The 288,358-nt window shown below is 38.7% G+C and overlaps 1 protein-coding gene, 1 long non-coding RNA gene and 1 pseudogene across 10 annotated transcripts in view; all 3 read left to right on the forward strand.

Annotated features, from left to right (window-relative positions):
• Positions 1–59,933: 59,933 nt before the first annotated feature.
• Positions 59,934–209,728, forward strand: CCSER2 (coiled-coil serine rich protein 2). Of its 9 annotated transcripts, none has more exons than XM_035023182.1 (11): positions 59,934–61,385; positions 62,617–62,813; positions 100,536–100,626; positions 109,520–109,682; positions 122,170–122,365; positions 149,574–149,657; positions 155,557–155,643; positions 175,834–175,923; positions 191,886–192,015; positions 197,689–197,728; positions 204,930–205,523. In XM_035023182.1, the coding sequence occupies exons 1-11, from the start codon at positions 59,975–59,977 to the stop codon at positions 204,991–204,993; spliced, it is 2,553 nt and encodes an 850-aa protein (XP_034879073.1). In that variant the 5' UTR covers positions 59,934–59,974; the 3' UTR covers positions 204,994–205,523. The 9 variants fall into 9 exon arrangements, with proteins under 9 accessions (XP_034879073.1, XP_034879062.1, XP_034879068.1 ...); XM_035023171.1 differs by lacking the exon at positions 197,689–197,728 and adding an exon at positions 204,006–204,104 and having other exon boundaries at positions 191,886–191,967; XM_035023177.1 differs by lacking the exon at positions 197,689–197,728 and adding an exon at positions 204,006–204,104 and having other exon boundaries at positions 191,919–191,967.
• On the forward strand, positions 87,885–87,982 carry LOC117998981 (annotated as a pseudogene).
• A 74,096-nt stretch (positions 209,729–283,824) lies between the features above and the next one.
• Positions 283,825–288,358, forward strand: part of LOC118022432 — a 19,899-nt gene continuing 15,365 nt past the window's right edge. The window contains exon 1 of the long non-coding RNA XR_004682491.1: positions 283,825–284,755. This is a non-coding gene — a long non-coding RNA (uncharacterized LOC118022432). The remainder of the gene's footprint in view (positions 284,756–288,358) is intronic.

Consider the following 288,358-nt stretch of genomic DNA (forward strand, 5'->3'; position numbering starts at 1 on the left):
GAACACCCAGCCCAGAAAATGGCTCCCTGTCTGTGATATTCTCCTGCTCCTACTTTCTTTTGGGCTTGCTTCCATCACGCTGTCTGGCTCCTGGCTTTTCTGCACTTCATAGCCTTGGCTCCTAATTCTCTGCCATTTCCTCCCTCAATCTTTCTTGCTTCAACCAATGATTCTGGTAATTTCTTTTTTGGTTGTGTATTACTATTACATAATTTTTATTTATTTCCTATTTTGAGTGGTATTTTTTTAAGATTCATTTATTTATTTTTGAGAGAGAGAGAGCACCCAAGCTGGGGGAGGAGCAGAGGGAGAGGGAAAGAGAGAGACTCTCAAGCAGACTCCCCGCTGAGTGGGGAACCAGATGTGGGACTCAATCAACCATCCCTGAGATCATGACCTGAGCCAAATCAAAAATCAGATGCCTAACCGACTGAGCCACCTAGGTGCCCCTTGAGTGGTATTTTTTTTTTTTTGAACATGATATAACATTGAAAAACTACACAAGGTTCGGGGGGGTGGGGTGGTCCCTGGGTGGCTCAGTCAGTTAAGTGTCTGACTCCTGATCTCAGCTCGGGTCTTGACCTCAGGGTTGTGAGTGGAGCCTACAAAAAAAAGAAAGAAAGAAAGGAAAGAAAGAGAGAGAGAAAGAAACAAAGAAAGAAAAAGAAAGAAAAGACTACACAAGGGTATAGAGTGAAATAAAGTCTTTCATTCCACATCTCTTAGTAACAGAATCCCCTTTAGGGATGTTAACCACAGTTAACACTTTCTTGAGTATCTTCTAAGAGATGGCCTTTGAATTTAAAAATATTTATGGATATACATATATTTATTTTTCCCTATGCAAATTGTAGCATACTATACATACTACTCTGTACCTGGCTTTTCCCTCTTTCCATCATGACTTGGAGAGAGCTCCATTTCAGTACATAGAGAGCTGCTCATTCCTGTTAATGCCATTACATTTCTTTGACTTTTGGACAAGTGTCTTAGGTCATTCTGAGGACCCCCCCAACCTGCCCTCTGTTCCCCATATTGCATCTTCCAGTAAGAGGTACCCCCTGAGTCCTCCCATCCCCCAAATATCCCCCACCCCTTACATCCTCCACTCAGCAGCTGGCACCTTCCCTGAAATTCTCCCTGCTTTCCTGCCAGTGGTGGACAGGAATGAAGCAGTTCTAACCACAGCACTTTAATTTCTCCCAGAACAGCTGAGCTGAAAAGGGAAATGGCTGTTTCTGGAAGGGAGTCTGTGGACCTTCAACAATGACATGCTGACATCTGGCAAGGAGCCCAGAGTCACAAAACCTCCCCAGCCATAGCAGACAAATAGCATTTATAGAGCGAGGGCAAGGCTCAGCAATATCAAATCAGCAATCCTTTCTGCTTTATTAGAGTGTTTATTGTGTGAGATAAACAAGGGGTCACGTTCCACAAGGAACAGTCAGCATCTTTCTCAGGGCCCAGGGCTGTAAGATATCTCAATTTCCTTACCCCTTGATCATGCAGATTATTGCATTATCACTCCCTAAAAAGTTAGCCTTTTCCTCCCCAATTCAGCTAATAGTTTTGAGTGCTTACTACATTATGGGTTGTATTCTAGGCACCAAAACTATAATTGTATAGGAAGGCATGGTCCTTGTTCTCAACCTAGTTTATGGTTTTTTCTTCTCTAATCTTTCCTCTTATATGCTCTAAAACTTGCCTGGTGTCTGCTTCTTGCATAATGTTTCCATTGGAGAGCAACTTGATGGGAAGGATGGAAAAGTACTCAATCTTTCTGCTTGCTTTCCCTTCCTGTTCCTTCCCCCAGTGATTTCCATGGCTCAGGGGGAAAGAGAGTCTCCCGCCTCCCCTGGCTTCATGCCCTGGTACTCAAGATAATGCAAAGGAGTGAAATGAAGGGAGAAGGGACCAAACACTGCACTGAAGTCATCTGTAGTTGGAGACTGTCCCTAATACACACTCTTCTTTTCTTCAGTAGTTGTAGATTTTGTATCTGAGCACAGAACTGCAGAGAAGAAAGAACACATTTGCCAGCCTCCCCATAACTAGTTGCGATCATGAACTAAAGTTTGGCTGAGGAAATGTAAGAGGAAGTGTCCTGTGGCCACCTTCAGGAATCCACCTTAAGAGACTGCTGGACTATGCCTTTTGCCCTGTCTTCCTTCCTTTCTCTGCCCTGCTGTCTAGAACACAGTTGCTGACTTAGATCTTGAAGATGAGGGCCACACCCTAGGGATGGAAGAGGGACTTTCAGAGACTTGATGGAGCCACACCCACCTACCAAATTGGAACTACGTACACCCTGACTTTTCCATGAGGGAGGAATATGTTTTGGTCTAGTTGTAACCTCTGTCAGGATGAATTTTGCTGACATTTTTCTTTTTTTCATCTCGACTTTATCCTAATAAACTACCATCCTCTCAGAATTCTCAAGAAATAGATTTTAATGTTCATTTTTAAATTTCTGCTGCTAGTAATGGCAATGGTTAATCTGTAGATGATGGTTTTAAAAGCTATCAGCTGTTCTCAGCCCCTGCCTTTCCCACCTACATAGTAAATCCAGCTTGAAACCTCAGTCCTAATCAGTGGGTGAGCCGAGCGGCTGGAGTATAGTGTGTGTATGAGGCAGGGCAGAGGGTTGCAGAGCAGTTTGAAATTGTTCTTTTGGGAGGTTGGATTCCAATATGCCCGTTTTTACTGAGGTGACACCCTGGACACCTACATATTCATAGACCCTCAGCCTAACACCTGCCTGACCCACAGAGTCGGAAACAGACTCCTTGCCTCTCTGTCATGAGCGGATCACTTGCTTCTCAAGGGCACACATCTTCTTCTTACATCTGTTAGAAAACCGGCTACTGGTCAGTCGTCTGGGATGGATATCCTCTCCATAACTGATCCCAAAAACCAAGGGAACTGGAAGCAGATTTGACATAGGAGCCAGTTGGGATGAAGTGAGAAAGGCAGCCCATGGGTCACTAAGCAGATGGTTTCTTCCTATCACTGGCACCACTGTTGGCTGGTGATGCGTGGGCATATTTACCCAGCTTAAAGATCCAGGGCAATTTGCATAGTTTCTGAGAGAAGCCTTTCTGGGTTGCTGATGCCTGGCCACCTGCACTCTGCTCAGCTCTAAATTGGATGGGTCATTTGGAAGTGCTCAGCTGCTGTCAACTGACTTCGAGTGTCCATATTGCTTAGAAAAGCTGCTTGGAGAAGTGGCTCCATCAACTATACCAGACTGAGGTGCATGCTGGCTCATCATGTAACTCATATTTGCTAAGTACCCTGCATGTTAATTTAGAATCCTTGCCCCTTCTATTAGAAGTCCTCTTTACAATGTCCTCAGTGACATGATCCTTGGAACTACCCATCATTTTCTTCCCTGGCCCATTGTTTAACCACCTACCCAGGATCACAGACACACTTCAGAGGGTCTTTTGTGTTTGCAGGAGCTAAAGTGAGGCTATGTCATCCAGGGAGAACTAGGGAGCCCTGTGTAAGTCAAGAGAACTATATCACCTGTTACTTCCCCTGCAGTCATCTGTCTGGAAGAATAGACAGGGGGCAGAGGAGGCAGGAGACATCATGTTTGAGGAACAAAACTCTTCCCTACCACCGTGCAGCCTTGAAAGCTATAGCCCTCCCCCTACCCCCATACCTTCGAAGATACCTTCTTAGAGAGAGAGGCAGGGAACGGAGAAAGCCATGGAGATATTAGACCCTTTTACCCAGAAATGATCAGACTTCTTCAAGTGTATTGTTTAAAAGATTAACTATGTCCACGTTTTAAACAGGTAGATATTTTAGTAATTTTTCCCCCAAAAAAACATCAGGTAAGGACTCAGGAAAAAAAGGCAGCTTAGTTATAGTCAAACAAAGGAATTTAAATTTCTCTGCTGTTACTGGCTGAACGGTGTCCGCTTAAAATTCATATGTTGAAGTCCTAACCCTCAGTACCTCAGAATGTGACTGTATTTGGAGAGAGCGTATTTCAAGTGGTGATGAAGTTAACATGAAATCATTGGGGTGGGCTCTAATTAAATATAATGTGTGTGCTTATAAAAAAGAGGAAATTAGGACACAGACACAGAAGAAGACCATGTAAAGGACACAGAGAGAAGATGACCACATACAGGCCAAGGAGAGAGGCCTCGGAAGAAACCAAACCTGCTGACGCCTCAATCTTGGACTTCCAGCCCCCAGAACTGTGAGAAAACACATTTCTGTTGTATAAGCCCCCCAGTCTGTGGTACTTTGTTATGGTAGTCATAGCAAACTAATACATCTGCATGTCTGAATAATAATTTAAATAAATTTACAACCCTATTACATCTTCATTATTATTTTTTTTTTTACAAACATTGGAGCATTTTATAATAATATCTAATTATTTTGCCCTTCCTATGGGCCAGGCATCATTCTATGGGCTTACCTATATCAACTCATTTTATTTTTATTACCCCCTCATTTAATCCCCATTTACAGATATGAACACTGAAGGACAGAGAAAAGCCTCACAGAGCAAAGTGTCAAGTGGCAGACAGGATTCAGGGCCAGGCATTTCCATTAACACAGGGAAACTTGGTTTTTCACTTAAACTTACTTTCTGGTGGTTTTCCATATCAGTCCACATATAGTCACTGCTTTTGTTTGAAGAGCCATATGGAATTCTGTGTTTTATTCCAGGGTATAAAACTTAAACCTGCCTTAGTGTCTTTGCTGCTTTAGCAAGTGGCCTTGTGCCCATCGTCAGGAACAGTGACTCATCTAGAAAGAATTAAGACATTTCCTCTCACCCCTGCAGGAGCAGAGTGGCCATTGTGTTTCTAAGGATTGGTAGGCTCTCCTTAACTTAGCAGACACTTTTGCATTGCTAACAGAACTCCTTTTTGAGAAGCTTTGCCTGAAAAGGATTTTAAGCCACATTAGGACAGAAAAGAAGCAAAATGAGGGGTTTTTTTTTTAGGAGTGATAATAGATGGATTGGAGCCAGCATCCTAAGAAATGGCTGAGGGTAGAAGACAGGAAGGCCTTTGGGTCCTGGGGCCCAGTGCCTGGGCCATCTGTGAGTGGTCCCATCTGTGGTGTGTAGACTGGAAAGGGTCAGATTTAGTGTGAACAGAGGCAGAGAACCAGAGGGGGTTTTGTTGAAGTGCCCAGGAAGGATATCAGACGAGAGAAGAAATAGCCAGGTCAGGCTGCACAGAGGAGAGAAGAAATAGCCAGGTCAGGCTGCACAGAGGAGAAAGGAATGTACAGGTCGGCACTTGCCCTGCCTGCCCAGCCTCATGGGAGAGCCTACTAAGCCCTTATCCCACAGTGATTCATCTGCAGTGAGGGGCTTCTTCTTAGTATCTGAGGACTTTGGCCAACTTTTAGGAGACCTAACTAGATCATTTTATCCTGTATTCTCAGTCTCTTTTTCTGTTTGTTATCAGTTTCTGGGAGATATTTTTCAATGTTATTTTCAATCCCCTCTGTAGAGTTTTCGTTTTTGCTGTATCTTTTTCAAGTTTTTGTGTTTTCAGAACATTTCTTTTTAATAACACCTATTCTTGTTTCATGGATGCGATATTATTTCTTCTCTGCACATATTACTGGTAGTTTTTTGGGGAGGGGAGTGTATGGAGGGAAGTTTTCTTCTTCCTGCAGAGTTTCTGGTTCCTTTCAGGTCTATTTGTTTGGGTCTCTGTCTTCCATGTTAAAGGTTGTCCTCCAGTGTCTTACAATTTTGGTTTTCTGTTCACTGTTAAGTGGGAAAGAGGAACTAATAGATCCTATAAAACTATACTGAATTCTGTACCTATAAAAAGAGACTATACCTTTTTTTGCAAGTGAATATGGAACATTCATGAAAATTGAGCAAATATCAGGCCACCAAGGAAATCTCAAGAAATTCCAAAGAATAGAAATATACAAATAACATTCTCTGGTCATAATGTAATAAAACTTTTAGAAATTAATGACAGACTTACTAAGTGTTTTAATTTTCTTTTTCCTGGTAAGTTAAAAACACTCTGTTAAACAACTACTGGGATAAAGAGAAAACAAAAAATAAAATAGTAGAATTTCTTGAAGATAACAACCAACAACACAGAATCTCTGTGATACTGCTAAAGCACATATCACAGGAAAACTTAAAGCTGGAAATACCTGGTACAATTAAAATGAAAACATAAATATAAATTAATTTAACATCCAAATGGAAACCTAGAAAAAAATTAGTAAGTCAAAAGAAAGAAGAAAGGAATTAATAAAGATACACTTATAAATAATAATTTGGAAAACAGAAAAGAATAGAACTAATAAATCCAAAAGTTGGTTATTTGAAAAACACAAATACAGAAACCATTAGCTAATTTGAGCTTTGAAAGGGAGAGAGCACAGGGGTTCCTGAGTGACTCAGGGTTAAGCGGCTAGCTTCCACTCACTTCATGTTATCAGGGTCTTGGGATTGAGCCCCACAACAGGCTCCATGCTCAGCCAGGAGTCTGCTTCTCCCTCTCTCTGTGTTCCTCCCCCTCACTCATTCTCTCTCTCTCTCTCTTAAATAACTAACTAAATAAAATCTTTAAAAAGGGAGAGAGAACAAGTATACAAAAATAGAAATGATAAGGAGGAAATAGCATAAAAACAGAGAAAACAGTTTTTAAGATGAAAATACTTTGTATAACTCTATGCAAATAAATGTACAAACATAGAGGATTCAATAGGTATGTTTTTAGGCAAACACACCTTACCAAAACTGATCCTAATAGAGAGTCTAAAAAACTAGTTAATGTAAAAGAAATGAAAAGGCTATAGGTTATTCCACAAAAAGAAATACACAAAGAATCATAAAGAATATACAAAGAAGACAAATGGTTTCACAAAGAAATTCTACATAATCTTTAAGGATCAGATAATTCCATTGTTACTTAAATTATCTTAGAGCATTTTATTTTAGGAAGCACATATAATATTAATCCCAAACCTGATAAGAATTGCCAGGTTTTTATTCCAATAAACTTCAAATTTATTTGGAATAAGTTCCAAAGATTTTTATTCCAATAAAAGGAAACCACAGACCATTTTCACTTAAGAATGTCAATGCAAAAAACTTAATATAGAATCTAACAGCAAATTTAAAAGATACATTGTGATCCAGTGTTTATTTCAAGAATGAAAAAAAAAGGCAATATTAGAAAATCCATTAATATGTAAGCATTCCCACAGATGTAGAAAAGGCATTTGATAGGATTCAACATCTATTTGTGTGTTTTTTTAAGTCAAAGCACTCGGTAAACTAGAAATTGATATATATATCCTTAACATGATAAATCAATATATATATATATACAGAGAGAGAGAGCTATGGTAGAGATATATATATGTACCATAGCTCAAAAGTTAGCTCCTTACTAGCTTTTCTGCTAAAGTAATGAACAAAATAATGTCATTATGTCTTCTATTATATAATATAGAGTTGGAGGCATTAACCAGGAACATTTACAGAGAACAAACTGCATATCTGGAAAACCCCAATGAGTTAATGAGAAAAGTAGTACAAACAAGATAATTTAGTAAGGTACCCAAAAAAAGGCATCAAATTAACATATAAAACCCAAAACCTTCATCCATGCAAACAAGAAACAGAAGACATAATGGAAAAGAAGTCCCCATATATTACAGTATATAAAATACTAAGGCATAAATATAACACATGCTATCCAAAGAAGGAAAGCTGAAATAACTAAGAAATCACAAATTCGAATGTGAAAAAATGGAAAGACATCAAGTTGCTGGATAGGAAGATACAACCTCATAGATATGTCAATTCTCCCTAATTTATAAATGCAGACCAATTCCAATAAAAATATATCTTTTTTTTTTTTCTGAAACCACATAAGTTGATTGTAAAACTTTAGGAACAGAGGAGCAAAATTAACCAGAAAACCACTGGGGGGGGGGGGGGGAAGAGCAATGGAGAGGCTTGGAGTTAACCTTATACAGCTTTTATATTTAAAACCTTTTGGTAATGGTCCATTAATATGCAGAAAGATCAATAAAACAGAATTTAAAAATCCAGAAATAGACTCAATTTCATTCATAAAGGTAATATATGACAAAGGCAGCATCTCAAATTGATGAGATAATAAAAGGCAAGCTGAGGGCAAAAGACAAACGGACACTTCACATACCCTCTGCCCGCAAGATGGCAGTGCAATACATGTGACATTCCCCAGGCACTCATGACTGCCCAAGAACAAAAAAAGGAAAAGCAAATGGTGAACTGATAAAGATCACAGTCATGTGGAACTTGAAACTCTTATCAGTTTGTCACTGTCTTAATGATTTACAAGAAAAACACCATCTTAATAATAGCCAGACCTCCAGAAACCTATAGATTCAATTTCCTGGAGTCCTAACATCATCTTCTCCCCTCCATAGGATAAGAAACCCTATATAATTAGTCATTTCTCAGACTTATAATACAGATTTTTCTGCCCAGGGGTCTTGTCCCATGCTTTAATAAAACCACCTTTTTGCACCAAAAACATCTCAAGAATTCTTTCTTGACCATTCGCTCTTGGACCCAAACATCAAAACTTCATTATTTTGGTGCTCATTCTGGGGCTCAAGTCTTCTCATTTGGACTTTGAGCCTAGGGGCAAATTTGGTGAGTACTTCCTCTTCTCTTCCCTTACTTTCATTTCAGGGCTTTTCAGGGAGTACAGTCTTATTGGAACACTTTCATGTTGATTGCTCAGGTTGCAATCCTCTAGCCCATGGCTACTCTATAGGGAGGAAAAAAGCCTGCCCTTTGGCTGGAAGTTAGTACCAAGGCTGGAATGGTAATAAGACCCAGAAACTTGATGCCCTCTCATCATTTCTGTCCTTACACAAAGTTGTCTTTTCTTGGGCAGAGGACAACCACTTAAGTCACTAGGACAGGTGCCAATCTTAAGACTCCCATGTGAGGTTTCCTCCTCATTGGTCTAATGTGGTCCCCTTCATATCTCTGGTCTAACCATCTTTCACCTCTGCCTGGAGCCAGCTGAAACCAGCACCCAAGTGAATTAAAACCCAACCAGGGACCGTTTCCTAGGGAAGTCAGCTGTAAGGACTACATGTGTTGAAATGTTGCTTAGATCATGGTAGATTTCTGTCTTTACTGTTTTTCATCAACATCCCCTACTAACTACTTAAATTACAAAATTAGGTAACTTGTAAAACTTTTTTGTGTGTTTTCCCTGGGTTAAAAATGGCAGGTTCTTCCTGGCACAGCATGGCATTTTGGTCCATTCACTGGCACTATTTGTAGCCTAAGATGCAATGGGGGACGCCCACATCCCTCCCATAAGGCAGGGGTGGTGATCAGAACAATTTTGTTCGAGGGACGTCTCCAGTCTCTTTGACACCAGGAATCTCTGACATATCCTGCATGGGATGCCACCTAGGAGTCAGGGTGGATTTTTTTTTTTTTTTTTTGGTAATGGACTTTCTCTACTTTTCCAGGAACATGGGATCTTCTTTAGTTCCCAAGAATTCTCCCTTGGGATGCCTTTTAACCCCCTGGAATCAATTCAGATTGCAAGATTTAAGAAAGAAAAAGCTGATCTTCTGTAACACTGCATTGCCTCAGTACTCCTTAAGAGACAAGGAAAAATGGCCCATTAATGGCTATCAGTTAGATCTTTTCTGTAAAAAACCAGGGCAAATGGACTTAGGTACCCTATGTCCAGGTCTTCATGTCCCTGAATCAGGACCCTGACCTAAGGGCCTCTTGCAGAATGTGTTTACTACCAACCAGATTAATAAACCCCCTCTTAACATATTGGATGATGATTGTGTAAATAGGCCCATTCCTCCTAATATACCTGGGCTACTGGAGGAAACACCAGCCAGTCCAAACAAAGAGGACACCAGCTCTGTTGCTATCCTTTGTCCTTGTAAACCATAAGACCCCTCTGCTCCCAGCCCAGCTGGACATACCAGGAGCAGAAGCCCCTATCATCTGGCAGCTCCAACTAAATCTTGACTGCATCCTCTTAGGGAGGTTGCTAATGGAAAAATGGGCACAATTATGTCCATGTCCCATTCTCCATGGCAGACCTGACTCAGGTAAAACAACAATTAGAATGATATTCCGAAAACCCTTCTCAATTTATGGAGAGCTTTCAACAATTATCTATTATGTTTGATTTGACCTGGCAAGATCTATACATCATATTAACTCATTGTTGCACCCCTGAGGAAAAGAACTGTATCTGGGCAGGGCCTCAAGAATTTGCTGATGATCTGGCAGCCAGAGATAGAGATCCTTATCTGGTAGGGGGCACTGCTGTTCCCAATACTGAACCTCACAGGAATTATCAAAAAGAGACAGGAAAAGGAAAGATGAGACCATAATCACCTGTTTAATAGAAGGAATGAAAAAAGATTCTCTAAACCTGTAAACTTTGATAAAATTCAGGAAGTTACTCAAGGAACTGATAAGAATCCAGCTCTATTTCAGGGTCATTTGATAGAAGCCATCCGTAAATATACAAATCTGGATCCAATCCCATCTGAGGGAACAACTATACTAAACATGCATTTCATAAGCTCGCACCTGACGTTTGCCAAAAAATGACTAACATGACTTTAGGTCCTTGAACCCCCAACCCAGTGCCTACTAGAGGTAGCTACTGGAATCTTTAATAATAGAGTTATGGCCTTACAGCAGGAAAAGGACTGGAGAGCTGAATTGCAGGATAAAATACAGGCTCAAATATGGGCTGCTGCTATTGCAGATTCCCCACAACACCATACCAACCAGGGGCCAAAGAAAATGCCAGTATCAGACAAAGGACCAGGTAAGATCCCATGCCATGAGTGTGGCCAAATCAGACACTGGAGTAAAGAATGTCCAAACAAATGCTTTCCACCAGGGCCATGTCCTGTCTGTAAGGAAAAAGGACATTGGAAGAGAGACTGTCCTCAACTCCAGAGAAAGAGGAAGACAGGAACTCACTTCCCCACCCGAGAGCAGGCACCGGATGATGGGGCCCTCAGGCTGGTCTGGCTCCCTTTGACATCAAGATGACTGAGCCCTGGGTTATCCTGGACGTGGGAGGTAAGTTTATAAATTTTCTTATTGATACAGGAGCCACTTAATCTGTTCTTATTCAGCACTCTGGCCCTACTTGTCTTTCTAACCATACAATTGTTGGCATAGAACGGTAAACTAAAATGTGCCACCAGACAATGCCTTTAACTTGTAAATATAGAAGTCAATTGGCCACTCATGTTTTTCTAGTCTTTCCATCTTGTCCCACTCCATTACTTGGATGAGACTTGATGTATAAACTAAGGAGCAGGTTTGCTCTTACTAAAGAAGAGGATGGATGACGTGTTCTCTTTAACACCCAGAGAATTAAAAACTTATCTCAGTATCCTCTCTAATATCTGGAAGGAAGTAAATCCACAGGTCTGGGATTTCCATGTCCCAGGATGGGCTCTTAAAGCCCAACCAGTTAAAATGACCTCAAAGGACTCAACCACTATACCTCATAAAAACAATACCCCTTAAAACCTGAGGCAAAAGCTGGGTTATAATCACTTATTGGTAAGTTTCTCAAACATGGTAATTTAAAACCTTGTCGATCTCCTTATAACACTCCAATCTTACCAGCAAAAAAGTCAAACGGGGACTATCAAATGGTACAAGATATAAGGGCTATAAATGAAGCAGTCGTGCCTACTCATCCAATAGTGCCAAATCCATATACAACCTCACCCAGGGCCCTGGTGATGCCAACTGATTTACAGTACTTGATTTAAAAGACACCTTCTTGGGGTGCCTGGGTGGCTCAGTTGGTTACGCATCTTGCCTTCAGCTCAGGTCGTGATCCCAGGGTCCTGGGATTGAGCCCCACATCAGGCTCTCTGCTCTATGGGAAGCCTGCTTCTCCCTCTCCCACTCCCCCTGCTTGTGCTCTCTCTCTCTCTGCCAAATAAATAAATAAAATCTAAAAAAAAAAAAAAAAGGCACCTTCTTTTGCATTCCTCTAAGTGAAGAAACACAGCTACTACTTGCTTTTGAATGGACCTCACTTTTAAGCTCACAGGCTCCTCAATTAACTTGGACAGTCTTGCTGCAGAGATTTAGAAATAGTCCTCACCTATTCGGGGATGCACTTAGTAAAGACCTCCATGCTATCTCCCTTTCTCAAGGGACTACAGTTCAATATGTGGATGATATTTTAATCTGTAGTCCCACAAAAGAAACATCTGATAGTAATTCTGTAACTTTACTTAATTTCTTGGCAGACAGAGGGTGTCACTTCTCCCCTAAGAAGGCACAAATGTCTAAATAGAAAGTACAATATTTGGAATATGAATTAACACCAGGTCATTGCACCCTGTCTACTGACAAAAAAAAAAAAAGGCTATATTAGATCTTGGACCCCCAGTTATGAAAAAACAACTCTGTACTTTCCTAAGCATGCAGGTTTTTGCTGCCTTGGATTCCTGGATTTGGGCTCTTAGCCAGACTATCGTATGATTCAGTTAAAGACCCTGATGAAGAAACTTTACTCTGGACTAAAGCCCAGCAGATAGCCTTTCAAACATTAAGAGCTAAGCTTTCGCCAGCCCCAGCTTTGGCTTTACCAAATTTAGAAAAACCTTTCATTTTATATGTAACAGAAAAACGGACAAGCTCTAGGAGGGAGCTCTTATCCAGAAATTAGGAAGTAGAACAAGACCGGTGGGCTATTTTTCATAGTCACTTGACAATGTAGCATGGGAGTGGCAAGCTTGTCTTTGAGAAGCGGCTGCAACAGGTCTCCTGGTAGAAACAGCTTCAAAACTTACTATGGGGCAATCCTTGACATTGATGACTCCACATCAGATCTAAAGTGTCCTAGAGACCAAAGGCCACCAATGGATAATGGGAGGCTGACTTACTAAATACCAGGCTACGCTTTTAGACACACCTAGAATAATATTCAAAACCTGTCAAACTTTAACCCAGCTATCCTTTTGCCTGTACCTGACCATCATACTTTTATGACTAGAACATGACTGCTCAGAGATTATTGATCTTGTTTCTTCCAGCAGACCAGATTTGAAAGAGTCCCCTGCTGAAAATGTAGATGACAACTGGTTTACAATCCACAGGTGCAAATGCCAGCAGCTTCATGAATAGGGAGAAAGAAAAGCTGAATATGCTATGGTTAGTTTAACTAAGACCATTGAGGCAAAACCCCTACAATAAACACTTCTGCTAAAAACGCTGAATCAATAGCACTTACCTGTGCTTTTCAGTTGGCAAAAGTTCCAAAAATTAATATTTATACTGATTCCAAATATGCTTCCTGGGGCTACATGCCCATGGGGCAATTTGGAAGGAAGGGGGATTATTATCAAGCCATAACTCTGCAATCAAATATGGGCCTGAAATAATTATGCTTCTTGAAGCTGTACACCTACCTAAGGAGGTAGCTGGAATTCACCTCTGAGGACATCAAAAGGATATGACCTTAGAATCTAAAGGAAACAATTTGGCAGACCGTGCAGCCAAGCAGGCAGCTCAAAATAAATATTAAGTCATACCAGTCTTGATTCCAATAAAGTCCCTAACTCCAGTCTATTCAGACCAAGAAATTCACATAGCCCAGGAACAGGGATATTTAAAAAATGCATAGGACTGGGTTATTAATCATGAGGGAAAAAACTTTATACCCCAAAATAACACCCCACATTTAGGATGACTATCATTGGAAACATGTTCTCAAATCATTGTGCTCCAGACTACTGACTGGTTTGCTACTGATTGGATAAGGAGACCTGGAATTGGATGGCTAGCTCCAGATGGAACCCAGTGGTTACGTGGAACTAACCTATGGCCCTGGCTTCCTCCAGGGTGGATAGACCATTACACCTTAGGTTTTACCTGGATTCATGTGCACATTATCAAAACCATCGCTACCCCAGCTAATCTTCCCAATTTATTTATTTTTAAGATTTTATTTATTTATTTGAGAGAGAGAGAGTGCAAGCAGGGGGAGTGGCAGACAGAAGGAGAGGGAGAAGCAGCTCTCCGCTGAGCAAGGAGCCCGATGGGGTCTTGATCCAGGACCCTGGGATCATGACCAGAGCCGAAGGCACTTAACTGAGTGAGTCACCCAGGCACCCCTAATCTTCCTAATTTTTTTTTTTTAAGATTTTATTTATTTGACAGAGAGAGACATAGCGAGAGAGGGAACACAAGCAGGGGGAGTGGGAGAGGGAGAAGCAGGCCTCCCGTGGAGCAGGGAGCCCGATGCGGGGCTCAATCCCAGGACCCTGGGATCCTGACCTGAGCCGAAGGCAGACGCTTAACGACTGAGCCACCCAGGTGCCCCATAATCTTCCCAATTTAAAACAAAGATGAACATGATCTGTTTTTTCAATGGTATGACCATTTAGTATCCATTGTTGTTCCATCTGTAGGATTAGAAAGCACAATTTGGCATCTCTAAGCCCTCAATAAGTACACCATGAAGGCACTCAATGATTCACAAGACAGCATCTCCTAACTTATTACTAAAGTCACACAAATGCACAAAGTGGTTCTGCAAAATAGAATGACTTTAGATGTCCTAACTGTGGCATAAGGAGGTACATGTGTCATTATTAAAACAGAGTGCTGTGTATACATCCCAAGTCATCACAAAAATGTCACAGGACTACTAAAAGATATGAATACCCATAGAGCAAGATATGCTCTACAAAATCCTTCCCTCTCTTTCAATAATTGGTTAAGTTCCTGGTTTGGGGAAGGACTATGGTTGACTATTTTTTTTTTAAAGATTTTATTTATTTATTTGACAGAGAGAGACATAGTGAGAGAGGGAACACAAGCAGGGGGCATGGGAGATGGAGAAGCAGGCCTCCCGCGGAGCAGGGAGCCCAACGCAGGGCTCGATCCCAGGACCCTAGGATCACGACCTGAGCTGAAGGCAGACGCTTAATGACCCAGGCGCCCCGACTATGGTTGACTATTAAGGGTCTCTTTGTTGGACTTCTCATCCTTATAGCCATTTTAATTTTAATTTTAATATATTGCCTTTTTCAAAGTTTCTCTGCCTGGTGCTGAGACTCCATCACTACAATAACTTCACATAGATAGATGGCCTTACCACCCACAGAGATACTTCTTTGCTGTCCACATTGGACTCAGCTGCCTCCACCTTTCATAACTCCCCTATACATGCCCTGACTGATGTTGACCCATAAGTAGGGACATCTCATTGCCCCTGTTCAGCAGAAAGAAGCTACAGAAGATGAGACCTTCCACTTTCAACAACCTTAAAGATTTAAGGGTCAAAATTGTTCAGGGGGGAAAATAAGGTAACAAAAGGCAAGATAATGGCAAAAGGCAAAATGACACTCTACATACATCCCCCCACCCCCAAGGTGGCAGTGGGATATGTGTGACATTCCTCAGGCACTCATGACTGCCCAAGAAGAAAGGAAAGGAAAAACAAATGGTGAACTGATAAAGATCACAGTCATGTAGGACATGAAATTCTATCAGTTCATCACTGTCTTAATGATTTACAAGAAAAACACAATCTTAATAATAGCCAGACCTCCAGGAACCTATAGATTCAATTTCCTGGAGCCCTAACATCATCTTCCCGCTCCATAGAATAAGAAACCCTATATAATCAGTCATTCCTCAGACTTATAATGTGCAGCTTTTTCTGCCCAGGGGTCTTGTCCCGTGCTTTAATAAAAACCACCTTTTTGCACCAAAAACATCTCAAGAATTCTTTCTTGACCATTTGCTCTTGGACCCAAACATTAAATTACATCAGAATCTGTGAGGAAATGATGGACTTTAAAAAATACTTTCTTGGGGCACCTGGGTGACTCAGTCAGTTAAGCGTCTGCCTTCAGCTCCAGTCATGTTCTTAGGGTCCTGGGATCTAGCCCTGCATCAGGCTACTTGCTCAGTGGGGAGTCTGCCTCTCCCTCTGCCCCTTCCCCTGCTCGTGCTAGTGCTCATGCTCTCTCTCTCTCCCAAATAAATAAAATCTTCAAAAATGAATAAATAAATAAATAAATCTCTCTTCTTACCCAGAAATGATGATAGACTTCAATTTATAGTTTCAGGAAGCACAATAAACACTGCACAATATAAATAAGATGAAATCCATTGTAAACCACATAATAATAAAACTACAGAATGTTAAAATCAAAGCTATCTTAAAACATCCAGAGTGTATAGACAGTTTACCCCCAAATAATAAGAAATTGATAAAAAATTATCAACAACAGTGAAAGTTAGAATACAGTAGAATAATATCATCAAAGGTTTAAGAGAGAAGATTCTCACACTAAACTTTATTCCCAGCTTAATGTTAAATTCAAGAATGAAATGAACTAAAATATTTCATACTAAAAAAATAACAGAATTTATTATTAATGAACTTCAACTAAAATAACTTTTAAAGGATATACCTCAAGAAAATGGAGTATGATCCCCGAGCAAATATGAAATGCAATAAATAATAAGAGAAAGTGGTAAACATGTAATTATAAGAAAACCTATACTGTATAAAACTAATTATAATGTCAAAGTCTGGAGGAAAAAATCCAGAGCTAATTAAAATATTGGACAGTCCTAACCTGAGAAAAAGCAGAGAGGAAAGGAGTTACAGAGCTTTAAGATACTTAAGAGATATATATTTATGGTTTTCCCCTAAATATGTATACTATACTTTTAAGAACAATCAATAAACAATAGAATTCTCCTTAAATGTGGGCGCCTGGGTGGCTCAGTTGGTTAGGCGACTGCCTTCGGCTCAGGTCATGATCCTGGAGTCCCGGAATCGAGTCCCACATCGGGCTCCCTGCTCGGCAGGGAGTCTGCTTCTCCCTCTGACCCTCCCCCCTCTCATGCTCTCTCTCTCTATCTCATTCTCTCTCTCAAATAAATGAATAAAATCTAAAAAAAAAAAAAAGAATTCTCCTTAAATGTTATTTGTTGCAGTTGAGCTGTCGATAAGTGTGGCCCACAAGGATTTCAGTGAGCAGCTAGTCTATTTGCCACATAAGTGCAGCTTGCAGGCTTTAACACTCAGCCAGACCTCGGAGACCTCCAGGGTAAGAGCACTAGAAAGGAATGGAAGAGGGCTTGTGGGTGATGGAAGTTCCAACAGAAAGTAGGAACCGATTCCTGGCAGTGGGAACCCAGATTGATGGTGCCATGGAAGATGCTGCAAATCTCAGCACTTGGGGGTGCCTCTTCCTTCCCCTCAGCCTCAGCAAGACCCCGTGTTTTGGTGTCGTGGGTTGGGTATATGGTTCAGGCATGGCCCAGAGCACGGGAGGGCAGGGAACAGGGATGGACACAAACGCTGGAGATGCTCACACCACTGTAAGGTGGGAGAGGAGCCCATGTCAGTCCTGAAGCTCAGACTATCAACTGCTTGGGGTCGGGAGGTGCAGTTGACAAGTTTGACCGCGGTCAAGCAGCAAATGTTACTAGTTCTAGGTGCCGGCTAAAGCTGAGGTCCGACGCGGTGCCGGCGTCACGGGTTCAGCCTAGCAGACACCTGAGTCAGGGGGCAGAGAGGCAAGGTCAGGGGAGGGGGGCGGGTCCCTAGGTGGGGGCGGAGCCTGGGAAAGGCCGGCGCAGGGTGGGGGCGGGGCCAGAGGTGGGCTGAGGCCAGAGTCAGGCGGCGGGGGCGGGTCTGAAGGCGGAGCCTGGCCCCGTGGGGTTTGCGCCTGCGCACGGGGGCCCCGGGGGCGGGGTTGCGCGCGCGCGGTGCGCGGGCCCTGGAGGGCGGAGTCCAGGGCGGGCGCAGGCCGAGGGAGGGGGCGCGGTGTCTCTGGAGTCAGGCGCTCCCTCAGGCCGAGGACGCGATGCTGGCTGCTGCGGATCCGGCGGCGGGGCCGGCGGGGATGTGACGGGCAGTCCCTCGCGTCACTTGCGGTCCTTGGGCCTGTGGGTCACTGGGCGGCCCGCAGCCGGGCCGCGGCGGAGGAGGCAGCGTGACCTCCCCACGGTGAGAGTCGGGGTCGGGAGGGGGCCGGAGTCGGGGCGGGGCGGGCGTCCGCGACTGTCCAGGGCTGGGGGCGCGGCGGGTCTCGGGCGCAGACACCTGGGGTGAGGCAGGGACGCTCTCTGGCCTCCCGCCCTCCCGGCACCTTCTCGAGCTCCCCGTGAGCCGCCTGAGGAGGGGCGAGCGTGGAGCCTGGAGGCCGGACGCCCCCCGCCCCCGGGCTGTGACAGGCGCGCCGGGGGCCTCAGGAGCTGGGGCTCTGCCTTTCTCTCAGGAGGAATCAGGGCGAGGCCAAGTTACCCGGTGATTTCAGGGCCAGGATGCTTGTGAGGGTTGACAGGGGAAAGTACCCTCTTGCCCCAATGACGTTTTTTTTTGTTTTTGTTTGTTTTTAATTACTGGGCCAAAACAAAGACACACCCTAAAACACATCCAGAGATCAAACTTTGGTGGACCACACCGTTGTCATAGGTTCAGATGGTGCTTCTCTGTCCTTTTGACATCTGCTGTTTTTATACATATATTTGTTTTTATGCTACTTTTTTTTTTTTATCAAAGTAAAAGGCAGAATGATTCCTTTGAGGTAGTCGTCGGTGGCTAAGCTTGAGTTTGAATTTCAATAATTGCAAATTCATCTTTGTAGGCTACCCAGCCAGTTAGGCTTGCATTTCCAAGACTAGGCCTTAGCAGTGTGGAAATTACTGATTCAGGGACTCTTCGTGGTCCCAGATTGAAATGTGGATGTTTTGCTCCCATTGGTGAGATAAAAATTGAGTTTTAGTCTTTTCAGAGTAGCCATTTGAGAAGGCATTGCTTTTCTCCTTTTTTTCTGAGCATTAAAATATAATGGAACCTATTAATCTTTCCAGTTAAAAAAAAAACCATCATCTTTTAGGCTAGTTTAAAGATTTTAGTGGTGGCAGCTCTTCTTTAACCAAAAGGAATTTAAGATACCCTTCTGCACAAAACATGTCTTATCTGCAATCAATATATGGTAAGTATTTAAACATCCCTGCGTGTTTCACCTGAAACATTCAGTCTTCTCAGACATTATTACTGTTTGCCTCTTGTGATTTTTTAAGCTCTTAAGTATTACTTCGTTGTTTTCTTCAGTGTTCTCAACAACATTGCCTTCAAAGAATCTTTAGGTAAAAATACACACACTTTCTTGAATCTTTTAGCCATAATTCATACTCTTTCACTTCAGTGTGGTATTAATATGCTGTAGGAAGAAACTGCTAGAAGCCATCCTAAGGGCAGGAACTCTCCATTTAAAACAACAGCAACAACCAGCCATTTATTCTGTATTTCCGTATGGAGACCTGCATTTTTTTTGTTTGTTGCTTTGACTCAACTCCTTTGACTGTATGCTGGAAGAAGGGGACTTTGCTTCCATCCATGACTCAGTATAGTTATTGAGTCCGTCAGTGACTCTACATAATCTGTGTTTGATAAAAGTCAAAGTCCTTCACAGTTTCTGATAACTTGTGTTTCTGATTTCATTTCTGCCATTTTGCCTGCCTTTCCATACAAAGACTACGTAAGAGTTCTTTGAAGATGACACCTTCCTTTGTGGTTTTACATTGTTCCCTCTGTTGAGAATTCTTCTCTACCTAGTAAACAATTTGCTCTTCAAGACCTACTGAAAATATCACCTCTGAAAATGGTCCAGACATCTTATCCCCCTTGTCTTGACTGATCCAATAGCACATCATATATTCTGCATTTAGCATTTGTCAGTTAGTAATGATTTGTTTATATGTCTGTCTCCATAAGACTTGGGTTTCTTCAGGGAAGGACCTTTGCAACTCTAGCATATACTATTATGTAGTACAGGTACTTAACTATTTATTGAATACATTTTTGAGGAATGCTCTTAATCCTGAATATAGGTTTAAGATAGGCAAACTTTGTTAACTATCTCTTTCAGTATCAAAAAACATGGAAAAGATGGATGTGCAAGGTACTTTTAAATTTCCAAGAACACAGTCAAAATTGTTGGTTGGGAATGAAACCCCAGTTATGACAGTGAAAAACCAATACATTTTATGATGCCATGGATTGCAGCTTCATTGATTTTAGGACTTTATTTTGAGGCAAAGTAATTTGCCCAAGGTCATGCAGGTAGAAAGGGACAGACCTGGGATACAATTTTGACTATCTGTATTTCACGTTTGCCCCCATTTTCCTAATTCTAAGTCTTAATAATCGTTCTGCAATCTGAGTGGAAGGTTTTGAAAGTCATAGACATGTATTAGTAAAGGGGGTCTATAAATAGATGTTGAATTTGAAGGAATTAATACATTATTTGGTTCAACTGTAAAAATTCTACCCATTAAACAACTAAAGCTCAAAAGGTAAGTGCCTTGTTTGAGGTTGCTTAGAGTCAATTGTACCCCACATCTCCTGACCTCATGCTTGTGTATTTTTCATTACTTCATGGTGCTTTGGGGGAAAATGAGGAAGCTGCCAGTTTTCAGAGGGAGAACAAATCAACTTGTATCTTCTCCCTCCATGAATGCTTAGCTGCCATTCTTAGGAACTTAGAGCCCTTGAGTGATGAGAAACATGATTATTCATTTGGGGATAGAGGAGAAACCTGACCTTCACTACTTCATTGGCTAGATAGTTTTTAACCTCAGTGCTTGGGGTTGTCTCTGCAGATGCCCCATAACAAGTGGCTTCTGCTCACCATATGGAGATCCCATATACAGTTACGTTTTGATGGTAAAATGAGATTTTAATATAATAAGGTTACAGATGGTTAGTAGCATGGCTAAAATTACATGTATGGCTAGTCTGTATGTGAGAAGAGCCTATCTGATTACTCCTCTGTGATAGGTTTTTTTGGGGAAAAAAATGGACAGTTATGGTTTTATGCCTCTGAAAAGCCAGTTTTGAAATGTGTATTTACTATAGTGGGCCTGATCAATAGCACATAAGAAAAAAAAATAAACGTTTAGTTTTTCTTCTCATTTAATTCTTACCATATATATGTGATTTTATACTGTACTATTTTATACTGTAATCAAAGCATAAATATAATGTTTAATATTTGTTTTCATATTTAATGTTTTCTTTTTGCTATAATTTTTGTACACTTAAATTATACATGTTACAGTGAATTGAGGTACTTATTTTTAATAGTTGGACATCCAAGTTGTTTCTTGTTTTGCAGGTAATGCAGTTATCATATAGCTGTGCTGTTTTGCTTCTTTACTTTAGGTTAAAGACCCAGGAGGGGTAATTACAAGGTCAAAGGGTATGAAGGTTTTTGTCACTTTTGAAAAATATTGCCGAATTTATTTCTGAAAGTTTTTTTTTTATTGACTTACGCTGCCTCCTGCAGTTTGGTTGACCAGTTTCATCATAATTTTTTTTTTTTAAGATTTTATTTATTTATTTGACAGAGAGAGACACAGCGAGAGAGGGAACACAAGCAGAGGGAGTGGGAGAGGGAGAAGCAGGCTTCCCGCTGAGCAGGGACCCAGATGCAGCTGGATCCCAGGGCCCTGGGATCATGACCTGAGCTGAAGGCAGACGCTTAACGACTGAGCCACCCAGGCGCCCCTAGGTTTTTGTTTTTAAAATTTGTTTTTTAGGGGTGGCTGGGTGGCTCAGTCAGTTAAGCGTTTGCCTTCGGCTCAGGTCATGATCCCAGGGTTTGGGGGTCGAGCCCCACATCGGGCTCCTTGCTCAGTGGTGAGCCTGCTGCTCCCTCTCCCTCCTGTTCATGCTCTCTCTCACTATCTCTTTCTCTCTCAAATATAAATAAAATCTTTAAAAAAAAAGTTTGTTTTTTTAAAAATAGGTGTAAGGGCATCTACTAACATCACTATCCACAATAGAAAGGCAAATGCAGTATTTTTCTAGTTCTACCTTCTCCTTTGTATGAATTGTCTCTTGCCCATAAATTTATTGGAACCTTTTTACCAATTTCCATTAACACTTAACATCATACATATATGAATCTCTTAAAATATGTATCTGATCTGTTTTGTTGTTATTATTGTGGACTTGGCAGTTTTTAAAATTATTTAAATCACTGACTTACAAAAAATTTTTCTGATTTCATCTTTTGATTGTGAGGTCTAAGAATGAATGTCACTCCACCGTCTATCTGATATACACTTTTATTTTCTTAAGCTTCTAGAGTTTGTTTTGTTATATGTATATATCTTTAGAAAATTATATATGCAATTGAGATTGAATTTAGTTTATGTGGATTTTATACTATAGAGAAGCACATTCTTATAAATATCTGAGTTTCTGTTGGTAAGCAGCTGATTTTTTCCTTCCTGAGCTTGAATAGGAAACAAAACATAAGTAATCTAGTTATTTTTTTAATAAATGGATACTTGTTTTTATTTTTATTTATTTTTGTAAAGATTTTATTTATTTATTTGAGAGAGAGAATGAGATAGAGCATGAGAGTGGGGAGGGTCAGGGGGAGAAGCAGACTCCCTGCTGAGCAGGGAGCCCGACGTGGGACTCGATCCCAGGACTCCAGGATCATGACCTGAGCCGAAGGCAGTCACTTAACCAACTGAGCCACCCAGGCGCCCTGGATACTTGTTTTTAAATAAATTATAGTAAATTTCGACAAACGAAAATTTCAGGAAAGCATATTTTGGTTAATTGACATTTTTGTTGGTTCATGGTTAACCAGAAGGTCATTTCTGATTTAACTCTTATTGTTAATCATTCTAAAGTATATGAGAATAAAACTTTGGTTATCTGCTTCCTTTGATGAGTGAGACATTCCAGACAGATGAGATATCCCAGGGTAGTAGTTAACATTAACTGAATGCTGGATACTGTGCGGGTACTTGGCATGGAGTTCTTACTTAATTCTCCTAACAACCATGAGTAGGTTGTTTTTATACCCTCACTTTGTAAATGAGGAAACTTAGAGAGGTAAAGTGACCTGCCAAAGGTAACACAGCTAATAAACAGTGGAACTGGAACTCGGTCTGCCTACTTTTAAAAGGCTCTGTTTGAGAACTGTATTATCCTATTTTCTGTGCTAAGGATTTGAACTTTATCTTGTAGGCATTGGAGAGATATTAGATGTTTCAAAGCAAGGGGATGATAGAGTATGTCTTTTAGGGAGTTGGCTGATGTGGCAGTGTGGCAGTATATTGAATTGTGTTTCTGATAGGAAGTAGTTGAATAGGTCATATGAGAAATGCAAAGTGAATTTGGAGATCAGGGGACATTATGGAAAGATACAGGACTGAGTGATTTACAAGAGAGTGGGAAGCTGGAGTGCTAATTTGGAAGATAATGGAGTAGGGTAATGACAGATAAATATGTGCTTCCAGCACTTGGTTAAATTTCTTTCATGGCACTGACTGTGATGTATTGTACCTAATCTAGTGACACATCTACCTGCCCCACTGGATTATGTGCTTTTCAAGGACAGGGACTGAGTAGAAGGCATGATCTAATACAGGATGAGCTAATACAGGAAGAGGGCAGAAGACTGAATTGGGGGTGGGAAACACCAAATCACCTAAATCAAGTAGTGCCTGGAAGAGGGGAGTTCTAAAAAGTGGCAGCTGTCAGGGGGGAGCGGGGAGAGCCATCAGTGCCAGACTGGGGAGGACTGTTAAGGAGAGGGAAGTATTAGCACAAAAGCAAATACAGAATGCCACCTTAGGCTACAAACAGTTCTAGCTGTTGTGTACTAGTGTGATAGGTTGCTGACCAGCAGTTACCTACGGCTAAGTTGTCTTTACTTTGCTACTTTTTCCTCCCATACCTTTCTCAGAGTATCCTGTGGTTTCCTGCTTCTTTTAGCATCTGACACACTTGCTACTGTGCTGATGCTGGGATGTGACTCAGCCTATGGAGAGCAACCAGTCAGAACTCTCCTTCCTTTTTAAGTGAGTTGACAAATCAGAGTATGTTAAGTGTAATCTGTGAGTTTTCAGCTCTTCTCTGCTGAGTTGATTGCTTTTGAATGTTCCCCCAGTTACTTCTCTGACTTTTAAGACTTCTGATTGGTTGTTTTGAGATTTAGAACCTTGAGGAGCCAGAGAATTCTTAAAGACTGGATCCATGAAAGCTGAAGTTTTTTCACCTGTTTACTTTTCCATGTTGATCAGTTTGAATATAATTGGGTCATCTTTGAGGATTGTTGATCTTAAAAATACCCCAGGACCATCATTCCAAATAGTTAAGAATCTCTGTTCTCTTTGTACAATTCTGTAGTTATCTAAGGTGTGGGGGCTTGTTTTAAATTTTCTTGGTCAGTTCCTAACTTACTTCATATGACTGGTTTTAAAAGAGCCACTTAGAAAAGGAATTTGTGTGCTTGATTTCTTCTGCTATTATTTGCTTCAGAGCATCCTTACTCTTCACTCTCTGCCTTCTTCCCGGTTTTCATCTATCTGGTTTCTATACTTGGTAAGTACAATCGGAAGGGGAAAAAGAGAAAAAAAAAATGGGTAATTACTTTTCTCTTCCCTTCTTTTCTGTAGTTGTTACCACACTCTTCACCCCAATCACTGCTCCCAACTGTCCAATTTGTCATGGCCCCCTACCCCATATCTTCAATTCTGTGTGTGGGAATGGGAGGTGCAAGACAGCTTTTTAGCTGAGGAATGTGAATGTCTCAGGGTTTTGGTCCTTCTGTAATGTGATGTCTTATAGCTTAGTAGATGCTTTTCATTCCCTGGCAATCTACTTCTCTTTAAAATACAAAAAATAAATTTAGGCCCTATTTCTTTGAATTAATTCCCATTCATTCTCTCTCTCTCTCCCCCCCCCCACCCTTTCTCTCCTTCCCCTTCCTCCATCTCTCCCCTTCTCCCTCTCCTCTGCCTTTCTCTCTGTCCTCCCCCCAGCTTCCTCAAACACACCCCTCCCCCCATACTAAGATACCATAATCTTGATGACAGAGCCCCTAGAGAGTACACTAGGGACAGCTAACTTAGGCAGACACCAGAAGGTACTTTGAATTTTGTTGTCATCATATTAATGATATTTGGTTGCAGCCTCAGTGCTTTGGGGAAATTTGAGAGCCTTCTCTGACCATTATGTCTTGGCAGGCAGTGTTGGGGTTGGCAGTTACAGTTTCCTCTGACAATCATACTTTAGAAAGGCAGGAACTATTTGTAACAGCTATTTAAGTGTAGAATGGGTCTGGTGATGTTTTGGTCTGAGTTTGTAGGCCAGGTTATAGGAAACATATCCAGGGAGTGGGGAGGCAGAGATGGCCATTTTTTTTTTCTTCTTATTTTTCCTTGTATTTTTATTTTTAAAAATTTTCTCAGGTTTATTTTCTTCATTTCGTGGTTGCTTTTGGCAGTCAGCATTTTCCCAGGCCTTGAGAAGTTCTGCTATATAAATTCCCTCAACCCAGGCTTTGAGACCAGATCCTGAGTCTAGATTTTCCTGATTCATGCCATCCATCCATTCAAGAAATACCCACTAAGCCCTTGCTAATAATAGTGCAGTGAAGAAAACGTATTTTTTGCCTTGTGGAACTTTCATTCTAATGACAAGATACAGAAAATAGACAAGTATATATGTAATATGTCAATTAATATAGTGCTGTGGAGAAAAAGCAGAATAAGGCAGAGAGGATGCAAGGAGGATGCTGCTGTGTTATATAAGACGTTAGAGAAGGCTGCAATGATGAATGGTATTTGAGCAGTTATATGGAAGAAGTGAGATTGTGATTTAATCTGTGCAGGTATTAAGGGAGAGTGTTTGAGGAAAATGAAAGGCATGCAAATATCTTGTAGCTGAAGCATGCTTGTTTTGTTTGAGGAGTGGCAAGTAGATCAGTGGAGGCATTGAGGGGAATGATTAGTGGAAGATGAGGTTGGGGGGCCATAGGCAGTACTGGGAGAGGGGTATATGATAGATCACATATGGCCTTGTAGGCCAGTAGGACTTTAGCTTTTACTCTGAAGGTGGGAAGCACTGAAAGGTTTTGACTTGTTTTAAATAGACCTCTCAACAGTTATGTAGAGAATATCTGAGGCTAGGTATAATGAGATCGTTCAGGAGGCTCCAGCAGCAATTCAAGGTGGGAGATGAAAGTGATTTTAGGCAGGGATTGGGAGAAGTGCTCATAATCTGTATACATTTTGAAAGCAAAGCCAACAAAATCTGATGGTGGATTAGATGTGGCCATTTGTCGGTTTTGTCCTGAACAAGTGGAAGAATGGAGTGGCCATTTACCAAGATGAGAAGGACTTCAGGAGAAGCAGGTGGGAAATAATGAGTTTAATTTTGGACATGATAAGTTAGCAATTCAACTGGAGATACTGTCCAGACAACAGGAATACATGAGTCTGCAGTTCAGGCCAGAGGTCTGGGCTGGAGATACAAATTTCCAGTCATTGGCATAGAGATAGTGTTTAATACCCTGGGAACTGATTAGGATAATCTAGAAAGGAAGTGTGGCTGAATAAGCCCAAAGATTTTGCCTTAGGGTCCTGTAATGTTGACAGGGAAAGGGAGAGGGAGAGGAAGAGCTAGAGCTAAGAGAGTAAGAGTAAGAGTAAGAAGCACTCCATGAAGGAGGAGAATTAAGAGTGAATGGTATCCCTGAAGCCAAGTAAATGTTTTAAGGAGGGAGTGAGTGAATAGCTGTGTCAGATGTTATTAGATCCAGGACTAGGATATGACCAGATTGCTAGATTTAACAATATGAAAATCATTAGTGACTATAATAAGTTCCTGGTGGATTAGTGGTGATGAAAATATTATTGGAGGGGGTTTAAGAGAGAACTGTAGGAGAGGATGGAGACAACTAATTCTTTCAAGGAGTTTGCCATAAACTGAAGATGAGAAAAACAGTGATAGCTAGAGGGGATGTGGAGTCAAGGAATTGTTATTTTTTTAAAGATGGGTGCTTTTCTAGTATATTTGAATAAATATAAAAATATTTATAGCTGATGTAATGATATAGTAGAGAGAGAAGAAAATTGAAGGAGCTATTTCTTTGAAAAATAAATGAAATTAATTTAATCCTAGTCTGCGGACCCAGGTCTATCATTATCATATATATGTCCTTATGTATTGACCTATTTCTTTCAAATTAAGACAGTGGCTAGTGGGGAGAGGTGTTAAAGAATACCTTCTACCCCCAGTTTGGCGAATTTTTATCAGTTCAAAACTAGTTTTTATACGTGAGTAACAAAGATTGTGTTTTTTTGTTTGTTTTTTTTTGCTAACCTATTTTTGTCTGGTAACTTCTCCCTGTTTATCGTTCTCAGCAGTTTTGCACAGTGCTTACCCTGTGGTTCTAAATTCTGTTTTGGTAATCTCTGTCCGATATTTAAAAAGGTACTTTAAAAAGTACCTTTTTAAAAAAGGAAAAAAATTATTTAATTAAAAAAAACTTCATAAAGTGTAAGTGAAGTATTTTTAAGAGAAAGATTTGATGGCCATTCTTTTTCCTTTTTTTTCCTAATGTACCTGACCACACTTTTTCTGTAATTGCTTCTGATTACTGAGTTGATTTTGAGATGAGTTCAGAAACTTATGTTGAAAGCCCATATTACAGTTACATTACTTTATATGCCTCCTTCTGTGGTTCGTTTATGTTTGAGTAAGTAGTTGTCAATATTTAGTGCTGAAGCATTACTGCAATTGCTTTTTAATCTTCATTGGTCTCCCTCCAGATTTTCTTCCCTTAGCCACTTATCCATACTACTGACTTTTGAATTTCTGAAACACAGATCTGATAAGGTCTTACTGTTGCTTAAAAATCTTTTGTGGCTTTCTGTTGTCTACGGAAGTCAGACACCTTTTTTTTTTGCTTCTTGCCCACCTCCTGCCTACACCTGCAATCTGCTTTAGGGGATTTGGAGTGCTCCTTCCTGGGTTCTAATGCATATCTGATGTTTCTTATCACAGGATAATGGTCAGATTTGCTGTCTGTGTACAGAAAGTCCTCCATTTGATGTGGCCCTTATCTTCTATTATGGTTCCATGAAGATGAGAAATTCTGTGACATCTCTGTGCTTTTGCACATAATACTCCTTTTTTCCGGAATACCATCCAACTTCTTAGCTACTTTGCTAAATCAGTTCATCTTTTTAAAAACCCATATAAAAGTCTCCTCTTCTAGGAAAGCTTCTAGGCATATTTTTACCACGCCTCCTCTACCCATCCTCTATGGTACTCTTTGTTACCTGTATTCCTGTAACATTTTGCAGTTATTTTGTTGTAGTACTTGCTGTATTTTACTCTGTTTTCTGTCATGGCTGGTCTCCCTTGCCTCAACACCAAACTTATAGTCACTCAGTAAATTTTTGTTGAATGGATGATTGAGTAAAGCAGATGGTTATTCACCACTGACCCAGTTTTGATTGACCCATTTGGTTGGGCTTTTTACGTCAATTTAATTTGTAAAGATTATACAAATGAACAATTCTTTTTTTTTAAGATTTTATTTATTTATTTATTTGAGAGAGAGAGCGCGCACAAGCTGGGGGAGGGGCAGAGGAAGAGAGCGAAGCAGGCTCCCTACTGAGCAGGGAGCCCAATGTGAGGCTCAATCCCAGGACCCTGGGATCATGACCTGAGCTGAAGGCAGACGCTTAACCGACTGAGCCACCCAGATAGCATTCTTAAAGAAGAGTCACATACAAAATGTATTAGGAAGTTAATATTTTATTAAATATTTGTTCTTCTGAGCAAATAATGAGATTTGTTGATTCCATTGTGTATCTCAAATCTTTCTTTTTTGTCTGAATATCTGAATATTTTTCCTCTGTGGTTTCAGTTTTTTCTCTTTGATGTTTCTGTTTGGTTATCTTTACTCACCCTCTCTACCCTAAACATATCTTAAACTCAATTTCTAAACTTGATCTTGACTTTTACATTAGTATTTTCTGTAGCACAGTCTTGTAAGTTACTTAAGTTTCGGTGTAGCATTTTTAAGTCTCACTTCTGTATCTTACCGTTATTGGGTTCTATTCTAATTCAACACACATTTTTTGGCCACTTCCCTTGTTCCTGATTTGTTAGTACTTGTGATGAAAGGCTGAATAAGAGAAGGTCTCAGTCCACAAATTATTGTCATACATGATGAGTATAGTAATACAGTAAGAGTGGAATATTTAGGGCACCTCGGGAGTAGAGAATATCTCTCTTTTATGTACTCCTTAATTCTTACTTTGGCTGCTACCAACCTCTGTCAGGCCCTAGATAATTTTAAGACTGCTTAATAGTTTGTCTTGCCTTAACTCTCCTGTCATTCCAGTTCATCATGAAAGCTGTCATCACATCGATTCATTGTCTTTAAAAGAAAAAAAAAAAGCTACCAGTCTTTCTTCTTTCTGCTTGTGGAATAAAATCCAAAATAGAATACAATCTGGAATGCAGAGGCTTTGGCCCAGACTTCCTTTCTTCTCTTCTGCTACATGAACTCTCCATTCCAGCAAAACTCTTCTACATTCTGTTCCAAACACACTTCATACTTTTCCCTTTTTGCCTTGTTTGAGCCATTCTGCCATCCCAACAGTGTTGTTACTCATGATTCTTCTACTTACTGAAATTGTATCTGTACTTGGATTTAGTTCCTGTTGTTAAATCTAGTGTGAGCCTTTTAGATGATCATGCCCATGTTCGTAACACCCTCTCTGCCTTTATGACATCACTCCTGTTTCTCCTTCTTATTCTTTCTCAGCTGTCTTTACCGACCCCATCCCTAAATGCTCGTGTTTCCCAGGGTTTTCAGTCTGACCTCTTTAGCTTCATTCTGTCCTGCTTTCTTTGAACACATGTCGTTTTTCATTATCTCCTTTGTATTCATTTCTTCAGCCCTGTTTTCCTCTTGAGCACTCCAGTCCTTAGGTGAGCTACTTAGAATGCCCACCTGATTGTCTAGCAGAAAACCTGGAACTTAAAAACATCAAAGATTAAGTACGTGTTTTCCTCCAGACTCGTGTATTCACCTCATTTTCCTATCTTGGTTAATGATGCTGCCAATCACTCAGTTACTCAAATTATAAACCTGGGAATCATCCTGATTTCTGATCTCCTGTCCCTCATTTTCCATTAGCTGCAGTGTCCTGCTGTTGGAGTTGTTCCCTCTCCATTCCCTTTACTGTTTCCTTGGGCCAGGCTCTATTATCCTGAGTAGACCATTGTAAAAAGTCCCTTTAAAGTAAGTCTTCTGCCTGATCCTGGATATTGTGTAAGAACTGCATGTTAATTGTATTCTGGAGAAATGCCAAAGGCAAAATAATTTTGGGTCTGCTACCCTAGAATAGCACCTGAACCATGGATTAATCTTTGTGTATCCATTAAAGGTCAATTTCCTAATATCTCTATAAAATGGTATTGTTAAGAAATAATATATGCTTTGTACAAGAAATTTGCTTAAGGATTAAGAATATTTTTTCTAAGGATTAAAGGGAAAAAGCAAGGAAAGATATAGGAAGACAGAGGTCTGGCTGGGACAGTGCCAGAAATGATCTTATAGGACATTTTCTTAATGAACTAGAAAAGAGATTGTAAGTTTGAAAGTAACACTTGGTGCTTCGTGTCCAAATGCCAGTTAAAGAGCAGTTAACTACAGAAGGATCTTGAGACTGTGAATAGACAAAACTGAGCTTTAGGGTGGGGAATTATAAGCTAATATATTTGAGTAGTACTTTGAAGAGATGTTGTTTAACCATCAGTTAATACCCAGGAGAGACTCCTGATAACATTCTTGCATGTTCCTGGAAGATACTGGCCTAATGTGCTGATGCTACAGATATGGTACCATACTCACTACCTATATGTCATCTAATATATTTCATAAGCACAAGTCCTTTAGTATTGAATCATTATTTTCTGAATTCAGGTATAGTCAAAGAAGAGCTCTTTAGTTTTTTGAATTTTTTCTTGGTTTGCTAATAGATTTTAGATAGAATTTGTCTTGCTTGTAACATTTTAAAAAGTTAAATTTGCAGAAGAAAGTACTTTAAAACTTGAGTCCTTTGTGTTCTTTTTTTAAATTTTAGATAACATACTTGAGTCCCTTATATTCTGAATGAGTCAGCATATATTTCAAAATAATTGAATTTTATATATTGTGAATATTTTGCGAAGCTATTAAGTATATTTTTATTAGCTTTTGCTGTTGCTATATTGTTGATCTTTATTAATTTTCCAGTGAATTTCGGGTTTATGAGGCTGGCACTAGATCCTTACTTGGAAGTTATCTTGGAAAATCTATTTGAGCATTCTGTATTGTAGCATTTTGAAGCTGAGAATGGGGTGTGTGTATCATTTTGGCTAACGCTGTTCTGCCTAGGAGTTCCTCTGCAGAGGAAAGAAAGGAAAAAGGCTTCAGAGAGTTCTCAAGGTAGACCAGAGTGGCATTTTGAGCAAGGGAGTAGTGTGTACTCCGGTAAGGGGTCCTGAAAGATCATAGTATGAGACTGGATCTTGGGTATTTTGGCATGAGTGGAAGGCAGGGTTTGTTGGGTAGTGGTAGGACAGAACAGCTGCAAAGGAATACCTAAGCCATATTTGGAATCTTAGCTGTACTTGCTTACTATCTGTGTGTCTGTGGACAGATTATGTGATTTCTCCATGTTGCAATTTCCTTAAATCTGCAAAATCAGAATAATAAAATTACCCATGTTGTAGGATTGTTGCGAGATTTAAATGAAGTAATAGCTACCTGGTACACAAGTGCTCACTCAGTAGGTACCAGCTGTTATTGTTAGTACTGTTTAAAAGCACTTTTTTTGGAGAGCCATTGAAGGATTTTAAATTGAAGAGTGACATGATCAGGTTTATAATTTTGAATATTAAGTCTGGGAAAAGTATAAAGGGTGGATTAAGGGGAAGAAGCTGAAGGTAGGGAATTAAGGAAACTTAACGCTACAATACTGGCTAGAGATGATAAGAGTCTAGATTAAGTGGTGTTGGAGAACACAGGATGGATTTGAGAATTATTAAAAATTGACATGTGTGGGACATGTGACACATGTTGTGTTTAACTCTTGATTTTGGCTCAGATCATGGTCTCGGGGTTGTGAGGTTGAGCCCTGCTTTGGGCTCTGTGCTGGGTGTGGAGCTTGCTTGGGATTCTCTCTCTCCCTCTCCCTCTGTCCACCCTCCCCGCCCCCCAAAAAATTGACATGTGCATTCTATTCTATGAGTTGGGAAAATCTAAAGGGAACTAGAAAAGTAGACAGCAAGGATGTAGACAGAGTACCCAGCTGGGTAGGAGACATTGTATTCTTTCTTTCATTAATAGGAGAAGGCAGAAGAGGATGGTTAGAGGCACATGCTTACCATTGCCAGGGATCTAATGGCTGAGCTGGGCTGCTTCCTGTTCTCCAGATGGGGCTGGAGTATTTGGGCAACTCAAGATGAGTCCAGAGCAGTAACTTCGGGCAGCACACAGGGATAATGTACCAAATATCAGGAAGCTCTCATGAGTGCAGGAGAGACATGATAATAAACCACAAATAGAGCTAAAACAGTACTAGGCTTGAAACAGAGGAAGAGCTAATGTCTAAGGGACTGGAAGGAGATTTGAATTATGTTTGGATTTGAATCTCTGGGTTCTGCCCTTTCTAAGTGCTAAAAGAAGGTCAGGCCCTACTAGGGACTTAACTAAGTTTTGTTAATTTTACAAGTTCAGAAGTATCTTTTAAGCATTTGGTATTTTAGCATTTGATAGTTGGGACATTTTGAAATGTTAACATGTAGTCATTTTGCTTAAGGCTGCATATCTGCTTTATAATTTTGTTTTTGGAGTACTTAATGTATATTCTCATTTAATCATATATTCTTTGGCAAGATTAATTGTAGCATTTAAAAAATGCTGCCTTTCACAGTAAAATGATTAGTTTTTAATTTGTTTTACTAAGTTGAATATTCTTACCTTACATAATTTTACTTAAAGACTCTTTGATAATAAAGAACAAAGTTCTGCCTAGAATATTATGACATATATTTTCTTGTCACTGAAGTGTTCCTTGCATTGACTGACCAGTAGCAAGTATAGGTTAAATATAAATGTACTTTGATTTTAAGGTGTGGTTGATACTTAGGCGTCAGCCTACAATACCCTTTTACTTTTTATTAATCATATTTTATAAAATTATAATTATTTGTATTGTTGAAGTAAACAATATTTGGGGATTGTGCATAGTGTTACTGGCATTTTCAGTTCTTTATCAGCAACACTTAGATATTATGTCTCCGTTGCTATAGAATTAGAGTAAGACTCTTTCTATATACTGCTATGTCCAAGGGGAAGAAACAGAATACCTTCTAGTAAAACTGCAGTCATACATATTTAGATTTTTCAGTAACTTTCATTTCTTCACTCACTAGCTTTCATTGAATGTTTTTTCCTACATATTATGATACTCTTTAGGAATTGAAAAAAAACCCAAATATATTATGGTCCTTGTTCTCAAGGAGCTCCCAGTCTAGTAGAGAAAGTAGAACACATGTAGATATGATTTTAAAAATAAAATAGGGTGACAGTTGATATAACCAGAGATGTATGGGAGCATACAGGAGGAGCACTTAATCCAGGCAGGTGTCACATGAACATGCTGATTCTGTAGTGAGCCTTATTGCTATTTATTACATGAGAAGCAAAAATATAAAGCCTAAGAGCTGTCATCTAGCAGCCTGATATAGATCAGGCCATAGGACTTAGTACATTCCAGAGAGCAGAGGTATAGATACTGTATGTCATGGGAAATTGCAAATTGCAAGAAGCCTGTTGTTATAGCCCTCACTTGTTGTCGTGCTCTCTTTGTGGAGCTATTGTGTATGCTTCTTGTCTCACTGATGGAGACACCACTCTTGGTAATGGAAAAGCTGGTTGGGAGGAAATACATATGAGATGGATCGAAAAGAATTAGAATTAATTAGCATGAATAAGATAAGTGTAGTATTGACTGCCTAACATTTTTTTTTAATTTGGAAATAATTTCATACTCAGAGGAAAGTTGCATGAATGAAAATAGTACAAAGAATATTCACATAGTCTTAATCCAAATTCACCTATTGTCAAAATTTTATGCTGTTTATCATTTCCTCTCTTCCATATACACATATCTATATATGCATGTACATATATGTCTCTATACATATATATGGTCTTTTGTACACACATGCATGCACACACACACACACCCCAAGCATTTGAGAGTAAGTTGCATATATTATGACACTTTACTTCTAAATACATCCACATGTATTTCCTAAGAATAGGGATTTAAAAAAAAATCTAACCACTATGCAGTTATGGGTTTGCTAAATTTAACACTGATACAATAATTACCATTTGTATTCCAATTTTTTTTTAAATTTTGACTGACCAAGTCTCCTTTATAGCATTTTTCCCCTTAAACAGACTGGCTTTTATTTTATTTTATTTTTTATTTATTTTTTTTAAAAGATTTTATTTATTTATTTGACAGAGAGAGAGCAGTGAGAGAGGGAACGCAAGGAGGGGGAGTGGGAGAAGGAGGAGCAGGCTTCCTGCTGAGCAGGGAGCCCGACATGGGGCTCGATCCCAGAACCCTGGGATCATGACCTGAGCCGAAAGCAGATGCTTAACGACTGAGCCACCCAGGCGCCCCCAGACTGGATTTTAAAGAGCGGAAAATGAATGAGATTTTTTGATAGATAGGTTTTATTAAGGGTCTAAAGAAGCTCATAGAAACTTAAAGTTGGATTCCCCTTTTACTCCAAATCTGTCTCTCCCCCATTCTTTCCATTTCAGAAAATGGCAGCACCATTTGATTAGTTGTTCAGGCACTCAGAAACCTGAGTGTCATCCTTGATTTCTCTCTCCCTTTTTCCTCATCCCATGCATTTAATCTATCAACCAAGTGCTATAGCTCCTGTTTACCCCTGCCTGCATCTTCAACTCTTTTACTCCTTTCCATCCATCCACTTTAACCTGCCCAGACCATCATCATTTCTCATCTGGGCTCCTTCCTACCTAGCTTTTTTTTTTTTTTTTAAAGATTTTATTTATTTAAGAGAGACAGAGACAGAGATAGCAAGAGAGAGCACAGGTGGGGAGGAGAGGGAGAAGCAGGCTCCCAGCTGAGCAGGGAGCCTGACATGGGGCTCGATCCCAGGACCCTGGGATCATCCCTGAGCCGAAGGCAGACGCTTAATTGACTGAGCCACCGAGGTGCCCCCCTACATAGCTTTTTAACTAATTTCCCTGCTTCTGTGTTTTCTCCCTTCCAATTCATTTGCCACAAAGCAGCCAGAATGATTTTTTAGAACTGGAAATCAGATCGCATCACTCTCCTCATAACCTTCAATGGCTTTCCATTGGGCTAGAGCACTGGAGTCTAGCTAGCTCTTCTTTCTTTAGGTTATAACTTCACATCTTTTTCCTCTGAGATGCCTTCCTTGATGCCCATTTTTCTCCTATAGCATTTTGTTGTTTTCCTTCAACAGAACTTAGGATTTGTAGTTACTTTTTTGCCTGTTTTTTTTTTTCCTTTTTCTTTCTCTTTTTCTCTGTCTCCTACACTAGACTGTAATTGCAAAAACCATAGAGGCCATGTCTATTTTGTCAACTTTTGTATATTTAGCAGCTAGCACATTGCTGGGATCATGGCAGGAGATTAAATATTTGAATATGCTTAGTGAAAGGAAACATGAGAGGTTATCTGGTCCTACTGCCCATCCAGCGTAAGAGTCTGCACTTTCTCTGGCAAGTGATTATTCAGCTTGTTTTTGAAATTTTCAGATGTACAGCTTAGTGTTTTATGTGGTAGTGCATAACCTTGTTGAATAATTCTGATAGTTTAAAAGGTTTTCTTTACTTTGAGCTGAAAACTGCCTTTCTGTTATTTTTATCCATTGATCCTAGTTCTGTCCCTCTCTGACATCTTAAACTATTTGATAGTAACAATCATATATTCTATTGGTTAGGCTAAAACATTTGTAAATGCTTTACATTATGTGACATGGTTCTTCACTCTTATCCCCTCTGTATATATCCATTTTGTCAGGGTGACTCTAAAAGTGGTATATTAAAGAATAAAGATGTTCTTAATCTTTGGTCTAGTAATTTGTGGTTAAATGATTTAAGCATATTATCTTAATGTAATATAGCGATTGAAATAATAATTGTAAGTATAGTAATATGGGAAATACTTTAAAATAATTTAAAAAGTAAAATGTTAAATTGTATCTAGTTATTATAGCCAGCTGACTAGTTTATAGTTAGTTTAATAAGGGGAAAATGTAATGCTAAGAACTATTAGTGTCATTCCATCTAGAGGTAAGTGAGCCTTCAATAGTCAGCATTAACTCTTCTGATTTAGATAGTGTGTTTCTTCTTGTGTAGTCTAAGATTGCTTGTTTTGTGGCCTTATCACACTGTTAAACCCCTTTGACCTCATCAGCTAAAATTACTAAAGTTAAACTAAAGAGGAAAATTTGTTTCCTTGATTCATTCAAAAATTCAAAATTCAAAAAAACATTTGAATTTTTCATGGTGACATCAAATTGGGTTAGAGACTTGAGATACACTGAATGACCAGGGGATTATTTAGGGCATTTTTTTGCTGCCTAAATTATTTGTTGAAGGTACTGCTCGTATATTATTTGAATATTCTGTACCAATACTGTAGTTCCTCTTGTCCTGAAATAGGTTAATATTTTAATATTATTTTTAATCAAAACTAATAAGTAGTAATTATAACTAGAGTTTAGACAGTTATTTCTGAGAAAAAGCTTACTTAATATGCTAAAACTAGCATATTTAAGAGCAAACTTAAAAATAAATCCATACCTTGATTTTACAGAAGAATGTCTTTAGAATTGAATTATTTAATAATGTCCAAACTTGGAAAGCTTTTTTTCTCATAAAGGCATTATTTTGTATTTGTCAACCAAAAATAATAGAAAATTATACCATTGGATATTAGTAATTAAATGTATAAAATAAAATTGAAATTATTCTTTTAATATGTGAAGAAAATCAAGTTTTATTAGAGGAGCATTAAGGAGATAGGTGGACACTTGGAAAGAATGGGAGCAGGGTTTCTTATTATTCTTTGTATCTAGTAATTTGCTTAAGTGGTTGTTGAGTGAATTCAGAAAGAATTGCTGGGCCCATCCGGTGTCAGAAAGGCTGGCTTTGTGGTCAGCAAACTCTGAATGGCAATTCTCTTAACTTTTCTGGACTCAATTTCCTGTATGAGCTGTAATTTCCCAGTTCTAAAATTCTGGTTTATTGAAGTACACTGTATGACAGGGTTGCATTTTCAAAGGTATAGAGGTTAATAGCACTTTTATTTGTTACATCTAATTTCACTTCAAAATATTTTGCTTGCTAAGAAGTTATTTTTATCTGGTTTATTTTTTTAATGTCCATTTTATATTTTTCATATGGAGAGAGTAATAAGTTTGTTTGTGTGGAAAGTTTTCAGTTTTCTGAAAGGTATAAGAGAAGACTCCATTTCTGGTTCTCATGAGCTAGGACATTCCAGCCAACCTTCCTTCTAATAATAAATAAGCATGCTGGACAAAATATTTTATTTATTCATTATTTTATTTTTTAAGTTTTTATTTGAATTCCAGTTAGCTAACATACAGTGTGATATTATTTTCAGGTGTACAATATATGATTCACCAATTCCATACATCATTCAGTGCTCATCAGGACAAGTGCCCTCCGTAACCCTCATCACCTATTTAACCCATCCCCCTACTCCCCTCCTCTCTAGTAACCATCAGTTTGTTTTCTATAATTTAGAGTCTTTCTTATTTTTTCCCCTTTGCTTGTTTGTTTTGTTTCTTGAATTCTGTATATGAGTGGAAATAATATGGTATGTGTCTTTCTCTGACTGACTTATTTCACTTAGCATTATACTCTAGCTCCATCCATGTCAATGCAAATGGCAAGATTTCATTTTTTATGGCTGAATAATATTCCATTGTAGATATATGTTACATCTTTTGTTTTTTTACTTTTTAAGATTTTATTTATTTATTTTAGAGAGAGAGCAAGTGCAAGTGGAGGGAGGGAGAGGGACAAGCAGACTCCATGCTTAGCACAGAGCCCGACGCGGGGCTTGATCCCAGGACCCTGAGACCATGACCTCAGCTGAAACCAAGAGTTGGACATTCAACCTACCGAGCCACCCAGTGCCCGTATGTGCTACATCTTCTTTATCCATTCATCTATTGATGGACACTTGGGCTGCTTCCATATCTTGGCTATTATAAATAATGCTGCTATAAACATAGGGATGCATGTATCCCTTTGAATTAGTGTTCTTGTATTCTTTGGGTAAATACCCCATAGTGTGATTATTGGATTATAAGGTGGTTCTGTTTTTAACTTTTTGAGAAACCTCCATACTGTTTTCCACAGTGGCTGCCCCAGTTTGCATTCCCACCAACAGTCCATGAGTGTTCCCTTTTCTTCACATCCTCACCAACACCTGTTGTTCTTGTGGTTGTTGATTTTAGCCATTCTGACAGGTGTGATTTATCTATTTCTCAAGCTTTATCTATCTCCCACAGGCCCATTTTGTGATTCATAACTGGAACGAAAATAAATAAGAGGTTTTTTCCTCTGAAATAATAACTAGTCAAGAATTTGAAAAGACAGAAGGAGAGAAGGATAAATATTTTGCTTTTACGTTTGTGTATAAGACTGTGCTTTCCATTATAGTAGCCACTAGCTGTGTACATAGAGCTATTTAAATTTAAATGAATTAAAATTAAATAAAAGTAAAAATTCAGTTCCTTAGTCACCCTAGCCACATTCTTAAGTGCTCGATAGCCTCGTGTGGCTAGTGTCTACAGTATTGGTTAGGGCAGACATAGAACATTTCCATTATCACAGAAAGTTCTATAGATAGTGCCATAATAAGAAATTGTATGAGATAGGATTACTCATGAGAGTGAAGACAGACAAAATGGTGACTTGTGTGCACAATCCTTTTAAGGCAAAAGAGACTCAATCTTGAAGGTAGAATGAGGGAGAGGAGGTTTATGAGCAGGGCCCCAAGACATATATACATTTCTTTGCACCGGCCAGAAGGTGGCAGTGTCCACTCAGATCAGCTGGTTATGGGATAGTCACTGGGGAAAGAGGAAGTATGAGGGGAGCAGTCCTCTGATGGTGGCCAATGAAGATTTCTGTATATGCAAAAGTTTGTTGATAAGGTCTTTACATTTTAAGGAATACCTATGCAGAAAAAAATTTCTTAGACATTACATAAAAATGTTTTATCCTTGTGTATTTTAAATCTTACGATGTTCAGAACATATTACATGCTGCACATGTATATACACACATAACAAACTAAAGTGTCGTGAAATGCCGTGTATGCATGATGCCTTCTAATATTTTTTATTTTTTATTCTGTTGTATGTGTAGCAAGGATATTGATTTATTACTAAATAGGAAAAGTCTGCTTTAGGATATTACTACAATAAATCTAATTTCCAAAATATAAAATGACTGAAATGTTGCAAAATTAATTTTGAAAATCCACATGAACATTATAGAAACTGCTGAAGCTATAACCATCTTAGGTTCTGTATTGGTTTTCCTTATATGAGACACTTACAAAAGCAAAAATGTTTACATGAAATAATTTTATTGTACTGTTTCAGGTTTTAAGAAACATTGCAAGCAAGTTTCTTACCCTGAGTCCACTGAACGTGACATACCTTGGTTTTTTGATCTGATAATAAGACCAGTACCAGGGGCACCTAGGTGGCTCAGTCGGTTAAGTCTGTGCCTTCAGCTCAGGTTGTGATCTCCGGGTCTTGGGATTGAGCCCAGCTTTGTGGGCTCCCTGCTCAGCAGGGAGTCTGCATCTCCCTCTCCCTCTGCCCCTCCCCCCACTCATGCTTGTGTACTCTCTCTCTCTCCCTCTCAAAAAAAAAAAAAAAAAAAGACCAATACCACACACAAATGGAATCACTCCACATGAAGAAACTGAGTCTGTCACCACTTTATAATCCTTAATCTACTTTAATCTTTCATTGACAGCTTGATTATAGAATTCAGATAAAGCCTTTTGAGGCAATCCAGAACTTCTGTTCTCGGTTGCTGGTGTTTTCCCTCACAGTGGCTCATTCCAGTATTATTTTGTAATTCACCCCAAATAAGATAATTCTTTTTCACCTTCAGAAAGTTTTGATTTTGATTTCTCAGTTACATCAGAGTTTCTATTTGATGTTTTTTCTCTTTCAAACAATAAATACCTATGTGTGTGTGTATACTTGTCTAACATCTTTTTGCCTTCTATTTGTTCTTTAATGAGAAGTTTTAGATTTCCCTGAACTTCACCTGTTTCCTCTTTACAAAAATATCAGTCTTCCTTCATCTGTCTTGTCTCACTGAAAATTTTCCAGTTGTCATTTTATAGCTACTATTTTCCTTATTTGTTCCTTAACTTCCTTAAAATGATGGAGCTGACTAATTTCCAATTCAGTGTCTCTCCTTTTGCTTAAGATTTCTTTCTCAAACTGCTTTTCAAAACTTCTCTGCATCATCTGGATCAGCCACGTCTGCTTCTAGTGCTCTTTTGTCATCTTCCTGTTTATTTATTATTATTTTTAATTATTTTTATTTTAATGCCAGTATAGGTAACATACAGTGTTATATTAGTTTCAGATGTACAATATAGTGATTCAGCAATTCTATACATTACTCAGTGCTCATCAAGATGAGTGTGCTCTTAATCTCCTTCACCTACTTCAGCCATTCCTCCTCCTGTGATCTCCCCGCTGGTAACCATCAGTTTGTTCTCTATAGTTGAAAGTCTGTTTTTTGGTTTGTCTCTCCCTTTTTTTCCTTTGTTCATTTGTTTTCTTAAATTCCACATATGAGTGAAGTCATATGGTATTTGTCTTTCTCTCACTGACTTATTTCGCTTAGCATTATACTCTGTAGCTCCTTCAGTGTTGTGGCAAATGGCAAGATTTTATTCTTTTTTATGGTTGAATAATATTCCTGTGTGTGTGTGTAGTGTGTGTGTGTATAGTGTGTGTGTGTGTGATGTATACACACACCATATCTTCTTTATCCATTCATCTATTGATGGCACTTGGACTGCTTCCATAATTTGGCTATTGTAAATAATACTGCAATAAACATAGAGGTGCATATATCCTTTTGAATTAGTGTTTTTGTATTCTTTGGGGTCATCTTCCTATTTAGAGCATTGCTTTTCATTTTCCTCTGCTGATTTCTTAGCCACCTCTAATTTCTTTATGGTGAGAAGTATCTTCTTTGGCTTAATGTAGAAGAGACTTTAATTCTTTTTTGTTTGTAGTATTCTTCTGATTTATATTTCATATTTCATTTTCTTAGCTTTAGCTATATTTGCAAAAAGAGTTATTTTAGTTACATGGGGTGCCTGGCTGGCTCATTTGGAAGAGCATGTGACTCTTGATCTCGAGGTCGTGAGTTCAAGCCCCATGTTGGGTGTAGAGATTACTAAAAAAAATAAACTTTAAAAAGAAGTTATTTTAAGATACAGTTCCTACCCATGTTACAGTTCACTGTTAAAAAGTGAATTTTTTCGTACTATGATATTCTCGAAAAAAATTGCAGTTTGTGTATTGTTTGTTTTCAATTCTTTAAAGGCTTTGGTAACTGGTTCTTTTTTTCATTCTTTTAATTTTGCATACTTGTGTTCGGTGGCTTTTTTTTTTTTTATTAGAGTTAAATTGAACGTCTTCAGCTTTCTGTTCTCAACTCCCCACCCTTTTCCTCATATTCTTCTAGAAGTTTCCCTGAAGTGTTGATTTCTTTAAAAAAAAAGTTATTTTTTGTTTCTTTACAGTTACTTTACAGATACTTTGAATAACCCTTAAACATTTTCTCTTATCTATTCTACAAAACTTTTATACTCGTAAAAGAAGAGAGAGATTTTTCTGATTTGTGCTCCATGAATAAGTTCTTGAATACTTCTCCACTGTTAAATTTGCTTCCTTCCCCACCCATTACAGAACTAAACACATCCATTACTTAATGCTTTTCCTGCAGTTTGCCACCTCCAGGCTCTCAGCCACTTCGTCCAGCACTAGAAAAGGTACTGGGAAAAAAATTGGGGGGGGGGGGTCCATTTTATTTTAGTCTTTTCATTTACAACAAAACTTGCTTGTCACAAACTAATAAATTTATGTCATGATCAGCAGTTTGTAAAACACAGGTATATTGAGTGTTAGCTTAAGAAAATGAATTGGAGAGAGGCTGTATAAGGTAATGGTTAAATTTGAATCCTAGCCCCACTACTACTAACTGTTTCACCTTGGGAAAGCTACTTAACCCTTCTCTGTTTAGTTTGTTTGTAAAATAAAGATCGTATTTACTTCTTAAAGTAGTTGTGAAGATTAAATAGGTTAATATATGTGAAATCCTTAGAACCTTGCCTAACACACAGTAAGAGCTATGAAAGTATTAGATGCTCCTGCTGTTGCTCCCACTCCCACAACTACTACTACCATTCCACTCCATGCTGAGTGCCACTGACGAGTTTGGTGGTCTTGGTCCCGAATAGCCATATGAACCTGGACAAGTTACATGATGTCTGCAAACCTCAGTTTCTTCAACTTTGAAATGAGAATATATGTACTTCTAATGTGTTGTCATGAGGTTAAGATATGATAATTCTTGTAAACTGCTTAACACAGTACCAAGCACATACCGTTCTTGATAAAAATTAGCTGTTACCATTAAGGCCCCTCAAATCACGTTGTCCTCTCTTGTCTTCAGCAGGGACAATTAGGTCTTTCCACCCTCCTGGTCCCATAGGAAGAAGAGTTTCTTGTTCAAGTCATGGGGACACTGCAGAGCCTATCTTCCACTGATTTTCCTGTCTCTTGGGATTTTGGCCTGAGCCAGCCCTAGAACATCATTCATTTGTATGCACTGTTGTCTTTTATGTCAGACTCTGTGCTAGATGCTGAGAATTTTAAAAATGAGTCTTTTAATTAAACTACTGATTATAGGTTATAGGCATTTTCGTTATACTTACATTTTTTAAGTTATTTGTATAGAGCACTTTTCCTGTGTGCTCATAACATTTAGTAAGACCTGTGCCCTACAATTCCCATACCTACAGGTTCAGCCAGTCCTCACTAAGGTGGGCTGATGGGACCTACAATCAGTGTGGCTACTGTACTTGCAGTGTTCAGTGTTCCTGGGGCTAGAGCCCTGAACAGTATGCCTTTTAAGCTGCCACCTTCTTTGCAGCTCAGGTATAAATCAGGACCTCTGCCTTGTCTTCTAGTCTAACATTCCAAGTCTTATAATGGGACTGATGTCCACCTAGATCTTGTATCCTATGCAAGTTTGCTCTACCTATTGTTCCCACAATTTAAAAAAATCTTTTTACCTTTCTCTTTTAGCTCTTTCCCTGCATCTTAGAACAGAAACGAGAGCACACAATTAGAAAAAAAACAAAACTATTGTCTTTTTCTTTCTTTAAAAGAATGGGTTATGTTTCCTGACTTCATTTCTTTATCTTTTTTTACTCTTGCCCTCATTGTAGTCATTTGTCTGTGCCTCATCTTGCATCCTGAAACTACTGAGTCAAATCATTCTTTTTAGATTTTATATTTTCTTTCCTTATCTGTGGAATTTGACACTACGTCACTACCATTTAAAAATTCTCTTCCAGGGGCGCCTGGGTGGCTCAGTTGTTAAGTGTCTGCCTTCGGCTCAGCTCGTGATCCCAGGGTCGTGGGATCGAGTCCTGCGTTGGGCTCCCTGCTCCGCCGGAAGCCTGCTTCTCCCTCTCCCACTCCCCCTGCTTGTGTTCCCTCTCTCACTGTGTCTCTCTCTGTCAAATAAATAAATAAAATCTTTAAAAAAAAATTCTCTTCCAGTTCTTTGCTTTCCTTTTGGGTTATACATTCTCAGCCTTCTCTGTTGCTTTTTTTTTTTTTTCCCTTCTGTTCATTCCTTAAATGTTAGTGATCCTCTGGACAGTGCCCTTAGCCTTTTTATCCTTGTTCTACATCTTCCCTAGGTGGCCTCAACTGTTTCCGGTGGAACATTTGACCATTATCTCTGTGCTGACAATTCCCAGATCATCATCTCCATTGAGACGTTGTCCTTGCATTTTAGACTCCTTTACATGACTAGTAAACATCCCCACCTGTACCCTCTGTAGGTACCTCAAAGTCAGGTTGACATGCTAAGTTCATGATCTCTTTTTCCAGACATAATGTTTGCCCACTGTCAGATCAGACAGCCTGAAATTTTGAACCCTATTTTCTCTTTCATCTTCTACATTTAATCACTTACTCAGTTACTCATCCATTTATTCCAATTAAATATTGTGCTTTCATTTTATGCCCACTATTGTGATAAACTTCTTAAGATTCAATATTGTTAATATCTTTTGTGTTTGTACCTTTTCTCTAACCTTTTTGTTACAGTCCTTGCCATCTTTCTCATGTTATAACCTGACCTATCTCTCTTTCTTCCTCTAGTCCATCCTCCATACCGAAATCGTTTCAAAATTTCAAACATTTCAAAATTGAGGTCAGGTCACTGTTTTTCTGACTTAAAACCCTCGATTTCCTAACTCCCATAGTAAAGTCCACATTTCTTAGTATGGCACATAAGGCTTTCTGTGGGCTTGTTTTCTCTCCAATGTTCTCTTTTCCTGCTGCATTTCTTTAAACGCTGTTCTCTACTCTTGTTTAATAATAGTTAATGACTGTTTCTTGAATGTGCCATGCTGGTTCTGTGCTTTTGTTTATGCTCTTAGGCTGTATTACTTTTCACATTCAGTGTCTTTATTATTATTTGCTATTTATCATTTGAGACAGCTTAAACATTGCCTCCTCTATGAAGCTTTTTATGATATCCCCTTCTCCCAGTTAAGGAATTTTTTTGTGTTTTGTGTGTACCCCCATGTACTACTCTGTACACTCTCCTATAGCCATTATAGAGCTTCATTGCCCTTTTCTTGTCTATATGTCTTTTTCTTTGTATGGAATGTCTTGTATCTGCACCCTCAGACACAGAGCCTGACTTGTAATAGGCTTTCAATAAATGTTTGAAGACTGAATGAATACAAGTTACTACCATAATGAGACATTCTTTCCTTAGATAGGAATTCCTTTACTAGATCTTAAGCTTCTCTTAGCAGGTACTTTATCTTACTTTGTCTATTTTTCAGGATCTTGTCTCGTAGCTGCTTAATAAAAAAGTATTGTAGTAATCAGAGATATAGGTATGCAGTGGCTTAAGCAGGGTTTTCCTGCAGAGGAGGAAGTTGAATTGTGTTGGTCTTAAGCACAGTAAGATTGTTCTTATATTTAATGGTCCTTATGTTTTATCCATACATCTTGATCAATTTATAGATGGAAACATTGCACCTAACTTTAATCACTTTGGTATTTGCCAAATCAAGAAGATTCTCAGGGCAGATACTCTAGGGATTGATTAACTGCTGTTAACTAGGTTGAGGATTTTTACTTTTTAAAACTGTTAAAGTGTGGGTGTCCTAGTTGCTGTTAAAAGTTGTGGGGTAATTATCTAAAATACTTTGTAACTAGGGATACCTGGGTGGCTCAGTCAGTTAAGCGTCCAAGTCTTGGTTTCAGCTCAGGTCATGATCTCAGGGTTGTGAGATCAATCCCCACGTAAGGCTCAGCTCAGACTCTGCTTTGGATTCTCTCTCCCTCTTCCTCTGCCCCACTCGCTCATGCTGTCTCTCAAATAAATTAATCTTTAAAAAATAAAATAAAAAAAACACTTTGTAACTAAATCACACAAGGAGTCAGCAGGTAGAAAGCACAATCCGACTGAGACTGATTGTGTCATGTCCAATTTCTTTTGTAATTTAGTTTTTTAGTGATGTTTTATACGAAAAATTGTAGGTTTCTTCTTGAAAAAGACTTAAAGAGTTAGGCATCATGGATATGGGTAGGGATTGAGATTCCAAATTGGAATCAATTATTAAGCCAGAAAGAAGCTATCAGGAAAGAGATTGGTTTTTTAATGGGGTTTCATAACCCAGGGTGGTTTGTGGAGGGGTGAGAAAAAAACCAGTATCATGAATTTGGGTACCTTTTTTGCCTAGGAAAAGAGGAGCTTATAAACAGAAGCTATAAGCCAGTTCTGTAGGACCTCAGATATTAGTTGAAATATACTGCCTATTTTCTGTCAAGCTGTCTTACGCTTTTTATACAAAAATGTTAATGTTATAGATTTTGAAGTAAAACTAACAATTCTCAGCAAGATACTGTTAAGGGATATGCTGTTCATTTATAAACAACCTACATTTATAAAACACCACTTTTGTGCCAGGCTATGTCCTAGGGCTAGAGTGAAGAAACAGATGAGTGAAAGGCATGGTCTGGTTTCTAAAAGAACTTGGCCTCCAGTGGAGGGAGCATAAACCTAAAGTGGTCTGAGGAGCATCTTGGTTTGTTGACAGAATAGAAGCCTACAACTTTAGCCTGCTGAACTGTGCCCTGCAAAGGTTGCTTGATACTATGAAGAATGTCTGAAGGGTAAGGGGTTGTGCATTCCAGGCAGAAGAAACTATGTTTAAACATATGTTAGTGGGAGACCTTGCTATGTTGTGGGAGCTCTGAGTCCCAAAACTCAACAAATCAACCATGAGCCTTTATAAGCAATTAGTGGAATAATCCTGGCCTGATGACTACCTACACTATCCATAGAAACCTTGAAAATGCCCTCATCCCCCCTTACCCTCCCATTGGACTTGGTTCCCATTGTATGTCCTGATACCATCTTTTATAACACTAATTATATTTTGATGCATGTTTTACTGTCTTCACATGCATTTTCAGTCTTTGCTATGTGAATGCAAGGTTTATGTCTGTTTTAGTCACAGCTATTTCCCCAGAACCTTGTCCAGTGATTGGGTTATAATGCGTGCTCAGTAAATATTAGGTCAACAAATAAAGGGTATTAAATATAACATTGTAATAGTGTTATGGAAAGCATGTAGTAGTAATAGTTTTGTTGGAGAAGGGAGTGTGATTTAATGCATATTTTTAGCTATGGGTTGTTTTCCTTTTAATTTCAGGCCAGATTTCTTTCCTTACCTGCTGGCTGTAGTTTAGCCATTTAGACTTCATAGAGAACACACATGTATCTTCAATTGTTTATCTTGATTTCCTCTACCTCCAGTGATTCAGAAGACACGTGTAACGACAAAGGACATCTTGTTTGAAGTTAGGTTCTAGTTAGCGTGGAGGTTAAAAATCTTGTAATGTCACAATTGCCCTTGAAAAGTCAGATGGTGACCTAAGGTCAACCTAGTTCTTTTCTGAAGCTTTGCCTGAGCATTAGTTCAAGTAGTTGGCTTATGCAAGAAAAATCTATCTTCAGATAGTATCACATTCCTGGTAACATGCTCATGCAGATGGGCATGTACAAATGGAGACTTACTGAAGGAAAAAGAGATTCCTATCTTCCCTCATATGTTCACTTTGCTTCATACACATGTATAAAAGCTTATGAGTTGAACGTGAGTAGAGGAGCCTTTGTATGTAGGATCTATGAACCTTCAGCATTTATTCTTTTCCTCGTGGTCCCAGGACCCTTGATTGGCTTTGTGAAGTTTGCTCCTCAAAAGAATTCCTATAACCTCCTCTCACTATTACTGTTTCAAATGATGGGAACATCTAACTCTCAGCTATAGGTAGACCTTTTTTTTTTTTTAAGCTTTATTTCTAAAGGATTAGTTAATTCAGTCATTACTAATACTAATGTATATAATTCAAGAATTAACCAGAAACTTGATTTATCTGCTGTATGGTCACTTGCAACTCTGAAGGAACTAGAAAACATGAATGACCATTCTTTTAAAATTCTGTAAGAATGGAGGGCTGCAATCCAGCTATTCTTTTAGCTAGAAATCTCTAATCAGTGAAATCTCTATTTCCATTTTTCAATGAAGTAACTGAATTGTGATAACTCTGAGAGAGATCCTGTGGTCTTGAGGTGCTTCCTGAATCATCGGAGAAAGCTTATATTAGGTGTTACTATAGCTCTTGCACCAAGTGTATAGTATTCAATTTTGTATATTAGTATTTGGTTATCAGAACAATTTGTTACCTAATTTACCAGGTTGGTTTATTATTTAAATATTTGTTGTTCAGTTATATTTGAGATTAATATTAAAATATGAGCTTTATGGTATACTGTCTTAAATACTTTTTAAAATACTGTTTTTAAAGCTTAAATATAGGAAAGAAGCTGGGAGTGTTATAGGAAGTTCTGTGCCATGCTGATAATGAAACTGAAAATGGATACACTGCATTGTGACCTAGACATTTTGGTGAAAACATTTTGTTTTACTTAAAAAATAACGAACCATGAGAGACTATGGACTCTGAGAAACAAACTGAGGGTTCTAGAGGGGAGGGGGGTGGGAGGATGGGTTAGCCTGGTGATGGGTATTAAAGAGGGCACGTTCTGCATGGAGCACTGGGTATTATACGCAAACAATGAATCATGGAACACTACATCAAAAACTAATGATGTAATGTATGGTGATTAACATAACACAATAAAAAAAGCCAGAAAAAAATGAATTATTAAGTATCTCACTTTTGTGAACCACAAAGTAATGTGTGACACAGCCACTTCTGCATCATTTCTGAGCTTTGGAGTAGGGTAGCACTTTGGTGTGGTAAGGGTCAAGGATGCCTGTTGTTCTTTTTACTTGGTAGTGTTTTCAGGAAATACCCCTTTGCAAATGTTAAAGCAACAGGTCCAGACTGGCTTCATCAGATTAGATTGTTATGTTAATCTAAAAACAGCACAGCCTAGGAGAAAAGCCCTGATTAGGTACTATTATTTATCCATCATTTACATATTAAAAATGAGATTTAATGAGAGACCAAGTATTTTGTCCTATGCTGCACTCCTAGGAAGTGATCTGAGTGTAAGATTCTAATCTGGGCAACTCCACAGCCCTCTTAACCATTACCCTTTACCACTTTACAAGATAGTTTTTCTCTTGATGGAACCTCTCAAGCCTTTAGGCTTATGTTACTGCTAAATCAAGAGGCCTTTGTGGGAGTAGTTAAATGTAGAGATCCAGACATTGAGAGTTCTCTGAATGGAAGTACAAACTGAGACTTATCGAGGGAAAAAGAGAAGTACTCCTGAGTTGGTTGAGGGGAAAGGAAGAAAGAAAGAGAGAGGTGGGAGGGGGTTGGAGAGAGAATGAATCCTAAGAGGAGGAGGGGGAACATGTAGAATGTGTTGTATTTTATTACACCTCTTTTCCTCTTATGGAAACATCCTTATTTGAGGTTTACTTTTTTAAAATTTTACTTTTTATTTATTTTTTAAAGATTTTATTTATTTGAGAGAGAGAGCACACATATGGGGATGGGAGGAGCATCAGGGAAGGAGAAGGAGGAAGGAAAGAATCTCAACCAGAGTCTGCTGAGTGCGGAGCTGGACCTGGACCTGGCGCTTGATCTCAGGACCCTGAGGTCATGACCTGAGCCAAAACCCAGAGTCGGAGGCTTAACCAACCGAGGCACCCAGGCGCACTTCACTTTTTTAAAGAAAAAATTATATATAGAGTATCAAACATAATTCTCCACAGTATGGTGAATCCCCCCACCCCTCCAGTGTCATCACTCAGCTTTTAGCAGTTATCAGTATTGCTTTATGTATAACACTTTTTTTTTTAAGGTATGAGCATTATACTCTTAACACTCCCAACAACAAAAATAATAAAATCCATAATATGATCCAGTGCCCATTTCATGCTCAATTTTCCTGAATTGTCTCAAAAACAATTATTTATTACTGGGGGTTGAATCAGTTATCATCCACACAAAGTCCACACATTGCATTTGGTTAATATATCTCTTAAACTTGTAACATTTTCTTCCTATTTATTTGCTGAGGAAAGAAACTTAATCCTTCCTCTTACAGTATTTTCACATTCTAGATTTGGCTGATGATGTCCTAATATTGTTTAACATGTTTTTCTATTCCTTGTCCTTCCTGTAAACTGTAGATCTAGAGGCTTGAATAGATTCAAGTTGAGTTTGTTTTGGCAAGAATATTTCATAGATGGTACTGTGTAGGTCCTCTTGTCTTATAACAGGACATTAAGATTGATTCAGAATCGGGTTCTTTTCCCTTAATGGATTTAACAGTCATTAGTGATTGCTACCTGGGTATATTAATTCATTAGAGATTGCTTGCTAACCAAACAAGTATATCTGGTTGTCTTTATTTTGTGATTCCATCATTTTTTTCTGCATTTGTTATGATTCTTCTGTAGGGAAAACTTTCATCATCAATTATTTGATTGCTTTGAAATATAAGAAATACTAGTGTAAAGACTTTTAATTCTTCAGAGAAGTTTATTTTTAAAATTGAGTTATAACTTACATACAATAAAGTGCATAAATCTTAAATGATGTAGCTCCTAGTGAATTTTTACTAAGTGTTCACCTGAGAAACACCATCCAGATTAAGTTATAGACTGTTACCAACACCTCAGTCAGCCCCTTCTCATAGAGGTAATCTCTATTCCAACATGCTAACCTCAGATCAGTAACTTCAGTATCACCTAGGAACTTGTTAGAAATACATGTTTTAAGACCCTTTTTTAGACATATTGACTTGGAAAGTGGGGTGGGGGTGGCACAACAATCTTGTTTTAATAAACCCTCCCAGGTGATTCTGATACACACCAACATTGGTGAACCACTGCTCTGTCCTAATCCTTATTATCATAATTAGTCTGTTCTTGACCTTCTCTTTATATAAATGAATCAGCTGAACATTTTTTATGTTCCATTCTATTTCCCCAGGTGCAGTGGATTTTTCCCTGTGTCCCAGGGGTAAGAGGGTTTGTTGCCCCTTCCCCGGGAATTTAAGGCTTTGCTGCATAAAATAGAAGGATGCATAGAAGCTAGTGGGGCTTTGTCCTTGTTCCAGCTTAGCGTCTTATCTCTTGCATGCTTGTGCCATTGAGAGGAGGCTCTCTGGTGTATTCTCCTTGAATAATAGGTTGAGGCCCATGGAAAAAAGCTCGCTATTCCAAGCTGACATTTTACTCCACATTTGGCTTTTAAGCATCCACGAAAATGTGAGCGTATTACTTACTCCTTATGATGGTCACTTCTTTCTTTTATGCTCTGCCAAAAGTGAAACTTAAAAAATGTCTTGTCTCTTCTCGGAGGTTCTTGGCCCCCTTTGGAATTTGGCTTATTTGGTTGTCTTCTGATGTTGGCTCTCTGATGGGCTCAAGAAAAGTTAGGATTTTGAAGATTATCTAGCTGTTCCAGGTTGTTAGGTAGTAGTGACATTCATTGCAACTTTCTGCATCCTAAGTGGACGTGACATTCTGATCTTTCTATAAATGGAACCACACTATATGTACTCTTAAATATCTGGATTCTTTTGTTTAAAGGGTCTTGCTAGATTCATCTGTATTGATGCATGTAACCAGTAGCTCTTTTTTTAAATTACAGTGTTGTGTTCTGTTAAGTCAAAATTACTAGTAAATTTATTTTTCTATGATATTCTTTCAGTACATCTAAATCTTAACAAAATGTTTCATTTTGGGCTATTTATTGAGTGTCTGCTATATACTGAACCTTAGGGTTGGGTAATACTGGTGTATCAAACTCAGCCTGTGCCATTCTTGAACTTACAGCCTAGCAATGAGCCATCTGTGTTAATGTTACCCTTGTCACTCTTCTCCGTGACACTTGATTCTCTATAGCCCTGCTCTCGTTGCCTATTTAAGAACTTTGCTTGAGCAAGTCCTAAATAGACCAAAGTGCTAAAGGATTGCATACTGTGATTTTTCAATACCCAGTGTCTTATAAAATGTCTGTGGTTAATTGTTATGCCTGTATATATTTTAAAAGGCAGTGCAACTACTCAGGTGTTAGGGTTGATCATTATTCAAACAGCTTGGCACCTATCATCTTTACTTAGCCCTTAGCACCTTAATGTCATTTGCATGCCCCACACAGTTACTTAAGTTTATTGGAACTAAATGGTAAAATTTGGAGAGAATTTTTGTGGTTTGGCCAGGGGAGCTTCTGGTTCCTCTTTATCTGCTAGTATTCTCCTGTTCCTTAAATTAAAACTTCAGAAAGTAATATGCCTTGAATCTATATTTAATAACATTATTTAATGTTCCTAAGCCACAAATTAATTTAAAGCCTCACTTTCATGAGATGCTTTGATCCCCATCTGCCTGAGTAATAAGTTGTAGCTGGAGGACAAAAAGTCAGCTTGATACAATAATGGGGCTTTGTATTGAGCTCGGTGTGCTCTTTTTAAAACCACAAACAATCTGCAAGGAATGAAGTACTGTTTTAAACCTTTACTTTTGGCTGAAGGTGTCATTTTTGTTTATTTGATTATTGTAATCAAGACTTTGAATCAGTTTATGCCACAGATGAAAGCTAGGAGAAACAGGGCAGAAGGGGATTTGGGGGAAGTGGTTGAGTAACACAAGGTTAAAAAAAAAAAATTTAAATTAAGATATATTTATCTGAATGTGAAAGCACATATTAAGAAGTGACTGGTTATGGGTATACAGCCATCAGCATTGCTGTTCAGTTGCTCTGGGTCTCAGTAGTGAATTTATGCCTATGTAAATCCCCAAAATGCAGGCAGTTCATACCTTCTAAAAAGCTATTTGAAAAACTAAAAAAAGAATGTGAGTGGGTGGTTCCTCAGATGATAAGGTAATGGATATGAAAGGAGTTTGAAAAGGTGAAAGCCTCTACTGTTGGCTCTGCAAAACTTCTCATTTAATTTTATCTAGGTTCCTTGCAGTCTTTATGCTTCCCTAACCTTAATTATCCAGTCCCTTCCTTCACTCTTGTACCTCTCAATAAGGCTCTCAGAATATTTCATTCCTGAGGTGCCTGGGTGGCTCAGTCAGTTAAGTTTCAGTCTCTTGATTTTGGCTAGGGCCGTGATCTCTGGGTCCTGGGATCCTGCAGAGCCCCATGCCTGGCTCTGTGCTCAGCGGGGAGTCTGTTGGAGATTCTCTCCCTCTGCCTCTGCCCCTCTCCTGCCCCCACATGTGCTCTCTTTCTCTGTCTCACTCAAATAAATAAATAAATCTTAAAAAAAAAAAAAAGGACTATTTCATTCCTTTGTCAGGAAGGCAGTCTGCATGGATCCTGGAATCAGGTAGACTTGAAACTGAATCCTTTTCAGTAGTTCATGATTTTTTGGACAAGTATTTTATTTCTTTTCCAAATCTTGGTTTATCTATTTAAAATGGGAGGACATCCACAACCTTATAATGTTATGATGATTAAACAAGGATAGAGTGGTAAGCATGATACCCATCATGTAAATGCTCAATAAAGTTTGCTTTTTCGTTTCCCTTCCCATCCAATTGTGAATTCGTTTTAAAAGCATAAAACAAACAAACCAAAACCAAAAAAAAACCCCAAAAAACTTTTATTTAATCGATTTATTTATTTATGGGGGGAGGGGCAGAGGGAGCGGGAGAGGGAGAATCTCAAGCAAGCAGACTCCCCGCTGAGCACAGAGCCCAACATGGGCTGGATCCCAGGACACTGAGATCATGACCTGAGCCAAAATCAGGAGTCGGAAGCCTAACTAGACTGAGCCACCCAGGTGTCCCTGATTTACTAGTTTTTTAAAAAGGAATTTATATGTAGTTTTGAAAATTCTTTCAAATGTGAAATACCAATACTGTAAATGTGCTATACTTCAAAAATCATTTTACAGAAATTAAATCAGAAAATCTCAGATATTTCCAAGCCCTGTGCCAGGTATTATTCTTAATAAAATAAAATAAAATTAAATTAAATTAAATTAAAAGCTCATTAAATTAGCATTAAATTAAAGCTCACAGACAATATTGAAGCATTTCAGAGAAGATGATATCATTAGATTTTGTAGCCAGCGTGTACTTTTTCAAATTGTTATGACTGCATTCTTTAATCACTTAACAGACTGCATATCAGGGTAAGTTCATCAGAGGTAGCATAGCTATTAAAATGAGGTGGACTCACAATGTTTGTTTTATTTCATTTCATAGTTACATAAGCAAATATAGGAGAAAGTTTCATGAATATTTAAAGATAATAGGTAGTCAGTCAACTAATGAAGTGACAGTATTCATAATACAAGCAGATATGCAGGCTTTACAATTGAGCCATCAGATAAGTTTATACTTAAGACCACAGCCCAAATGATTGATTTCATTTATTACAATCATTTGTGCAGTTAGAAATAAATAAATACTCTTGATAGGAAATAGTGCATTCAGGTTCTAATAAATTTTTCTTGTTTTTGTTCTGAGTGGTGGCACCCCACTTTGTAGCAGTAGTGTGTCTTTCTTGTGGGCTTGTCTTGTGCCTCTAAATTATTAATACTTAAGATATTCTTGGGAGATAATATACATTACTCTCATTTTAGACAATAAAATAGAGGAATAGAGAAGTGAGTCTACTTGTGATAGGCAGGGAAATGTTAAAGCCTTTCTGACTCATAGACTGACCCACCAGAGGACAGAATCTTTAATGTGTGTTATTTAGTGATTTGCAAAATGACCCTTATATCTAATATCGTTACCAGTTTCCTTATGTTTATCCTGAAAGTGTTTGTAGGTGTGGAAGTATGTATGTGGTAAAGACTATTATTAAAAAATGGGATGGCAGTCATCTGGCATGAATACTACTCCTGTCCCTTTTTCTGGTCATGGCATATATTGCTGTTTGATCATGATAATTTATCATAGAGTCTAGATTTTACTTTAGAATCTCTTTCAACATAATCCTCAGGGCAGCTGCTACCAGTTAATCACAGGCTCACAAAACAAAGTTATTTTTCAGTCTTGATTTAGTATTTATTAAATTAACTTGCACTAAGAGATTATGAATTTACTTAAAAGTTGAGAATCTTTCAAATTTGTGGTCCTGTGGTAGGACCCAAAGTATATAACATTTAGTTTATGCTCTTAACAGGTTTCCTTTCTAATGGGTCAAATAGACATGCCCACAATTAAAAGACAGACTCAGCTATATTACTGATGTGAAGGGAATAGAGAAAGATGAGAAATCAGTTTTAACTGAAAGGTTTGTGGGTGTAGGGATTTTGAACTTTGAGCATGGGGCCTTCGAGGTGGTCTTTACAATAGCAAAGGCATAGAAAGTAGAAAATACAGGATAGATTTTGGGGAATGACCAACAATCATCTTGGCTTGAATGTATAGTACTGCAAAGATAGTGTAGAACCAAATAGAGATGTTTAATCTTTGTAGTGGATCTTGGGTTTTATTTTGTTGTTCCTGGGCCATGCATAGTTATCGGTAGAAGGATATGATCAGATCTGTGCTATAAGAGTGTAACTGTTGACAGTTTGAATCAAAGTGAGATGGGAGTCTTAATAATGTAGGAAGCCTCTGTAGAGAGAGATGATGAGGGTAAGAACCAGAGTTACGGAATGGAAATAATGAATTTAGAATATATTTTTAAAGATAAAATTGATAAGTAAAACATATTAAATTGAGGTTTAGGTCTGGAGAAATTGAAATGGTAATTTATGAAGATGTTCTATCTGTTGAATAAAAAAATCTTCTGTTTTTTATTCAGACATCTTCTATTTTTGTGCCTTTTAAGTATATTTTATATATTAAACTTAGTTTTGAATAATTGTTTTTGGTTAGATTAAATTGTTGTTAAGTCTTGTTTTCATATTGAGGGCGCCTGGCTGCCTCAGTTAGAAGAGAATGCAACTCTTGATCTTGGGGTTATGAGTTTGAGCACCCCACTGAGTGTAGAGATTGCCTAAAAAATCTTAAAAAAGAGAGTCTTGTTTTCATATTGAATAAATGGTTTTTATTTTTATTTATTTATTTATTTAATGGTTTTTATTTTTAAGACACAGTTTTTTAGTTAAAACTTTTTAAATTGCAAAAATCTGGGCATGTTTAAAATATTTAAATAGTAAAGGTTTAAAGATAAAAAGTAGTCTTCCCTTAACCTAATTCTCACTTCCCTAATGATAACCAGTATTAACACTTTGTTGTGTTCAAATATCTGTGTGCACTCGTGTCTTTATGTGATTTCTATCATGCTACCTTTATAAAAGTGGGATCCAGTGTACAGTTTCTCAAAGTAGCAAAAATAGTGTGTTCATTTACATGTCCCAAATCTAGTCTTTCTCTGTAATGAGAAACTTCTGTAATAACAAGAAGTGAAAGCATATAAACTTGAAATTACGCTTTGTAATCAATGTTTTAGCATTCTACCTTACTTAGAAATGATCTAGTAAGTCAATGATTATTCATTAGTTAATTTAATTATTTTTTAAGTTACCTTTAAAGTTCTTGAAAATTATGAGTAAGCTGACACTATTAAAACATAATTACTGTTGAAATAAAAAGCTTGTCAGAATAATCACTCAAATTATTTTTTAAAAAATATTTATTTATTTGCCAGAGAGAGTGCGCGCGTGCGCGCACAATCAGGAGGAGTGGCAGGCAGAGGGAGAAGCAGGCTCCCCGCTGAGCAGGAAGCTGGATGCTGGGCTCATCCCAGGACCCTGGGATCATGACCTGAGCCAAAGGCACACGTTTAACCTACTCAGCCACCCAGGCGTCCCAAAATAATCATTCAGTTTAAACACAGATTTACATTTTCATAATCTTAAACATTGTTGTATTAGTAAGAATGGATTATTTGATCATCAAGCATATATGTGTTTCATTAAAGTTACTCTACTGGAATAAAAATATATGCTTATGTTATATTTAACATTGATAAAAAATCAGAAGACAAACCTACTAGTTTTGTTTGCCAGATACTTAACCTTAATTATGTGAACTTGGTTCTTAAAACCTTTCTGAGTTAGTTTCTGTAAGAATAATTTTTAAAAGTATAACACATTTAAAATATTAGATCAATTTTCTTATTTTCTGGGAATTTTGATAATCTGTATAAATGCATATTTATCTCTGTAAGCTAATCAGAACAGAGCTGCTTTAAGAGACTTTATAATCTAATTTGTTCATAACCTCCAGGGGTAGGAAAGTAATATGTACTTGGGATGAGAAATAAAAGACCTTTCTGAATTATAGATACATAGCCTTACAAACAACACTAAGAGAGTTTATAGTTTCCAATTCTACAATTTTAACTGTGGCTACAGAATTAACACAGAAACACAAAACCTGACCTGTCTAGATACCAAAGGGCTATTCTTCTTTCTGGTCCGTGTGAGATTCTTAATTGATTTGAGCTCAGAATAGGTAAACAGAAGAGATAAATGAACAAATCACTAATGGATCAAATTCTCCTTTTTGTCTCACCCAACACAGAATAGGTCTCTGTAAACCATCAGGGATTAGTAAATGGCAGTCCATGAAATCAAACTCTCAATCATTGTTACAAAGTAGTTTTTTTTTTTCTGCCTGCATTCCTGGAGAATGACTTCTTTATCCATCCTTGATATTTTATTAACTTAACCTAGATATGTACTTAGGTCTGTGGTTTAATTTTCCTTCTGTTCTATAGATTTTTTTTCCCCCTTTATTTTAGGGATAGTTTCTCTTATGTCTACCTGCTTTTTCTCTTCTATTTGTTTAGTTATTCTGTGTCAGGGATACTAATGATCTTTACATTCAATCTCTGTCCTACATCTTCTATCTAAGTGCTCTGATATCTTTTTTTCTCCTCAATACTCAGGTTGTTTTAAGACTTTTCTCCTTGCCAATTAGTTTGATTTTTAGTCTTTGGTTCTTTACTTCCTAATTGATTTCCTTAGCTGATTTTAATTTACCTGTTTTGTTTTTTTTATCTTTGAATTCTTGTATTAAATGTTTGTTCTTATTAGGTTGTTCTTTGTTACAAAGAACTCACTGGGAATTTCCTTATTTCCTTTTGTGTGTTTTCTTTCACTCTGGGTTCTTCCTTTGTTCTGCTTGCTATAGTCATTATTTGTTTCTCTCTTTCCTTCTACTCCCTTGTTTATACAGTTGTGTGGCCATTTCTTTTTATCTTTCTAGGTAGAGACTTAACTAGCTAGATCAAGACTTGTATTTGCCCTGATAGAACATGGGTGAATTCCCATTGATTCCTTTTTCACCTTAGCTGTGATTTTGTCTCCTCCTTTTACTGCACCCCCTCAATAGACCTTTTGAGCAGTTGTATGCTGTTCTCTGTCTGCTTCTCTGTGATTGAGGGGTATAAGGTGGTGTTGTGGGAAGAACTCTTCTGGTGCTCCAAGCTCTCCTGTCTCCTTAGGTTTTGTTAAATGTCTACTAGCCTCACTCCATCCTACTGAGGGTGTAGTGTAATTTTAGGGGCTTCAGACCCTTCCCTCAAGTCAGAATAGTGCCTTAGTAGTTGATAGGTTCTGGTCCCACTGTGCGTGCCTCAGCTGAGATTTCAGAGCTTCTGTGCTGAAGGTGTTTTCCTGGACTTTTCTATGGCATGCCAAACTAGTTTCTATCCAAACTGGAGGATGTTTACTAAAACCTTGAAGTTTTATCAACTCACCTATTTTCCCCATTACTGCTTTCAGGCAGTGTCATCAGGCTGGGAACCAGACCACATTGTACAGAATCTTTTTCTGTCCACTAGTTTTTAAAGTTTAGAGGTGCTTCAACAATTTTTGTTTGAAGCTGGTGGCTTTTTGGCTAAAAATTGTATACACACACGTATATATAATCTTTCTCTTTTATTAGTTACTGGGGATAGGAAGTTCTGAAATTCTGCTTCACCCCACCGTCTTTACTTGAATGTCTGTATGATTTCCTAAATATTTACTTTTGACATAATAACATATACATACTCTAGAAACTCTCAATTTTTAAAGTATAGGGATGGCTTACTAAAAAAACAACCAACAAATTACAGTGTTGTAAGAAAATAATTTTAAAAACCGTCAGTGACCCTAAGGTATATATTTTTCTTTTAATCACATTTTGCACTTCTGTATGCTTTTGTAGAATTTTTATATAATCACAGTGAGCATATAGTGAGCAGTAAGCATATAGCATATTATATTTCTGTTAATGTTAGGATAAACATTTTAATATTTCTATCTCATCTTTGTAATCTCATCATGTGACCATGACATATGTTATACCTTATTAAACAGTTAAATAAAGAACACTAGGTGTTTCTAGTTTTATGCTCTTGTCTGTGCATTGAACCCTTTTGTGTTTGTTGTTTTGTGTTACCTTTTAAAATAAATTTGGAAGGTTGAGATTAGTGGGCTAATCAACTTTATTAAAACCATTATACTTTTCACCATGACACCTACTGTAGTATCTATTTATTTTACCAGTTGGAAATTTTTTTGAGATAGTTGCTTAAAATATACCTGATATCTCCACTGTTAATGTCAGAAGAATTTTTTTTGGTGTTACTGTATTTTTTCCTACATCCTACCATGATTTTAGTAATGAATTTTAAAAATGTATTCCAGTTTTTATAAGATCACATATGCTTTAAAAAATAACAAATCACATTTTATTTTTTAAAGGAGATAATACCATCCGAAGTGAAAAAAATAATTTCGATTGGAAATTGGAAGATGTGTTTTTTATAGAAGTGTTTCTTTTTTAAAAAATACGGTCACCATAGAACACTACATCAAAAACTAATGATGTACTGTATGGTGACTAACATAATAAAAAAAATAATGTCAAAATTGGCAGTCTAGTTTCATTAATTCTGGATTTTGCTATCATTATGCATAGCCTAAGTTTATAAAAGTATTTATAAAAATGTTCTTTAGTTTCTCCTAACATTAATTTATTAATTACTGCATTCAATATTTATTAAGAGCTTTGTAGGAATCATAAGTAGGTTTTGAGCTTTGCTGCATTTCATTGTCTATGAATATACTTATTATGTAATAACCCATGTAATTATGCTTATTTAGGAACCTTTAATCTACTTTTTTGTCTCCTCAGATTCTCTCAAATTTTAAGAACAAATGCATCTTATAGCTCATGGAAGAAAAAACACAAATCAAGACATTTTTGGGTTCCAAATTGCCAAAGTATGGAACAAAATCTGTGAGAAGTACACTGCAGCCAATGCCAAATGGGACCCCTGCTAATTTATTGGGAACTTCCAAGAGTAGCAACGTCAAAAGTTACATCAAAAATAATGGCTCTGATTGCCCATCATCCCATTCATTTAATTGGAGAACGGCAACTAAATACCAGCTCAGTGCACAAAGTGTTGAAGAGCGTAACAGTACTCAAACTTCACATGATAAAGTAATTGATCCTGAAAAACATGCACCTACTCAAGGAATGTTTGATAAAAATGGGATAAAGGGAGGCTTGAAAAGTATTTCTTTACTCACATCAAAGTTAGCAAAGCCATCCACTATGTTTGTGTCATCTACAGAGGAGTTAAACCAAAAGTCTTTGTCTGGACCATCTAGTTTGGGTAAATACACCAAAGGCACATTATTAGGAAGGACTTCATATTCTTCAGTCAGTGCCCCCAAATCACAGTTGAATGGATTGTATGGGAACCGTTCAGGTGGTAGCATACAAAGGCCTAGAGCAAACTCCTGTGCCACCAGAAGCAGTTCTGGAGAAGGCTTAGCACAGTCCCTAGACAATATTAAATCTCTTACTTGTGAAAAAATGGTAAGGTCACAAAGTTTTTCACATTCCATTCAGAATTCATTCCTTCCACCTTCATCTATAACCAGATCACATTCCTTCAATAGAGCTGCAGATCTTACAAAGCCTTATCAGAACCAACAGCTACCCATTAGAGTGCCTCTGAGGTCAAGTATGCTAGCAAGAAATTCCCGACAGTCAGAAGTACTCAATGGGAATGATCACTTAGGATTTGGATTTAATAGGCCTTATGCTGCTGGTGGAAAAAAGTTGGCTTTACCAAATGGCCCAGGTGTAACTTCCACTTTGGGTTATAGGATGGTTCATCCCTCGCTACTGAAATCTAGCCGACCTCCATTTTCTGGCACTATCACAGTAGATGGTAATAAAAATTCACCTGCTGATTCATGTGTAGAAGAAGATGCTGAACTTATGGCTAAGGACAGTGCTACTAATAAGGACCAAGAACTAATTGAAAATGATAGTTATAGAACAGGAAATGACCAGACCATGAAGCATAATGCTAAAATTAGATACCTGAGTGATGATGTGGATGATATTTCCTTGTCGTCTTTGTCATCTTCTGATAAGAATGATTTAAGTGAAGACTTTAGTGATGATTTTATAGATATAGAAGACTCCAACAGAACTAGAATAACTCCAGAGGAAATTTCTCTCAAAGAAGAAAAGCATGAAAATGCACCATCGAAGGATATATTTGATTCCCCCAAGGAAAATGAAAAAAGTAAAACTGACGAGTGGATAGATATAAGTGTCTCTGGTAAATATTAATATTCTTAAGTTTGTTTGCTTTTTCTTAGATAATATAATTGAACTTACATCTAGGATTACCTTTTGATTAATTCCAAGATACTGTCAATTTTGTGGAGGGATGAATCTAGATAAAATTGGGGTAGGGCAACTTTTATCTTCCTATGACTTTTGCTCCCGGTCTTATTTTTCACTATTTAAAACAACAATAAAAATACTCTTCCCTAATGTATCTTAACTTTGTTCTTCTTTGGCTCTCATGTACAGGCCTATTCCTACTGCTTCAGAATTTTTTCTTTTCCCCCACTTCCCTAAACAGTGGCATGACATTTTAGACCGTCTCTTCCCTTATGGTAATAGATGCTGTTTGTTTAGAGTAAAGCTGTGCCAAAGGGTAAATGAGCTAATAATAATACAGGTTATGTCCAATCTAATGAATGTTTTTATCCTAGGAAATTTTCATTTTTTTAAAGGAGGACTTAGATTTCATATAGTTATACTTTCAGAGGAACTATATTTTTTTAACTGAGGAAAGTGAGATTAGTACCTATTAAACATTTCCTCTTATACTTGGTCATCCTGGTACTAAAAGTCTGGAGAAAATATATCTTTGTCCCCAGATAGCCTGAAAAAGAGCAAACTGAAGGGATTGGGTGTAGGCATGTGATCTGGTCAAGGGTCTAGGCTATGCCTACTAACACAGTTTAGTTCAACCCACTATTTAGTTTAGTTGATATTGTTTTCATAGTAAAACTTTCTCTTTGAAAAAAGCAGCGCATTGATATAAATGCATAAAAACCCTTGACTGTCCGAGGGTCTTCTAGTTAGAAGTGAATGCCAGAACAAGTGTTTCTCTTATGAGGAGGCAACTGCAAGGTTAAATGATATATACAGAGTAAGGAGTTTCATGGCCAGTGTGTAAAAGTAAATATCTTAGGAAATATTAAAAGAATATGAAGCTTTATTTATAATTTTAGAAATGTTGCAGAAGTGAAAGATGGCTCCATGAATTTTCTTTTACATAATGTATTGGGAAACATTTCAGTAGGTTATTTAAGATTTTATCTCTGGATCTTTTTTATTATTTAGGATTTAGAAAATGCTATAGTTACTAATACTTTTTTGCCATTTTTTTGCTATAATATATTAAATTATTAGAATTTATAATTTATTTTTGAGAAATATATTTTTGTGAATTAATAACTTTTTTTTTCTTTTTCTTCTTAAAAAATCAATTGAAGACAGGAGTGAATGTACAAAACATACTTCTGGGAATAACTTGATTTCACCAGATACAGATTACAGAGCTGGTTCTTCATTTGAGCTCTCTCCATCTGATAGTTCTGATGGAACATACATGTGGGATGAAGAGGGTTTGGAGCCCATTGGAAATGTCCATCCAGTTGGGAGCTATGAGTCTTCAGAAATGAACAGCATAGTACGTATGAATTTGTATATTCTTTTGCAACATTTTGTTTACCTTACTATGGAAAGACTTGTGATACTGCTTGGATTTTTTTAAGTTTATAAATAGCTTTCCTAGTTTAAAAAAGGAAATTCATATCTGTTAAGAGCCTATAAAACATCTGACCTTAATACATAATAAAGTGTATATTTGTGTCACATGACACTTGAGTTAAATACACTCTCATACATTATATACACAGACGTAAATATAAATAGAGATGCTGTATTCAGGTTAAGCTAAGCTAGTGGTTCTCAAATTTGGGGAGGAAGGCAACGTCTGGATCTAATTTTGGTTGTCATATTGAGGGGCGCTACTGACAAATAGTGGGAAGATGCCAGGGATGCTGCTTAATGCCCTTACAGTGGTATCCACAGCAAAGGATTATCCAGCCCAAGATGTCAGTAGTGCCACTGTTGAGAAATCCTGGGCTAGGCTATGCTGAGGTAACATTTAAGTGCTAACTCAGTGGCTTAACACAATAAAAGCTTATTTTTTACTCTTCCAGAGTCTGTTGTAGGTCTGGAAAACTATATAGGGCAACTTCAGTGTTCTCAGCTGCTTTCATCTTCACCACCACCAAAACAAGGTGGCTTCACCATCTCCTTTTGAGACCCCATCAAAAGGTCACTGTTGTAGAGGAAGAATGCTGCTAGGTCTCACATGTGCAATTACTTGCCATGGCCTGCAGATGGCACATGGTACTTTTACTCACAACCTATTGACCCTATTAAGTACTAACGGGGAAAGAAGTGTAATTTTCCTGTGTGCCTGGAAGGCAAGGGAACCAAATATGGGTCAGCACTAGAAGACCCACCATACATTATTATGTGCGTATTTTAAGAGACATTGCACGTAATGTGGCTAATATGCCACATGAGTAAAGTGTAGTTGGGGTGTTTAAAGTGACTCATTGTAATTACTCAGTATATAAAATACGATTTTCCAGTAGTTGTATGGGAAAATTGGTAGTCTTTGTGGATATACTAAATTCCAAGTGGATTTTTTGGAAATGTAATTTTCTATGTTCTCATAAACCTGTGAATTGGAAAAAATAAACATCATTACTAGGGAATTGTTAAATTTCACAGACATAGGACACATATTTAATTTAGAGAGTATCTCTATCTCATTAGATAAAGGAAGTTTAGAAAAGATTATAGTTTTAGGGCCTTATGTGCTTTCTTACTAGGACTTTTTAAAGCAAGTATGATCAAAGTGGGAGTGAACATTGTGTCCAGCAGATGGCAGCAATAATCCACATAGTACCTGACATTTTTCAGAGGTTCCCACTATTTTCATTTCACTGTTCCTATAACTTAATGATGCCTCTAAAAGAGTTCAGAATGCACCTCAAGGGGCGCCTGGGTGGTTCAGTCGTTAAACGTCTGCCTTTGGCTCAGGTCAGCCCATGTCGGGCTCCCTGCTGCACGGGAAGCCTGCTTCTCCCTCTCCCAGTCCCCCTGCTTGTGTTCCTGCGCTCGCTATCTCTCTGTCAAATAAATAAATAAAATCTTAAAAAAAAAAAAAAAAAAGAATGCACCTCGATTGACCATTAGTCTTTAAGATCTCAGAGCTTTTTTTTTTTTTTAAAGATTTTATTTATTTATTTGACAGAGAGAGACACAGCGAGAGAGGGAACACAAGCAGGGGGACTGGGAGAGGGAGAAGCAGGTTTCCCCGCTAAGCAGGAGCCCGATGTGGGGCTCGATCCCAGGACCCTGGGATCCTGACCTGAGCTGAAGGCAGACACTTAACGACTGAGCCACCCAGGCGCCCCAATCTCAGAGCTTCTGATTTAAGAGGAAAACAGTCTGAGAAAGGATGGAGAATTGATGGTAGATGTTCAAAAAGTGTTAAGGTCTCCTACTGGGATAGTGGATTTACCATTTTTGTCCTGAAATTCTATCAGTTTTTGCTTTTTATATTTTGAGTGTATTTTGTTAGGTGTGTACTTGTTGAGAATTGTTTTCTTGGTGAAATTGGACTTAAAGTCATAATTTAGTGAGCTCTATTCCTCATGCTTTTTGTCTTAAGGCCCTTTTTTCAGATATTAGTATATTTTATCATTTTTATTTATGTATGTTCCATGCTTTTACCATGAACCTTTTGATACTTAGCAAATAGGTTATAATTTTTTTAAATTACAATTTCTCTTTTTCTTTTAACCAGTGAGTTTAGTCCTTTTATGTTTGCATTTATTGATATACTTGGACTTCATTCTGCCATCTTACTATTTTTAATTGTCTCACTTTTTCTCCTTTTTTTTGCCTAGAGTAGTTTAAATGAATATTTAAACTTAACCCAAAAAGAACTTTAACATATTCTCATTTTTCTTGGCCTCCCTGTCCCTCTCACCAAAGTCCATGTCCCCACCCCCTTTACCCCCAGTTCCCCAGCCACCCTCATGGTTGTTCTCCACAACAGTGCTCCTTCAGGTCCAGGTCAAGATAAGGAGCTTTCATTAGAACGTGAGTCAACTGTGTCACTACTAACACAGTTTAGTTCAACCCACTATTTAGTTTAGTTGATACTGTTTTCATAGTAAAACTTTCTCTTTGAAAAAAGCAGTGCATTGATACGCATTTTGGTGGGAGCTCCTCCTTGTCTTGTCATGGACCCTAACAAACAGTTTGTAGACTGACTACTTTGCATAGTGCTTATCTAGAATCTAGGTAATTTTTTTTTGTTTAAATATGAATAGTGTGTTGTTGAGGTATAATTTACATTAAATAAAATGCACAAATATTTTTCATACAGCACAGAGAGTTTTGAATATTTTTATATAATTGTTTAAGTCATCCACATTGTGATAGAGGATATTTCTATCACCCCAGAATGTTTCCTGTGCTTTTCAGTCATTCAACCCCTCCCCCAAAGGCACACCCTGTTTTGATTTATATCACTATAGATTAGTTTTGCCTATACTTCATATAAGTAGAATTATAAACATGCCTATTTTATATCTGGCTTCTTTGAGTCAATATTTTGTACTTTTTATAGTTTGTTTCTTGTTTTGTTATATAATATTCCTTTGTGTGAAGGTAACTTTATCCCACTTATTGATAGACATTCAGGTTGTTTCCAGTTTTTGGCAACTGCTACTGTTGGGAAGATATTGCTACATGTTTTTGGGTAAACATTTATGCATTGGTAAAATATGTAGGAGAGGCACCACTGGGTTATCGGGTATTTATGTATATAGCTTCAGATGCTGTTAGTTTTCCAAAGCGGTTGTACCACTGTATGGTACCACTGGTAGTAAATGAGCATTCTAGAAATCCCACTTTCTTTTGGTGGTGTCTGTCTTTTTGCATTTTTGCTATTCTGGTGGGGGTATAGTATTGCACTGAGATTTCTGTCTTGTGTTTTGTGAGAACTGCTTGTTGAGCACCTTCACCTATGTTTATTCACCCTTAGGATATCCTCTTATGTGACATGTCTTATATTAAGCTGTATTTTTTCTTTTTGGTTTGTAAAAACCCCTTCGTATATTTTGGATATAAATCTTTTTACACACATATATACACACACATTTATATACATGTATGTGTATATATTTCATACATATGGGTTGCTTTTAAAATCTCTTAATAGTGTCTTTTGTTGAGTAGAAATTAACAATTTCAATACAGTGTAGTTTACATTTTTTCCTTTGTTGTTAGCACTGTTTTGAACTGCAAAATTTTCATTTACCCCAAAGTCTTAAAGATATGTTCCAGTGTTTTCTTCTAAAAGGTTTGTTTTTTAGCCTTTTACATTTAGATCTATGAGACACCTGGAAATTATTTTTGTGCATGTTATGAGGTAGAGGTCAAGATTAATTTTTTTCTTTTTTTGAGAAGTTTTTGTTCCCTACTCTACTGCAGAGTTATCTTTGTTATAAATCAGTGATTGTATCAATATATTTCTTGACTCTCTTTTAGTTCATTGGTCTCTTCTTTTATCCATGTGTCAGTGCTATACTGTTTTTATTTCTGTAGCTTTAAGTATTGACATCTGGTAATGTAAGTCTTACAGCTTTTTCTTTTCCAAGGTTTCCCTAGCTCACCTTTTGCAGTCTCTTTAATTATTAGAATGAACACGTCAATTTCTACAAAGAACCTTCAGGGATTTTGAATGGGATTGCATTAACTTTGTAAATCAGCTTGGGAAGAATTGACATGTTTACTACAGTGAATCTTCCAATTCATGAATATGGTGTGTTCTTCCATTTACTTGGGACTTCAGAAATATTTCTTGCTAATGTTCTCTAAAAATTTATACATATTTGCTTTATTTTTAGGTATTTGATTTCATCAATATAAATGGTACCACTTTAAATTTTTATTTTCTTCGTTTTTGTTGTATGTACAAATATATTTGATTTTTGTATTTTGAGCTGTTTTTCCAGTGACCTTGGGGAATTCACTTATTAGTTTTAATAACTGCCTGGAATTTCTACATATATGTGAAGTCATACCGTTTGCAAAGTCTCCATCTTCCCATCCTCCCTTTTATTGGATGTGTTAGGACCTCCACCATAACGTTGAATTGAAAAGGTGATAGAATTTCAGCAAAGTTTTAATAGTCCACCATTAAAATCTCTGTGTGTGTGTGGTGGGGGTGGTTATAGATATCTTTCATCAGATTAAGCAAGTTCCCTTTTGTTTCATTTGATTTTTTTGTGCGTGTGTGTGAGTAGATGTTAATTTTTCTCTACATTTATTAAAATCATCAAAAATTTTTTTCCTGTTATATGTTATCTGTTAGTGTGGTAGATTACATTTCTTGATTTTCAAATGTTAAACCACCCTCTATTCCTGGAATAAATTCACTTGGTTGTGATGTATTATTCTTTTAAATGTTGTTGGGCTTGATATCCTAATAGTTTATTTAGATTTGTTGCATTTATGTTCATGAGCAAGATGGCTCTATCTTTTCTTTTCTTTTCACATTTGGTATCAGGGTTGTGCTGCCATCATAAATGAGTTGAGAAGTATTCCCTGTTTTTTTTTTGCCCTTTCAAGGAATTTATGGACAGTTGATATTCCCCTTTCTTAAATGTCTACAAATTCACCAAATAAAACTTTAGAACCTGGAGTTTCCTTTGTGAGAGGTTTTTAATAACAGATATAATGTTTTAAGTAGATATGCCCATTAAGATATATAGGTATAGTTTTTGTGTGTGTTGCTTTTTGAGAATTTGTCAATTTCATCTAAGTTGTCATTTCTTGGTGAAAGTTATTCAGGGAGCTCCTGGATGGCTCAGTCGGTTAAGTGTCTGACTCTTGATTTCAGCTCAGGTTATGATTTCAAGGTTGTGAGGTCCAGCCCAGTGTTGGGTGTTGCACTGGGTGTGGAGTATGCTTAAGATTCTCTCTCTCCCTCTCCCTCTGCCTCCCACCCCCCTACCCCACTCATGTGTATGCTCTCTCTCTAAAAAAAAAAAAAAAAAAAAAAAAATTCAGGATTACCTTACCTTTTTTTTTTAAGATTTTATTTATTTATTTGAGAGAGAGAGAGAGACAGAGGTAGCAATAGAGAGCATGCACAGGGAGGAGAGGGAGAAGCAGGCTCTCCGCTGAGCAGGGAGCCTTATGTGGAGCTTGATCCCAGAATCCCGGGATCATGACCTGAGCTGAAGGCAGGCGCCTAACCAACTGAGCCACCCAGGCACCCCCAGATTATCTTATCTTTTAACATCTTTATGGTATTATAGTAATGTCTACTGAGCTCTTGCTATAGTCCTGGCATTAAGTATCTTATATGTATGACCTTATTTAATCTTTATAGCAACCCCATGAGATAGTCAGAGATGATACTCAAAATACTCAACACCAGTATCACCATGGCTATTCACACTATTCAGGCATGTACTTTCTAATATCAGCCCAAGAGGTAGGTGCTGTTATTATCTCCATCTTATTAAAAAAAAGGAATAAACATAGAATCCAGGGATATACAGCTAGTACATGGATTTTTAATTTAGCTTGTTCCAGAGCCCTGGCTCTTAATCACTGTGCTATATTGCCTCTCAATATGCAAAATACGTATATGGTCCTAGGACAGGAAAGGATGTCTTAAACACACACACACACACATACTCACTAAAAACCATAAAGAAAAAAATTACTAAATTTAATTACATCAAGGGCACCTGGGTGGTTCAGTCGGTTAAGTGCTACCTTTGGCTCAAGTCATGATCTCAGGGTCCTGGGATTGAGTCCCACATCAGGCTCCCTGCTCAGCGGGAATCCTGTTTCTCCCTCTCCTTCTGCCTCTCCCCCTGCTTATGCTCTCTCTCTCAAAGAAATAAAATCTTAAAAAAATTAATTACATCAAAATTTAAAACTAGACATAGATAATAAATAAAAACAAAGTTAAAAGCCACTGGCTAAGAGATTATTTGTGATACATTTAACAAGAATTAGAAGTCAGACCACATGATAAATTTTCCTTATCAATAAGAAAAAGGCAAAATAATACAACAGATAGAAGATAATAAAATAGTAAATAGCTAATGTGTACTGAGACATACAATTTCACACTCACCAGACTGGCTAAAATTTTAGTCAGATAATAGCAAGTGGGGTGGGCGCCTGGGTGGCTCAGTTCGTTGAGCGACTGCCTTCGGCTCAGGTCATGATCCTGGAGTCCCGGGATCGAGTCCCGCATCGGGCTCCCTGCTCGGCAGGGGGTCTGCTTCTCCCTCTGACCCTCTTCCCTCTCGTGCTCTCTGTCTCTCATTCTCTCTCTCAAATAAATAAATAAAATCTTTAAAAAAAAAAAAAAGAATAGCAAGTGGAGTGAATATGACGAACAATAGAAATCTTTCTTCACTGCTGGGAAGGATAAATTGCTAAATCATTTTTGGAAGATACTTGGCAACATGTAGTGAAGTTGAAGATCCAAATATGCGCTGTTCCAGTAATGTTATTCTTAGGTTTATATCCTAAAGAAACCCTAACATATATGATCAGAGACATGAAAAAGAATGTTTATTGCTGTACTGTCGTCGTTGTCGTCTTCTTATTATTAGGGATAACTTAAATGTTCATTAGCAGGGAAACAAATTAACATATTTAAGTGATCTTATATAGTATATTATACATATTATACAGCAGTAAAAGTGAATGAACTTACACTTATAATACACATGTACCACAAAAATGTAAAACTAAAAAAAAGTTGCAGAACATTATGTATCACTTATATAAGCTGTAAAAACACATATAAAACAATATTATTTACTGTTCACAAATACATAAATGTATTAAAGGGAAAGAAAGCCATTCCTCCAAGAGCCCTGGTTCCTTTTAATGGAAAATGCTATTTTTGAAGCCGAATTCTGGGGGCTAGGTATACTCACTGCTGTTGAAAAGTTGCTGCTCCCAGGCATCTTCAGTGGACAGAAAGAGGGAATATAAGTGTGTGTGTTTATTTATATACATACACATTTACATCAATATTTATTTCTACATTATCTATATATTGAAAACCATGAGTTCATACTAATACCTCCAATTCCAATCCAATGCCACAGGATTCATTCAAATTTTCTTTCTATATTTGCAACCTCCCTTCTCTGATGGTGATAAACCTGGCTTCTGTTATCCTTAAAATATTTACTTATTTGATCTGTTTCCCTCTATGTAACTGATTTCTGTTCTTTGCCACCACTTCCTCTTTCCCATTTATGTCTTTCTCATCCTACCTGGGCTCTGAAACCCCTACAATGGGTCACACACCATGCATGGATAATGTTTCTACCCTGTTTGGGCTCTGATGTACCATATCAGGCCATCCCCCACATATATTCTGCTTAAATTCTTATATCTCATACCAGGCCAACCTCCTGTCTCAAATGCTCCCTCTTCACTCTCATCATTACCCCTAATGTGCTTAAGCCCTGATGTACTAGGCCCACCTGGGCATGGATGCTCTTTTCACATTACTTGGGCTCTAATTTCCCATGTTCACTGTCCCTCTGTATGTATGCCTTCCTTAGCTTGCTCAGTCTCTGACTCCTCATGCCTCACTCTTCCACCCCCAATCCCTACCTGCCAATTTGAAAGAATATTTATGAAGATGCTCTTGGACATCTTAATCTTAATAATATAGGTACAGTATAAACATTCCCAGACCTGTACATGTATCTGTTTTATTATCAAAGCAAATGATAAAAAAATTCATAAAAATCATGAAAAATGCTTCTATATGTAGTAAATTTTATAGAATCTGTATTATTTTATGTGATTAATATGAAAATCTGGGTCTGGAAGTATCCAGACAGCTAAAAGGTTCATTTTTCAAACACTGGTTAAATTCAGAGTTTGACATGAACTGCTCTGATTTTTAGGAAATGTGAATTAGATTATTATAATGGTCAGTGAAATTAATTATAATCAATGAGGAAAGTGAACAGTGTCTTGTGTTGGAAGGATTTATGAGAATCTGGGATTGGCTCAACCATAAAGATTTAAGAGGCATCTATTGCAAAACTGCTTTTTCAAAGGGGGAAAAGTAGTATTTATTTGGAAAAAATATAGCACATATAATACTGTCTTTGTTGTGTATCTGTAGCAATAAAGAACTACATAATCTCAGAAATTAGAAAAATCTCATTAAGGATGCTGGGCATTCTGATTTTTATTGTTGTTTTTGTAATCAGATTCAGACTTTAATTAAAAACACATTTATAAATCTATAGGTGTATTAGTTTTTTCTTATTGCTGTGTGTGACAAATTACCAAAACTCTTAATAGCTTAAAACAACACAAACTTATCTTACTGTCTTAGGACCCAGGCCCCCACTGGACTAAAAAAAAAGTGGGCAAGGCTTTCCTTTTGAAAGCTCTAGAGGGGAATCTCTTTCCTTGCGTTTCTAGCTTCGAGGCTGCCGCGTTGCTCGGCTCATAGCCCCTTCCATCTGCAGAGCCAGCAATGGCAGGTTGAGTCTCACCTCATGTTACTATGACCTTGTCTCCCTCTTCTATTTAAGGACCCTTGTGATTACATTGGGCCCAACTGGATAATTCAGTATACTGCCCTATTTTGAGGTCTCCTCATTGGCAATCTTAATTCATTTGTAACCTTAATTCTTCTTTGCCATGTAACCTAACATATTCACAGGTTCCAGGGATTAAAATATGGACATCTTTGAGGTGGCCATTATTCTTCTACCTAGCCTTAGAGTTTTTTTTAAATAATACGATTATCATATTATTTTGAAGTTGACAAATTTAGCTCTAGTACTAAAAATAAAATAGTAAATTTTAAGCACAGTTTAGCCAAACTCATTTTTTTCAATTTAAGTTACTCTAAACTGATGACATAGTTATTGAAGTGGCCTTCACTAAGGTTTGTCATTGCTGTAGCTAATCATAGATTTTATTATTTGGAGATATTTGAATATTTTTACTTGTAATATTTGATATCTTCCAATAACTGGAAATAACTTATAGCAGCTTGTGTGTGTATGTTTGTATTTACATGTTAGGTGTGCTGCACTATGAACTATGATTTTAAATAAAAGGAGGATAGGATTACTTTATAACTCCCAGCTTTTGTTTTCTTGGACATTGGACCAATATATACTCTGGCAATTTATACATTTACTCTGAATTTTCATTTTAGATCTATTGGTCATACCTATCACAATGGAGATTGTTTACTACTCTTTCCCACCCTTCATTATTCAGTTTTATGAGATTTTGCATTTGTTTCCATTCATCCACTTGGCAGTGCTATATTGAGTCTTTTATATACAGAAAAATTAGATGTTGTAGAATTGAGGACATAGAGATCATTTACTCTTATCCACTAATTTTATAGATAAGGACACCAAAGCCTAGAAAAGTTAAGTTACACAATCACTTAAGAGACACAGAGGAATTAGAAGTTGGAATAAACCAGCTCCCAGTTTATTGTCTCTACTGTACGATGTGGCACCATAAATTTATACTGGGTTTCTTCTTTAAGGTAAAGAAGGTGCTATTCACTGTTGTATTCTGTTTTCTCTTTGTTATTAAATGTCTGCCTTTTGGAAAATTGTTCCTTTTCAGTCTTACTGGAGAATCTTTTTTTTTTTTTTAAGATTTTCTTTACTTATTTGACAGAGCATGCACAAGCAGGGGGAGTGGCAGGCAGAGGGAGAAGCAGGCTCCCTGCTGAGCAAGGAGCCTGATGCGGGACTCGATCCCAGGACCCCGGGATCATGACCTGAGCCGAAGGCAGATGCTTGATACCAGGTGTTCCTATCTTTTTTGAAAATCGAAATTTACAGATTAATTGCTTCTCCTCTTGTCTCTGCACCAAACTATAGTAAACTAGAAGAATGGAAAGGGGAAAGGCTAATCTATGGTTGGATCATTCATTTGTTCAGCATGTGTTTTAAATTTCCACTGTGCTCTGTACTCTAGTTACTGAGAAATACATGTGAATAAAGAGACAATTGCTGCCTCAACAGAAACTTATGATCCACATTAAGAGAGGAGATATACTTAATTCTGACCATTAAAGGAAGATTCCATGTGTGCTTTTAATTAATACATGTTAACCCATTTTGAGTTCAAAGTTTGGGGAAAAGTTTGTATGGCATCCCAAGAAAAGCTTCTTTATGAGTTTAAAATGAAAGAACAGTTTTATTTTTTTTTGTTTAATTTCTGCCTCCTGTTTCTTTGGGGTATATTAATAGGGTCCAGCAAAGCTGTAGCCTCAGGCTGCCAACCTGTTTTTGTAAATAAAGTTTTATTACAATGCAACCATGCCTTTTAATTTATATATAGTCTGTGGCTGCTTTCATGCTGCTATGGCAGGATTGAATAGCTGCATCAGAGACTGTATTGCCCACAAACCTAAAAATATTTACTATTTGGTCTTTTTTTTTTTTAAGATTTTATTTATTTTTTATTTATTTGAGAGAGAGAGGGACAAGCAGACTCCACACTGAGCGCAGTGGAGCCCGATGTGGGACTCGATCCTAGGACCCTGAGATCATGACCTGAGTTGAAATCACAAGTCAGACGCTTATCTGACTGAGCCATCCAGGTGCCCCTACTATTTGATCTTTTAAGAAAGTTTGCTGACTCCTGCATTAGAACACTACAGATAATTTTAAAGATTCAGAAATTAATTTTTCAAACTCAATATAAGTCTATATAAGCTCTTTAGGCTTTCACTTTTCTTTTTGTTATTTCTAGCACCATTCTTTCTCTGGCCTCCAGTGGAAGGCATCCATCAATCCATTCGACATATTTGAGTGACTGTTATGCGCAAGATGTTGAGGATACATTGATCAGGCAGCTATAGCTTTTATTTTAGTGGTGCTTGTGTCCTAATGAGGCCGATGTGGTTGAAATATTTAGCTAACTTAGTAACTATCTTCAGTTAGTGAGTGGGGAAAGCTCTACAGAGGAGAATTACAAAATATGAAAGTATGTTACTGGAAAACTTGGTCTAGTGTGGGTGTTAGGTAAGGCGTTTTTTGGAAATGATATTTAGGCTAAGTTGCCCTAGGGTTAAAAGGGTATATGTAGTTGCAAGGATGTTACCTGTTTTAGTAAACAGCATATGAGAAGGCCTTGAGGCAGGAAGGGATTATGGAATATTTGAGGAACTATGAGAAGGCTACTATAGCTTGAGCACTGACATGGAAGGGAGGAGTGGCAGGAGAGAGGCTATAAATACAGGCTCTTATGGGGCTCAAAGGATTTGGATCTTTGTCCTAAAAACTGAAGGGGAACTGATGGACGGTTTTAAGCTTGAAAGGGACATAATTTGATTTATATTTAAAAAATGCTCTGTATGAAGATTGAATTAGAAGGGAGCTAGACAAGATGCTGGAAGCTCTTGTTCCTGAAGACGGATGGTAGTGGCTTGGGCTAAAGTGGTAGCAAAATGGAGATCTAGAGGGGTAGGTGATTTTGAAAACAGGTTTAGTGGGTGCAATTGGTAAAATTGAATTATTTGTTAACTGTAGGGGAGAAAAGTGTTACCTCCTCACTTTTAGAAGTTCTGACTAATATTTTTGGTTCTATTCATTCTGCCCAAATCATTCTAAATTGTTAGTTTGACTTGTTATTTTTCTGTTGGTTTTCCCATTACTTCTAATGTCAAATCTAAACTCCTTTGACTGGTTCTTATGCTGGTCTGTCTGGTTGCTTTTAACCTCCTATTATTAGGAGAATATACTGGAATATACTTGATATTTCATTCTCTCTCATCACTCTTAGGTTTCTGGCACTAAGTAAGTGTTCAATATATACTTGTTGGAATGGGTGCTGTGATGACATGCCATTTAATTTGAGATAAATAGAAAAACTTAAAGGTACTGTTTAATGCTATTCAGTATTTTTCCATTCATATTATGACATAACCTATTTACAAAGTAAGTTTCTAAGGTACCACGTGTCATAATGGCAAGGTACAAGTAACTAAAAATGTGACATTAGCATGGATGTCATAGTGGAGGGACAGCTTACAGAAAGTTGAGACCGTCTTCATACAGGTAAATGAAAATTTTAAACTGATACCGATACTTTAAGCTGTGCTGTGATATAGCATACAGAACTTGAACACATAGAAGGATTTAATCCAACTCAGCTTTTGTTGTTTGTTTTTTTTAAGATAAGGGGATAAAATGAGATAAGGAAACTAAATTTTTTTGCCAAACTAGTAAATCTTCCATTTGCATTTAATTATTAATGTAGGGTTTTTTTTGACCCGTTAATGTAACATTTATATATGAAAAAAAGTTTAAATTTATCAAATATAGTTGTGATGACCCTTTAAACACAATATTTTTCTTCACTCTACATTATTTCTTATGGATTGTTTATTACAATCTGAAGTTTAATTTAGTAATTATGTATTGAGCCTCTACTATGTTCCAGACATATTGTTAAGTGCTGAAGATACTGATTCAGATAAGGTTATCTTTGTCCTTAATGAATACAAAGTCTAGTATGATTGGCAGATATAAATTAATTATCATACTGTAATTTTATAAGTGATGTGCATGCTATGATTAGTATGCATGTGGTCTCAAAATAATGCAGATGGGAGGTTAACTCCGTGTGTGTGTGTTTGGAAGGTTTCAAAGAGGAAGTTATGTCTGAGTTGAGTTTCAGTGAATGAATACAAAGTTGACCAGTTGGCCAAGGAAAAGAGAGGGTGAACATTCATTTTAGGCATTGAAAACAGCATATTAAACTCCATTTGATGTAATGTGCAATAAGTCTGATGCTCAGCTAAAATGGGCACTCAGTGATGCACTATAACTTGACTGGTTTTAAGGACAGAAAATTGAATCTCAAGGAAATTCAGACTACTGAAGGAGTTGGGGCCATTAAATACATTCATTTTTCCATCATCCAACAAGAGTACTACACCAGATCACCAATGCATTTGGCATTTCAATTTATTAAACATTATTATGATTTTGTTAAATCAACATTTTTAAGTAGAGCCTCCAGGGTGCTGGATGGTGAGCCAAAAGACCGCAAGAGAAACAAAGAGAAGTTTACTACTCACAGGCTGTGGAGGAAGTATACCCCTTGTCTTGAGGGACCACCCAGGAAGGTCAAGGCAGGGTACAGGCAGAAAGAGTGAGGAACTGGGGCACCTGCCTTTATTAGGGTCTATGGGTGGAGTGCTTTGGGGTTCCTTTTTGGGGTAAGGTTAGACCATAAAGAGCAAGGGTTTGGGTAAGCTTAACAGGGGTTTTACCTAAGGGCCACACAAGGGGAAGGTGTTGGGAGGCAAGGAACTTAACATATGCTTGTGATTGTGGGCTGTTATCTAGGGCTTGTACTTGTACAAGGGATTAGTGTCAGTTTAAGGCCCTTGCAGGCAGCTTGGCCAAAAATGTAAGCCGAGGCAGCAATATGATGGAATAGCTCAGCTAAGCTCTCAACAAACATACATGTTAACTGAAATCTGCCACCCACCATTATAATCAGTGTGGCTAAAATTATTCATCTGAAACCTGTAAAGGCTAAAGTAAATTTTAAAAAGATCTAAGTCAAGTCAAGCAGAATTTGACTTGGGTTTTTTGCCAAAGTCTACAACATATTACAAGACTGGCAGGGCAGAGACAGTTTACCTACCTCCTAGTAGAAGTCCCACACAGGATCACACACTGACTCATCTCTCCTTCCTTTTCATCGGGTGATGTGCTTATGTGTTGGTCTTTGTCTCTTTCAGCCCACTGGGAAGTACCACAGAAAGGAGGGAACAGATACTTAAACTATAAAGTTCTCAGGCAATAGGAATAGGATTGGATTTAAAACAGAAGAAACATGGGGCACCTTGGTGGCTCAGTCGTTAAGCGTCTGCCTTCAGCTCAGGTCATGATCCCAGGGTCCTGGGATCAAGCCCCACATTGGGCTCACTGCTCAGTGGGAAGCCTGCTTCTCCCTCTCCCACTCCCTGTTTGTGTTCCCTCTCTCGCTGTGTCTCTCTGTCAAATAAATAAATAAAATCTTAAACAAAAACAGAAGAAACAGAAATGTCTTATTATAGAATTAAAGAAACAGAATATATTTGATTTCTTTTGCTGTTTTAACGAATTACCACAAACCTAGTGTCTTAAAACAACACACGTTTAATTATCTTATAGTTCTGTAGGTGAGAAGTCAGATACAGGTCTCAGTGGGCTAAAATCAAGGTGTCAGCAGGGCTGTGTTCATTTTGGAGGCTCTAGGGGAGAATCCTTTTTTATTTTTATTTTTTTTAACCTTTTCCAGTTTCAAGCAGCTGCCCTTGAATTATGACCCTCCCCACTTCCTCCATCTTTAAAGCCAGCAACACTGCGTCTCTTTCACCACTCTTCCTCTGCCTCCCTCTTGCACTCTAAAGATGATTACAGTGGACCCACCTAGATAATCCAGGATAAAATCCCTATTTTAAGGTCAGTTGACTGGCAGCCATAATTCCACCTGCAACCTTAATTCCTCTTTTGCTGTGTAACTTAACATATTCACAGGTATTATTCCAGGGATTATTCTCTTTATCAGGAAAATTATTTCATTTCTCCGGAATTCCTATTTTTATTGCAGTAGAATTCTTAAAATATTTTGTGAGAAATCATAATTTCAGCATGGAGATCCCAAAATGAAACAGTGAGTAGTCATTTCTTTCTCTGGAGCTCTTAGATTTGTGACCCTGTATACTGTGTTTCTTTTTGTAAGGCGTTCCTGGGTATTAAGGTGGGTTTGTTCCTGGGAATAATGGAGGAAAATCTAAGATGAGCATTTCTTGAGAGCAAAAGAGAAATTTATAAAGCATTGAGCTATAGCTGAAGTCTTCTCTTTCTAGTTACATAATTCACAGGAAATAACAATGATGAGTGGTCATTTAATTAAAAAAAAATTTTTTTTAAGAGTTTTGTGTCATAGGGTATTCTTTGTAAAGAATTTGTGTAGAAATGTCAATAGAGCCCTGTTCTGTTCTCTTGGTCTGGGAACAAGCTCTATTTTAAGGAAATTTCTTCTGTAAAATGTTTGTATTGTAGTGATATTTTATAAGCTTATTTAAACTTGGTCACTGTCATCACATCTGGCCATTGGAGTTTTCTTTACGGTTAGACTAACTGCCTCAGCCTTTATTTCAGGTAGAGTCTTGTAGCAGTACTACATCTGAAATCTCTCTGAGCAGGGATTTTTTAATATTGTGGTGGGAGTGAGAGACAAGGAAGAACTCTGGATTAGAAGTTACTGAGCCTGAGTGTTAGTCTGGATTCATTTTCACTCACTATGTTTTGGGTATCTATGAGATAATCACAAACAAGAATTTTTGAAGCCTTCTTAAATGAGGAGTTTGATCCATTATCCTTTTCAAGTCTGGAAATTTTTCTTTTATTTTCTTTTTTTATTATTTTATCCCCTCCCTTGTTTCTGTCCCCTTTTCCTAGAACTTCTCATAGTTGGTTATTATATCTCACATGAGCTTATGAGCTTCCATTCTCTCCTGTTTTTCTATTTCTGTTCATTCTTCTTCTATTATTATTATTATTTATTTATTTTTTTGTCCTTTGTCTTTCTGAGAGATTAATTCTTAGAGTCTGTCTTCTGGCCCTTTATGTTAAATTTTTAAATCAGGCAGTTACTTAATTTTTTGTAGAAAATTTCACACCTATTCAAACCTAGAGAGAAGAGTCAAGGGGGTTCACTATACCAGTTATTCAACTTAAAGGATGATCAAAATCATGGCCTTTTTTCATTTATATCCCGATTCACCCACTCCTCTCCCCAAACAGGATTAATTTGAGTGAGTCTTACACATCATCATGATTTATGTGATACAATAATGTAATATAAAATATTTATTTATTTAAATTTATTTATTTGAGAGAGAGAAAGAGCATGAACTGGGGGGGGAGGCACAGAGTGAGAGGGAGAAGCAGACTCCCCGCTGAGCAGGGAGCCTGACACAGGGCTCGATTCCAGGACCCTGTGGTCATGACCCGAGCCAAAGGCAGACACTTAACTGACTGAGCCACTCAGGCGCCCCTAAAATTTTTATATGTAAATGTACACTTGTACATTTATATGTAGATATTTCACTATGCCTTAATAATTAGTTATTTCTCAATGTTTTACTAATAGATAAGGACTCTTGTTCAGACATAGCTAAATTTCATTACTGTACCTCTAAAAAATAAGTCATTTCTTAATATCATTAAGATCCTAGTAAATACTCAATTTTTAGTAAACTTTTGAGTTTTAGTTTTTTTTTTATTTGAATTCAATTAGCCAACATATAGTACATCATTAGTTTCAGATGTAGAGTTCAATGATTCATCAGTTTTGAGTTTTAGATTTACAGAATTATTGCAAAGATAGTATAAAGAGTACCTGTTTATCCCACATCCAGCTTCCCCTATTATTAACATATTATATTTATATGGCGTATTTGCTACATTAATGAACCAATATTGATATCTTATTACTTAGAGTCCATATTATTTGGATATTCTCAGTTTTCCCCTTCTTTTTCTGTTCTAGGATTCCATATAGGATATGTATTATAATTAGTAGTCATGTCTTAGACTCCTCTTGGTTGTGACAGTGTCTTGGACTTTCCTTGATTTCGATGGCCTTGGCATTTTTGAAGAGTACTACTAGTTAGATATATTCTAGAATGTTGCCCAACTGGGATTTGTTTCATGCTTTCCTTATGATTAGACTGGGGAAATATGTTTTTAGGCAGAAGACCACAGAGTTAAAGTGCATTCTCTCAGGGATGCATACTGTCAATATGACTTATCATTGTTGCTGTTGACCCTGGCATGAGATAGTGTTTTTCAGGTTTCTCCACAGTGAAAGTTTTTCTTTTCTTCTCTCTTTCCATACTGTACTCTTTGGGAAACATCACTTTGGGCAGCACACACTTAAGGAATAGCTAGTTATGATCCACCTCATGAAGTGTGGAGTATCTCTATATAAATTATTTGGATTTCTACTGCAAGATGGAAAGGATTTGTCTCGTTCCTCATTTATTTATTCCCTCATTTCTTTATATCAGTATGGATTACATATTTTATACTTTTGGTTCTAATTCATGCCTCTATCATTGTGTTTTTTTGTTATTTTGGTTTTGGGTGGCTTTTTTTTTTTTTTAACTTTCTGGCATTGTAAGATGCTCCAGACTCATCTCGTATATTTCCTGCCTCAGTCTTAGAATCAGCCCTTTCTCCAAAGAACCTTAGTTTCTTTCTTTTTTTTTTTTTTTTTAGATTTATTTATTTATTTTAGAGAGCAAGAGTGGCATGAGCAGGGAGAGGGGCAGAGGGAGGTGGAGAGAATCTCAAGTAGACTCTCTGCTGAGCGCAGAGCCCAACATGGGGCTTGATCTCACAACCCAGAGTCATGACCTGAGCCAAAATCAAGAGTTGGACACTCAACCAACTGAGCCACCCAGTCACCCCCAAAGAGCCTTAGTTTCTAGTTGGAGAATTGTATTAGAAACCAAAATTTGCATGTGAGATATGTGGCAACCAGGGTTTTGGTTCTAGATTTTGTCAGCTGAAAGAAGAGATATATGTGTGTGTACCAACCTGTGTATATACACATATCTATAAATATTTCTGTATGTAACTGTTTATATTTTGAGCTAAACATGAGTTCACATATTGATGTGTCCAATTCTAATCCATTACCATGTGCATCATTCTTGCTTTTTCCCCTTGCTTGTTTGTAACCTCCCACTCTAAGAGGAAGAAAACTGCTTACTCTCAGCCATCCATTTATGTAATTGTTCAATTCCAGTATATTTAATCATTTCAGAATTGTTAGTTTGTACCCCGACAGGAAACACCTTTATCAACTAGAGTACAGTGCTTATAGAATTTCTTAGCCTTTAGTCTTAGACTCCATTCATTTCTGAAGTTACTTAGGTCAGCACCTTATACCACTCATCCCCTTCAGTGAGTTTGCTTCATACATTTGTAATAAATACATTCAGATTTTTGTCACATTCTGCACTCCCTCCAGGGACGCTGACTTCCCAAAAGATTTTTAAACAAATTTGCATGCATTAAAGTTTACTCCTTATGCTGTAAAGTTCAGTGGATTTTAACAAACCTTAATGTTTTGTATTCACCATTACAGTGTCATAAAGAGTAGTTTCACCATCCTAAAATGTTCCCTATACTTCATCTGTTTATTGCTTTCCCCATTGAGCTCCTGGCAAACACTGATTTATCTCTGTAGTTTTGCCTTTTAAAGAATGCCATATAACTAAAATCGTACAGTGTATATCTTTTTCACACTGGCTTTCATTTAGCAATATGCATTTGAGATTCATCCATGTCTTTTTGTGGCTTGATACCTCATTTTTTAAATTGATAAATAATACTACATTGTATGGATGTACCACGGTTCGTTTATCCATTCACCAAAGGAAATGTTGGTTGCTTCCAGTTTTTGGCCATTATTGATAAAGCTGCCATAAATATCCACATGCAGGTATTTCTGTGTATAGATGTTTCTTTAAATCATTTGGGAAAGTATCAAAGAGTGCAGTTGCTTGCTCATGGGGTAAGGCTAAAAAGCCTTATTTAAAAGAAACTGCCAAATTATTTTGCAAAGTTGTACCATTTTGCATTCCCACTAACAGTGAGTGAGAGTTCCAGTTGCTCTGCATTCTTATCAGCAGTTGATATTGTCAGTGTTTTGGATTTTAGGCATTTTAATAGGTGTACAGTGGTATCTCATTGTTTTTAAATTTGCAATTCCCTAATAATAATGCTGAGCATCTTTTCATATGCTTATTTGTCATCTGTATATCTTTGGTGAAGTGTCAGTTTTGATCTATTGCCCATTTTTTAAAAAATTTTTATTGTTATGTTAATCACCATACATTACATCATTAGTTGTTGATGTAGTGTTCCATGATTCATTGTTTGTGCATAACACCCAGTGATCCATGCAGAACGTGCCCTCTTTAATACCCATCACCAGGCTAACCCATCTTCCCACCCCCCTCCCCTCTAGAACCCTCAGTTTGTTTTTCAGAGTCCATCGTCTCTCATGGTTTGTCTCCCCCTCCGATTTCCCCCCCTTCATTCTTCCCCTCCTGCTATCTTCTTCTTTTTTTTTTTTTTCTTAACATATTGCATTATTTGTTTCAGAGGTACAGATCTGAGATTCAACAGTCTTGCACAATTCACAGCGCTTACCAGAGCACATATCCTCCCCAGTGTCTATCACCCAGTCACCCCATCCCTCCCACCCCACCCCCCACTCCAGCAACCCTGTTTGTTTCCTGAGATTAAGAATTCCTCATATCAATGAGGTCATATGATACCTGTCTTTCTCTGTTTGACTTATTTCGCTCAGCATAATACCCTCCAGTTCCATCCACGTCGTTGCAAATGGCAAGATCTCATTCCTTTTGATTATTGCCCATTTTTTAATTGATTTGTTTTCTTGTTGTTGAGTTTTAAGAGTTCTCTGTATTTTTTGGATATAAATCTTTTATCAGATATGTGTTTTACAGTATTTTCTCCTAGTCTGTGCCTTGTCTTTTCATTCTCTTAAAAATGTCTTTCACAGAGCAGAAGTTTTAATAAATTCCAAATTATCAATGTTTTCTTTCAAAGATAATGCTATTGGTATTGTAATTAACAAATCATTATTAAACCCAAGGTCATGTAGGTCTTCTACTTTGTTGAAGAAGTTTTATAGTCTTGTACTTTACATTTTGATCTGTCATCCATTTTGAGTTAATTTCTGTTTAATACTTGTATTTGGGTCAATTTTTTTGCATATAATTTTGTCTAAGAGTTGCAGCACTATTTGTTGAAAAGACTGTCCTTTCTACGTTGAACCGTCTCTTCTTCCTCTTTGTCAGAATCAGTTGAGTATATTTGTGTGGGTCTACTTCTTCTGAACTTTGTTCTGTTCTCTTGATCTATGTGTTTCTTCTTTTTTTTTTTTTAAGTTTTTATTTATTTATTTGACAGAGATAGCACAAGCAGGGGGAGTAGTAGAGGGAGAGAGAGAAGAAGAGGCAGGCTCCCTGCTGAGCAGGAAGCCTGACACGGGGCTCTATCCCAGGACTCTGGGATCATGATCTGAGCCAAAGGCAGACACTTAACGACGGAGCCACCCAGGCACCCTATGTTTATTTTTAGCCAATAACATGTTGTCTTATTGTGTTGTTTTGTCTTATAGTAAGTCTTGTGTTGTATAACAAAGAATTCAGCTGGCTTTTGTATCTAGTTTGTGCATGGGAATCTCTACACCTTTGGAATTTCTCAAGTGATAGGAGTGTTTTTGTTCATGTTGGCCTTAATAGTTAATGCTAATGAGGTAACTCAGGATGGGGGTAAACTATGCAAGAAAAATCACACCTGTGTTTATAGGGTTGGGGCATTGAGCCATATAAAATTAGTCTCACCTCTGGGGAGCAGAGGAAGTGAGCTGGAGATTGAGTTCAGTATATGGCCAGTAATTTGATCAATCATGCCTATGTAATGAAACTCCAATAACTCTGGACACTGAATCACAGATGAGCATCCCTAGTTAACAATACTCTATGCATATTGTTACTCATCACTGTACCAATGAAGTGACCTCTTTTGGCTCCAAAGAGAGAGAATACGGAAGTTTTGTGTTTGGGATCATCTCAGACCTTGTCCTATGTGTGTCTTCTTTTGGCTGGGCATGATTGATACACTTTTTGTTGTAATATAACTGTAATTGTAAAGTGTATTGCCTTCCTGAGTTCTGTGAGTTCTTCTAGTGAATTATTGAACCTGAGGGAGTACTGGGAACCTCTGGATATGTAGCCACTTGATCAGAAGGTTAGGTCCTGGGAACCCCTGAGTTTTAGCTAGTGGTGTCTGAATTGAGGTCAGTCTTTGGAAGACTGTGCTTTTAACTTATGAAGTTTGTTTTAACTCTGGATCGTTAGCATGATAAGTCATTGGAGTTTGTATCATAAAAAGTGAAATTTGCTATATCAACCCTGACTCACTGAAACAGTTTGAGAAGAGAAAGGATGAAGGGGCAAAGGAGTGCAGAATTTTTTATTTTTAGATGGCTATATATTCATTCATGATATGAAACTGTAGCTGTGCTGTGATCCATTACTAAAGGCAAAAGTTACGGGATGGAATTTAGAAATGATGATATTCAACTCCCAATGAGATGGCTCACTGGATACATACATAAGAAACAAGCTAAGTACAGAATTTCTTGATTATTGTTATGTGTAATAGCTAAAATGAAAGTAATGTAGAGTTCTGGAGCTGATTCTGATGCAGAGGCAAGCTTAGATTTCAGTCAGTTTGAACTACAACCAGTAGTCGTGAAGCCACCTGCAATGGGAAAAATTATTCTAGGACAACAGACAGTATTGCTATGACCTCTGGTTACCAGAAAAGTAGTCCAGTTGGAGGGAGGGCAAAACCAAGAAACTTCTGAAACCAGTGGTTATAGTGCCGAGGAGTTGTCTCATTTTGTGGATCTGTTCATCATCAGCTTCTTGAAGAATTTTTACTGAAATGGATCGTGAGAGTGACTAATTTAGGGTTAGTATCTTTGGTTTTGAATGTTATAAAGAGGAAGAGAATGGTTGGTATAAGACCCACAGCTTACTATATAACAGTCACAAATGGCTATATACAGTGGGTTATTCCCAAGGGAGCAGGTAGCCTGGTGGACTGGATAAAAACTGCTGGGAAGTTTGTTTACCTGAAAAGAGAGACTGTCTTTCCTCTGTAAATGCCTAGTGGAAAACCCAAGATGAAGTGGCTGTACACCTTATAGCAAGCCATGCTGGACTGGCTTTATGGTGATTGGGATAGTCATCTACTGAATATGTTCCTTACCCAGATCATGGTAACTGCTATGATTAAGGGGGCCCCTTTTACATGGGCATCCTATGTAACCATGCTGTAAAACCAAGCAACTGTTCAAGAAACTTTGACATACTTGCTGTCTCTATTTCCCTTATAGGTACTAAAGATCAAAAAAAAAAAAAAAATCATTAACAAGAAAGGAGGGAAAGACAGAAGGGGAGAGAGCCTAGGGACTTGTTCTTTCAGGGCTGGATGTTTATTAGAAATGGGATGAATATATCAAAACATTGATGAGGTTGAAGCAGAGGTGTTAATGCAGCACTACTGAAGATTAAGTGTACCAATGGAAGCCAGTGCTGGTCCCATAACCTTAAAGGGCCCTAAATAAGTACCCCCTATTTATCTTAGTTTGGGAGAATTTAAAAGGTGAAAGGCAAAGATGCAAATGAGAAACCTGACCTGGAATTACCTGGGACAATGGTCTGGTAGGTTAGTCAAAGTGAAGATTGAAGAAGGGTCTGGGTCCCTTGGCTCTTAACTCTTCCCCTCTGGGGACCTAAGGCCTTATGTATACAAATGGGTAAAATGGTGACTGGGTGTAAGCGAGACCTTTCTGGGACTCTTTAACATAGGAACCCCATGTGCTTTGGTATCAAAACCTGTTGATGGGGCGCCTGGGTGGCTCAGTCGTTAAGCGTCTGCCTTCAGCTCAGGTCATTATTGAGCCCTGCATCGGGCTCCCTGCTCAGTGGGAAGCCTGCTTCTCCCTCTCCAACACCCCTGCTTGTGTTCCCTCTCTCGCTGTGTCTCTCTCTCTCTCTGTCAAATAAATAAACAAACAAACAAACAAACAAACAAACAAACAAAAAACCAACCTGTTGATGATGTCCTAACTGTGGCTACTTTTAGACTGAGAGAATATAGTAATGTATGGATTGATGGGATTAAGGTAAAAGTTCAGATGAAAACTGGAATGTTTGAACAGGTTTTATGTGAAATGATTGGTTTTCTTTACCTGAATGTTTTATGCAAAATAATATGCCTTACCTAGTATTGTAAAACCAGAACTGCTTGGTGAAGTCTTAATGATAGAGGTTACCGTTGGGGATGCAACAGTTGATGGGATTATCTTGTTCTATGAAGGTTTCAGAATAATAATTCTACCACTGACAATATAATTACTGAAAACAGTTTGAGGATTTTTTTTTTTCTTTTTTTCCTACTTGAAATAGTTTCTCCCCGAATTGTTATTCCATGAACTTGATATATAGTTGGGTTTGTGTATATCATTTTACTTAGATTTTTAGGGATTCATTCAAGCATTGTTTGTATTAGTAAGAAAATTGGAAACAACCCAAATATCCAAATAATATCTGTATTACATAAGAATATAATATTATGGAGGCTAAGTAGTGGAAGGGATATGAATATATCTATTTTTGTTTAAAATTTTTAACTTTTTTTTGTTACTCCAGTGATTTTAGAAAAAGTAAGCCAATATGTATATATTTACTTCCCCTCAACTTCTATGCATATGTAATATGCTTTTGCTATTACAAGTAAATCCTTGATAAATAACCTTATCTTTCTGTATTTTGGGGATAGATACTTCGAATTGTGATGTTGAATCAAAGGTTAAATGCACAAGTAATTTTGTAAGATGTTTGAGCAATAATTTTTAATTTCCAAAAGCTTTTTTTCCCTTTAGGTGAAATTCACATAACATAAAATTGACCATATTAAAACAAATATCTCAGTGACAGTACACTTGCAATATTGTACAACCACCACTCTGTCTAGTTCCAAAATGTTTTCATCACACCAAAGTAAACCTTGTATCCAGGTATTAAGTAGTTACTTCCCACCTGCCTCTCCCCAGCCTCTGGAAACTTCCACTCTGCTTTCTGCATGTATGGATTTACCGATTTTGGATATTTCATATAAATCATACATACAATATGTGACCTTTTCTGTCTGGCTTCCTTTACTTGCCATGATATCTTTTTAGATATCATGAGTTAGGAAGTGTTATATTTTTTTGAAGAGTTTGAAAAGGAATGGTGTTAATTCTTTAAATTTTTGGTAGAATTCACTAGTTAAGCCATCTGATTTGGTAGTTGTTTTTTTTTTTTAATTGGGAGGTTTGTGATTACTGATTGTGTCTCTTGTTTTAAGTTTGTTCAGATTTTCTATTTTTTTCTGGAGTCATTTTGGTAATTTCTATGCATCTACAAATTTGTCCAGTTATTTTAATTGTCTAATTTTTGTACTGTTGTTCATAGTGTTCATAATACTCTCTTAAAATCCTTTTTATTTTAGTAAGGTTGGTAGTAATGTCCCCATTTTTGCTTCTGATTTTAGTTATTTTTTATAGTTTTGTCTTTCTTTTTTTCTTTGTCAGTATAGCTAATGGTTTGTCATATTTGTGCTTTTCAAATAACCAACTTTTGGTTTCATTGAGTTTTCTGTTTTTTATTTTTTTCTGCACTGATCTTTACGTTTTTTCCTCTGCTAACTTTGGGGTTTAGTTTTCTATTATTTTTATAGCTCCATAAGCTGTAGTTAAATTGTTGAATTTTAGATTTTTCTTCTCTTTTTAAGGTAGGCATTTGCTGCAAAAAAATTCACTCTGAGCACTGTTTTTGCTTCCATAAGTTTTGGTATGTTGTATTTTTGCACTAATTTTTCTCTAAGTATTTTCTGATTTCTTCTGTGATTTTTCTTTGATCAATTGATTAAGAATATGTTGTTCAGTGCTCACTTCAGCAGCACATATACAACAATTTGGGGAAGATTAGCATGGCCCCTAGGCAAGGATGATACACAAATTTGTGAAGCATTCCGTATTTTTAATAAAAACCTGTTGCAAAGTTCTTTAAAAAATGCATTGTTCAATTTCCATTTTTTGTGAGTTTTCCAGGTTTTTTCTGTTATGATTTGTAATTTCATTACATTTGGACCAAGAAGATTTTCTTGTGATTTCAGTTTTTAAAAAGTTGTTGAGGATTATTTTGTGAATAACATGTTATATCTTGGAGAATATGCCCCATGCACATAAGAAGAATGTGTATTCTGCTTTTGTTGGGTAAATTTTTTTATTTTGTGTGTATACATATATGTGTTTATATAATTGAATTTTTATTTTATATATAACTTGTAACATGTAATATAAATATTATGTATTTATAATTATATAAATATAAATCTGTATTATGTGTTATATATATTTAAATATTACATATCTGTATCTGTACCTATATGTATATTTATCTTTCAGGTCAAGTTGGTTTATAGTATTGTTCAAGTTCTCTATTTCCATAACAGTCTTCTATCCAGATATTCTATTCATTATTGCAAGTGTAGTATTGACATTTCCAGGTATTATTGTAGAACTCTCTATTTCTCCCTTCAAATTTGTCAGTCTTTGCTTCATATATTTTGCTCTGTTGATTGGTATATACATGTCTGTAATTGTTATATCTTCTTGATTAATTCACCTATTATCAATATATAATATCCTTAAAGTATTTTGTCTGATGTTAGTGTGGCCACCCAGCTGTCTTCTGGTTCCTGTTTGCATATTTACCTTTAACCTTTATGTGTCTTTAGATACAGTGTGATTCTAAGGTGACTCTATGTATATTTACATATGGATTTTTTTTTTTTTTAAACCACTCTGCCATTTGGGGTATTTAATCCATTTACAGTAGTCACAGATAAGGAATTCCTTATCTGTATCTAATTTTGCTGGTTTTTTTTTTTTTTTTGCATGCCTTATACTTTTGCTTCTTATTTCTTCAATTGCTACTTTACTGAGTTTAATTGATTTTTTGGAATATACCATTTTGATTCTCTTCTAATTTTTCAAATATGTATAATTAAAATATTTCTTTGGTTACCTAGGAATTACAATGAAAATCCTAAATTTATGACAACCTAGTTTGAATTGATACAAACTTAACTTCAGTAGTATACAAAAACTCTATTCCTATATAATTTTGTTCCCCTTTTCTTCATGTTATTGTCACAAATTATATCTTAATACATTGTGTACAATTAACATATTCTTGTTTTATGTATCTGTGCCTGAATGACTCCCCTTAGCATTTTTTGTAAGGCAAGCCTACTAGTTACAAACTCAGTTTTTTGGATTTTGTTTTTATTTTGTAATCTCTTAATTTCTCCTTTATTTTTGAAGGATAGTTTTCCTGGATAGAGATTTCTTGGTTGAGTGTTCTTTAAGCACTTTAAACATGCCGTCCCATAGGCTTCTGGCCTCCATGCTTTGTGATGAGAACTTGGCTCTTAATCTTACTATGGATCCCTTGCATACAGTGCATTGCTTTTCTCTTGGTGCTTTATCTTTAGCTTTTGACAGTTTGAATATAATGTGTCTTGGTGTGCTGTCTGCATTTATCCTTTTTGTAATTCAGTTTGTTTCTTCAATGTGTAAATCCCTTTTTTCAAATTTGAGAAGTTTTTGGCCATTATTTTTTCAAATATTCTTTCTGCCTGTTTTTCATTCTCCTTCTGAAGTTCTTATCATGCATATGTTGGATGCCTTGACAGAAATCTATCAGGCTTTTTAAAAAATTTTTAATTAAATTCAATTTAGTTAACATATAGGGTATTACTAGTTTCAGGGGTGGAATTTAGTGATTCATCAGTTGCATATAACACCCAGTGCTCATTACATCAACTGCCCTCCTTAATGCCCATCATCTAGTTACTGCATCCTCCTTACCTACCTCCCCTCCAGCAGCCCTCAGTTTGTTTCCTATAGTTAAGAGTCTCTTATTGTTTGCCTCCCTCTCTGTTTTCATCTTATTTTATTTTTCCTTCCCTTTCCCTATGTTCATCTATTTTGTTTCTTAAGTTCTGCATATAAGTGAAATCATACAGCATTTGTCTTTCTCTGACTTATTTTGCTTAGCATAATAACGTCTAGTTCCATTCCCATTGTTGCAAATGGCAAGATTTCATTCTTTTTGATGGCTGAGTAATATTTCATTTTATACATACACACACACGCGCACACGCACACACACACACACCCTCCACATCTTCTTTATCCATTCATCTGTTGATGAACATCTGGGCTCTTTCCATATTTTGGCTATTGTGGACATCGTTGCTATAAACATTGGGGTGTATGTGCCCCTTTGATTCACTATGTTTGTATCCTTTGGATAAATACCTAGTAGTGCAATTGCTGGGTCATAGGGGTAGTTCCGTTTTTAACTTTTTGAGGAACCTCCATACTGTTTTCCAGAGTGGCTGCACCAGTTTGCATTCCCACTGTGTATGCAGTATAAGAAAGTTCCCCTTTCTCTGCATCCTTGCCAACATCTGTTGTTTCCTGACTTGTTAATTTTAGCCATTCTGACTGGTGTGAAGTGGTAGCTCATCGTGGTTCTGATCAAGCTTTTTATTTTTATTGTTTTTCTTTCTCCTACATAGCCTGAATAATTACAATGGACAAATCTTCATATTTGTTGATTCTTTCTTCTCCCTGTTCAGATCTGCTATTGAAATTCTCATGATTTTTTTTTTCATGAGGACCAAATCAAGGTAATTTATTTGAAATGTTTATCACAATACCTGGCATCAAGTAGGTATGCAAAAATATAGGTTTACAACTGTATAATCTCTTAATTCTTTTTTCTTTTTTTTTAAAGATTTTTTCTTTATTTATTCATGAGAGACAGAGAGAGAGAGAGGCAGAGGGAGAAGCAGGCTCTCAAGGAGCAGGGAGCCCAATATGGGACTCGATCCCAGGACCCTGGGATCATGACCTGAGCCGAAGGCAGACACTTAACCATCTGAGCCACCCAGGCGCCCATATAATCTCTTAATTCTTAAGAGTTAACCGTTAATTGTTCTTTCTTAATTTTTAATATCGGTAAAAAAACTACATAAAATTTACAATTGCAGCTATTTTAAAGTATAGTTCAATAGAATTAACGATATTCATGTTGCTGTACAACACATCTTTGGAACTTTTTTTATCTTGCATAATTGAAACTCTGTATCCATTGAACAACAAGCTCTTCTTTTCCCTCTCCCCACCAGTCCCTGGTAACCACCATTTTACTTTCTGTGTCTATGAGTTTGACTATTCTAGATATTTCATATATGTGGAATCATGCAGTATTGTAATTTTGTGACTGGCCTATTTCACTTAGCATAGTGTCCTCAAGGTTCATCCATGTTACTGCATTTAATAAGCTTTCCTTCTTTTTTAAAGGAGAATAATATTCCATTAAGTGTATATACCACATTTACCCATTCATCTTTTGATGGACATTTGGATTGTTTCCACCTCTTGACTATTGTGAATAATACTGCAGTGAATGTGGGTGTGTACATATCTCTTTGAGATCCTGCTTTCAGTTATTGTGGATATATACCCAGGAGTTTCAGCGAATTTTTCATTTGTTATACTTTAACTTCAGAATTTCTGTTTGTTTGTTTTTTATATTCCTTCTTTACCCATGTTCTGTACTTGGTTAGATATTCGTTGCCTATGGTTTTCTTGAGTTCTTTGAACATATCAAAGACAGTTGTTTTAAAGTCTTTGTCAATAGACAAAATTCAGTGCTTGAGTCCTTCAGGGATCATTTCTGTTATTTATTTTTTTTATGTGAATGGATGATACTTTCTTTGCATGACCTGAAGTTTTTGTTGAAAACTGGACATTTTGAATATTTTAATGTGGTAAAACTGGAAATCATATTCTTTACTCTCCTTAGGGTTTGTTTTGTTACTTGCTGTAGGCTGTAGGTGTTTGCTTTTTAGGTAGTTTTTTAAAACTATTTTTGTAAAGTCTTCTTGCTTGTCATGTTTGGTCTAAGAAGTTTGTGTTACTTTAGCATGTGTTTCTTTAGTGTTTTATGCAGGGATTTCCTTGAATGCCAAAAACAAACAAAAGAGACAAAAGGAGGAGAGAAAGAGAGTGAGAGTAAGAGAGAAGGGAAGGAGGGAAAGATGAAGGGAGGGTGACAGAGAAAGAACAAAGAATTCAAAGCAGGAGAATAAAAAATTCTCAAAGTCAAAATTTAAAAAACCTTGTTATCTTTCATCTTTGCACTTTGGCTCTTTGTTCGTGTACTCCTTCAGTGCTTAGCCTGATGATTTACAACCCTGCCTTAACCTTCACTTACTACTTTTTCTGAGCCTAGAGATTAGCTAGAGTTGAAGGCTTCGGGTCCCCTTAGGTCTTTACTGAGAATGCATCCTGCCCTGGGCTTTTTTGTGGCTTTCTAAATTCCTCACTGTAGGGGTGTCTGGGTTGCCCAGTCGGTTGAGTATCTGACTCTTGATTTGAGCTCAGGTCATGATATTGGGGTTGTGAGATCAAGCCCCGTTGCTGGGTGTGGAGCCTGCTTAAGATGAGAATCCTTCTGCCCCTCCCCCGCCAAGTGCGCACACATGCTCCCTCTCTCTCAAAAAAAATAAGTGATAAATTCCCCACTATACATGGCACCCCTGAATTATCTAATTTCCCAAGGGAACACTCTCCCTAGCCTTTTTCTCAGTCTTTCAGTATTCAATTATATGTGTCAACTATAATATTTTGCTCCAGGGTGATTGTGGATTATTTGCCTCACAGTGGTTTTGAGCAATGCCCATTACTTTTCTACCGTGTGTGAATTCCAAGTTAGGCAAAACAAAGACATGCACTTTGTGTCAGTCATTCAGGTAACCCCAGACAGGTTGGAACAGAGAAACACAATTTTTTGGAATAAGGTCTCCACTGAGCTCTTTGGAAACAGGAACCAAGGTCCTAAACTGGGAACAAGGTCTCCTGTCCTCAGATTTGCAGCCAAGCTGTAGAGGGGCATATGGGAAAGGCCAGTCTCACTGATAACTGGAATGCAGACCCTTAGAGCAACTCTGAGAAATGGTTCAGAAGTCTCTTAAGAAGTTAAACATGTGCTTACTATGTCACCCAGCAATCCCACCACTTCTGGAAATGAAAGTTTATAATCACATAAAAACCTGTACATGAATGTTCATAATAGTTTTATTTATAACAGCTAAAAACTGGAAAAACCAAAATGTCCTTCAGTGAATACATGGATACACAAACTGGTACATCCATGCAATGGAATGCCACTCAGCAATAAAAAGTAATGAATTATTGATCTATTCAGTGACTTAGGTGAATCTTTTTTTTTTTTTTTAAGAATTTATTTATTTATTTGTCAGAGAGAGAGGGAAGCACAACCAGGGGGAGTGGGAGGCAGAGGGAGAAACAGGCTACCCACTGAGCAAGGAGCCTGATGCGGGCGGAACTTGATCCCAGGACTCTGGGATCTTGACCGGAGCTGAAGGCAGATGTAGCAACCAACTGAGCCACCCAGGTGCCCCGACTTAGGTGAATCTTAAAGGCATTCTGTTGAGTGTAAGAAGCCAGTCTGAAAGGGTTACAAACTGTATGATTCCATTTATATGACATTCTTGAAAGATAAAACTGTAGTGACGGAGAACAGATCGTTGTTTGTTGGGGATATGGGTGGGCAGCGGGTGTAACTATAACTGGATAGTACAAGGGAGATTTTTCAGGTGAAGAGACTATTCTGTGTCCTAACTGCATTGGTGTTTACACAAATTAATATGTATTTTAAAATTCATAAACTGTGTACCATAAGAAAAAATTAATTTTACTGCATGATAATTACAGCAGATAGTTATAGTGCTATTCATTTGTCAAAAACTTGGAGGCTTTTGGGGCACCTGGGTGGCTCAGTTGTTAAGCCTCTGCCTTCAGCTCAGGTCATGATCCCAGGCTCCTGGGATCTAGCCCCGCATTGGGCTCTCTGCTCAGTGGGGAGACTGCTTCTCCCTCTCCCACTCCCCTTGCTTGTGCTCCTTCTCTTGCTGTGTCTCTCTCTGTCAAATAAATAAAATATAAAAAAAACAAACAAACTTGGAGGCTTTCTCCAATTTATTAGTGAAGGAGGGATTCATGGGAGGAAGAACTGGCCCCCACCATCTCATAGCTTGCTCTATTTTTTTTTTTTTTTTAAAGATTTTATTTATTTGACAGAGAGACACAACGAGAGAGAGGGAACACAAGCAGGGGGAGTAGGAGAGGGAGAAGCAGGCTTCCCGCTGAGCAGAGAGCCCGATGCCTGGCTTGATCCAGGACCCTAGGATCTTGACCTGAGCCGAAGGCACATGCTTAACAACTGAGCCCAGGCGCCCCAGCTTGCTCTATTTGAATGGGAAAGTATTCTCTTCTCAGAGGTCAAGGAAATTCTGTGATGATTCTGCTAATATGTATTCAGAGTTTTAATTCCAGTGAGGCTTGTGGGAAGCCTCTGGGAGCCAGAATATACAGATTTAGGTTTTCTTTGTCATACTCCCAGCTGATGGTCTTTAGATGGTCTCCCAACTAAAACAGGTATAAATGGATATTGGCTCTCAATAAGTGCAAGCTTGCCAGTGAGAGGAGCCTGGTATAACAAACATGGGAACAGAAACTCTTTCCCACGTTAACCAATCTCCATGCTACATGGTTTTCTTTCTTTCTATAATGATACAGCTCCTAACCTGTGCAGACGAGAGATTTCTAAGCTGGTGAAGAAAAATTACAGTAGATCAATTTTTTTTTCTTTCTCTCTTTGCCTGGTTCCTTAACTGAAAAGCCTCAACAATATCTCTGATATAACTCAGAGAAACATAGACCTCCTATAAAGATTAATAGGGGGAAATTGTCTAAGACAGATGTTAGAATCCTGTCTTCAACTCTGTACTGTCTCTCTTGTGAAACTCCTTACTCAGCTTTATATGTCATCAGTGTGGTGCTACCTCCCACACCCCAAATCTCTTTGCCCAACTCCACACTCATATATTGTCATCTGCTGAACATGTCTTCTCAAAGATGCAGCAAGCATGTCAAAATTACCAGGTTCTAAAATTATATATTAATTCTTTTATCTCCTACTAGATTTGGTTTTCCTTTTTTTATACTTTAATTCTAAATAGGAATTATCCATTTGTTTCTTAAGCCAGGAACCAAGGAGCTATTCGTGGCTCCTTCCTTACCTCTCAGTGAGCTTTGGTTCTATAGATCCTAACTCTTCAGTATGTTTCATAACTGCTTATTCTTAATTCTCACTGACACTGATTAATGTCAGACCACCATCATATGTCACATGCATTCTGCAATAGCCACAATACTGCTTTTTCTTTCCTACTTAAATTCATTTTGTACGCAGCAGCCAGAATAGTATTTCTTTAATGTAAATCTCAATTTACCACTTGTGAAAACTCATCAGTCATACCCTTTCATTGACATAAAGTCCAAACTCCTTAATGTGGCCTAAATAGTTGTTCATGATGTAGATCTACTTCTCTGTTTGAGTGTTGTCTTAGTCATCTAGGGCTACTATAACAAAATACTGTAGACTGAGAATGGTTTAAACAACAGACATTTATTTCAGTTTTGGAGGCTGGAAGTCCAAGATCAAGGTGTTGGCAAATTCATTTCCTGGTGAAGACCCTCTTCCTGGCTTGCAGACAGCCACCTTCTTACTATATACTCACATGGTTGGGGGAGAGAGAGTGTGTGCTCTGGTTTCTTTCTCTTCTTATAAGGACACTAGTCCCATCATGGGGTTCCCACCATCATGACCCTGTCTAAAACTAATTACCTCCTGAAGACCCTACCTCCACATACACCCATATTGTGGGCTAGGGCTTCAGTATGAGAACTTTGGGAAAATACAGATACTCGGTCCATAACAATTATTAACGAACTACTTGCAATTATTTGCATGGAGCAGGTCAGCAAACTGTGTCATATAAGCCACATCTGTCCAACCACCTTGTTTTTTACAGCTTGAAAAATGTTTTTTATATTTTAGGTGGTTTTATACTTTAAATGGTTATATAAGTACCTATATAATATACTGGTTTTGTCTGTGGGCCTGTAAAATCTAAGTATTTACTTTTTGTCTTTTAAAAACAAATTTGCTAACACTTAGAATAGATTATGCTTTTTGATTCCTTGCCTTTAGCCTACTGTTTATGCAGAAGGTATTCTCCTCTTCCATGTTCTAGAGGCCATATTTGCTTGTTCTTTAGATTTTCTCTGACTTGACCTTGTTTTAGGTTTTTTTCTGACAAGCTAAGACTTAGATATCCATCCACTGGGCTTTCATGGTCGTTGAGCCACTACCATACTGTAAAGGAACTGTTTGAGGGAAGACAAGTAGACTTGGAGGGCTGTTCAACTTTGTTAAATTAACATTTGTGAAGTAGAGCCCTGGAGTGTTGGATGGTGAACCCCAGTTCAATAAAAGACCACAAAGGAAATTGAAATAGAGAAGTTTTTATTACTAACAGGTTCTGAAGGAAGTATTTGGCATGCCTGGAGGGGCCATGAAAGTGCAGATAAGGAGAGTCACAGGATCTGGGATATGTGACTTTATTAGGGTTGATGACTAGAGTGCTTTGGGATTCCTGAACTAAGCCTGGATTGGTCAATTCAAACCAAAAAGAGCAGGGTTTTTATAAGCCCCACATGGGTTTATTTAAGGGGTACACAAGGGGAAGGCCCTGGGAGACAGGGTGATTATTGCTCACAAGGGCTGTTGGAGAAATCATATCAGGAATTTACATTTTCTTGTGATGCTGGGGCTGTTACGTAGGGCATGAACTCATGGAGGGGCTAGTTTCTGTTCAAGGCCCCTGCACGTCCTTTGGCCACACTAAATGGATGCCAAGGCAGCAATATCAATAGAGTAGTTCAGCTAAACTCTTGACAAAGACGTGCCTTCCGTATATTGGTTTTTTTTATGTTTTGAGTTTTTGAGAATGTGTCTTTTAGTTGCCACATGGAGGGACAGGGTCTACTTCCCTCCCCCCAAATTTGTTTAGATGTCAAGACTGTATACTAAGAAGGTATGAAACGATTTATTACTCACATAATGATGCTTTATGGGGAGAGCAGGGCAGGTGCCCAAAGTGGTCCAGAATAGTTTGAATTAAGTTAGGAGGGGCACATAGCTCTGTTTTTTATTGTTGTTAAGGGATGTGCCAGGTTGATGGGTTCCCACATTCAGGCTAGGTTTGTGTGGTTTGAACTTCTCTGCTGATGCCAAGAAAGGTACACTTTTTCCAACATGAAGTTTTGCATATTATAAAAGCTTACTACAGAAAAAAAAAGAGTATAAAGAACATAAGTACATATTATCTCACATAATGGAAAATTATAATAATCCTTTGACTTTTTCAGCATTAAAGATGAAGTCATATTGTACATATGCAATCTTCTTTCCCCTACCCCCATGTTACAGACCATCTTACCATGTGACTAAATTTATGAAACATCATATGCAGTGATTTATTGTGAGTGTTAAGTTGAGGCATAAATATGGATGGTTTTCCCTCTCTCCTTTCCTCCCTGTAACTACTGATAACTGTGTTCCCCTTCCTTTTCCACTGGGCTTTCTTAGTACCTTCTCAGTGTGATATCATAATTATTCTATTACTTTTACGTTCATTGAAACAGGCTCATTCTCATTCTTTAAGATTAATTTTTCATTATAAAATGAAACTTACAGAAAACCACACAAAACAAATGTAGGGTTTAGTTAGTTATTAAAAGTTGAACATCTTTTTGGCAGTGGTGACAGGGCTGCTTTTGCTGACTGGTGTGTCTCAGCAAGGCAAGGCCTCCTCTGGACTTAGAAAATGAGGTTCTCTATTGCCTTTGATTCTTTGCTGCATCCTTATTTATCAGAGCTGGCTTGGGGCTCCCAACATTATTTTGTTTCACACATACTTATATATACACAGACAGCCAAATGTTTTTATAGGAGATACGATTTTTTTTAGTAAAACTACATGTCAAATGCTTAATGCAGAAAATGAGAAAATGCAAGTACTCTCACAAAAGCAAAAGAAAACAAAGAAAAAGAAAAACTCCATAACCCATGTTTTGGCTTCCTTTCAACTTTTTTCTTTGAATATTATAGTGTTGGTTTTTTTTTTCCATAAAATGTATAATTCTGTACATACTGTTTTACAGACCTAGTTTTTTAAGTTAATATCTAGGCTTTTTCAGTGGAAAAAATGTATTTTCTCATTTAAGATTAAAAACACTTTGTGTTCATACCAATACTTTGCACTTATATTCAGGAACATAGGGTTTTAATTTAATTTCATTGTTTTTTTACATCCTTTTTTTCTTTTTCCTAATATGAGAATCCACTTTTCAACAAACACCAATTTAACTGTTTTCATTTATACCCATGTATACACAACTAGAATAATGACACCAGTACTACCATCCATAATATAGTTACTGAAAATAGTTTGAAAATTTTTCCTCACTTGAAATAGTTTCTGAGTATAATGCCATAAACTTAATACACAGTTAGGCTCATTTAATTTACTTTTGACTTATAGGGGTTCATCAAAACATCTATAAGAGCAAAAGATTAGAAACAACCTAGTGTGTTTTTTCCCCAGTTGACATCTTTCCATGTCTATAAATATATTTTCATTATTATTTTTTAATAAAACAATATTCTGTTGTACGACTGTGTCATACTTTGTGTTTAGCCATTTTTCTGTTCTTGGGCATTTCTACTTTTTTGCCATTCTAAATAATGCTGCAATAACCATATTTACACATACATTTTGTTTATTTCTGAGGGCTAAAAAGACAAAGGAAGAACTTGTCTTTTTAAAAAGGTTTTAGTTAGGGGCGCCTGGGTGGCTCAGTCAGTTAAGCGTCTGCCTTCAGCTCAGGTCATGATCCCAGAGTCCTGGGACTGAGTCCTGCATTGGGCTCCCTGCTGGGCAGGGAGCCTGCTTCTCCCTCTCCTTTTGCCCCTCCACCCAACTCATGCTCTCTGTTGCTCACTCTCTCTCAAATAAATAAATAAAATCTTAAAAATAAAAAATTAAAAAAAAGGTTTTAGTTAAATTTTGACAAATTGGCTTCCAGGAAGTTTATGAATCTAATCCTATCTGCAATATTAATGAGTACTAGATTCTTTTCAATTGTGTTAAGTCACCATGGATGTTAGCATTTTTTCCTACATCATATTTATTGGCTGTTTATTTTATATTTTGTGAATTGTCTATTATGGCCTTTGTCAGTTTTTTTCCATGTCCATCTTTTTTTTTTTTTCCTTGGCTTTTAGGAAGACTTACATATTAGGGACAGCAGGTATTTCATGATGGAAAGAGGTTCTGTGAAATAATCCCTTTTTGTGTCAAGATTAAATAATTATCCAGAGGCGTTTTTTTGTTTCTGCTTTTTCAGAAACAATTATTCCATTTGCTTTAGTCATCAATGCATCCTGGAAGGAAGGCCAACAACACAAAACTGGAAAGTTTTGGATGGAATACCCAACATAGGAAACAGATTCTAATTTTATTCATATCATGTGTAATAAAGTAGACATCCCCCTTCTATAATGGTTTTTCAAGTCCATAATCTCTAAATTGTTTAAAAATTTGTGGATTTTTTTATCTTTTTATTTATATATACTAATGAAAGGTCTTGCAGTATTGAATCAGTTCTTGGATTGGAAGGATCCGCTAGTGGGCTACAGGTCAAACTAAGTTCCTGACTTTAAACTTAGTTTTTATTTTGTTAATTTGACTTCAGAATAAGAGTCTTTGAAAGCAAAACATTACTTTTCTCAGGATAGGTGAGAGCTGGTGAGGTTGCAAATAGAGCCCAGGAGTGGCTGCTTACACCAGTTTGACTAGTCCAGTACTATTTGTCTTTTATAGAAAAAACAAATTAAGGCAAACCAAGCCAAGGTAATAGTGGTGCTGAAGTTAAGAGTAGGTGGGTTTGGCACAAGAAAGGAAATGGAATAATCATGTAGTTAAATGCTTTTGTTATTTACATGAGTGGTCCAATCCCTATATATAATCAAACACAACCTCTCACCAAATATGAATAAATTTTGGGAGATTCTTTACCATCTTTGATTATTCAAGGAGATTGATAAAAGCACGGACTCAGGAGGTAGACCTTTTGTGTTTGCATCCTATTTTGGCTCTCTGTACATTAATTTCTAGTAATTGTACTAGTCATTAAATCATAGAGTTATTTTGAAGATTAAATGAATTAATATTTGTAAAGTACTAAGAACAGTATCTTGTGGACAGTGAGCACTGTGTAAGTTTTTAAAAATGAATTAAAAATTTCTTGGTGGGAGGAAGAGTAGGAGAAGAATGTTACAAATAGTTTAACAAGTAAACCAATTGAATCTTTTCTATTAAAAAAATTTTTATCTTAAAAATTTATTTTTACAACACAAACATTGAGTAAATTCAGACTTATCGTAGAGTGATGTTTTCAAAACTGATGATTACATACATTTCTTGAGGTAGGTTATAGCATTTTTTACTGCTTTTGTTCACAGGATATCCTGAATAATCTTGAATCATGTGACCTTGAGGACGATGACCTTATGCTTGATGTGGATCTGCCTGAGGATGCACCTCTTGAAAATGGTAAGCGAGGACAATATTGAAATTCCAGAGGCATATATAGTTGAGCTGCTTGTCTAGGGCCAATTTACTATTATTTACAGATTTCTTAATCTCAGTGAAGGAAGTCTTTTCAGACTGAGAATCAATCTTAAGTGATACTAAATAAATTCATTTGCAAACTTATTTAAATGTTTAAAACCTCGATTTTGTAGGTCTTAGATATAATTCTGTATGATCCAATAAAATTGTATATCTATATTATAAAGTAAAGTAGTAGATAGGATTTGTCCTTTTTGCCCCTGTGTACATATCCAACTTTTCTTCCCTTTCGTTTTGATTCTAAGAAGAAATACATTTAGAGAAACAGAGATATCATTTGATTTTTGATACAGCAGTAAAATTTATTAAATTTTACTTATGATAAGTTTTACTAAGAATAAGTATTTTTAAAAGGTCAATTCTGAAAAAATTTTAAAAAGATTAATTCTGGGAAAATGGTGACCTTCTGAATGAATCATTCCACTTTTTTCTTACTCCCAAATCCAATCTCTTATCCTCTCTGGATCCCAGTAATGCTGGAGTAGGGATTTAGACAATCCATATGCAAGAGGGGCCTAGGTACTCTTGCCCCCACTGACTTAATATTTGTAGGATTTCCTATCTTAAGGACTGATCTAGAATCAGATACCAGCCTAAAAAAGCCCCTGGGGCAAGGGTTGAAATGGGAATTCTCTGGAAAGAGGAATGGCTCCAGAAGATCTGTGGATTCCCCGTCAGTCAACATTTGCCTGGTCTCTCAGGCCTCCCAGGGGCAAGAGATGAACCAAAGAAGATGGTGAAGTCCTTTTTATACATGATGCTAGAAAAATGTAGGGATATTTCAGAGAGGGCAGGTGTTTGTTCTAGTTATTGAAGGTACTAGGAGCTCACGTTTGTCACTCCCCCCCCCCCCATGCTGCCAGGATGCTCTGTAACAATCTCAAAATCTCAGTGGCTTTCAAAATAAACATTTATTTTCTGTATTCATGGATCTATAGATTAGCTGGGACAGCTCAGGCTGTGGGATTGAGTTCAGGTCTGCTCCTTGTTTCTTCATTTTGAGACCAGGATTACCTGGAGCAGGTTGCTCTCATGGCAGATGGCAAAAGGACAACAGGTTGAACAGAAACAAAAATATAATAGCTCTTAGGGTCTTGACTTAGGACCAACACACTGTTACTTCTGCGCACATCTGTTGGCCAAAGCAAGTTATATGGCCAAGCCTAATACCAGTGGGACTGGGAAGTGGATTCTGTTTGTAGTTAGAAACTCTGTGGCAGAGGACACTGAATATATAATTCTACTAAAGGAGACAGTGAAGAGCTGAGAACAATATCTACTCTACCACAGGGGTAGAGACTCTAGCACCTTCTCGTGGTTATGCTGTCACCTGGGATACTCTGGCAACCAGAGTTGAGTTCCAGTCAACTGAGAAAGAAAAATCACAGCCAACATCCAGGAAGAAGAATAGGGAAAACAGCAGAACTCCCAGGTTTAGAGTGGCCCAAGGAAATAATAATGAAAGCACTTAAGGAAATAACAGTTGTAGCACAGTGCTTTCTGGAGCTATAAAAGATTTCCTAATAGAACAGTTCAGTAGATGACAGAAAGCATAGCTGCTGTTGAAATCCAAATTAGTGGCCTGGAAGATCAGGTGGAAAAATATTGGAGAACAGGGGAAAATATAAACCATTGACAATTGTGGGGGGGAAATGAGATGATGAACTAGGAGATTTCATGTGAAGTTTTAAGGGCTGGTAGTGAGGAGTGAGGAATATACTTCCTTGGAATAAATCACATCCTAGATAATGCATTTTACTTTGACAAACTTTATACCCTTTCTGAGCTATAGGAATTGGTATTAGAACCTGCCTCATCTTTAGAAGACAACATAAAGTTATCCTCATGATAGATAAAATTAGAATCATAGGGAAATTTAAAATCTTCGAGGTCTTGGTTGGGGACTTATGAAAAGTAGTAGGGAAGCCCTGAGGTATAACATCTCACATATATTGTAGATTTTCCTTGGAGAAGGCGAACAGATTTTGACTGTTTTGAGATAACCGAACATTGAAGAAAGCAGAACATAAGTCTAAAATATGTAGCCTTCCGAGGCACCAAACGTAAAATAGTATTCAGGTTTGGTACTACTGGGGAGTAAGGAGTGACTGTTCTCTTTATAGCTCTGAGGTCCTGGATGACTATACCCCCCACTGAGTTTTTTGATTGGGAGGATAGGAATGTTACAAGGACTGGTACTAGGTTTAAAGGAGTTTTCTAATATACTTTTGACTATTGATTTTCATTCCCTTTAGCTTCTGGTTTTGGTGGCTATTATGCAAATTTGGGTAGAGTTTTGAATGGGTCACTCTGAAGCTTGGTGTGTTCAGCATCACTAATTCTGCCAGTATCAGTGGAATTTTTACCAACAAGAAGTCTGAGACTTTGTTGAGATCTTTAGTTTGGGTTTGACTTTGGACACAAGCTTGTTATGACTTCATTATGAATAAGGGATCTTCTGGGATTTCAAGGAAGAGGCCATGAGAATATTCATCTGGCAATTATATTTGTGTAGTAAATCATGACCTATTAGGTAGCATATGTGATAACACAGAGGAGGAAAGAATGTTTGTTGGTCAGGTGTTTCTTGGATTGTTATGGGCTAGGATTTGGGAAGTGAGAGTTTTCAGAAATATCCATAACTGAGTTGTTTGGTGACACTGAGGGGGGAAGATTATATAACAGTAGTAGGGTTTAAGGTTGATATCATAGTGCCTGTAGCAATAAAACATTTGCAAGATTTTCTTTTAATTTTTAGAGAAAATTATCTTTTGAGTGCAAGGATAAAATTGGAAATTGAGCACTTGATCTCCCCTCTAGAACACTTTGATTAATCACCTACTTTATTTTTTCTTTTATTTCATAGGTGATGCAGGACACTTGTTTTTCCAGTGCCCTGCTGTTATAAGTGTACTAAGAGACTTCTTCCTCTAGTGTTTAATTGGCTGTGGTGGAAGCATCTAGTTGTGATATGTGAAGGACATCATTTTATTCTGAGTTGTATTCTACTTTTTTCTAAGGCTGTTTCCAAGTATTAGAAGTCTGGCAGTGAGGCTATATTTATCCTATTTCTGCCTTAAAATCCTTTACAGAATGTGAGAAGAGAGACTGGTCGCATCTCTTTCAGAATCTACCCCTGAATGCTATCTAAAGGTGTTAGTCTACTCTTGAAGTCTGCAGTGGATTTATCCTTTCTTTCCTTACAGAACTGAATCAGAGCCCAATCTACATTCATAGAGAAGACTTTGTTGACAGCCTCTGGAAGTCCTTTTCTAACCTCTTCTAGTTTCTTATGCAATTGATGGAGTTCAATATGTACTACCCAAAAATATGGCACCTTGGCATATTGAATAGCTTAAGCTCAAGGAGTTTGAGAAAGTGGCAGAAGCAAGAAAATGGCAAAGCAGAGTCATTTTGACCTCCTCCCCAACCCTCCTTCCCTGAAACAGATCATAAAACCCTCATGTGAGAGGTACCCTCCCTATACCCAGAGGAAAGGCGCATTCTTAATTCCAAGACAAAGAGACTCCCAAGAAGAATCCTAAAAAATAGGGCTTGCTAAGTTTTCCTCAGTTTACTACAGTTACCTCATACTCCTTAACCTGTCATATTCCTCCATGACTGACCACTTTTTATCAAACCTAGCATAAAAATACACAGGTCTGGGGCGCCTGGATGGCTAAGTTGTTAAGCGTCTGCCTTCGGCTCAGGTCAGGATCCCAGGGTCCTGGGATCGAGCCCTGCATCAGGCTCCCTGCTCAGCAGGAAGCCTGCTTCTCCCTCTCCCACTCCCCCTGCTTGTGTTCCTGCTCTCGCTATCTCTCTCTTTCAAATAAATAAAATCTTTAAAAAAAAATATACAGGTCTAACTGTTTCTTTGGGTCTTTATTTCCTTGTGAAGGCTCCCCTGTTACAAATAATATTAAATAAGTTTGTATGCTTTCCTTCAGTTTAATTTTCTGACCCTACAAGATCAAGAAAAACTCTTTCCTCTTCTACACAATCAATCATGGTTCTTAAGTTACATGACCTTCAGGGGCGCCTGGGTGGCTCAGTTGGTTAAGCGACTGCCTTCAGCTCAGGTCATGATCCTGGAGTCCCGGGATCGAGTCCCACATCGGGCTCCCTGCTCAGCAGGGGGTCTGCTTCTCCCTCTGCCCTCTTCCCTCTCGTGCTCTCTGTCTCTCATTCTCTCTCTCTCAAATAAATAAATAAAATCTTTAAAAAAAAAAAGTTACATGACCTTCAGATTCTTCACACTGTGCCTTTTCCATTTTATTTTTGTGTAATAGGGATCCTGGATTATCAATTCCTGAAACTATTCTAAATACCTCTGCAAATTTCTCCCAGTCTTATTTAGATCTTAGAAAGCATGCAGCCATGACTCTCAGCTTAGAATGAGTCCAGGTCTTAAAAATCAATCTTATGGGGTTTTCCCTCTTCTGAAAGAGGTTTAACTTCAAGAGATAATGAGCCTTTCAGGTTTCTGGCCAGCTTCAGGGTAGGGAAACAGGTCAAGGGAGAGATGGGGCAGAGCAAAATCGAGGAGCGTAGAATGAAGGAAGAAGAATAAAACGAGAAAGGACTTTCAGTTTCAGTTGTGATTAGGAAGGATCTGAAAGACAAAATTGTTTTAATTCTTTTACATTTTTTCTTTTACCTTTGTCAAGGAATCTCTTAAGGAAACAGTTTTGGTTCTGAATTTCTTTTGGCAGACTGTTGAGTATTTGATATTTTCACCTTTTTTGTTCTAAAGTGTCTCTCAAATGAACTGTTCAGGTTGTATCAAAAACACAATTGTATTGCTTTATTCTCTTGCTCTGGAACATCTAATGGTCACTCATTGCCTACAGATTAAAGCCTAGCATTTGGCATATTTATAGTTTAATCCTCAGGTTTATGATGTTTCTATAGTGTATACCTTGTTACATGTGCTATTTTATCTACTCCTTCTGTTTTTAAACTTTTCTCTGGAAAAAGATGTCTTCTGGGGCGCCTGGGTGGCACAGTTGGTTAAGTGTCTACCTTTGGCTCAGGTTATGATCCCCTGGTCCTTGGATCAAGCCCTGCATCAGGCTCCCTGCTCAGCAGGGAGTCTGCTTCTCCCTCTCCCTCTGCCTCTACCCCCACCTCGTGCTTACTTGTTGTCTCGCAAATAAATAAATAAATAAATAAATAAATAAATAAATAAATAAAATCTTAAAAAAAAAGAAGAGAGATATCTTTCTAATTACTTCCTGAATCCCACACCACAGCAAGTTATGGTTCCTATTAAATTGTACTTATTCTTTGTTATATTTCCTAAGGCCACATTTTTGCTTTTATTGAGTTATAGTTATATGAGTTCTATAGTATTATCCTTGATCACTTTCCAGTTACTGTATTTTCTTCTGGAAATTTATCTTTCTTTTTCAGTGCTAATTGTGTTTAGTAATAACAAGGTTCATGATTATTATTATTATTTTTTTAGATGAGCTTTTCTTCTTTTGAACCAAATTTTAGTTCAGAACTTTTCTGATCAGATTGTAAAACCTCCTGCAAAGCACATTCTTTCTAGGCTTTGTAATGTGTAATTTCTTCCTGCCATCTTCATAGCCAATTGTTATTCACAGGTGGAAATAATACCTATGTCATCCATTACCTTCCTATGACTTTAAATAATCAGAGAAATAATCTAGGTTACTTTTGGTGTTATATTTTTTCCTTTATCAAATCAGAAGAAATGAGTGTGATGAATGGTAGATCTAGGCATCCCAAGTCCCATACCTTTCAGTTAGCTATCTATATTAGATCCTCTTTCCCTCTCCTGATATTATTTCTGTCTCCTACTCACAGTAAAAGAACTAAAATCTGCTGCCTCTTACTTTTGGACCTGGAAACCTCCTTCACAGGGCCTTTATTTTCTAGTCCTAAATGCATAGTTAGGACAAAATCTGGTGTGTAGAGAGCTGTGATCAACATACCTGGTTAAAATTTTTCAAGCCAGGATATGTTTTGGTTTGCCTCATCATGCCTTATGGTATTTCATGTTCAGAGGGATTTATTTCCTTTCTTAGTCTTCTTTGTCCTGTTCCATCATTGGCTATGGAAATGGTTTTGATTTATCTCCATCTTGTAATTTTGTTTGCTTTCCATTTTCTTTTCTATGTTATTTCTTTCATTCTGTCAGAGAACCCCCTAATCTTAAGAAACCACCACTAATGTTATTTTACATTATCTTCTTAGTAACATTTTAAAGTACATAAACATATGTTTGATGGGTGCCTCAGATAGGAGTATAGTTAACCCTTGAACAACACAGGTTTGGAATGTGTGGGTTCATTTATATGTGGGTTTTTCCAATTAATAAAGGACAGTACTGTAAATGTGCTTATTTTCCTTATGATTTTCTTAATATCATTTTCTTTTGATACAGTGCAGTACTGTAAATGTATTTTTTCTTATGATTTTCTTATTTACATTTTATTTTCTCTAGCTTATTGTAATACAGTATATAGTACATATAATGTACAAAATATGTGTTAAATGACTATGTTATTGGTAAGGCTTCCGATCAACAGTAAGCTATTAGTAGTTAAGTTTTGGGGGAGTCAAAAATTATACACGGATTTTTGACTATGCAGGGGGTCCCATACTCTAACACCCACATTGTTCAAAGGTCAACTATATAAGCAGAAACCTTAAAAAGTCTTGGAGCACTCATTTATCTGAGAATTTAGGCCCCTCTATCTCAGTGTCTACCAGTAGTCTTTTGTGGTCATGGCAAATGTTTGTTTCCACTGTTTATTTGCCATTGTGTCTGTGGTTGAGTTCTTGTTTCAATAAAGGGGCTTTAATCTGTAGCCTGTGTGTAGTATCAACAACGTCTTTAGCAAAAACAAAAGTGGCACATCAATTTTATGCACTTTAATTTCCCACAGTATTTAACCCCATCTCCTGGCCTATTTGCCTGGTTCATTTGCTTCTTGCTACTCTGTATGCACTGTGTTGATGATCTCCTAATTACATATCAGATTCTTATTATGACAGAATTTCTTGTTTGGGGAGTGAGTGGAATTTTACTTGCCTGAATTAAATATGGATTCAGATAAAAGTAGATACAGATCATCTCTAGCTTTATAGAATTGCTTAAACTAAAGTAACATTTTAATGCCATGTAGAAATACTTGAGCTTAACTGAGTCTTTGAGTGTAATACAAATGTGAATTAAAACCAGTTTTAAGCCTTTCTGGGATATTTTTAAATTTATTTTTCTTTTCCGATCTCATCTTCCACTCCTTATTTTTTTCATTATAATGGTCACCATGTCTTTATTTATCTAACGGTCAGGTTTTCTATAATTGAACTTTAAAAAAAACAGATAAAAAATAGATTGTAATTTATCTCAATAAAATGACAAGAAATTGAAATAATTTCAAATGTAAGGCTTCTTTAGAAAATGTTTTCTTTAAATTTTTTTAAACTATAAAATGTATAGTTTTCCCCCAAAATTGATTTCTTTAATGGTTATAAACAAAATTTCAAAGTGTTTTAAAAAGTTATACAAAATTATTATGCATTTAGAAGAAATTACATTACAGTGAGTTTAGTGTATATGAGAATTGAACATCTGCACTTTAACTACTTTTTTGTAGTGGGGAAGTTTGTTTTTATCTGGTGTACTGTAATGAAACACTTTCCGTATTTCAAATTCAAGTTTTAGGTTAAGTGAAAATAATCACTTAAATAATGAATTTTTTAAAATTGGGGATCACATTGATTTCTACAACTTCTTTATTCTAAGCATTCTAAGCATTCCGGATTTGAACTTTCTCATGTAATAATTCTAAGACTAGAGAAACCTTTTCTGTTCCTGGCTTGAGTTAGTGTTTAGTTGTATTTTTAGTAACAGTCCTAACTCAGTAGCTATGTAACCACTGAGCGAAGATGGAGTCACAGGGTAAACTGGGCTTGCTTCCCACAGGGAGGGCTGGGAGTTGAGCAGGAAGGAAGGCCTGTTTGTCAGTGCCTTGTATGCAACTATGTCTGAGTAGGCAGCCGGCGACACAATGTCTCCCTTGTACAAAGTAACTCTCTTAGTGAGTGCTCAGATATGTGAGGAAAAAGTGTTTGGGTAAGTGAAGGAGAAGCTTGGGGTGTTTGAAGGAGATTCTTCTCGTGTTTTTGTGGCATTTGGATTTCAGGGAGTGTACTATTTGTTGCGGCAAAGTACTGGCATTGTTTTCAGTGACATTTTAGACTTTTTGAACAAGCTCTACTGTCAGCATATTGAAGCTTCTTACTTTCTAAACTGTGAGTTTAATTTAAAAAAAATACGATTTGTTTGTGATGAAAACTTAATCTGTGCTTCTTGAAATCAGTGAAAGCTAATTGTGGCATTTATTTTTGGGAACAAGTTCTCTACTAGACTTAAAATCTTATACTTTTTCTAATAATTTTCATTCTGAAGTCAGAACCAGCTAGTGATAATGATGAAAACCACTAAAAACTAATTACTGGTGTTTAAAATGTATAATGTTTATAACAAGGATAAGTTGCTTGTTTTAAAACACTGAGACCGTTGTTACTTAAGTGCCTGTGATATGAAAGTTTTATAATTTACTTCAATTTGAATACTATAAAGTTTCGTTTTCACCAAAAGAACTGGTTAGTTTTCTTCTGGAAATTTTGATTTTGTGATTAGCTAATATAAATGGCTGGTATTTTTAGCATATCATTTTTATATTCTCAGCAGCATTTAATTATCAAGCTATAAGTAGTTAACTTTTATAGAGTGTGTGCATGTTTATAGTGTTTTGCTTTTGAATCTGTCTAGTGGAGTGTGACAATATGAACCGCTTTGACCGGTCAGACAGAAATGTTCGGCAGTCTCAGGAAGGATTTTGGAAGAGGCCACCCCAGAGGTGGAGTGGACAGGAGCATTACCACCTCAGCCATCCTGACCACTATCATCACCATGGAAAAAGTGACTTGAGCAGGTGAGTCTAATTTAGATTATATTCCTTATCTTTTGATTAATTTTGAATCCTAATATTCCCCTGCCCCCTCAAAACTATTTTTTAATTTGGTTTTTAGAGGCACCCAAAATATTTCAAATTATATATGGTATTAATTGGAATAATTTGTCTAATTCTTTCCTTTTGGCCCAAATCTTTTTTCATTAGCTTTATCATAAATAAAAGTATTTTATTTATGTCTGCTATTTGTACTTCATGTTTTGGTGTGATTTTCTAGTTCTCTTTTGGGAATGATTATATGTTGAATTTGTTAAAGTTAATTATTTTTAAAATAATATATGAAATTAGTGCCAAGTGATTTGTCTTTTGCTTATATAATACATTAAAACTTAAAAGTTCCTCAAGTACTGTTAGAAATGAAGATACTGTACAATGCTAGGATTCTTTTCCTTTTTGAAGCATAGCATAGCTTTTAATTTGATAAGACGTGCATTATGGCTCTGTAGTCAGTCAAACCTGAGGTCAGACTGTGGCCTGACACAGATTAGCTTTGTGAGCTTAAATAATTTATTTAAACCCTCTCTACTTCAGTTTATCATCTGTAAAACACAGTTAATAATACCTTTCTCTCACTGTTCAAGGATGAGAGGCAGAAGTGCTTGAGCAGTATATGGCTTAGAGTAGGCACCCAGCGGTGGTAGTTATTATTAATTTTTTTCCTTTTCACTTCCTCATCTCATTTCACTAGGGATTTGAGATCATTTTGGGGCACAGTTACCAAGCAGATAATAAAATTGGATAAAGAAACAATGGAAGGGAAGTGTGTGGGCCCATATAGTTCTTGAAGTAAGAAAAAAAAATTGGCTCTAAGAATCCTTGCAGCAAAAACAAAGAACAAACCTTGATGCATTACAAGATTTATACTATACATAAGAAAGAATGTGTTTCTCCTGAACTGATTTGCTTTCATGAGACAGAAACCTGAAAGAAGTTGCTTTGCATGAGTTCTTAGAGAAGGGGAATACTTTGTGATATAGTGAACAGGTCTCAGCTTCCCAAAGTAGAAATGATAAATTCCTTAAGTCAGTTTTTTACTTATGTTCTTCAGTGCAAGCTACAAAGAACTCCAGACTAGTGAGAAAAGGCAGTTCTGCAGTGGGTCACAAAATAATGAGGTTTAACTAAGAATCCCTCTGTTGGTTTAATTTGATGAAATGATAAAATGTAGACGATCTAGAAGAATACATGGAGTATATATTTTTCCAGGCATTATTTTGGCTGTTGTTTTTTTATAGCAGGCTTTTGATAAGGAATGGACATCAGAGTTGTTATTGTCAGGCAAGAATATGATGTAAAGATAGTTGTGATTGCAAATAATGAAGATTATGCTTTCCTCATTTTTGATGGTTGGTTTATAAGAAGGTAAATTTGAGGCCAACTTATGAAAATTTAGAAGCCTAACTAAAATATGAATTGCTTATACTTCTGATAATATTTATTCATCCATTTAACAAATATTCATTGAGAACCTATATGTTGAACTCTGTACTAAATTCTCAAGCTGGGTTGAATTTGGAAATAGTGTGAGAGGTGATAGCTGTGGATTGGTAATGGCTTCTTAGAGCATTGTTCTGAGGATGCTAAAAACAATTATGTAATGCATGAGCTCAGTTGGAGTCATTACAGTTATTGGTTATGTAGAAGATTCATGTTCCTCTTCCATCCCATACAAAGTTGAGTAGTAAGTATTTCTTGGATGTTGAGTCTGTGGGAGAGGTAGGTATATTACAATATTAGTGCAGTACAATGATGATGGGTGCCTTAAAGTGATTTATATAGGACTCCAGAAGCATGCAGCATCTGGTTTTTGTCTAGGGTAGTGGTGTGTAAAGGAAGTTACTATTGAATGGGTAAGTGTGACTGTAGAGATTGCAGAGGAGGGGTTTCTATAGGAGAAGGATGAGTATTCAGATGGAAAAAAATAGCATGTGCAAAACCATATATCAGTACTGTGTTATTTTTAGAGAACTACGTTCATAGCTGGATTGCAAGGTCATTTGGACGAATGAATAGATGTGCTCTCTAACTCTAACAGCAAAACTCTCTATTTTAAGATAATGAGTGGCAAATTTCAGCTTAAAATGGGATTATAAATCAGACTGTCCCAAATGGAATGAGTTACCTGGATGGAGGTAGTAATCTCTGTCCCTGGGAATGATCAAGCTGAGACTGATTAGTCATCTTTCAGAAAAGTTAAAGAACATTTTCCAAAAACCATATTCCTGGATGTTAATAGGTGTAGAAGAGCAATTATCTGACCAAATAAGTACAGGAATAAACAAATTAATATTAAATGAGTTTTTTGTAAAGTGGACTTTGCATTGCCTTTAATATATATAGTACTATGATTTTGCAAAATGTGGTAAAAGATAGAATATGTAGCCATTTTGTAAAACATATGACTGCAGATCCCTTTTACACAGTGTATTTTGAGGGACTAGTAATTTGTGGATCATCCACACTGTTGATTCTCAGGGAGGAGAGAGAAATGCACCATATTCTTGGGGGTTGCTCATTTGACTCAATGCAGAACTTCCCAAAAAGTGGGCACACTGGTTTGTCATGAATAGTTACAGGTTAACCATTTTATTGATCCCTTCAGGCTTTGGGGTGGCCATCTGGGTTTGGAATATCTAGATCCCTAAGAACTAGTTATGAACTTGGGTGGTACAGAGAGAAACTCCATTTAAGACAAGCCTTACTCTCCAGTATACCTTAAAACTATTCTTTTCTCTCCATGCCTTGATTTTTAAAAGCTTGGATACACTAATCCCAGGGCCTTTTTGACATGACATGTGTAAAAGTATCTCTTCCCATTCTATGACTTCTTGAGTGTAAGTTCCCTTTCCTTTCTGTCCTTTAATTCCCATCATTGCCTTCTTTTTTTTTTTTTTTTTTTTAATTATAGGAATCTGTCTTATCCATAATTTAGGGGACTGGTAGTTCAGTTTCCTTTATATTTTTATCATAATACTCTGCTCTCTTTTCATCTGGCCTAAGCGTTCATTCCTCTTTCTCCTGCAACCTCCTTCTTTCCCTATACTTTCCCCATTATGCTGTATGGAATTCTCTCACATCCTAACAAACTCACATTTTTTACCCCTTTGCCTACATTCTCCTGATTGCAACTGAAATCTCACTCTTTCCTAAATGTACTGGTTCCCTAGTAGTATTTTTATATGAAGGATTCTTATTTTCCAATCACTCTAGTACTTTACTGTTTACAGGTGGGATCTTTGTCTTCACTCCTTATTTGCTTCTAATCAAAGTATTCTTCAGTCTCTTTCCTTGAGACTTAGGGCATTTGGCTGTATCAAATCCTCCTTATTGGTCCCTACCCCTCGCTCACAAAAATTTTGACCCTTGGCTTATTTTCCCTCTTCATTGTAAGCTTTGCTGCAATCCTGAATGCCTCCAGTGTTCATGTACATGATTCTTTAACCTCCTGGCTCCTTAGTTTCTTAGAATCCTCTGTATATGAAATCATGTCATCAGAGAATGGAGATAGTTTTACTTTTTTCATTCCCATCTGGGTACTTCTCTTTTTTTTCCTCCTGCATAATTCCTATGGCTAGAACCTCCAATACAGTGCTGAACAGGAGTGGTGAGAGCAAACATTTGTGCCTTTCTAATATTACGGGTAAAGCATTCAGTCTTTCACTGTTAAGTATGATGTTAGCTCTGCTTTTTCATGTGTAGTCTTTATCAGTTGAGGAAGTTCCCTTCTATTCATATTTTGTTGAGTGTTTTTGTCATGAAAGACTGTTGGAGTTTGTCAGATGATATTTCTGTGACTATTGAGATAATCATTTTTTGGTGTTCATTCTCTTAATGTGGTATATGACATTGACTGATTTACAGATGTTGAACCAGCCTTGCATTTCTTGGATAAATTCTACTTGGTCATGGTATATAATCCTTTTTATGTATTGCTAGATTCAATTTGCTAGTATTGTGTTGAGGATTTTTGTGTATATATTCATAGTAAGTATTGGTCTATAATTTTTTTTTTTTTGAGATGTCTTTGTGTGGTTTTGCTATTATGATCATATAGATTGAATAGGGAAGTGTTTCTTTCATTTCTGTTTTTGGAAGATTTTATAGAATTCACCAGTGCAGTTATTTGGGCTTAGGCTTTTCTTTGTGGAAATTTTTTTGATTACTAGTTTAATCTCTGTAGATGTTCTATAGATATCTATTGGGTTTTGTTAGTTTGTGGTATTGTTCAAATATTCTATTTCCTTGCTGACCTTTTTCCTAGTTCTGTCCATTAATGAAGAAGTATTAAAGTCTCCAACTATAGTTTATCTTGTAGGGAAGGTCTGATAGCAACACATTCTCTCAGCTTTTGTTTATATGGTGATGTTTTAATTTCTCTTTAATTTTGAAGACTAATTTTGCTGGATATAGAATTCTTGGTTGACAATCTTCCTTTTAACATTTTGACCCCCATGCTTTCTTATGAAAAATCAGCATGTCTTCTCATGAGTCCTATTTTTCTTGCATTGTTCAGGATTCTCACTTTTTCTTTAGCTTTTGATAGTTTATGATGTGTTTCTCTTAATATATTTTGGAGTTTGTTGAGCTAATGACTAGATAACAATTTTTTTTTTTAAATGCCTTGAACCAGTAAGTATCCCAGCCTTTGTCAAGGGGCTCTATATGTGTATGTGTTTAGGGATACTTTCAACAACCTGGTATTGCAGCTCTGCCTTAGCCTTCGTTTCCTCCTTGCTCAGAGACTCAGGGTCACCCAAATGTGAGAGGTGAAGGCCTTTCCAGGTATTTCCTTGGCGTGCACAGCCCTACATAGGTGTATGGCCTTCTCTATGTCCAAGAATATGTTGGGGCATTTCAAAGCCTCCTGTAGGCATCTCCTTCCTCAGGTTTTTCTTTAAGTTTTTTGATCACCATCTCTGGCAGCTTGAAATTTTAAACAATTGCACTGATTTTTTCCAACAAATGCGCTAGAGATAAGGCTGTTCCCACTGAGAAACTTTGGAATTGGGTCAAATAAAACAACAGCTGAGAATGGGCCTTTTCTAGGGAGGTGCTAGTTAGGTCAAATAGTAACTATTTTCTGGAAATGGTGCTTTTCCAAGAATTCCAAACCCAGTTTACCATTCACCCCTCCCCCTAGTGATTGCTGAATTTCACTGCTATTATGCTTGTAAGGCTCTTGTTTTTCAAGCTGCCACAGAGCTGGGGAGATAGGCATGGCAGTAGAGTAAATTAAAATCCACAGAGCTTGTTCTCACCAAGATTCAACCATTTTGTTTTTTGGTTTTTGGTTTTTTTTGTAAGTGCTCCTTGGTTGTGGCAGGCATTTGGTTGATTTCCATAGTACTGAATAAGTTGATTTTGACAAATTCACCATTGTTCTCAATGCTTTTATGGAGGAGTGGACTTTTTGGAGATCTTTATTCTGCCATTCTAGAAATACTTCCTTCTGTCATTTTTTTTTTCTTTTTTATTGATGGACTTCATTTCTTAGAGCAGTTTTAGTTTTAGCAATATTGAGCAGAAAGCATAGAGAATTCTCATATACTCCCTCACCTTCTTTTATACAATTTTTCCTATTATTAACATCTTGCATTAGCTGTTCCAGTTGATCAGTCAATATTGATACACTGTTATTAACTAAAATCCATAGTTTACATTAGGGTTCACTCTTTTGTACATTCTGTAGCCTTTGACAAATGCATAATGATCTGTATCTACCATTACCTATCATACAGAATAATTTCACTGCCCTTAGACTACCATGTCCTCCTTGTATTATCCCTTCCTTCTTCCCCAACCCCCACCAATACTAATGGCAACCATTGATCTTTACTGCCTTCATAGCATTGCCATTTCCAGAATGCCATATAAGTTGTAGTCTTTTCAGATTGGAGTTTTTCACTCAGCAATATGCATTTAAGTTTCCTCCATGCCTTTTCATGGCTTGATAGCTCATCTGTTTTTATCACTAAATAATAGTCTATTGTGTACGTGTACTATATAGTTCATTTATCCATTCACCCCCTGAAACACATCTTGATTGCTTCCAAAATTTGGCAATTATGGATAAAGCTACTCTAAACCTTTACATGTGTAAGTTTTGAACTCATTTTGGTAAATATCAAAAAGCACAGTTGCTGGCTCATATAGTAAGATGTTTAGTTTGGTACAAAACTGCCAAATTGGCTGTACATTTTGCATTTTCTCCAGCAATGAATGAGAGCTCCCAATGTTACACATCCTCACCAGCATTTGGTGGTGTGTTTTGAATTTTAACCATTCTATTAGGTAGGTAGTGATATCTCATTGTTGTTTTAATTTGTAGTTCCCTAAGGATATATAATATTGAGCATTTTTTCATATGCTTATTTGCCATTTGTACATTTTCTTTAGTGAGATGTCTGCTTAGAACTTTTGCTCATTTTTAAATTTGGTTGTTTGTTTTCTTGTTGAATTTTAAGAGTTCTTTATATATTTTAGATACCAGTCCTTTATCAGATATTTTACAAATATTTTTCTCCCAGTCTGTGACTTCCTTTTCAAATCTCCTAATGGTGTTTTTTCAAAGAGCAGATGTTTTAAATTTTATGCAGTCAGGTTTACAAATTTTTTTTTTCATGGGTTGTACTTTTGTGTTGTCTCTAAAAAGTTATTGCCCAACCCAGTGTCACCTGGATTTTCTTCTTTGTTACCTTGTAGTTTTACATTTTACATTTAGGTCTTTGATACTTGTTGAGTTAATTTTTGTGAGCAGTGTGAAGGATCATTTTTTTCTGTATGGATTCTAGTTTTTTTAGTATCACTTGTTGAAAAAACTATCCAGTCTCCTATATTTTGTTTTTTTTTTCTTTTCGTAGGTTTTCTTTATTTTTTTTATTGAAGTATAATTAACATACAGTGTTACTAGTTTCAGGTGTACAACATATTGATTCAACAGTTCTGTACATTACTCAGTACTCACCATAAATATAGTCACCATCTGTCACCAAAACAGCATTATTGTAATATTACTGACTAAATTCTCTGTGCTGTACTTTTCATCTCTGTGACTTATTTATTTTATTTTGTAACTGGAAATTTGTACCCACTAATACCCTTTACTCATTTCACTCATCCCCCTACTTAGATTCCCATTGGCAACCATCAGTTTGTTCTCTGTATTTAAGAGTCTATTTCTTTGTTTGTTTCTTTATTTGTTTTTTAGATTCCACATATAAGTGAAATCATGGCATTTGTCTTTTTGTCTGACTTATTTCATCTAGCATAATACCTTGTAGGTCCACTCATGTTGTTGCAAATGGCAAGATCTTTTCTTTTTCTTTTTTTAAATAGCTGAGTAATATTCCATTGTGTGCATACACACACACACACCACATCGTCTTTATCCATTCGTGTATCAGTGGACACTTGGGCTGCTTCCATATCTCAGCTATTATAAATAATGTTGCAGTAAACATAAGGGTGCATGTATCTTTTCAAATTAGTGTTTTGTTTTCTTGGGTAAATACTCAGTAGTGGAATTACTAGATCATATGGTATTTCTGTCATCCTGTCTCCTTTGAATTGCCTTTGCTCTTTTGTCAAAGATCATTTGACTATATGTGTGGATATATTTTGGATTCTCTCTTTTGTTCCACTGATCTATTTGTCTATTTTTTCATCCGTACCACAGTCTCGATTACTGTCACTTTATGTAGTAAGTCTGGAAATCAGATAGTGTCAGTAGTCTTTCTTTTTCTTTGTATTGGTTATTCTGGCTCTTCTTCCTGTTCATATAAACTTTAGAATCACTTTGTTGATATTCACAAAATAATTTGGTGGGATTTTGATTGAGATTATGTTGAATCTAACATTGAAAAAATAAAATAACCATGAATATAAAATACATATATTTAACTTTTAATATACAATTTTTATTAAAGATGAAAAAAGAAACACTAAAGGTTTTGTGAAGTCGAAGTGCGACTCAGATTAGGAAATAAATGAAGAAGAAAAATTCTCTTTCTCCCTGTCTCTCACACACACATTTCCACTTGCTGTTCTAATGTGTGAATCATAAGCCTTCAGATTAGCACAGAATCACACATCTTAGTAATCAAGAAGCTTGGGTAGAAGTGAAGGATATAAGTATATGGGTACAGCCACATAATTTGGAGAGATTTCTTTAAAACTGCAATAATGATTATGCAGTGATGTGATTATTAGGTGTGTGGATTGAATATCAGGTGCTGCTGTTGTATGGATTCAGTTTAAATGGGTTTAAAAAAACCTTATCTCTTAGAGATTCCTTTTTACAGTTATTCTGATCCCATTTTGGGAGGATGATTTTATTGGCTATAGTTCTAGAACAATGTTAAATAATATTGGTGATGGTGGACAATTCTTTCTCATGCTTCTGTAACTACTGGACTCATTTTTGCCCATACCTGTATTGGTTCACTTCTTCATATTCAACAGCCTACTTGGCCTGTGGTCAGCTACATAGAGTCTGCCTATGCTAACACACTGCTAACTGTCCAGTGTATTCCCCCAAACAGCATGCAGTCTTCTGTTGCTTTCACTATCTAAGTTCTCTACCAGAAATCCACGATTGTTAAAATCTGTATAGAAATACAGATTTATGCCTGTCAACTTATGAGGTGTTGTGTCCAATAATTCCTCTATTGTCTCATATTTATTTTTCTTTACATTCTTTATGTCTTCAACCCTGGGTTTGTGCTTGTACTCTTGGAAAGTGATTTTGCCTCTCATTCTGTTTTAAAGGTTCAGATTTCCATGTGTGAACTGCATCATTCTCTTAGAATGTGGAATCTCAAAATCCTCATTATCTTTCTGTCCTATTTTTTTTCCTCTCCTGTCTTTAATAGTGTCCTTTTATTTTCTGAAAATAACCCGTTATATATTTACTTTCTCTTCCATCTTTGTTTTCTTTTGCCTCTTGACCTTCTCAGTTATCTTCATTTTTTTCCAGCAAAGTTCAGTAAGGTGTTAATGTTATTTCCAATGTATGGTCAGATGGTTTCGCACCAAATACACAAGTATAAACAAATTGTGTTAAAATTTACCAATCGGGGAATATAGGTGAAGGTCATATGGCATTATAGTATTCTTTTGACATTTATGTTAGAAAATTTTTTCAATATAAAGAAGTTGGAAATTATCGTAACAACAATAATACAATAGCAATTAGTTTTTATTTAACATTTACTATGTGTCAGGCACTGTTCCAAACACTTTAACATATATTACCTCATTTGAGACTTATACCAACCTAATGAGGTAAGTACTCTTATTATCCTCATTTTATAGATCAAGAAAATGAAGGATTGTTAAAGTAACTTGTCTTGTTACTAGCTAATAATTGACAAAGCTGAGATTTGAACTCAGGTAATCTGTGGAGATAATATAAAAATAAGATACGGTCCTGCTTTCAAAGGGCATGTAATCTAATTAGAGGTAATAGCTATATAGATTTCTTTAATTTGTACTAAATAAATTAAGGATCCTAAAGTGCTAGTTTTATCTAGTTGAGGGGATCAGGAAGGGCTTTAGGAGGAAGTAGCATTTTAGTATGAGGAGAATATTTAAGTTTCATTTTGGATCTCATAGTGGAAGTATTTGAAATGCAACCTAAGGTATATGAACTTTATTTATTTCGCACTGGAGAACATTGAGAGTTAAGGAAATTATGGCCCAAAGACATTAAGTATTTTCAGTAGCTGGTTACTGTCAGTCAGGATTTAAACCTTAATCCTAGGCAAGAGGTGGCTCTTTTATACCATTGTGGTTTTCTAGATACTAAATCTTCGACCCTGTATTATTAGTGATAAAGACTTGTGACTCTTCCTTTGAATGTTTTTAATTCATTAGTTCCTTGCATGTGGTTAATATTTAGTCAACCTAAAATAAGCCTTACTCTGTACCTGTTTCTTGTAGATTGCAGACAAATCTCCTTCAGTCTCTTCCCTCTCTAATCTTTGTTTTATTCACTTGGTAACATAGCAGGTAAAGTTTAATTTGATTATTAACTGGGATTTTTTAATGTAACTGCTTCCAGATTTTAATTTTAAAGTAGTAGCTAAAGAACTTTAGAATTTCAGCGATGGAAGCTTGAAAAGAAACAACCTAGGGGTTAAAATCCATGATCCTTAATATTCAGTGAGAGCAACAGCAACAAAAATAAAAAGCTGACTGGTCTCTGACATAGAGGAAAAGAATATATAGTCTGTCTTCATGGAGTTTATAATTTGGCACAGATTGCAAATGAACACAATATACTATGTCAGGTAATATGTTGGGGCATCCTAGAGAGCTCTATAAGGACACCTGTGGAAGTACCAAGCCTTGCCTTGGGGGATTAAGGAAGCTTTCCCTGAGGAAATGCCAACTAATTTAAGATGAAGAAGAGTTATCATTCTCCAGATCAAGTGTGCAGTGGAGGGCAGGGTGGGTAGCCTGGCCAGGAGTAGAGAGAGATTGCCGTAGGTTTGGAGATGGGGGAGATTGTAGCGTGCTTCAGGCGATCTCGGGTAATTTGACTGTGGATTAAGAAATCAGTCTGTGGGAGGCAGATGTGTTAAGGGATGAAGTTAAAGAATAAATTGGATTCAGGCTATCTTTGGCCTCATAAGCCATATGTCCCTGTCCCTGAAAACATGCCTTGCACTTTGTGCCATTGCTTTTGATTTTCATTCTCCAGAAAGCCTTCACTTTTCATTCCAGTCAAATTCAAACTTCATACTTTATAGTTCACCCAGGTTCTTTTCTGCCCAAGAAAATCTTCCAAAGTATGTCAGCTTTTTTCTTTGAAAACATTGCTATCTCATTCTTCATAGGCCAGATGATTCTATATTTTTGTTTTACTGCTTTGCTAACTTACTATTACTATATATTTTTTATTATTTCATGTATAGATTGTCCATCTATTCAGTAATGAATGGTTAAATCATATTAATTAATTGATCAGTATTTGAAATTTAATAATTCAACTATAATTTGAACCAATAAAAATAAAGCAGAATTATATATAAACACATTAGGTCTTAACTATAGATCAAAATTTAAAAGTTCTTATATTTTTTTTCCTTGGTTAAAACAAAAATCAGACCTGAAATCAAATATGAAAAATAGTTTCAGAGAAATATAATCTTGTAAAAACCAAGCTTATATTGAATATGTAAGAGTTTGGGGATTTGGGAATATTTGTTTAAAAACTAGAGAATTTAGTGAAAACCATGTTTCTACTTTTTCAGTCTGGTTAAAAATGTGTTGTGGCTTTTGCAAATTTAATGCATCATGAATTTAACTTTAATCCTGATATGTTAACATAGCCATTATATTGGAGAGAATACTCTTTCAGTGTGTTATTTTATATATTATATATGTTTTTTATTTTTATATTTAAATATACATATATATGCATATATTATTGACATATATAAAAAGTTCATGTCTTAAGAACCAACTGGAATTATGTATTATGTGAATGAAGTAATTTTAAAATTGTTGTAGCTAATGACTTCTGATTAAAACATTGTGTTTTTCACATCCATGAAACACATCAGCCCTAGTTGTTTATTTTTTTTTCAGCATGTATGTTGTATGAAACTAAAGGGAAGTTTAAATTTTCTTAGAGTCAATTTTTTTTTTAAAGATTTTATTTATTTACTTGACAGAGGGAGACACAGCGATAGAGGGGGAACACTAGTAGGGAGAGTGGGAGAGGGAGAAGCAGGCTTCCCGCCGAGCAGGGACCCTGGACCCTGGGATCATGGCCTGAGCTGAAGGAAGACACTTAACGACTGAGCCAACCAGGCACCCCTTAGAGTCGATTTTTTAAAAATATAGTTTAAGATTAGGAAATACGTGGTGTGTATAAGACTTTTATAAAACCAAGTTTAACCTTTATTGGAAAAGAAGATTTATCAATAATGTAAAAACAAAATAAGAAGTAACAGTTCATCTGTCTTAACTGTTTTCTGGGACTTACAAGAGACCGGAATCTAGGGGTATGTGACCAAACTGGGAATTAACATAGGTAGCATAGTTATGGGGCTAAAAAAAGATGTGAAGTTCAAGAGGCCAATTAAAGTCAAAAGCTAAAGTGCAGACAATCTGTTCAGGCAAGGAAAATAAGTATAATTTTTTTCAGGCAAGGCCTTTTCCTAGAGTTTTTTGTTTCTCTCCATTTCGTAAGGAATAAGGTTTATTCACCAATGTGTAAAATGCACAAAAAGGGGGAGGAGTAAGAAGATAATTATATTAATGAGAACTAGAACTGATTGGAAATTTTGGTGGAAACAAATTCAGTGTCTGAGGTAAGCAAAAGTCAAAGGCTATGTGATAATGATAATTGATTTGTAATAATCACTGCAATAATTTCGTTACCCTATTTCTTTCTGAAATTATATATCTTTTCCTCCAACTTCTTCCCCTGCCCTTCCAGAGGCTCTCCCTATAGAGAATCTCCTTTGGGTCATTTTGAAAGCTATGGAGGGACCCCCTTTTTCCAGGCTCAGAAGATGTTTGTAGATGTACCCGAAAATGCAGTGATACTGGATGAGATGATACTCCGGCACATGGTCCAAGATTGTACTGCTGTAAAAACTCAGTTACTCAAACTGAAACGTCTGTTGCATCAGGTGAGTATATGTGAACATTTTTAGCTCTGAAATTTTGAATTGCAAAATGGATTAACTTTACTTTTTTTTAAGTTAATTGGGTTTCTAACGTCTATTCAAATTTCTGTAGAAATAATGCTTGTAAATAATACATAACAAACTTTTGCTGGAGAAGAAAACATGGGATTTTGTGTGATATTTCAGTACAGTCCCCAACATTTATGAGCTGTGTGGTATTTGGTAAGCCAGTTTTTCTCCTGTTTCCTTATTTTTGTAGTACCTACATTTAAGGTTGTTGACAGAATTAGAAATAGTAGTTGTAAATTTAGAGATCTAATACCTGAAGTATGGTATTCAGGCATTTAGTCAGCAGTGGCTGCTACTATAATTTCAGCTAAGTAGTAAATAAACAGCAGTTTTTACTTACATAATCTCATAGTCATATAATTTAACTTTTGTTTGAAACCTTCAAGTTTAGTCTTCCTCAGTCCTTTCATTTTTTATTTGAGAAAATCTAGACTCATAGCAGTGATGTGATTCGTCCAAAGTCCAAACACACAGGGTGAGCTGATGTTAGAACCTGGCTTCTCATTCAATAGTACTTTTTTTTGTTCGAACTTACAGACAAGGTCAGATAAATAGCAGAAAACTAAGGAATAAAATACTAATTTTAAATTATGGATATCTTTTGGTTAGTTTTAAAGCTATGTTTATTTTTTGTAGACTAGCCACGGTTTGCTTAAAATTATGGTTGAGAATGAACAATCTAGCTTCTCTGCTGAACTTATTTTCTGGATTACCTTCCTCAGGATTGTATGTTATAGCTTCTTATGAACAGGGACCAATTCTTAGAATTCCTGGTGCCCATCAAAAGCAAACTCTTGATATATGCTCAGTAAAGGCTAGTTGAAGTGAAATATGGCTCCTTTGTTAGTAATAGTAATGACGATTAGTATAAATATTCTGTTAAAGTCATGAAAATTGTTATGTAAGTACTTGATGGTGGATTCTTTGGACTACTCTTCTCCATTCTTGTGGATGTTGGATTACTTTTTGAAAATAAACTCTGTGCTATGGCTGGGAGCAAGAAAGTGGAAGATCTTTTTCAGATCTGAGATCCTGGGACTTGTCTAGAGGGAGAAAGAGATTTCATGATTGAAATATCCAAACATAGAGCTTAGAATTTTAACTGTAACTAGGAGATATACTCTGGTTTATAGTATTTTTCTGCTCACTAGTCTGGGGAGATTTTCTTATCAGAAGCTTCAGAGTCAAAGGAAAGAGAAGGTAAGTGGTGGGGAGTAGCTAAAATATGTTCGATATATACTTTGAATCAGTCCTTGTACTACCTATACCACATACCCTCTTTCTTGTCTGGGTTTATTGCTCTGAAACATGAAGCATGATAAATACCAGCTAACCAGACCAGGCCTAATCTCTAATAATGGGAGAAATAGTATAATCCAGGAGAAAATACATGAAATGATAACCAATGATAAAGCACCATAAAAATAGAAAACATTTTTAGACACATTAAGAAAAACTGTGATTCTCTTAATGGTTCTTTTCTGTCATTATGACCTCTGAAATGTTATAGTAAACACTGGTCAAGTTAACTTTACTTTTTGTTTATGCAGTGAAAACAAAATTATGGGAAGAAAAATTGCAGAATCTTTTTAGGGCATCTTTGAAATTTCCCAAAATGCTAATAGAAGTTAAAAGCTGAATGAGTCTGAGATTTCATATAACTACCTCTATTTTTTCCAGTTTAATATTACTAAATTTAAAGAAGCTCAGTGTGATACATATATATAGTTTTAAAAAATTCACATAGTATTCAGAGACTTAATGAAAATGCAGTATTTCTGTCCTTCTCTCCACCTCAGTTAACCTTTTTAGTCTGAACAGATTACCATCTGAAGATTTCTCTAAAGCTATCATTCAGGGCTTTCCTTTTGTCATATTCTGGGATTGGGTATACTATTTCTTGTGTATCTTTTTTTTTTTTTTAGTTTATTCCCTCATTTTGCTAGAGTATATATTTAATTTACTTTCTAAGAGAGAGCAAATGGATGGTAATTTTTTTTTAGTTACTGCATTACTGAAAATTTCTTTTATCTACTCTTAATATTTGATATTAATGATTTGGCAGGGATGGAAGAAATGAGTTTTCCTTTAGAAGTCTGAATGCATTGCTTTTCTAGGATTCAGGTTAGCCACTGAGAAGATTCTACATTCTGATCCATTTTACATTTTATATTGCCAGTTTTTATTTTTCTGAGAGATTTGTAATTTTCTTTCTGGCATTTTAATCTTTTATTTCTGGCATTATATAGTTTCACAGAGATGTCCTGGGATTTGAGTTTTGCTGTGGTTATTTATATGTTTCCCACTTAATGTATGGATAATTTAGTAGACTCTGGAGATTCATATTGTGTGAAATTTTCTTTTTTTTTTTTACCTCACTTTCTCTGCATCTTTCTGGAATTCTTGGTAATTACAAACTGGAACTTCTGAATTGATTTTCAATCTTTTATCTTTTCCTTTCATATTTTCCTTTGGATTTGATTATCTTTTCTGGTATATTTACTCAACATCATATTTCAGCTCTCCATTTCTGTTGAATTACTTATCTTGGCAATTGTATCCTCAGTTCCAAGAACTCTTTATTATATACCACTCCCTATTCATATCATTCAATTTTTTTTTATCAGTAACTATATTAAGTAGAGTGTTCCTGTTAGGTTTTGTTAAGATTTCTTAGGTTCATTGTATTATCTCTCTCTTTCCAAATAGTCATTTTGTTCTTTGTGTTTATTTTGGTTTCTTTCTTTTGGAATCTTTCTTCAAGTATCTAATGATTATTTGTTGTTTATTAATATTTAAGAGTGAGGAATTAAAAAGTTGATTCAGGACTCTTTGTACGTGGGCTGGGCTGGTCAACTGGCTGGCTTGATTTTATAGTACTAGATGGATAGTGGAGGACCCTCAATATCTATTGAGTGGAAGATTTTTCTTTCTTAGGTTGTTCTATTTTCTCCTGAGAAGCAACCTCTGATTTTTTTGCTTGGAATAGAGGTAGAAGACTGGAAGTCTGTTCTTGCCTTATGCAGACTTCCAGTTAATTCCCATCATCTTTAACCCTGATGGGTCATATTCTTACTTTTTTCTGTATCTAGCATTTTGACCCTCTTTGGGGTTGTGGGGAGCAAATTGGTTCTCTTTTTGTCCATGTCCCCCATTTATGCATACTTCAGGTCTTTTTCCAGTCCTGCTAACTCACTTATTAAAGTTTCTGTCCCCTTTGTAATGCTCTTTATCATTATGGTTTGTATGTTTTTAAAAATTTCTTCTCTGTCGGGGAGCCTGGGTGGCTCAGTCGTTAAGTGTCTGCCTTCGGCTCAGGTCAGGATCCCAGGGTTCTGGGATAAAGCCCCACATCGGGCTCCCTGCTCAGCAGGAAGCCTGCTTCTCCCTCTCCCACTCCCCCTGCTTGTGTTCCCTCTCTCGCTGTCTCTCTGTCAAATAAATAAATATTTTTTAAAAAATTTCTTCTCTATCATTTTAATATAGGTTTAAAAGAAAAGATAAAAGTATCTCTAATCAAAAGTCCTCTTCTTTGGGGGCACCTGGGTGGCTCAGTCGGTTAAGCATCTGCTCTTGATTTTGGCTCAAGTCATGATCTCAGGGTGGTGAGATCGATCCCTGCCTTGGGCTCTGCACTAGCCGTGGAACCTGCTTAAGATTCTCCATCCCCCTCTCCCCCTTCCGCCCTGCCCCCCCCCTTAAAAAAAAAAGTCCTCTTCTTTTTAAAATATAGAGAAAGGGCGCCTGGGTGGCTCAGATGGTTAAGCATCTGCCTTCAGCTCAGGTCATGATCCCAGACTCCTGGGATCGAGTCCCGCATCGGGCTCCCTGCTCAGCGGGGAGCCTGCTTCTCCCTCTGCCTCTCTCTCTCTCTCTCTGTCTCTTATGAATAAATAAATAAAATCTTTAAAAAATAAATAAATAAATAAATAAAATATAGAGAAAATATTTTTTAAATTACTTTAGCTGTGTGAATGCTTCTTTGAAATTTCAGTGTGTCACAGCTCAAAATTTGATTATTCTTTGCACATTCTTGTTGTTTGCTGGATTTGCTATTAGAGAGGTGGGGTTTTGCACTGATTTGCAAACATAAGAACTTTAAAAAAAGTTTTGTTTTTTTTTTAAGATTTTTTTTTTTTTTTAATTCATGAGAGGCAGAGCGAGAGAGAAAGGCAGAGGGAGAAGCAGGCTCCCAAGGAGCAGGGAGCCTGATGTGGGACTCGATCCTAGGACCCTGAGATCATGACCTGAGCCAAAGGCAGACACTTAACCATCTGAGCCACCCAGGCGCCCTCAAACATAAGAACTTAAATAAGCACTAGTAACCAGTATCTGCTTGGGTCTACTCATAAAAGATTGATTATTATAGGGAGGAGTCACCCTGATTTCAGTAAAATATGAAGCCCTGAAAGATTTTGACTGAGTACTAGCTCAGAAAGAAGAATGTCCACAAAGAAAGAGGTAGTTGCATTATCTCTTATGTTCTTTTACTTTGCTCCTCTCTTTTCCAGATGGTTTACCTCAAGGCAATGTTCCTTAAATTTAGACAGAAATCTTTTCCTTGATTATTTTTAGCAGTTTAGTTAGGCTATTTCCCTTATAAGATTGGATTAAATTGGGCACCTGGGTGGCTTAGTCGGTTAAGCGTCTGCCTTCAGCTCAGGTCATGATTCCAGGGTCCTGGGATTGAGCCCTGTGTCAGGCTCCTTCCTCACTGGGGAGTCTGCTTCTCCCTCTTCTGCCCCATGGAGGTTGTTTTGGTAGAGGTATTGTGAGCAGAGAAGTAAACCCATATCCAGAGTAAGTGTCTATTCCAATAAGGACAAAACATTGTCCTTTCCATGATGGAAGTGGTTTAGTATAATCAGCCTGCCACCAGGTAGCTGGCTGATCATCCAAGGAGTGGTGCCATATCAGGGGCTCAGTGTTGATCTCTGCTGCTGGCAAGTTAGGCACAAAGCAGTAACCGTAACCAAGGTGGCCGTGTTGCTAAGTCTATGCGTAACCTCCATCTCTGCCATCATTGCCATTTTGTTCATGAACCTGTTGGGGGATGCCAGAGGTGGCTGGGGAAAGAGACTGACTGGTATCCAGGAATGGATCAGACTATCCACTTAATTTTTTAAATTCTCTTTTGCTGAGGTCACCCTTGGGTGAGCATTCACATGAGACACACACCTTCATATTTTTTGCCCATTCACGGAGGTCTATCCACATAACTCTTCCCCAGATTTCCTTGTTACCAGTTTTTCAGTCATGTTTCTTCTAAGTCCCTGACCATTGGCCCATGTATTTCTATATAATTGTGTGTCTGGACATTTTTCCTTCTAAGTAAAGTGAACAACCCATGCAGTGCTTGAAGTTCTGTCCCCTGGAAGGATTTCCCTTCCCTGCTATCCTTCCAGGATGTACCGGAAAGGAGCTGTAGTGCTGCAGCTGTCTGCTTTCAGATGTTGTCTGCATATCATATGGAACCATCTGTAAACCAGATCTGAGTCTTCTCTTCCTCTGTCAGCTGATTCTAGGGAACTCCCCATGAGGCCATAGTGTGGTTTGGGAGAGAGAAGGCAGTGTAGGAGGAGTGGGGACCACGGGCATTTGAGCCACTTCTTCATGTGACCTATTTGTATCCTTAGGGCCTGTTTAGGCCCATTCTCATTTATACCACTTCCATTTGATGATGGAATGTTTCTGTGCACCTCCAACTTTATGACTTTGTGTGTCAAATAATACCCTGTTCACGATGGGCAGCTCAGGTAGCATGGTAACTTGGTGGCCCAAGATTAAGCATTCAGTCACTACTAAGACACAGTAGCAGGCCAAAAGCTGTATTTCAAAAGGACAGTAGTTATCTACAAAGAATGGCAGGGTTTTGCTCCAAAATCGTAAAGGCCTGAACTGAGATTCACCTACAAAGGGCTCTAGTCTCAAACAGTATTCCTATCTGTCATTGACACTTCCACACCATGGGACCTGCTGGGTCCCACAGAGCAGAGCAGCTTGCACAGCAGCCTGGACCTGTTGCAGAACCTTCTGGGCCCTACTGAAAACTAGCAGCTATTTGGGTCACGTGGTAAGTGGACCAGAATAGCACACCCAAATAAGGAGTATGTTGCCTCCAAAGATGCCCACTACGTACTGTACATCTTTTTTGGTTATAGCAGGATCCAGGTGCAATGACCTATCCTTTACCTTAGAAGGGATATTTTGACACACCCATGGTCCTTACTCCTGCACACTGCCTTCTTTCTCTACAAACAATTGTTTATATTCCTTTTGTGTTCCTGGCAGTTAAGGGTAAATTGATGACTGGACAATGCTATTCAAAGTAGCTTGTACAAGTATTTGTTATTAGTCCAGGGAGAGTTAAAGTAGCTCTTGCCAGAATCAAAATAAACACATTTCATCCTTCTTCCAGAAATTCTTGCTATCAAATAAAAAAACTGAGCCAAAACTAAACTGTGTTTAGTAACTAGTTGATTTATAGTCTGGTGCAAGCTTTTTATTGTGTCACAGACAGAAAATAGTTTGTGCCAGAAGTGATCTGCAAATCAAACTGTAAGTAACACTGGTGAAAGATACTATCCTTACTTCTGAAAGAGAAGTCCAGGAAATGTAAAAGATACACAACCAAATATTACACTAGAGGTATCTTTATGTAGTATACGAAATAGAAAAATTGCTTTGGGATTGGAGATGAAGAAATTCATTCTATGGCATTATGGAGAAGATGTGAAACTGTAAGTTGAGTTTATCAGGTGAAGAATTTAGGGAGATCAGTGGAATCAGCATGAACATAGTTAGAGGTTCTTGAGAGCATGAGCTCTCAAGTCATTTGTCATAATGACTTTGGGAAAACCCATGAGTACGTAAGATAATCAATAAAGAGAAAGCCAGAAAAAGCAGCAGTGCTCACTTGATACATTTTGAGATAACTTTTAATACAACTTCTTACTTTTAAAATGTTTATTAATAAGAAGAATTAAGCATTTATATTGCATTTGTAGTGGTGTCTATGTTTCAGTAACTAAATCCTTAATGAAATAGGATTGAATTTTGCTGAAGAATGCCAGCAAATAAATGTAGAAAGTCTGATAAAATTAGAAAAACATTATTTTACAAAGCCTAAAGAAATTTCTGCTTTATGCCAGGATTATTAATTGTTGATATAACTGTTAGGTGAATGGGCAGTGGGTTCCTAGTCAGTTCTTGTTGTGCCAAAGTAACTCCATATAAATTATTTATGGTTGCAAGAGAAAAACATTCTTGTTCACTGGAGAGATCAAACTGGTTTTTTGTTTGTTTGGTTGGTTGGTTGGTTTTTAAAGATTTTTATTTATTTGAGAGGGAGAGAGAGAGAGCGAGTGAATGAGAGCGCACGAGCAGTGGGAGGGAGAAGCAGACTCCCCGCTGAGCAGGGAGCCCCACGTGGGGATTCGATCCCAGGACCCCAGGATCATGACTTGAGCTGAAGGCAGATGCTTAACTGAGCCACCCAGGCGAGCCAAGAGATCAAACTGTTATCACCCTAATCCAGAGATGGTTTTCCCATTACTAATGAGTTGAGTTATCCAGATAATATGTATCTGCTCATACGATACACGTAATTGTGCATAATATATTCTAGCAAAACCATTTAATTTTAATTCCTCAAGCCATTGCTTACAACTTTCTTTTTATAGGTTAAACAGGTGATAGAAGAAAAAGAGAGGAAGAAACCAGACAAATTCATATGGTTGAAAACTCTGTAGGAAAAACAGTAATATCCCTTTAGCTTGTTATTGTCCTAAAAAGTTGATGCGGGGAGGTGAAAGCGCTACATTAAAAGAAATTTAATGGACAACTGGATGTAATGTGAGATTCTGAATTGGATATTGGTTGACAGATCAGCTGTAGAAGACATTTTTGGCCAATTGGGGGAGATTTGAATGTGGCTTATGTTTAGATGAGGTAGAAATTTACTGAAATGGAAAGGTAAAGATTATCGACTAAAGATAGGTTATAAAACAGTATGTGCATTATAGTCATATATCTATATATGTGTATCTCCAGAAGGAAATGCACTAAGATGTTAATAGTGATGATACCCAGATGGTGAGAATGTGATGCCTTTTTTTTTTAAATCTACATTTTCTAATTTCTAATTTTCTATAATATGTATTTGCTATTTGGGGGGGAAAAATGTTATTGAAAAAGTACATGTCCGTATTTTTCATATGGGATATGGTTAAAAGGTAGGATGCTGGAGAAGAGGCAGTAGTGATCATTAGGTTTGGGGCAGATTGTAAAGGGCCTATGTGCCACAGAAGGAGCTTGAGCATTACTCTTTAGGCAGTAGTAAGCCAGATGAGTGACATGGCCAGATTGATATTTTAAAAATATTATTTGAAGGGATTTGTGGAAAATGAATAGCAGAGGGAATGACTTAAATCATAATATTTAAGAGGTTGTTGCAGACATCCAAATTTTAGATTATATTTGTTAAATTTAATTGCTTTGAAAATAGTTAAAATTGTGTTCTCTTTCATGCATATGTCCTACAGAGTTGTGTATGTAAAACTTTTATATAGTTGTCTATATTGCGTACTGGGCATTTTTCTAGGTTTTCTAATGTTCATTATCTCTCGTCCTTGAAAAGTAGGTGATAGTTGCTTCAACTCACAGCTGAAGAAGTTGAGGCTCAGAAAGCTAATTAGTGGCGCAACTGGGTGGCTCAGTTGGTTAAGAATCGGACTCTTTATTTCAGCTCAGGTCATGATCTCAGGGTCATGAGATTGAGCCGAATAGGGCTCCGAGCTCAGCGAGGAGTCTGCTTCTCTAATCTTAAAAAGAAAAGAAAAAAAAAAAAAGATAGCTAGTTAGTGATAAAACCAGGATACCTTTTTTTTCTCCCTCAATCTTCATGACTCCAAGGCCTGTTGCACACAGTGGCATTTTTAGGAGATTCACTGGGGACAACAGGGAGAGGAGAATGTGAAGGCAGCTCCCAACTCCTCACCATCACCCTGCATCCCCTCAGCCAAACCCACAGCTATGGAGTCTTTATTAAATAGGCCTCTATATTTAAGATTCACTTGAACAGAGTTCTCATTGCACACAGATAAAATTTAAAATTGTAAACCATTTGGCCTTTGATCTATTTTTTGTTTTATATGTAGTTCAAGGTTATTTCACAGTTTAAACAGCACTTTCATGTACCCTGTTTTCTTTATTACAATGACACTGTGGGACAGAGAGGATTTCAGTAATCTTATTTTAATGGCAGAGAATTGAGATTCCCAGATTTAATTGTTTTTCTCAAGGCCACACAGTTGCATTCTGATGCAGAATGCATTTTAAACTCAGGGCTTTTGAAATTTTTTAGTTTAGTACTTCTCATATTGTGTTGCCTAATTTAGAGATATTTAAATAAGAATTTTGATCCTGATCTGGAACATGGGGACATACAAAAAAAAAAAAATCTTTCAGTGGTGTCTTGTCTCCTTGCTTTAATTCCATATACCCTATTTCAAACACTTGAGAAGTTATAGTTAATAAATGTCTATCTCTGTCTTCACAAACTGAAAATACACATGTAGACAGCACCCAGTAAGAAACAGAACTTTACCAGAACCACCATACAGAAGCATCAGTACCCCTCATTTCTTTTTTTTTTTTAAAGATTTTATTTATTTATTTGACAGAGAGAGACAGCGAAAGAGGGAACGCAAGCAGGGGGAGTGGGAGAGGGAGAAGCAGGCTTCCTGCCAAGCAGGGAGTCCGACGCGGGGCTCGATCCCAGGCTCCTGGGATCATGACCTGAGCCGAAGGCAGACGCTTAATGACTGAGCCACCCAGGCACCCCACTACCCCTCATTTCTAATGGTGACTACCAATTTTTGAAAACATAGATTCGTTTGCCTGTGTTTTAACTTTATATAAGTGAAATTGTATATACTCTTTTTGTATCTGGCTTCTTTTGCTCAACATTTTGTTTGTAAGTCATCCATTTTCTGCATTCATTCACGTTGCTGTAGATAAGAATATTACATAATGTGAATATACACAGTTTATTTGTTCTACAGTTGATAAGCATTTAGCAGTTTTCCAGTTTGGGATTACTGTGAATAATGCTGCTACAATATTCTAATATGTGTCTTTTGGTGAACATATGTGTACATTTTTGTTGGGTCTATGTGAGTGGAGTAGCTGAATCATAAAGTATGTAGATATTCATCTTTAGTATATAATGCAAAAACAGTTTTCCAAAGTGGTTATGTCCATCCATTTTCTTGCCTCCCATTTTTTTTTCATTATTTTCCCTGTTTGCTTTTATCATATTATCACTGTCAGCATCTGTTTTGACCCTATGGTAGGAAATGAAAACTCTAAGATGGAATAATGAGAAGAGCATGATGATACCTCTTTCTGACATTTTCTTGGGGATTGTAAAATATTTGATCCTGATGATTCATACCCTATCTATCTGTTTAGGGGATAAAAATAAAGTGTATAATAGTGTTTTATGAACTGTCAAGTATAATATACAAATGTTTTATTTCATCATTTCCTCTCACCTCCAATGTTGAGAATAAAACCATTAATTTTTCCCTCTTTTTTTTTTTTTTTTTAAAGATTTTATTTTATTTTGACAGAGAAAGTCACAGCGAGAGAGGGAACACAAGCAGGGGGAGTGGGAGAGGGAGAAGCAGGCATCCTGTGGAGCAGGGAGCCCGAAGTGGGGCTCGATCCCAGGACCCTGGGATCATGACCCGAGCCGAAGGCAGACGTATAACGACTGAGCCACCCAGGCGCCCCTAATTTTTCCCTCTTCTAATGCTTCTGTCTGCCCCTACCTTGGCTCTTGCTCTCTGTGTAAGTGAGTGAGGGAGTGTGTGTGTGTGTGTGTGTGTGTGTGTGTAATGGATGGAATATTTAAAGCAGCAGCATCCTGGGTGAGTGTACTAAGAGTTAAGGAGATGCTGAAATAATGCCTCTTGGTGGCAGAGAACCACAGAAAAGCCAAGGACATCATGCTTCTTTATCTCTGGACTTCTTTCATCATTCTAGGGGGGAAAAGTTTATGAAATATACATGGAAAGCACATACACAACATAAGGGTACAATTAAATGAATAATGTGAAACAGGTTTGTACTCCCCACCCAGGCTAAGAAAGGCATTAAGAAGCTCCTCTGTACTCCTTCCTGATTGCAGTGACTTCTCTTCCAGAATCTAGCATTTCCCTTGTTTTTCTGTTAATTTTTAATCATATGTATTTGTAATCCTGTGATACTCGTTTTGACTCTTTTAGAAGTTTATATAGGTGAAATTATACTGTGTTTCTCTGTGATCTTAAGGCATTTTGAGCATTTTAAGGTTCATTCACATTTATGTTCTGTTTCATAAATTTTCATTTCTGTATTTTATGAACAAACAATAATTTCTTTGCCCATTTTACTCTTAATGTACACTTTGTTTCTTTCCAGTTTGGGGTTTTTTCCTGCTATGACAAATAATATGAACATTTTCCTGGTACACATGTATGAAAATTCTTCTGGATTCATTAGGAGTAGAATTTCTGAATCGTGGGACATAGAATTATTGTACTCTAGAAATACCATACTATTTTCCAAAATTGTTCAATCTGTTTCACTCCCCTTAAGTAGTTTACGCTGTTTTCCATTGTTCTACATCTGTGCAACACTTCCTCTTACCCAACTTCTTAATTTTTGTCATGTGATGGGAATATAATGATACTTAATTGTGGCTTTATTCTGCATTTCCTTGACTCATAATAAAATTGAGCTTCTTTGTATCTTTATGGAATGTTTGTTGCCTAGTCATGTCTTTTGTCTGTGTGTGTGTTTTAGAGTTTTTTTTGTATATTCTAGATATAAGTTATGTGTTGCAGGTACCTTCTTCCCTTCTGTAGCCTCCTTTTTCATTCTGTGGTATCTTTTCATGAACAAATATTCTCAATTCTAATGTAGTTGAATTTATCAGACCTTTTTTTGTGTGTGTGGTTTTTTTCCTCTCAGAAATCTTTGTTTAAGAAATCTCTCCTTGCCCTGAGGTTATAGATATAATCTCCCTTTCTTTTCTAAAAAATTAAGAGTTTTGACCTTCACAATTAAATTACAAATACCTTGGAATTGATTTCAGTGTGTGTAAGTGTGAGATAGAGATCCACTTTCATTTTTTTCTGTATGAATAATCAGTGGGTTCAGTTCTAAAAGTATTAAGAATCCACTCTTTTTCCTTAGATATGCAGTACCTGTCCATATATGTGACATTATCCCAGTGTCAAGTAACACAGTCTAACATTTATAATAAGGCTTGATAATACATCCTCATGGTTCCCTATCTTGCTCTTCTGCTAAAATATCTTAACTATTCTTAGTCTTTTGCTTTTTCATAAAATGTTAGAATCATTTTGTTGAGTCCTATGAAAAATTCTTTTGGGATTTTAATGGGAATAACAACTAATAGATCAATTTCAGAAAGAATTAACATTTTACAATATTTATTTACTTATTTAAAAAAGATTTTATGTATTTGACACAGAGAGAGAGAAAGAGCGAGCACAAGCAGGGGGAGTGGCAGGCAGAGGGAGAAGCAGGCTCCCCGCTGAGCAAGGAGCCTGACATGGGGCTTGATCCCAGGATCCTGGGATCATGACCTGAGCCGAAGGCAGACACTTAATGACTGAGCCACCCAGGCGCTCCACATCTTACAATATTTAGACTTAGTATCCAAAACCATGATATATATATATATAGGTCACTGATTCAGTTTTAAGAGTTTTTTTTTTTCCAATAAAGTTTTATACTTTTTTATTTACAAGACTTGTATCATTTTTTTAGATTTATTTCTAGTACTTAAAGTTTTTGTTGCTATTTTAAGTGCTATCATTTTCTAACGGATCGTTGCTGGTTTACAGAAGTGCAATAGACTCTTGATATATTGAGTTTGTATCCAGCAACCTAGATACAATTATTACTTATTTAATAATTTATCCATAGATTTATTTGGAATTTTTTTATTTAGATTATTATATAATTTGCAATAATGACAGTTCTTTTTCCTTTTCAGTGTTTGTATTTTTCCTTGCCTTATGGACTGGCTAGCAATTCCAGGTTAATATTGATTTTGTTCCTTTCTTGCTCCTGAACTTAACAGGAGTGTTTTCAATGTTTGACTGTTAAACATGATATCTACTATATCTTTTTTGTGGATACCCTTTATGAGATGAAGGAAATTTGTTTTTTATTTTATTTTTTAATATGAAAGGTGTTTTTTTCTTTTTTTTTTTTAAAGATTTTATTTATTTATTTATTTGAGAGAGAGAGAGAGAGACAGCATGAGAGGGGATAGGGTCAGAGGGAGAAGCAGGCTCCCCGCTGAGCCGGGAGCCCGATGTGGGACTCGATCCCAGGACTCCGGGATCATGACCTGAGCCGAAGGCAGTCGCTTAACCAACTGGGCCACCCAGGCGCCCAATATGAAAGTTTTTTAAAAAACATTCTCATTCTTACAAAACATTTTAAGTACTTCAAGTTTCATATTTTTTTCCCCTGAATCATATGAGAGTAAGTTGCCTGCTGAAGTGCATCACTGCCAAATATTAAGTATATATTTCCTACAAATAAAGATTTTCTCCTCTGTAACAATTCAGTCATCAAATTCAGGGAGTCAGCACTGATGCATTATTACCTTGTAATCTTCAGAGCTTGTTTAGGGCTTGCCATTTGTGCTAGTAATGTCCTTTATAGCAAAAAGATCCAGTTCAGAATCACAGACTGTTTTTAACTGTCATGTGTCTAGTTTTCTTCAAACTGCAATACTTCCTCAGTTTTCTCTTGCCTTTGATGACCTTGACACTTTTTAATATTATAGGCCAGTTATTCTGCAGAATGCCTCTTAGTTTGGGTTTGTCTTTGTAGCCATATGATTGGATTCAGGTTACATATCCTCAACAGAAATGTCACAGAAACAGTGCTGTATTGTTCTCATTGTCAGATGGCTCATGACTTTGGTTTGTCTCATTAGTGATATTACCTCTGATCACTTGATAAAGGTATGGTCTGTTAGCCTTCTCTACTGTAACATTACTCTTTCCCCCTTTGTAATTAGTATTTTATGGGGAGGAATTTTGAAACTATATAAATATCCTATTCCTTGTTAGATTTCCACTTTATTCACTGATTTATTTATGTAATTATGCCATGTACTCATGGTTCCTTATTTTATATCATCATTTATAATCTGTGAATATAATTTACTTTGATGCTCACATTGTCTAAGATTTGGCATTTGAGAACTCTTTCAGGTTGGCTTCTGTGTACTTTTGACTTCTTGTACCCATCTTTCTTTGAGTACTTTTTTGGCAATGCAGGATAATCCCATTCTTATTTAGTATTTTCCCTAATCCTATCTGGAAACAGTCATTTTTTCAAGGAACCCAGGTTACTTCTAGTGGAGAATGGTATTTAGAAGCCAAGATCTGGGGGCTAGGTGTGCTTACTGCTATTGGGTCGTCAGTGCCCTTAAGCCCTCTCAAGGTGTGTGAGTGTGAATGTGTGTATTTGTGGGTATTTATATGCATATTTATGACTATATTTCTGTATCTGCGTCTATGTATCGAAAACTGTGGGTTTGTTCTCATAAGTTTAGTTCCAGTCTAAATACAGCATTTCTTTTTCTGTGTTTATAATTCTCTCTTCCAACAGTGAGAAAATTGGTCTCTGTTTTCCTTAGTATATTTATTCATTTAATCAATCATCCAGAGTGCAACCAATTTCCTGCCACCCTGTTACCACCTGTCCTGTGTAGTTGCTCTCCTCACCCCATTAAGATTCTGTATCTTAGGGCGCCTGGATGGCTTAGTTGGTTAAGCGACTGCCTTAGGCTCAGGTCATGATCCTAGAGTCCCGGGATCGAGTCCCGCATCGGGCTCCCTGCTCGGCAGGGAGTCTGCTTCTCCCTCTGACCCTCCTCCCTCTCACGCTCTCTGTCTCTCATTCTCTCTCTCTCAAATAAATAAATAAAATCTTAAAAAAAAAAGATTCTGTATCTTAGTGAGATCGCCATGCATAGCTTCTTATCATCCTCTGTGTACACCTTCCTCATCCTACTTGGGCTCCAACTCCGTGTCAACCAGCCCCCTGGATTCTGACATCCCACACCAGTCTCCCTCCCCATATGGATGCCTCCTTACTCTGCTTGGGCTTGATACCACATGTCAGTTGATGCCCGCACATGGACACACTTCTTGCCATAATTGTTTCTGACACCTGGCACTAGTTCTTTTCCTGTATAGGTGCCCTCCTCATGCTGCTTGTGCTCTGGTAGCCCTCTCCGGGCCATTTCATGTGTGGATTCCCACCTCAGTCAGCTTGGACTCTGACAGTCCATACCAGGCTGCCCATTAGTGCATGTGCCCTTCTCATTCTACTCAGGCTGACTCTGATATCACATTGTTCCCCTACTCCCTCTATGGATGTCCTTCTCAGTCTTGTAGACTCTGACATGCCTGGTAAGCTGCCCCCCTGCAGGGACCTGTTCTCTACTTGGGCTTTTTTTGGGTAGAGACTTCACTTGCTCTGTCTCACCTAATGGCTTGTTCAGGAAGGGAAAAGATAGTGAAGAGGAAGAAGAAACAAGTTAGAAAAAAAAATGTATCGACTTCATTAAGGTAATACATTCAAATAAAGTGTACCCATTTTGTGTATACAGTTTATGTTTTGATGAATATGTCTACAGTTGTATAACCACCACCACCACAATCAAGATAAAGAATATTTCTGTAGCTGCTGAAATCCTCTCATGTCCCTTTGGGGTCAGTCCTCTCTCAAACCTGTCCCAGGCAGCCATTGCTCTGCTTGCTGTTACTAAAGTTTTGTCTTCTCTAGAAATTCATCTAAATGAGATCATCCAGTGTGTACTCTTTTTGTTTCTGGGTTCTTTCTCTCACCATAATGGTTTTGATATTCATCTATTTTGAGAGTATCAGTAGTTCGTTCTTTTTTATTACTGAACAGCATTTTGGGGTGTGTGTGTGTGTGTATGTGTATATATACCACAGTTTTATTTTTATTCATATACCTGCTGATAGACATTTGAGTGGTTTTTAGTTGTGGGGTAATTGAGATAATGCTTAATTTCTAGATATTAATGATGAAAACTAATAAGAATGAATGTAATTTCAAAAAATTAGAATTTTGACCAGTTTTTCTACTTGTTTGTTTTGTGGTCTTGGGCAAATTCCCTATAAAAAATACAGAAATTATAATAGCTCCTATCTCAGGACTGTTTTAAAGAATGCATGAGGAAATTCAGATAACGTGCTAAGCATAATGTCTGCTGCATAGAAAGCAATTAATAAATGTTAGGTTATTATAACAATAATGGTAACAGTAACAGTAAAAATGGGAAGGTCAGGGGTTTTTAACTGCTTGCATTGCTTAAAATTTTATGTAGCTACTCAGAAAGCTAATTCCATTTACTTTAGTATTCATTTAATTAGTGTCATTCCATCATTCAGTATATTTTTTAAGCACTTGTTGAGTACTAAGATTGTGGTAATAATGAAGATAAAAAAGACACAATTCTTGTCTTATACATAGTGAATTGTTCTTAAAACTACACGTTACAGCTGGTTAGTGGGTTTTGAAATAAACTTTGACCATCATAACTAGAATTTTTTTCTAATAAAGTAGAATAGGATAGGCACTATCAGGGGGCATCACATGTAGCAAAGACAAATATATCCTTGTGGAACTTGTTTTTAATGTGATATCTGTATCTGTATGTCCACTATCTACCCATCCATCCTTACTTAGATATATGCCCACACACACATACATGCACAGATATTCATGAGTATGTATGCTTGGTTGGATTATAAATTATTTCTTATTGTGGGTTATGGTTCCCCCCAAAATAAACCTGTTTTAGTACATAAACAATACTATACTCAAAACTCCAAGATAATAAATCATAGATTTAAATTGAAAATAATGGAATGATCACTGCATCAATGAAACATTAAATCATCAGTAAATACACTGAAAGATGTTTGTGACGTTTTATAAAGACTCCTGCAAAATTTTGTATAAAAGATTTGAAGAAAATACGTTCTATAGGAAGGCTAAATGTTGTGAAAATTAACTTATTCCATGGATATTAATGTTGTAACCAAGACAACTACCTTATACTCTAGCAGAACATATAAGCATTAAGTAATTATAAAAATGATATGATAGGGGCACATGGGTGGCTCAGTCGTTAAGCGTCTGCCTTTGGCTCAGGTCATGATCCGAGGGTCCTGGGATTGAGCCCTACATCGGGCTCCCTGCTTGGCGGGAAGCCTGCTTCTCCCTCTCCCACTCCCCCAGCTTGTGTTCCCTCTCTCGCTGTGTCTCTATCAAATAAATAATCTTTTTAAAAAATGATACTTTATAAAGGGCAAAAAGATAAGATACAAACTGAGTATATGATTGGAACTTACAGTTCTTCCCAGTATTATTTTTATAGATGTAATGCCATTTCAGTCAAAATCAAAACACCTTTGTGGTATTCATGAAAGTGACTCCAAAACTGTTAACACCAAAGAGCTTACTCTTTGTGTTCTTTGAGAAAGATTGAAAGAGAAAGGGGGGTGGGAGGGAACTCTTTAGAGCAGGATATAATACTGACACAAATAGAAACATAAAGCAGTGGAAAAGAATAGAAAATGCAGACATATGCGCTGAGGCATCTACTAAAAAACAATTGGACACAGAAGGATTTTAAAGGAAATGTTGAGGAAAAACTCAGTAGTATAGAAGCAATTATTTAGTTCATACTATAGTAAACAGGTGGTTTGAAGAGTTTATTTTTTTAATTAAAAAAATTAGAAGAAATTTACAGCTAATATTTTCAAGTAACAGAAGAAACCTGTAGAAAAGGATATCCTGTCTCAGATATATATAATTAGGCTCAATATAAAAGTTGAAACAGGAAATTTGTAAGTACTATTTGCTTAGAATATTACAGACCTGTCCATATATAACAATGTTCTAGTCAATTGAAATGCCAGATTTTTCTGTTTTAAAAATATCTTTATCCCAGCCATTTGTTAGGAGCACCTCATCTCTGAAGCTGTTATTGAAAATCAAGCTTTATAAGTTTGTGTTCTAGAAATCCTCTCAAGTATAGCTTCAGTGATTAGATGTTAAATCCCATAGGTGAATTACAGCATTATTCAAAAATTATTCTCAGTGCACATTGTAGAGTCTATGTGATTGTTCATCCATATCCTTTTGTTTTTAAAGAAGCGACTTTTCAATAAGAAAATGAAAAAAATCAATCTCTCCTCTTCCTCTACTCCCTTTCCTAGGATGCCTCTTGTGATTGTGTTGTAGCATATCTGAAAAACAAGGCAGCTTTGTTGACATCACTGATGATGCTTGTCAGCAGAGATTGGTCAACGCTGCCAAAACTTTTTTGTTAGTCATTTTCAAGTATCCATGTCCATTGCAGCTGCTCTGGAGCTCATAGGAAGATCCCAGTTTTTGCAAACTCATGGAAGAACCACTTGGGTAAGATGGAGTTTGTTATAGGGTTTTCCAATAAGTTATTATGTGGAAGAGTTATAATGTTAGAACGAAAGTTTACCTTGATGCTATGTCAAAAGAGAAAAGTGAAAGATGACTTGCTGACAGTAGTCTCCTAATGCTCTTAGAATAAAGGAAAGTTTATCTATCTTTTTGAATCTTAAATAAAATGTAAATGGCACAAGAGTTAATTAAGGTTAATTGTATTTAGAGTTTAAAGATCCTAACTAGAACCCATAGAAACTGAGACACTTCAGCCCAGCATACTTGGACAATCAGTTAACTATGAATTGCTTATTTTTCATGCATTGGTGTGTTGTAGTTACTATGTATTTCTGCATCTGTGCATTCGTTAAATATGTTTATGCAAAATGCTTAGAACAGTGCCAGCATTGTCCAATAAATGTTAGCTTCTTAGTATATGTAATATGAAGCATGAACATTGCATGCATGATTGTTATTCAGTGTTTTTTTTAAAAAGAGAAGGTTTTCTGTCCATTTTATGTTTTTCTTCCCCCTCTATTGCTTAAAGAAGCTTTTCCTAATTTAGCCTTAGGCACTTTTCATTTGAATCAAGGTTTAATAGGGAGTATTACCATTGGTTAGTCTCAGAGTTATTTGGAGGGGAGATGGTTTTATTAATTGATTCAGTTGGAGATTTTATTCATGATCTTTAGGCTCTTGTACTCTGATGGAAATAAATTTTTCCCTCTTGATTGCCTAAGTCTAGACTGCTGGACGTTAATAAAAAGTGGAATTTTTTTTTTCTTTGAGGCATAGCAAATAACTTAAACATTAATGACTCTCCATTGTCTTGGCCTTTACTATAAACTTATTTAGAATAATATTTTTTCAATTTTCAAAAATACTGGTTTATGTGTGGGCTTTCATTTTTTATTGATTTCTAGTCTTAGTACATTAACAATAAAGAACATCTATATGATATAAGTTCTTTGGAATGTGTCAATATTTGCTTTTGTGTCCTAAAGCAGGAGTTGGAAGACTTTTCCTTAGAAGGCCACATAGTAAATATTCTCGCTTTTTGGGGCAAGAAACAAAATTGCAGCTCTTATGTTGATATTTATAAAATCATTTAAAGTGGAATCATTTAAAAATGTAAAAGCCATTCTTAGTTCATGGACTATAATAAAAATAGACATCTGGCTGGATTTGTCCCGTGGACATAATTAATTATTCCTGGCTTAGAGTATGTTCAATTTTTGTGACCATTCTATGTTTGTTTGAAAAGAACATATATTCTTTATATTTTAGGTAGCAGTATATCTATTATATTAATCTTTTTAATTGTATTATTTATATTTTATTCATCCTTACTAAATTTTTCTTTGATCTGTGAGTTTCTGAGAGTAGTGTTAATTTCCTGCTATAATTATAGATTTTTCAGCTTTTAATGCTGTCAGTTTTTGTTTTAGTATTTTCAGGCTATTTTATTAGGTATATAAATGTTTGTGATTGGCATATCATCTTGGTGGAGTGTTTCTTTGACCACTAAAGTCTTTTTTTATCCTCATTAATACTTTTTATCTTTAATTCTTCCTTGCCTCTTGTGTTATGGTAATATTGATATGTCAATTTTCTTTTTCTTGTGTTTGTGAGATTTATCTGGTGTTACATTCTCCTTTTGTTTGCTTTAAAATTTTTTTTAGTCAGGTCTTTTACTAATTTTATAGGGCTGCCATAATAAAGTACAACAAGTTAGGTGGCATATAACACAGAAATTTGTTCTCTCAAAGTTCTGAAGGCTAGAAATCTGAAGTCAAGGTGTTGTCAGGGCCATGTGCTCTCTGGAGGATCTAGGAGAGAAATCTTCCTTGCTTTAGCTTCTGGTGGTTGCTGGCAATCACTGGCATTCTTTGCCTTATAGGTGCATCATTGCTGTCTCTGCCTCCCATCTTCACATAACCTTCACATGACCTGTGTGTGTGTGTGTGTGTGTGTGTGTGTCCAAATTTTTCTCTTCTTATAAAGACACCAGTCATATTGGATTTAAGCTTGATGCTAATCCATTATGACCTCAACTTGATTGCATTTGCAAAAACCCTATTTCCAAATGAAGTCACATTCCCAAGTTTTGTATTGGCATGAATTTCTAGGAGGACACTATTCAATCGAGTACAGCTCTTTTGAGGTATAACTTACATGCACTAAAATTCAGCCTTTTTTGTTGTATAGTGTGTGAGCTTGACAAATCTGTACAATTGCACAGGTATTAGAGTCATCCCCAAAATTCCACCCCCCGGCTTTTTTTAACTTTTACAGTCAATCCTTACACCCACTGCTAGCTCCTGGCAACCATTGATCTTTTTTTATGTCTCTGTAGTTTTGCCTTTTCAAGACTGTCAAATAAATGGAATCATATATAGTCCTTTGAGTCTGGCTTTTTTCACTTACCATAATTAATTTCAAATTCATTCATGCTGTCCTCATATCACTAATTTATTCCTGCTTATTGCTGAGTAGTATTCCATTGTATGCATGTATCATAGTTTGTTTATCCATTTACCAGTCGAAGGATATTTGTGTCACTTTCCAGTTTGGGGCATTTATGAATAAAGCTTTCTATAAACATTTATGCACAGATTTTCATGTGTACATGTTTTCATTTCTCTTGGGTAAGTGCCTTGGTGTAGGATTTCTGGGTTTTATGGTAAGTATATATTTAACTTAAGAAATTGCCGAACTGTTTTCCAAAGTGGCTGTCTGATTTTGTATTCCTACCAGTGATTAATGGAAGTCACAGCTGTTTTGCATCCTTGCCTGTGCCTGGTATTGTGTTTTTCAAAAGCCCTTCACAGAGATAGGTAATGGTATCTCACTGTGGTTTTAATTTGCATTTGCCTAATGACTAGTGATTTTGAGCATATTTGCATGTACTTATTTACTATTTGTGTATCTTCTTTGTTGTCTGTTATTTTGCCCATAAACAAAATGTTGTCTGTTTTATTGATTTTTGATAGTTCTTTATGTATTTATGTATAGAAGTACTTAAGGAGGCATGTGAATGATGAAACAAATGAATATTGAAAAAAATGGAATTTGCTTTTTAGGCAGCTATGTACAATTCTGAGTTAATGAAGTCCGTAAAAAACCCTAGATCGTCACATTATCATTATTTTTACTGTCGCTATTGTTTAAGAAGTAGCTAACAATTTATAAATGCTTTCTATGAGTTACACACTATGCTCAGTATTTTACCTGAATTATTGCAAATATTTTCTCCCAGTTCATAGCTTCTCTTTTTATTTTGTTAATCGTTTTGTAAAGAGCAGAAGTTCTTCTCTTGAAGTCAAATTTGTCAGTTTTTTTATGGTCACTTCTGCAGTATCATATTTAAGAAATCTTTGCCCAACCCAAGGTTACAAAGATTTTCTGTTTATTTGGAGAATGTTTTAAGTTTAACATTTAGGTCTACAGACTGTTTTGAGAATTTTTGTATATGGTGTGAGGTATGAATGAAGTTAATTTTAATGTATATGGATGGGTGTTCTAGTACCATTTGTTGAAAAGACTATCCTTTCTTTGTTGAATTGCTTTGGTACGTTTGTCAAAAATGCCTTTGAACATATATGTGGGTCTATTTCTGGACTCTTTCATTTCTTTGATCAATGTTTGTCCTTTTGCCAATACCACATTCCCTTGATTACTATAGCTTTATACTAAGCCTTGAAGTAATATGGTATCTCCCAGTTTTATTTTTAAAAGTGTTTGGCTGTTTTAGTTCTATTACCTTATGGTATAAATTTTAGAAGCAGCTTTTCTATTTCTGCAAAAAATTCTGCTGGGAATTGGGGGAGGGCACTGATCTGTAGTTGAATTTGGAAGAGAATTGACATTTCAAAAATACTGCGTCTTTAAATTCATTAACAGAATATGCCTCTCAATTTATATAAGTCAGCTTTGATTTCTTTCATTGATTTTTTTTTGTTTTATATAGAGAGTTTATCTGTTTTGTTAGATTTGTACCCAGACATTTCTCTTTTTTTTAGAATTTTGGATTTTGATTTTTTTTTTAGTTTTGATTGTTTTTTATTTCTTGGATTTTGATTTAATGTAAATAGAAGTAATTTTTTTATTTCAATTTTCAGTTCTTTACCATAGAAATGGTAGATTTTTGTATATTGACCTTGTATATTGTGACTTTCCTAAATTCAGGTATTAGTTCTAATAGTAGTATTATAGATAACTTGGGAATTGCTATGGCTAAAATTATATTACTGAATGGAGATGGTTTTATTTCTTCTTTTCCTACTTGTCTTTTTTATTTCTATTTTTCTTGCCTTATTGCACTGGGTAGAAACTCTAGTATAATAGAATACCTGTTCCTGGTTTTAGGGGTAAAACATTCAGTCTTTCACTTAATATGATACTAATTTCAGGTTTTTTTAAGATAGATTTTATCAGGTTGAGCAAGTGCCCTTCTGTTCCTAGTTTGCTGAGTTTTTGTCATGAATGATGTTGAATTTTGGCAGAAATCTTTTCTGTGTCTGTTGGCGTAATAATATAGATATCTCTTGATATGTGGAATCACATTGCTTTTTAACTATTGAATAAGCTTTACATTCCAAGGATCAACTCCACTTGTTTACAATCTTTTTTTCCTTTTTACATATTGTTGAATTTGATTTAAAGATGTTTTGTAAAGGACTTTTGTGTCCTTAGGACTTTTCATGAAGGATATTGATCTATAAGTCGTCTTTTTTCTTTCTTTATTTTTTTTTCTTTTCTTTAGAGAGGGAGAAAGGAGTGGGGAGGGGCAGAGGGAGAGGAAGAGAGAATCTTAAGCAGGCCCCACGCCCAGCATGAGCCTGACACAGGGCTCCATCTCGCAACCCTGTGATTATGACCTGAGCCGAAATCAGGAGTCGGACGCTTAACTGACTGAGCCACCCCGGTGCCCCAATCTAGAAGTCTTCTTACACTGTCTTTGTTTGGTATCAGGAAAGTACTAGCCTCTTTTTTTTTTTTTTTTTAACCAGGATAGGGGAGAGGCAGAGGGAGAGGGAGAATCTTAAGCAGGCTCAATCTCATAACCCTGAGATCATGTCCCCAGCCGAAATCAAGAGTTGGATGCTCAATCAACTGAGCCATACAGGCACCCCAAGGCTCATTAACTTGATTAATTTTCTAATTTAATTTGATTTATGTTTTCTGTAAGAGATTATATAGAACTGATATTATTCCTTTAAACTTTGGAAGAATTTGCTAGGAAAACGTCTGGCCTTCAATATTTCTTTTACAGAAGGTTTAAATTATGGATTAAATTTATTAATAATCACAGATCTCCTCAGGCTGTCCATTTCATTTGGGGTGAATTTTGATAGTCTGGTTTTTGAGTAATTCTCCATTACATGTAAGTTGTCAAATTTGTGTACAGAGTCACTCATAGTATTATTGCCTTATTTACTTTTAATGCCTGAGACATCTGTAGTGATATCCCTGCTTTCATTCCTGATGTATGTTTTCTGTGTTCTGGTATGTGTCTGATTTGTGCCTTCTATTTTGTTCTTTGGCAGTTTTGCAATTATCAGATAACCAGTTTTTGGTTTCATTGCTTTCTATTTCTTGATTTTCAATTTCATTAATTTCTGCTCTTTATTATTTTTTTCTTTCTGCTTGTTCTGGGTTTATTTTGCTCCAGTTGTGGATTTGACACCTTTGTATTAATATAAGCATCTCATACAGTAATTTTCCCTCTAAGCATTGCCTTATTTGAATTCCACAATTTTTGATAATGTGGTATCTTCATTTTCCTTCAAATCAAAATAATTCCTTATTTGCCTTCAGGTTTCTTCTTTGACCTATGGATGATTTAGAAGTTTGTTGTTTCCTTCCAAGAGTTTGAAGATTTCTAGTTAAATTCCCTTATGTTCAGAGAGCATGCTTTGTGTTTTCTAGTCTTTTAAATTGAGATTCTCAAATATGTAGATTTATGTCTTTCACCAAGTTTGAGGTGTATATATCCATTATTTCTTCAAACATTTTTTTCTGCCCTCCACCCTTCCTTCTGTGACTTTAATGGTTTAATTCGTTTTTGTCCCGTAGCTCCCTCAGCAGGCTCTGTTTTTCCCCCCCCGGTCTTTTTTCTTTTCATGGCTCAGATTGCATGATTTCTGTTGATCTGTCTTCAAGTTCAGTCTGTCATCTCAAGTGCTGGTATTCAGTCCTGCTAGTGCATTTTAAAATTTGGCTATTGAATCTTTTCAGTTTTAAAAAAGTTTGCATGTGTTTCCACTTTATATATTCTGTTTCTTTGCTGAGACTTTCTCTTTTCTATCCCCTTCAAGAGTTCTCTTTTACTTTTAGAGAATTTTTATAATAGCCCTTTTAAAATCTCTTTCAATTAATTCCAACCTCTGTCTTGTTGTGGCATTGGTGTTTGTTGATTGTCTTTTCCTGTGTGAGTTGAGATTTTCCTTGTTGTTTGTAGGTTGAGTAGTTTTGGATTGTATCTTAGATCTTTGCATGTTTTGTTATGAGACACTTAATTTTGTTTAAATGATACAGAGAATACTGTGGGATTTTGGGGGTTTTTGTTTTTGGTTTTGGTTTTAATTTTAAAGCAGGTAAACACTCTGGTTGGATTCAGGCTATAATTTACAACTAGCCAGCTACCTTTGGATTGTGGTTGTAATGTCAGTTCTATTTCAAAGCCTTTGCCATGCTTGTCAGATCTGTTCTTAGTATACATCTTTCAGAGGCTAGATTAGGTCTGGGCGATGGTCTTAGTTTATTTCTCAAAGTCTTTGATACGCTGTTTAGGATCAGATTGAAGCCAAAGTGCTGCTGAGGGGTGAGCCTAGAAAGTTAAATACAGCTTTCTGGAGTCACTTTCCTGAGCTGGTACTTCATGGTCTCCCTGATATTTTCTCTTTACCTGGGGATCCCCTTTTTGTTCCTTCACCCTGAAAGCTGATGTTTTATTTTTCCTGTTCTGCTACTTACTTTCCACAGCTATGATCTTGTGCAAGACAAAAGTGGTGTATACTTGTGTTGTGTCCCATACTTTGGGGTTCCTGCTTTGTAGTGGGCAGGAAGATGATAACAGAGATGTTTGAAAATAAGCCAGATTTTACAGCTCCTCTTTTCTCAAATATATAGTTATATGTAGGACTGTTTTTATATGTCAAGGTATTTACAGCAGAGATGAACTTTTACTGAGATGAATCTTATAAAATTTCTTTTTTATTTTAAACATTTAACGTGGCATTCTAAAGACATTTAGTTATTCATTAGGACATTGCCTTCACTCTCAGGTCAAATTCTTAATCTCCAAAAAATATAATTTATTTATTGTAGAAATTTGACAAATGCTTATTTTTTGCTGTCAATCAATATTACCTATTGAACTTTACTAAATACACATTTGTAGACCCCATACCTAGAGATTCTGACTCAGTGGGTGTATAATATAGTAAATAAAGAAGAAAATTACCTACATGCTATGTCTTCTACTTTAACATTCTTCTTTTAATACAGGACACGTCTATGGCCTAGACTTCCTCAGGACAGATATGTCTGAGGAGGATTATGATGGTAGCACTCTTGAAGGTTGTTGATTGAGTGGGTGTCCCAAGGCAGCTAGGTACCATCTGAACAAACCAGGTGTCCAGCCACACTTGTGCTGCCTTGGTCAGGGGCTCAGTCCCTCACCATCATCCCAGGCATATTCTTTACTGGTTCATCTTTCTCAAAGTTGTCTGTGAGTTATTTAACATGCCATTTCTTAGTTGGTTGTTCCTAACCAGTTCAGCAAGGGGTAAGGCCTTAATGCTTATCTTGTCATTTTCGTTACTGCATTTAAGGATGAGAGTTTAATTTTTTCAACTTCTGTTGAAGTGTAGCATACATCCCAGTAAGGTGCTTAAGATATACCAGTCGTAAGTGTACAACTTGAACTTTTCATATGTACTTACCCACATAACCACCATACAGTCAAGACATTTCTAGCATCCTAGTAGATTTGCTAATGCTCTTTCCCAGTCAGTAGCCCCTTTCCCCTGAGTCAACCCCTGTTCTGATTTCTAGCACAATAAATTAGTTTTTCCTGCTCTCAGGCTTCATATAAATATGAAGGGGTATACACACAATATGTATACCCCTGTCTAGTATTTTTAATCAAATGATTTTTGTGGCCACGCCTTGTTGGGTTATTGTTTCTGACTAAGAAGAAAAAATACTCAAAAAACTATATCTAAACTAAAGCAGATTTAATTTGACTTTCATTTTGTATTTTTTGTAGGTGAGTTAATCTTCAAATTTTCTAGGAAATTTTCCATATTCCTTTTCCCACTCTAAAACTTTCAGTGGCTTTTTGCTTCATCCACTCATGTAGTATCTTATTTATTTCCACAAATTATTCTTGCCCTAGCTCTCTTTTTCTCTCTTCCACATTTTATTCTACCTGTGCATAGGGATGAAAAGATTTCTGAAAATCTTATTTCCTGTTTGTTCTTTGCCATGCTAGCATTTGGTTGGGGTGAATTCAGGTTGAAATGAGTGTCTGCAGATACTGTATTAATCTCATGTTTTCCTTCTCTTCTGACAGCATGATGGAAGTGGTTCATTGCATGATATTCAACTCTCTTTGCCATCCAGTCCAGAACCAGAAGATCGTGATCAAATATATAAGGTATGACTAGGAGTCATGCTAAATTTTTCAAAATTCTTTTTTATTACTACAATTATAAAGCAGTAACAAAACATTTAATAATAAATGTGTTAAAACCTGAAGCTTTGCTGTGTTGAGTTTTAATCAGGTCTGTTTTTAACTTTTGCTACCTTACTGAGTTAAAATGATATCACGGTGGTACTTTAATTTGAATTTATTTTATAATTTGGATAATTATTTGTCTATTACTGGTGCAGGATTCTTTTTCTTAAAAAAAATCAAGAAATTATTAAATTTTTAAATTCTTTTCGATAATTATGAATAGCAGTTTTTAAAATATAACTACCAATTAAAATGATTAACAGGTACTCCTCATATATAATCACAACATTGAAATATACAGAAAATGAAATTAATTTATCTTTTTTCATGTTTAAAAGTATAGTTATAGAAAACGGATGCATTTTAGTTTTTGAAAGTATATTTTTTATAATTTTCATTTTTAGTTGAAAAAAACTTTTTTCTGGGTACCTGGGTGGCTCAGTCAGTTAAGCGTCTGCCTTCAACTCAGGTCATGATCGCAGGGTCCTGGGATCGAGTCCTGCGTTTGGCTTCCTGCTCTGCAGGGAGTCTGCTTCTCCCTCTGCCCCTACCCCACTCCTTCTCTCGATCTCTCCCCCTCTCTCTCAAATAAATAAATAAATCTTTAAAAAAAAAAAAAGAAAGCTCTTTTCTTTTGCAGTTATTTCTGAAGTACTATTTCTTTTTTTTTCTTTTTTTTTTTTTTAAAGATTTTATTTATTTATTTGACAGAGAGAGACACAGTGAGAGAGGGAACACAAGCAGGGGGAGTGGGAGAGGGAGAAGCAGGCTTCCCGCCGAGCAGGGAGCCTGACGCGGGGCTCGATCCCAGGACCCTGGGATCATGACCTGAGCCGAAGGCAGACGCTTAACCGACTGAGCCACCCAGGCGCCCCTCTGAAGTACTATTTCTTAAGCACACTAAAGCATTCTTGGTTTAATGTTTCCAAGTAAAATTATTTTTTTCTTTTACATTCTATTTTCAGGGTTTGCTAGTCAACAAATAATCTTGAAATACTGGTGGCTTACAATGACAAGAATGTATTTCTCACTTGTTATTTTTCTATATGTTACATATTGACTAGATATCAGCTGGGACTCTATGCTTCTTCTTCATTCTGGGACCCAAGCTGAAGGATCAGCCCCTATCCTGGGACATGTCTTTGTACCTGAGGGAAAAGAGCATTGGCAGAACCACGTGTGGATTCTGTTTGCATGTTGCGTATTTCACTTCCAAATCAAGTCAAGTAGCCAACAGCTGTTATTAGAGGTCAGAAAAGCATAATTTTCTCGTAGGATGTAGGGTTACTTACTGGCAACAAGATTGTATATAAAACAACCAAAATCAAAAGAATATAGGATTAATGGTCACATCTGGTTATCTAGTCTTGGTTTTTCAACATGTTATCTTACCTGTTTTTGCACAAATCTCTTCCCATCTCTGTGCTTCCATCCTATTTTGGGTATGTATAGTATTCCAAATCAGCAGGTCTGTAGTAGGACATCTCTTTTTTTTTTTAAAAAACCTTTACATATACACCAATTGAGAACCATTGACTTAGATGGTCTCTGATCATCTCTCAATTTTAAGTTTTGTGACTGACATTTTTAAAGTAAAGTTGACTTTTCCTGCATTCTTTTTTGTGAAAAACTTTTACAAATAAATAATTTTTAAGGAAAAAATTTAATTCCAACTTTTTTACACAACTAGTGTCTATTTTTTTCTGTGTTCCTTTCCAGTTTGTCTATATATTTAATGTTACATGATAAATACATTGTTACATGGTATTTATTTCTTGTCCCTATTCCATTTCCTTCCAAGCAGGTAGTTCCTAGTCTTCCTTCTTTTCCAAGGTGAGATACTGTTTCCAGTACACTGGACTTTCTTGCACTTTGATCATCAAATTCCCAGTTATGTCCCCTGTTCATCCAAGATGGTTTAGCATACAAATATGGTGACTTGTGTCATTACAAATTTAGGGTCTAAAATCTCCACTGGACCTGCCATATCTCTAATCTGTCTTTTATCTCAGGACAGCTCCCTCTCCCATTCCCCTGATGAGCTAGTCTCAACATTGACCACTCTCTTCAAGCCTCATTCTTAGCCACTCTTCTCAGTTTCTATAGGTGGCCTTCTGTTCATCAAGCAAGATCTGCTACCTTCCTTTCTGCCTTCTGACTTACCTATGTCTGTTATCATTCTCATTCACTTTGTTCCAGTTATAGGACAAAAATGGCCACTATGCTGTGGAAGACCATCCTTTGTTAGGTTCTTGACTATCTTCTGCTGCTGTTAAGGACCTAACTAGCTCCTCCTCTCTCATCTCTCTTCTCTGTGCTTTCTCTACTTTCTCTTCATTCTCCGTTTATAAATTTCTGTATCGTAAATTCAGTAAACCAAATAAACTTTTCCTTGACTCTCCTTAAACCTTTTTCCAGTTAACATGGAAGCCTGGAAAGATGAAAGCAGCTACTTGTTTTAATGCTATAAACATTTGGTGTGACTGTTGTCTTAAAAGGTTTATTTTTCTGTCACTTCTCTCTAAAATTCCTTACACTCCTCAACATTTTTCCATATTCCCATTTCCTTCGTAGGTTCCTTCTCTTCTTTAGAATAGAGATTTATATATTTTGTCCATTTCTCTTTGAACTTTTTACTGTTGTGATTTCATATATGACGTATGTGTTGATAACATATACAATTTCTCTTTCATACTTGGTGATCCACTTGCCTACTGTACATTTCCACCGTGTCTCTCCCACAGGTACCTCTAATAGTATATCTGAAACTCACAAATATTCCTCTTTGGATGTATTTCTCCTCTTTTATTCTCCATATCTTTTGGTGGCACAACTAATCACCATATCACCCAAGCTAGAAATATAGGTAATCACTCTTGACTGGCCCTTGTGCTCTTTCACATGGAGACAATCACCAATATCTCCTAATTTTCATTCCTGCTCTTCTTTTTTCTCCCTATTATCACTCTCTTGGGTCAGGCTCCTACTGTCATCTGAAGTATTACAACATCTTGGTAACAAGTTCCCTAGTCTAATTTTGTTGTTGTTGTTAAGTTTGTTGTCTAACCAGCTGTCAAAGAGTTCTCAAATGCACTGTCACTCCCCTGGCTTATTAGGCCATGCTTGATGTTCATGGCCCTCTATGATTTAGCCCTTGCCTAGTTTACTAACCACATTGGTACCCACTGTTCACTATAGCCTTTGTGCGACAACATCACTGCTTGTAATTCTCCAAATATGCTATGCTTGCCTTCGTCTCTGTATTGTTGTATGATACTGAGACTCTCTTACTCCAGAATTCAAAGCCTGACACACTTCGGTGTCTTCAGAACTTTTTACTCATCCTTTAAAACTTCCCTGGAGTTACCCATTTCCTGATATGTTTTTGCCCATCTTTATGTGTAAAATCCTTAGAGCAGTGCCTGTCATAAATAAAGTTAAGTATTATGTACATGTTGGTCATTAATACGTTATCACATTGTATTTGGATTTCATTTTCTGGTCGGTTTCTTCCAACACTGGCAGGACCTAGCAGTGACTGAATGATGGCTACATAGTATTTCATCAAATTGCTACATTTTATTTCAGTTGCCCCCTTTTTGGACAATTATAAATTTATCTCTTTCATACTTGGTGATCCACTTGCCTACTGGACATTTCCACTGTGCCCCTCCCACAGGTACCTCTAATAGTATATCTAAAACTCACATTGTTTCTTTGGCATAGTTTCCAGGAGTGGGACGACTGAAGCAGAGTGCAAGCATTTTTATGACTCTTCTTTGGCATAGTTTCCAGGAGTGGGACAACTGAAGCAGAGTGCAAGCATTTTTATGACTCTTCTTTGGCATAGTTTCCAGGAGTGGGACAACTGAAGCAGAGTGCAAGCATTTTTATGACTCTTCTATGTACAGCCATATGTTTGTCCAGAAAGGCCAGTTTTGATGTCTGATAATGTACCATTTTTTCCTGCAATTTTGTTAGTCACATTGAATATTTCTCCCCCCAACTTAATACCTATAAAATAATACCTTAATACTTGAATTTGTATTTCTTCAACAAGTCATATAGAACATTTTACCAGTTATCTGTATATTTGTAAGAACTGGTGTATTTGTCTTGGGGCCTAGAAAATGATCTGTATGTTTGAACAGGCTCTTAATATACTTGAGTATAAATCCTTTGTCATAATTGGATAGGTTTTCACCAGCTTTTAACTTCAATGATAATTGTATACATACTTTAAAATTTTATATAGTCAAATATACTTATCATTTCTTAATAGCTTCATTTGCCACATAGCTTAAAAGTGTATCCTTCACGATCTGCAATCCGATTCTCTCTTTTTTTGGTCTTGATTTATGATTAAAAAAATTAAACTCTTTAAATTCAACTGGAAATCATTTTTTATATATAATAAACAGTCTTGTTCAATTGCGGTATACATAACAGCATTACAAAAATCTTTTCTTCCCCATTTTTGTGATGCTTATATATATTGTTAAAGCCTTTGTAAAATGTCTGTTTCTGATCTCTTGTTAAAGAGACTGCAATATTTTGTTTGTTCCCAATGTATCTGCAAGAGATGCCATACTTTGCTCAGTAACAACATATTATAATTATTTGCTTACATATTTTTCTCTCTAGAAAGATATATCATTCACGTATATATATTTTTATTTCCTTGCTTATACTGTTTCCTCAGTATATATTTCTGGATAATTGAATAGTAGTAAACACAGTGGACTAACTATAAGGTAATGATACTTTACACTTCGAAATGTAACTGGATTCCTGCTTAATAAGCTTGACAGTAGGTTTCCATTATTAGGAATTTCTTATAGACTAAATTGACAGGCAGTTCTCAGGAAAGTGGTTCATGAAAAAAAGAATCTTCCTGTTACCCTGCCATGAATATTTATCTTTCTGCTGATTTCTGAACCAGCTGTGAAATGACTCTGTGCCTTTAATTATGCTGTTCTTCTGTTTGTTGTGCCCTGCATTGTTCTTGATAGGCAACTCTCATACATCTCTCTAAATCTACCTGAAGTTACTGTTTTATATATAATTTATTTTACTATTGGCCTATGTCCCTGTTTCCTTATCTGCAAAGGGGGGATAATAGTATCTACCTCAGGGTCTCAGGGTCATACTCCGGATCAAATGCTTAGATATCTAAAAGTACTTCGTTCTTAGCACCTAAAAAGTACTTAATGTTAGCTGTGTTGCTGTTATTGTTCATTTTTCACATGTTGGTCTCCATTACACTATGAATTCTTTTTTTTTAAAGATTTTATTTATGGGGCACCTGGGTGGCTCAGTCATTAAGCATCTGCCTTCGGCTCAGGTCATGATCCCAGGGTCCTGGGATCAAGCCCTGCGTCAGGCTCCCTGCTTCTCCCTCTCCCACTATCCCTGCTTGTGTTCCCTCTCTCGCTGTGTCTTTCTCTGTCAAATAAATAAAGATTTTATTTATTTATTTGAGATAGAAACAGAGAGAGCATGAATGGGGTGAGGGGCAGAGGAAGAGGGACAAGCAGACTTCCCACTGAGCATGGAGCCCCACGTGGGGCTCAATTCCAGGATCCTAAGAGCATGACCTGAGCTGAAGTGAGACCCTTAACCGACTGAGCCACCCAGGCACCCCTACACTATGAATTCTTAGAAGAGCAAAATGGGTTTTTGTTCGTTTTGTTTGTGTATAGGTTAATAGCTGGCATTTTTAAGAAGAGTTTTCCCTTTAATTTCCCCTTAACAAAAACTATTCATTATTCAGTCTTCATAGTTGATTTAATGCTTGCTAATTTTTTAAATATTTCAGAATGAAGATTTATTAAATGAAATAAAACAACTTAAAGAGGAAATAAAGAAAAAAGATGAAAAAATTCAACTATTAGAACATCAGCTTGTAAGTATTATAGTATAGTACATAAAGTAGAGGCTTTTCAAACTACACAATATATGTGTTTGTTTTTTATAGAAGTCTGGCCAGAACTGAAATTTGACTTTATTTTTGGCTCTCGAAGTTGCATTCTTGTATTATATTTAGATTATATGCACTCTGAAAGTATGTGATTTACTTCAATCTAAATATTAAGAAAGTTTTGTCTAAATATTAAGTATTCAAAGTGTAAAGAAAGTCTTCATCAATCCATTTTCAGTGGCCTTTATTTGGAGGTTCTGAAATTCACCAACTTATCGTTCATGTTATTTGATGAAGGGTAAATGTCTTTCTTCATATATGTTAAAGAAATGAACTGGTGAGTTGAGAGCAGTATTTTTTTTCTTTCTGAGAGCAGAAATTAAACTGGATTTTATGGTTAAGTTTCTGTAAGACTGTCAGAGTGAACAGTAGTCAAGAAAATGTTTCTTTCCATGGATGATATTGAGTGATCCCTCAGAGTCATGTTTGGATCTTTGTAATTTTATAATTGTTACAATTGCAAATGTTAGTCTCATATAAAACAATATGTACACTGTCTTGAATGTAATTATAATTCAGTTCATAAAATCTAGAAGGCCAGGATAACAACATAATGGCATAAAAATGACAACAGGCCAGGGAAAATCTTTGTTGGAAGTCAAAAGCATATTTTGGTATAGCAAAGCTTTTAGTAATATAAAATATTAATATCACTTATAATATAAAGGATATAATATACTGAACTCTGAGCCACTGAGGTCAGATCACAGAGATCCAATTCATGAATAAATAATAAGGCCAGTTAGATGTTATGTTTTAAGAGTATGAAGAAAACTTAAAAATCTGAAAAATGAATGAATGAATATTGCAAATTGAGGGCCTACCAAATATAAAACTAAAAAGGAAAATAATAAGACCTAATGTTTGTATTTCAAAACTAAAGATAAAAACCTAGCCAGTTTGCAGGGAGAAGAAAAACAGCATTAGGATATTAAGTAAGCTTCAGATTTTGGAAAAATATATTACAGAGCACAAGTAGTGCACTTCAGAAAAAGGTTATGCCCTCATATTTTATATCTAAACAAATTTTTATTCATATACCAAGGTAAATTTTCAGACCTTCCATCCAGTTATCTTTGTAAAATTGCATTTTTTAAAAATAATGCATTCCAAATACTTGAGGGAGAGATTTAAAAATAACTCAAGAATTAGGAGGTAAAGGGGGCACCTGGGTGACTCAGTCAGTTAAGCGTCTGCCTTTGGCTCAGATCATGAACTCAGGGTCCTGGGATCAAGCCCCGCATAGGGCTCCCTGCTCAAGAGGAAGTCTGCTTCTCCCTCTCCCTCTGCCCTTCCCTCTAGCTCATGCTTCTCTCTCTCTCTCTCTCTCTCTCTCTAAAATAAATAAAATGTTTAGAAAAAAGATTAAAATGAATGAAGAGTGAAATGAAAACCATTTTGGGGGCGCCTGGGTGGCCCAGTCGGTTAAGCGTCTGCTTTTGGCTCAGGTCATGACGATCCCAGGACCCTGCTTGGTGAGGAGCCTGCTTCTCCTTCTGCTTGCTGCTCCCCCTGCTTGTGTGCGTGCTCGCTCTCTCTCTCTTCTTCTCTGTCAAATAAATAAAATCTTAAAAAAAAAAAAAAAGGAAAGAAGACCATTTTTAGGTAGGCTAGATGAGAGAAACTTAATGGGAGAAAATTTATTGCATCTTATGTAATTATATATCATTTGAATGTTGGACTTTTTGAATTTATACATTTTTATTTTCTTGAAATTGAAAGTTTTTAGTTTTTAAAATTTTAAATTACTATTAAATTCTTGAAAATGTTTACATTAAGTAAAATACAGGTTTGAGGAAGGAAATGAGTATCCTGAAGAAGTCATACTGAAGTTTTAATCTTCTGCAAATGGATATTAAAATTATTTTTAAAATTATTTTGATATACTTATAAATTATAAAATGTTTATGAAATGCTTTAAGATAACTATTAGGTTAGAATAATGTATCTTGCAAAAGATAAAATTTAAAAAAGACATAGAAAATAGAAAAATACCAAGGATATCTAAAAACAGCAGAACTAAGGTGACAGAAATTAGATCAAATGTAATAAATATAGCAGTAAATGAAAATGGTCTTATCTCCCTTAGTTTCATTGAGGATTTAATGCAAAATCCATTAATTTTCTTTGTATATAAGAGAAATTTAGATCAAGTAAAATGGTACAATAATGCTGAACATAAAAGGTTGGGTGAGACAGAATGAAATTATTCTCATCAAAAAAGCTGGGGTTGCAATAGAAAAATAAATTTAAGACAGAAAAAATTATGAAAAGAAGTCACTATATATTGATACATGATTAATAAGGGATGAAAAGGTAAAGCTTTTTATGCTGAGAAGTTTTAAAAGTGTTCTGTTAGTCTTAATATGTTTCTTTAAAAAATAAGAACAGCTTATAGCTGAAATACTACCATCTTAACCAACTAATAGTAAATCCTTAATGTCTTCTAATATGCAGTCCATCTTCTGATTTCCCTAGTTTCAAAAATATCCTGTGCCTTTGTACATTACATCTAGTTACATCTCTTAAATCTCTTTTCATGTAGAACCATTCTTTTTTGTTGCTGCTATACTGACTTATTGAAGAGACTGGCCCAATTGTCCTGAACAATATCTTATCTTGCAAATAACTTTTAGAAAGATCTTAGAAATATCTAAGAGAATCCTAAAGAAAGAAAACAGAAGAAAAGTGAAAACATTACTTTTCAGCAAAAGATGCTTTGAAGTTCTCTATATTTGCTATGTTCATTTTTTTTTGTTTTTTTTTAAATTATGTTCAGTTAGCCACTATATAGTACATCATTAGTTTTTGATGTAGTGTTCAGTGACTCATCAGTTACGTATAACACCCAGTGCTCATCACAGCACATGCCCTCCTTAATACCCATCACCCTGTTACCCCTGCCCCCACCCATCTCCCCTCTGAAACCTTCAGTTTGTTTCTGGAGTCCAGAGTCTCTCATGGGTCATCTCCCTCTCTGATTTCTCCCCTTTCAGATTTCCTTCCCTTCCCCTATGGTCCTCCGTGCTATTGCTTATGTTCCACATATAAATGAAACCATATGATAATTGTCTTTCTCTGCTTGACTTACTTCACTTAGCATAATTTCCTCCAGTTCCATCCATGTCTATGCAAATGGTGGGTATTCATCGTTTCTGATGGCTGAATAGTATTCCATTGTATATATATACACCACATCTTCTTTATCCATTCATCTGTTGAAGGGCATCTCAGCTCCTTCCACAGTTTGGCTGTTGTGGACATTGCTCCTATGTTATGTTGCTATATTAAACCTAGAAATCATATTTATTTTGGAAGAGCTCATCACCTATCTTCAGTTTAGTAATGGAACTCTAGGAAAGTCACTTGTTCAAATCAAAATAACTTAAAAAGATATGGATAGGGGACTTTGTTTGCCTTCAGTATTAATTAGCTGAATGACATTGGCAGGTTCACCACTCTCCAGTGCTTTTCTTATCAAAAATGTGAAGGTTTTGGAAGCTGGGAAGATGGCGGAGCAAGAGGACCCTAAACTCAGCTCATCCTACAGATACAACTAGAAAACACTCCTATCAGTGTAAATAACCCAGAAAATGACCTGAAGATAGGCAGAACAAACTCCATAACTAAAGGTAGAGAGGAAGCCACATTGAAGAGGGTAGGAAGAGTGGAGATGTGGCTGGGAATGAAACAGACTGCAGCCATCTGCAGAGGGGAGGGAGCCCCAGGAACAGAGATGGAGAGAAACAGACTATCATACTGGGACACCTGCGTGGGGAAGATGAATCCCCATAACATTTGGCTTTGAAAGCAAGAGGGGCTGAATTTCATGAGTTCTTAAAACAGGGGGACATAAAGCCTAGAATTTTAAAAATCAGTGAGCTTGGATCTGAGAGAGTCTGAAGGATGAGAGGAAGTTGAATCCCTGCCCTTAAAGAGACAGCATGAAAACCCACGGAGATACAGTATAGAAGCAGCAGTTTGAAAAACACCTGGGACATACATAAGGGAGAGCAGTTTACTTATTTTAGAGCATGTCCCAGAGGGGCAGGGATTGCTGAGGGATTTCTACAGGAACAAAGGAGACAGCAGGCACCATCTGCCTCCTCCACCCCCCAGCATAAACACATGGCCACCTGTGTGAACTAGCCAAGTACTGACATTCACTACTTAACTTGGTAACACCAAGTCCTGCCCAACCCCTCGTGCTTTGGGGGATCTGCCCTTCTGAGTCATATTTGCCTCAGTCCACAATACTGCAGATCCCCTCCCCCAGAAGACCTGTACAAACCTTGCCAACACTGTCACCTGACCCAGGCATTTTGCAAGGCTGGGTTGGCAGCAGACCCATTGGCAGCAGGCCCTGTGGAAGCCCAAGGTGTTAAAATTGTGCACCCCAGCCAGGGACCAAACAATGCCCACACAGGCAAAGAGAACTTCTGCAAACAACTGGACTAAAAGAAAAAGTGACCAGGACACAATAGCAGGACACACACAACACACATAGGAGAACCCTCACCCTTGAAATGCTTGGGGAACAGGGGACACTGCACTGCAGGGTACTGTAGGACCTCTTCTTCATACAGGCTCTACTTTTCAAGAGCAGAAGACATAGCTGACTTTCCTGACATGAAGAAACAGATTCAGAAAGTTAGACAAAATGAGGAGACAGAGAAATATGTCCCAAATGAAAGAACAGGACTGAACCACAGTAAGAGATTTCTAAGGGAAACAGAAGTAATATGCCTGATAAAGAATTTAAAGTAATGATGATAAAGACACTCACCGGATTTGAGTAAAGAGTGGAAGACATCAGTGAGATCCTTAACAAAGAGATGAAAAAGAACCAATCAGAGATAAAGAACACAACAAATGAAATTAAAAATACAACTAGATGGAATAAATAGCAGGCTAGAGGAAGTAGAAGAATAAATTAGTGGCCTGGAAGACAGAGTAATGGAAGGTAATCAAGCTGAGCAGGTGAGAGAAAAAAAATTATGCAAAATGAGAATGAACTTAGGGAACTCAGACTCCCATCAAGCATAATATTATAGGGATCCTAGAAGAAGAGAGAGTAAAGGAGGCAGAAAATTTACTTGAAGAAGTAATAGCTGAAAAGTTCCCTAATCTGGGGAAGGAAACAGACATCCAGATCCAGGAAGTATGGAGATCCCTGAACAAAATTAACCCAAGGAGGTCCACATCAAGACACAGTAATTAAAATGGCAAAAAGTAGTAATAAAGAGAAAATTTTAAAAGCAGCAAGAGAAAAAAAGAGACCCCCTAAGGCTATCTGCAGATTTTTCAGCAGAAACTTCAGGCCAGAAGGGAGTGGCATGATATATTCAAAGTTCTGAAAGGAAAAATCTGCAGCCAAGAATACTCTCTCCAGCAAGACTGTTGTTCAGAATAGAAAGTAAGATGATGAATTTTTCAGAAAAGCAAAAGCTAAAAGAGTTATTGACCATTAAACCAGCCCTACAAGAAATGTTATAGGGGACTCTCTGAGTGGAAAGGACAGACTATAAGTAAGAGTAAGAAAAGTAGGACACATAAAAGTAGTAAAAATAAGTATATCTGTAAAAATCAGTCAAGGGATTCACAAAATTAAAGGATGTAAAATATAACACCATGTACCTAAAATGTGGAGAGGAGAAGAGTAAAGAAAGGGTTAAAACTTAAGTGACCATTAACTTAATATAGACTGCTATATGCAGATGTTACATACAAACATAATGGTAGCCACATATCGAAACCCAGTAAGAGATACGCAAAAAATAAAGAGAAAGGAATCTAAGTATATCACTAAAGAAAGCCAGCAAACTGTGAAAGAGAGCAAGAAAAGAAAAGATCAGAGAAGAATATAAAACAACCACAAAACAAGTAACAAAATGGCAATAAGTTCATATCTATCAGTACTTACTTTGAATGTAAATGGACTAAAGGCAATCAAAAGACTTAGGGTGACAGAATGGACAACAAAAACAAGACCCATTTATATGCTGCTATGAGACACATTTCAGACCAAAAGAAACCTGCAGATTGAAAGTGAGGGGATGGAGAAACATTTATCATGCAAATGGATGTGAAAAGAAAGTCGGGGTAGCAGTACTTATATCAGACAAAATAGACTTTAAAACAAAGACTGTAACAAGAGATAAAGAAGGACACTATATTCATTGAGGGAACAATCCAACAAGAAGATATAACAGTAGTAAATATTTATGCACCCAACATGGGAGCACCCAAATACATAAAACAGTTAATAACAAACATAAAGGAACTAATTGATAGTAATACAGTAATAGCATGGGGCTTGAATGACACACTGGGACAGATGGATTTAACAGATATAATCAGAACATTTTGGGATGAGGGGGGTAAGTTGGTTGCAGGGTAGGGGACCTCGTTTCATCTGGTCCCTTGAATTTAGCTTGATATCTATCAAACCATTCCGAACACATGCGAATTCAACGTGAGATGTAAGAAGATTTATCTGGATCTCTACAAGCAAAAAAATGACTACTTTTTGCAAGGGAAGAGGTACGGAACCTTGAATCTTCGGGGAAAATATCAGAAGATAAATGGAGGGGGGAGAGAACCTCCATAAGCCGGCCACCGGAAAGTGATATAACACCGGTGCAAAAAATCAGGACCCTTGGAAATCTGCTCTAGTGAAAGACACCCCTTTCTGAAAAGGGCAGGGGATGAATAGGGCAGAATTCTAGGTGGATGATTGTGGTCTCAGGATTCTAGGAGACTCAGAACAGGGGAGACTGGTTATGGTCAGTGAGTCCAGAAGGGTCTCTCAGCTCCGGTCAGCATAAACCGAGAGTCAAGGTAGGGAGACCACTCTCTGCCTGACCACCCTGAAAAGGACTAGAAGGTGTGGGATGTTTAACATCCTAGGGGAGATATAAAACAGTTTGCACCCACAACAGCACAACAGCTCTCAGGGTGGTGTGACCCCCGAAGGGACACTGGGGCAGCACCCAGCATGACCTGGGAGCTACGAAAGAGGGTGCACGTGAAAGCACACGGTCACTAGCAATGCAAAGTCACAAAGTGCAGAGACACTCGCAGGTCCCCGTAACTCCACTGGGAGAGCTGCAGTGGGCATGAATGGTGTGAGCTGGATATCTATCAAACCACTCTGAACACACACAAATTCAGCCTGAGATGTAAGAAGATTTATCTGGATCTCTACAAGCAAAAAAATGACTACTTTTTGCTCTGGGCCACAGATTCCCACATAGCCATATATGCTCTGACCCTCTAAAGAGAAGTGGAAAGACACCAGGGAACAAAAGCCACACAGCTGACCAGTTCACATTAAGCCCATCCCCCTGACAAGGGGTGGGGGGGCATCCCTACCCAGGCAAAGACGCCCGAGAAGCTGAGCAGCAGACCCTTCTCCCAGAAGACAGACTGGAAGAACAGGTGAATGATAAGCTTAATTTCCCACAGGACTGTAAAACTCCAGCAACAGGGGAAAATAATATAGGGAGCTCTACGTGTTCCCTCACAACTCGTTTATACTTCAGGCTAAAATTTTACATTTCTTCTTTTGTTTCTTTTCTTTTCTTTTCTTTTTTTTTTTTTACCCTGTTCTCGTTTCAAATAGATTCTTCCCAACTTATGTTTTTAAGTTGCTTTTTAACTTTTATGTTTTTCACATCTATGTTTTGTAGATTTATGCCCCATACTAGCCTGTTTTTCACTCTATTCAATTTTATCTTGATATATATACACATACATATCAAGAATATATATATATATAATATTCTGATTTCTTTGCAATTTGGGGATATAGTGTCTTTTAACACAGAGACCAAAAATCAATCAGGAACAGGCAGATCACTCTGCTTTGTCCACCCTGAGAGATTATAATCTCTCTCCCCCCCCGCCGTTTTGTTTTGTTTTGGATCATCTTGGCTTTGGTTGCATATCTCTGGTAGCTTTCGACCACTTTGGGGTTTTTCTGGGGTGCATTTTGCTTGAGATATTTTGGACTCTGTTCATTCGCTCAACCATCCCTCGACAGAATGACTAGGAGGAGGAACTCCCAACAAAGAAAAGAACCAGAGACAATTGTCCTCTGTCAGAGAACTAATGGATATGGATATAAACAAGAGGTCAGAGATAGAATTCAGGATAGCAATCATGAAGTCAATAGCTAGGCTGGAAAAAAATATTAGTGACAGTATAGAATCTCTAAGGGCAAAAATGAGATCTAATCAGGCCGAACTTAAAAATGGTATGAATGAGATGCAGTCTAAACTGGTACTCTAACATTCTGGGTAAACGAGGCAGAAGATCGAATCAGTGATCCAGAAGATAAGCTGATAGAAAGGAAGGAAGCTGAGGAAAATAGGGATAGGCAGCTATCCCTAGCCCATGAAATAGACTTAGAGAGATCAGTGATGCCATGAAATGTTCCAGTGTCAGAATTATTGGGATCCCTGAGGGGGTAGAGAGAGAGGACTAGGAGGTATATTTGAGCAAGTCATAGCTGAGAACTGCCCTAATCTGGAGAAGGAAACAAGCATTCCTGTGCAAGAGGCAGAGAGGACCCCCCCAAAATCAATAAAAATAGATCAACACCCCAACATATAATAGTGAAGCTTGCAAATCTTAGAGCCAAGGAAGCTAACCTTAGAGCAGCTAGGGTTAAGAGATTTCTTATGTACGGAGGGAGGAACATCAGAATAACATCAGACCTATCCACAGAGACCTGGCAAGCCAGAAAGGGCTGACAAGACATATTCATGCAGGCAGAACACTTTATCCAGCAATGCTGTCATTCAGAACGGACAGAGATATAAAGAGCTTTCAGGACAGGCAGAAACTGAAAGAATATGTGACCACCAAGCCAGCCCTGCAAGAAATATTAAGGGGGGTTCTATAAAAGAAGAAAGATGCCAAAAGTAATATAGACCAGAAATTAACAGAGACAATCTATAGAAACAGGGACTTTACAGGCAATACAATGGCACTAAATTCATATCTTTCAATAGTTACTCTCAATGTGAACAGGCTGAATGTTCCCATCAAAAAAAACAGGGTTTCAGGTTGGATAAAAAAGCAGGACCCATCCATATGCTGTCTACAAGAGACTTGTTTTGAACCTAAAGACCCCTCCAGACTGAAAGTGAGGGGATGGAGAACCATTTACCACACCAGTGGACCTCAAAAGAAAGCTGGGGTAGCAATCCTCATAACAAATTAGATTTTAAACCAAAGACTGTAAGTAAGATATGTAGAGGGACACTATATCATACTTAAAGGGTCTTTCCAACAAGAAAATCTAGCAATTGTAAATATCTATGCCCCCAACATGGGAGCAGCCAATTACATAAACCAACCAGTAACCAAAATAAAAAATCATATTGATAATAATACATTGATAGCAGGAGACTTCAATACTCCACTCCCAGCAACGGACAGATCATCTAATCAGAAGATCAACAAAGAAACAAGAGCTCTGAATGACACATTAGACCAGATGGACTTCGTAGATATAGACAGAACATTCCATCTTAAAACAACAGAATACTCATTCTTCTTGAGTGCACAGGGAACTTTCTCCAGAATAGATCACATGCTGGTAACAAATCAGGTCTCAACTGATACCATAAGATTTGAGATCATTCCCTGCATATTTTCAGGCCACAATGCTTTGAAACTGGAACTCAACCACAATCAAAAATTTGGAAGGAATGCAAACACTTGGAGGTTAAAGAGCATCCTGCTAAAGAATGAATGGGTCAACCAGGAAATTAAAAAGGAACTTAAACAATTCATGCAAACCAATGAAAATGAAAACATTGGTTTAAAACCTGTGGGATACTGCAAAGACGGTCCTTAGAGGGAAGTACAGAGCCATCCAAGCCTCTCTCAAAAAATTAGAAAAATCCCAAATGCACAAGCTAACCTTAACACCTAACGGACTTGGAGAAAGAACAGCAAATAAAGCCTAAACCAAGCAGGACAAGAGAAATAATGAAGATTAGAGCAGAAATCAATGAAACAGAAACCAGAAGAACAGTAGAACAGATCAACGAAACTAGAAGCTGGTTCTTTAAAAGAATAAGATCGATAAACCTCTGGCCAGACTTAACCAAAAAAAAAAAAAAAGAGAGAGAGAGAGAGAGAGAGAAAGGACCCAAATTAATAAAATCATGAATGAAAGGGGAGAAATCATGACTAATACCAAGGAAATAGAGACAATTATTAGAACTTATTACCAGCAGCTGTATGCCAACAAACTAGGCAATCTGGAAGAAATGGATGCATTCCTGGATACTTCTAAACTACCAAGACTGAGACAGGGAGAAAATAGACAATCTGAACAGACCAATAACCAGCAAGGAAATTGAGACAGTAATCAAAACCTCCCAAAAAACGAGTTCAGGGCCAGATGGCTTCCCAGGTGAATTCTACCAAACATTTAAAGAAGAAGAAGTCATACCTATTCTATTGAAGCTGTTCCAAAAAATAGAAAAGGAAGGAAAACTTCCAAACTCATTCTATGAGGTCAGCGTTACCCTGATCCCAAAGACCCCATCAAAAAGGAGAATTACAGACCAATATCCCTCATGAACATGCATGCCAAAATACTCAACAAGATCCTAGCCAATAGGCTCCAATAGTACATTAAAAGGATTATTCACCACAACCAGGTGGGATTTATTCCTGGGATGCAAGACTGGTTCAACATTTGCAAGTCAATCAGTGTGATAGATCACATTAACAAAAGAGAAAAGAACCATATGATCCTCTCAATTGATGCAGAAAAAGCATGTAACAAAATATAGCATCCTTTCCTGATTAAAACTCTTCAGAATATAGGGATAGAGGGAACATACCTCAATATCATAAAAGCCATCTATGAAAAGCCCACAGCAAATATCATTCTGAGTGGGGAATAACTGAGAGCTTTTCCCTTAAGGTCAGAAACACGACAGGGATGCCCGCTTTCACCACTTTTGTTCAACATAGTACTAGAAGTCTTAGCCTCAGCAATCAGACAACAAAAAGAAATAAAAAGCATCCAAATTGGCAAAGAAGAAGTCAAACTCTCTTCACAGATGACATGATACTTTATGTGGAAAACCCAAAAGACTCCACCCCCAAATTACTAGAACTCATACAGCAATTCAGCAATGTGGCAGGACACAAAATCAATGCACAGAAATCAGTTGCATTTCTATATACGAACAATGTGGCTGAATAAAGAGAAATTAAGGAATCCATTTACAATAGCACCAAAAACCGTAACATACCTAGGAATAACCTAACTAAAGAGATAAAGGATCTATACTTTAGAAACCACAGAACACTTGTGAAAGAAACTGAGGAAGACACAAAGAGATAGAAAAACATTCCATGCTCATGGATTGGAAGAATAAACATTGTGAAAAGGTCTGTGCTGCCTAGAGCAATCTACACTTTCAGTGCAGTCCCTATAAAAATACCATCGACAATTTTTCACAGAGCTGGAGCAAACAATCCTAAAATTTGTATGGAATCAGATTCTGGATCGCCAGGGGATTGTTGAAAAAGAAAACCAAAGCTGTAGTCATCACAATGCCTGACTTCAAGCTATATTATAAAGCTGTGATCGTCAAGACAGCATGGTATTGGCACAAAAACAGACACACAGATCAGTGGAACAGAATAGAGACCCCAGAAATGGACCCTCAACTCTATGGCCAACTAATCTTCAACAAATCAGGAAAGAATATCCAATGGAAAAAAAGACAGTCTCTTCAACAAATATTGTTGGGAAAATTGGACAGCCGCATGCAGAAGAATGAAACTGGACCATTATCTTACACCATATACAAAGATAAACTCAAAATGGATGAAAGACCTCAGTGTGAGACAGGAATCCATCAAAATCCTAGAAGAGAACATAGGCAGTAACCTCTTCAACATTGGCCAAAGTGACTTCTTTCAAGACACATCTCTAAAGGCAAGGGAAACAAAAGGAAAAATGAACTATTGGGACTTCATCAAGATAAAAAGCTTTTGCACAGCAAAGGAAACAGTCAACAAAACTAAGAGGCAACCTATGGAATGAGAGAATATATTTGCAAATGACATTACAGATAAAGGGCTGGTATCCAAGATCTATTAAGAACTTTTCATACCCAAAAAACAACAATCCAGTCAAAAAATGGGCAGAAGACATGAACAGACACTTCTCCAAAGAAGACATACAAATGGCTAACAGACACATGAAAAAATGTTCAACATCACTAGCCATCAGGGAAATACAAATCAAAACCACAGTGAAATGCCACCTTACACCAGTTAGAATGGCAAAGATTAACAAGACAGGAAACAACAAGTGTTAGTGAGGATGTGGAGAAAGGGGTTACACTGTTGTTGGGAATGCAAGCTGGTATAGCCACTCTGGAAAACAGTATGGAGGTTCCTCAAGACGTTAAAAATAGAGCTACCCTATGACCCAGCAATTGCACTACTAGGTATTTACCCCAAAACACAGATGTAGTGAAAAGAAGGGGCACATGCACCTCAGTGTTCATAGCAGCAATGTACACAATAGCCAAACTGTGGAAGGAGCTGAGATGTCCTTCAACAGATGAATGGATAAAGAAGATATGGTTCATATATACAATGTAATGTTACTCAGCCATCAGAAAGGTTGAATACCCACCATCTGCATCAATATGGATGGAACTGGAGGGGATTATACTAAGTGAAATAAGTCAATCAGAGCAAGGCAGTTATCATATGGTTTCACTCATATGTGGAACATAAGGAATAGCACAGAGGACCATAGGGAAAGGGAAGGAAAATGAATGGGAAGAAATCAGATAGGGAGATAAACCATGAAAGACTCTGGACTCTGGGAAACAAACAGGGTTACAGGGGGCGGGGGGAATGGGGTAACCAGGTGGTGGGTATTAAGGAAGGCATGTGTGGTGATGAGCATTGGGTGTTATACGCAACTAGTGAATCGTTGAACACTACATCAAAAATTGATGTACTGTATGTTGGCTAATTGAACATAATAATAAGAAAAATACTCGGAACATTCCAAGTGCACATGGTACATTCTCCAGAATATATCACATATTAAACCACAAAACCAGTCTCAACAAATTCAAAAAGATCAAAGTCATACCATACATCTTTTCTGACTACAGCACTATGAAACTAGAAATAAACCACAAGAAAAAAATCTGGAAAGAGCACAGATTCCAGATTTAACTAACTAACTACTATTAAACAATGAATGGGTCAACCAAGAAATCAAAGAAGAAATAAAAAATTATATGGAGAGAAATGAAAATTGCTACCTTAAGCAAGAAATATTTCAAATAAACAACCTAACCTTACACCCAAAGGAGCTAGAAAAAGAACAAACAAAACCCTAACCAGCATAATGAAATAATAAAGACTAGAGCAGAAATAAATGATACAGAAACTTAAACAATAGAACAGATCAATGGAATCAGGAGCTGATTCTCTGAAAAGTTCAGCAAAATTGATAAACATCTAATCTAGACTCATTAAGAAAAAAAAAAGAGGACTCAAAATCAGAAATGAAAGAGGAGAAATAACACCCAAGAGCACAGAAATACAAATGATTGTAAGAGAATATTTTGAAAAATTATATGCCAACAAACAGTACAACCTAGAGGAAATGGATAAATTCCTAGAAATGTCACCTTGCAAAACTGAAGCAGGAAGAAATAGAAAATTTGAAAAGAGCAGTTACTCGGAATGGAATTAAATCAGTAATCAAAAAACTACCAACAAACAAAATCAGGTAAAGACATCACAAAAAGAACTTTAGGGCAGTATCTTTGATGAATATAGTTGCAAAATCCCTCAACAAAATATTAGCAAACTGAATCCAACAATACATTTAAACAATCATTTGCCATGATCAAGTGGGATTTATTGCTGGGATGCAAGGATGGTTCAAGATTTGCCAGTCAGTCAATGTGATACATCACCTCAATAAGAGAAAAGATATGATCATTTCAAGAGATGGCAGAAAAAGCATTTGATAAATTATAACATTGTTCAAGATAAAAATTCTCAACAAAGTAGGTTAGACAGAACATATCTCAACATAATAAGGGTCACATATGAAAAACCCATGGCTAACATACTCAATGGGGAAAGACTGAGAGCTTTTCCTCTAAGGGCAGAAGCAAGAAAGGATGTCCACTCTCACCACTTTTATTCAACATAGTACTGGAAGTCCTAGCCACAGCAGTTAGGCAACAAAAAGAAATAAAAGTCCTCCATATTGGTAAGGAAGAAGAAAAATGTTCACTCTTTGCAGATAACATGATACTCCATATAGAAAACACAAAGACTCCATCAAAAAACTTACTAGAATTAATAAATGAATTCAGTAAACTTGTACGATACAGAATCAACATACAGAAATCTGTTGTATTTCTACGTACTAATAACGAAGTAGCAGAAATTAATGGGATTAATAAAACAATCCCATTTGCCATTGCACCAAAAATAATAAGATACCTAGGAATAAACTTAACCGAAGAGGTGAAAGACCTGTACTCTGAAAAGTATAAAATATTGATGAAAGAAATTGAATATGACAGAAAGAAATTGAAAAATATTCCAGGAACACCTGGGTGGCTCAATCGGTTAAGCAAGCAGCTGCCTTTGGTCCGGGTCATGATCGCAGGGTCCTGGGATCAAGTCCCACATCGGGCTCCTTGCTCAGCAGGGAGCCTGCTTCTCCCTCTCTCTTCCTCTGCTTGTGCTCTCTCTGCCAAATAAATAAAATCTTAAAAAAAAGAAAAATATTCCATACTCATGGATTGGAAGAACAAATATTGTTAAATTGTACTACCCAAAGCAATCTACAGATTTAATACTGTTGCTATCAAAATACCAACAGCATTTTTCACAGAACTAGAAGAAGGAATCCTAAAATTTGTATGGAACCACAAAAGACCCCAAATAGCCAAAACAATCTTGAAAAACAAAACTGGAGGTATTTTAGATGTCAGGTTATATTACAAAGCTGTAGTAATCAAAACAGAATGCCTCTGGCATAAAAGTAGACACATAGGTCAGTGGAACAGAATAGAAAGCCCAGAAATAAACCAATTATGTGGTCAATTACTCTACAAAGGAAGCAGGAATATGCAATGGGAAAGATCATCTCTTTATCAAATTGTGTTGGGAGAACTGAACAACTACATGCAAAAGAAGGAAACTGGACAATTTTCTTACACTATACACAAAAATAAACTCAAAATTGATTAAAGACCAGGGTGCCTGGGTGGCTTAGTCGGTTTAGTGTCTGCCTTCAGCTCAGGGCATGATCTCAGCATCCTGGGTTGAGCCCCATGTCAGGCTCCCTGCTCAATAGGGGCTCTGCTTCTCTCTTTCCCTCTACCCCTCCCCCCACTCATTTTCTGTCTCTCTCTCTCTCTCAAATAAATAAATGAAATCTTTTAAAAATGGATTAAAACCTAAATATGAGATCTAAAACCATAAAAATCCTAGAAGAGAGCACAGGCAGTAATTTCTTTGACATTGGTCATAGCAATATTCTTCTGAGGCAAGGGAAACAAAAGCAACAATAAACTATTGGGACTTAATCAAAATAAAAAGCTTCTGCACAGCAAAGGAAACAACCAACAAAAGTAAATGACAACCTACTGAATGGGAGAAGATATTTGCTCATGACCTATTCAAGAAAGGGTCAGTATCCAAAATATGTAAAGAACTTACACAATTCAATACCAAAAAGACAATCCAGTTTAAAAATGTGCAGAAGACATGAACAGGCATTCCTCCAAAGAAGACCTACAGATGGCCAACAGACACATGAAATGATATCATTTATCATCAGGGATAATCAAAACCATAGTGAGATATCACCTCCCACCTGTCAAAATGGCTAAAGTAACTCAAGAAACAACAAGTGTTGGCGAGGATGTAGAGAAAAAGGAACCCTTGTACACTGTTGTTGGGAATGCAAACTGGTGCAGCCACTGTGAAAGACAATATGGAAGTTCCTGAAAAAGTTACAAATAGAATTACTCTATGATCCAGTAATCGCACTACTGGGTATTTACCCAAAGAATACAAAAACACTATTTAAGGGGCGCCTGGGTGGCTCAGTCGTTAAGTGTCTGCCTTCAGCTTGGGTCATGATCCCAGGGTCCTGGGATTGAGCCCCGCATCAGGCTCCTGCTTGGTGGGAAGCCTGCTCCTCCCTCTCCCACTCCCCCTGCTGTGTTCCCTCTCTCGCTGTATCTCTCTCTGTCAAATAAATAAATAAAATCTTTTAAAAAATTTTAAAAAACCCCCACTATTTGAAGGGATAAACACACCCCTGTGTTTATTTTAACATTATTTACAATAGCCAGACTATAGAAGCAACCCAAGTGTCCATCAATAGATGAATGGATAAAGAAGATATATATATGAGAGTGTGTGTGTGGATGGGTATGTAATACATATATGTGTAATATATATGTATATGTATATACACACATATATATGTATTCCATTACACACATGCTTATATATATGTATATGTATTGGAATATTATTCAGCCATAAAAAAAGAATGAAATCTTGCCATTTGCAACAACATGGATAGAGGCAGAGTATAATGCTAAATGAAATAAGCCAGTTAGAATAAGACAAATGCCATAGGATGTCATTCATGTGTGGAATTTAAGAAACAAAACAACCAAATAATGGTGGGGGAGGTGAGAAACAAACTCTTAACTATAGAGAACTAACAGATGGTTACTAAAGGGGAAGTGGGTAGGGAGGTGGGTGAAATACGTGAAGGGGATTAGGACTGTGCTTGTCTTGATGAACACAGTAATGTATGTAATTGGTGGATCACTGGGTTATACATCTCAAACTAATCTATCACTGTATGTTAATTACACTGGAATTTAAGGAAAAAGAAGGAAAAAATGTGAAGGATTTTCTAGGTGATTTCAAAGTCCCTTTCTAGTTCTAGCTTTCTATGCCTTTTATCTTTTTTTTTTTTTTTTAAATATACACTCACCCCAACCTGGGTTTGCATGCAGACTTTCAGAAAAGTGACAGTATAAAGTGTTGAATTCATATTTTGTGTGAAATGTGCATATATAAAATCAGATTGCAGTGCTCTAAGTATTTAACTGGATCGTATAGAAGCTCAGCTATTTAAACCTCATTTAAGATGCTGAGAATGCCCTTTTATTTTCCTCTCAGTATACTAGTTAAGTAATAGTTAATTTAGATACATTTACTCATTGAACCCTCAATAATCAGTGAAATTATTAGTGTAGAATTTTCTTTATAGAGCCATAGAAAGTAGAAGTCCGCTTAAGCAGTTAGCACTGCCATATATTTGAAAAACTATGACCAGCTATGAAAAGCTGCATATACTGGGTTCAAATCCGGCCCTGAAACTTAATAACCATGTTGTCCTAGGGAAGTTACTTAATTTCTCCTAAGCCTCTTCTGTATGTGGGGGTAATAAAAATAATACCATATAGGATTATGGTAGTTTAATAAACTATGTATGCAAACTACCTAATGCTATACCTGGACCATGGGTACATGATAAATATTAACTCTTATTTAATGACTTGCCCCAAATCACCCAGCTAGTAAATCAATGCATATCTTAAGATGTTATAAGTTCCAAGTAAAAGTCCCTAACCAACAGTGACTTAAAAATTAGAACATTTGTAAACTCAAATAGCAAAATTGTATAGATCTCATGGTTACTTAAATGGTCATTTGGGTAATGGTGAAGTTCTAGGTTGGCTTTTCTGGAATCTTTTTGTATGTCCTGTGATGGTTACAAGATGTCTTCTATAGTTCTATGTGTCACATACTTCTGTATTAGTCCCCAGATGTAGGAAAAGGACCTGTTTTCTCTAGCATGCCTATTTTTTTTTTTTAAAGATATTTATTTCAGAAAGAGAGAAAGAGAAAGGGAGGGAGAGGGAGAGGAAGAGACTCTCCAGCAGACTCCACGCCGAGCACGGAACTGACGCGGGGCTCTATCCCGCAACTCTAAGATCATGACCTGAGCCAAAACCAGAAGTTGGATGCTTAACTGACTGAACCACCCAGGCATCCCTCTAGCATGCCTATTTTTAAAATCAAGAGCACTTTCTCAGCAATTACCCAGACTTTTTACATGTTTTATTGGCTAGGTTTGGATTCTTTGTCCCTTTCTAAGCATGGTGAAATGGGATTAATCTGATTGGTTCAGACTAATCAAAATGTATCATTGGGTCAAAAGGTAGGATACACTTCCCTCAATACGGGACTACATAGAATGTGATCATCCAAACAATCTATTAGCAAAAAGAAAAGCATGTGGACAGAGAATGATTTGGGTAGTTGTTTTACATCTATTGAAGTGTCACTAAAAACTAGGTTTTTCAAATTATGAAAAATTCAAACATTTGCCAAATAGTGTTCTTCATATGTTAGCAGATAGATTACAAAAAGGAAAGGAAATTGCTTCTGGAACTGCAGTAGTCAGGGTAGAATACATAATGTGCTTGCATTAAGATAAATACTCTTTTTTTATATACCTTCCATATATATTAAAAGTTACATCCTATTATAGTGAATTCTATGACTTTTTTTTACAGATTTTTTTTTTTATTTTATTTTTGAGAGAGAGAGTGTGAGCAGGGGGAGGGGTGGAGGGAGAGGGAGAGAGAGAATCTCAAGCAGACTCTGCGCCACGCCAGACGCGGGGCTCCATCTCAGGACTCTGAGATCATGACCTGAGCCGAAACCAAGAGTCGGACGCTAAACCAACTGAGCCACCCGGGTGCCCCCATGAGACTCTTAATTTGCCTACTTATATAGTGAATTTTGTTTCAGTCACTGTCCCATTTCTTAGGAATGGGAAATATTTCACCTGTACTGTAAGGAATGGAAAAATGTCTATACTACAGAGATTTTTGTTTTTAATTAGATCTTATTTTATATATGGAAAATGGAGGGGCGCCTGGGTGGCTCAGTCATTAAGCGTCTGCCTTCGGCTCAGGTCATGATCCCAGGGTGCTGGGATCGAGCCCCACATCAGGCTCCCTGCTCTGCGGGAAGCCTGCTTCTCCCTCTCCCACTCCCCCTGCTTGTGTTCGCTCTCTCGCTGTGTCTCTGTCAAATAAATAAAATCTTTAAAAAAAAAAAAAGAAAGAAAGAAAATGGAATGATCTGATTAAAATTAAGAAAAATGCTGAATTTTGGTAAATTTTTAAAAATAAGACACCTAATTTTAATTTGATGCAGTAGTCAAGAATTTGTTATGCGGGTTTTCCTACAAGAAAGTATGTTTACCTCTGGTGAGGTTGTTTAATAAATAATATGGTATATTCCAACTTCACACTAAGGAGAAATTCTCATTATCAATCTTTTCATTCTTTTTTTAAATTTGATCATTATTTATTTGAGAGACCAGAGTTTCCACAATAGGTACATTGCTTTGTGTTGTATAAATGACTAAATGAGTATGCTTTAAGTGGAATCATATGTAGAGAATTCATTTGTGAACTGAAATGGTCAGATATGTCTTGTCAAAAGGCAGTGGTCCTTCAAATTCTTTAGTCCAATAAGGTTAACACCTCATTAAGGAGGCTTAAAAGCACTACACATGTGAATAGACAACCTTATCTATGGACTGTGGTATTTAATATCCATAGAGTGCCATCAAAAATGAATTTAAGAAACTGGTGTAGTGACTGTAGTACCAATGTAGTACATTATATTTTGCAATTGTATTCTTTATAATCTGTATGTTGTATATATATTCTACATTTATATACAATAGTATTGTATATATTTATGTATATAAGATCATAGATAGTGTGTTTATGGACAATGTAAGAGATTCCCAAGGTTAATTTTTACTATTCAAAATTTTAGCTTTACTGACTGACTCTAGAATCCAGTCTCTAAATAAGATGGGAGACTACTGAATAGACCTGGATGTTTGCCCTTTTTTTGTGATGGTGGTCTTTTACCCCTTAAGAGAGCCTCTAATTATTTTTGTATGTATATGTGTGTTTATAGAATTATACCAGTGTAAAAATTTGTGGTTTTATTCAGGCAACTCGGTGTAACTGTCACCAAAAATCTAAAGAGGAAAAATGCACATATGCTGATAAATATACTCAAACACCCTGGAGAAGAATTCCTGTAAGTAACATATGACCTTAACCTCTTCTCATGTCATTTACTCTTTTGATGTTTGTTCCACTCTTTTTACTCTAATCTAATAATTTTGAATCTGCCATGGCTGTAATTTTTTTTTTTTTTTTTAGGTAAGTTGATTTTTCTTGTCTCGTAGGTGTTCATGTACTTTCTAAAGCTTCTCTTGTGTGTCTTATATAAATGAATGTGCATTTAGTAGCTTTTCCATTCTGCACACTATATAGCCCATTTTATTTGAGTGTTTAGTCTCCTCTCATTGCATGTATTTATGAGAGTATTTTCCCCATGCCCTAAAAGAAATAGAAATCCAAAAAAGCAGTCTTCCCTCTTTAGCAGCATGACTCTTTGGAAATATGTGATGTAGCTTATTCTTTTGTTGTTGTTGAAATTTTTCAAATATATTCTATTATAATTACTCAAATGTTGAGGCTGTTAAGTATAAATGCATTAAGATATAGATAGTAAAGGTTATGTTTTACGCATGGTTAGGGAATAGTTTCTTCTAAACAGTAGAAAGTAACCATGTTTCTTGTTTTTGAAAACATATTTAGGCTAACATACACTGAGGTCTGAAACTAAGTTCAGGATGTGCCTGAGCCAGAGAATCATCACATGGCCATCCAGTCATCATAATCCTGTTGTTGGGTGCCAACTAATAGACATTTTTTGTTAAGAGAATGCCTAATAAGCCACCTTTGACTCTTCTTTTGCCTTATTTTAGCAGTGGAATCCTAGTAACAGAAATGAACAGGGAACTATAATGGTTAATATAATCAACAATCTAATATTTAAAACTTAGCTACAGGCTTTAAAGTTTATAAAATACTTTTTTTCATTTTCATCTAGTAAGTAATTATTTTTTGTGTGCTCTACATAAGGTACAATGCTAATAATTAATTTATTCAACAAAAGTTTGTGAGCTTCTCCCATCTCAGTTATTAGGCTCTTGAAGTAGAAGTAAGAATTGGGAAAGAAAATATACAGACCAATAAGGATTCTTTCCTCCATTAGCAAGTGTTTATTAAAGGAACTGGTGATGTGATACAATTAAAGTGTAGCGAGTTCTGTTAGGTTCAGAGGATTGGGAAAGTCTAGTTGGAAGAATCAAGGAGCTTGGTGAAAAAGGTGAAGGTTGTGGTTGAATTCTAGAAAGTAAAAGATGCCGGTAGACAGAGATGATATATTTCTTTAAAGGATGTGGAAACTTACCTATTTGAAGGAAATTGCAAAATAAGACTGTGCCTCTTGCTTGTAGATGGGGGTTTAGGCTTTCCCTGTTTCTCCAGATGTTTGTGCTTTCAGACACTAAGAAGATTGGTGATTTCTTTAAGTGTGAGAAGTTCCATTTTCCCATCCTCATGGGAGTTTTTATACCATCTCTGGGTTCCTCGATCTTTCTGTTCTGAAAACTGGCTGTTAATCAGACAAAAGTAAATGGTACAAAACAACCCCAAGACATTCCTCAGTTAGTTTTACTATAATTTTGGGTGAAATGAAGGTCAGTTTTCTAGCCTAGCACTGCTAACAAACCCAGACTTTAGGCTTCCTTGTCATCTACTACTATAGGAATCACCTGGCTTAGCACTTTTGTTTTACAGTTATCTAAGTTAACAAAAGGCAGGGAGATTAAATGGCATATTAAAGTTTCCATAATTAATCAGTGGCTGAGGGAGTACTCTAACTTCAGGCCACTGACCACTAGTTCAAGGTTCCTTTCCCCAAAGGCACACTGAGGAGCCTTGAAGGATTGAGAGAGGTTTGGCAGTTTGAAATGGGAGAAATATCCCTTACAAAAGGAACAGTACAAGTAAAGGTGATGAGGTAGGAAGATACATTTAGGCAATAGTAAGTGTATGATTTTGGCTGCAACACAGTTGTATGTTTAGGGAAATAGTTGAAGTTGGTGTAAAGTCCATTTGAAAATAGAATTTAAAATTTTATCCAGGAATTACTGGAAAAGTAGTTTTACTGAGTTGTATTTAGTTAAAGAGGTAGTTACATATATTTATTTACTTAGTTAAGTGATAATTATTAGCTATTAACATTAAATACTGAGTTTATTCTCTGATTTTTATGTTTTTTTGGACTTAGCATTCATTTGAAATAAAATTACTTTATTTTAGAAACCATTTACTATAATAAAGATTTTCTTTTCTCTTCTAAAAAGTTATACTTTACTCTACATGTTTGTTTTTTAGCAGGAACCCAACATCTTTAAACAAAATGTTGATGATGGGGAGGTGCAGTGGGATCCTTCTTTGGCCAGAATGAGTTTGTTAGGTAGCAATTTGGGGAATCAAAATATGTTAATGTTTCAAAATCCCCAGGTGGAGTGTAGGTAACATTTTTTGATCTGGCTAATAAGACTTTGGGAAGATTAAAGGTTATAGTCTGAGTCCTTGTTCTTTACCATTCCCTGAATATCTTGGGAAATTTAAATGCCCTTCTTGACACTCTTAGTTGAGGATCTGAAGTAGAATCTACTTCAGAGGTTTATGAGGCATATGTAAGCATGTCCTCGGAACATTTCCTGGCATCCGAGGAAGAAATCTGGTTGTAGTAGAAGGCAGAGAAGGATGGTGGAGAAGAGAGAGATACCGTCCATAGTACTTGTTGGCAGCCACTTAGGATATGGAAAGAAACATGAAAAAAAAAATAGACATTTTTTGAAGAAATGAAGGAAGATAAAGGAGATGGATTTCAAATTTAGGGAGGGAAAGAAAGAGGGAAGAGAGATAAGAATGAGCTATAGGAGAAGATGCTACTTTCAGAGGAGAGTGGATAAGTCTGCTGCCGGTGAAATATTCTCATCTGAGGGACAGAAAGAATACCAGTAAAGTGGTGAAATGGGTAACATGGAAAAGAACAGCAACAATGTGGGAAGGTATCTAATCATTCACGCAAAAACAGTTGAAGTAAGCTAGGAATAGTAGGAAGATGGTGATTATGTGAGAAAAGATGGTGATTATGTGAGAAGATTCATTAAAATGTATAAACTTATAAAAGTTTATTTTTAAAGATAGTATGACATTATTGATTTGTGTACAAGCATGTTCTTATAAATAGCATTATCTTGGACTGAAGTAAATATTTTTAACATATTTCCAATATTGTTTCAAAGCATTTAACATCAGTGTTTGAAGATTTGCACATTAAGTAAATTCAAATTTTCACAATATATACATTTTACAGAGCCTTTGTTTAAATATCTTAAATGAACTAGAGAAGCCAAAATATCAAAAAAGAAAACATTTCTAGACTCAAACCATCAACTCTCTTATTATTTATCCCTTTGAATCTCAAAGAAGGGATTGTAAGATGGACCCAAAGGATCTACCTGGCCTGTCACATAATGGCCCACCTGTATTACTATTAAAATTGAGTGTAGAAATAAATGCTGTTGTATCAGTATCAGTGGGAAAGTTGCCTACCAGTTGAAATTCAGAATATACACAATTAGATCTGTTACTAGTTTTCTCTCATATTCTAAGAACTCACTTTATTATATGGCAAAGAGGTGAGAAAAGATGATTTTATATGCATTTTAAAATGTTCTCTTAGAATTACTTTCTAGTAGTGAATCAAAGATTTAATCCATTTTATGGTCTATTTAATAGATATGTATATAACTTACATAAATTCAACAATTAGAATATGGTCAGCATTATCAGCAATTCTTTGTGCTTAGAATTAGGTTCTCATGTCTGAGATTTACTGGATTATGCATATAGTTCAAAATACCATAGTCATGTATGTTCCTATCATAACTATTTATAAAATAGAAAAGATAAAATCAGAAAACTTTATCACAGACATATAACAGAATTCATGTCAACTGTTCGTAATTTCCAAAGGAGAAGGAGTTTGCCTACTTCCTAGCAGCATGCTATTATGTACTATTAAAGAACTCTGCTCCCTCCCTTTTTTTGCTTGCCTGGGAGATAAGATAAAATATTAAATGAAAGGAAGATCACAACCTAAAGATTTTTCTTAAGAGGACTCTCTCCTAAGTCCTTTTTCTTTTATTCTGTACATCTTCCTGATTTGGGAGTGGGCAGCATTATTAATTTTTACATGAGATTTATGTCCTGATTTTATACTTTGGTATTTCATTTTATCCCAATTGGAGAGGTGTTATATTACTACTCATATATATTTCAGAGGGAATTAAAGGATTTATTTCTTTGTGGAGGTCTTTGTTTATATTCACTATTGTTTATATATAGCATATGCCACTAGAAGTATTTTTTAAGTGAAATATACATATACTTTGGTGTTTAAACAAATAATTATAATGTGAGCATGTAATTATTTTTAAGTTATTGATGTCTAGTCATTTTTATTGAATATGGCCTATGTTTCAATGAGCTACATGCTGACAGGAGCCATCTGTGTGGCTGAGACATCATGCTAGCCGCATGTATTTATTACAATACAACAAGAATCCTATTATGTGTATCTTTACACTGATTTTTAAACAATTGTACTGTAACTTTCGTGGATACATCTGAAACCACTAACTGAAAAATAGAATTGTTTTTCAAGGCTAAGAACAAATTAAATATGACTATTTTAGCAATTGAGTGACTTATCTGGTCATAAATTTTAAGGGTATCTAAATCAGCACCCTCTAATACCAAATGCCAGAACTATAGAAAGCATTTTTAGAACTTTGTTTAAAGTATCCATTGAAAAAGGAAAGTTTATCTGCACTGTAGTTAGAAAACAGGATAGCACCAAAGTTTTCTACTACTGGGATCCATTTCATTTGTGTAATACATAGTTTAATTTACTGACTTGTACACGAAGGGTATAGGCAGGACATAGAGAGATTTTACTCTTAGAAATTTAATGATAGCAATCACTAAGAAATGGATAATCCTGTTAGCTTTCAAGAAGCAACTTGATCAAATCAGTCTTCCAGGAGAAGTTAGGTGGAGATGTAGATTCAGAGTGTGGAGGGGACTTGAGTGTATGGAAGGCAGAAATCTTTGATGATAGAGCTTCATCTACTAGGAAACCTCTGTGTTGTAGGGCCAAATGCCACAGACCCTTTGAGAGCAAGTAAGACCATTCCAGGAAGCTTCCTAAACTCTCCCAGAAGAGGGAGAAATAGGCAAACTTAATCATGAATCAGGAAGAGTTTTATCTCTTCGGTGTTAAGATAAAAATCCCTCACACTCTAACTTCAGGTGAAAACTCTCATTTGTTCTCACTTTTGCGTTTAGAAAAAGCAACTGTTTGAGAGAAGAGCTACAAGTGTTCTGGAGGAATTGGCTCACAGTTCCTTGTCTTATCCCACACAGAGCTCACAGTGTTTTATGTGAAGACTTGGTAGGCTTTATCTTGAGAGAAATGAAGTTACCTCTAAAACCCTGAGTTCAGACACTTCTGTTTTTCATGTTTTCTTTTTCCTTTATTTTTTTTTAATTTTTTTTTTTTAAGATTTTATTTATTTATTTGACAGAGAGAGACACAGCGAGAGAGGGAACACAAGCAGGGGGAGTGAGAGAGGGAGAAGCAGGCTTCCCGCTGAGCAGGGAGCCTATGTGGGGCTCGATCCCAGGACCCTGGGATCCTGACCTGAGCCGAAGGCAGACGCTTAACGACTGAGCCACCCAGGCGCCCCATTCCTTTATTTTTTTTATGTCCCACCAATTTCAAGTATAATTAAAATATTATGCATATTGTTAAACTATATGTCAGATATCCCAGGTATGTTTTTCTACAACTAGATTTTATTTTTCCCCTTGGATGGAATATATTCATATGCATACCTACTTCTCTTTGTTTGTAAAACAAAGTGTTTTAGAAAAACCACTGTGGTTTCTCTAGCGGAAAGCATCTCATATCTACCATTTCATCTTAAAAGTCATCAGAAGCTTTAAAGTAGACTCAGATGAGCAAAAGGTACTTTCTTGGCTAGAGCTTAGAGAACTTCATGAGTTCATGGCATCAACTAAGAAAGAATTATGCACTCTCTGCCCTCTAGATTAGTGCTCCAGTAGAAATATAATGTGAGCTGCATATGTAATTAAATGCCCTAGTATCCAAATTAAAAAGAAACACGTATTGCAATGAGCACTAGGTGTTATACGCAAATAATGAATCATGGAACACTACATCAAAAACTAATGAAGTACTATATGGTGACTAACATAACGTAATAATAAAAAAAAGAAACACACAGAGTTAATTTTAATAAAATATTTTATTAACCCAGTAGTACCATTCAAAAATGGAATCAATATAAAGAAGATAATGAGATATTTTACATTCTGAGTTTTGGCTTTTGTTTGTACTAAGTCTTTGACATTTGGGGGTATTTTACATTTATACAGCATTCCATTTCAGACTATCCATAATTCAGCTGTGTGGTCGTCATTGGATTAGGCTTTAAACCTGAACTAAGTAGCAGGAATTAATGACCCCCCCACACACACAAAAAAAAGGTACATTCCTTCAGCTTTTAAACCATAGGTTCATTCATTCATTCAGTGAACCTTGACTACTTTATTCTATATTTCAATCCCAGTGTGCTAAGGGTTTTGGATACTAAAAAGACATTGCCTGATTCTTAGTTTATGATCCTCATGCGTAGACAGCAAAGGGTAAATCTGAGATGATAGGAGGGTGAGGCTCTGTTTCTAGACCAGAGGAAGGTGGGCATGTGTTCCAGACTTGGGGACTAGACCTTCTGGCTCTCAGATCCATCTTAAAACTGCCATCACTTAATGGTAACTTCAGTTCAGGAGTGTAGCGTGTTCAGCACTCACTGATGGAACAGATCCGTACATCTGGGAATTTGCATTGCTTCTGCTCTCTTTTTGCTGAAGATCAGGTCTCCCACCCTCTCCTTACATCTTATAAATCCTAAGTCTTCTAAGTTTCTAAGTTAAGTTCTTCTCCACAAGTTCTGTTTTATTTTAGAAACACTCCCAATGGATAGGGAATCATGGGGAGGCAATACCTGCTCTTAGTGCTGCTGCTTAGTGTGTTCAGATGTCTAGTATTTCTGAACTGGCCTGGTCTCAGGGTTTGGTCATGTATTTTACAGCTATTTCAGTTGTTTACTGTTGAAAGGAGTAAATAATCTTTCTTCTTTTTATACTCAGGGAAATTACCTTTAGTTTATAGAGATGAGAATGTCCTTAGACATGTTTTCCATCTCTCCCCAAGAAAATATGACCCTACCAATATAATCAGCATTTTAAATAATCTTGCTCTGTATTATTCTAATGTGCATTATAGTTTTATTCCTCTATTTTTTTTATTTTAAATACTTAAGATTCATAAAAAGTTATAAAAATAGTACAGAAAGATCCTTTGTATGGTTCACCCAATATCCCACAATGATTACATTTTATATACGTATAGTACAATTTCAAAACCAGGAAATTGACAGTAGTATATATGTAGTTCTGTGCCGTTTTATTATTATGTAGATTCCGGCAACAACACCGTATTTAAGATGCAGAATTATTGCACCACTACAAAGTTCTGCCTTGTGTGCTGCCTTTTTTTTTTTTTAAGATTTTATTTATTTATTTGTCAGAGAGAGAGAGAGCAAGCACAAGCAGGAGGAGGGGAAGAGGGAGAAGCAGGCTACCTGCTGAGCAAGGAGCCCAGTGTGGGACTCGATCCCAGGACCCTTGGACCCTGACCTGAGCCGAAAGCAGAACTTCACCAACTAAGCCACCCAGGCACCCCTGTGTGCTGCCTTTTAATAGTCACAATCATTCCCTTCTTCCTCTACCATTTCTAATGGCAACCACTAATCTGGTTTTCCACACCTATAATTCAGTCATTTCAAGAATGTTATGTAAGTGGGGCACCTGAGTGGCTCAGTCGTTAAGTGTCTGCCTTTGGCTCAGGTCAGGATCCCAGGGTCCTGGGATCCTGCCCTTCATTGGTCTCCCTGCTCAATGGGGAGCCTGCTTCTCCCTCTCCTTCTACTACTCCCCCTGCTTGTTCTCTTCTCTCTCTCTCTCTGTCAAATAAATAAAATTTTTTTTTTAAGATTTTATTTATTTATTTGACAGAGAGAGACACAGCGAGAGCAGGAACACAAGCAGGGGGAGTGAGAGAGGGAGAAGCAGGCTTGCTTCACACAAGGCTTAATCCCAGGACCTTGGGGCTTGACCTGAGCCGAAGGCAGACGCTTAACGACTGAGCCACCCAGGCGCCCCATAAATAACATTTTTAACATAAATAAATCTGTGATCCATTTTGAGTTAATTTTTATGTAAGATATAAGGTTTGGGTCAAGGTTCATTATTTTCCTACAATCACCCAGTTACTTTGCACCATTTAAAAAAAATATTATCCTTTCTCTATTGAATTACTTTGTGTTTTTGTCAAAAGTCAGTTGACTATATACTTGTATGGATCTACTTCTGGGTTTTCTATTCCACTGATCTATGTGTCTACCCCTCCACCAATACTGCACTGTCTTGATTGCTATAACTATAAAAAGTCTTAAGTTGAGTGATTCCTCCTACTTTTTCTTTTTCATAATTGTTTATATATTCTAATTTATTTGCTTTTCTGCATAATTTTAGAATTAGCTTATGTTATCTAAAAAAAGAATCTTGCCAGGATTTTGACAGAGAATGTGTCATACCTAAATATCATTTTGGAGTTAACATCTTTAGTATGTTGAATATTCCAATCCATGAATAACGTATATCTCTCCATTAATTTAAATCATTTTTTAAATTAATCAACATTTTCTCGTTTTCTGAATACGAGATCTACATATGCTTTCTTAGATTTATTAAGTATTTCATCGTATTGAGTGGGATTATAAATGGTATTGTCTTTTAAATTTCAGTTTCATGTGTTTATTGCTGGTATTTAGAAATACAAATGACTTTTTTTTTAAGATTTTATTTATTTATTTGACAGATAGCGAGAGCAGGAACACAAGCAGGGGGAGTGGGAGAGGGAGAAGCAGGCTTCCCGCCGAGCAGGGAGCCCAATGCGGGGCTCAGTCCCAGGACCCTGGGATCATGACCTGAGTTAAAGGCAGACGCCTAACGACTGAGCCACCCAGTTGCCCCTAGAAATACAAATGACTTTTGTATATGGATCTTGTATCCTATGAATTTATTAAACTCACTTTCTGGTTCTGGATTTTTCCTGTAGATCTAGATTTTCTATGTGGATTGTCATGTCATCTGCAAATAGGAACAGTTTTCTCAATTTTTTGATCTATATGTCTTTTATTTCCTTTTCTTACATTATGCCACTGGCTAGGACCTTTCAATAGTATGTTGAATAAGAATGATGAAAGTGGACATTCTTGCCATGTTCCTGATCTGTGGGGGAAAGCATTCAGTCTTTCACCATTAAATGAATGTTAGCTATAGATATTTGAAAGATGCTTTTTATCAAGTTGAGAAATTTCCTTTCTGTTCCTAGTTTGCAGAGAATTTTCATCATGAATGTGTGTTGGATTTTGTTCAGTCCTTTCGCTATACTAATATATGAACATGTCATTTTTTTTCACTTTAGCCTTTTGATTGCATTGATCATTTTTGGAATCAGTCTTGTTGACCTAACCCCTCCTTGATCATGATGTATAATTCTTTTATGTATTTCTGAATTCTAATCAATAATATTTTGATAAAGCTTGTTTATGTTTCTATTCATGAGGAATAATAGTCTGTTGCTTTCTGGTTTTTTTTGTTTTCTATTAAGGTAATTCTAGCCTCATAAATGAGTGGGGAAGTATTGTTTCCTCTAGATCTGTTTTCTGGAAGATATTATGTAGAATTGGTGTTAATTCTTTAAACATTGGTAGAATTCTCCAGTGGACCATCTAGGTCTGAAGATTTCTTTTTTGGGGAGTGTTTTAATTGTTATAGACCTATTCAGATGATCTCTTTCATCTCAGATGAGTTTTCATAGTTTGTGGTTTTGAGGAATTTGTCCATTTCTTCTCATTTGCCAAATTTATGACTGTAAAGTTGTTTATAGTATTCCCTTTTAATGGTTGGGGGATCTGTATTGTGACCTTGTTTCATTCACGATTTTGGTAATTTGAATCATCTCTCTGATCTTCTTTATCATTTGTAGTGGTTTGTCAATTTTGTCAAACTTTTCAAAGAACCAACTTTTTGTTTCCTTGATTACCTCTGTTTTTCTGTGTTCAGTTTCTGTAGTTTCTGCTCTTTATTGTATTCTTTTTTCTACTTCTGGTTTATTTTGGTATTTTTTCCCAGGTTTCTTTTTTTTTTTTTAAAGATTTTATTTATTTATTTGACAGAGAGAGAGATAGCGAGAGTAGGAACACAAGCAGGGAGAGTGGGAGAGGGAGAAGCAGGCTTCCCGCCGAGCAGGGAGCCCGATGTGGGACTCGATCCCAGGACCCTGGGATCATGACCTGAGCCGAAGGCAGACGCTTAACGACTGAGCCACCCAGGCGCCCTTTTCCCAGGTTTCTTAAGGTGGCAGTTCAGCTTATTGATTTGAGGGTTTTTTTCTCTTTTCTGTTACTGCTGTAGCTGTGTTCTACAATTTTCAATATGTATTTGTTTTGTATTCAGTGTGTGTGTGCATGTGTGTGTGTGTTTAATTTCCCTTGAAACTTCTTTGATCCATGAATTATATTGTTTAGTATCCAAGGATTTGGAAATTTTTCTGTCATTTTTCTGTTACTGATTTCTTTTTTTTTTTTTAAGATTTTATTTATTTGACAGAGACAGTGAGAGAGGGAACACAAGCAAGGGGAGTGTGAGAGGGAGAAGCAGGCTTCCTGCCAAGCTGGGAACCTGAAGCAGGGCTTGATCCCATGACCCGGGATCATGACCTGAGTTGAAGGCAGATGCTTAATGACTGAGCCACCCAGGCGCCCCTTGGTTACTGATTTCTAATTTGATTCCATAGTGGTCAGAAAACACATTCTGTGCAATTTTTATTCTTTTAGTTTGCTGTGGCCTACACTGTGGTCTGTTTTGGTAAGTGTTCTGTGGACTCTTGCAAAGAATGTTTATTTGGCTTTTGCTGGATGGAGTAGTCTGTATATGTTGAATAGATCCTGATTGTTGATGGTATCCTTGAGTCCTTCTGTATCACTGCTGATTTTATTGTCTAGTTGTTTTATCAATTATTAAGAGAGGAGTGTTAGACTTTCCAACTGTAATTATGGATTTGTCTGTTCTCCTTTCAGTTCTATCAGTTTTTGTTTCATGTGTTGCACAGTCCTATAGTTTGGTGCATACACGTTTAAGATCACTATGTCTTTTTGGTAGATTGACCCTTTTATCATTTTATAAGGTTACTTTTTATACCTGGTAATTTGCTCTGAATCCTCCTTTATTTGATATTAATATAGCAACTCTTACTATCTTTTGATTTTTTTGCATGGTGTAACTTTTTCCTGTTTTACTTTATTTTTTTTTTCTTCTTTCACATCTTTAATATTCAACAATTATGTCTCTCCTTAATATCCTTTGGCGTTAAATTTAATTGACCCTGGTTGTGTCAATTAGAAGCACTTGTATTATTTATGGATTTTTTATGAACTGTCTTTATCAGGTCTGTAGAGCTTTAGGCCACTTGCTTATTCATCACCTTGTTCATCAAATCCCCGTCTTAAAATATGGGGATTTCTGAAATAGTTTTTAATACAATAAAACATCCACTCTTACTACTGTATCCTGATATAGGTGGCAAACATTTTCTGTAAAGGACCAGATAGTAAATATTTTAGGCTTTATAGGTAACATACTGTCTCTGTCACCTCTTCTTCTTAGCAATCTTTTATTTTTTTTTATTATGTTAATCACCGTACATTACATCATTAGTTTTTGATGTAGTGTTCCATGAAACAAGTGTTCATTGTTTGTGCATAACACCCAGTGCCCCATGCAGAACATGCCCTCTTTAATACCCATCACCAGGCTAACCCATCCCCCTACCCCCCCTCCGCTCTAGAACTGTATTGTTATATATAAAGTGAATTTCTTGTGTCCTGCATATGATTGGGTCATGATTCTTTATCCACTCTGCCAGTCTGTCTAATTGGTGTCTATACACCTTTATATTTCATGCAATTACTGATATGTTAAGTCTGCCATTTTATTTTTTGTTTTGTTTCCTCTCATTTGTTTCTGGTTTCTTTTTCTTGCCTTTCTGTATGTTACTTAGACCTCTTAGAATTCCATTTTGCTTTATATGTAGTGTTTTGAGTGTATCTGTTTGTATGGGACTGTTACGGTTGTTGTAAGTATTATACCCTTTAAGTCCCTTTCTCTCCCCCATTTATAATATAAGTGTCTTAAATATTTCCTATACATATATTAAGAATGACATAAGACAATATTAGAGCCAGGGAAGAATGGAAGCCTAGGCTCCATTGTTGGTCTTTTCTGTTGGGAATAGGGCTGGGGCTGCAGTTTTTCTTGTGGCATTTAGCATGTCCTTGTGTACAGGTTTTGTGAACTGCTAGGCTACCTCTTTCCTGGTTCTTTGGCATGGTTCAGGATTTTCTTGACACTATTTCTATTTTTGTTTTTGTCTGTGTCCAGTGGCGTTTCTGTGTGCTGGCTTCTCCATCACCTAGTCTAGGATACGTTAGGCAAAAAGATACCTCAGGAATTTTCTACTACGTCCTCAGATTTCAAGGTCCCTAGCTGATCTATCTTCTTAGCTCCACCTTTCAGAGTTTTATGTTTGTTTTATATATAATGTCAAGAGTTTTGGCCTCTACTTTGCAGAAGGAAAAGGGGGAAGTGTTATCTATTCCATCTTGTGCTAGAACTGGAAGTACCGCTTCGATTAAATTTTAATCAAAGTATATTTCTACTCTGTGAAAGTCACTTAAGCTATAGTTGACACCAAGAAAAATGAGAAAGCTGTTATTCTCAGGGTGGTTATATTTCATAGAAGAATAAGAGAAACATTCAAATCAACATAATGAAAAGCAGAAGAAAAATTCCCTGAGACAAGCGCCCACCAAATGATGTAGATATTTATAAACAAGAATGATCATAATCAGTTCAGGTAGGATCCAGAGAAGCTTTGAAAGGCTGGATAGGAATTAGGTAGATGGGGATGGAGAAGTGGAAGGAGACATTTGAAGTGAAGTAAATAAAATGAGTAATATTCTTTGCCTTTCTAGACATAAACTGAAATGACAGCTGTTCAACTGGTAATAAATGGGTGCCCCTTGGCAGGAGCAGGCAAAGTTATTTATGTATTTATTTCACAAGGTTGTCTCTCTTTCCCTCTCATGCTCAAGCCCATCCCAGAGATCATGGTTTGTTGATCTTGGGTGAGGGAAGATGGGTATCATTGTTTTTGTTTCTAAAATTCTTAGGTGCTTGCAATGTGTAGCCAGACCTGATGTTATAGCTTTATCTCTAGTTAAATACAATAACTTCATTTGTTTTTTAATAGCTTCATTTAATTCAGTTTAAATCCATAAACAGTTATTTAGAGTCTGCTGTGTGTTAGGGACTGTTAGGCAAAGAACGTAGGACATTTAACATCCTTTAAAACTCCTGCCAGGTTCTGGGTATTGTGACAGATACTTTCACTTAAATTATTTCAGAGAACTAATGAATTATCATGAGACACCATTTAATAAATGCCATTGTTATAAATGCCATATAAATAGTTATAAAATTAAAGGATAGGGGTGCCTGGGTGGCTCAGTCGTTAAGCGTCTGCCTTCGGCTCAGGTCATGATCCCAGGGTCCTGGGATCGAGCCCCGCGTCGGGCTCCCTGCTCAGCGGGAAGCCTGCTTCTCCCTCTCCCACTCCCCCTGCTTGTGTTCCCTCTCTTGCTGTTTCTCTCTCTGTCAAAAAATAAATTAAAAATCTTTAAAAATAAATTAAAGGATAGCAATGATTGGAGTGGGGATAAGGACAGATATGTGAGTAACTGAATTCTAAGAACTGAAAGTGAGAATCTTCTTAGAGATGAACCATTCTGTCTTAGTCTGTTTGGGCAGCTATAATAGACCACCATAGACTTATAAACATTAGAAATCTTTTTCCCACAGTTTTGGAGGTTGGGAGGTCCAAGAGTAAAGACACCGGCAGATTCAGTGTCTGGCAAGGGCCTGCCGTAGACAACTGTCTTCTCCTTGTGTCCTCTTGTGGTGGATGGGGCAAGAGAGCTTTCTGGGGTTTCTTTTATAAGGGCACAAATCCCATTCATGAGGGCTCCACCCTCATGACCTACTCACCTCCCAAAGTCTCCACCTCCAAATACCATGACACTGGGGGAATAGGTCTCAACATATGAAATTTGGGGGGAACACAAATAATTCATTCTCTAGCACATTCTAATCCCGCAAATGAGGAAACTGAGGCTCAGAGAAGATCGGTGACTTTTTTAAGGTTATAGGACTTATGGAAGATCCAAAGAAAAACACAATTCTCCTGGCTCCTAGTCAGTACTATTTTCACAAACCTCCAGAGAGAATTTATTTCTTTGAAAAGGAATCTCTGCTGGTTTAGCTTATATACAAAATCCCCATCTGAAAGTGTCTTTACCCAGTACAGTGGATGGAACCTTGGCCCTGGTGAAACTCATAGGAAAAGTGCAAGCCCTTTCTTGGTTGAGGATTTGTTTTGTGTAAAGCTTTTGAACCAAAACATATCTGAAACAGCAAAATAGAATTGTATCAGGCACTCTCTTTGGAGAACACTTGGGATTATCACCCTATTAAATATTTTCTAAGCTACTTTCACAAACACCTGTGGCTAAATTAGTGGAGAAAAGATAATAATTTCAAAAGATAGGATCTTTACTTACTAGGATATTCTAAAAATCATTAATTCCACATGGTTTCTGGGAGCTGTTTTTCCCCTTCATTAACATAGAAAGTGGATCATTCTGTTTTTGTTTTATAGTGAGCAGTGTAGATACAATTACTCTTAAATTTAAATTAAGTATCTGATTATACTGAACTGAGCCAAGAAATATTGATACAGAAGTGGGAAAAAAAATTTATTTGGACCAGTGTGTTTGTGAAATCTGTAAACACCAATAAAAACTACATTAGTAATTTTCTACTTATGTCTATGTCAGATTAATTTGTCTGAAAATTATGCATACTTTTGCAAATTGAACTGGGTATGATGATTATTTATTTACAGCTCATTTTCCTTGATGATTTTGTTAGTGTTTAGTAGTTTTATTTGTGGCCATATTTCAGTCGATGAGGGTGCTAGGAACAGACCTGAGACCCAGTCTGGTTCTATTTGTGAGACATTGCACGAATCTTTTTCTCGATAACCCAGTTTTATCTGGAAAGTGAGGAAATTGAAGTAAATGCCATTGCAGATGTATTCCAATTCTGATAACCTGTTATTAAGTAAATCTAAGAAACCATAAGTTACTCATATTAAAAAGCGTGCATGTTTAACCTGTGGCCTGTATGTCACATTCTTGACAGTACTCACTCTCAAAACATCCTAAGTCTTTTTAATGCTGTGTTGGTTCTGCTATCTTCAGCCAATGTTCTTTATTTTACCTGCTAATCCTCTGAAAACCTATGATTTAAAAAGAAATAAAAATTTTTATATGATAGTTTTTTTGTTGCCTGATTTATAATTGATGCAATTTCTGTGTTTAACACTTAAAAGTGTGTCTCCCTTTTTAAATGCTTTCACATTTTATAAGACTGGAATCTGCTATTTAAAAAAGAGCTATATGATGATAAATGTAATGTATATGAGAAAGAATATATATTTCATTTCTTATGTATTAACTATATTAGGAGAAAATAATTTTTTTCTTAAAATATTTGGTAATACCTAGGTTTGGATTATGATGTATTTTTAATCATTTGAACTACCTATATTAAAAAAATGAAATCTGTCTTCTTATTAACACTATTGTTATTTTTTTTTTAAAGTATGACTTTGGTTTCTCTATTTTTCGGTTCCCTTTTTTATTATACCTCCCTACCCCATCTCTCTCTGCACAGGGTGGGTATTCTCCCTCCTTCTCTCCTTGGCAGGGCTCCTTCCAGGGGATCCCACGGACTGTTCCGCCGCACCGCAGACAGAGTGAGTCTGTGTCTCTCACTCCTATCCTGCTCTGGCTTCCCGTTCATGGTATTTCCCTTCTGCATGACCTGTCCCTCCCCCAGCATCCCACTTCCTGTCCAGAGTGACCTGCAGGCATGTGCTAAACCAGCACTCCCTGGGCTCTCTTCTCTTAATTAACCCTTCCTTTGACTGCATGTGAATAGACTTCTACTTAGAGCCTTAGGAGAACTGTCTGAAATTAATCTCATTTTAATGCTGTTTAAACCTATTGCCAGTGACCCTAGATCTACTGACATGCATCTGCCTTTAATGTATTTTCTCTTTTTGTGACCTTGAGATCTATGAATAACAAAATTTTTTTATCTAGTTACGTCAAAAATGTACACACCATTTGCAGCGATATGGACAGATGCATACTGTTTGAGGGAGCAGGCTTACTAGACCATTGCACATTTCTTTAAATATTTCCTAATCAAGAAGCTTCGATTGCATTTCACTGTCATCTAAAAGCAGTCTTTTTATCTTTTTAATTTAATCATTTCAAGGGTTTTTTTTTAACAACTAATAAGTTTTTGTAATTCATCAGCTGCTTTACAGTACAGGAAAAAATGGCTTTTGAATATGCATGGTTTACTAACATTTCTAATGATTTAGTAATTGTTTGACTTAAAAAATTTTTTGTTTACATTGAATCTGCTTTCCAAAACAGTGTTTATTATTTTATATTATGTGCTTAAATACACCTGGTAAGTTGGTTATATTTTATCTTTTTTGAAAAGTCACCCAAAAAAGCTAATATTAATGAAAAAGAGATATTAATATTGTCAATCAGTCACTTTTATGCCTCCTGCATGGATTTACCCTGATTTTTGATTCAGATCAATTTTTTTATAAATTATCTTTATCCATGTGAAGTATCAAAGGTCCCAAAGTTTTAAGCTGTTAAAATTAAGAAATATGATTTATTCAAATAAAAATTCATTTTTTGAATTAGGCAAAATTATGAGGTATCAGTATGAACTTGAGACAAGGTTTGAGGTTTATTTTTGGCTATTATGCCTCTGCTTCCCTTTTGTGTTTTTTGTTTCAAAGAAAATAGATTAATAGAAAGTTTGTATAGGCTTTTATGTCAGATTATTTAGTAGCAAGTTAATTTGTTTAGTGGAAGCAATGAGAAGAGGGATTCTTCCTCCTCCTCTTCTTCCTTTCCCATCCCCTACCACCTCTGTATGCCTCCTTTTTACTTCTCTTGTCTTCAATTACTTCCCATTCCTTTCTCCTGTATTAAGTATTCCTAGCACATAAAAAATTACTTTAAGATGCTAGTGAACTAATCTGACTTTCAAAGGGCAGCTATAACATGATAATATATTTTTAGGCTTATACATAGTAAATTGCATGGTTTGACAGATTTCCCTCAGATTAACATCCCTGCCTTGAATTTACTGTAACTCCCTTTTAGTTCCTGTCCTCTTTCCCTACCATTCTTCTCCCTCATTCTCCTTCCCTTCAGCTAGCTATAATGTGGAATTGAAGTTTAAGGTTAATTATTCCATATTGCAAACAAAGATTTATGTTCATTTTTAAAACATGTTTCTCAGAAACACTCATTTCACTGGTTTCTTATTTGTATAGCTTTAGAATTTTCTTGTCTCTCCCTAGAGTCATTGGCCCTCCATTTTTAAATGTTTCTTCCTTCTTTCCTCTTGGGTTAGAGCTGCCTTTTTCATTTCCCAACTATGAAGAAGCACTGTCCTGCAACACTATCAAGATCTGTCTTTCTGGCTTTTGTAGATCAAACCTTCCTTATCCTCATCTTCACATTAGTAAGGAGAAAGTTTTGGTTCTGTAGAGTTTGGATGTGTTAGCCACCTATCAGAAAGTAATACATATTGCAGTCTTTTCTTGAGTAAGTTCTCACAGCTTACATAGCTAAGAGAACTGGCCCTGGAATTTGATCGTTGAGACTTGTAGGACCCTGGTTGTGGAAAGTGATAATTAGATGACTTGTTCATGGTTTTTTGATACCTCTTACTGAGTGGGGAAAGTTCCTTTAGAGGAAAAATATATTCTAAACTACACTATTTTGGATTTACCCTGAGAACAGCTAAAGCAGTTTACTAATAAAATTATTATTATTTTAATTTTTAAAGAATATTTTAAATTTCTCCAAAATATAGAATTTTTACAGAATATAAAATATAGAATTATATGTATTATATATAAATTATCTAAAATACAGAATTTTAATTTTTTTAAAGAATATATTGAATTTTTCTAAAATATAGAAAAGGGGCGCCTGGGTGGCTCAGTCGGTTTAGTGTCTGCCTTCGGCTCGGGTCATGATCCCAGGGTCCTGGGATCGAGTCCTCCATCCGGCTCCCTGCTCAGTGTTGAGTCTGCTTCTTCCTCTCCCTCTGGCCCTCCCCCTGCTTGTGTGCGTGCGTGCGTGTGCTTTCTCTCTCTCTCAGATAAATAAATACAATCTTTTAAAAATATATAGAGAAGAAAGGTATGGAGTCTCCAATGGTTTTCATAGGGTTTTGGAATAGATCTCCCCCTACCTACACTAAACATATTTAGTGAAATAATATTTGTCTCCATGTTTAGTTAGTATGTGATTCCTAGGGCTGAGTTTTGGAGAGGTTAATTCTGTAAGTGATAGTAGATAGTTGAGAGAGTTCTCCTTTATTATAATCTGTTTCATTAATAAGTTCTTTTTGAGACCCTCTTGAACATCAACATAAGTGAACTGACTTTTCTTCTAAATGCAAAAGTCAAGCAGGCTTTAGTAAGGGTAGTCTGGTTTTGTTTTTGTTTTTAATTTATGGGAATAGTAGACTTTCCAGCATAATGAGAGCCTGTTCTGGTTATGTAGAGAATGAAATAATTAACATTTACAGGGAATGTTTAGCTCTGGTCACTCAGGAAAACTGCATTGGCCAAGGATGTTCTTGCTGAATTTAAGAATAACTCTAGAAAAATGGAGAAAAAAGGAAAATCCTGGTCTTTATATATTTTTCTCTGACTTCCATTTCTTTTCTTGAATATGTTACTGGTCTCAACTTGATAATGCTTGTCTTCCAATTTCAAATTAAATTTTTCTCTAGGTTAGTAGAAAATATCTATGTTTGGACGTAGAAGAGGTCTTCTTCTTGTCCTGACTTCAGCTTTTGTCCAAATTGACTTAACTAACATTAGTTTAGTCTTTTTGATATCCAACTGTATAAAATTAGGAATGATAAATAACCTACCTTGTAGTAGGAAAATTTAATAAAAATAATTGCTTTTGGCAAGTAAAAAGCCCTAATGGTAATCTGAAGTAGCACTTCTTGCCAGAGCATATACTTTTAGGAATACTTGAGTTTTCAAAAAGTATGTTTTGAAGTAATAGTTTTATTTTGAAGTAATTTCTTGTCATGCCTAAAAAGACTATTAAATTTGCTCTTTAACACCTTGATTGGAAGAATTTAGAAATCTTATCAACCTTTACCTTTAATGTGCACTAACTTCGGTGAGACAAAAAATGTTTTTAAACAACAAAAATAACATAAGTGCATCTACCTATGTCTTAATAGCTCAGCAGTTTCTTGATACAGCATTAGTATTGCCTGATTTCTAAATTTATATTATAATAACTATTCCACCCAGAATTACATTAAGAATGATGATTACATTGTCTTATATCCTCCTCCTTCTCTTATAACCCTCAGAGGATATTTTACAAACATTTTTGACAAACGACACTTAAAATTCATTTTATATCACAACCCAGTATGTATTTACTAAACGAAACTATGTACTTAACAGCCCAGCACACATGTGAGTGTATTTAATATTCAGATAAAAGTTGAATGAAATAGTACTTTCTCTTAGAATATATAATACTCTCATATTTTCTTAATTTTTTGTTTTGCTTTTTTCACATAGTATCATTATATGAACATTTTTGATATAGTACATATTTCTTGAAAGCATCATTTTAATGGGTACATGATAATACATTATTATGTGGCTGTACTGTAATTAATCTTTTCCTATTGTTGGGCATTGATGTTGTTTACATTTTTCCCTATTAAATAGAGATACGCTTGCAATGACGTTTATCCTTATGTATAGATCAGTATCACCATCTCTCTTAGGTAGATTACTAGAAGGATGTTGCTTAATCAAAGGATGTGTGCACTTTCTAAAAACATTTGATGTGTATTGTTGAAATGCCAAACATGTTCATAAGGTATATATGTTAATGTGGCTCAATCTGATTGGCTCCACCATGTGACTATAATCAATTTTATATATAAGGGTAGCATTAGTTTCAGTGCTTTAATGAGAAATTAGCTCTGGGAGTGACTTTTCATAAAAATAAAATATTTTCAGTGAAATGGAAACTAGGGTAACTCAGTAAAAACTGAACAAATAATACAGAATATGACACTCTGTCCATTTTTGTAGCTAATTTCAAGGCTGTTTACTTTAGTCATTGGTTAATTGACTAGAAATGTGCATTAAACTCATGGTCCAGGAGGCTGTCCCATAAACTAGTTTCTCTGGGCACTTTGTAATTATGAGAAACACAGCAATGGCTGTTTTCTGCATAAGACTTTTATAACAACCTGCTCTGTATATTATGGAACTGTTTTGTTAGCTGTGTTTGTTGTACCATAATGCCTGCAGTATCGTACTCTGGATAAATATACCATGCATATTGGTCACAGCAATGGAATGGTACTATTATGATGTTTAGTTTTGTTTTCTGAACTACTCTGAATCCCAGAGGTTAAATGCTAATGGGTTCTGTGTCTTAGAGATAAAGACCTATGAAAATTAAGTATTCACACTGATTATGTTTGGGTCATAAACGCTTATTATTTAAGTCAATATTAATCAGTTTGATAGTTTTTAAAGAAGTTAACTGATCAACTTAGAAAGCCATTGAACTCCTTATCTCAGAATTTGTTTATATATAATTTATGTTTATCAATCAGTTATCTTCTCTAAATTCTCTGAGATCTAGAAGCATCATTCTGAGATCTAGAGGAATAAGAGCATTCCTGGTTCCCAGAAAACTTTGGAAGTTGTGATTGGTTTCATGTGAATTACAGAGCAAAATTCTTTGAATCTAGTTATACTAGGGATCTAGTCATATCTTCTATCTTTATAGTGATGTGTGGAGCCTCGCTTATAATTTAGAACATCATATTTAAGACAGACACATACATGAAGATCAGATAATACTTTAATTGGTCTTTAATGCAGCAGTAGTAATAAAAGTGAACTAATATTGAATTGTATTTAGTTTATAATGTGCAAGGCTTTCTGAAATTATTAGAGAAATAATTTCTGCTTGCTTTATAAGGGATTACTTGTGGCTAAACCTTTTTAGATCTTTGGAGTACGACTACTGTATAAAAACCCTTTCAATACTTTATTTGGTAATATTCTTCAAATGATTCCTTTTAAGTGTGAGAAGTTTTACATATACGATTCTGTGGTTATGAATATTTATATTAACTTGCAAACCTCTTTAGCAAGAAAGTATAAATTTATTAAAAATGTTTTCATTTTACATAAATATACTAAATAAAATAATACTGCCTAGAAAAACACAACAAAAGCTAAGCAAATACTGTTGGCTGCTATACCCAGTCCTGGCAATTCCTTGGTGTTGTGTGTGGTCTCTGACACCATTGTCCTGTCTTTTTCTTGTCTCTGCTCTCCCATTATGCCATTGGCAAGGAGTTGAGAAGTTAGTCCATTACTTCTCTGACAAAGCGTGGTACAGTACAATTTCAGATTTTTTCCTACCACCTTCCTCATAGTCACTTTCTGTTTTTGTTTTTTTTCCAGTTTGCATGATGCATGTCAGAGCCTGCATGAAAATACAGGCATGTTACAGATGGCTCCATTTCCATCTTCCTTTTAGCCTTTAAAATATATTTAATAATAATAAATTTATATGTACCAAGAAAATAATTTTAAGTAATTTCTGTGCCTGCTATGCAATAGTATTATTATGCTTTAGAACATTTCCTGCTTTCTACCTTACACACCTGGACATATTTTTCTCAGTCACGATTTGATGTTTCTAGCTGGCATCTTATCGTTGGTAACTCTAGAACAAAATGTTTACAGAAACTGCTATGAGTTTTTTCTTATGCTAATTCTAGAAATCTCTGAAATTGTAGGAAACAGTGAAGGTGAAGTTTTTCTCAGTGATGAGTGCTATTTTGCCTTTCCTTGTGTTCAGTGTATTTCCTCCAGTAGGTCACTTAAAACCATTTTTTTTCTCCCAAAATACTGCTGCATAGTGTGGCTTGAGTTTGGTGTCTGAGACTTAGCTTGTGTAGGATAGATCAACTGAGAAAGACATAGGATATTATCCAGGAAAGTTAGTACCTGAATGTTGGTATTGAATTTGCCTATTAACTTTTTAAAATAATCATCCTGCTATACTGCATATTCTGAAAGTCTGTGAACTCATTGGAATTACCCAAATAACACAGAATGATAAAGTTTTAGTGCTGCATTTTAAATTCTCTGTCAGTTCAAATTCTGCCTTTACCATTTGCTAAAGTATGTGAATTTCAATATGTTACTTTCTTTTAACCTCTGTTTACTCATCTACCAAAACAAGACAGTACTTTCCACTGAGGCTCTTGTGATAATTAGAGATCATGCATGCAAATTTAGTGTTTGGCTATTTAACCTTGGGAGAAGGGAAATGCTATTCTCTCAGAGCCCAGAATATAGCATTTCTCAAGTATTTATAATGTGTCAGGCACTATATTAAGCACTTTGGTGTGCATGTTATCATTTATTATTTACAACAATTCAGTGAGGTATAAATAACTGTTATTATCGTCATTTTATAAATTATGAAAGTCCTTTTTTTTTTTAAGATTTTATATTATTTATTTATTTGAGAGAGAGAGATAGCGAGAGGGAGCACCAGCAGGCTCCCTGTGGATGTGAGGCTTGATCCCAGACCCTTCCATCTCAGAGTAGTAAGATAATTTACCCAATATCTCACCAATAATAAGTGATGGAGTCAAAACTAAACCCAGATCAGTCTGATTCCAAAAGCTAAGTGATTCAATATTGTATGTATTGTACTAGCTCCTCCATATAGCCGTATATAAATTCCTTCTATACTTTAAAGTGCCTTGCATGTCCTAGCTCTGTTTTATCTTCAGGAAGGTACTTAAGGAACCTTGACTTCTGTATCATATCAAACATGCCTGCTATGGATTTAAAACACTTAAGATATAACTGACAAAGGGGCGCCTGGGTGGCTTAGTTGGTTAAGCAACTGCCTTCAGCTCAGGTCATGATCCGGGGTCCTGGGATTGAGTCCCGCATCAGGCTCCCGGCTCATTGGGGAGCCTGCTTCTCCCTCTGACCCTCTCCCCTCTCATGCTGTTTCTCTCCTGCTCACTCTCTAATAAATAAATAAATAAATAAATAATCTTTAAGATCTAACTGACATTACTGAAATACTTATTTGAAGCCTAGAAAGCTCTTATTCTATAGCAACTAGTTTATTATACTGCTATAAAACTTGCCCCTTTTTTTCAAAACCCAGTTACAAAAGGACCATGGGTTGAATTCTTCATTCTCACACCTTTTAATAATCATAGGTGACATTTATTGAGCACTTTGGATGACTAGGAGGTCCTATGCTACGTGTTTTACATGTATAATCATATTTAATTATTAGGATTAGAAATGGAAAATAGTTGAATGTTTGTTAAGACAGTGTTCCAACTTATTTCATCCAGAAATATCGATCTTCAGGTAAAAAATATTTGTAGCTTAGCTAGTAGGTCATGGGAGGTGCTATGTTCTAGTTAACTTACAATTCTTCCTGCTGCCCTTCTAAACATTAATCATTATGCTAACCCCAAACTTATTTAGAGAAGACTTTTTTTTCCTGTTACAAGATTTCTTTTTCATCAGTGTTATTTTTTAAACTTGTTTTTATTTGGTTATTAGTGCTGTATCACTGACCTAAGAGGGAAGTATCATTTTGATTATTTATTACCAAAGAAGCAATTTTGTAATACACCACTTACTAATTTCATTTATTTATTAATTTATCTAGAAAATATATATTTAATCCCTACTATGTGCCAAATACTAGGCATACCAACTACAACAACAAATAAAGCATGGTACACTCCTGTAAGGAGCCCATGTCTCTGGTTATCTTTGTAAGCAGCCCAAAATAGACATTTAAGATTATCTTTGAAGATCCTACCAAGCCCCTGCACAGTTACCCAGTGTGCCCCTGGCTCCCTTGACCTTGATACCTGTAACCATTGTTTCTGAGAATTCTCAGAATGGTGCGCTGAGGTATTTGTATCTAACTAAATAAAGTAAGACATGAAATCACTGAGTCTAGTTAGAAGAACTTAGTTCTTCAAATCTGGGGATGTGTCCACATTTTGAAACTTCAGTAACTAACCATTCTGTAAGTTGCAAGGATGGAGTACTAAAGCTCTACTTACTTGTGACTACAGGATATTTCCAGAAGTCTGCCCCACCCCCCAGTAGGTGGTGGGATTCCTTTTGCCCTCTGAGTCTTTTGGGCTGCTAGGCTATGAAATGAATGGGCTGGTGGGCAACTTTTTTGGATACAGATTAGTACCTCATCATCCATCTCCAAAGCAAGAAACCTGTAACTCATCTTGAATTCCTTCCAAACAGCTGCTTACCTAACCACCATTAAAAAAATCTCTTTCAATCCTTTCCAGTTTTTCTTTCAGTATATTAATTTTAGACCCTTATAATTTATCATCTGGGTTATTAGCAATAGCATACTGCCTGGCTATTCTGCTTATAATCACCCTTCCTGTACGTTCTTCACTAATTCCACCAAAATAACATTGTAAAATATGCATTGGATCTTAGAATTCCTGTTTAAAATTTATCTGCCATCATCTGTTGCATAAAGTCGAACCACTTAACCTGATATGAGTTTATTTATGAGCTGGCCCTTTGCCTATGCTTTCCCACCAACACTGTGATCTCCAAATTCAGTCTAACAGTTTGAAGTTACTAGAACATACCATATTCTTTTTTTGCCTTTGTGCTTAGCATGAACTGGTGCTCTACCCTGAATGTTCTTCCCTTCTTGTCTATTTGGCAAACTCTTAACTCATCTTAAAACTCAGTTCAGATGTTTGTGATTCTTGGATGCTTTCTATGACCTCTATAATCAGGCATATTTTTTCTTTTTGTTCTCCTATGTTGTTATGCTTGAGACATGGTCTCGTCATTTGTTTACCTATCTCCCTCGCTAGAACTCTAGGTTCCATAGGAACAGCATTGTAATTCAGCTCCCTATTTTTCTATACCTAGTACAATGCATGATATATTGTAGACCTTTAAAAAAAATGGTCTTTGATGTTCCTTCCTATTAGTCTTATTACGGTGAGAATATGGAGTCTTTTTTATTTATTTCTTTGGAATTCATTCTAAAGGTGTCTGAGGGCATAGAAGCAGTAATAAATGTGGGCAGGAAGAATTGTTAATATCTTGCCTTAATACAGTTGAGTGCTTAGAATTTGGAGGAAATAGTGCTGCAAGCAACAAGCTATCCAAACCCATCTTTGCTTTGTTTACTAGAGGTTAAGAGGCAGCTTGTTGTTTAACTCGCCAGCAGGTAACTAATGACAATTCAGTCCTTCATGGGCATCCAATTCTACACAGTCATCCACCTTTAGGAGAAGTCATTTTCTTGGTCCTCACTACTGTAGTCATTTCTTCATCTTCTTTGAGAGACTTTTTTCTTATGGTAATAGAATTGATTTCAAAACTAGTTTCCAAATAAATAATAAAACAGGACATTTATTTGGGGATAGGGAAATTAGCTCACACCACTAAAATTAACTTTCAATAAAAATGCAAAATCTGCATTATTTATAAAGCACTTAGAAACCACTCATTTATTCACTGTAGTTAAGTGATAGGCATCTTTTATATAATTGTTCAACCTAACTCCTCTGAGAAGACTCAAAATTTTATTATTTTTAAAAACCTGATTATGGGGCGCCTGGGTGGCTCAGGCGGTTGAGTGTCTGCCTTTGGCTCAGGTCATGATCCCAAGGTCCTGGGATCAAGCCCCGTCAGGCTCTCTGCTCAGCGGGGAGTCTGCTTCCCCCTCTGCCTCTGCCTCCCACTCCCCCTGCGTGTGCTCTCTCCCTTTCTCAAGTAAATAAATAAAATTTTTAAAAAATAAAAAAATTAAAACCTGATTATTTCCTAATTCTTTAATACTTGATATGGAGCTTTATTGCATTTAATACATGCAGCACATCTTCCTGCTGTACTTCCATTTAGTTCTCTGATAAGCAGGAGTCAGTTGGGTAATAAAAGGACAGTAGTCCCCCCAGCCTTATCCACGGTTTTGCTTTCTGTGGTTTTGGTTACCTGCTGTTGACTGCCACCTGGAAGCAGATGATTGTCCTTTTGACATATTGTCAGAAGATCAATAGTAGTCTTAATGCTGTGTCACAACTCCTACATCATTCACCTCATTATGTAGGCCTTTCATCATCTCACATCATAAGAAGAAGGGTGAACACAGTACAATAAGGTATTTTGAGAGAGACCACATTCACATAACTTTTATTATAGTTATTGTTATAATTGTTCTCTTTTATTAGTAGTAATTGTTGTTAATCTCTTACTGTGCCCAATTTATAAATTAAACTTTATCATAGGTATGTATGTATAGGGAAAAACATAGTAAATATAGGGTTCATTACTATCTGCGGTTTCAGGCATCCACTGGAGGTTTTGGAACATATTCCTGCAGATAAGAGGGGACTACTATAATCAGTGCAAATGGATAATTTATCTACAGTTCACAGTGCCCCTTTTCTGGAGGTTTGGTTATCTTAATGATAAGTTTATTACTTAATTAGGAAATCATACCTTTTTATGCTTTGAACTGATAGCACGTGTTGATACCTTTTTTTCTTACTACCAATAGGCATATTACAATAAAGTCATTTTAAATTGTTATATTTTCAAAGGTCTTAAGTTGCTTTATGATTTTTTTTATTCAAGATTAGAGTATCTTTTGATATTTTTGAAGGTTTTGAAAAGATAGGAAAAGGGAAAGTAAATCCCCATTTCAATCAACCATTTGGTGCTGCACCTTTCCCTTTGGTTGCTTTTTTTCCTTTTAGTAGTTTTTGGTTTGCTTAATATGGTCCTGCTCTATATTTTTATTAATCTTTCTAAAACGTATGATCACTTTGGCACTGTCCTTTTTTTCTAGGGAATCCCAGCTGATTGTCATTACCTAGTGATTTTAGTACCTTCCTTCTTGAAGGACAGTTTATTCATCTCTGTGGTGATTTATTGTGAAAATGCCCACTGGACTTTAAAGTTTAGAACATTTAGCTTGAAGCAGAAACTGAGATGGCTTATTTGTTTTAAATATTCTAAAATAAGAGTTAATGTAACATACTCTATATGAATTTTGAGTAGTCATTGTCTTGATTTTACTATTTTTTTGAATAGCCAGTTGACCATATACCGTCCTGGCCAGCCATCCCTCTACAAGTCGTTAAATTTTGCTCTCAGTCATCTTAACCCTGCCATAATTGGCCTGACTCCTGGCCGCAGCAGCCATAATTAGTACTGGTCAAGGAGGTGAAAAAGTGACAAAACATGAATGATGCAGTATAAATAGATTTGCCCCTTTTGTTGGAGAAATTAGAGATACTGCGTAGATTGATTTGTGGATTAGTGTAGCAAAAAAAAAGTTATTTTATTAGTAAAAGCTGACCCTCTAAAAAAGTCTGTGTTTCAAAGCCCTTTGGCAAACATTTTTATATTTTCGGCCCACATTATTTAATAGAAAATTATGTGTATTTGTGTTTATACATTGATAACAACCTCCCCTGTAATAGGACATGACCAGTAGGCTCTGCCCCATATACTCTACTATCTGGGCCATTGAAAGATAACTTTAAGGTTCATATTTCTTTACCGACTACCTAAGAGTAATAGAAGTTGCATGTTTCCTCTGATTTATATAGAATATAATCACACAGTGAGCTCCAGAGAAGTGTGTGTGAGGCACACTGGCCTGAAGAATTTTGTTATTATAGGCTTCTCAGCTTTAGTTCAAGTTACAGGTAATTTCACACTCGTTTTACTCTCAGTTGTTATTCAGAAAAGCTGATTATTTTAAATCTTAAATGAATGTTCACTCTTGGGCAGGGTAACTGTTTTCCATTTACCAAAACCTTAGTTGATCCCTCATATGGCAGTGAGACAGAACAAATAAGCTGTGAAAACATTTTATTCTGAAACTTTTCAACAAGAATGTTAAAGGTAGGTTAGTATTAGCTAAATGTTTTGACCTATTTTTGAGTAATTAGAATTTCACATCAAGGGAGAATATAATCAATCTAAGCCTTGTTTATCTGCTGGTAATTTACTTCTTGATAGAAGTACAGCACCTTTGACACTTTTAAATTAATACTTTCTCTAGCCAAGTGTGATAAAATGTTATACATCTTTCCTTTAAAAAAAAAAAGTATTTAAAATGGGTAATATTCTGAATGATCACAGTTTTTATCTGTGCTTTTTGAAGATTAAATCAAAGTGCTATAGAAATCATTCTATCAAGCTATCTTACATATAAAGTTTTAAAAAATGAATCAAGGCAGGAAATCTTTTTTCTACAATAAATAAGTACTTTAAGATTTTTCTTTTCCCCTGTTTATTTCGAATCTTGTTTAGTGTTTACTGCCTGTATCATTTTTTGTTTGCATTATCACTCTTATATGTGTCTCATGAATTCACTTGAATATTGCAGTTTATTTTTTTATTAAAAAAACCCACATACTTTTCATATTAAAACATAAGTATCAACACAGCTTAATTGGAACTTATATAACTTCTGGGTGGCATTTGTAAAATGAATTGTTGCTTAATGTTGTTTTTAATTTTAATAGCCTCAAGTACTACAGCCTTCCAGCAGCCTTCCCAGACCCACAGACCACGCCCAGGGAAAACTAATAAAGCCGCAACATATCGAGGCCCACAGTGAATGCACAATCCAGAACATACAGCAGGGTGTTGCACATCTGGATGAAAGCTTTACACATGGCTTACAACAAGAAAGCAGCTATGGTCTGGAAGACCGGCCTTTTTCTTCAAGCCCACAATTCGCTGAGGATGTGGCTAAGAATACATCTTCTGAAGCAAACTTGAACATGACCACGAATGCTCAAGAGCCTTATCATTCGGCAAATAATCAAATCAGTGACATGCAATTTGTACCTACTTCTCTTCAGACGCTTCCCCAGTCAAGTACAGTAGACCATACTAAGAGAGTTGGAAGAAATCAGTCTTCACTGGAGGGCTACACATCCCAGCCCAAGTCCTTACCGCTTTTTAAGCCATCCATCTCAAATTCTTTGGTACCTCCTCCAGTTTCTGAATCATCTCCAAGTAGGACTCCCACTTATAAAAAGTCACCAATAATCACACCATGGAATTCATCAAAACTTCAGCCAACATCTAGTCAAACAAATCTTGCAAGCAATCCAAATCCAAAAGCATCTAAGCTCCGTCCCCCTTCTGGCTCTTTCAGACAAAAACAAATAAGCAGCTCCCAACTAGAGCCTCAAAACTTCCAGGCCAAGACAAGCATCCCAAGGCCTCTAACAAGAAGAAAAGAAATCATGCAGAATCTGAACGGTAATTTGAATTCTGGGGATTGTTTGGCTTCTAATCGATACTCCCGTCTTCCTAAACCAAAGATACATTAAGTGCACAGCCATCACCTGCCAATTTGTTTTTTAAAAAAACAATCTGTTCTGTAATAGCTTTATGTGCAGTTTGCTACCATGATGGAGGTTTCATTGAAAGCTTGCAAATCTTAAAATTAAAATGTGGAAGCTTCTAATAGTTTGGCTCTTCCATTTTATATCCTGGTTGAAGTACACAGCATTTGAGCATATTTGTCTCAGGTAAACACAAAAGTTTGCTTACCCATTTCAGAGACCTACAGAAGGCTCTAATCATGTTATCCATCCTTCTGCACATCAGAAAGTTCATAAAATTCCACTTAGCAGGCAAGAAAAGTGCTTTGTTCATTTAGTCCTTTTAAGGTCTGTATTAAATGTGGTTCTTAGAGCCTCACCCTTTTTCACTTGTCCCTCCTGTGAATATGGTTACTGTTTTAACTGAAGATATGGTGATAATTGAAGATGGTAGACTGTAAGTAAAATTCTGGCCAGTGCTTTGTGTATTCAAAAGGTCTATGCAAAAGCTTTGTGATGAATAAAAGAGATCAGGCTTTTAATGGGAAGTCTATGTAAGTTTTATTTTTCCTTGCTAGGATCAGCCAGTTAGTCTCAGTATTTATTTATTTACCACATAAAGAAACATAAAAATGTTTCATGTGATATAAAAACCAATTATATGTTGCTTTAGCATCTTGTTTTGCATGTGTGTGAGTGCACACGCGCGTGCGCGCACACACACACACGCACACACACCCTCCCACCCCATTTGTATTTGTTTTTGCTACTCCATAAATTTTGGAAAGCTTGGGTTACATCTTGAAGCCTGTACCTAAAGATGTATTCATTTTGTAACATGTGTTGTTGGTGCTAGAGTTTTGCTGGTAATTGTTTTGAACCCTGTAGGCTTATGGATCCATGATAGCTGTTTTAAGGTTCCACAGCTTATATTTTAAATTAAGTCTTTATTATAATATTTATATTTATTGACTTTCTGCTAATATCTGAAGACTGGAATAATGGACTTGAAATGTTTGCACAAACTTTTGATGAGCTATAAATACCCCACAGAATAGGGACTGAAACTATTTTCTATAGCAAAACAGTTAAAATATTTTGAGAATAATTATAAACTTAAGTAAGACTATCTTGAGAAAGCTGGAATTCTTAGTAGTTTTGTTTTTCTGAGTTTTCCAGGTTTCCCTTTTATGTTAGTGTGTTTGGCAGTTTCTTGAGAAGTAGATTTGGGATAAAAAATAGAATTGGAGAGGGACATTGTGTTTTACTAAAAGGTATTAAAAGCTATCCTAATGTTCCAGGAAGGTAGCTGAGGAACCGCCAAGGAACCATATACACCAACCCAATCATGCTGCAGGCCACTCATCAGATGGTTCAGTAAATTTGCCCTCTGTTCTCCCAAATCATGTCATCTTTAGGCTGTTCACCTGTTGCTGCTTTAATTAGAATTAATGTTTTTCAGATAGCCTTTTACAAAGTCAATTTTTGTTGTGATCAGCTGATAAGGGATTATGACCAAAAAGTCACTCAAAGTTCCAGGGATTTCATTTTAAAAATGTACACTGGTGAAATTGCCCCTTTTAAGAAAAACAACAGCAAGTGCTTTAGTGGAAATTTCGGAAGAGCTGTTTACTGTCATTTTGATGTACTCTTCCCTTACCTACCAGAAGACCATTCGAGTGAATTTGCCATTCACTGGATACAAAAACCATTCTTGGATTTGGTAACAAGTGAGCAACAGAAATCTAGTACCATAGTCTCATTCAACAGAGAAGCACTAAAGTTCAGAAAGATTTTCACATAGTCCAGATATTGTTAGTGTAAAGTACTCAGATATATCAGCAAAGCTATTCTTTGTTCATAGAGACGAGAAGTGATGGCTGGCAGCTGTAAGTGGGTACATATGGTGTGTCATCTTGAAGAAGAAAGAAAACTGATCTCATATATTGCAAATGGAATGTTATCACACTATATTTTCCTAAAGTAAACATTGACGAATTGGTTTTGGTTTATTTAGAAGTTGGTGTAGACTCTTGTGAAACATTATTTACAAGTAGTCCTTTAATGGAAAAATTCAAAGCTTTTTATTTATTTTTGACCCCCTAGTCTGAGGGAAATATCTTTGTTATATAAAAATGTTGACTCCTGCAATTTGTTTATTCCAGTCTTTTTCCTGCTCTATTTTTTCTCCCTGATGAATTTACAGAAATATTAACCCATGAGTTTATTAACTTCTCTGTGCTTTTGTTGAGCCTCAGTCTTGGCTCAGCAATATAATTATGAAGGATAATATATTTAATAGAAAAAAATCTAGGATGCTTGTACAAAACAAGTTTTGCCTGCAGTTTGCTTTTAAAAACTGCATGAATATTTCTTTAAAAACTGCTCCATAGTAATTAAGTCAGAAATGAGGTGAGGATGTAACTCACCTGAATAATCAGGGATCACTCTCAGATTTGGCTTGATCTCTGTTTAGTGCTTCTATAAGTCAACTCTGTGCCAAATCCTCCTCTACGGGAACTCAGATCACTTTTTTTCTGAGTTCTTGTGATTTCGGTGAAGATGGCTGCAGTATATGAATTGTAAATCCTGAAGAAAAAGTTTTGTGGGGGTTGGTTAAGTTTCACATTTGTGAATGAGAAAAGTAATAGAGCATGTAGAATTAGACATTCGGCTGTTGATGGAGTGGATGTATATCAAATTCTTTAGAGAAGGCTTGGCCTAAGGAGTTAATCAGTACAGGTGCAGATGATTTTAAGGCATTAAACAAAGGATTATATAGTTATATCATTTAGAATGTTTCTAATAACTGAGACCCTCTAGCATTTTTCTTTTGGAGTCTCATTTTAATTTGTGCAATATTTTCAGGCATATAGACTACTGTTCATTGTATTTATATAGATGTTAGGGAACTTAGTAAGTATTTTAACAAGTAAAAATCTGAATAATGAGAGAAAGTATCAGATTTGCACTTTAAATAAGCTTAATTGCTTGGAGTTGTGCCTGAAATATCGAAATGCCTCTTGGGCGTGGCTTTGTTGTTGAAATGAATTTCTCTATAATTGTTGCTGTTTGAAGTACAGCCTTTCACAGAATTATATCCTCAGCATGTCACTTTACTCATTAAAGCACTAAGTTCTTTGAATGTTTCATGGTACCCTTAAGTATTTTACTCAGTGTGTCAAAGAGAACATGATCATCCGCCCCCCGCCCCCCCCCCCATAGCTGTCACTTCTGGTCTTCCTATAGATGGTTGTTACAGACACAGAAGTGCACTTTTCATTTCTGAGCAGAGTTGTCATGATGGTTTCCTGGTCTCTGGGGCACTGACAATGTAATTTGGAGTCACCAACTAGGCTTGCAATGAAGTTCAGTAAGACTGCAGCATAGTTTCCGTTTACTCCTCTCTTACACAGTAGTTTTCGTGTTTATACATTAGTTCAGGTGGTTATGTTTGCATGCCTATGCACACATTTGAAAATTAATTATAGCTGTAATACAAATACCTGATGTTTTTCCTTGAGGATGATGGCCTTGCTATTTTTCTTAGTTCTGATGCTTGAATTATATTTTCTAATTTTCTTTCCACACCTCCCTTCAATTTTTCTGCTGCAGCAATTTGAAAGAATACACTTGGATAAATGATTACGATGGTGGGTGCCAATCTACAACTATGCTATTAATTAAAGATACATATATTTTAACTGTGTTGGGGAAAAGCTACCCACTTTCTCCTCATTAGAGCGTCACCATAACAAAATAATACCGACCCTACGAATTTAAAGTCTCTTAAGTCATTACTAACTAAAAACAAAAACACCACAGTCTTTAATACCTGCAGTATTGTTTTCCCCACTGATTTTAAAAACCAGAGTAAATACTGTATATTAGAATTTGCTTGTAAAATGAGTTATAAAAACTGGATGTAAAGTCTCCTGAAAATGTTGGCATAGTAAATAAAAATAAAGTTCATAATTATAAAAGTTTTCTTGTCCTCAGCACTGCCTTCCATAGTGTACTTTTTCTCGGATATATTTTTCTCCACAAAGATCCAAAATGCTCTTCATTTGGTTGATTTTCAAGCTGTCATTTTACACGCTCCCTTTTACACATGTATCACACTCCAAGCCCTGATTAAGTAGGAGGTGAACAATAATTTAGTGTTTCCACAGACTCTGTAAGTGATCTAATACATCAGTTTCCATTTTAATCAAATGCCTGCTTTATCTCAGAAAAATAATTGGGATAACAGATAATTTTTACTTAAAAAAATATTAGCACCTTGAGTGAGAATACTGCATACAAGAGGAAGACTTTGTAATTTTAATTATTTTTTTAGACATAACATATACAAAAAAAGCTTGAAGCAACAAGAGTGCTTAATGAAATTTTACATAGTTTTTGGGAACAAAAGGAACAGGGCATTTATAATTTTCCAATTTAACTATATGTGGTAATAATTATATAATGGGCTATAAAAAATTGATGCAGTGATATTATTAATTTAAAGTGGTTTTATAAATGTTGGAAAAAGAATGAAGGAAATTTCATTACTGATAAATTTAATAATGGCATTTACCACCTCTTAAGACATCTCTATCAGTTTTAAGGCCCTCTGAGTTATTAGCAAGTACTTTCTTAGTTAGATTAACTCTAAATTTTTCTTTTTTAGGCTGTTATCAAGTGTAGTAATTTCATTTGTTTCTCATGTTCATTCCACATTTTCCATTCTGAAAAAAAAATTTTTTCCCCACAGAAAGACAAATAGAAGTTGAATCTGACTTATGCTTCTATTAATGAGGTTTAAGTAATTTTTGTGGATGTCTTACGGATGTCAGTCCCTGTGCTAACTGCTGGGTGTACTGAGGTTGAAGACCACGTGGTCCCTGCCTCATGGAGCTTAAGGAGCTGCGGGTGGTTTTAACATCATGCCATCCTATTCAGGAATGCCTTATTTATCATCTTGTTTAGAACATAACAAGAAAACTCCTTTCCCCCTCATTTCATTTTATTCTGGGCTTTAACTGCCTTTTACTATTCACATCTTCGCTTCTGTATTAATTATTGGTTACATGCCTTCATTTCCCTTTGATAATCTGATTTGATTCCAGAACTCCTTCTTTAACCATATCAAATATTCTTAAATTCTCTGCCCTTTCTTTCTTATGTCATCAGTCAGGATTTAATTTTGAGGCTTCTAACTCTCTTAAACCACCTTCCCTTTTAGACCTTGGCCCATAGGATCTCATATTCCGAAGTCTGCCTTTAACATTCAATTCACACAGTTCACATCCAGGCTTCATTTTCCTTCCGTCCCATTCTCATATACATAGAAAATCTAGTATGGCCTAGTTGATACTTTTGGTTACCTGCCATTTTTTGCTATGTGATCTGTGAGGAGAAATTTAGGTCATCTGGGAGAGCCTTTTCCTCATTCATGAATTCTTCCCCAAAATTCCTCAAATTAGCATCCATGTTTAAAAAAAAAAAAATGAAAGAAAAACAATTCCTCACAGGCCTTTCTCTGATTTTCCAACCATAGAAACGGTATTGCTGTTTTCCAGATTTGGGAGTATGACCTGTTATCTGATCTAATCCACACATATATTTATTCAGGCATACATTTTAAGTATGAATAATGCTTCTTTGGTGATATTTTAGGTGATTATAATTTTCTGCAAAAGTACATCTCAAATGTTCATCTGTTAAAGTGAAAGATACCAGCTTTTCTTTGATTCCTCCCAATAAATATAGTTAAAATGCTTGTTGTGTGCCAAACCCTGGATTTGATCTTGAGGGGATGAATGAGACCTGTTCCTGCCATGGAAGAGATCACGTTACAACAGAATAGATCCCCGAACGATGGAGGGTTACCTCCAGAACCATTCTCCCTTAACAAATGTGCATTTGTGTTAGAATTTTTCACTGAATTACAAGTAAAAATTAGATCATTATCACATATGTCATAGGTAATGATACATTCAACCAACTTGAGACCTTTTTAAGCACATGACTAGTTCAAAATACTTTTGAGTTCTAAGGAATTTTCATGACAAATTTTAGATGAAATGTTACATTTATGTAATGTAAATTAGAAGTAGTTTTCATGAATTGCAATGAAAAAAAATAGGATCTTTGATGAATTATTAGTTCATGGTTTTTCGTAAGTTGTATCCCAGACTAACGCTGAGATGCAAACACATGTACTCTAAGCACCTTGCTACCTCAGTCCAGTTCAAAGAGCCAGGGTTAGACAGAGCTTAGAGGAGATGTTTGGGAATGAGCTTATGCCTGACCTGGGCAGCTCATCTCAGGACTCCCTGAGAACCCTAGACCTTGGTCTGACTGTTCTTCTAAAGGGAGCTTGGGCTGAGGGCAAGGGAATAAAGCACAGTGAACTCCTGCCTTTCACAACTCCCCAAGAATCTGAGAAGCAGAGGAGACCGTGGATTTATAACCATTTGTGAATGTTGCAAAAAGCATTACTTAAGTTGCAGAATGGACCAACCACAGACAAAACTACGATAAAACATGAAAACTTGACCTTTGCTATGTAGAGTGAGGCAAAATAGAATGGCAGGCCATTTATATACTTTTGTACGCAAAGATCTATTTAAAAGAATGGAAAATAAGAAATTTCTGATGGGTGATTAGATTATTCACATATGAAGGGTTCTAGAGGGGAGGGGGTGGGAGGATGGGTTAGCCTCGTGATGGGTATTAAAGAGCATGGAGCACTGGGTGTTATACGCAAACAATCATGGAACACTACATCAAAAACTAATGATGTATGGTGATTAACATCATAAAAAAAGTTAAAAAAAATAAATCCCACTTCATCATAGTAAAAAAAAAAAATCCATTATGAAAATAATTATATGGTCTCTTAGTGTCTTAAAGAATATTTACTCAGAGTGTTCACATTATAACATTTACTCAAAGTATTCACACCATAACTGGGACAAAAGCAAAATAACAAAGCTTTGAATGCAGTACAATCCCAATATGTATGTTCTTATAAATACCTAGACAAAAGAACAGTAGTTAAGAATAGTGATAGAATCATGGGTGGTTTGGGGCGCCTGGGTGGCTCAGTCGTTAAGCATCTGCCTTTGGCTCAGGTCATGGTCCCAGGGTCCTGGGATCGAGCCCCACATCAGGCTTCCTGCTCGGTTGGAAGCCTGCTTCTCCCTCTCCCACTCCCCCTGCTTGTGTTCCCTCTCTCTCTCTGTCAAATAAATGAAATCTTAAAAAAAAAAAAAAAGAATTATGGGTGGTTTTATTTTTTAATCTTCATCTTATATATTTTCTATGTTTTTAAATTAAGAGACTGTGCTCTTAGAAAAAGGGTTTTTTGTTTGTTTTAACTAGCAAGGTCATTTCTATTGCCTAGGCAGCATTTGTAAAGCACCTGGCACAAAGGCAATCACTAATTGATCCTCCTTACTCCACACCCCACTTACCCTAAAACACACACACTACTTTGAGCCTAAGAAAAAAAAATTTTATGGAAAGGGAGAGTTGGGTCACCTTGTCCTTAAGAATTTCTGACTTTACTCATGGCTATCATCATAATCCTATAGTCCTCATTTAAGTTTTGAACCCAGAAATAGACCTAGAGCCTTCCCTGAGCCCAGCTGACTTGGGCTATGACTTAGTAAAATTAAGGAGGACAGGAATCCTCAGTGCAGGCAGGCTTCCTCCAAGCTCCTGGTGCTGCCTGGTCTGCCTTTGAAGTCTTACTCATCCTTCAGCGTTCCATCTTCTTGTCCAGCCTTTTCTGTTTCCACTGGGTTTGCACACACCTGAAAGCCGTCTCCTCAGCGGGAGCCCTCAACACCCTGGAGGGAACTGGTCCTCTCCACCACTCCTCTGGGACTGACACTCATGCCTCTCTATCTGGTTACTGATACATTGTTACATGAGTAGACAAATGGAAGGTCAGGATAGGACCTGCAGAAAGAGTGACCATGAATTTGAAAACCCCCAACCAATTGAGCTGAAATTGGGAAAGGGTGAGGGATGGAATGGGGCATTTCAAATTTTTTAAAATTTCTCTTACTAACTAGCAACAGCAAGTTAAAACATTTGAAACGGATAGATTCATATCCTATTATATGGTGTTCTAGGAACACCATATAATAGGATATGAAATGTCACTAGTATGTCACAACATGGTCAAATTGGCCTCGGCTAAATTTTATTCCTGTGCCCCACCAGACTTACCTGGAGCAAGGACATGTTTGGGGCTATTGGACAGGAACTGGAAATGTTACTAAAATCCATGGCGTACAAAATGGTTGCATTTTCTTTAATGGTTACCTTTATTAACTATGTTGCCCCACTCAACAAAATGTGTAAAACACGAAAGAGGAAGGCACTCAAAAAAGATGTGGCAGGTAGTGATGATCCTTCCATGTAGAGAGAGTCAGAGCCAAAAGAAAATGGCAGGAGCTTTGGAAGCCTCCCCTTCCCAGCCTCTGGGCCCATTGCCCTGGCATAACCCTCAGTATCCCATCAGTATATTGGTCAGTATCCATTAGATCCAATTCCTTTTCACCTACCTGTTTAAGTCTACCTGCACCTGTCCCCGTCCTATGTCTCCTGTGCTCCTTTACATTTTCCTGGAGCAGAAAAAGATGTGTCCTGGGCTTCCTTCATCTCCCTGCAGGGTCCCCAGACCCAGCAGTCTCTGGTTACAGGGGTACAGCCAATGGAGGAGTGAGCCATCTTTGTTCACAATGTCCTGTTATAGGATGATGTGTCAGCAAATTTTAAGTCACTTATGCAAAGACACAGCTAGTGGCAGATCTATTTGACACCAAGTGTAGTACAACCACATCATTGTTTTACTCCATTTTGCATTCAGGTAATTGAGGTTGGCATCAGAGATAGGGCCTCTATCAGTGACAAAATACATTTCTCCTGAACTTGAATAGTTTACACACTTAGCATATACTAATTGGGCCTGGAGATATTCATCTTCTATCTACACCAACCCTTCTCCATGTAGTATTTTCTTATTAGTCATCAGTTTTATTTACAACCTCTCAAATGTGAGTGCCATGAGTGAAAATCTGTGGAGGTTGATTGATCCTTACCTGGGTCCCGTGGCATCATTAGGGCTGTTTGCTATGGGATGGTTTTTTTTGTTTTGTTTTGTTTTTTTATTTGAGAGAGAGAGAGAAACAGCATGAGAGGGGATAGGGTCAGAGGGAGAAGCAGGCTCCCTGCTGAGCCAGGAGCCCGATGCAGGACTCGATCCCAGGACTCCGGGATCATGACCTGAGCCGAAGGCAGGCGCTTAACCAACTGAGCCACCCAGGTGCCCTGCTAGGGGATGTTAACTCTTCCTATATAACCGGACCTTCAGGGCTGGTATCATGCAATTGTACAGATTTTTAAAGTATGGTTCAGTGATGCTGGAAACCAGAACACACAAGTCTCAGGGCTTTGCCTGGTCATGCTTTGGTTACAGACCCAAAGACTCATCTGATCAGTTCAGCTCTGGCTCTGCTGCCTCCTGTCTTGGCCAAACTTGGGCAAGCTCAAGAACAGTCCACCCAACTCTGCTTGTTCTGAGCCAAGGAGGAAGACCTCAGCCTTTTCGTATACCATTTATTTATGGTTTCCTTAACGTTAGTTTTTACTGCAGTTTGGGGTGAGTAGGAAAATCTGCCTGAGTCCAGGTGCCCAGTGTTGAACAGCCCAGGGTCAGCTCACAGTTTCTTGCCCTAAGGAACACCACACACAACTGCACACTGTTGAGAAGTAGAACAGGAAAAGGAATCCCTAACAAGCAACCGGGTGAAAATCCAAGCATGTATTCATTCAGTGTGCAAATAAACAATTCTTCCCATGACAACTGTGTCTCTTCTTATCAACACTGCCTTTCTGTAGCTGGTGGCCCAACCTCACCCCCACTTCCCCAGTAGCTTCTAACTGCAAATGAAGTTACTAGACCAAGGACTGTGTTTTTCTGCCTTAGGAAATGGTAATTTTTCCTTTTATCTGAATAAGCCCCCCATGCTTAACTATTTTGTCCTTACGCCACTCAGCACTTGCAAATCATATGTGACAAGTTCAGCACTTCAAAGACAGGTGCCTTTGTGCCATGTGCATCCAATGTCTGATTCTCTGCAGAGCCTGAGAAGAGGGAATAGACGAGTGTTCAGAGTAGTGAGCTGTGCAGATCAGGGTGTGGGTGGCTCTGTGGGGAATGGGGCAAGGAGCTGTTCCTCCTCTTCTGCATGATGTGGGCAAGAAGACACAATGCTCTTTCTAGCCCCTTTTAATTCCTGCTGCCTATACTTTCTCGCTCCAGCTTCTGAGTGTTCCCAATATGCAAGAGGATTTTGCCCCAGCTTCCCTGAGTTCTTTGTATTTTATATTGATTAAGCATCTTTAAATAAGGTATCATTCCCCTGCCTGTCACACCTCCCCCTCCCAGAGTTGATACTCACTGGTAGGGAGATAAAGTAGGTTGTTTTTTCCCAAGCTGTGTGGCCTCACTTCACTTTATTTAAATGCTACTTGATCAAGGCATACCTTGCATATCATATAATTCACCCATTCCAAGCATACAAGTCAATGCTTTTTTTAAAATTTACCAGATCGTGCAACCCTCAGCATACATCAGTTTTAGAACATTTTCCTCACGGGTGAGATCCCATATGCTCATTTAATATTACTCCCTGCCCCCTGTCTTAAGTATCACTATTCTACTTTCTATCTCCATAAATTTGCCTTTTCTGGACTTTTTATATAAATGAAATCAAATAAGATATAGTCTCTTGGATATAGTTTCTTCTACTTAGCGTAATGTGTCAAGGTTCATCCAAGTCATAACATGAATCAGTTCATTCCTTTTCATTGCTAAATAACTTTCCATTTCATGGAAACACCACATTCAGCAGTTGACAGATACTGACATCGTTTCCAATTTGGGGTTACTGTGAATTGTGTTGCTAACAACAGTCATGTGTAAGTCTTTGCGTGGACATATGTTTTCATCTCTCTTTGGTAGATACATACCTTAAACAGTGGAATTGCTGGGCCATAGGACAAATTTTTGTTTAAACCACCAAACTGTTTTCCGAAGTTGCTGTACTATTTTATGTCCCTACCAGCAACGTACAAGTTTCTTATTTCTCCACATCCTTGACAAAATTTGTTATTGTTTGTCTTTTATTATAACCACCCTACCAGGTGTGAAATGGTATCTCACTGTGGTTTTGCTTTGTGGTTTCCTAATGACTGCCGTGCTGAGCATCTTTTTGTGGGCTTTTTCACCAATCATAGATTTTCCTTGGTAAAATGTCTATTTAAATCTCTTGTCCTTTTTTTTTTTTTTTTGGAGGCTTGCTTATCTTATTATTGAGGTATGAGGATTCTATTCATATTCCAGGTACAAGTCATTTACAAGATATGTGTTTTGCAGATATTTTCTCCCAATCTGCTGCTTGTCTTCATTTCAGGGGAATAATGTTTTTTGAAGTCCAAAAGCTTGCAATTTTAAAGAGATCAACTTTGTCGATTTTTAAAAATATATTGTTCTTTGGGTATCATATCTAAGAAATCTTGGCTTAATCTAAGGACTTGAAGATTTTCCCCTATGTCATCTTTTAAAAAGTTTTATTATTTTAGCTCTTACATTTAAGTCTGTGATTCATTTTGCATTAATTTTTGTGTAGGGTGTGAGTTAAGATTTTAAAGTTTATCTTTTCATGTGTGGAGATCCAATTGTCCCAGCTCCATTTGTTAAAAAGGCTATCCTTTACTCAGTGGATTGTCTTGGCACCTTTGTTGAAAATAAATTAACCATAAATACAAGTAATTTTTTTGGGACAGTCAACTCTCTTCTATAGTCTACAGATTCGTATGTCTGTTTTTTACAAGCCTTGCTTTTACCCTAACTATAACTTGATAATAAGTTTTGAAATTAGGAAGTTAAAGTTCTCCAAATTTGTTCTTTTTTAAAGGATTATTTTGACCTTTCATGTCCTCTTCTAATTCCATATATATTTTAGGATCATTTCGTCAAGTTCTGCAAAACAGCATGCTGGAATTTTGATAGGAACTGCATGCAATCTATTCAATTTGGGGAGAATAGTCTTCTTAACACCATCGAGTCTTCTAATCCATGAACATGAAATATCTCTTCAGTTGTTTAGATCTTTTTTTTTTAAGATTGTATTTATTTAAGAGAGAGAGAGAGAGCATGAGTAGGGGGAGGGGCAGAGGGAGAGGGAGCTCGATGCAGGGCTAGATCCCAGGACCCCGAGATCATGACCTGAGCCAAAAGCAGACACTTAACCGACTGAGCCACCCAGGCGCTCCTTAGATTTTTTTAAATTTCCCTTAGCAGTGTTTTATAATTTCCAGTGTCTAAGTCTTACACTTCTTTTGTTAAATTGATTCCTGTTTTTTATTCTTTTTAATACTATTGTGAAAGGAATTGCATTCTCAATTTCTTTTCAGATTATTCATTGTTCATATATAGAAATATAATTGATTTTTGTATCTTGATCTGGTATCCTACAACTTACTGTACTTATGTATTAGTTCTAATAGCACTTTTGTGGGTTCTATGGGATTTTCTACATATAGGGTCATGTCATCTGCAAAAAAAAAAAAAAAGAAACAGTTTTACTTATTCCTTTCCAATGTGGATGCCTTTTTCCTTCTCCTTGACTGATTGCATGGCCCTCTTGAGGCTGATGCTGCTGATGTGGGACACACTTGAGAGACTCCCTGTGGCCACGAACTCCTGCTGTGGTCTTTAGTGGCCTCGAGGACAGCAGCAATGAGTCAAGACAGCCTTCAACCTTTGGGGGGCAAGGAGGGTAAAGCCCGTGCTCTCTTTGTCAGAGGCCTGTCACACCAGCCCATGGGCCAGGAAGCACATAAAGTGTGCAGGGCCTCTGGACGGACCTCTTAGTTTGGCATCTCCTGGTTCTGAGAGCCCGACTGAAGGCTTTAAGTATTTTATTCTTACTTCATTCCTCCAAACACACATTGCCACAGGTGCTGACTGCTTAGGCCCCAAATGGTGGCCCTACATTGTAATAAAATTCATCTTGTATTTTCCCTTATTGAAATATCCAGGATCTTAGAAATAAAGTATAGAGGCATTTGGGAAGCCGAGCGTGCCAGACTGTAGGGCCTATGGTTTTAGACACATGCTCCCCAAACAGAATATAGAGCCTCATGCCTGATACATATTTTTTTTTTTTAACACAGTAAGAGGTATAGAGATGAGGAGTAGGGGGTGAGAGGAGGAGATTACTTTTCATAGGAACCAAGAAGCTTCAAGGAAGGTTAAGCTGCCTTCAGTGGGGTAGATTACAATGTCTGATGGGTACACTTTAAAGAAGGAATATTCAATTCTATAATTTGAATTTTGTGTTCCAAATCAACTCCTTTTGCTGCAATATAAACAAAAAAATTAAATTCAACAAAGTCATCTTTGTTACTGAAAATTGCAGTAGATACAGTGAGTCTCAAAGGAAACATGGAATTGTAGGGGTTGCTGTAGTCCTCGTAGAGATTACACTGGGGAAATACCATTACTGTGGCCCCCAGTCTGGTGCCCAATGAGGAATCTCAGCACATAGTAAGACTTAATGTTTGTTGAGGGCTTTCTATTTGCAAGAATAGAGTTAAATGCTTTATAAATGCAACTGTTATAAATGAAGGACCCATTTTGTTCAGTGTTGATGCTAGGTGAAATGGAAAATACAAAACACAGTCTGGCTACCAAAGTAATTTCACAGTAGTTTAAATTCTTTACTTGCCTTGGGAAAAACTACGATGGAATCCAAATACAAGGTCTTCACACAGCAACATTACTGAAGAGGTCTCTCCACCTGTCCAGCCCACTTCCTGCAAGCCTTCCCCACATTTGAGCCACTCTGAGCTATCTTTCTGCCCTGTTCACCTACACTGCGTCCCTCCACATCCGTCCTTACCCCAGGGCAACAGGGCCAGGAGCCAGTCCCACAGCCTCACACAAAGAAGAGCCTACAGGCCAAATGGAGGCCCCATTTCAAACATCTTAGATATTCACAGGCACAGTAGTATAAGCCTTGGTGTCTAAGTAGGCACCGTGCCAAGCACTTTGATGGGTGCTTTATGTGTTAATTATAATGATAAAAGGCAATACCCTGAATTCTGTGTGTGCCATTGTTCTAAGCACCTTATATACTGCCATGTAATTCTCAGAACAATCCTGAGGTAGGCGCTACTATCTCTGTTTTTCAGAGAGGAAGCTGAGGCTCAGAGAAGTTAAATAACCCACCTGAGACCTCACGGTTATTAAATGACAGAATAGAATTTAAAAGCAGGCCATCTGGTTCAGAGTCCTTGCAACTAATCCCAAGGCTATCCCCACTTCTCAAGCTGTATTTCATCTCAGTTCACTTTCACAATAGCCCTTCCTTCCTCACATGATAAACTGAGACGGGGTAATAAAGGTCACTCGCCCAAAGTCACACCGTTAGTAAATAGAATAGTCCTGACGGGGCTGAAACCAATATAGTCTATTACACAATGCTTCCATCTAGTGGTAAATTTGGAAACTTCCTTACACATTTCACACCCTGCCCATTTCCAAAAGACTTCAAGGTTTCTTAAAATTTCAGAAGACAGAAACCCTGCAAAATCTCCAAAGTATTAAAATAAGAGTGAAAGCATAACTAGTTAATAATGGAGGTATTACTGAGGCGGTATCTTTGCACTGAGAACAGACCCAACTCTGAGTTTCCTAGTAGCTAAGGCAAAGAAGGAAATTTAAGCGTTCCATTGCACTCACCGCCCAAAAATAATAGATCAATCGCAAGAATTTGCCTGATCTTGGACCTCATCAGTCATTCAACAACAACAGTACTGAGAAACACTGTCCATGTAGACATTCGTTAACTTGGAAAAGCCAACCTAGAGTTTCAGGGTAACAGGTGTGCCTGTTTGTATAGCAGCTCTGCCCATCTCCTCCTCCTCTCCCTGAGCCATCGCTCCCAGGGTGGACATGCCCTGTGGAGGCTTTGGCAAACTCTATCCACTCGGTCTTTCAGCCCCAGTCTCCCACATTTCAATACTTTAGGCTCAGTTATGTTTTGAAACCAGCACTGAGGACTTGACCCCCGGGGTAGGACTTTGGAGAAGAGCAGTAATGTTGCTCAGTTGTGCCCTGGGCTCCCAGAGTTGGACTCCCAACCTGCATAGTCCAGTGGGGTAGCCATGAGTCACATAGAAAGGCTGAGCATTTGAAATGTGGCTAGACTGAACTGAAATGTCCTGTAAGTATAAAATCCACACCAGATTTCATATTTAAAGAGGTAAAATATTTCATTAATAATTTTTATACCCATTACATTTTGAAATAAATTATTTCATATTAGGTTTTTAAAATATGTTATGAAACTTAATTTCACTTCTTTTTAAATTTTTAAATGTGTCCTCTAAAAAGTTTTAAATTACCTGCGTGGCTGGCATTGTATTTCTGTGAAACAGAGCAGGTCCAGACCATCTCCCCTCCCCTCCCTGGCTCCTACCAGAGGCCAGATGGACAAGGCACTGTGGTGGTCATGTGCAATGCCCAGGACCCCGGAAAATATTCTGTGCCATCAAGGGGAGGAACTTTGTCCTTGTCCTCTAAACACAAGCTGGTTCCAGAAAGGATTTTCAAGACCTTGATAGGAGCCACACCAAAGCTGGGTTAGATTTGGAGAACTCGGCTAAAATGTTCAGTACTCCCAAACAGCTTTGCTTTGCCAGTTGGGACATCTGGTTCGCTGTATGTGTACGCACAGTGCTGGGGAAGGGGAGTGTTGCCAGCCGTGGGAGAGGAGGAAGGGGAAAGCAGGTTTGTTTTTCTGGAGTCCAGAATGAACAACCTTGTGTACCTGAAGGGGGTCTCTCTTTTGTAAAGGGTTCCCCAGTCTCCAGGTATATATTGCTCAGTCCTCTGCAGGGTGTAGGCCTGGGGGCTAGGGTTTGCACTATACAGCTAAGGCAGGCTCTGATTTGGTACTACATCAGTTACAACTTTTTTTTTTTTTTTTTACTCATCAAGGTAGAATGTATTTCTCTTAATGGCATAGTCATACAACAGAACATTATACAGCAATGAACGATCTACAACCACATACAGCAATATGAATAAACTTCACATATATAATGCTAACTGAAAGAAACAGACACAAAAGAGTACAAACTATGTGCTTTCATTTATATAAAGGACAAATATGGGTAAAACTAAATTATGCTATTAGGAGTGGTTTGTCTTGCAGGAACAGTGACTGCAAGAGGATATGTGTTCTTTTTTTGTTTTGTTTTGTTTTTACTTATCTCATTACTTTTTAAAAAATTTTATTTTATTATGTTATATAGTTACAACTTTCAGAAGCAAATCTCTGCAAATTTCCTTTGGGTTTTGAAAAGGCTAGAGGTGGGGAGATTCTAGCACACAACTTTCATAAGCTATCCAAGTCCCAAGTGCATACATTTTCAACCATGCAGGAACCACAAGTCTCCAATCACGAGCTCATCGTTGCTGTGATTCTATTTCTTCTGCATCACATATTACAATATTAAGAATCAGTTTCCCAAAAGTTTTAACAGCTTTTCTCTGTCTGTATGAGTTATATGAATAACAAACTCTCACAGTCACATCAAGTGAATGTCAACAGGTCCCAGGGCACCATGTTTGCATAATTACTAAAAGAAACAAAACTCCTTTAGAGACTTGTTGGAACACGACAGATCACAGGTTTGGGAATCTTGCACAAAAATCTCAAAAATGGCACCAGGCTCTACTGTGTATCCTGGCATGGTGGCCAGCATGTGGAGGCAACTTGTCTGCATGAGCTTCCTCAAACTTTCTGGTTTACTCCTAGGGCATCTGAGGTCACACACCAACTCTTAGGTAAGACACGGGTAGGAGTGGCACTGCCCAGATCACTGGAGGGCTGTATGTGCCTCCCACATGATGACTCTCTCTTAAATATGAGTCACCATATCAGAGGAGCATGGGGCCTTCTCCTGGGGCACAAACCTGGGAAGGGAGCGATGAGAAGCCCCGTGCTGAGGTACACAGGATTCACAGTGGGGCTTTGGTCCTTTGCTAAGTCTGAAATTCAGTGGGTAGATTTGATAGCCTGTCATAGTCTGTGGCAGGATGCTCCATAAGTAGGTAGCGTGCTGAGTAGGTAGGTAGGTACTCAGTAAGTACTGCTGGATGGATGAAGGAAGCCGAGTGAGCTGTGCTCTGTCTTGTTGCCCGATACTCTGGGCCATTGCTTTTGAGCTGCCCTTAAATCTCCAGGGAAACCCTGGCAGGGCCTTGTACCCAGACCACGGTAAAGCTGTCATGCGAGGGCGAAGTCCTTGGAGAACAAGAACCTTGGGATACAGGAGTGGGAGCTGTGCCACCTGGCAGCCCTCTCCTCAGGGGAATGCTCCTCAGGGGGTGGCTGTCCTAGGAGATCCAGTTTGGGCAAGTGCCTTCCAGTTTGAGAGGGGTTCCAGGGGGCCTGAGCCTGGGGTGGCCGGTTTCTGGGACCTGCGTTCCCAGACACGGCCACAAGGGGGCTCGCGGCTCCCTCTCCTGAGCAGCTTCATCGTCCGTCTGGAGGAGGAGGGGAGGGAGAAAGGCCAGGCGGGATTTGGGGAGGGCGGTGGTCAGCGGTGTAGAGGAGGACTTCTCTTAGGGTCGCAGGAACCCTGTCTGAGGGCAGGATCTTCCTTGAGCATCTGAGGGGCCAGGCCACTGTGCCTGAGTTCTCTTCTGACTTTGTTTCCAAGGATGCCAAGGACAACCCGGAGGGGACTGCTCGCTGTTGGAGGGAGGATAATTCTTTACCCTTCAAGGTCTTCTAGCAGGATTAAGAATTAAATTTACATGAAACAGATTAACTGAAGGAAAAAAAAAAAAACAGTTTTATTATGTGCTCACAGAGGCCCAATAATGAAATTGAGACCTAAAGAAATGACCAAGGCAGGCAATTTTTATATTTTTTAGACAGAGACAATAAATTTGGGAAGAATTGACAGGATAACGAAGATAGATGTTTGAGAGCTTCTAAGTAGATTATTAAAAAAGTGACAAGGTTTGTTTCTACAGCTTTCTTGGATTTAAAGTTCCTATCTGGGGGTGGCTGTCTGGCTCAGTTGATGGAACATGGACTCTTGATCTCGGGGTTGGGAGTTCGAGTCCCACGTTGGTGTAGAGATTGCTAAAAAATAAAATAAAATAAATTGGGGTGCCTCGGTGGCTCAGTTGGTTAAGGGCCCGACTCTTGATTTCAGCTCAGGTCATGATTTAGGGGTTGTGAGATTGAGCCCTGTAACAAGCTCTGCACTGAGCATGAAGCCTGCTTAAGAGTCTCCCTCTCCCTCTCTATCTGCTTCTCCCCCCACTCATGCACGTGCTCACTCTCTCTCTCTGTCTCTCAAAAAATAAATTAAAAATTTAAAAATAATAAAATCTTAAAAATATATTTTTAAGTTCCTATCTGGTGATAAGGATGCCTTTTTACTTCCTAGCACCTGGAGGGCACCCTGCATGTAGGAGATTTGTTTGCTGCTTTCAGGGGGCAGAGGAGGGTCTGAGTGTCCTTGCACCTGCCGTTTCCCAAGTAGCTTCAATTCAAAATAATCAGTATGCCATTGGGGTACGTTTTGGGTGGCCTACCCTTGGCCTCTATAGCCACCTGACCTGCAATGCAGCCTGGCTTCTATCTGGTTATCCAGGAGCTATGATGACAACGCCCTCCTTGCAGGGTTGTGGAGAGATGAAAGATTTCACTAGTTAACAGGGCATGCTTCATCCTTCTCAAGTGCAGGGAAGATGCATAGGGTTCTGTTCCAGAACAGAAGTTGCCGGCAGGGAGGAGGGGCAGTCCTGCAGATGGCAGGGTGGGCAGGGTGCCAATGAGGACTGGGAACCTCAGCCAAGCAGGGGGCTCCATCAGGGACCCTCTGCAGTCTTGGCTGTACTGGCCACATCCCCCGGGGCGGGGGTCTGTCTGTCTGAAGTCAGCAGGGCCCAAGCCTGTGCCGTGAGCTGGGGAGCTTCCACGGTTAGACAAAGGCATTAGCTGCAAGTTGACAACCGAAGCAGAGGTCTCTGAGCCTCAGTCCTGCCCTGAGTGGTACTGGGAGCCACAGGAGAGGCTGGGGCTCACACAATGACAGCTCCAGCACCCAGCACTTCCCATAGGCCAGCCCTCGATGCCTGGAGTCCTCACTTAATCCCACCACTGCCCCGGGACGTAGGTGCTCCTGATCCCCGGTTTATAGTTGAGGAAGTAGAAGCACAGTGGCTTAAGGAGCTTGCCCACAGCCGCCCAAATGTGGGGGATACCACTGCAGGACTGAGAATCTCCAGGACCCAGACTCACCCCAGGGTTGAATCCCCGCTCTCCCCATAGTCAGGCGCTTCTCAGCTTTCCTACCTGAGCTCAGCATCCTTGTCTAACATCGCCTAGACCTTCCCTCACTGTTGGGGTGACATGAGTTTCTTGAAAGCCCGTGAGGGCAGATCCAGGCCCAGAGTGGGGGTTTAGGAAATAGTTTTTCTAGTGAGCCAGCAGGCAGCTGCCGAGAGCTCATGGACTCAGGGCACGGAGGTCTAATTGCAAAGGGTCAGGGAGGTGTCTCTTAACTCCCAGAGGGTTTTTCTGTGTTTTATAAATGGGAGTCTGAAGTTCATTTATTCAATAAATATTTATAAGGTGTTTGTTCTATGTTAGATCCAGTTCTGGGTGTTAGGGATGCACCAGTGTGGGGAGAAAAAAAGGGCACAAATCCCTACCTTCATGAAACTGGCATCCTGGTGGGAAAGAGAGAAAATGTGTAAGATAAATAGACCTTTAAATGGTGCTGTGCGCTAAGGAAGAAAAGCAGGACAGGAGAGGAGCATGTGTATGAATGTGTGAGTGTGGGGTTCCTGTTTTGATTGGGAGGCCAGGGCCGGCTTCCCTGAGATGGTACTGTTTCATTAGATCCCTGAGGGATGTGCAGAGGTGAGCCAGGTAACTCCATCCTCTGACCTAGGCTGCAAGGGCTGGAGAAGCACAGTTTCTAAGCCCTGGTACAGATGGGTGCTTAACGAGGCCCCCTGGACTCCTCAGCACTGCATCTGTAGAAAAACAGTGGGTCATGACCTCCAAGGCTCCATAGACAACAGTTCTTGCAAAAACAAGGCCAGGGACACGGAGACAAGAAACTCTACAAAAAAGTGAACGTCTCTGAGACCCGTCGCTGGTTACAGTTGTTATATTTGACCATTTGATACTCAGAATTTAAAAATTTGGATAGCAGGCAGAAATGCTTGAATCTGACCTTCAAAAACTGTTTTATTTAAAAGCATTAGAAGTTTTGTCAGCTAATGTGCTGAGGAGGCATTTGCAAGGCCCTCAGCCTGGTGTATGTGCCCCCAGGGTCCTACTTCAAGAACTCGTTAGGCCTCCTGTGGATGGGCCTGCAAGAGGTCACCCCCTTCGAGGTTGCCCTAGAAGTCAGGGCTCCCTGCTAGCACGATTCTCACCGTCTCCTTGAAAGGTAGATGCCCCAGCCCTATGTCTAACTACAGTCCAGGAGTCCAGTCGTCTGTTGACCCCCCAGAGGTTGGTCATCTTGTCTTGATTTGGCCCAGCTCTGGGCCTGACAGTATGACCGCCAGGGGGGTCCCCTCAGTCCCAGGAAAACGTGGAAGGTTGGTCACCCTGCTGCCCAGGAACCTTGGGAGACCAGCCATCCTCCTGGGCCCCTGCCTGCCTCCCCATCTGTGGCCTCTGGACAACCTCTGAGGGCCTGCAGAACGCAGCTGCATTCCTGCAAGGGCTGTGGACTTGGCTGACAGCCTAACCCAGGCCCCAGACTCTGAGGGTCCCCCAAGCCTCATTCTACACTAGAGCCATAGGGACGTGATTTTGAGTTTTGTGGTCTGACAGATGTCAGTGCAAGTTCCTTACCCTCTCTGAGCATCAATATTCCTGTGATAGTAACAAGAATAAGGTGAACAGAAAGACGGGCTCAGGAAATGTCCTGGGCCCCATCGGCCTCCCTTTCCCCTACTATCTGAGAATGCGTCCCGGGCCTGGTACCACTGTCTCTCTGGCACTCTATGCCTGGAGTCCTCCAGGACCTCCTCCTCTGAGTTCTCATTCCCGGGGTCTGCTTGGGAAAGCGTACCTTGCGCCCCCCTCTCTGATGGGCGCCCATCGCCTGTGCCTGCCCCTGGCCTTCCCCTTGGCCTCACTCTCCCACATGGCAGACGCGCTGTTGGGCTGTAGTCTTGCCTGTCATGGTGGACTCTCCAGCACCCATATTGTGAAGTTTCTGTGGTGTTTTCCTCCAATCCTGTAAGCTCTGGAAACTTCCTGGGTTTTCCTCTCCCTGGCAGATATCAAAGGCACCCACCTCACTGCCTGCAGCCCTGCAGTCCGGGCCTTGAGCCTGGTTTTTATAGGGAGGAGCCATCTTCTCCAGGTACCACCAGCCCTGGTGGCCTCCGTGCTGCCCAGAAGGCCCTTCCTCCATCCTGACTGCCCGGTTCACCCACCTGGGGGCTCGCGTGTGCTGCAGGGTCCAGGCATGCTGTTCGATGTGAGCAGACCAAGGCTTCTGGATTGTGGACATTAGTAGATGGAGCCTAGGGGTGTATGTGGGAGTGTGTTGTGTGTGCATGTTTCTCTGTGTGTTTCCATGTGTTTCTGTACGCGTATTTATGTGTGTGTTCTTTGTTAGTGTGCATTATGTGTTTCTGTGTATGGGTGTGTATGCATGTATATGTGTCATTCTGTGTGTGTGTGTTTTTATGTGTGACTGTGTATGCATGTGTTTTTGTGTGAGTGTGAGAGTGTGCATGTGTGTGTTTCTCTATGGTTCTGTGTGTTAGTGTGTATGCATGTGTGTTCTGTGTGTACATGATCTACATGCATGAATGAGCCCAGGCCCTCAGCAGGGGTGCTGTGTGGCAGGTCCTGTTCCTCATTTTGCCTGAGGTCAGGAGCTTCTCAGCCTGTGTCCCCCTCTGCCTCTCTGTGCCTGAGGACTCAGCAGGGTGGAGGGGACCCAGCCCTGGTGCTGATGCTGCTTTCTCCTTCCCAGCCCCGCAGTGTGAAGGTGGGGGGCCAGGGGTGGGACACAGAGCCAGCACTCAGGCTGAGCTGGCGCACCCCTGTGGCCCTTCACGTGGCACCAGCACCCACGTGTTCACCGCTGGCAGCAAAAGGAGAAGAAAGAATCCTAAGCCCAAGCCAGCCCTCCCTCCCTGGGCCGAGTAGGACGAAGGTCTGGCCCTTAAGCCTAGCACGAGGACATCTCAGTCCCACACAGCAACGTCTGGCCTTCTTCTCTGGCCCTTCTTGGGCCCTCAGCCCCCAGTCAGGGCATAGCCTTTGTCTTCTTTTCCCGTGGCCTCAGGACAAGGGCAGAGCCCCTTTGGACAGCCAGAGTACCGGCTCGGAAGGGAGACAGAGTTGCCTTGGGGGAGCTGGGCCCTAGTGGCGTCCAGTCTCGGGGCACTTTCTGTCCTCCGGCCTCCGCTGGGGGGTCACTGGCCCAGCTGGGGTCAGGTGACCCTGATCCACCATCACCTCTGCTCTGCCCCCTCTTCATCCCGCCCCACAGCCTCTTCCACCCACCCTGCTCCTGAGGACAGACACACACGAAGGAGCGCCCCCTGCAGGCTGTCGTGCCGGGTTCTAAGCAAAGAAAGGCCTTCTCCACTGCTTGATGTTTCAACCAGTAAGAACCCAAACTGCTAGCAGTTACCTCTCTGCGAACAAAACCAGGCTAGGGAAGACTCCTCTGGCATGCAGTCATGCCTCAATGGGTGCCCCCAGTGGGTCCCGGCCCATCCCTGCCTCTGGAGAAGAACGGGACAGTGTGAAAGAGGGAACACTGGATAATGAGCAAAAAGTGGGGAAGAAGTAAAAAAGCCCAAGGATGACCGTCCTTCTGCCCTTGTAGGGAGATCCAGCCATGTTTTTCTTTTGGGGGGTGGGGGGTTTGAACAGGGTGACCGTCTCTTTGGGCAACTATCACAGAATGTCCCAGGCTGGGTGGTTGTAAACAACAGAAGTTTATTTCTCATGGTCTAGAGGCGAGAAGTCTGAGATTAGGGCGCCAGTCCAGCACAGTTGAATTCCTCACTGAATGCGGTCTGCTCACTATAACCTCACTTGGCCAGAGGGGTGAGGGCACTTTCTGGGGTCTCTTTTGAGTGAGTGGGTGTATGTGTGCAGGGTGCCAGGGCTATTGTTCCCCACACCTTCATTTACAACCTGGGCCGTCCATGCTCTCCATAGCCCTGCCATGACCCATTGTGATAAAAAGTTTCCCGGGTCTGAGTTCTTGAGCGCAAGCCCCCCAACAGGTACCCAATTAAAGAGCTGATTTTCTGCATTATCCCTAGCTTTAAACTCCTGTGTTCTTGTGAAAGTTGTCAGCTAACTGCTTAGAAATCTGAGGATCTCATCCATAAAATCCCTGAGAAGTTACCCCTGGTAGATTGAAGTGGTGGTCCTGATCCTTCACCAACCTATAATAGGATCCTATACCTGCCCTTAACCATGCCTCATGCTGTGCAGAGTGTTCTTCCTGGCCCCAGACTTTGGCCTTGGCCATATGACTGCGGCCAGTGGCATGAGGTTAGCCAAGGCTTTGTAACGTGCTTGACGGACTGGCTTTGCCCTCTTGCACTCTGGGGATCCAACATCAGACCCGCTTCCCCAGGTAGATGCTGGGCCCCAGAATGAGCACATGTAGCAGCACAGGCTTGGTCCTATCGTGGGAGAGCACAACTGCCCTGGGGCTACCCAGCTGAGCCCAGCCTGGCCAGCGATACTCAGAGGCCCACATTCGTAAGTGTGAAGATGGCCATACGCCCCTGAGAGTTTGTGCTGGTTGTGCAGCAAGCTGACTGACTAGTGTCCTTTACCACCCAGGCCTGAATGAGTTACAGCCCAATTCCTGGACATAAAGGACATCATTGGGACGATAATATCTTGAAGACTGTGCAAGGCAGATTGCTGTTGTCCTACCTAGGAAAGGAGTTTTGGTGTGTGTGTATGTGTGGTATGTTCATGTGATATTGTGTGTATGTGTGGTATATATGGTATATACATATACATATGGTATGTGTGTGTAGGGTATGTGAGGTGTGTGTAGGGTATAAGGAAGGTGTGTATGGTGTGAGTGCACGATGTCTGATTTGTGGTGTGCGTGTGTGTGTGTGTGTGTGTGTGTGATGGGGAGTCAGGGCTCAGGCAAATGGCCTACACACCAGTCCAAGGTGAGGAGCAGGCTTCCTGCCCAACATTGGTGGGCAGGGAATTCCTTGTGGACTTTCTTTTCTTTTTTTTTTTTTATTCTTATGTTAATCCCCATACATTACATCATTAGTTTTAGATGAAGTGTTCCATGATTCATTGTTTGTGCATAACACCCAGTGCTCCATGCAGAACATGCCCTCCTCAATACCCACCACCAGGCTAACCCATCCTCCCACCCCCCTCCCCTCTAGAACCCTCAGTTTGTTTTTCAGAGTCCATCGTCTCTCATGGTTCGTCTACCCCTCCAATTTCCCCCACTTCATTCTTCCCCTCCCACTACCTTCTTCTTCTTTTTTTTTTTTCTTAACATATATTGCATTATTTGTTTCAGAGGTACAGATCTGAGATTCAACAGTCTTGCACAATTCCCTTGTGGACTTTCTAGATGAGATCTGCTCAGTGCTTGGTGCTACAACGTTATTAGCCATCTCGCAGTCCTGTAGCCTTCTGCTCAGGGAATGATTGACCCGCATCGACGGATTCAGATTCTGTCTTCTCTCCCCTGGTGGGTGGAGGGGGGAGCATTGTCCTGTCTCCATTCTGAAGTCACAGAAGCTACTGCTCCCCGTGAGATCAGTGTTTCCAAGTATTATGAACTCTGGTCCTCCTGTAACTTAAGCCGAACATGTTCTAAAGATTCCAACTTGCCTTGAGTTCACACACGCCGGATAAGTGGTTTCCTTTCCGACAGCCATAAAGCACTGTGGCCGGGGGCCTGAGAGCTCAGTGCAGGCAGGTGTCCCAAAGCAATTCGTCACCGGCCAGGAAAAGCCATCACGGGAGCAGTGGGCCAAGGTGTGGTGGACAGGCCATGTCCCGTGCGTATTTGCTGCGAGAACTCAGAGAAGTAGGAGGCAAGGCCGAGTCACAAGATTCTCTCTCTGGTTTGACAGGTGGGTGGACCTCCCTAGGCTTCATGCGGGTTATTAACATCTGGCCTTTGGTCATCAATGCGGGCTCCCCTTCCAACCTCAGAGCCAACCTGGACACAGTGAGTGACCTGGGGGACTTTCTGGCCATCTCTGGACACCCCCCCCCCCCGCCGCCCATCTCCCCCTGCCCTTCTCCTGTGTCTTCTCTGGGCATTGCTTTGTGCAGAGACAATGCATACCTGGGAGTTGTCATCAGAAAATGTACCCTTGTGTAGGGGCCCCATAGGATTCACTCACTGCATGTGATGTCCAAGCTTCTATTTTGATATGTGGCTTCTAAAACTCAAAAAACAGGAGCAGATTTTAGCAGCCACTCCAGTTCCTCTAGGTATGATGAAATAATAAGACAACTGCCCCGTGACATCTGACACAGAACGTTCCAGTTTCCAGTTTACCCAGATAACAAGATAGTTTCATTTATAATGAGATAAATGGATAGCGATGCTCGGTGAGGCTTGGTGTCATTCTAGAGCTATTTCTATGTTAATGGCAATGAGAAGAGAAGTGTCTGTCACCACTGGAAAGGAGTGATGTAAAATATGCCAGTTGCCACGCAGCCATGGTGGAAGGCCCCATATCCATAAAGAGGGTGAGTAGGTGGTGTGTAACTTGCATGTTTCTTGGGGAAAAGGGTGTTTTTGCCTCTTCGTGCCCCTTCCCCTGGAGTCTTTCAAGCAATCGCTCTGGTCTCTCAACGGGCATTTGGCCATTTAGGGCCAGGGCTTCCTGGCAATGACCCAAGCAGGTCCTTGAGAGAGATGCACACTGCAGGTCATCAGCCTGGGCACCAGCAGGCCAAGGAGGAGACAGACCATGGTCTTAGGGGCCACACAAGGGCCCTGACATTGAATACAGAGAAACTGACTCCAAGCTGAGCCAGGGAAGAAGCCATGGGATAGACTCAAGTAGATGGCAGGAAACTAGAGCCAAGCTGGCTTAAGCAGAAGGAGTTCAGGTGTGGCTTGATTAGAGCCTACAGGAAGCCAAGAGGGGGCTAGTTCTCATTTTTCCTTCTTGTACTCCATTCCCTTCCACCTTGGGTCTTGTCTCGGGCTCTCCGTCATGGTTAGGCTCCAGGATGAGTGTACTCATCCTGTCAGGCTCTGGGGAAACACAGTGTCCCTTTCTAAGCACCCACTAAAAGTGCCATTGCCGGACCTTTGACACTGATCGGGCCACGTGCTCACCCCTGACACAACCTGTGCCTAGCAAAATACTTGCTGTGCTCAACCACACCAGGGCCATGGACTCCCCCTGAACCACATGGTCCCCAAATGGTGGTTCTCCATGAGTCACTGTCAGAAGTCTGGCGACTCGTACTTGCCAGCAATGCTTGATGACAGGGAGGCAGGCTGGGTGAAGCAGGGTCAGGCCCAGAGCCTGCTGGAGTGTTTTAGGAAGGCGGATCAGTATGGATCCCACAGATGTGGGGTTCCCTTCCATACAGCTCTTAGGTTTGTCCTTTTTTATGCCTGCATTGCTACAGGCCTATTTATTTATTTATTTATTTATATTTTTCCCTCTTGAGTTACTCTTGTCTGAGAAAACTTTGAGGAATGCAAAGGATCCACTCCCCTTTGGATACACTGGTGGCTTCCACTCCCATAAGATGAGGCCCCAGCACCTTCGTGTGTCCGCATCTCCAGACTTCTTGGACCAATCTAGGTCCCCTAAACATCATGCTTTTCCCATGCTTGGGCTTTGCACCTGCGCCTACCTGAGGTGCCCAGCCATCCCCCTGACCCCTGCCAACTAGAAAACTCCTCTATATCCCTCAGGACCCAAATTGTGCCACTCTTTCTGTGATGCCTCCCTCAAGTTCTCCCAGGCAGTTACCTTGTCTATGCTCTGGCTCTCTGTGCTGTGCCCTTTATTTATCAGTTTTAATAGTTGTCTCCTTGTCTCCTGTCCCCAGGAGTCTGGAAACTTCTTAAGGACTGTGCTATAAAATATTCTTTTAAATGTTTTATTATGAAACATTTCAAACATTAGGAAACCGCAGAAAATAACAAATATGTATTCACAACCCAGATTTAATAGATAACAACAGCTTGCCACATTCGTTTTATCTTTCTGTTTGAAGAAATAAAAATTAGAAAATACAACTAAAACCCCAATCCCCCACTCTCTTTCCGTCTGCTCCCAGCCTCCTGAAACTGGATGGAGTCTCTATTCAACATCACACTCTTGAGAATTATCTGTATTGATTTGTGTAAATGTTTTGTTCCTTTGAGCAACAACGGAGTGCTTCTTTTTTAAATTTTATTTTTTTAAAAATTTTATTTTATTATTTTATGTTAGTCACCATACATTACATCATTAGTTTTTGATGTAGTGTTCCATGATTCATTGTTTGCGTATAACACCCAGTGCTCCATGCAATACATGCCCTCCTTAATACTCATCACTGGGCTAACCCATCCCCCCACCTCCCTCCCCTCTGAAACCCTCAGTTTGTTTTCCGGAATCAATAGTCTCTCATGGTTCGTCTCTCCCTCCGATGTCCCCCCCTTCATTTTTCCCTTCCTACTGTCTTCTTTTTTTTTTTTTTTAGCATATAATATATTATTTGTTTCAGAGGTACAGGTCTGTGATTCATCATTCTTACACAAGTCACACCGCTCACCATAGCACATACCCTCCCCAATGTCCATCACCCAACCACCCCATCCCTCCCACCCCCACCACTCCAGCAACCCTCAATTTGTTTCCTGAGATTAAGAATTCCTCATATTAGTGAGATCATATGATACTTGTCTTTCTCTGATTGACTTATTTCGCTTAGCATAATACCCTCTAGTTCCATCCACATCATTGCAAATGGCAAGATTTCATTTTTTGATGGCTGCATAATATTCCATTGTGTATATATACCACACCTTCTTTATCCATTCATCTGTTGATGAACATCTGGGCTCTTTCCATAGTTTGGCTATTGTGGACATTGCTGCTATAAACATTGGGGTGCACGTACCCCTTTGGATCCCTACATTTGTATCTTTGGGGTAAATACCCAGTAGTGCAATTGCTGGGTCGTAGGGTAGCTCTATTTTCAACTTTTTGAGGAACCCTCCATACTGTTTTCCAGAGTGACTGCACCAGCTTGCATTCCCACCAACAGTGTAGGAGGGTTCCCCTTTCTCCACATCCCTGCCAACATCTGTCATTTCCTGACTTGATAATTTTAGCCATTCTGACTGGTGTGAGGTGGCATCTCATTGAGGTTTTGATTTGGATTTCCCTGATGCCGAGCAATGTTGAGCACTTTTTCATGTGACTGTTGGCCATTTGGATGTCTTCTTTGGAAAAATGTCTGTTCATGTCTTCTGCCCATTTCTTGATTGGATCATTTGTTCTTTGGGTCTTGAGTTTGATGAGTTCTTTATAGATTTTGGATACTAGCCCTTTATCTGATATGTCATTTGCAAATATCTTCTCCCATTCTGTCGGTTGTCTTTTGGTTTTGTTGACTGTTTCCTTTGCTGTGCAAAAGCTTTTTATCTTGATGAAGTCCCAAAAGTTCATTTTTGCCCTTGCTTCCCTTGCCTTTGGTGATGTTTCTAGGAAGAAGTTGCTGCGGCTGAGGTCGAAGAGGTTGCTGCCTGTGTTCTCCTCTAGGATTTTGATGGATTCCTATCTCACATTTAGGTCTTTCATCCATTTTGAGTCTATTTTTGTGTCTGGTGTAAGTTTCATTCTTCTGCCTATGGCTGTCCAATTTTCCCAACACCATTTAACAACGGAGTTCTTTTGATTTTAACAATAAACCTTACTTACCCTTTTTCCTCCCCATGAATGGATTTGTCTTTGGTATTTCAATATTACAAATTTGCTACAGTGAATGTTCTTGCATGTGTCTCCTGGGCTCACAGGCAGGAAGGCATCAGCAGATATACCGGTAGTGGTGGAATTGTTGGCCCATACGTAAGTGGGGTCTCTGCACCCTCAACTTTAATAATCATTGCCTGAGTTCTCGCCGGGGTGTTCTACCTGTTTACACAACCCCCCTAAATGATCTCATTTCCATGTAGCCCTCAAATCTCACCAACACTTACTGTTGTGAGACTTTTAAGTTTTCGTCACTCTGACTAGAAGGCAATGACGTTTTGTTTCATTTGCATTTCCTCATGACTGTTGAGGCTGAGCCTCTGTCTTATGTTTGTTGGTCATGGGAGTTTTCTCCTGTGAGTTGCTGGTTTTCCTAATGGCTTGTTTTTTGTTCTGGGAGTGTTTTGAAGCCGACTTCTTTGTCTGTTATACACAACCCTGTCTGACCCATCATTGCGTCCCTGCATCTCCCTCAGTGATGGACAGAGGGTCAGCCCTTGGTGAATGTCTGCCGGAAAGGGATATTAACCTTAAAAATAAAATAGGTATTTTACCGTAAAAAAAAAATGCATTTGTTTGGGAATAGCAGGGAATTGCAGTTTAGGACATGCAACCTGTGGCAAAACCATAAACAAGTCCAAGGAACAAAGGAGAAGAATGTTATTTTATGAAGAAGGAGGAAACTGGGAGGAGTTGCTTTGAATGGAAGTCCATTGTAGAAAAGCAGGACTTCAGAATGATGATGGTTTCTCATTGCAAGGGTGGTCGATTTCTTGCAGGAGATGAAATGTACATCTTTACTTGTTGGGACCTGAAAGTGATGGTCCTTTCCAGTCTAGGATTCTTCTATTAGAATCTGTAATTGACAGTTTTTTTCCTGTAATTGACATTGACATTGGCTCCCCCTTCCAGCCTCTGGATTCCATTTCAGTGAGGTTTCCTCTTATTAATTTTCTTGGGGAGAATGAAGGAGGTGAGCCCGGGGGCCCAGAGAAGTTAGTAGCCTCACTGTGCATGTGGGATAACCTGCATGAGCACAGTGCCTGCTTAGGAGATGGGTCTGCCTGGAAGCCACATGCTAGGGACTGGAATCTGAGTGAATAGGAAGGAGATAATAGCCAGTGGGGACAGGAAGATGGAAGTGGAGGCCCTGAGAAGGGATTTGAGCCAAGGGTAAAAGGGTATGCTTTAAAGAAAGCCTCTGTTGAGGAGCAGGTTGGGAAGGAGAAGCCTGAGGGGTCAAGCAGGAACAGCTCCCATGAGAAATGAGGCCATAGCTCCAGGAGGCCAGGCCAAGAGATGGGGAGGCTGCGGAGTCTAGGGGCCCTTCACAGTTTTACCCTCCATGAAGAGTCTCTGGGTCTTGCTGACTTTGTCTGCAAGTTATTCCCTACCTTCTTTGGGAGACAGTAAGAAAGGTGCCTGGACAAGCCAGGATCTCAGTCCACTTCCTAAGGTGAACCCATCTGCCATGATCCTCAGGACTCAGACATTTTATTTCCAGCTACTCTTCTGGGTCATTAAACAGGCTCCTATGCGCTCTCCATTTGATCACACACACTCAAGGGAGGGCAGCTCCCGTATGCTCTTCAGGGACGGTGAGCTAGTAGCCCTCTCTTCCTGTAGTCACCATAGGAGAAGTGGGGAATGGAGTCGTGAGTCCTGATCATGTCCTTTATTAGCCAAGACCCACTTGCACTCACAGCCAGAATTCAACGCTTACCTATGTGTAGAATAATTCTTTAAATAAATATAACGTTCAGAATAAGCTTTGAGAGGACAGGAATTGTTGCTGACATTGCCCAGCACCCCAGCACCTGCATTACACCTGGCACAGAGGAGCCCCAGTAATGATTTATTCAGCCAGTGAATGAAGGGACCAGAACACTCAACACTCTGAAGGTGGCAATCCTCCCAGGGCTGTCGATAAATAGAATTCCAGTTCAATTAAAATATTACTGGGGCCTTATTTTATTTTTTAACTTTTAAAGATGTTCATCGAAAATAATGAACGCGGACCAGCCAAGAAAATCCTGAGCTGAAAAATTTTCAGATATTAAGCTTCTTACAGATATTAAACCTATTATAAAGGGACAATAATTGAAAGAATATGGTACTGGTGGAGAAATGGTTACATTAGTGGGCAATATTAAAATGCAGAAATAGACTCAAGTAATATCAGAATTCAGTTCATAATAAAAATGGCATTTCAAAACAGTAGAAAAATTAACTAACTGATAGTGTTGCAATCCCTGGCAAAATATTTGGAAAACAAGAACATTTAAGTCTTGGCTTCATCCCATGCACAAAAATAACTTACAGGTCCCAGGGGGAGTGTTTCCTAGAGTGCATTTCCAATTCCCATCAGGCCAGGCTACATTGCTCCTTGCCTCCAGCCTTCCCAGTAGAGGGGTCTTGGGCCTATCCCCCCTTCCTTGGCCTGTCATGAAAGGATGGATGTGGGTCCCTCAATCTACACCTGTCCTTTCTGTGCAGGAGGCTGCAGTCTTGTAAGAGTGTGAGGGATTGAAGGGGGGCAATCAAGGAAAAAGGTATGACTTCAAGATGCAGTAACACAGTGATTTCTGTTGGATGAAGCTTGGACATGGTTGCATTTCAGGGAAGGAAGCTCATTGCAGCAAGAATCTGTCTAGTGGGGGCGCCTGGGTGGCTTAGTTGTTAAGCGTCTGCCTTCGGCTCAGGTCATGATCCTGGGGTCCTGGGATCGAGCCCCGTGTCGGGCTCCCTGCTTAGTGGAAGGCCTGCTTCTCCCTCCTCTACTCCCCCTGCTTGTGTTCCCTCTCTCGCTGTCTCTCTCTCTGTCAAATAAATAAATAAAATCTTTAAAAAAAAAAAAAAAGAATCTGTCTAGCGGCTGTGGCAGTTCAGGGTCACTACTCAGAGGGGAGGGGGCAAGGGAACTCCCTGGGAGAGCAAGTAGTCTGGAAGGGAGCTTATGTGTCTGGTGAGGTGCTAAGCAGCATGGCATGGTGGGGAGTCTGAACTCTGAAGGGCCTTAGCAGCTTGGCACCTTCTAGCTGCAAAGCCCAATCTTATCAACAGGTAACAGCTGTTGGGTGAGGTGGGGTATGCAAAGCAGGCAAGCTCCAAATGGCTGAAAACTTGCTTGTTCGACTATTTTTAAAATAATTGGTTATGTACATATTTGCGTTTGGCACCTGCAGGCTTTTGAGCAGACCCCTTTTGAGCTAAGGGGTCTCAGCCTGCAGTGAAGAAAGACACAACCTAGAGGCCAATACCCGGAGCCCATCTTTGGCTGATTTCTAGAACAAGCGCCCCTCAGGACTTTCAGTGGCTGTGGCTGGCTGGTCCACCTCCTCCCTTGCCAGAGGAGCTGTGTAGGAGCAGACCCTGTGAGTAGGGCCCACAAGCTAGGATTTTTGATTCTAATGTTTCAGCCGGTATTGAAAATCACAGCCCTATGTCCATGGTCCCCGACCTTGCTGAGTATCCAGCTATTTGGGGCAGAGGCATGAGGTGACAGTGACAACTTTCTGGACCTATTAAAACCCGGACCCTGCTCCCAGAAGTTCTAATTTCATTTTGAGATCAGGCAGGGCATTGGTGGTGTTTTGACTGGGGGAGGGGGCAGCGTAAGGTTCAGGCATGGCTGAGAGCCGCCGTGCAGGGCCTGGAGGGAGGACAAGATTTTATCAGGAGGGTCGCGATGCCCAGAAGTCCAGGGACCGAGAGCCGCCAGTTACTGACTACCTGTACGTTACACGTGCTGGGCGTCGTGCTGTTCACAGGAGCTCACGTCATTTCATACACGACAGCATCCACACCTTCTCCTCTCCCTTCTCCATATCATTTAGGCTTTGCCAAGGGTTCCCCGTGACTGGCAGCCACACGGCCCAGAGCTGGGGTCCTCTGCAGTGGTCATGTCTGCAGAGCCCCTGCTACCACTGTTTGGTGGCTCTTTCCAAGGCATTTGAAGGAGCTTGTCCTTTGCCTGGAGATACCTCCAGGTTGCTCAGAGGAGTGGTCACCTCGCTCAGCTTCTTAGGGCGGTGGTTGGGAGGTGTCTCTGCCCAACGGCTCTGTTCCAAGTGCAAAGTGCCACTGGGGGAGCCTGAGGATGTGGGAAGGGCCACAGACTCAGCCCTCAACCCCAGGGACAGAGAGCTCCCCTGGGCAGCGGGAGGGTGCCTCCCAGGTTCCAGGAGGGGTTGGGAGCCCTTGCCAGGGCTATGCACTGACGTGGCCCGGAGAGCTCCCCCGCTCGCAGGCTTCAGGGTCAGGTGAGCTGAGTGCATCACTTCTTCTCAATGCAATAGCTGGCCGTTGCTGGCCGTGTGGTCCTGGGCAAGCTGTTGTACTTTCTGCACATCACTTTCCTTACTCCTTCCAAGTGCCCTCTGATGAGGATCATGACGACCATCATCACGATAATAGGCAGCATGCACTGCACATTGCCATGCCAGGCACTCTGCCAAATGCCTTCACTTAACATATCATTACATAGACGGAGCAAATTTAGGTGGCAGGGACTGCTATCGCCTCTGTTTTACAGATGAGTAAACTGAGGCATAGGGAGGCTAATCCACTTGCCCAAGGCCACACAGAGAACAAGAGGCGGAGCTGGGTTCAACCCCACAGGCTAACCCACCCATCACACCTGAGCAGGTGGGCTTCCTCACCCTCACCCTTCATTTGTTCTCCTTTTGGTACAGGTGTTTCTCACGCTGCCCTCTGCAAGGCCGCCTCCTGGTTCTGGTCCAATCCTTCTGTAGGGGTCCGAAGCCGCAGGAGTCATTCGAGCAGAGAGCACTGAATATGAAGGATTCTCACTAGATACAAAGTTGTTTGTTGCATGACTGAAAGGGTCAGAGGACTCTAGGGTGTCCCAGAGGAAGTGACTGGAAGAAACCAGACGCCACACCACTCCTAGGGCTGGAGTAATGGAATTAGTAAGACTCCAATCTTGGAGCTGGAACTCGGCTTGCTGGGGAGGGGCACGGGCTGCAGTGGGGTCTCTGCCCAGCTGGCAGGGCAGGTAGAATGGGACGAAAAACCCGCAGACAAACTCAGCTCCTGCTCCAGGAAGGAACTGCCTCTGCCAGGGTGAAGACACGATGCTGGGGAGACCCTCCCAGGAGCAGGAGGCAAACGGGAAGGAGCACGCCTGGCTCCCTCTTCCAGCCTCACCGTCTCCGCAGCGTCCCCTACTGGCAGAGTCTGATGGGAGCCGCTGTCCACGCCTGCGTGTGGCGGGCTGGGTACCCGCTTCAGCATGGTAGAGCTGAGACAGGACGGTGGGTTTGGAGCTGAAGGACAATTACTTACTAAGTGGCCCATCATCCCTTGTGTCTCATATCTCGGGACATGCCCCAGACCCAGGTGGACTCTGCTTGGCTGCAGTGCCCTGCAGTGAGCCCTGCAATGCCTCAGTTTCCACACAGCCCTTGTTACATTTCCATGGGATGCCGGTAGCCGAGACCAAGGCCTCTCACCAAACCGAACTGAGGAGTGTCCGTGCTATGTCCTCATGCAGGGGCTGAGACTCCTGGGTGGCCCGGAGCCCGAGTTCAGCTGTGAGTCCCTGCAGTGAGTGAGCCCCTTCCCAGAGACGGTCAGTCTGGGTGGGGAGGGAGGGAAGCGGAGGCAGTGCTTTTCGCCCTTCCCTCCTCAGCCTGTCCAGCCCCTTTCTGTCACATGTGTTCGCCCAAGCGTGGCACTGACACCTCCAGTGGAGTCTGACCTTTACAGAAAGGAATAATTTGATTTCCCAGGAAGGTAGAGAACATAAGGTAGACTTTAGCGATATCAAAGCCGCATAACAATTAAATATCTGCCTAAGAGTTCTCCCTGGGTTTCCATATTCCAAAAGGCTCACAGTAAAATTAACTCCAAAGTTACTGAACTGAGAAATGTACAATTACTGTCTTGTTGATGTAATAAAATAGAAAGGACTGTTTAGACATTTAATTGGCATCCAACAACAGGCGACGGTATGTTAATTAGACATCAATTACCGCAAAGTACTAATTGACATTTGGTAAACATTCTAACTGATAACCAATGTTTGCTCTGCCAAATTAAATGGTTTGGTGGGCTGCATTTGGCCGCTGAGAAGGGGTTTATAAAAGGACTGCAAGTGCCTGGCAGCCTCCAGGAGGCAGGGGCTGTCCTTAGAACATTCTGCCCCTCCTCGCAAAACACTTGGCAAGAGTCAAGTGATTCTTTTCCGGGTTTGGGTCTTCCTTGAATGTTGCCTCAGACCCAAATTTGAGCCCAATTTCTGTAGGCTCTAGAGTCAGACCTATTTGAATGCTAAGCCTAGCTCTACTTTGAGGCTGTGGGCCCTGAACAATTCTCTGGGCTTGAGTTTCCTTCTCTGTGCAACTGAGACATATCTTCAGCGTTGGGACTATGGGGAAGAAAGTTCTGGCCACAATTCCTAGCACAGAGCAGAAGCTCAGTACCTTACCATTCCTCTTCTTCTCTCTCCTCTCTCTCCCTTCTGATCTCCTATTCCTACTCCTGGGCCATGGCTTTGTTCCACACTGTTAGACTGTGGCCCAGGCACCATCTTTCCCAAGGGTCCATCTGAGCTGAGATCAAGCTTTGACGACTACCAGAGAAACAGTGTCTTGGCCTCTGGATTTAAATGCAGGTTCCACGGGTGCCTGGGTGGCTCAGTCGTTAGCATCTGCCTTCCGCTCAGGTCATGATCCCAGGGTCCTGGGTTGAGCCCCGCATCGGGCTCGCTGCTCCGCGGGAAGCCTGCTTCTCCCTCCCCCACTCCCCCTGCTTGTGTTCCCTCTCTCACTGTGTCTCTCTCTGTCAAATAAATAAATAAGATCTTTTTTAAAAAAGAGTTAGTGAGTCCTAGTTCTCTTAGAGTATAAGAAAAATGTGACTCTTTCTTTGCTACCAGTTGGCATTTTGTTCTGAAATATCACTTGGGAACTTAGATTGCCAATGGAACTAGGTCAGTTCGATGAAACCTAATTTATTGAATGGCTAATTGCCAAAGCCAATTCACCAAAAGTTAATTTGCTGAAAGTAAATTTGCTGAATCATTAAATAACTTAGTGACCAATTCACTGAATAGTGTCCAACCCTCAACCGTATTTTAGATGACTGGCTACGGACACTGCCATCAGAGCAAGAGGCACATGGAAAGAAGACTCCGAAGCAAAGTAAGGGTTAGGGAAAGATACTTAAAAATAAAGAAGATAGGAACTGAATTTAAAAGAAAGTCCAACTGTTCATAGTTAGATGCTGTTCATGTTAAGCAGTGCTCTGCCTTTGAGCTGTGAAACACAGAAGGATTTCAAATTCAGTTGACCTGAGCACTCTGCTCTATAGTTAAATAGCTGCAAGAAACCTATGATGAAACTAAAGCGAAAATTAATTCTCAATAAGTTGGTGGCTCAATCATTTACGAATTGACTTTGGCAAACTGACTTTCAGTGAATTAGTCCATTTTCTTCCCCAGTACAGCTTAGCCCTCGGGTATGCTGAGAATGAAGAGAGAAAGGACAACTAGGAGAGGCTGGCCGTCTGTCCACAGAGAATGACAGGTAGGAGGCTTTCGGTCTCAGGTAAGGCTGGGCAGGGAATCCTGAGAGTGGCATCAGGGCTCAACAGCCTGACTGATGATTAAGTCAATAGGAGTTCTCTGTTCCTGGGGGCATGCTTAGAGGGATGCCAGACCCAGATACTGCCAAGACTGGGACATGTAAAAACTTAGAGGAGGTGACCTGAGCCCAAGAAAATAGGCAGGGCTCTGGGGAAGGACCCTCTTCAGTCCCAGAGTGCCTATTAGAAGCAAAACAGAATTGGCAGGGACCTGGGGACAGCGCTGGCACACCAGACTGAGCTAGGGGCCCCAGGCTCCCTGACTGTGGGCTTGTTTATTGAGGGGGAAAAAAACTGTTGCGTGCATCTATGGCAAAAAGAAATATTACCTGAATATATTGCGCATTCACTATGTCCCAGAACCATGCTAAGTATTTGCGTGCATTATCTCCCTTAGTCATGGCAATAACTCTTTAAAGGAGTTGTGGTTTCTATTTCCATTTTACAAAGAACTGAGGCTCATAGATATGAAGAAGTTTGCACAAATTTACAAAGCTAACAAGAGTCAGAAATTGTTATCACATCTAGCTCTGTCTGGTCCTAGATCTATGCTCTGGACCCAAACCTCATCTGGCCTTCTCACCATGAATCAAACATTGAACTGGGTTCTAGGAACAGACCAAGCACACCTGTTTTCTGCTTCATAGAGCTTATGTGCCGTCACATGTCACCAGACCTCATCCTATGCCAGTGGGTCCTTCCAGGCATTTGTAGGCCTTGGACAGAAGGGACTGAGCCCTGAGAAGGACTGAGTATGCAGTGAGCAGGTATCAGCAGCAGGCAGAGCTGTCTCCCACATCTTACCTATTCAGCCTCATACTTGCCCTACAGGCTGACGACTTCTTTTCCAGCAAGCATTCTCCAAGTGCTTGCTGAGTAGTGCTAGACAGAGTTAGGATGGGCTGGGAAATACCTGGGAAAAGAGCTACAATGAGCTAAAAGACTGGCTAAAAGTGAAGGGTGGATAGTGGAAACAGAAAATTTTAATCACTAAATATGGCCTCATACCAAGTTGTAGAAATGAGGATTGCAGTGTCCATAATATTCATCTTTATGTTTATATGTGTATATTTTTATCTACTGATCAATTTTCCCTCTCTTCTCTCCATACTAGTTGGTGTTATATGTGTTATTTGGAGTTAGTCCTGTAATATAGTTTAGGTTACCCAGGAGAGCAAAAGGGAATTGTGACTAAATGATATGAATAAATATCATCCAAATATGGATTTAGTAACTTATGGGTTTTGGGTCATCCCTTTTTGGGAAGAGGGCTAGCATACCCTTATTTGTGCTAGTTGCACTATGTTAGAAGGAAGCATGGTATTTTTTGGAAGTACAAATACAGGCACTTTCTCTTTGCAGTATCATAGATATAATGATATATTTTAGCTAATTATATTCTTCCTTCATCTTCCTTTTTCGGTAATTTTATGTACGGTGTATTATGATATTGAACTCTACCATTTAGTCCATGATTTACAGAATGTCAATACATGATTATCACAGAACTAGAGGAGGAATGGCCATTTTTCGGTAAGCCTAGAAAAGGGGTTGGGTGAAGTATCTAATAAGGCTTTGTATTGTCTCTGTTTTAGGGAAGATCATGAGTACATCTTTCTGGGACAGATAGTTTCATTATTCTTGGTGGGATCATTATTGTTGTGATTTGGAAGATTAAGGGAGAAAGTCGTATGTTGATGTTGGATAATTAAGGAGTGGACTACAATTGACATTTCTCATTCTCTCTGGCTACCCAGGAGCATTGAACTTATTTTCTATCTTTGAGGAATTTCCCACTTTATGCATCTTAGTGGGAGGCAGAGACCATCTCTCATATTGAAATTTCCTTGCCTCACTTGTAGCTGAGACTCACTCATTTGACTCTGGCTTTGCCACTTAGTTATACTTTTCCAGACTTTGAGTCAGAAGCTAATGACATAGAAAGACGTACTGAAAGTCTGGCATGGTTTGAAGGAGCTACACAAAGTTTGCAGAAGCATTTTCTAGTTGTGACCTATAGTGCCTAGTATCCATGGGCTTGATGATGCAAGCTGTAATGTTTTTTCCTAGCAATGGTGACTCTATTGCTCCAGTTCCGTGAAGTAATTTGACTCTGACTAAATGCCAAGCCTGACTCTCTGACTCTCTAAGAGATTTCATATCTTTTAATAAATTTCTTTTCTGTTTAAACTAACCCAAGTTTGTTGTGTACATTTAAGAATTCTGACTGCTACAGGGGGAAATAAAAGCCAGAACAAAACAGTCTAGTGATCTTTATATAATTATCTTGTATCTAGCCACCATATCCCATTCGTTTATTCTTCATAATAGTATTTTAAAAATAAAGTTATTTGTTTATCAAGGGATACTGTTATTTTATATATAAATTTAGATAATTTGGGGGCTTTTTACAAGTAATACATTTAGTGAAAGTACAGATGGTAGAATTAGCCCAGTTACCCTTCCTGAGTTCTGCTGAACTGGCTGCAAATCCTAGGCTCTGATACACCTTTGCTCAAGGTTGTCCTATGAGTAGAGTAGGGATGCTGTGGGCTAGGAAGAAGCAAGTTCTTGCCCAGATATAGTCAGTACTAAAACTCCCCTGTAGATGCTATGTAGACTTAGCTTGGTTGTGGCCAAGGATATTAGGACTGTGATTTGGGTCTTAAATAGTAGAGAGTGGTTACCTACCCAAGTCAGCTAAAAGTTGAAGGAACCAAATTTTTAGATATAATAAAAGGCAAATCAAAAAACCAGACAGTGTTGAAATGATAAAAGTTAGGTAAAAGCAGAGATAAAGCCAAGAAAGTGAACCAGAGTTAAGAACCAGGAAGGACTGGGATGGATCAGGAATAAGGTTAGGATCAAAACAAGGGTAGTAGTAGGGGATAGGCAATGATGGATCTGGAATTTCTCTGGATCACTTCTATTAGTAGAATGAATAGTGTATGAATTATTTGGTCAAATCATAGGCATCCAGAGTGTACTAAGCTGAACCCTCACTCCCTCTGTAGGTCTAGACTTCTGCTTTGACTCTCCACTCTGCAGTTACCTCGGTGACCTGCATGTAGCAGGACTATGCTTCTGAATGGGATGAAGTGTTTTATTGCCCTGAACTAAGCCTGTCCTCAGAGGCAGATTGGGCTATTATCTAATCATTACCAGAATTAGAGCATTAGGTTGATATTCTAAACCTCAAGTCATTTTTTAAAGATTTATTTACTTATTTTAGAGAGAGAGAGTGCACAAGTGGGAGGGGCAGAGGGAGAGGGAGAGAGAATCTCAAACAGACTCTGTGCTGAGCCCGGAGCCCAATGCTGGGCTGCATCTCATGACCGTGAGATCATGACCTGAGCCAAAACCAAGAGTTGGACACTTAACCAACTGTGCCACCCAGGTGCCCTCCAAGTCATTTTTAAATAAACGTCTGCCAACATATAAAAGTTTACAGTAACTTTAAAACAAGATTTAGACATTAAAGCAAAGAATGCATGAATGTGTGTGTGTGTTTGTGTACATGTGTGGTGTATATGAGTATGCATACACACAAACACATATGAAGAAATATATGCACATGTTAATTCAAACACTATGAATTATTAAAGCCTCCCTCTATCCTCTGTTCTATTCCTTAAGAGAAACTGCTACTAACACTTTCTTGGGTATACTTACAAAAAAGTTTATATCATTGTAAGTATATTAATATATGTAAATATATACACATACCTGTATCCTTTCATTTTTTTAATACATATGAGATAATACACTGTTCTTCCTTTTCCTCTTCTCATTTAAAAATATGAATTGGAGTTCTCCCTATGTAAGTACATATAAATACCTCATGCTTTTTAAAAAACTGGGTATTTCATTGTGTGGATCTACTGAACCATAATTTATTTAAACGTATATGAGGGTTCCACTTGCTATACTTGACAATGCTTGGTATTGCTAATCTTTTTAAGTTAGCCATTCTGGTGGGTGTGAAACCATATTTCATGTGGTTTTAATGCATAATTTCTTGATCACTAATGAAGTTGAGGAGATTTTCATATGTTTATTGGACAGTTGTCTACACTTTTTAATGAAGTACCTTTTCTATTGCATTGTCTTATTCCTATTTACTTGTTACAGATCTTTATATATTCTGGATTAAAGTCTTTTGTTACATATATGTATATTGCAGAAGTTCTGTCATTCTAAGGTCTGTTTTTGATTTTCTTTTGTTTTTGTTTTTGATTCTCTTAATAGTATCTTTTGGAGAATGAGCTCTCAATTTTAATCAGATCCAGTTTAGCAATTACTTCCTTTAAAATTAGTGGTTGGATCCTTTTGGGTCCTACTTAAGAAGTCTTTTTTTATTCCAAGATAATGATGAAATTTCCCCATATTATCATCTAGAAGCTTTATTGTTTTATGTTTTTATTTAAATGTATAATCCAAATGTGTTTACTCTTTGTGGATAGTGTAAAGTAGAGGTCAAGATTTGATTTTTTTTTTCCAATTTACCCAGCTCCACACTGATTAAAACAGCATCATTTTCCCCCCTGGCATAGAATGTTACCTTTGTTAGAAACCAGCAGTCACATTGTATGGGCCTATTTCTGGACTCCATGTTCTGTTCTATTGGTTTAATTACTGCCTTAATTATTTTGGCTTTCTAAGTTTTTATATTTATTATCCTACCTGGTTCTATTTCAAGAGGTTCTTCCCTTTCCTTGGACATTTGCATTTCCATTTAAAATTAAAAATCAGCTTAACAACTTCCAAACTGAATTGGAAAATCCTGCTGGAATTTTGATAGGAGTTGCATTGAATCTCTAGACCAATTTGAAGAGAAATTAATATCTGTATAAGACTGTCTTCTGGTCCATATATACAGTGTGTCCTTCCATTTATTTAGGTCATCTTTCATTTCTCACAATATTTGGTAGTTTTCTGCATAGAATTCTTGTAACTTCTTTGTTAAATTTATTCTCAGGTTTATATTTTATATCTTATAGTATTTTTATAATCCTGTAATTGAAATATTTTAAAATTTCATTTTCTGCTTGTTCATTGGAATATAAAGCTACAACTACTTTTTTGGTGTATGAACTGTGAATTGTGTATTGATATTGTATCCAGTGCCTTTGCTAAATTTATGTATTAATTTTAATGGTTTATCTATATATTTTCATGTATTTTCTATCATATATATCATAGCCTATGTAGTAGCTTGTAATGACTTTTACATCTTTCTTTTCAATCCTTAACTCTTTCATTTATTGTTCTTGCTTAATTGCACTGTTAGGATGTCTCCTATAATATTGAATAGAGTTGTGACAGCAAGTATTCTTGCTTCATTTCCAACTTCAGAGGGAAAGCTTTTAGGATTTCACTAAGTGTATTGTTGGTTGTAGGTTTTTTGTACCTATCACAGATTTAAAAGATTCCCCTGTAACTCTAGTTTGCTATGAGTTTTTATTATGAGTGAATGTTGAATTTATCAAATGACTTATCTTTATTTATTAAATTATGGGGCACCTGGGTGGCTCAGTTGGTTAAGCTTCTGCCTCAGGCTCAGGTTGTGATCCCAGGGTCCTGGGATTGAGCCCTACATTGGGCTCCCTGCTCAGCAGGGAGTCTGCTTCCCCCTCTCTCTCTGCCCCTTTCCCCTGCTCATGCTCTCTCTCAAATAAATAAAGTCTTTAAAGAAATTATAATGTGATTTTTTTCTCCCCTATTCTGTTTGTGGTAAATGAAATTAATTGATTGTCTAATGACCAATTTTCTTCCATTCCTGGAATAAACACATCTTGGTTATGATGTATTATTTTTTTTTTATTTGTAAAGATTTTATTTATTCATCTGACAGAGAGAGCACAAGTAGGCAGAGGGGCAGGCAGAGGAAGAAGGAGAAACAGGCTCCCCGCAGAGCAGAGAGCCTGACGCGGGGGCTCGATCCCAGGACCCTGGGATCATGACCTGAGCCGAAGGCAGATGCTTAATTGACTGAGCCCCCCAGGTGCCCCTGTATTATTATTTTTATATATTGCTAGATTTGTACAATTTTTGATTCCATGTAAGAGAGATTAACTTTGATTTTCTTCTCTTGTAATGACCTTGTCAGATTTGGGATTCAAAGATTATACTTGCTTCATAGAAGGAGTAGGGAAGTGTTTCCAATTTCTGTTTTCTGGAAGAGTTTGGGCGTGACTGACATTATTTCTGCTTTAAATGTTTAGAAGAACTTAGCAGTGCAGCTCTCAGGGCCTGAAGTTTTCTTTGAGGAAAGGTTTTTAGTTATGGATTTAATTTCTTTAAAAATGCATTGTACAACTCAAGTTTTCTATTTTGTTGGGTCTTTAAAAAATGTATCCTTTTCATCTACATATTTAAATATATTGGCAAAAGGGTTTTTATCATTATTTCCACTTATTTTCTTTTTAATGCCTGTCAGCTGTGCAGGCATATCCCTTTTTCATTTCTTTTTCTTTTTTACGTTTTTTAAAATTTATTTGACAGAGAGAGAGAGAGATCACAAATAGGCAGGCAGGCAGGCAGAGGGAGAGGGAGAAGCAGGCTCCCTGCTGAGCATGGAGCCCAATGCAGGGCTTGATCCCACGATGCTGGTATCATGACCTGAGCCGAAGGCAGACGCTTCACCGACTGAGCCACACAGGCGCCCCCCCTTTTTCATTTCTGATATTGATTTATTGTGCCTTCTTTTCCCCCCATCATGTTTAGTCTTCCCAGGGATTTGTAAATTGTATTAGTGCCTTCAAAGCTTTGTTTTAAGCTTTCTTGATTTTTCTCTGTTCCTCATTTATTTCCTTTTTATTATTTTCTGCTGTTATTTTCTTCCACATTCTTGGAGTTTAATTTGCTGTTCCTTCTTTCGCTTCTTAAGATGGATGTTTAGATCCTTATTTTTTGGTATTTTATGTTCTCTCATGTATACATTTAATGGTAAACATTTCCTGCTATTCATAGTTTTTACTGAATTGCAATACATTGTGATATGCCATGTTCTCACTACCATTCAGCTCCAAATATTTTCTAATTTCCACTGTAACTTTTTCTTTCACTTATGTGCTATTTAGAAGTATACTGCTGAATTCCTAAGTATTTGAGAAATTCTAGTTAATTTTTTGTTACTGAGTTCTAACTTAACTTTCATTACAGTCAAGGAATATACTTGGAGATTTTACCTCTTAAAATTTGTTGACACTTGCTTTATGAACGCTATATGGTTGATATTGGTAAATTTTCTATGTGCACTTGAAAATAATGGCATATTTTGCAGTTTGTGATACAATGTTTCATGTCAATTAGGTAAAGTGTGCTAAATAAGGTTGAGTATTCTCTATTTCTGAATTTTTGTCTACTTATTCTTTTGGTTGTGGAAAGAGGTGTGTTAAAATTTTTCACACTGGGGGGTGCCTGAGTGGCTCAGTCATTAAGCGTCTGCCTTCGGCTCAAGTCATCATCCCAGGGTCCTGGGATCAAGCCCCACATCAGGTTCCCTGCTCGGCAGTAAGCCTGCTTCTTTCTCCCTTTCCCACTCCCCCTGCTTGTGTTCCTGCTCTCACTATCTCTCTCTCTCTCTCTGTCAAATAAATAAATAAAATCCTTTAAAAAATTTTAAAAAAATAAAATTTTTCACACTAAAATCGTGGATTCATTTTTTTTCCTTTTAGTTTTGTCAATTACTGAATTATGTATTTTGATGCCATGCCATTAGATATATACAATTTGAGACTTTTTCCAGTATCTCTGATGATCGATTCTTTTACTGTTATGAAATATTGCACATTATCACTTACATTGGCCCTGAAGTTTATTTTTTTTCTGGCATTACTGTAGCTATACCAGCTTTCTTTTAGTTAGTGTTTGTATGGTACATTTTTTTTTCCTTTTCCTTTCATCTTTTCTATATGCATATTGTTTGGGTCTATCTCTTGTAAGAAACATATAATAGTTGAGTTTTAATTCATACGATAATCTATCATTTAATTGGAGTATTTAGTTAATTTATTTTAATGTAATTGTAATATATTTAGATTTAAATCTATTATCTTAGTGGCATTTTTCTATTGATTCCAGCAATTCTATGTTCCTTTCCTTTCTTGCTTTATTTCTCGCAGTTTTTATTTATTTCCTTCTTTTTCTATTAGTCTAATAGCATTATATTCTTCTACAGTTTTTTAAATGGTTACTGGAGACATTACAGTAGGCATCCTTAATTTATGAAAGTCTAAGAAATTATCTTTCACATTCTAATTAGTCAAGGCATTTAGAGTACTTTACCTTAATGTACCTTTAGCTTTTTGTACTATTCTTTTAAAGATTTATTTATTTATTTTAAAGAGAGAGAGAGAGAGAACATGAGCAGGGGGAGGGGTAGAGGGAAAGAAAGATCACGAACCTAGCCAAAATAAAAAATCGGATGCTCAACAGACTGAGCCACCCAGGCACCCCGTACTATTTTCTTTATGTGTCTTAATTGCATGTATTTTTTTGCATGTATTTTAAAACCTCACATGATGTCATTATCATTGTTTCATACAGTCAGTATTCACTGAGATCTGTCTGTCTTTCTGTATGTGTGGAATTCTCTTCTTTTATGTTTGGAAATCCATGCTTCTATCTAGAATTATTTTTCTTCTGCCTGAAGAATTTCCTTTAGTGTTTCATCTAATGCAGCTCTGTTTAGTTTTTGATTATCTGAAAAAGATGTATGTTGTCTTTATTTTGAAGGATAGAAAGGATTTTTATTCTCGTGCAAGATTCTTGGTTGTCAGTTATTTTGCTTTAGCACTTTACATATATCATTTCATTATTTCAGACATTCTTCTCTTGTTCCCATTTGGGAGCAGCAATCCTTTTTCCCCTTGATAATCAGGATCAGGTAGCCCAGTGTGTGTGGTTGGCTTCCCTTACTGCATGCTGCTTTAATGGCATTTGGAGCCCAAAATTGCCGTGTGGGAATTTCAGCTTCCATCTGTCTCTGGTAGAATAATTTCTCCCTTTGTAATTAGGAGCTTGAAACCATTAGAGCTCCACATTGTGTCATATTAAACTCATACCGCTGGGTTATGCTGGGATCTGGTCTTAGTTATGGGTGTTCAAGACAAGAAGGGCGCCCAGGTGGCTCAGTCGTTAAGCGTCTGCCTTCCACTCATGTCGTGATCCCAGGGTCCTGGTGTCGAGCCCCGCATCGGGCTCCCTGCTCGGCGGGGAGCCTGCTTCTCTCTCTCCCGCTCCCCCTGCTTGTGTTCCCTCTCTCACTCTCTCTCTCTTTCTCTGTCAAATAAATGAAATTAAAAAAAAAAAACACAAGAAGGAGTGGCGGAGAGTAGATCTTAAAGAGAATGAGACACCTTTTGCAATTAGAATCCTCTTGATCCCAAGTAAGTTCAAGGGTCTTCAAGCAAGGCAGAATATGCATGGTCACTGAGGGAAGAAGGGAGACTTCTTTTGGCAAAGGGTGACTCAGAAGGATTGGGGAATTCCAGGTGTTCAGATGTAGCTAAGTCTAGCCAAATGACCCCATTCTCAGAGTGCATCACCATTATTATGCTGACTTTCCCATAAGAGACCTGGTAGGGGTGTGAATTTAACTTACATTGTGATTCTGGTTCTTCAAGCTGCTGATGCTTTGAATCGGGAAACTGCAGGAGACTATTTCTTACCTCGCAACAATTACACAGCCTTAAGGTGGATGAAATGGAAAGTTATTCGCAAGTCTGAAGAGAGCAGAGTCATAGACAATATCAAAAAAGCAAATGGTAGGGTTAAAGCACGTGTGCAACATTTATGCTGACAATGGCTAACACCTTTTTTTTTTTTTAAATACAGTACTTCCATACATTGTTAAATGTAGAAGGCAGTCTCATGGCTCCCAAAGATACCCATGCTGTAATCCCTTGAACCTGTGAGTAAGTTGGTTTATATGGCAAAATGGCTTTGCTGATGTGATTAATGGGCCTTAAGTTGGAGGCATATGCCTGGATCATCCAGATGGGCTCCATCTGGTGAATCCTTAAAAGCAAAGAACCTTTCCTGGCTACAGAGAATCAGGGAGAAGGCAATGTGAGAAGGAGTTGATTTGTCATTGGTGGCTTTGAAGATGTAGAAAACAGCCAGAAGCCAAGAAATGTGGGTTGCCTCTAGAAGTTGGAAAAGGCAAAGAAACAGATTCTCTTCTAGGACCTCCAGATGGGAACACAATTGGTCACCATCTTGATTTTAGCTCAATGAGACCCATTTCTCACTTCTGACCTCTGTAACTGTAAGATAATGAGCTTGTGTTGTTTAAGCTACCAAGTTTGTGGTAATTTGTTATCGTGGCAATAGAAAACTATACAGTAAGAAAAAGACAAATAACTCAACAGAAAAACAGGCAAAGGATATGAATAGACAATTCACAGAATTATCCAATTAACATTTGAAGAGATGCTTAATCTTAACTAATGAAGCAGGTAAAGGTAAATGAAAATGAGATGCCATTCTTCATCCAATTGGCAAATGTTAAAACAATTGATGACACACCTTCATAGTAAGAAATACTTTTAGATATTGCTGGTGGGACTGTGAATTTCTGTAACTTTTGGGAAGTAATACAATGATATCTAGTAATATAAATAATACACAAATCCTTTGACTTAGGAAAACCAATTTTGGCTACTTTTGTTACAGAAATTATAGGGTCATTTATTTTTCTGTAAATGTACAAGAAAATTTATTGTGGTGTCAAAAAGCTGAAACTAATCTGAAGGTTCATCTTGGGGAATGGTTAAATAAATTTTGAAAAAATCCATAAGATGAAATATTATACATAAGGTAAAATTAACTATATCTCTATGCAGAGGTCTAGAAAGCAGTCCATGGTATACTATTGACTAAAAGAGCAGGTTGCAATATAATGCCCATAGTATGAATCCATTGAGATTAAAAATAATACAACCAAGCATTTGCATACATATGTTTATAGACATTTTTGTTTGTGTAGAGAAAGGTGTGGAAAGAAACACACCAAGCAATTAACATTGGTTATCTACATACGCTGGAGGTAAAGGGGCATGTGGGAGAGCAAGAGAATTAACTTTTTCCTTACACAACTCTATTATTTAGCTTTTTACAATGGTCATCTAGAACTTCTATAAAATTAAACATTTTTTTAAAGATTTTATTTATTTATTTGAGAGAGAAAGAGACAGAGATAGTGAGAGAGAGCATGAGCGGGGAGGGAGAGGGAGAAGAAGGCTGAGCAGGGAGCCCGATGCAGGGCTCGATCCCAGGACCCTGGATCATGACCTGAGCCGAAGGCAGACACTTAACCGATTGAGCCACCCAGGCGCCCCAAATTAAACATTTCTAATACAATATTTAACAAAGGGAAGAAACCTTGCCATTGTTGAACTTACACATTTGCCCATTAGCTGATAGATGACCCTTTCAGCTGGGACTTGTGGCCCACCTGCCAACAATCTGGTTTTGGCCACTGCACACCTTCTTTGTCTATACAGCAGCGTACCTTTATGCAAGTACTTGAGCTTTTTGTGGAATTTTGTCCCTCTTTTATAAAAATTAGGGGAAGATGGGAAAAAATGAAAGTACATATAAGAAATGTAGTTTTCATAAGTTCAAGACAGTAGAATCAAAGACCAAAATCATTAGGCATACTAAAAGTAATACGTCTCTTACCTGAATCAGATACTCACTGGACTTGAACCAGCTGGCTGTGAATGAAAAGAACAGATTTAAGGAACAGAGGCAAAGATGCTGTGTCTTTGAGACAAGTCACTGGGGATTACCTAATATATTTATTTTTCCTCTCCAAGATGAAACAGCCCCTAACCACACTTAAAAATGCATAGGTCTATTACAGGTTTTTCTCACATGAATATTTTTCAGGTATGTGTTTGGTGTGTACAATAATAATTTGAAATATTATTCTTATTGTTTTCCCTGCCATTTCTTTGTACACATTGCCTGATCCCCACCTCTAGTCAATCAAGACACTCACGTGGTCTTCAGGATGAGTAAGATAAATAGGAAGAACACCAGCCAGAAATAGTCAAATTTCAACTATATGATTCCCCAAACAGGCTTTTAAGATTCAAAGGGGCAAACCCAAGTGAAGGTACAGAATTTGTACCACAATGCTAAGACAGGACAGAAAATAGAGGAAGGTAGAGGCTGCTTCTCTCATGCCAACATGGTAGCTGAGAGAAGGGTGGCCTGGGCTGGAGAAGTGGGGACTAGGAAGGGGTCTTCATGGGGGTCTGTGTGTGACCAGGCAGGGAGCTATGACAGCTGTCAGGCTTTGCTTTCAACAGTAATGAGTATGTGCACCACCACCCCGCTTTTTAAAACAGACATCATGGGGCGCCTGGGTGGCTCAGTTGGTTAAGCGACTGCCTTCGGCTCAGGTCATGATCCTGGAGTCCTGGGATCGAGTCCCGCATCGGGCTCCCTGCTCGGCAGGGAGCCTGCTTCTGCCTCTGACCCTCCCCCATCTCATGTGCTCTCTCTCTCTTATTCTTTCTGTCTCAAATAAATAAATAAATAAATCTTAAATTAAAAAAAAAAAAAAAGACATCTTTGTTTATTTCTCAAGATGCAAATCTGAGGTGCTCAGTAAGATTATTTATGCTTTAATATTATTTATATATTTTTTTCACTTCACTCCACTATAAGCATTAGTGACCTGGTGACTCCTTTGTCTGCCTATCATCCACCTTCTCATATTGCTGATAGAGGGGCAGTGACTAAGCCAACCACACCCCTGGCTATCACCCCCATACATTTCTGGTAAGAATGTAAAATGGTGCAATCACTTTGGAAAGCAGTTTGAAAGTTCCTCAAAAAGCTAAGCATGGAGTTACCATATGATCCACTAATTCCACTCCTGTGTATATACTCAAGAGAAATGAAAGCATATGCCCACACAAAACCTTGCCCATGACTGTTCATGGCAGCATTATTCATAATATCCAAAAAGCAAAACCCACTGAAATGGCCATCAGTTGAGGAATGGACAAACAAAATGTATATCCACACAATGGGATATTATCGACAATAAAAAAAGATGAAGTACTAATACACACTTCAAATGGATGAACCTTGAAAACATTATTCTAATTGACATGAGACAGTCACAAAAGACCACATATTGTATATTCCATTTATATGAAATACCCAGCAGAGGCAAATTCACTGAAACAAAAAGTCAATTAATGTTTACTAGAGCTTGGAGGAGGGTTTGCTGGGTAGTGACTGCTACTGGGTACAGGGTTTCTTTTTTAGGGTGATGAAAATATTCTAATATTAGATAGTGGTGATGGCTGTACAACTCTATGAATATACTAAACCCACTGAAGTGTACACTTTGAAAGGATGAATTTTGGCGATAAGAAGTGGAGGTAGCCTGTGTTTGAGTATGTCAACAAGAATTGAAACTTTATCACTTCCTAAAAATCTCTTCTAATTAAAAAAAAAATAAAGGTGTACAAGTATTTATACCAATGCCTGTTTTGGAGAGTTTATTTCATCAAATAATATTATGTATTTTGAGAATATACTTCCTCATTCAAGGCCTTAAATATTTTAAGAGGTGAAGCACTTCTTTTGCCACAAAGAATTCTGAGAAACTATGAAGAAACAAAAATGAAGTAGAGATGAAGTAAAATGAACCCAGACACTTGAATGAAATGCCAGAGACATGAGGATCCGCAGAGCACACTGAGTAAAGAGGACAATACCTGGGGTGGAGAGGAATGAGGGGTCCCTTAAGACCAATCAAATGACAGCACTGGGTCTAAAATTATCAGCAAGCTGGAATAAGCAGAGAAGAGCAATGAGGGAAACGTGTTCCAACCCAAAGATCAGCAATGCAAGGCACTGCAGATAGTAGTTGAACACATCCAACACCTGTAGAACGATCTATTAATAACTACTAAGATCTGCTGGAACTATTTAAATTGTACTAGGTACAGCTAGCCCGATAATGAAAGGCTTGAAGAGCAAGTATTCAATAAATGTTATTTTTCTCCCTCCTCCCTGTGCACATTTTCCTGGTTGGACTTCCTACAGTTAATGTTTTGTGTCCTTTAAGTTGTCCATGCTTTAAGCCATTGTCAAGGGGCTTGTTCTCCTCTGACAGAGTCCGGCACACTGTCCCGCTTCAGTTGGGGAAACAATTCATGGAGAGCCAGGCTTGCTGCTGCGGCGTGAGTAGAAATGATTGGTGGCTTCTGAAGACTCGGTGAACTGGCCGTGTGTGCATTTTCATGTCTCCTTTCAGGCAAAGTCATCAGAGATCCATTCCTGAAAGCTTGCACAGCTGCAAGGATCGCCCTTCTTTCTGGTCTTTCAGGACCATCCACGTGGGTGTAGTGCTACTGCAGTCCACCTCTGCAATGGGCAGAGCCTGGCAGATCAACTGTTGCTTCACCTCCTTGCTCTGTTCCTCCTCTTCTCTCTTCTCCTTCTCCTGATCGCCTTTTGGGCAGTGATCACTATAGAGAAGAGTGGCCCTCACATGCCCACCACAGTGCAGACACTCTGCACAGGGGCAGTGTGGAGTGACAATCTTGAATGTGGCCAATCAGCATTAATCTGTTCCTAACCAGTCTCCAGAAGGTCTGTGCCAAGTCCCTAAGTAGAGGTGTCCAATCATCTAAAACAGAGGCATATGAAAGAGCTGTAAGAAAAAGTTCTTGGGGCACCTAGGTGGCAGAGTCAGTTAAGCATCTGACTCTTGATTTTGGCTCAGGTCATGATCTCAGGGTCATCAGATCTAGCCCAGCATCAGGCTCTGTGTTCGGCAAGAGTCTGCTGGAGATTTTCTCCTTCCTCCTCCCTCCCCCCCAAATAAATAAATAAAATCATAAAAAAAAAGAAAACAAAAACTTCTCTTACTGGTCAACCCTGACCAAGGAAGAAAAAATCCAAAGCTGGGGTGTTAGAACACTTTTTCTTTCTTGAGTGCATTGGTTAGAAATGAGGAATCAGAGAATCCCAGCTCTGCAGTGGGGTGGCACCAGAAGCTACAGGGACAGCCAGTAAGGGTGGGACCCACTTACTGGTCACCCAGTAGTGGGTGACTGAGATAGATGTGGGGAGGACTGAGGTAGATGGGGGGGGACTGAGGTAGATGGGGACAGTGGAAGTAGAAGTGTGACAGTCACCAAGGAGCACCATGGGATGCTTGGCACTGAGAGGCAGGATCTTGACAGATCGCTTTTGGGGATTTCACCCCCAGAACTGAAATCAGAAACCACATTTCATGGTTTGGGTTTTCCAGACTGGCTGGTGGAATGGACACTTTCTGTTCTTGTTGGGTGCTTCTCCCTCTAATCCCTGAGGATGTCTCCCACCCATGCTTCTGGTGGTTTACACTCATGCACACACACACACACACATGCACACACACACACATTGATCAGAAGTCTGCTGACTATCTGAGGAGACCATCTACACATCTCTGGGAGTCTCTCTCTGCACCTCTGTCCTCATCGGCCCTCCGTCCTGTGAACTCCAGGCCCCGTGGTCTTCCAAGGCTCTCCCTGCTGTCTCCTCAACTCCAAGTGACTGGTGGCTCTGCCTGGCCTTTCCCTAGAAGCTCTCTCAAGGCAATAAGCTAACCATGTTGGTTTCCCATCTTTCAGGGACCACAGTTCTTCACAGCCAGATATCCAACATCTTGAAAGCCATTGTTTCATCCATTTTATCTGCTTCTTTTTTGGTTGTTTCAGACAGGAAAGTAAGTCTAGTCTGCTACTCCACTTTTGGAGTAGCAGAATGGGAAGGAGACACTTTGGAAAGGAAATGAGCTGTTTTGAGCCTGACCTAGTAATCCTGGAAGAAATTCCCTTTGGGATACACAGTCTCTAGGCTGGTTGACCAAATCTGGGGACCTGTACCTGTGAAAACATAGGGGCATTTTATAGAGAAGACTTTGACTTTCTGTCTGTCTGGCATGTTTTCAAATGGTAAGGCACAGTCCAGTGAGGTCAGAATTGTGCCTCATGAAAATGATCTGCTTTTGTGGCCACCTTCTCCATGGGGGACAGGGAAGTAGGATCAGGCTTGAGAATGTTTGACATGATTCCCAATGTCTAGGAAAATACTGGGAAATGCATCACTGGTGATGACAGTCAGGCTCTGGAGGGGTGAAGTTGGGAGAGGAGGGCCTATGCAGAGTGGTATGAATTGGGAAAATCATGGAGAGAAAGATGAGAATAGTTTGTTTTTAGGCAGGGGCAGTGTAATCTCTTCTATTTGTGACATAGAGGAAAGAGTGTGACTTTTGTGTCAGACACACCTGGGTGTAAAGTGAAGAACATTTCAACTAATTGCTTTACCTCTTGGAGGCTTGATTTTGTTATCTGTTGAATGGGTTGCCTGTGTTAGAGAGACAACAATGGGAAGCACCAAGCTTGACACCATATAAGTTCTCTTCCATTCCCCACCTCTCTCATCTTCTTTTTTTAAAAATTTTTAATTGTTATGTTAATCACCATACATTACGTCATTAGTTTTTGATGTAGTGTTCCATGATTCATTGTTTGTGTATAACACCCAGTGCTCCATGCAGAGCATGCCCTCTTTAATACCCACCACCAGGCTAACCCATCGTCCCACCCCCCTCCCCTCTAGAACCCTCAGTTTGTTTCTCAGAGTCCATTGTCTCTCATGGTTCGTCTCCCCCTCTGATTTCCCCCCCTTCATTCTTCCCCTCCTGCTATCTTCTCCTTCTTCTTTTTTTTTTTTTACATATGTTGTATTATTTGTTTCAGAGGTACAGATCTGTGATTCAACAGTCTTGCACAATTCACAGCGCTCACCATAGCACATACCCTCCCCAGTGTCTATCACCCAGCCATCCCAACCCTCCCACCTCCCCCCGCCACTCCAGCAACCCTCAGTTTGTTTTCTGAGATTAAGAATTCCTCATATCAGTGAGGTCATATGATACATGTCTTTCTCTGATTGACTTATTTTGCTCAGCATAACACCCTCCAGTTCCATCCACGTCATTGCAAATGGCAAGGTCTCATTCCTTTTGATGACTGCATAATATTCCATTGTGTGTGTGTATATATATATATATATATATATACCACACCTTCTTTATCCATTCATCTGTTGATGAACATCTTGGCTCTTTCCATAGTTTGGCTATTGTGGACATTGCTGCTATAAACATCAGGGTGCACGTACCCCTTCGGATACCCAGCAGTGCAATGGCTGGATCATATGGTAGCTCTATTTTCGACTTTTTGAAGAACCTCCATACTGTTTTCCAGAGTGGTTGCACCAGCCTGCATTCCCACCAACAGTGTAGGAGGGTCCCTTTCTCCGCATCCTTGCCAACATCTGTAATTTCCTGACTTGTTAATTCTAGCCATTCTGACTGGTGTGAGGTGGCATCTCATTGAGGTTTTGATTTGGATTTCCCTGATGCTGAGCAATGTTGAGCACTTTTTCATGTGTCTGTTGGCCATTTGGATGTCTTCTTTGGAAAAATGTCTGTTCATGTCTTCTGCCCATTTCTTGATTGGATCATTTGTTCTTTGGGTGTTGAGTTGGATAAGTTCTTTATAGATTTTGGATACTAGCCCTTTATCTGATATGTCATTTGCAAATATCTTCTCCCATTTTGTCAGTTTTCTTTTGGTTTTGTTGACTGTTTCTTTTGCTGTGCAAAAGCTTTTTATCTTGATGAAGACCCAAGAGTTCATTTTTGCCCTTGCTTCCCTTGCCTTTGGTGATGTTTCTAGGAAGAAGTTGCTGTGGCTGAGGTTGAAGAGTTTGCTGCCTGTGTTCTCCTTTAGGATTTTGAGGGACTCCTGTCTCACATTTAGGTCTTTCAACCATTTTGAGTCTATTTTTGTGTGTGGTGTAAGGAAATGGTCCAGTTTCATTCTTCTGCCTGTGGCTGTCTAATTTTCCCAACACCATTTGTTGAAGAGACTATCTTTTTTCCATTGGACATTCTTTCCTGCTCTGTCGAAGATTAGTTGACCATAGAGTTGAGGGTCCATTGCTGGGCTCTCGATTCTGTTCCATTGATCTATGTGTCTGTTTTTGTGCCAGTACCATACTGTCTTGATGATGACAGCTTTGTAATAGAGCTGGAAGTCCGGAATTGTGATACCGCCAGCTTTGCTTTTCTTTTTCAACATTCCTCTGGCTATTCGGGGTCTTTTCTGTTTCCATACAAATTTTAGGATTATTTGTTCCATTTCTTTGAAAAAAGTGGATGGTATTTTGATGGGGATTGCATTGAATGTGTAGATTGCTCTAGGTAGCATTGACATCTTCACAATATTTGTTCTTCCATACCATGAGCATGGAACGTTTTTCCATTTCTTTGTGTCTTCCTCAATTTCTTTCATGAGTATTTTATAGTTTTCTGAGTACAGATCCTTTGCCTCTTTGGTTAGATTTATTCCTAGGTATCTTATGGTTTTGGGTGCAATTGTAAATGGGACCAACTCCTTAATTTCTCTTTCTTCTGTCTTGTTGTTGGTGTATAGGAATGCCACTGACTTCTTTGCATTGATTTTATATCCTGCCACTTGACTGAATTCCTGTATGAGTTCTAGCAGTTTTGGGGTGGAGTCTTTGGGGTTTTCCACATAAAGTATCATATCATCTGCAAAGAGTGAGAGTTTGACTTCTTCTTTGCGGATTTGGATGCTTTTTATTTCTTTTTGTTGTCTGATTGCTGTGGCTAGGACTTCTAATACTATGTTGAATAGCAGTGGTGATAGTGGACATCCCTGCCGTGTTCCTGACCTTAGGGGGAAAGCTTTCAGGTTTTCCCAATTGAGAATGATATTCGCTGTAGGTTTTTCATAGATGGCTTTTATGATATTGAGGTATGTACCCTCGATCCCTATACTCTGAAGAGTTTTGATCAAGAAAGGATGCTGTACTTTGTCAAATGCTTTTTCTGCATCTATTGAGAGGATCATATGATTCTTGTTCTTTCTTTTGTTAATGTATTGTATCACGTTGATTGATTTGCGGATGTTGAACCAACCTCGCAGCCCAGAGATAAATCCCACTTGGTCGTGGTGAATAATCCTTTTAATGTACTGTTGGATACTATTGGCTAGTATTTTGGTGAGAATTTTTTCATCCATGTTCATCAAGGATATTGGTCTGTAATTCTCCTTTTTGATGGGGTCTTTGTCTGGTTTTGGGATCAAGGTAATGGTGGCCTCATAAAACGAGTTTGGAAGTTTTCCTTCCATTTCTGTTTTTTGGAACAGTTTCAGAAGAATAGGTATTAATTCTTCTTGAAATGTTTGGTAGAATTCCCCTGGGAAGCCATCTGGCCCTCGGCTTTTGTTTGTTGGGAGATTTTTGATGACTGCTTCAATTTCCTTACTGGTTATGGGTCTGTTCAGGTTTTCTATTTCTTCCTGGTTCAGTTTTGGTAGTTGATACATCTCTAGGAATGCATCCATTTCTTCCAGGTTATCTAATTTGCTGGCATAGAGTTGCTCATAATATATTCTTATAATTGTTTGTATTTCTTTGGTGTTGGTTGTGATCTCTCCTCTTTCATTCATGATTTTGTTAATTTGGGTCATTTCTCTTTTCTTTTTGATAAGTCTGGCCAGGGGTTTATCAATCTTGTTAACTCTTTCAAAGAACCAGCTCCTAGTTTTGTTGACCTGTTCTACTGTTCTTTTGGTTTCTATTTCATTGATTTCTACTCTGATCTTTATTATTTCTCTTCTCCTGCTGGGTTTAGGCTTTATTTGCTGTTTTTTCTCTAGCTCCTTTAGGTGTAGGGTTAGGTTGTATATTTGAGACCTTTCTTGTTTCTTGAGAAAGGCTTGTATTGCTATATACTTTCCTCTTAGGACTGCCTTTGCTGTATCCCAAAGATTTTGAACAGTTGTGTTTTCATTTTCATTGGTTTCCATGAATTTTTAAAATTCTTCTTTAATTTCCTGGTTGACCCATTCATTCTTTAGTAGGATGCTCTTTAGCCTCCATGTATTTGAGTTCTTTCCGACTTTCCTCTTGTGATTGAGTTCTAGTTTCAAAGCATTGTGGTCTGAAAATAGGCAGGGAATGATCCCAATCTTTTGGTACTGATTGAGACCTGATTTGACCTAAGATGTGATCTATTCTGGAGAATGTTCCATGGGCACTAGAGAAGAATGTGTATTCCGTTGCTTTGGGATGGAATGTTCTGAATATGTCTGTGAAATCCATTTGGTCCAGTGTGTCATTTAAATTCTTTATTTCCTTGTTGATCTTTTGCTTAGATGATCTGTCCATTTCAGTGGGGGGGGGGTGTTAAAGTCCCCCACTATCATTGTATTGTTGTCAATGTGTTTCTTTGCTTTTGTTATTAATTGCCTTATATAATTGGCTGCTCCCATGTTAGGGGCATAGATATTTACAATTGTTAGATCTTCTTGTTGGATAGACCCTTTAAGTAGGATATAGTGTCCTTCCTCATCTCTTATTACAGTCTTTGGTTTAAAATCTAATTTGTCTGATATAAGGGTTGCCACCCCAGCTTTCTTCTGATGTCCATTAGCATGGTAAATGGTTTTCCACCCCCTCACTTTCAATCTGGGGGTGTCTTTGGGTCTAAAATGAGTCTCTTGCAGATGGGCATATCGATGGGTCTTGTTTTTTAATCCAATCCGATAGCTGTGTCTTTTGATTGGGGCATTTAGCCCATTTACATTCAGGGTAACTATTGAAAGAGAGGAATTTAGTGCCATTATATTGCCTGTAAGGTGACTGTTACTGTATATTGTCTGTGTTCCTTTCTGGTCTATGTTGCTTTTAGGCTCTCTCTTTGTTTAGAGGACCCCTTTCAAGATTTCTTGTAGGACTGGTTTTGTGTTTGCAAATTCCTTTAGTTTTTGTTTGTCCTGGAAGCTTTTTATCTCTCCTTCTATTTTCAATGACAGCCTAGCTGGATATAGTATTCTTGGCTGCATATTTTTCTCGTTTAGTGCTCTGAATCTATCATGCCAGTCCTTTCTGGCCTGCCAGGTCTCTGTGGATAGGTCTGTTGTCAATCTAATGTTTCTACCATTGTAGGTTACAGATCTCTTCTCCCGAGCTGCTTTCAGGATTTTCTCTTTGTCTCTGAGACTCGTAAGTTTTACTATTAGATGTCGGGGTGTTGACCTATTTTTATTGATTTTGAGAGGGGTTCTCTGTGCCTCCTGGATTTTGATGCCTCTTTCCTTCCCTAAATTAGGGAAGTTCTCTGCTATAATTTGCTCCAATGTACCTTCTGCCCCTCTCTCTCTTTCTTCTTCTTCTGGGATCCCAATTATTCTAATGCTGTTTCATCTTATGGTATCGCTTATCTCTCCAATTCTGCCCTCGTGATCCAGTAGTTGTTTATCTCTCTTTTTCTCAGCTTCTTTATTTTCCATCATTTGGTCTTCTGTATCACTGATTCTCTCTTCTGCCTCATTTATCCTAGCAGTTAGTGCCCCCATTTTTGATTGCACCTCATTAATAGCCTTTTTGATTTTGACTTGGTTAGATTTAGTTCTTTTATTTCTCCAGAAAGGGTTTCTCTAATAGCTTCCATGCTTTTTTCAAGCCCAGCTAGTATCTTTAAAATCATCATTCTGAACTCTAGGTCCAACATCATACTAATGTCTGTATTGAGTAGGTCCCTAGCAGTTGGTACTGCCTCTTGCTCTTTTTGTTGAGGTGATTTTTTCCATCTTGTCATTTTGTCCAGAAGAGAATAGATGAATGAGAGAACAAAATCCTAACAGGGTAACAACGTCCCCAGAAAATATACTCTAAACAAATCAGAAAATACCTTCCAGAAAGTGGTTGCTTTTCTGTTCATAGAGTTGTTGCTATTCTTTTCTTCGATCTCCTGTTGAGTTCGGAGGTGTTCAGAATGGTTTGATCCCTATCCAGCTGAATTCCTGAGACCAGACGAAATCCAGGTCTCCTACTCCTCTGCCATCTTCCACCTCTCTCATCTTCTTCTCATTCACAGAAGATAGGGGGAAAAGGCACCGGTTGTATATGGTTTCAGTTCCTTAAGGAGATGATGACACAGGAGTGAATTGTCTCTACCAGCCCATCTGGAGGCTCAGGGAGTGGATGACTGAGTTGATGCTTTCCTGTAACTGGCTGGCTACATACCATAGAGGGTTACATACCCAGAGGAGTAAGAACATGAGCAATTTTATTTTTCCCCCCAGTCACTTATTTTGTCCATACCCTGCTGAATCTCTTTCCCCTCCTTAACAGCATCTTGGTCAGATCTGTAACTTTCAGATCTCTTTTGGGTATTAAAATTTAATCCAAATTTATACCTTCAATCTCAACCTTGACTTAAATCTCATCTCTTCAGAATATAGAAGATGTTGGTAGTGGGGGCCCTAATCACAAATTCCCAGGCAACAGGAAGAATGTCACTCAACAGTGTGTTTTGGTCCTTTGTGGTGGAAAGGCAGGGATGGGCTCCTATGGAGCTCTTAGAGGGACTGCACTTTTCTCATCACTTTCAGCTGCTAGTGACTACCCAGGAGGGAGGGGTGGAATCTGTCAGGTGTGGTTGTGAGTGGGGAGAGAGCACTGTCTCTTGCTCTCATGCTTTATTCCTAGGCACGTGGCTCTTCATCTAGGAATTGGGCAACATCACTAAGACTTACTGAAATCATCTCTACCCCATGTTCTAACTAGACAGTTTGGTTGTCCTTCTTTCTGGGTCACACCTTCTGCTGAACCATCAAGAAATATGCTTACCAAATGGAGAAGTGTCTGCTTCATAGACCCACCACCCCTTTTCTTACCTGCTGGTAATTGTGGGGGATCTGGTGAGGGCCATTTGGTCCTCTTTTTTCCACTTCCAAGCATCCACACTCCTTTCTGAGCTAAAATCACCCATCCTGGCTCTACAGGGGCTCCTGTCATTGACCTTTGTAGTCTGATCCATTCATCACTCCTGAAATAGTGGCCACTTGTCTGACCACCTCTCTAGGCAGGCTGGGCCCACACAGGTCAGGGCAGATACCTGACCCCTGGGTCCAAAGTGAGTACCACAGTTGTGAGGTACATGGAACTAAGGAGGGTCATCCAAGGGCACAGTGCCAAAAGCACCATTATCCAAGGGCAGGGAAGAGAGTGCAATTCTGGGTAAGGCAGTAGGGTGACTCCCAAGTGTGTTGGAAAAGGCAAGAAAGCTCAAGAAAATAAAAAGGTACTTTTCTGGTTCCATGCCCCAAGCTGTCTCTGAGACAAGCTGGCGGGGCTGGCTTCCTCTAGCTTCCAGCGGGGGCTGCTTCCCACTAAACATGTGGCAAGGGATCTTTTCTGCTCCTTTGGGGGGTCCCATGCCTGTGGGTTGGTCCCCAGCCTTGGCTGAGTTCCTGTTTCCCCTTGGACCTATTCACAGCTGCCTGCCCTGCCCAGATACACAATGACTGCTCTCTAGGTCACTGTTCATTACACTTATTTTTATCCTCATTGTCTACACCAGACATAAAACAATCTAATTTATGTATCTGGAACTGAACATGCTCAGGAGCCCTCATTTCCTCTGAAGGCAGGACCACCCCCCACCACCACCACCTACCAACCAACCAACCAACCAACCAACCAACTTTAATATTGGTAATGCAGTTTCTTCTGGTTTAAGATATTGTAAATTTGGTTAAATATTCAGCCAAACTTGGAACTGACCCCTTCCCCTCCTCTTATCTTCCCCTCTGGGGTTAAATAAGTTTTCAGTGTGTGTTTCTGTGTTGTCCTGGCTTTGGAGGAAAGCTGCAGGTCAGGGCTCAGGCAAATACCAAGACGGTGGGGTGAAACAAGACACCACACAGAGCTGTCCCTTTGTGGATGATAGCTGAGCCCTTTTCAGCTTGGCCATGGGCATTGCTGCCACCAGATTGCTAGACTTCATCCCATCTCAGCCACCATGGAAACCAGCTACCTGACCCTGAACCCATGCGTCACTCAAGAACCAAGTCCTGGTAGTAGTAACACCTGATTGGCCACACTCATCTCATTTATATATATATATACCCAGTGGTGGAATTACTGGATCATATGGTATTTCTATTTTTAATTTTTAGAGGAACCTCCATGCTGTTTTCAGAGTGGCTGCACCAGTTTGCATTCCCACTAATAGTGTGTGAGGGTTCCCCTTTCTCCACATCCTCATCAACACTTGTTATTTCTTATGTTTTTGATTCAACTTTATGCTGTATTCACAGAGCTCTGGTTCCTGATTATCCAAGTCAAATATATCCTTTGAAATTCAAAGGAAAACCATTCCCTTTTAAGCACCCAGCTCTTGGAATGGGGCTCAAAGGTAAGAATTTACCTTACCTCTTTGTTCTGGTCTAAATCTTATCTCCCTCCCCCAGGACAGTGCTGAGGAGAAAGCCAAGGGGGAGAAGGGTCATTGGACATGTAGCCTTTTAATATCTGAAAATATTATACTATTACATTTTACTTTTTGTTAGGTCACATTTTTATTAATTATCTCTGGAGGGCTTATTAAATTTTGAAGATTATGGTATGAAATTATTAAAGATGACTTTATAAATGGTAATACATTTTCTAGTCCAGATATTAAACTCAATCAGAGACACTCAATCCCAGATGGAGATGCATTTGTGGGAAAGTCAGCTAGAGATCCTACTTGCCTCTGGGGAGCAAATGTGCTGGAGCCCAGTATTCCTACTCCTCCTGGCCCTTCCCTGCAATGCCCAAACCGGAGGGCTCATGGCTACTGCTGCCCATCGATGGCACCCTAGTCACTCAGTGTCCTTCCTCTCCCCTCCCCCCGGGCCAACCCCTGGGATTTGCAGAGGTGGATTCAATCAACCCAGCCACAGTGAAGCCATAATGAGGAAGAGCAGAGCCCCTGTGGGGGAGACAGAGCGCTAGGGGTGGACAGCTGGTGCTGATGGACCAGAGGACCCTTAGAGGAAGTTTCTAGGCCTGCCTCCTGTGCCTTCAAACCACAAGTAGCTGAGGCCAGAATGATCTCTGGGGGGAGGTAAGAAGCTTTTGGTGTCCTTCTAGATCTCTTGAGGAGAGATTTATGGGCATCTCAGGGCAATCAGGAGCTTGCATCCTAAACAACGTGAGCTGGCTGAGGCTTGGTGACCTGGGATGACATGGCCACAGAAGGCCCTGGGACTGGGGGTGGAGTGGGCAGAATTGGGCAGTGAGCTGGAGCTGGCAGCAGGGGAAAGACCTGACCCAGGAAGCAGAAGGGGTGAGCTTTCTAGCAACAGTGTCCAAAGAGCTGGTACTCCCTAGTGATCCCAATCCTGCTTTTCTCCCTGCCCTGGCTGGAGGGCCCTGAGGTAGGTTCCCAGGGCCATGATCTCTGTGGAGTCCGTGACAATGGAGCAGATAAGAGGCACTGTGATGGGGGCTTGACTCACAAGCAACAGGGTCAGAACTGAACAGGGAAAACTGGGCAGGTGGAGAGAGTGTCAGGCCCCGTCTAGCACCTGGCATATGGGATAAGACCCTGCTCTGCAAGGAACAAGGCACAGGAAATGAAAGAGGCACATGTGTCAGAGTCCAGCCAACCTCCTGCTCCCCCGAGAAGGAGTGGATGCAGCAGGCCAGCCCAGGGGCTCCTCTGTTCACACATAGGAAGAGGAGTCACTAGACAGATGGAATCAAAGGTCAAACCCCTATACCTGGTGCCTTCAGAAGGTAGAGGCCACAAGCGCTGTCCTTGGAAAGATCCAAGGAGGAGCTTCTTGTCTAGTCCTGTGTTCATTAAGAATGGTTAAAAGTAACAGAAAGCCACTCACACCCATTTAAATGAAAAGGGGGGAGATATTTAAGAAAAGCCTCCCCCAAAGGCCACTGGGGCTGTCAACCCAGGTGACCTTGGCCAGGAAAAGGGGAGGACATATCCTACAAGACTAAACACTCGCTCCTAGGATTTAACCTGAGAAAGGCCATTTTCTCTCAAAACAGATGGACTCACCTTTGACTGGCAAATATAACGCCCCTCCCTCCCCAACTCACACCTATGCAGACGTGGAGAACCAGGAAGGGCTGCTTCTGTAGTGGGGAGGCGATGTCAAGGAAGATGAGGATAGAGATGAAAAATAAGAAAGCTATTTTGTTCTCATATCTGAGTGATGGGACATAATTTTTGACCCTGATACATAAGCAAAAGGAAATTGTTGTTTTTAAATAAGTCTGGGCTTAGGAAGGGAGGGAGACCCTGAGCTGAAGAGCCCATGAGAAGAGCCTCTCCCTTCTGCCTCTTTTACTGGTCAACTTTATTTTTCTTTTGTAGTTGGTCTTTATTTGCCTCTTGGCCCATAGGATATAAAATACTGGTCAACCACAGTTCCAGTTTACTCCTTCTCCATTAAAAACCCAACTCTCTTTCTCCTAATTCTGAATTTTCAGAGACAGAATCTCATCAGCTTGGCTGAAATTCAGAGTCCATACCAGATACAACCAGCCGTGGGGCCAGCGCAGCGTTCCCCTGATGAGTGCACTAGGGAAGTGGGTCCGACTTTCATGGACATTGTCTGTTCTGATTGGTTGGTCCCATGTCATACCAGTTGTTAAATGTTTCAGCTGTCACCCTGGTGAGACTCTGAGTACACATGTGTGTGTGCGCATGTGTCCTGGTTTACTCTGAACACACACGGCTACCCGGGATTCACCTCTATGGGAGGGGTGCAGTTCATGGGATTATGGTGAGCTGAGACTTGAGGTTTTCTGAACATTGAAGCCATGAGAGCCAAGGAGACACCCTGGCCAATCCCAGGATTACACGGGAGACTGACGGGCTAAGGAGGGAAAGGGTAGTGTTGATATAAGACATCTCAGCCATGTTCCCCCTTGGCAGCCAGTCATTCCCACCACAGGGTCCCCACACTGAGTATGGGGCCCTGCCTGCTAGTGCTGTCTCATAAAGTCCCACCCACACGACCCCGTGTCTGACAAGAACTTGGCACTTGGGAGTGGCTTCAGGAGGCCTGCTGTGGTCATCCCCACTGTGCCTGGGACTGCATCCCCTCTCCCATCCTAGTCTCCAGAGAGATGGACTGCAGAAGCACCTTCTCCTAGTTTCCACCTGGGTTGGTGGAAGGAAAAAGGCTGGGGCTCCAGAGGCCTGGATTTTAACTGTGACGCTAAGTCTTAAAGATGTGCAGCCTGGAGAGAGTCACCAAGACCTGTGAAGCCTCAGTTTTTCAATCTGTACAAAAGGTTCAACAATATTCTCCTCATACCATGATTGTGAGAAGCAAATAGGATGGCCTTTTAAGCGCTTCTGTTTCTCGTCTGTCACTTGCTAAGAGCCTTTGCATCTGTGCTAGTTCCCAACCCCCACTCCACCCCCCCAGCAGGGAAGAGACACCTTTGTTACTTGGAATAAGAAATAGAAGAGTACCATTGTGTTCTCGGCCGCTCACAGTGGAGGGAAGAAGAATGTATTTTTCCCGAATGTCTTACCATGCTGACTTCTTATGGATAATAATGAGGCTTGCTTATGGCATTTCAGATTTGTGATTCCGAATGAGTGCGGGGGATCTTGGCCACTTCCCACTGCCCGGCTCTTGGGTTCGGGGCCCTGGGGGTCAGCTGCTGCAATAGAGCAGAGCAGAGGGCATTCCTGAAGGAAAAGCAGAAATTCGGGCCTCAGGACCAGAGGGCCAGAACCAGATTGTTTAGAAAGCACCTGGGTCTAGCTGGAATTCAGATGCTTGAAAGGAAGCCTGAAGAATCAGACCAGGCAGGCCGCTTTGTTCTCCCCAGAGCTGCTCGCTGCTGAAAGACGCTTTCCGTTCTGCATTACCGGCCGCCTGGAACACCAAACCCCCAGAAACCAGTTTTACTGCATCAGAAAATGATTTATTCTCTGAAGGTAATGATCTGGAACAATAGATTGGCCTGGGTCAAAAATCAATTCTTATTATTTGGAGAAGGGGGCTGGATAAAGTCTCCTTTTCATTATCAGACCTGCAGATGACAATCCTAAATTACGATTGTTCAAGGACAAAGCTTCATTTGAATTGTGGTTTGGGCACATTCGCAATTTTTTTCCTTTCATTAATTCTTAAAGCTTAAATCCATACTTGGTGATGACTTGCGTAACTCTCACTTAAAATAAATCAGTTCGATTTGGTTTCCACCTAAAGAGTGGCCGGGCACTCCTGGATACAGTCCTGACTGGGTGGTTATTAAGCAGGTTGTTTGTTTGCTCTCAGCCGCCCAGAACAAATCGGGCCGGCTCTGGGAGCTCGCAGCAACGAGCTAAGCTAGCTCCTGGAAGGCACTTAAATGTCGTCCCAGGACTCACACAAACCACATTTCACTGGGTCCTTATATCTGGGGTGAGGAGGAGGAGGGGCAGGGTGGCTCCTGCCTAACAGAGGAAGAGACAGGAGCCCAGGAGAAGGTACTAGGCTGCCCAGAGCCCACAGAGACACAGCCTTTTCATTCCTGATGCTCCGTACTCCCCCTCCAGCCCTTCTTCTGACTGGAGCAACTTTTCCCCAGAGGCAGGAGTCCCAGTGGCATTTCTGATACTTTCTGCTTTATAAGGACTCAAAGACGCCCCCACCTTTTCTCTCCAGCCCAGCCCCCTAACCCCACAGACCTTCCATGGACAGACCACCACAGCTTGGGTTCTCTGTCGTTTCTGCCCCCCCTGCTTGAACTGTCCCTGCTCTTTTGCTTTAAGCTTGGAACAATTGTCACCTTCTGAAGGCTCTGTGCCTCCGTCCCACCTAGGTGGCATGAATGGTCCTCTCCTGTGCCCCCAGCCCCCTTAGGGACCTGAATCAGAGAGATTGTCATAGGTCCACAGTCAGTTGTCCCTATAAGGCTCTGAGCCTCTTGAGGGCAACTCTGACTTCTCTCTCTGTCCTCAGAGCTTGGAGCAATGCCTGGCACACTCCTGGGAGGTGCTCCATAAATGTTCAGAGAAAAGAACAAACACATTTTTTTTCCTAAGATGCCTTCCTGGATTCCTCAGCACACCCTGACCTTGAGCTTTTCTGAATTTCAAATTTCTTGTTGTCTGTGCTATTCCTTTGGCCTTAGACTGTGGGCTGTTGTGTGTGGTTATAGCTGGTTTCCCTGGCCAGATATAAACTCTGTCCTTCCTGCAAGCAGTTGTGTCCTTGGAACCACAGCTCAGTGCCTAAGATGGTGCCTCTTTTCTTTGAATCTCCTTGAAGAGGAGCTAACCCCATATGTGTGTATGATCTGAACGGATCCCAGGACCGTCAGCAAGCAATCACTTCAACATTAATAACCCAAATGCTGGTGGCTGATTACTTCCGTGGCAAAGGCAGGATCTCAGCCTCCTAATTGTGCTTAGAGATCTTGGAGTCCCTGGGGAGTGTCAGATGTGATCTCAACCCATCCACTCATTTTCTTCTTGTTGGGTCATTTTTGGCTATCCTGTTAGAGAGGTCCTTCACCATTGTGACCCTCCCTGACCTTTGTTAGAGCCTCACTTTTGCTCTGACTCCTGCCTCCCAGTGCTCTCCAAATGGGGTTCAGTGTTTCATATGCTTCACCCTTCCTAAAGCTAAGTGAGCCCTGGGCCAGGATGAAATGGAGCCCAAACTCTGTTCCACCATTTTACCTGGGCCCCCAGCATCTCAGCCTGTGTCTGGAGCCTGACATGTGCTCATGAAAACAACTTTGTGGTCACTTTGTCCCTGCAGGCTAAGTTAGAAAAAGACATCATCAGTCTAGCCTTCATTGTTTCGTCTCTACTTTCCTCTTTTGCCTAGAAATCTGTGTGCCAATTTGTGCAAAAGTCCTGGGGCAGAGGGACGCCTGGGTGGCTCAGTGGGTTAAGCATCTGTCTTCTGCTCAGGTCACGATCCCAGGGTCCTAGAATTGAGCCCCGCGTCAGGCTCCCTGCTCAGCAGAAAGCCTGCTTCTCCCTAACCCCCTGTTCGTGCCCTCTCTTGCTCTCTTTCTCTCTCTCTCAAATAAATAAGTAAAATTTAAAAAAAAAAAAGTCCTGGGGCAGAAAAGAGGCACAAGGAAGCTGGCTTGACCAGGAGTCTTGGCTTGTGTGTAGTGAGGACACTGGCTCTTTATGGCTCTGCATGGCATGCCTATAGTTTTTACTCTTCCAAAGCTGATTCCATGGATCCTTTGAATTTGTTTATCTAAGCATTTTTTCTCCATGGATGAGATTATTAGGCACAAGGAGGTTGTGCTAGGGAAGAATGCCAGTTGGAGTCTGCAAGTGGCATAGGGAGGAAGGCCAAAGGATGGGTCATACTGGAGAGGCTGAGCTGGCCAGGAGCTCAACAGCATGGGGTCAGTGCTGAGGTGGCTGGATATGAGTGAAGGATAGGTGTGTGGAGAGAGCAGGGGGGCCACCCCATCTCCTGGGACCTGGTGACATACCCTGTGGGTCCACACTAAGATTTCCTGTAGTCCCTACTTTACCCTCAGTAGCTTTCTTTTTGCTGTCACCTTGGCCATTGTACTGTACCTTCAACACTGTCTCTGGGCTCACTTTGACCCTGGGTCTCTTCTTTATCACCACTGGAATTCCCATTGTCTTTGCTGTCCTCCATTTCCAGTGGGAAAGAATCTTGCCTACCTTGGGCACTTTCCCTATGTCTGGACCTCTTTTCAATATTTATGTACATCATCGCATTCCTCATGAAAAGCCTGTGAAAGGTAAGAAAGTTGAAATCATCTGCCCAAGGAACACAGCTGGTAAAAGGCAGAGTGAAGACCCAGGTCGGCCTGATAGCAAAGGTTGCATCACCACCTCCTCCTGCTTCTGCTCAGTGATTATCTACCCTTTTCTTTACTGAGGCATAGGCACTCTTCCAGTTGTAGTGCTCCTAGATTGAGGGATATCAGTCAGGAGAAGAGTGGGGCTGCACCCAGCAGTTGGTTCCTTGTACAGGATGATCACACCTTTGGAAAGGCATCTGAAACAGGTAGGGGGAGGGAGGTGATAAGAGACCCTAATCAGAAAAAGAAATTTAAGTACATAGAAATTCTTAAGTTAGGTAATATGAATGGGAAATTTTTCTCATCAGATGTTTTGTGTTTAGAAATATTTTGTGTATTATGCTTTTAAAAGAAGAATTAGGATGTATTGATTCAGCAAAATCAGACAAACCTATCTAGGTCAACAATATATTAAGAGAGGCAAACACAAAAAGGTGGAAGAAACTACCTTTTCTTTTATTCAAAAAAACCTTTCCATTATGAAGAATTTAATACTTACACAAAGGCAGAGAGGAGAAATTCATTTCCTCTATGTATCTATCACTTAGTTTCTATAATTATCAACAATGGCGGACCTTGTTTATTCTATTTCTGGATTCTTTTGAAGCAAATCTCTGACAAATGATACAGCCTTGTAAAAATATATATAATTATTACATCTAATAATTTAATAATAATTCCTTCAACATAAAAACCCAGTTAACATTTAAACTTCCCTGAATGTTTAAGAAATGTGATTTTTTTTTTTAAGATTTTATTTATTTATTTATTTATTTATTTTTTAGAGAGCGAGCGAGAGAGAAACAGCATGAGAGGGGAGAGGGTCAGAGGGAGAAGCAGGCTCCCCGCTGAGTGGGGAGCCCGATGTGGGACTCGATCCCAGGACCCTGGGATCATGACCTGAGCCGAAGGCAGACGCTTAACCATCTGAGCCACTCAGGCGCCCGAAATGTGATTTTTAAAAATAGTTTATTTGAATCAGGATCCAAATGAGGTCCCTATTTTGAGATTAACTACAGACTTTTAAGCCCTCTTTTTAATTCATTGCTTTTTGTTGTTGTTGTCATCTCTTTATAGAGTTTCCCTCAGTTTGGCTGATGGCATCCTCATGGAATTGATTCCATGTTCCTCGTCCCTTGCGTTGCCTGTAAATAGATACAGAGGCTTGACCAGATACAGGGGAGATTTGATGGCAAGACCACATACTTAGGTGGTGTTGTGACTTCTGTTGGAAGGCATGGAGTGTCTGGTTGTTTCTTTTTCATGATTAGCAGCCATGATGATCATAGCCCAGGCCCATTAATTCATTAGAGCTTGCAACATAGTGTCATTCTAACTTCTTCATTTTCTCCATTTATAAGCTGGAAAACATCTACAAAGAAAAACTTCAATTCATTGGCTGTTGGATTACCCAGAAATCAATTTTTCTTTCTCTTTCCTTTGTATAGGAAAGAGAATTATGCTTAATTCTTCCCATTTACTTATAAACTTTCAAAATAGTGATTCTATAACATCCTTCAAAGGTAACCAATGTAGATCTTTCCCTTCTATTGAGCATTATCATGGAACCTAGTTCCATGCTGCTATTGATGCTGTTGAGCACTATCATGGAACTCAATGGATTGAAACATATTTGGTTGAAGCTATTATCCTTACTCATGCTCAAATGTCTCATCAATGCCTGGGAGAACCTATTCAAATTGGCTTGAGTCCAGTTGATGGACCCGACTAGTCACTGATAGCTTCCTTACTTTCTGGTTGGGCGAGATGTAATAGACTAATCTTGTTCGTGTTCTGATCCACAATCTGCCATTTCTCCTTGGAACTCTGACTCTGACTCCATTCATGGGGAATGCTATTTGGAGACCACCATCTGAGTGCTAGGGATGCTCATTGCTATTGGATCAGTTGTTGTTTTTAGATGTTTTCAGTAAACATAGCTAGGAAATGGGTGTTTGTTTTTAAATAAAAGACATCATGAATTCATAGTGCTACTTCCAATTCTAATTCAGGATCACTGAGTTTTTACTTAACCTTTACTTATCAACCTGATATCTGTATCTCCTTTCTCTTATGCTGAAAATTCCCCGTCTCATTGATACCAACATAGTCTTCTAGCATTTTTCTATAAAATGCACAACAGAGGCTGAGTTTTTAATTTTCTGGCAATCACAGGAGAGAGAGGAACTTGTTTAGAGTTTGGGAGGAGTCTACAAGAATGTGTATAATTATTCCATGTGTATGTGGGCCAGTTTGATTTGAGGGTAAAGAAAAAGGAGTGTATTGGACCTGAGATATTGAAAACTCTTGAGCACTTCCAGTCTGTGGTTTATCCTACCAGTTGGGTCTCAGGTCACTGAGTGTTTCCAAATGCACCTGTTCTACCTATCAGCTCTACTTCATGAGGAAACTCTGTCCTGGGAGCAGTAGAGCTCATGTTGCTGGTGACTCTAGTTAGTATGGGTTACTCATGATGGTGGTAGGTTGGCTGCCTCAATTAATCTTTTGTCCCTTGTTTCCACCAAAGGAAATTGAGCTTATTCATCCCTCAAAGGTAAGACAAATAGGATGAACCTCCTTCAGCCACCATACAGATGCACTATCTGTTTCACATTGCCAACTTGTTCTTAGCAGAACCATACCCTTGTTGCCTCTCTGGGGTCCATTCCTATTTTTACATGTGCCATGCATATTTGGGTCCTTTTTTATGCTATTAAAATAGCTGAATATTAAAGTGGGGTTGGGGAAACACACAGTTACCTTCACATGTGCCAAAGCTTTTCTCTGCTCACAATCTTCTTAGGTTTTCTTTGAGGAAGGAGAAGCAAAGATACTGATTTTGCATGGTTTACTAGGGGACAGGGTCATCATTCACTAATGGTTATGCATGGAGTGGGAAAATCTCCTTTGGCACTTTCAGATTACACTCTGTAAAATCACTCGCTATCACTGGAGTATCCTGAGCATAGCTCTACATGATGACCAGATAATGATAAGGTAACAAGTTTTGCTTTGTGACATAGGAAAGAATTGAAGGTCTGGCTTGTGCTCAACCTTCAGCCAAATATTGGAGCCAGATTTAACAGAGCTCTACTCTCTGGGTTCTAGACACTATCCCTGACAATAAGAAAGTGACATTTTGGTTCCTGTCTTCTATTGTCATTATCTGGGTCTTCAGAATCCTTGGGATTGGGCAAGACTTTCCCATCTCCTATATCCTGAACATGATATTATTTAACAGCTTTCAAACACTATCCTTATTTTTACTGTAAGAATCTGCAAGGTTTGAATCTTAAAGGAATTGTCTAATACACATCAAGTCTACTTTATGGGTTAGGACATAATGAGCTGTGGAGGTGGCATCAATTTGTCAGTGGGGTGGTTTGAAGTAGGACAGAATAGAGATGGATTCTGACACTGCCACTTACCAGCTGGATGACCTTGGCTAAATCAGCTGACTTCATCAAGTCCCTGTTCTTTATCTATACACAGAAACATTAGTACCTACTTTATAAAGTCCTGAGAGTTTAATGAGTCAATGGCACAGTACAATTGCAGACTCAGTAGATGTGAGTTTCCTTCCCTATCTGGATTGCCACTTGAATTATTGAATAAAAATAATAAAATGATTGAATGAAATTGTTTCCACTTGTGAGACTACCCAAAGCACACTAACCTTGCTCTGGAAGAATCAGCTGAGGGCACCATCAATCTTGTCCCTTCATCCCTAAAAGTGCCAAGCTGGTCTGGGAGATAAGTCCTTCCACCCTCTTCCATTGCTTTGAAGCTGTCTTTCCCTCTTCCCTTCCCTCCTCTCTTTTTCCCTTGGCCTCCTCTCTCTGACTCGGTTATCTCTCTCCCTCCCTTCCCCACCTGTCTCTCTCCACCTGAAGTTAAATAGGACCATATTACACACCATGGTATGGCTCTTGATTAAAACAATAATGCTACAACTCTGGAAGTGCTCAGCTCCAGGGGCTTTCTGGAATTTCCAAGATGAAATATGATCAGTTTTCATCTGCTGCCTTTCTTTATTTGAGAGTCAGTGAATTTGGCAGCATCACAATGCAGGATGCGCAAAAAGACCATATTCTACAACAAATCTACTTTGTTTGTGGCTTGTGTTCTAGGCTCCCTTAGCTCTGTGTGCAGGAACAATGGCTGGAGGCAAGGTTGCTGCTTGGGTCCCAATGCTTTATCTGTTCCTCTTCTTTTTTCTCACCCAGCTTTCTGGGACTTATCCAAATATGAACTGGGTAAAAACTGAGAAATGAAGTCAAACTCATGTCTTCCCAAACTCAAGGAGCAGAAATTTCTTCTTAGTTTCCCTCTTTGCATACATAAGGTATTTCAAGTCCTGGTCTTCAGCTTACATAGGGATGTCTTTTCAAACACTAATTTGGGGCCATGCAAAGCTAAGCTCCATTCTTATATATAGGACTGAAAGACCACCCCAACCATCCATCCATCCATCCATCCATCCACCCACCCAAGTATTTACATATCTGTTTACTCAATCAACCATTCATTAATATATTGAACAAATATTTATTATGAATCTGTGTTGTGTGGAACACTGTCCTAGGCACTGGAAGTTAGTATAGAATAAAATTCATACTAATCTTTCCCTGAAGGAGTTTTCAGTCTGGTAGGGAAGTGGGGACAAATGTACATTTTTTTTATAACAAGACAGACCATGATAAATCTCACAGTGGTATGAGCAAACGTAGGTAGGAGTACAGACAAGGGAGAGATCACTTCTGCCTAGAGTTAGGATCCAGTTATGTGTCATAAAATAGGTACCCCTTGAGTTCGAAGAACTGGGTGGAATTTCAATAGGGGGCAAAGGAATGAAGAGCATTACATGCAGGGGAAATGAACTTATAAAGGCAAAAGTGAGAAAGTGCAGTATATTTTTAAACATTGTAGATGGTGGATGTTAGGCAGTGCAGGGGTGGATTAGACTAGAAACTCAGGATGGGATCTGACCCTGGAGAGTTGTAAGCATTCAGCCAGGGGGTTTTGACCTGCAGTGGGAATCAGTCCACAGCAACACATTCCTTTATTTCTCTTAATCGGGCTTAATTTGCCCCGAGGCCCCACCTGTCAGGCTGGCAGGAGACACAGTAGCAATTAAAATGAGACTTCATCCCCTCTTCCATGGTTCCATCGAAGAATCTCAAGTTTATCTGCTGTCAGAAAAATTGGGAAAGAACTCGGGTCTGTCTTCCCTCTGGTGATCTTGTTGTCCAGCTGCCTAATGCAGTTGTAGCTCTTATCCCCATCCTCGGCTGGAAGTGTCTCCTCTCTGCGGGCTTCTGCCTCTTTTCAGAAAGCTTTCACTTTATCCTCTCCTCTTACTGGACACATGAAAGACTAATTCTCTTTAATGGGCAGATAGCAGTGCGTGTGCACACGTATACACACACTTACTCATGTGCAGACACACACACTCATACATTCGCACAAAACTCTTAAACTGTCCCAAGAGTAGGGAGAGGTGACGGGAAAGACAGCTTAGAGTTTCAGAAACAAGACTGGGCTCTCTTTCCTGGAGTGGGGATTGGGAAAGGAGATACAGATACCAGTTAGTTTCTTTCTAAATAACTCCCTTAGGTACAGAGCTACTTCATGAAATAAAGGGAACTGTCTAGAAGTTTTGAGTAGGAAAGTGACAGGTTAGTGCTGATCTTTGGTAAGAGCTCCCTGGTTTGCAGTGGCAGAAGTACCTATCCTCAGGGTCTAGTTCAGGGCATGGCCACAGTCACAGCTCAACGCATGCTTATGCAGTGAGTGTGTGCATAAAAGAATGGCAAACTAGAGTAACAATTTGGAAGGAGAGCCAATCCCTGAATCACAGATGTTACCATGCAAATGAAGACAAATCACCCAACAAGGAATTTCAGAAGTGAAAGGACTCTGGCTGGAAATGAACAGGAATGGCCGCAACCTCTGGGTGGTTTCCTCTATGAAGTGGGGCTATAGAGACACCCTGTGGCTATGTATCAAAGACTCCTCCTACCCTTGGTTTCCTCTCAACATGGAGTCTGTCATGGGCTTTGAATGACTCAGACAGGAAACAGGGGAGCTGGGAAGAACCAGAGGAAATGGAAGAATATGGAAAAGAAGATAGAGGCTTCTTTGCAAGGAGAGGCATACTTGACTTTGCCATCTAAACTCCAGGCCAGAAAGGTCAGACTAAAGCAGGCAATGAGGCTGGTAGACTAAGTGACAAGGGCCAGCTCTGACTCAGCAACCTCAGCTCCTGGAGTCCTGATTCGTAGGGAGCTTAGGGTCTGGGAGGGATGGGCTCTGCGAGCAGTGGTGTTGATGGCCACATCTTAGAAGAGCTGAGAATATAAAGGAAATGAGATGGGTGACCCCTCTCAGAGTTTAGGGAGGATTCTAGGATTCAGGGAACCATGCTACCACCATCTCAGTAGGAATTTTGACTCTTTGCTTCCCTTGAGCACCATTTTAAGGTGGCTCTGGGGTTGGGTCTTGGGTCAAGAATGGGAAACTTATTACCAATCTAGGACGAGTCTTGCACTATTGCCAGAAGTTGTGGCCCAGGCAGTCTGGTTCTCATGTTTACTCCCTAGTCTTTAGTTGGAGATTACTGCAGGAGCCCACCTTTCCTCTCCTTAAAGGGAGCCCTTCCAAGGACCTCATGACCAGATCAGGTATCACAGGTGCTTTGAGACTACTTTCCTTTGATTCCCTACTCAGTTTTGCCAAGTTAGGTTTAAGCCCAGCACTTTCCCATGCTGGCAAGGACCAGGGTATCAGATGGCAATGAATACACTGTCTTCACTTCATGCCTGAGTAGCTGTCCCATCTCCTCCCCTTGGGCCTTCAGATATCCCTGAAGCACAGGGTATTTCCCCCTAGTCACCTGGAAGTCAGTCTGTCATCCACATGACATGTGGATCTCAGACCTGGGCACACACCCAGCTTCTGAATGGTCAAGGACAACAAGTCCTTGGATGTGTAGGTCTCTATTAAGAGGTTGTGTAGCCCTTCATAAAGGTAGAAACCCATGCTGAGGCTTATGAGCAATGACAAGAAGGATTAGCAATAAACAAAGTTGGTAGTGAAGCTAAATGGGCAGGCATTTTTCATCTGCCCCTGGTCTGATTATCTGGCCTTCATAGAAGCTTCCAGTGATCATGGTTGTGCTCAGGGGCTTTTCTCCCCTCCCTCCCCCTTTCCTCTCCTCTTCCTCCTTTCTTCCTTCTTCCCTTCTTCCTCTTCCTTCTCCTCTTCCTCTTTTCCCTTCTCTTTCCCCTGACGCTGCTGCTCCTCCCCCTTCTTCCTCTCTGTCTCTCCATCTCTCTGTCTCTCCTGTCTCTCCTTGCCTCTCTGTCTCTCCTTGTCTCTCTGTCTCTCCTTATCTCTTTGCCTCTCTGTCTCTCCTTGTCTCTTTGTCTCTCTGCCACTCTTTCCATCTCTCCCTCCTACTCTGTCTTTCATAATTGCTTTAGAAGTCCTTTGTTAATTCCAGGACTTCTTGGTCAGGTACCGAGCCCCATGGATACATAGAATTTACATAACTTGGGGTTCCAGAAACACAATGGTAAGCTTATTGCTGGGGTTGAAAATTGAGAATATCCTAGAAGGTGATAAATCTCCTGGACAGGATTTCACCAAGACCCTCTTCTGCTGCCCATCTTGGGGTGGGGCAAGAACGAGGATCCTGAGAATGTTGATTGAGTTATAAGTTTGTCCTTCTGTGCTTTATTCTCAGACAAGCCTTTCTCCGATATATCGTTTTACTTAATCTGCCCAACAAATGAGCAAATAAGGTGTTTTTAAAGCCTTCCCCCCTTTTTATTATACCAACCTTTAAACTATAGAGAATTTAAGAGACTAATATAGTGAATACCTATATATCTCTCACCTAGATTCAACAATTGTTAACATTTTGCTGAATCTGCTTCTTGTTCTATCCTTTCTGTTCTGCCCTGAACCATCTCACAGGAAATTGCAAGCCTCATAAAACTTCACCTCTAAATACTTCAGCATGCATCTCCTAAAAATAAGGACCTTCTCCCACATAACCATTATGCTGTTTTCACACTTGAGAAAATTAATAATAGCTTGATATCATTTAAAACGCAGTTCATACTCAAATGTCCCCACTTGTTCCTCAAATGTCTTTTCTGGCCTTTTTTTGTTTGTTTTTTAATCAAGATCCAATTAAGTTTTGTGCATCAAAACATCCAATTTTTTTTTAAGGATGTGAAAACTAACACTTCCCAAGCCATCCCCTGGAAGCGAATAAGCTTGCCTAAGATCAAGCAAACCCCTGGGCAGTGAATCTGGGGTTCTGAGCCATGGCTGTAGGAATCCAAGCCTACACATCCCTTGTATCAAGAGTCCCCAGATCTGGCTTTCACAGGCCAGCCCCATTTCCAGAAAGAATTTCAGATACTAACCCAACGTTGTCAACCTTTTATTATGACACATGTAAGCACTGAAAAAAACCATCATCTATTATTGCTATCACTTAACATAAATAATAACATTTTAATGCCCAAATCAAAGACACAATTTCAGAATATAGAATGGTCCTAGAGGAATCCAGTTCCCACGGTGGCTGTGGAATCACAGGGCTGGGATGGAGAAGACTCTAAGCCTGCCAGATGGTTGAGCTTATCGGGAGGGCCTCTGAGGACCAGGAGCTCGTTAGTTGGTCCTGGGGGCCATGGAGCCGGGGCTGAGGACCTTAGGGATTTTCACATGAACTTCTGTAGCCCTATATTCTCCTGTCCTCTGCAAATGCAGATGTCCCCCTGCCCCACCAGCGTTTTATTGTAACAATTCTGAACATCTTCCACCACTGCCATTTTATCCAATGTTTTTAGCTGGAGCCCTCTCTCTGTTTCTGCGCAGTTCCTTGTAGTCGGCTCCTCAGTGTGGGGAGGTTTTTGAATCCCGACTGTCCTGGTGGTAGGATGGCCTGCCCTCCCGCTTTCAGCCCCCGTGTCTGGGAGGGGCCGTGGGACGGCTCACAGGGAACCTCACTGCAGCCCCTACATCATTCACACACTCTCCGGTGTGTTGCATGAAGGCTCATTTGCATTACAGAGCAGGGTGAAGGCTGACCAGCCCTGGCCCACGGGGAAGTCCTCCCTCTGGGGACATGCATGCTGGCCTCCTTCCTGTATTGGTCCTCAGTCCTCAGCTGCATCTTACCACCTCTCTCGGCCTCTCTCGGGTCAGACCCCTGCAGCAGCACCTGCTGGTCAATCCTTGAAGTTTGTTGTCCATCATGGAAGATATTTGGGAGAGGGAAAGATTTTGGATAGAGTAGAGGCCATGAGTTTCTGCCCTGCCAGTGCCTCCTGACTCCTTGCTGGGGGTAGGTGATCCCCCAAGGAGGCAGCCTCACCCTGCTTTGCCCTCTGCACAGGGACCTCTTATCCTTCTATCAAGCCCCCCACCCCCGGGAAGTGCCACCTGGGAAGACGGTCCTGGGCTCTGGCAGACCATTCCTTGCTCAGAGGTATGGGAAATCTCTGGGGCTTCTGCTTGCTTCCATCTCACCACCGTGTTGAGAGCAGGCTGGACGTGCCACTGGGGAGCCCTGCCTCTATTTGTGGGTGTGGGTTCATCTCTCACAGCCCCTGCCTCTCAGGAGGGAATCCAAGGAGTACATGGGGAAGAAGTATGGGGACCAGCAGGCATCAGGATGCAGGGGTGGGGGGAGGGCAGGCTAGTCTGGAAACCCACCCAAGGGTCCACGGGGCAGAATCACAAAGTGCAATGGCAGGCTTCCTGCCCCGAGCCAGAGCCGCGGCTCCGAACGGGAGGCTAGGAGGCCTAGAGGACAGCGGTCTGCAGACAGCGGCCTTCCTCCCAGTGCAGCAGGATTGGCTTGGCCCCTGAGAGACTCCCCGGTCCCCTGGAGGCATGGGGACAAAGCCCCCCAGGGTCCTGGGTGGAAGCTTGATCCAGGAGAACAGGAACCTTCCTTCTAGGGCACCACACCCTCCGTGAGCCCCAGGAGGCCCGGGCTTTGGTTCCCAGGCTGCCCGAGCTATCCTCGGCGTCCAGCCTCGGCACCGAATTCTCTGCCCGGGGGGCAGTGCCCAGCAGACAGTGAGCCACACAGCGGCTGGCCCGCCTGCTGGGCAGCTTCCCGGACACCGGCTTCGAGGTGAGCTAAGCAGAATACGGGGCCAGACACCATCTTTCCACATGCGGCATGAAGGTTATTAGCTCCATTGCTTCCAGAACGGAGAGCACATGTTGGAGAAACCACACACACACACACACACACACATCCCCACACACGTTACACATAGACACACAAACACCACACACTACACGCAGACCACACGCAGACTACACGCATACTATACACAACATGGCACAGATACATACACCACGCACTGTGCCCACGTACTCCACACAGACACCACACACTACACACAGCCCTGTTCTCAGTGGTCACCTGTCCCTCTCAGGCCCTGTGTTCCTGGAATGGGTGGTGCTTGTCCTTGGGTCCCCCTGTGCCAGTGTGACAGAGAGAGGCCCTGGGGCCTCCCTGGTGTCCCGGTGGAGAAAGGCAGGAAGACAGAGAGGACCCCAGGGAGCTGCTGAGGGATCTCGGTGCCTTGGCCTCCCTCTCACTTGGCAGGCCTGGTCCGCCCTTCAGGCGGATGGGTGTCAGGGTGGGACCTGCCACGGGGCAAGCGAGAGGTGTAGCACCTGGAGAGCTCGAGGAGCTTCGGGACATCTACTTGGGGAAGTCTCATGGAGCCAGTCTTGAGATCTGGCCACGTTCCTCAGTGTCTCTTTCTTGGCTGGTCGTGGTTTGACCCCACAAAGCGGACCATTTGGCTGCCTCTGGACCAAAACCAGACAGATATTCATCGTGTGTACTGTTCTGGTGTGCCTTTCTTCACTGGAGGGGTTTGAAGGGTAAAGAGACTTTGAGTCCTGAAAACGCTTGACTGCTCCAGAGAGGAAGAAAAATCAATGTCATAAAAGTTGGAACGAAGAGGGTGTCTGGTACGCACTAAGTGCTCAGCAAACATTCAGTGAAGGCACAGTGGAGCGTGCTCTGTCAGAAGAGATGAAAAGGATGCTGCCTGTTTGCAGCAGCCAACCACCCTGAGAGGCTCTGCACGCACCCATGGAGGACACAAGGTAGTTGCAGGAGTCGAAGAGGCCACCCTCTTCCTCGAACCAACAGCCCCTCCTGCCCCTCTGCAGTCTTGGCAGCTGTGTGGACCCTTCCTGGGCCTTCACCTCTGCTCTGAACTTTGAGGCTGCTTCTGTAGAAAGGTTTGGGGGCATTCATTAGAAAAGGATGTGGAGGTCCAGGCCGGGACGGAATTTCTGCCCAAACCAGGAGAACTGGCCTCATAGTGTAACCCATCTGAAACCAGAGAGGAGAGAAAACAAGTTTTCTTTTTTTTTTTCTGCAGGAATGGAAGGGAGACTTTTCAGCTTAGGGAGGAAGGACATTTATGCTGAAATATTTCCTGAAACTCTGGTTTGTGTCTAAAGGAGAAAATCTGCTGCGAACCTGCTGCGAACCTGAATTCTGTGAGTGGAGGTAGGCCTTTGCCTTGGCTGACTAGAGACGCTTTGGTTAGAAGTCCAGAGGATGAGGGGCTTGGGGCTACAGCAAGCTTTTGCAAAGAAGAAATGGGCCTCTTCCAGTGCCCCCCAGCTGCACGCATCTTCCTGTTCATCCAGCATACCTGGGATGCAGATTTGGGTCAAAGTTGGCAGAACTCCATCCATCTGGGAAAGGCTACACCTTTTCTTGGGTTTGGAGCCTGTTTCCAGAAGGTTCCAGAGCCAAATTGTGTCAGGCTGAAGCTTGGCTGCGCCCTCTTCCTGTTCTCTTAAATGGGGCCAACCAATATGCTGCTGTACTGAAGTCTGAAAAATCTGGAACAGGTGAAAGATCTGAGCAAGAATTTTTTTTAAGATAGAATACTTCCCAAAATCAGGCTGCTGAACTTGGTAGATAAAGTATGAATACAGAGGTTTCTACTGGAAGGAATAAATGACTTCTGAGTGACATTTAAAAACACAGGAGGAGTGAGAGGAGAGTGGATGTCTTTATTTATTCTTAAAGATTTATTTATTTATTTATTTATTTATTTATTTATTTATTTATTTATTTATGAGAGAGAGAGAGAGAGAGAGAGCACACAGAGGGAGGAGCAGAGGGAGAGGGATAAGCAGACTCCACACTGAGTGCAGAGCCCAGTTCGGGGCTTGATCCCATGACCCTGAGATCATGACCTGAGCCAAAATAAAGAAATCAGATGCTTAAGAAACTGAGCCACCTAGGTGCCCTTCATTTTTTTGTTTCTTAAGTGCTACATATGAGTGAAATCATATGTATTTGTTTTTCTCTGACTGACTTATTTCGCTTAGCATAATACACTCTAGCTCCATCCACATGTTGCAAATGGCAAGATTTCATTCTTTTTGATGGCTGAATGTATTCCATTTTATATATATATATATATCACATATATAAGAAATTATATAAATACATATATAATGTGTTATATATGTATTTATATATACATATATATACCATTTCTTCTTCTTCTTTTTAAAGAGAGAGCATGAGTGGGGATGTGAGGGGCAGAGGGGGAAGGGAGAGAGAGTCTTAAGCAGACTCTACACCCAGCACAGAGTCCAACACGGGTTCAATCTCACGACCCTGAGATCATGACCTGAACCGCAATCAAGAGTCAGACACTTGATCAACTGAGCCACCCAGGCGCCCCTATATACCCTATCTTCTTTATCTATCCACCTATCGATGGACACTTAGGCTGCTTCCATAATTTGGCTATTGTAGATAATGCGACTATAAACATAGGGGTGCATGTGTCCCTTTGATTTAGTGTTTTTGCATTTTTTTGGATAAATATCCACTGGTGCAATTACCGGATTATAGGGTAGTTCTATTTTTAACTTTTTGGGGCACCTCCATATTGTTTTCCACAGTGGCTACACCAGTTTGCCTTCCCACCAACAGTGCAAGAGGGTTCCCCTTTCTCCACGTCCTCATCAACACCTATTATTTCTTGTGGTTTTGATTTTAGCCATTCTGACAGCTTTGAGGTGACATCTCATTGTGGTTTTGATTTGTATTTCCCTGATAATGAGGGATGTTGAACATCTTTTCATGTGTCTGTTGGCCATCTGGATGTCTTCTTTGGAGAAATGTCTATTTATATCTTCTGCTCATGTTTTAACTGGATTCTTTGTTTTTGGGGTGTTGACGTTTATAAGTTCTTTGTATATTTTGGATATTAACTGTTTATTGGGTATGTCATTTGCAAATATATCCTCCCATTCTGTAGGTGGCCTTTTAGTTTTATTGACTGTTTCCTTCACTGTGCAGAAGCTTTTTATTTTGATGTAGTCCCAATGGTTTATTTTTGCTTTTATTTCCCTTGCCTCAGGAGACATATCTAGAAAAAAGTTGCAATGGCTGATGTCAAAGAACTTACAAAGAAGCCTGTGCTCTTTTCTAGGATTTTTATGGTTTCAGGTTTCACACTTATATCTTTAATCCATTTTGAGTGTATTTTTGTGTGTGCTGTAAGAAAGTGGTCCAGTTTCATTCTTTTGCACATAGCTGTCCGGTTTTCCAACACCGTTTGTTGAAGAGACTGTCTTCTTCCCATTGGATAGTCTTTCCTGCTTTGTCAAAGATTAATTGACCATATAATTGTGGGTTTATTTCTGGGCTTTCTGTTCTGTTCTATTGATCTATGTGTCTATTTTTGTGCCAGTACCACACTGTTTTGGTGACTAGAGCTTTGTCTCATTTCTTGCAGAATAGCTTGCTCTATGCTGTAGTCTGTGGTGACAAATAAGACCACCAGCTTCTTCTAGGTTCATAGTCACAGGCCAGGGCCTCCAGGGAGATGGGCGTAAACTTCTCTGGTTCCCAATGCCAAGTGTCCAGGCATGGGACTCTCTGGCCACTCAGGGCAGTTTCCCCAGCAGGGCCGGGACTGTGAAAGCCTGGAATTTCTCATTTCAGAACTAGAGCCCAATAATTATGTGGCTCTTACTCCATGCTAGATCTCCAGAGCAGTGTAGGGGGCAGGACAGACAGAATGTTGCCGCCCCCTCCCCCTCTTGCCCCGCGGTTGTCCCACCTTCGGGTCTGTCTCCTGTGTGGCTGCAGTCTCCTGAGAACAAGCCTGCTCCCAGGTCCTCTGCTTAAGGACCCAGCAGGCTCCCTCTGCCAGAAGGAGGGACTCCTACCTCCTCGGTCCTGCAGGCAGAACTGGAGGTTCAACTCTAACGACTTTACCACCTGCCATACACCTCACACGTTCGCATTTGTGTGTCCGTTCCTTTGCTCATGCTATTGCCTTTGCACAAAACACTGACCTGTGTCTCTTCTGTCTGATCACCCCTCATCTATCAGGCATCCAGCCCAGACACAGTGTTCCTGGCCAGCCTTTCCCAGACACGGGGTCTGCCCCTCACCAGGCCACCCCACCAGAAGTGGCATCAGTCCTCCTGCTAATCCAGTGTGTTGTCATGAGTCTCCCCTAGTGGAACTGACCCCTCCAGGCAGGGGCTGCTCAGCTTCCCCCGCTCCCCCACCACCCGGCCCCCGGAAGCCCTGATTAAATGCATGTCAAAGGAAGAAGTGAGTTCACAGGGGCTGTTGCTAAAGCCTCATGCGTGGTCCTGGGTGACAGCAACCGACAAGAGTGGGGAGGCGACAGTCCCTTTTACACTCTGGGTTCCCAGGTGCTCTTCTGGGCACTGTCCTATGAGAGGGTGGGACACACTGCAACACAGCGCAGGGGAGATTTCAGAGGCGCCCTGAACGGAAGCCGACACCGGGCAGGTGCTTGTAGGGAGCAGTCGGGGCTGGGTGTCTGGTTTGGAGGCTGCAGAGCTGAAGATGCAGACTGGCGGGGGAGGGCAGGGTTGGATGCAGGCTGCAGTCTGGCCCTTCTCCAGGGCCTATTCAGGTGAAGCGAGAAAGGAGAACAGGAGGGCAGAGAAATCAAACCCAGAGGCCCACCCCTGCGGAAGGCCTTGTTTTCCTGGGCGCAGAGGCCTGCTGGGAGGCTCCGGGGCAGGCTCTCCATATGGAACCGCTCCAGTCCGGGCCTTTGAGGTGCCTGGGAAAGGGGTGCCACACAGTTTTCAA

This window comes from Mirounga leonina, unplaced genomic scaffold (genome assembly GCF_011800145.1).
Source record: "Mirounga leonina isolate KUSES-001 unplaced genomic scaffold, KU_Mleo_1.0 Mir_114, whole genome shotgun sequence".
Lineage (NCBI taxonomy): Eukaryota > Metazoa > Chordata > Mammalia > Carnivora > Phocidae > Mirounga > Mirounga leonina.

What these genes read in the sequence shown, in the direction of transcription:
- CCSER2 (XM_035023162.1), top strand. Translation starts at nt 59,975, where the DNA reads ATGGAAGAAAAAACACAAATCAAGACATTTTTGGGTTCCAAATTGCCA. An exon ending in CTTCAGAAATGAACAGCATA is followed by an intron (nt 62,814 to 100,535) that starts GTACGTATGAAT and finishes TTTTGTTCACAG; the next exon opens with GATATCCTGAATAATCTTGA. An exon ending in GGATGCACCTCTTGAAAATG is followed by an intron (nt 100,627 to 109,519) that starts GTAAGCGAGGAC and finishes GAATCTGTCTAG; the next exon opens with TGGAGTGTGACAATATGAAC.